This window comes from Ambystoma mexicanum, chromosome 7q (assembly GCF_040938575.1).
Source record: "Ambystoma mexicanum isolate Mex_15411 chromosome 7q, UKY_AmexF1_1, whole genome shotgun sequence".
NCBI lineage: Eukaryota > Metazoa > Chordata > Amphibia > Caudata > Ambystomatidae > Ambystoma > Ambystoma mexicanum.
In genome coordinates this window covers 267199328-267487685 of record NC_090941.1, presented here as the reverse complement: position 1 = coordinate 267487685, position 288358 = coordinate 267199328, and positions in this window count along the sequence as shown.

The window sequence follows — 288358 nt, the reverse complement described above, 5'->3', positions numbered from 1 at the left end:
CACGCCAATGACCCCTATGTCTTCCAGATGCTACTGAACATGTGTGAGCAAAGCATGCCTGTTCTAATGTGGGGCCCACTCACAGCATCATGGAAACATATTAGATGTAACATTCTACCTGCACATCCTCAATTGTATATGTGGGCCGATGGTTTCTCCAAGCCTCACGTCATGGCGCAACAAATTGCTGGAAAGAGAAGCATAGCCGAGTGTGCTGCTCCAAAAGAGTGTGGGGAACTGGTGGAATTTGTCCGGTGTCCTAAGGTTGTCTTTTCTTATGTTACCATGGGCAACCACAAGTCACGTGATCGGTACAACCACCTGACCCACCACCACAAGTCACGTGATCGGTAGGAACCACCTGGCACACCACATCCTGACAATTCAGTGTAATGGTAGTGGTGGCATGTGGTACTGCAGGTCCCCGCCAGAACTATAATAATCTCTGCCTAAATGCAACACCAATTGCTGCAGTAATCCTATGTAAATGAAGAGAAACGGCCAGGAAGATGACAAAGAACGAGAGACCATATGTTGGAAAAATCCGGCCATGTGTCAGAGGAAACAATTGTATCTAAAAGAAGGTAATCAGTTGCCACCATAGTATGTCACAATCATATATAAATACAGCATATCAGCTCTGTGCACAAGAAAGTTAAGCATCCTAGTGAGGAAAAGAAATCCCACTGAGGTCATGGAAGACAGAGGGCCATACATCTATGCAGGACCACACCTCTGGATGCAGCAATCACACTCAATCTAGAGTGTTAGAATGTTAGAAGGGCTCCTCCAGGGGGTTGCCCCAATGGGCAGGTGGGCACTTATGTTAACCCATAAGGCTCCACTCATTTTGCTGATTGAGTCCAGATTTGTATGTGTCCAATGTGTATAGCCAATGTTGTTCCCAAAGTGGTAATCTGTGATCTATACTGTACTGGTCCATGCAAACAACTTTATCGATCACCCACCACTTTATATCGTTTTCATCGTGCCACTGATCACAAAGGGATCAACCAGAGGCGTTGTCATGATTTTGTTTCTAATTATGGAGCGGTGTTCCGTAATTTTAGTTCTAATTTTTCTGGATGTTTTACCCACATATTTCTTCAAATAGGGGCATTTAGTTATACAGATGACATTTGTACTTTTGCATGTACTATGAACGTTCACAGACCAATCCTTCTCTTTGATCTTGAAACCCTTCAGGATCTCTCAGAATTTACAAGCAACACACTCCTCATAGGGGTAGTGTCCCTTAATTGCTGGAAGGCCCACAAATGAGCTTATGTTGGACAGTGGTTTGATGGTGGTTCTATCCACCATTAGTAAATGCTGCTTAAGGTTTTTACCTTTCTTGAAGGCGAATAACAAGGGTTCCAAATCTGAGTATATCATTTGAAGTACATGCCAATTTTATAAGATGACCTTTTTAGTGTCATTACTGTGCTGACGGAAAGATGTCACACAGACCGTTCTGGTTGATTTGGTTTTGGCATCAGTGGTTTGCAACAGGGAAGATACTCCACATTTCCAGCTATTTTCTTGCTTTATCTCAAAGTATGATTGGGGTAATACCTATTGGAAAATCTGTCAGAGGCCAAATCCGCTTCACATTTGAAATCCTTGATAAAGGTACAGTTCCTCCTAATCCGGAGAAACTGTCCAAAAGGCACATTTTCCCTCTGTGATTTAGGATGGTCACTGTCATAATGCAAAATAGTAGTATAATCTGTCAATTTCTGATACAGGCCTTGTGAGATGTATTGACCCACTTTTGCTCTGCGATGCTGATTCACTCTGTTATGGTGCTGCCAGAAACAGCAAAATCGCAGCAAAACTAAATGAAACTCCAATATTGCTTTAAATAACCTTTTCTTTGCTGCTGACATTTCAGAATGCCGGTAGAGAACACCTTCCAAATATTCAAAATTCTCGCTGGGTGCTACAATTCAATTAGTTTAAGGAATCACTGTGAATTTACAAGGTCCTGAAAGGCTAAGAGCATAAAGAGACCTCCACAGCAAAAGTGGCCTGCCTGTGGATCTGTAAAGAAAATCTCTGTGCAGCAGAGGGCTACATGTGATGACAGCTGTCAGGGGCCTTCCTGATTAAACTTTAACATGTTATAAACTAAAAGTCAAATGTTTGTAATATAAGAGGCCTGTTACTGATAGCAACCCATATTGCATTTTTTTTTATCCCATAGGTTAAAATCTTAAATGAGAATTCTATCTGTTATTTGATACAAGTTTGTTTTGTGCTATGGAAAAGCCAAAAGAATTTAACAATTAAATTAAACCTGGCTGAGCTGCAAGAACTGGAAAGTCAGGCTTCTCCAGAAAGAGGGCCTCCCTCTCAGCTTAAACTCACAGTGAGGTGCTAATTGCTGGTTAGCTCAGGACGAAACAATGGACATCCTCCAACTGAGGAAACTGGATGTGTGAAGGCGATCGTAAATGGCTTTTGGCAGGAACATGCCCCAAGGAGGGGGTGTTTCTGGACTCCAGCGAGAGACCAATGGGTGGAGCCAATCGACCATCTGTTGCTGAACCTGAACAAAGAACACATTTTAAACGACTTATAAAGGACTTATAACTTGCTATCCAAAAAGGTGAAATATATAAAAATAACGGAGCTGTTCATTTAAATCCTGGCTGCCCATGTGAAGAGGAAGAACTTTGTGACATGTTCTGGACAGGAATGGCAAGATATGTGATTTTACACAAAATGTATGACTGTTAGAATTGTGAACATGTACACGCATGTCCCCATTTTAAACACGCATATTTGTGGAAATTTGCAGAAAAATCGGAAAGTGTATTCATAGCGAAAAGGGCAAAATCTGTAGAAAGGGGAGACATGATCCCACAGCTACAGAGTTTTGAGGAATAGCTGCTATGTAAAATATGTCATCTTTATGTGGGATTTGTATAAAGGTGACCAAATAGAAATGTACATTTATTATAAAATCAGACTTGGAGACCAATGGCTAAAGGGAGGTCTCTGAGGATTGTGAAGCAAATCATAAAACCTGACATCACACAGCCTTGAGCCAATCACTCAAATTGCAAGGCGGAGATTAAGTATTTACCCTATCCCAGCTCAAAGGGGCAAGCTTAGCTAAACCGGCCCACACACCCCCTTTATGATGTCATTTTATAGCATAAATAGAGACAGCTGACCAGACATAGGGAGAGACAGATCCACTCACTCTCCTGATGCTGGCGGAGCGCCCTGCTGCTGAAATCTACACCTTCCTCATTCCAGACTCCAGAAACTTGGAAAAGCAAAGGCCTATTGCCTAGCTGAACCATCCTCAGCTGGGCCTCAAATTCTAGAACAGAACCCCAAAAGCCTAGGGGAAGCATCATAATACAGCCGGGCTGTGCTGTTACTGCTTGCTGCGGAATTGAAATATCCTCAGAACCATGAAGGGCAGATCCCATCCAGTCCTGTGCCGTGCTGTGACCAGAGTGCCTTGCTGACCCTGTCCAGTCCTGTGCTGTGCTGTGACCAGAGCGCCTTGCTGACCCGGTCCAGTCCGATGTGCCCAGCTGTCAGTCCCTGATAGGTCCAGAATCCTGACGGTCCAAAATCTTAAATCCATTTTGTTTTGTGAGTATTAACAGAAAGCTAGAAATTGTTGATTCCTGTATCTGGTCTCCTCCTAACCTCTGAACTATCCTTACTGCCATAATAAGTAACATTGTCTAAATCTGTAGTGAAATCTTATTCTGTCTATCTATAAAAGCATCTTTTTCCTAGTCATTTGTCAACTTGATCTATTAATTTCATTCGAGTGACCAGCCTAGCGTTCCAAGGTGGACAGCGAGGAACCAGGACTGAGTCACAAATCACTCCTGACTCTTACCTGTGCCGTCCTGATGGCTTAGCTTGGATGCTCTAGTCCATAGCCAACATTTTCTGAAGCCTCTTTCCATTCTCGTGCCTATCTCGCAAAGACAACCTTTACTAAAATCGAAATTTCATCTCCTACTTGTAGCTGCCATACTTATCTATCCATAGAGCCCAAAACCGCATTTCAAAACAGTGCGGTTCTCCCGTTATCATGAATATTGCGCACAGAAAAGTTTGCCGCAAATTTTCATTTGGAGAAGTGTTTTCACGTGTAAAATATATTCAAACTGCTTCCGACTTGGATTTTAAGATAGCAAATGTTTTCTGCTGACTAAATGATTGCTTATGTTTGTGTGCAACTGTTCCCATAGGAATTTACAACAATTTAAGCATTTTCCACACATTTAGAGTTCTTGCTCAGCCACTTTAAAAGTCAATCTGACAGTTGAAAAGCCCACTTTGTTTTTCACTTTCTGTGTAAGGCGGGAGGAGGGAAGTGAGAGACTGTTTGATTTGTATTATTCCTGAATACCTGCTCTCCCCTTCCATCTCTTTGCATTGCCTATTGGGGGGTTGAGAAGTGTTGCAGGGGGAATTTCTAACCATTGTGCTATCTGATCTGAAACCAACACAAAGGTATTAGTTTCTGTGTTGCATTTGTTTTGCTCAGAACTTAGTCCCAGCGTATTAAAGATATCATTCTGTGTTTGGTCAACCCATTGGTGATTGTTGTTTACCTATTAATATATTGTGTTTTGATCTTAACTAAGTAAATAAATAATACCTTTTACAAACCAGCCTGATTTCTGTTCCAGCGTGACCCAGGGTATTCTTAAATAAGGGGTGTGATACGAGTGGTACATCTTTCAAATAATTGAATCCATATATCAAATAAGTTTTTCCATTGTGCTGTACACTAGGCCGAGAGCAGAGTGTATAGCCTGATTGAAATCCTTAACAGCCTAACTCTAATGTTTTCATCACATGCCTTGATGTCCAAATCCAAAAAAGGGATATTGTCCACGTTCTTTTGAATGTTAAATTCGAAGTTGGGATTTAAGCCATTAATCTATTTGAAAAAATCCTTAATTTACCCCTGTGTGGTATCCCATAACATAAGGATGTCATTGATATACCTTTTGAATAGGCGTATCGCAGGTAGAAAAGGGTTAGTACCATTGAGGATGAGCAGCTCAAATTTGGACATGTACAAGATTGCCAGATTCATAGAAAAGAACGCTACTAAGACTGTACCTTTGTTTTGGATGTAAAAATGACTTTAAAACCGGAAATAGTTCTTGTTTAGTGATATTTCCAGCAGTTCCAGTATAAAGTCAGTGGGTACAGCATGTGGTTCAGTTCTGCTGTTGCTGCAAACTCGGACCGCCTCCCCTTGAGGTCTATTCGAATACAAAGATTCAACATCCTAAGCCACCAACACACAAATGATGAGTGGAAGCACACACAACAAATAACCTGTAACACAACCAATGAATGCTTATAGCATTTTCAGTTGTCAAGTCAACCACATATTCTTCTTCCCAAAACTCTTAAACATCCATTCTTTTTTCTCTTATTTCTTTATCAATGATTTTCCAAAAGGTGGTTCAAAAGTATTAGCATAAGTTGGAAAACCATAAACAAGCAATACAGGATGGAAGAAGTACAAGGCGCTAATTATTTTGGGTTCTGATTCATTTCCACCTTTTTTCTGTTCTGCACAAGTGTTTAAAACTACAGGATTGTTTTACTTTTTTTATGCATTCATTCTTGATCAGATCTCATAACCAATTGCAACAAAATGAAGAATTATTTAATGTTGACCTCAAAAGGAAGGAGGCTCCATTTTAGAATTGATATTACATGTATTGCAACTGATACAAAAATATCTGCCTAATATTCATGTTGAATGGATATTACATAACATATCGACCTTTCTCTTGTTCCTATTGGTTCCTCAAAAGAGCTGTTGGTTTTGCATTAGTAGAGGGAAGGCAGAACCCACTGTAACCAGTGCTTTCCTTCAGGTGCCCCAAGCTAACCAACTTCCACAACATTACAAGAGTCATCAAGATAATTCGTGATTTGTGGACTTTGCTTTTGCTGTATTTAGGACTATTGATATAATAATAATAATGATAATAATAATAATAATAATAATAATAATAATAATAATGATAATAAAAATAATAATAATGGTAATAATAATTTAGTATTTATATAGCGCTACAAACCCTCCAGTATCTGAGCGCTGCTTATTATTACCCACGGTGTGTAGTGCTCATTTATTGACCTCGGAAGGATGAAAGGCAGAGTTTGGCCCTGCCGGGATTCGACGGATGTCAAAGCGAGCGCTCTACTTGCTGTGCTATCGGATTGGCTACTGTTTATGTGACTCTCTTTATGTCAGATCAATATTTTGATCTGCGACCTACTGGAATGGGCCTTTGTAATACCTTTATTTTTTTTAAGATTCTAACTTGAATGGTTGGTGCGAGGACACGGCGTGCTCATAAAGATTCAAAGAACAGCCCAACACCCGATGTGAGCTTGATATAAAAAGCATATTCTGTTTTGTGAAACATGAAAGGAACAGTATTTACAGCATATGCAACCTCGAAACATGCTATGTTCTGTTGTTGTATATAAGGCTAGACTCTGCTCTTCGCTGAACCAATGGCAGAGTGAACGTGCTCTGCTATTTGCTTGACCTTTAAACGATCTGTCTTGTTACGTCCTTTGCTCCTTTGCAGCAGTGCCTTCTGGCGTCGTGTCCAAAGGCATGTTTGATAGTAATGGGCCAGCGTAGGCTATGTCTGCAATATCAAAGTGTGAATGATTTGCTCGGGATCCGTGTTGACAATTTGCCACCCTCCCAGACCATTATCTGGCTTGCCAGGAAGCTTTGGAGGAACGTTTCAGGAATTATGCAAAAGATTCATATGAATTATTCAACGTTTCTGACATGTTTTTAGAATCACTGTGTTACTTGGGATTAGAGTGTATTACGGATACCGTTGCATTGAAATCCACATATTGTAAGGGAGCCGTTCCTAAACAAACAGTTTCATTGTTGTTGCCTTGAAATGTGAGTCCAGTTGCACGTGTACATTTTAAAACTGACAGATGTTGAGGTGCACTATTTCTGCAGAAAATAATGCAATCTAAAAAATGGCAAAAGGGGAAAATGCTGAGAGCCAAACATATTTTGTAATGTAATTCAATTAAAAGTGTCCTTACATAGTGGCACTCCTTTCATTCTTTAGAAAAGAAGTGGGGTTTATCGGAGAGAAGTAGGGGAAAAGAGAGATTGAAGGGCTGAGTAGGAGATGCAGGTACAATTCTGACGGGTTCAAGGCTGAAAGCCTCCGACTGCTGTGTATCAGTATTTTTCTACGTGGTTTCTGTTGTAGTATCTGTTTATCCAGGGTGGAGAAACCACGTCTCAGTGATCTGCTCAATTTGCTACCAGCACAGGTGTAGAGGGGCAGCAGATGGTGCCAGACATGATTGTATGCGTACACAGGGTGCACGTGTTCATGCAGAATACACTAAATGGCTCCAATGGATTTAAGAGGTAGTGAATGGTTAGTTAGCAGGCTGCAGTATGCATGGTGATCCCGCTATTTAGTGAAAGGCGAGAAGAACAAAATATGAATAGATTATTGGCGGTCAAGTGGGAGTTCCTATCTGAATATATTGCTCAGAACATAGAGCCCAGGCTGTCCTTCTTGTATTCATATGATGTTTGTATTTATTTATTTATGTATTTATTTATTTATACATATGTGTTCAGCACTGGCCTAACTCAGGTGATCTCGGAGTGCCTCACAAGGTTCGAAAGTTCAAAGTGTCTGAGTTTAAACAGAAGTTTCAAAATGTGTTCAGTATAGGATAGGAATATTAGGATAGACACGTGGTAGCAGGGAAGATTGAGGGGCTGGATTATGTGTGGTAAAACAGGCATGTTTTGAGACTATTTCAAAGGTGGTGATGGAGAGTGGAGAGCAGATCTGAAGCTGTACGGTGTTCCATGCTCTGGGTGCCTACGGGGTAAATGTTTGTTTGTGCGTGCATGTTATTTTTTAGATTGAAATGGAGATACTGGCTTGCTTGTCTGGTGCTTGTATTAGTGGTGGGTTTCAGTTTGTTGTGAAGATAAGGTGGGGTTTTGAGGTGCATGGCTTTGAATTTAATGCAGAGTCCTTTGAAGGCAATCATCTGGGGTATAGGGAGCCAGTGGGGCTGGGTGAGACCTTGGGTGATGTGTTAATGTTTGGGTAATTGGAGGATGAGTCTGACATCTGTGTTTTGTATGGCTACAAGGGAGGGTGCAGAGGTGCTGTTGGGAATTCCAGCGAAGAAAGTATTGCAATTGTCCAGCTTGGAGAGAACCAGTGATTGGACTGCGGTGCAGAAGCAGCCAGGGAGAAGCATGGGTCTCATCTTGCGTAGAAAATGTAATTGTAGATTGCATGTTTTGGTGACAGCAGCTATGTTGTGTGTCAAGGAAAAGTGTAGATCAATGGCAAAGGCCATAGGTGTGGGGAGTGATGTCTGTGTGTGGACATGGTGAGTTGTTTGATCCAGGGGTTGAGCTTTGGTTTGTGCCTGGGGATCAGATGAGGAGGTGTTCTGTTTTGGAAGGGATAAGCTTGAGGAAATGAGCAGACATCCAGGTGATGATTGTTGGTGAGACAGCTTTTGATGGTGTGGAGTTGTGAAGGGGATGAAGTATGTTTGTGTGTCATCTGCGTATTGGTGGAAATGGACATTGCATTTTCTAAGGGTCTGTCCAAGGGATTCTACATAGAACCTTGCAGCATCCCCTTTCTTTGGCCGGGGTTTGGATTCAGAACGAGAAGGGGGCAGGATAGCAATGGGGCAGTAGTTTTCATGGGGTGTGGGTTCCAGAGATGATTTTTGAGGAGGGAAGAGATGTGTCCAGTTTTGAGTTCAGAGAGATTAGTACCATATGAGAGCCAGCTGTGGGTGGTGGTAGTTGGGACATGTACCAATTTCCCTTGGTTTAATATGCTGAGCCCTCGTGGAGCACTCAGGGCGAGGCTGAGCAGGTAGGTTAATTGAATTGATGTTGAAACAGAAGCAAGAGTGCTGAATCCTGTGTCTGATGAGGCATGCACAAGAATGGGAACAAATCAAAATGCAATGGTCTCTGTGTTATAGGTGACACAGCGTAATCCTGTGCCTGAGGTGTGGTATTGAAGTACAGTGTATGCTATGTAGGTTGCCTTGCAAGACCAATCAATTGTGTCCAGTATCAGGAGCATCTGTATCATAGCTCTTGTGCTTAAGGTGTAGCTTCAGAATATCAGGTCTGTAGTGGGGCTTTTGAATCAGACTGGCCTGTCTAGCACTAGCCGTATATCAGATTTTCTTCCTTTATTGTTGCTTAATGAACAGCATGATTTTAAGGGACTTCCTGATGGTCATATGGTTTTCCAAATCGTAAAGCCATCTGGGGATCAAATTCAATTAGTTGTTCGCTAGGCCTGAGATTATGGAATCTTCTTGGCATTTCCTGTTACAGCTAACATGTGTTAGCACCATTCCGCCCTCCGGGAGGCAACATATGAAGATACCATGTCATGCTAAAATTTGCCTCATGCAAACAGCAGTTTCGGGAGGATAGCTCAGGAGCAACATGCTTGCCTTGGAAGCAAGACGATGCAGGGCAACACAGGTTTGATCCCCCGGTCTGCACTTAGAAACCTCTGTGTGTTAGCACATTATAAATAACCCATTATAATGCCAGCCTAGGTTTGACAAGGTATGGTTAGTAGAATATTGTCCCTTGACGCTGGTGTATGTAGAAGAGCATTATAGTGCCTTGACTAGCAAGAAATACTGAAAGTGCAAGATCCCTGAGGTAACCTGTATTTGCTTTTAATTTGCAAAGTAACTTCTCAGTGAGGTGTGTGATTCTATTGTACATGCACATTTATGAATGGCTGAGTTATGCATGTGTATTTAGTTCTGCATATAATTCTATAGCTTTTAGTTTGATCCAGCAAAGAGCACCAGCAATCTCGTGTAATTCCTCATAGAAAGATTGGAATAGCAGTCCCCTAGGATGCACTGTGTAAAAGACCTTGCACTTTGTACATACAAGTATTTTGCTGTACTTTGACAATGTGATGACGGCACTAATCGGTTTGGGCAGAGAGCTGGGGACTGATATATTAAATAATTAATTGATTTGGAGCAGCCTGCCCCAGAAACATTTTTATGCAACAGATAAATATGGCCTTAGACATGTTTGACTCTGCTGACAGATAACCAGACGCAGACAGACAATGCAAGCTTGCTGCACGTAACAGATAAGTCACTGAGCATTGAAAATTGTTTACCGAAGCTTAAAGCTGAAGGGGTGCACCAATTAAATTGTTGATTAACATCACACTTAAGGACAGGACTTTAACATCTCTGCCCCATTGATCTTCCTTAGATGCTTTAGACCAAGAGAGACTGTCCATCAAATGGCATGTGAGTATAATAATTTTGGGGATTTCCATATAGAATGCATTAATGCCATGCAATCCTGAATAGGGGGCTGGATGGCTGATTGGATTACTGAGGAGATGCTCTTAGAGGGCCCTGTCACAGATGATCACAACCTCAGCCACATGACCTGTTTGATTTAGCAAGCAGGCATCTTATAAGTGATATTCTGGGGAGTATCTTGTTTTAAAAACGTTTGGTCATTGCATTTTGAAATGAGTGATTAATTCAGTAGCATTGTGGTTTCATTACAGCATTTTTTGCTATTGGGTTATGCAAAATGTAAAGACAGAATTGATTCATTGACACTGTGGTTTCATTACTTTTCTGTTGATCATTGCAAGCTTGAGATATAGAATTGATCCATTTAGCATTGTGCTTTAATTTTTGAATTTGAATACCCAACATTGGTTTGTTTCTCTTAACAGAGTGGGTAATAAAGCCTTTGGTTGCCTAAGGAGAAATGTTTGATATGCCCATGTGGGTATGAGCAGAGCAGTTTTGGGGTTTGGTCTTTTAAAAAGTGGTTTCTTGAAAGCCCCTGCTCATGAATGTGGTTTAGAAATATGACCAAAACCCTGCAAGAGGTTTGATTTGTTTTGATTTGTTGGTGATTCATTAAAAAGAGAATTGTGAAATTTGTGAGATTTATTGTAAATGAAATATACTCTCATATACATAGTCATTTTGACTCTATATGCAAATGATGTGCTGATGTAATATACGATTTTGTTTGCTCTGTTTTGTTATTCTCTATCCCTTCCAAAATGCATGTGATGTAACACTTTATTTAATAAGGTGCAAGGGCTGTATGAATGTGTTTATCTGGAGGAATTTAGGAGGGCACCTGCTTAGAGTTCCAACAAGGCTAACTAATAAACCCAACTAATCAACAAACACCTTTGTAGCAATGCATAAATCGGTGTTGTACTGAGACGTAAAAAGTGGTCTTTTTGAATCTGAGCCAATGACCATGTGCAACCCTGTTGCATAGATGGATGCTAGACGTTCCCTGTCAGCTGAGCAGCAGCGTTGGGATGGGGGTCCTTCCCTTTAATGGTCAGCATTCTTGAGTCTATCCAGGTAGTTCCAAGGAACTTTGCACGAAGCAGTGGTTAGGAGAGGCATCTTGCTTGATCTAAGTGTTCTGAAAATATGTCATACATTTCTTTGTAATAGATCACCTGCCCTTGTGATGGAAAACAGAGTGGGCAATGTACAGTGTTAAGAAGTGGGTTCTGACTTATCCTAGTAGCCAATAGAGTGTCCAGGTTGCCTGGGTTTTGTGATCTAATGTTTTCAGTCTTAGGAGCAGTCCTTACTTGGGATTTGTGTACACTTTGTAGAGTGTTAATAGTGCATTTAGTGGGTATCCTAGCTAAAGTATGTGCCTAGCTAAATACTTTTTGAAGCATTTAAATGGCCTCTTTGGTGCCTGCTTAAAAAGGGCTTGTTATACCAACTCATGTATGGTTTGTAGTCCTCTCTCTGGGGTTCTTGGTAACTTTTTTGAGGTGGAGAGAGTTTTGAACGCCTGTACGTTACTCCCCCAGCTTACCATCCTTCCATGTTGTGATACCTGCCAGTTTAGCCTTGGTGCTTTTGGGTAGAAGTAGATCCAGGATATGTTTGGTGAATAATATGCAAAGATGGTAGACCCAGAGAAAAGATTCCGGAGAGTTGCGCTTTTGTCAGATTCTCTTCTCAGAGAATGTCATACTATAGTACATCTGACTGTGTGGTTAGACCCTTTCACTAACCTCCCGAGATATATGGAGTCCAGGTTTTCTGAGAATATTTTTATTGCAGTCCTTTTCAAAAAGCCATATTGTAGGATGAAATCTCCAAGGATGGTGAGGTATTCCTTGTTTACCATGAGGTTCTTTTCCATGAGATTGCCATGTGAAAAGTATAACATGTTTAACTACCATAGAATATAGAACATTAACACTGTCATGTGCTAGACACACTGCTGTCATTTCTATTGCAAATCTCTGTTAGTTACAACCTCAACCTCCTCCTCTAACTAATAAATTAACTCACTGACTTATCCCTTTATGGATCATCTCAGCTAGCAATGCCTGGATCACTTTGGAAAATAATTTGGAAAATATGGGGGGCATCTTGAATCCCTTTGAATTTGTTTGCGATTGCAGTTGATCAGATTCATAACACGTGTCAATCAGTGCAGTTAACAATTGAATTTCAAACTTCAGATATGCCTACAGATAGATCTGTAGACTATGGGCCTCATTACGAGTATGGAGGTAGCCATGTTGTTATTAGCGCAATGGCTACCCCCATACCGCATACCGGGTTCCTTCAGTGAGGAATTACCGGGCCATTCCAACCTTGGAGGACTCGGTAATTCCTCATTGAAGGAACCCATCCCCATTCCCATTCGAGGCCCCAATGGGAATGGGGAGGGAGCTAAAAACGGGCCCGTCAATAACGGGCCCGTTATTAGCTCCCTGGTCCTTTAGTGGCTCCCGCTAAGGGTGCCTGGTAAAACCATCCGCCCTTAGTGGGACCCGCTAAATGACCTTGTAATGCGGCGGTAAGGGGTTAAGGGCACCAGCACTCTTACCTGCGCCGTTAACCCCTTACCGCCGCACTCAGAATGAGGCCCATATCTTCTGTGGTGTTATTTTTTATTTATAATACATCCTAATAAACATTTATAGTCTCTTCAAGAAACCTATAACCTTTAATACCCAAGGCCCTATCAATATTACCGAACTCCTGCAAGTTATTGAACCACAGTCTGCCTGAAAAAAAAGGATTGTGAGACCTCCCATCACATTTTGTTTTCACATTCTGTGCTGCATTTCAAAGCACCACCATTAAGGTAGCTCACCCACAGGAACTGGATATAGCATCATACCATGTGATGATACACAAGGGATGTGGGGAGTCCTCTATGGATCCAATACACGAGGTGTCCCACTGTAAATTCACCAACTGTCATTTTGCTCTAGATGCCTAATTTTCCATGGTAATTTTGCATTGCTGTGATTTCTTTCCAAGGTGTCCAATGTAATTTGTGTGAATGTGTCTCATAAATGTGGCTCAAATATGTCCAATTGTAATTTTCCTACTGTAGTCACACACTGTTTTGTCTCCACAATAATCTTGATCCTAGGTGTCTCAGCATGGCTCTGCCCTTTGGGCTTACAAACAGGGATTTTTCCTGGTTGTCCCATCATGATATTTGCATGGAGTGAATTCACTCACTGTCGACATATTATACACTAGTGCCTGCTTTGCTGGGTCTTACTCTTTTTTTCTCACCTCTGATTCAGGACTGGGCACTGCACACTGTGCACAGCCAGGTATACCAGACTACTCTATTCAGCCTAAGAACTTCACCTCACAATTGACCTTCCTGGACTGTGCTGTAGGAAATTCGGATGGTTGTTCCAAAATCCATTTTCTTTGAATATTATCTCTTGCCCCAACACCTAAAAACTGATGTGCTAGATGATCGAGCATATTATTAAATGTAAATAACATAACATAACTGTTAGGAGGGTGCTCTTCATCTATTCATGCAATACATTGCATAACATTGTACAGTCAGGGTATTGTGCATAGTGGACAGCATGGTGCCCAGCAAACATAGAACCTGAAACCTCCAGGGGAAGTCTGAAGTGTGCAGAGTTTCCAGGTTCCAGATGAAGACAGTTTGCTAGATGGTGTGCTGGGAGGTCGCTGCCAAGGACCCAATTCCATGAAATAAAGGGTTCAAATTTACCGTTGTGTTATGAGCCTTTTCATTAATCTTGACAATTGCAACAAGCGGGTTGTTGAAAGGCAGCAGCCTACAGCTGATTGTTCGTCTCCAGAGGATTTTGAGTCCTGCTAGTGCTCTGCAGTGACTCCGGTGTGGCATCCAGTTGTGGGAAGGAGACAGCAGGCTTTGCAACGGCAGCGAGTGGGCCAGAAGTGTCTGAGAGTCAGAGTTTCCCAATATTCTGGAAGTGTTGATGGTGAGCTACAAGTTCCACTGGGGCGCGAGAACAACAGCAGCAAGCCCTGTTGGGCGCGAGGACAGATGCAGCATCTATTGAAGCATTTAGTGCGCGACCGCTGATACTGTTCTCCGACATCAGCGCTGTGCAGGCTGGAGGCCGAAGACTCTGATGGGTTCCCGGGTGTTTAGAGGAAAGCACCCAAGAGCGTGTAAATGCATGCAACCATCTTCGTGGATATACATTAGAGCGATTAGTGTGTATTGCTCACTGCATCATTTTCGTCCCAGTACTTGATATTTAGTATTGCAACTTAGTCCAGTGCTCCTCCTCCTCCCAGTACAGAATTGGAATGAAATTGTGTTGAGCTACCACTGAACATTTGGCTTGGATTTTAATAATAAATAAGGAAAGGACATGCCCATTGTAACGCTTTTATGAAAATGTCTTTTCTTCTCTTTTGTTACTTGCAAACTCTACCTGGGTTAACTGACACTACTCCCACTCAATGTTATTGTATCTCTGAGGCAGTTGGGTGAATAATGGCCAATGTACCAGGTCCTATGTTATTTTTGACATCACCTGGTGAGCCCAAGGTACGGTGGGCATATTGGAGAGATGGATGAACGAAATATGTTCTGACAGTATTTGCACCAACTACTCGAACAACATGCTTGTTACGCTTCACTTTTCCAGAGACTTCTTGTACAGAGTTGACAAATTCTCTTCCCATGAACTCATAATCATCACTCTCATCTTTCTCATACACTTCCCTCACTTGTCCAAATGACTTGACAATTTTGCAACATCAGGCAAGATGTCCTTTGCGACCACACTGGCTGCCACTTCCAATCAGTAGAATCTATTCCAGGCCAACAGAAATCAGCTCTTATTAGTACCTTGATTCTTGCAAGTCCCAAATGTTCTCTTTGCCAAACTCCATGACTGCATTCCTCATATCCTCAGGAACTACCAGTTGGTGGCCTCTGCACAAGTAAGAATCCCTCACACACAATTCATCTCTCATTCTCCTGTACTCCTTGACCTTCTCATCACCACTGGCATGTGAACGTGTTTGTACTTCCGTCAACACTGTAGATTGTAGCAGATTATACTATGTCTGCAACTCTATGTATCTTAATCCTAAAGCCTCCTTGTACTGCTTGCACCCAGTTACCTTTGGATTTGGTGTGCCATACAAAAACAATAAACACACAAATGATGAGGGTATTTGCTACACCTAATCTAAGGGCATGAAGTATTCATGTATTGACTTTGTGTTTACTGACTCTGCGGGCTCTGCATGCTGTTAAATGTTCAGATTGCTCAAAAATTATTTCAGTGATAATAGAGTGTTAGAATTCTACCTAGCAAATGTTATCTTGGACTCGATGGAACGTCTTATTGGTGATGTATGTGTAAATAATGGGGGGATTCATTTGAGATGGTCAGAGAACAGCTTGCAGAAATGTCGTGAAAGTGTTTTGATGTTATCAATGAATAATGAATCTCCCAATTTTTCTGACCTGCTACAGTACATTGAAATAGTGACCTTGCATTATGAGCAATTTGTTGAGACAATTGAATAGAATGGTGACAAAGGGTTGCAATCAGGCCAAAATGTAGGACCCGGTTGTGGCGTGTATGAGGAAGGAATTAAGAGCAAATATAGGGTTGATAAAGAAAGGCCATAGCGACATATTGCAGCAGCGAAATCATACTAAGAAATTAAAATTGAAATTTAAAAAATGGTGTAGATTGCACAGGGGATCCAGAGCTTCCATTCAGTGGGAAACTATGTATGGAGCTCTTAAGGAAAATTATTCCTGCAAATTTTGGCACATATTTCAAAATTATAATACCTCAAGGCTGGCTAAGCGAGAAATGAATCCAATCCAAATTGACAAATGAGGAGACTATATTTTGAAATTGTACTACCAAGTGTACTTACATGAAGTCAAATTGGACTATCGAACAATTAAAGATGAATCCTTTTTTGTAATTACAGAGTATGAGATCGAGAAGACAATCACACGACTAAAACCATATAGAGCCCCTGGCCGAGACAGGCTACCAAATGCCTTGTTCAAGAAAGATCTGAAACAATGTGCCTGTGTATTAATGGTAATTATGAAATTATTGGATCAGGTTTAACACCCAAGAGCTGGAATAGCTCGATATTGATAACAATTTATAAAAAAAGGGCTCGTGACCGCCCATCTAATTATCGTTTGCTAGCTGTGCTAGATGCAAGTGGTAAGATTTTCTCACAGATGTTATTATATTACATCACTGAGTGGGTGAACGAGACAACATATTAAAAAATCGACAACAAGGTTTTAGAAAAGGATGCAGAACGGTTACAAGTCTCTGGACATTGATGTATTTCATCAGGATGACCCTTTGCAGCAAGAGCAAATCTCTACACATTGCTTTATTGACTATACAAAAGCGTTCGGCACGGTAGAACACCTCAGGTTATGGGCAAAAATGGAAAGCTGAGGATTGCATCTGCAGATTCTTTACTTTGTGAAAAGCCTATACACTAACACTCAACTACAGATAAGAACTAATCAGGATGGTGTATTAAGTGAACCTATCATGGTTACTCATGGGTTAAAACAAGGGTGTAATTTAGCTCAATTTGTATTTAACATATATATGGCAGATTTGGGCCACAGCTTGGAGAAATGTAGAAATAACCCACCTTGGATTGTCCAACAAACAATAATGTGGATAACCTATGCTGACAATGTGGTCATATTGGATCAGACTGCCCTTGGACTTAAACACAGCCCTGAAGCATTCAATCAATTTTCCATTTTAAACAGATTAATAATTAACTTTAATAAAAAAAAAACATTTTTTTATCATTGAAACCTTCAGAAAATCCCCATACAAGAAGTTAAAAGTTATATACTTGGGATCAATGTTCCCTCGAGTTTTTTTCTCTATCTGTGAAACCGGTTGGCTGTTGTGCGCACATTATTTTCCATTTGCACAACTGACTAATGAGGTAATCCTCGTTGGGAGCTACCGTCGCAGAAGAGAGTTTGGAAAGGAATTTCCTCTTCCCAGCCACTGCAATTCTTTAAAAATCTTACAAAACTTTTTCCAAACACATGGGCTAAAATAAAATATGTCATATGTGATAATACAGAAAACTAATCAACCAGTCCAATACTTCAATATCTGCCACAGTACCTTGCAACCGTACTTCTGCGCAGAGAACAATTTCGGCCTCATTATGAGTTTGGTGGTAAGTGGTAAAGTTGGCGGTAACTCCTTTACTGCCAACTTTACCACTATGCCAAATTACGATTTCAGGCTGGAGTGGAAGATTTGCCTCAAGCAAAATCCTGGAGGTAAATCCTCCAACTCAAAGCCAAAATCGTTGAAATTTCTGCTGCAGTAATTCCGCCAAATAGCCACATTGAGTCCAATGTACTCAATATGAATGGGGAATTACACCGCCGCCACCAGTTGTAATCTGGTGGAAATTCCTCTGGACCAAGTGGTTGTAACAGTAATTTGTTTGGGCGGTATTCTGGCGGATTTATGCCAGCATACCGCCCCAAGTATTAATGAGGCCCTGTATGTTTTATGACGCTGGAAAAATCCCTTGTTTGTATTACAAAACACAAATATCTCTTAGTCGTGTTCCCAGATATCTCACACAAACAATATTTATTCTTAAAGAAATGTTTCTTTGTATTCTGATTTTTTTTTTGATGCTAAAATCTCGTGGTTAGCCGACACGTGTTTCGACCCAAGGGGTCTTTATCAAGGCCGGTGCGTTATTGTTCATGGACCATTAGGTAGGTTTACTCTTGGTGGTGGGTTGAGGTCGGTGGGTTCCACTCCTTGAATAGGCTGTCTTAGCCTGTTACTGCTGCGAACAACGTCCCTGTCGTTTGTGGCCCTCAAATATCTCTTGTCATAACTGATGTGGCTGTCAAGAAACTCAGACAGAATACATTTGACGATGGTTTAATGGCAATTAAAAGCAATGTGTCAAAACTATGCTTGAAGGAGTTCAAGTGCCACTTTAATGAAGTAATTCAAGGGCCAGGAGAACATGCTTCTAATAATTTGTGTAAGGATGATAATTGCATCAGAATAACTGCACATTAGAATATGATGATGCAAATTTCCTGTGCCTCTGCTTACGATCCACATTACGTTCTCCTGTGGGTAGTGATAACATCAGCCTTAGAGCTAAGAGACATATGCACCATGCATTTTACACCCTAAAAAAGGAAATGTGCCTAACAAAAATGAGAAACAATGAACATCATATTCTTTCAACCCACAAAGCTCCACTGATATTTTTCTGAATTAGTGACCAGTAAAGCAGTGGCACAGGATGGAAGGAACTCTAATAATATTAATGCCCAAATTCCAAAGGAATTTTATGGGGAAAGAACATCTTTTAATAAGCAGAAAGTATCCCTGTTGTCAAAGCTAATTACTTAACTCCCTGAGAAATCATTTGACTCCAAGTAGGGAGCAACATCTGATTAGAGCCCTTCTTGGACCCCTGACATAGGGAGCAAAATTACAGGGCACATATTAAAGTGTATAGTTTTGCCCACCCAATATGTTATATTGAATTTGCTAATCAAAGAGACATATTGTGATAGATTTTAGTCAGGATTTTAGAATTCTGTATGACTATGAATTGTGCGATTTATTTTGGTTTAAATAATTGTTTTTTTTATTGTATTGACTGAAATATGATGGAAATATGATGTAATGCGTGTGCACATGTTTATTTGTTAACCATATGCACATAATACAATACAAATGAATCCCCCTATTTTGTCTACATGCTGTTATATATCTTTTGACTCCTCCCAAGGCTTGAGACTAGGTGTGATTTTTACCAGTTCCATGACAGCAACAAAGGGGCCAAGTTCACTCCTAATTTAATAAATGGCAATTTTGTTTTTGAGGCCTCACATTTTATTTGCATGTGTGAGTTTAATGCAATCAGTAACATTGAATTCTATAGATCAGTGTGCACAACCACATGTGCACAAGATTGCTGTATAATAAAAATGTCAAGAGATGGGATTTTTCCCTAATTATCTCCTAATGTTTCCATGATGCCGCACAAAGCTTTTTATGTGGGGCGAACAGACATATTTTCTGCTTACAATTTGCAATTAACCTCATGTTTCTAACAGCTTCTCTTAAGATGAGGAGGACAAAGATGTTCCACAATGGCACTACATTTTTCAGAATGCCAGATGAGGAGATGCATGCCACATATTTATTTCCCCAACATGTAATTATGGACATGCTGAGGGATTGTGATCCTGATTTACTCAACCTCTCGGCTGCTTTCTACACAGTAGACCACCAGCCACTCACGGACACCATAAATTGTTGCATGGGGATCAGCAACCTTGTCCTACGCTGGCTCAAGTCCTATCTTAGTAACCGGCAGCAGTTTGTTCAGATGGACTCCTCTATTTTGCAAATGCTACTGTCACCTGTGGGGTCCAGCAGGGTTCCATCATCTCACCAGTGATCTTCAATCTATACATGGAGCTGCTGGGAGCCCTCCTAGCCACACACAACATCAGCATCCACCAATACGCCAATGACACGCAGCTATACCTGAAGATGGACTCCATCAAGGACATCCACAGACTCAAACCCTGCCTCTCGCTGGTCCAATCTTGGATGCCCAGTGCATTCTTAAAGTTCAACCTCTACAAAACCTAATTCCTACTCCTCACCAACAACACCAAACACCCAGAGATAGAGTCCTGGCTATCAGCCATGAACCCTGAGGGCTTCACACCCAAGCGTATCTCCTGCACCAAGTCCCTCAGGTTAGACTTCGACAAACACTTCTCCTTCAGGACACACATAGCTATGGAACTCAGACAGCTTTGTATCAGCTCTCCCTCCTGTGGAACGTCAAGCCCTTCCACACATTCTTTAGATCCACAATTCAAGCACTGGTCCTATCTCACCTGGATGGGGGCAATGCCCTCCCCAAAGGCCTCCCGTTGTCCTCCCTTGTGCCCCTGAGAAGTGTCCTATGCGCAGCCGCACACCTCATCAACGGTCTACATAGATACAACCACATCACCACATCCCTCATAGACCTTCACTGGCACCCACTGCACACACACATCATCTTCAAGTTTTGCTATTTCATCTATAAGGCAGTCACCCTCAAGTCACCCAGCTACCACAGCATCTTAGCATCACCAGAATTTTGGACACATGCAGAATTGAAATCCATTGCTGGAAAAAGAAAATGACCAGAAAACATGCCTTCTCTGCCTGCACCCTAAGACTATGGAACGTCCTCCCCATCAGCGTCAGATTTGCCCCCATGCTCCTACAATTCAGAAAAAAACTCAAGACCCACCTCTTCAAGGAATCTCTCCTCCTCAACACCTATGCTGTCACATCGCCCTGCTCACCACATGACTCTTTAGACACCATCTGCCCTCTGCGTCCCACCACCCTGTACAGCTTTACCCCTCATCTATGCCCCTCTGTGCCCCTCTTTATCCTTCCATATCGGTTCTGATGTTAACTCTGAAAAGCACTACGTTATGCATCTGTACTGTTGTATACCTCTGTAAAGCACTCTGTTCTATATCTGCATTGTCAGAGAGTGATAAGCAGTATAAGGGTGAAGAATCATCAATAGCAGGCTTAGGTCACTCCGTGACCTTTGTTGTCTTGTGCTACTACTTTTACATTGGGTTGCGCCGGTGGGTCTATTCGTTATTCAGAACTTGTGTGCAATAGCATACATCCTGAACTCTATGGGTGTTCCAGGGAATGTATACTGAAAATTGTACATGTGTCTCGAGGAGTTCATATTAAATTGAGGGTGTGCCCGTGAGTGTGTATTGTGATATGTGGGTGTGTCAGGGGATGTGCCATGGCTTAATTATGCCAAAGGCCTCAGGTGTAAGTCGGTTGTGATTCATTTAAGTGTTTGGGAGCTGTCAAAAGGTTTATCATAGTTTCTGACAACAAAATCATGGTTTAAGTGTGGTACAAGTGCTGTTTCAGTGCATCATGTATTCCATTACTGATTTGGATGTGTGATGTGAACATATGGATATTTAGTAAACGTGTTGTGCCATGTTTCATTCTTTTTTTATAGGTAGGAAGTGATTTCTTTGTTTTGCACCTGAATACGTGGGAAGGAAGTATTGAGGAGTATATTGGAAAAGTGTAGATTTGTCTTCGAATGTCATTTTAAATTATTTTGGAAAAAGGTTTTCTCCTCTTTAAATGCGCTGTGTCAGAACGTATTGGTCTAGCTGTTGAAAACATGGTTCTAGTAATTAGCTTAATTAATTTTCTTTTTGAGTGTAATTTACATCTTACTTAGTCTAGAAATCAAATGGTGTAACATACTCAGAATTTTGGAATAATGAATCTGGTGCATATATGTATATATAATAAATAGAAAAAATACACGTAACAACTACATAAAACATGAATATATGTATATGTTTACACAATAACTTTTGTAAATATTTATTTGTATTTATTATTGTTGTTAATCTAAACACATTTGTATTTGTTAGTGTGTGTGAGACCTGTATGCATAAAGAAACCCTTTCACTCGAAATGTGTACGTACAAAAGGATAATCCATTTAGGCCAAGCCACATTTGCCACACAGCCACATAGTAACCATCGCTGGACGTTCACCTCCAGGTCAGAGCCAAATCAGCAAGGCATTGTGGGTATGAAAATTATCCCAAATACAAGACTTTTGATTAAGGCAGGAAATGGTCTTTGTTTTACAGAACAGTTATACTTAGAACATATCTTTACCAGTCCAAGTCAGACTTTTTATAAGGCAGTCTGACAACTGCATACCTGGTTTCATTCGTATTAGGGATCATCAGTGCAATGTATTCTCAACAGCCTTGTGGTTTGAGCATTGGGGCATGTTTACAAAACACCGATACAGTTTTGCTGGGTTTACATAGCTTGAAAATGAATGTTCACCTGAAATGTTGATGTATAATAATCTGTTTGAGCCAAATCACACATGCCATAACGCCAACTAGTAGCCTTAACTGGAAGTTCACCTCCAGTTCAGGGCCACATCAGCAAGGCAAAGGGGGTTTGCAAATTATCTGCAATGCAAGACTTTTGCTCCAGGAAGGATATTGTCTTTGTTTTACAGGGTAGTGCTACATTATACATAGCTTTACCAGCCCAAGACAGACATTTCTGAAGGCTGCCAAGACAACTACATACACAAGGGATCATCTGTGCAGTATTTCTTTTTATTAGTTTTGTACCTGTTAATTAAGCCTTTAACACTTAAAACAAAGTAAAATCAGTACCAAACATTCATTAATAACCAATACAAAAAGACATATTAAATATAAGAACAAATTCTACATCATAATACAATTTCACATATAATTTTAATCCAAACAGGTACTCCATATTAATTAATAAGATAACGCTATAATGTCTTTAAAATGTCTTGCCACATGTAAGATATTGAAAAGTTCATCACACGATTATTGCCGTCAAATATTCGGTTCCATAAATGATCAGTTTGTATGAAGTATAAAATATGGGTCAATGTATCAAATCTTCTTGAATATATCTCCACTAATGTTTTACAACTTGTCAGCAAATGACGCAGGGTCTCCACCAATAAGTCACACAATCTACATAAACGTTCCTCCACTGGAATATTGTGCCAATATCCCTGGTTTGACATAGTAAAGAGTGACATTGTATGCCCCACGGCTCCTGTTCAGCGCTTTACAAATAAATTAAATAAATAAGTAAATGTATAATGTGGCAGCAAGGTGACCCATTAATAAAAGATTGTGACGAAAACTCCTTATAACTATACATGCTGTTCAACTTGGATTGGCACCTGCTTCCATCCCAATCCGCTGCCTTTTTCTAGATCTCCCTTTCCTTCAGTGTAATATTGCCCAAATCAGTAGTTGCACATACAATCTCATTTAAAAATACAGAAATGTCCTTAATCCAAGGTTTTAGCATTGGGTGTGGGTTTAACATGTCCACTTGTTTTTAGAAATAAGAATAGATAGAGTCACGGTTATCTTGTTCATTTATATTTTTAAGTACAGTAAACAGTTATAATTTTTTGTGTCTGTAAGGACACACGACCCAATTCTAAACAAATCGCTTCTCTGGGCTCACAATCAAGCAGACCCAAGGCCCTTTTCCAAAGTTTCCCTTCAAGGTTATTCAACCAATTTAATGAAGTAACACCGGCTGTAATACATGTTTAAATATAAAATCCCTGGAACAATACAGGCCTTTTACCACTGCAAAAGGCCCCCAGTGAATAAAGGACCAAACAGCCTGGAACTTCACCACAGTCTTGTTTATTATGGAATCCACAAATAATGCCTTGCTCATGTTATTTTGCATCAGTGACCCCAAGCAATGTTCCCTCTAATCTATGTGCATGTGCGCTTGCCCAGCTTCCTGTGGGTGCCGCTCAGAAGATTTTTAGCAGCGTACACAGACAATTCGCACCTGTTCAAAAAGATTTAAAACGTCAGAAGCCACAGCAATTACCTGACATTTTCTTTCTCTTAATTTAAGCAACTAGTCTTGATATTCTGCTAATGTGCATTACACTACTATACACCTAAAATCCCTAACAGCAAAATACAACACAAGAGGTTAAAAACTAATATGAAAAACTGGCTCCATGAAAAGAAGAATTTCACCAAGATAGGCCTGCACGCATTAACCAAAAATGTTTCCTCCCCACCCATGACTCCTAAACCTGACTCTACCACACTTTTACCTTATGACTCTAACTTCTGCCCTAGAGTACATCAAGATACTACCGGACAACCTTGACTCTTCCTCTCTTGGTTCTGTGAAAGGTTAACAGACGTGTACCCACATCCACTTGTTTTATGATTGTTGTAACATGAATAACGTTCAAGCGCCAGAATTTCTGTTACTCATTGTGCCTTACCAAAAGCGTCACCCACACTATATAATCTAACTGCCAGCTCAAATACCGGATACTGACTGTAAGTAAGCAGGCTACTTGGATGTGTAACCAAATCCCATACTTCCTCTTCTTTGTACATATGTCAGGCAAGTGCTTTGAAGCGGCTCCCTTGTAAGTTAACGCATTATGAAACTCAAATATTAATTTGCCCTCTAAAGATTTTGAAAAAACAAATGTGATGCTTAGCATCTCCTACTTTAGCATTACTAACGTACTAGCAATATCATTTACTTAGCCTAAAAGGGATAATGGGTATGGACTATGCCTGGGATTACTCGTCCATAGTATCAGGGCACCGGATATTCAGACAGGAGAATGCTTTTCACACAATCCACATCATTTCCAAGTGTTCAGAGTTCCTTTGGGGATAGACCTTCACACATTATATGGTAACTTGCTTCGATACAAAAACAGTTTCACTGAGCTCTTGTGTATCCTACAAAATGATATACGGGTGGGGTATGTTGCAAAAATCTTGTATACACTGCAAAAGAATTGTGTACATGCAGGGTCATGACATTCTTAAAATTCACATCATATGTTGAGGCTTTTAAATATTCCTTGCTCGCAATGTATTGTGGGTCTGCAAATATCACAGTGAGTGTTTACTGCTACAATCCCTCGCTTTTTACAGTGCTCTATCAACTAGTATTGGAGGCAAGCACAGGGGCCGTTGAAGGGTATGGGTGGAAGCATCACTCTTTTCAGGTGATGAACAAAGCAGCAAATTTCAAAGACCAAGTCAGATGTTTCGGCAGTACACCGAAGGAAATGTGTTGTGTGTTTGCTAAAGAATAGGAAATTCTAGTACCCATCTAGACAACAGAACCTTCTTTTTCTTTCTATGCTCAACTGCTGAGGGCTTTTCAATATAACCATGTGTTCTAGCATCTCCCTGCATCTTATTTAACTGACCACAAAGAATTATAGAATAGGGATCCATAGTTATAGAAGAAGGCACTAAATCATTTGTATCTCTGATGAATTGATGCAATTAACTTAAAAGGCATTTATGTGTGATTTTCTTCAACAGGGCTCCATAACAAAAAACGCCAGTAAGGCTCTTGTTTCATTTTATCTAGGCATCTATAAAATGTTAATTCCAACATTAGTGCTGTTTGTATCACAATTTAAATAATACATTTAAAAGAACTCCAGACTCAACAGCATATGTCTGTGACCAAAATTGATCTACACCAATACGATTAATATCACTCACATCTGGAAGATAGTTAAGACAATAAATGGTATTCATGACTGTAGACTGTGTTATTAGATGGCTAGAGGTTTCAAACTCTTTTCCACACTATATGCAGTCACATTGGTGCAATGGGAAATTATATCTCGGCCCCGTAACCATTAAAACAGGCAATACATGAAACCTTAACCTCATAATAAATACCCATAGACAATAATTCCCAGTATACATAAGATAATCAAAAGGTGCAAGGTGTACAAAGTTCTATTTCACATAGTCTCCATACATTCTTTTAAGAAACAGTCAATATTATGAACACAATCTCAAATTTGAGGTTTCCTCACAAGTTTTTTTTTTATGTCTGTCATATCAGAAGTAAGATCGTATGTCCATCCGGTAAGTCTATGAAAATCATGAAATGAGGAAATAAAATCATGTAATACCTTATTTCAATCAGGATATACGTGGCACTTGGGAGAACAAAAGGAATACAATGTGCTTTCAGAGTCTTCCAGAATCTTTAAATTTAACAGACTGTGGGTCATTTAACCATTGTATGAAGCGACACCAACCCTTACCCCATCCTGATAATCTCGATGGAAAGACACAGTGTCAAAAACAATGCATTTCTCCATGATTGTCCTTCAAGCTGTTGCAACCACATTCATTGTTTAGCATTATAAGTTTTCAGGCCATACAAAATTCCAGAGGTAACAGAGGCCTTATTTATCTTAATAAGGCTCTCAAAAGAATATCCCCCTTTTGTTCATATTACATTTCTAATAATTGTAAATTGGCACATGACCGTGGGTATAATGTGGTTGCTAAAAATTGCAGGAGACACTTTTGTAGACAGCACAACACCGAAATATATAGGACAAAACACACGTTTTATGCTTTCCTGATTGAGTAATCATCATGATTTATGTCTCTGCCATATTTTTTAAGTTATTGTCCTTAGTAAATTCAACAAAAGCCTTCAGAGATCTATGAAGACCAAACAGAGTTTGGTCTAGCAGTATTGAATCATCTGCATCGAACAAACAATGTATTGAATGATTATCTATCATTGGAGGATAATTATGGCAAGCTATCAGGCACTGAACTAAATCTGCCATGTAAAAATGATATAATGTAGTGGCCAAAACACACCCTTGCTTGAGGCCCTTATATGTGGGAATTCTAGGGGATAAAAGGCCTGTCTTGTTCAATCCTATTGCAACAGATGTATTTGTATAAAATTGAGACATGAAATTTAATAACCATGAATCAACAACAACTTGTTGTGATTGATACAATCGGAGGTGTTAGTAAAATCTATAAATGCCAAAAACAATGAAGAATCCTTGTTATATACGGCCTTGCGCATAATGTATTACACAGCCCATATATTATGGACTGTGCTCATACCCCTTTGAAAGCCACTTTGGAGTAAAGGGAGTAATTTAGCTTCAGATGCACAATCTCGTATTACATCAAGCAACAAATTGCAGAATATTTCAACAGACACATCCGTCATAGCTAATAGTCTGTAATTAGTAACATCCTCCCTAGATCCCTTCTTCTTTATAGGTATCAGGATCGACTCTCTCCACGAGCTACTAATAACACCTTCTTTAATAACCTTTTTCAAAAGCTTACATAAAATACTGTACCACAATGAAGTATCAGTCTTAAATAGCACATTGGATCATCCGTTTAGGCCTGGAGCTCTTAAAGGTTTTCGTTTTGTGATTATTCTGAAAATATCCTCTTCATTACACAAAGAAATACGAAAGGGAGGGGTCACAGATAAAGCGCATATTTAGAAGTGATTGATTGCTTTTTAGTTCTTTAGAAATGTGCGTACTTAGCGCCAAAACAGCCTTAATTAATGGAATTGTATTAATGGCACTACCCATGACACTTCTTACTTCCTTCTCTTCGTAAGTGGAACTCCAAGTCTTGCTCAGTAGATGATTCAACTAATGTTTTCAAATCTGCTAAGGCTAAAAGCTGAAATCCAATAATGTTGGAAATACGGATATTCTCCGATGTTATTCCATTCCCAGACACCACCTCAAGAACTTCTGTTTAGAGACAGTTGCATAAGATAACCAATTAATTATTATCAATCAGTGTTTGCAAACTAGAAGTATTCCTTTGTAATATACCACCATCTTTCATGCCATCTGCCTCCCAACATGCTGTATCGAGTACCGCTTTATCATTTCCTGCCATAGGAAAGTAAGCCGTGATTTTACTGCCAGGCACGTCCCGGGAGGATAGCTCAGCGGCAGCGTGCGCGTCTTGGAAGCAAGACGACACGAAGCAACAACAGGTTCGATCCCCGGGTCCGCGCTTAGAAAGCTCTGGGTGTTTAAGCGCGTTATAAATACGTAACTAAGACAAAAAAAACACAATTACGTAACTAAGAAAAACAAACAATTCCTGTAACAGCGCCTCGATGCCTGCGGGCTGTGTGAGCGCTTTATAAATGTAAATAAATAAATATTCTTTTGGATTATCGCCCTGCTTTGCAGTTTTGGCTTCCCTGTTTTCCAGTCTCTCAGATGGCCCCACTCCAATCTCATTACCACTTGCCTTAGTTTTAACATTTTTAAAAGGCTGCTCTTTGCTTAAATTATACACCTCCACAAGTGTAAGCATAATAGAAAGTACACGGGCAGTGCATCGATGCACACAATCTGCAGGGAGAAATACAAAGAAGACTTACCTGAAGCAGGGTTCCTCACCTCATCTTCTTTCCGCTCGTCAGCTGCACTCAGCGTGCATTTGTGCGCATGCTTCGCGCACCGAGGGTGCTTTTGAACAGCAGAGGGTATGGCCAATTCTGGGCAATAGTATTCGACGATGCAGGACTTCCAGGAAAGAAGTGTAGCCTACCTCCAACTCAATGCAACTGTTGACTGAACTCAGAAAGCACTCGCCCTTGTGCTTTGCGCTCCAAGTGTGCCTTTGAACAGCAAGGGGCATGGGCAATTATGGAAAATAGTATTCAACGATGCAGGACTTCCAGGAAAGAAGCGTAGTCCAACTCCAACTCAATGCAACTGCTGACTGTACTCCGTGATTAGTTAATTTGGGGAGATGACCATTCAAGATTTTCTGGATACAACTGAAGAGTGATGACTGTGGAGAACTGAGTCCTGGAGAATGATCGGATGGGAGACTGGAGAAATGGACAGGCTTGGGTTCTAAGCAGCCAGCAGAGTGAGACAGAGGGTCGAAGTTAATTACCCCGAAATGAGAAGCCACATTTTGAAAAGATGAATGAAAACCCAATGTTATTCCAAATTGTCCCTAAAGACTGCCCTTCGTGAAATCCGGGAAATAATTGGGATGGGACTTAAAGGAGAAATGTTAATGTGACAAAAACATAGGTGCAGTGTTACGAAATCGGTAGTGCGGAAAAAATAGGCTGGTATAGAATTATAGGTCTGGTATGGCCACATTAACGCACCGCCGTACTACAAGTTGGGTGGTGAAGTGGAGGGTTCTCCACCAGCCCGAAGTTGGAGGTAAATCCGCTGCTTTACTGATGAAAATCGGCACATCCGCAGAGTTATTGCTGGCAGTCATTCTGCCGAATTCCCCATGGAGTTATGTGGACTCCATCAATGGGCACTAACACTGCCTTCCACCACTTGTAATCCATCAGTAATTCCGTAGAACCAAGTGGTGGTTACAGTAATTCCGTTTGGTGGTAGCTTGGCGGATTTACCACTGAGATACCACCAAACTCGTATTGAGGCCCCATGTCCTGTGTGTTCCATTTACAATGAATATAAGTGACATTCCATTTCCTTAACGGCCAATGCATTTTCTTGATGTTAAGAGATGCAATTTTGATGCAACTTGAATGCAGAGTGCTTTTATAAGATGAAGCACCATTAAATAGAATCCATGGATCAGACCGGTACAGAACCCAGCATTGCATAATGTAGTCACGACACACTATTGTCTCATGTGATATCATGCGATAAACAGATGATGTGAGTCTAGTCAGGAATCAAATATTTGCACAACTGAAATGAACACAGATAATTAATTATATGCATAGAACTATGTGTAAAGTGTTTAACCTTTGCAGTCCCTTATTTTGAAATGTGCAGACAGGCCTATGTGTAAAGTGAAAGGGCAGGGTGATTTTAGCATGCTATCTGTTACTGAAGAATATTATATGACCAGCCCAAAGCACATGTGAACACTAAACTACACCCAGGCACATAAAAAACTGTACACACATACATAGACTGACGGTTGCACATATATTTAGACTACAAGCAAAACACACATGTATAAGGTGAAAAGCTTCACACACAGGTGTATTTAAAGCTGCACACACACACACACACACACACACACACCAATTCAAAGTTACTCAGACATGCACATTGAAGTCTCACATGCATATTCTGAGAAGATCTGAGAAGATCACAAGTGTGTGAAAAATCCCTCAGAGCACTATTTCACAAACCCAAACCTGTAGGAGCCAAACACAAGCTAGCCTTTGTCTAGATTTAAATAACCTGCACATAGGCAATTCATTGACAACCACATGGGTATAAGGCGGGCAGAAAATAAATGAATGTATGTTTTCCATGTTATTTGTTGAAGTTACTTTTTTCTGATACTATGTTGTGGTACGGGAGAAAATCAAGTGCTTTTGAATTTTTTTTGTTATATCAATAGATAAATGTGCGGCAGAGAAGTGTCAGTGTTATCATTAGTGTCAATTGTGTTGTCTAGATAGACTCAAAGCATGAGTAATGTTTTTAGGGTGAATAGTATATTCTAGACCATAGTATACATATGTTTGAGACAGGAAATGAATGCTGGCAGTGAGATGTATGCAGGCAGGGAAAATTCTCGTATATCTGATTGTTCATACAACGGTGTAGTAATCTCCTTGTTAAAGATGGTGACCACCTTGGTTTCAATTCTATGTCAAGACGGAGGCGAGCATTATGCTTCATCTTCTTATTTATTAGCTCTCCAGCAGTTTCAACACATCAAATAAAATGTCCATCTTTCCGATGACACAAAACATTTTTTTTTTTTTAAACTTCCTTTCAAAACTTCATTATTAATTAATTAATTATTTAAATACATTTCGTGTTTTGAGACACACGCTGCCTGTCCCTTACCCAGAATTGTGGGGTGGGACTGTTTATCGGGAGACATGAAATTAGTCGTATCACAATCATGGGAGTCCAGAATTTAAACGTGAAAAAAAAAATATGTCTACAGTTTCCAATGGGGAATTGCATTTCAATGATGACTGGTTGTGTTTCAGGAACTCCACATTTTCTTTCAATTTTGCAAAATCAGAATCGTTTTGCTTAACATATTTCTATAAGGATTCATCTAATTGGTAGGTTGGTTTATGAGCCAAGGAGATATAAAATCAATTGCCTAAATTGCAGTTTCACAACCAAACTAAAGTGTGCGACCTAGGGCAAATCGCTTTCTCCTATTGTCCCTCACCTGCCAACACTGTGAGGCTGGGAGGAGTGGGACCGTTCGCAGTGTACACGTTTTGAAAAAAGAAAGTCATCGCTTAAAAAAAAAAAAAACTATGGTGTTGCTCCATGTTTTATAATAGTGAGAATCAACATGCAAACCACAAAGGGATGTGTCTCTTCGCTTGGGAAATTATTGCAATGTAACTTACCATGTTCCACGAGACTGATTTCACTCCCTGTGACATCATCTTCTGCATTGTGACTTCCAATGATATCAACACATACGCAAATTAGAGGGCCCTGCGCATAATTTGCCTCACAGGGCCCTGCAAATCCTCTCACTGCCCCTCTGGGAACGTGATGTCCCCCTGGAGTTCTGGCTGTGGGCAAACTCGGTTATGCAAAATGTAACGCAGGTAACTCCTGCAAGACTGGAACAAACCGATGACCTAAATGAACCGAGAGAGGTAATTCGATTGTAATCACAATTCCACGGTGCCCTCCCTGCTATTTTGCTAACTCTGAACACATGTGGTCTTCAGGCATGGGATTCCCCCCAAGCTGCCTGTGCTCGGATGATCAGTGCATAGAGGAGTGCTCGTTTAATGGCATCCTTCTCCAGATATGTCAGCATGTTCAATTAAGCAATTATATTCCAAAGTGTGCATGTTCTCACAGTGTTTATGTGTCAGCCATTTCCAAAGGACTCGTTGACCTTCGAAGCAAAAGGGTAACGCGATAATTAAAGAAAGCTAAAACATCACAGGGCCCATTAGGGGAGCATTAATTATGAAAATCATCAAGCCCGATTGGACGCGACAGCCACCAGTACATTTAAAGTAGCGTTTCTGCCAAACTGTATCTCTCATATGCATCGTTACAAGTGCGACCGAATGAGACCTCATATGTCCATCTTATCTTATATTGTCGATGAATTGATGGAAATACGGACTATTAGCTTAAGCACCTCTTTTATAATCTTATCAGAGCTCCTGGGTCCCTTTGCATGGGAAAACGGCATTTCCACCTGCCTGCTGCATCTACTTTGTGTGGGTACAAATGATGAATAGAGTTTAAATAATGCATGTCAAATGTGCACGCTCCCCATTCCAAAAGTGAGAGAAGGCAGGACTTAGAAAATTAATTGTGTAACTAAGTAGTGGGTCAGGGGTGAGGAAAATAAAATGAAACCAATAAATCGTGACTACGATGGTTACAACGTTGAACTGTTGCTCTTTTGACATGAGGGGTGTAAACGTTTGAAGAACCTTTGGTATTCTCAAGAAAAGGAAGCACAACATTATTATGAATTCTGAATAAAGTTAAAGGCAGCACATATTGGGTCTGCAGTAATAAAATCGTGGCAAAAATGTCACCTGTGCAAAAAATCGCAGCAAAAATCCTGTGGTGTGACCTGGTAAAGTGTACCCCCTTATACCATTTAAGGGGAGTGGGGGTTGCGGGGGTGTCCCCCGCTGCCCTTAAATGGTATAATGGGTCTGGAGGTTGCGGGGATGTCCCCTGCATCCTTTACATGGATTGCGGCGGCAAAACTACAGCCTTTTTGCCGCGATTTCTTGTGTAAACAGCCATTTTCGTCACGATCTTAACACATGGAACCCACATATGTTGTTGAAAATCTCAGTTGATAATGTGTTGCCCAATGGTTAGCAGTGCACTGAAGTAAAATAAATAAATAAAGGGATTGGCCACGCCCATATTTGCCGCCAAAGGCTTAATAAGTTACCTTTTCTTAACTTACTGTAGGGACACAGCACCACAGTAAGATGTCTCAAAGCTTTGCATGTCCCTTCTCATGCATAGTGAATTTGATCCGCTCAGTGTGATGCAGTGTGCCTACATCAACAGGCATATAGAAGAACCACCTTTTATCTTGTAAAAGCATACCATACAGATGAGAGTGCCCAATTGTCTCCTTGCACAGAGCCCCAATCAAAACACAGACCCATAAAAAGAGCATTTCACTCAAATATATGTATAATCATCATCTCGCCGGTGTCCTCAGGAGCAAACCACTGACACTAAGCAAACCCCATAACACTTCAGAGAATATTGGTTCAGTGGGGGCTGGTTGCAGCATATACATAGATCAATGTCTCTTGATATGCCTTTCTGCCCCACTGTCAGGCAGCCCATCTGCAGGAATAATAGCACTGCTTCCCAAGCTCCCTCAGCAAAAGTCAACACATCTTACAGTGTCCTGGTGGCCAAGTGGAAAAAACCACAGGGAGCAGCTAATCCTAGCTGCCATATGTTCCAGACGAGGGTGGTGGGTCATGAGGAGCAGAGAAGTCGGCGGCACTGGCTCCTTGTCATGGCAACGCTCTCTTGGTGCCATGAGACAAGGTGCCCAATACCTTTACCCACCTGATTTCGTACATGTCTCTGTCACATTGGTCATGTTCCACAGACTCAGGGCACCATTTTTTGACAATAAATGGATGCACCATTTATTACTGGCACAACTAAGAATGCAAGGAATTCTGTGTCTCAACAATATCACGTCTGCCAATGCCTCGAGCATGAGCTTTGGTTATTTGTGCACCACTCATGTCAGAGCAAATTAACAGAGACATCTCATTACAATCAGTTAATAGAGACAATCAACAAAGTCTGTGTATATGTGCACTTATGGAAAATATACATTAAAATATACACAGTACTAAATCCCGGAAAATACCTAACAGCACTCCCTACATAAGGTCACTGAGGCAGTGGAGACAGGAGAGGGAATGCGCGAGGGGAATTTACCACAAACACAACGTTGTGCATTTGATGGAAATGTGCCATAATGATTTAGATACAATTCTTAGCCCAGGCAAGGAAGTGAGCAAAATGATCAAAGTACAACTGTAACAGTCATCTAACATGGCAAACATTTTGGGAGACGAAGAAGCCACCTCTAGCAAGCTAAAGAGATGCAAGAAAAGGCAAGTCAGCTTTGGTTTGCTATCTAGACTTCCGGTGGTCTGTCTTGGCCACTTTCATAGACACTGGCCGCTAAGCCTGCATTACACTTTGATTAAACCTCTCAGTTACCATTGGAATCAGTGATGGCTAACGTGCCACCACCCCTAAGTGACATCACAGGAAACGATGGAACACGACCTTTCACCCCTGGCCAAAACAGGAAGTGGCATTACATAGCATTGTTTCTGAGTACACCACGAAAAATATGGTTACTATATCAGTGTAATGTGATATACATTTCATACAAGAACGGATCACCATATGTCATATGTATTGTTAATATCAGCGCGTATAGGCCCATATTACCAAATTACTACGAATGCAAGAAGGCGTCCAAGGCCAAATGATAATGATGTGTTATTATATAGCACTTACACTTAAGCGCTTTATATAGAACAAATATACATACAATATCACCAAACCTGTGTGGGTTCTCATTCATCAATCTCAGCAGAATGAAAGGCTGAGTTGAACTTGCTGGGAGTTGAACCTGCAAATCACACACAAAATGCAGCAGCCAGCGCTCAACCCATTGAGCTAGCTTACTGCTATAGCTATCGGAAAACCACCCACTCCACAACAAAGAGCCACATGCTGCTAGCCACAGTCCATGAGCCTCAATAAAAAAAAAGCAAGGGAGACCATAGGGGTTCGCAGTTGCGACCCCTGGCAACCCCAGCCCTAAATGACGCCCATGCTATGCTCAGCTGTATGCACTATGCTGCCTGAGCGCACACACACACCTTCTCTCAAACGCCTCCTGCATTATCTGCATAACCTCAAGTGAGCGGTATTAGAGAGGGGGGCCAGGGCCTGCACCCCTCCTCTCTCTGTGCAGGACAATGCAGTTCTACTGTCCCACCTGCAGGGGTGAGCAGGGAATTCCATCTGAAAAATTGAGGGGGGCATCGGTCTTAGTTCTATTTAGATTGTTCGCAGGTGCTGCCACTGCATCCTGTGTGTTGATGCTGGTGGTGGTGGTGGGGGGGGGGGGTGGGCGTTGGAGAAAATTCCCATAAATGTGCTAATTCCCTTCTTTTTTCCCACTCTTTCATGTATTTTGATGTGTGTTTAATATTTGTGTTCATTGACTTTGGAGTTTTAAGATAACTCCATAGGCATCTTGTTATGTGTGTTACACAGCACCCTCAGTGCAGTGACACAGATATGTCTTTCTAGACTTCCCAAAGGTTTAAATAGTTTAAAGTGAAATTGACTTTACTAGTCTTTCCAAATTCTTAGACCCAGCACACGCCATTTTACACTGGAGTGTTGGAGTGCTGGAGGGGTTACCTAGTATCCCCTGTGTCTAAAATACTCATGTAGTAGTGAAATGCTACCCTTTCCTATTGAAACGGCTGGTGGCAGTGGTTTTACAATGAACTACCATGATTTCTCCCAATCGCGAACATCGGTAGCTAAAAATATCGGGAGCCATGTTTTTCAAGGTGGAGCCTTAAGCCCCTTTGTTTAAACGGGTCCCGGTCTTCTTTTTCCACCGTTTATTTTTTGAAAGTTCCTTCTAGTGTTTGTTTCTGCATGCTAAACCATGTTTGGTCCCTTTGTTTATGTGCCTTTGGCGGGCTTCAGGATTGAAGACCGCCTCTAGTGTCTGAGTTCCTGGGGTGGACAGGAAGTGAGGGAGGTGCCTGAAACTACCTGTGCCCAGTCTACTAGGAGACCCAAATGTACTCTGGCGTGATTGGCTCGCTGACTGTCCGGCAAGGACAGCCACCCTGCTGGGTGAGTTGCAGCTAGGCTGGAATGAATGGGAGAAAACGGTTTAAAAGGCGAGTCTCTAGGACTGGAAAGCAGATTCGACCACTGGAACGAAAGAACCGTAGACGAGCTGGAAGAGGACGGATGCTGCAACTCCTGGACCGTTGGTTTGCCCGGTGAAGCCCTGCTGCAGGTCTGAATTGCCAAACTCCTTTCGACAGAGAAGCTCCTTCAAGGACGACTTCTTCCTTTGAGTTGGTGGGACCAATCAACTCATAAGACACCTGGATACCATTCTCAAGTCTGGTTAGGATTAACCAGGGAGGGGGACACCAGCTTGTGTTCTTCAAACTACAGCTACTGGAACTGAAGTGACTCCATTTTGTTTGCTTTCTTCAATGATCCTGTGCAGTGCAGGAGTCCCCCAAGATCCTCCCTCTTGTCCCCATGACTGAGGCTCAGGAACAGCAAAGGCTTTACCATTTGATACCAGCACTGCTCTTTCCTATCCCTAACACTAGCCCATTGACTTTGGCCTGGACTATTGACTTGAATTGAACTCTTCTGGTGAACTGAAACTATTTGCACTGCCTAGAAAGTATAAGTGATCTATTCTACTTAGTTTGGCCCTTTTTGCTCACTGCTAAATAATTGAACTGCCATTTTGCTCCTATTTCAGGGGAGCTCAAACTGTGTCAAAAGCTTACAGTTTTCTATTGGGGTGTATTTGTTTATATCATTAATTTGCCTCTTCTAGTGAAATGTTTTCTAAATGATTGTGTAATAAATGAATACATGCTTTTACCGAGAAGCATTGAGTATAAGTGTTTACTTCAACCACTGTGATTGAAAGTCCTCTGTGTAACTACTTGTACTGCTCACATTCACTCTTGAGATACGTCTGGCTGCTCAGCTCGCTACCAAAACGGTGTGGTACAGACTTATACCAAAGGTTGGTTTGGCTAACACCTGTAGTCCTAATTGTGTGTAGTGGTCCCAGAGGGTACTGCCTGCAATTCTGCCTAACATGGGGTTATCAATGTATGCCTTCAGGGTGCTTGTGTGTGTATGTTTCTTGCTTGATTGGGCCAGTGTGAATGTGTTACACGGGTTGCGCCTGTGCGCAGATATCTGCAGAATATAACACGCATATATTCGGGGTCGCTGTGCCGAAACAATACAGAGAGCTCACTGAAAGGTATTCGCGGATTGCAGTGTGAGTGGTGTGGTGGCCCTTTCTGCAACCAGAGCAGGCCCTATTTACTAAAGTCCTGCAAGGACACAGGTGACCCACCCGATGGCAGCTGAGCGCACCCCTAGATGCAGAGATGCAGCTTTTCCAGCAAATGAGCATTCAGCTATGTGTCCGCTGCAGTCCCAAATGCATGGCACACACCCAGTATGCGCTTTTATGTACACGTGGGGTTGGCAGAGGTAGCAACACATCTACATTTTCATCCGCCAGCCTTTCCAACGCGTGCAACTCGCAGTGGAAGATTAGAGAACCACCAGGCAAAATGGGTCCAAATTGAACACCACTTGCAGTGTGTGCGGCGGGTCTAAAGGCAGGCCGGGGGTTGGGGCTGTACTACACAGAGCCTTCTATGAAGTGCCTTTCCAAACAAAATGAAATTCCAAAATGTCTTCTGGTCCATTGTGAACAAACTGTCCATTTTTTATAAATTCACTATGAAACATGCATTTTTTTGTCCAACTTATTAATATTACATAAATGCACATGTTGTGTAATGGGCGCAGTAAGTATTGAATGCCACTTACATGCACGTGCTTCAATTCCAACGCCACTGCTGACTTGGTGGAACTGCACGGGGTGCAGCGCACCCACCAATGGGTGGTGCAGCTTGCAATTGCTCTGTGTGTATCCTTTGTCGGCTGTGTGAGCACTGCTCTAGAAAGGCATGCCCGGGGCAGCGAATATTGCTCTGCCGAGCACAGGTGTAATGTGAACATGGAGACAGGCAGCTGCACCCCATGCAAGAATACACAGCGCCAAGACAGGTGCCCATTCAGGGCACCCTATACAAGCATTGGCAAGGCCAGCCACCGACAGGGGGGGGCACTTTGACTTACGTTGTTAGCTGATAAGTGAGCTCTCTCTCTCGTCGAGTCTAGGACTCCAGGTTGAGTCGGCATCGCCTCGCAGGAGCAGTCTCTCGGCTCAGAGAGTCAGACTCTCAGGAGGAGCCGAGCATGTGTTGCTGCCTGCTGCTAGTGGCTTCTTTTGGAAGGGAGGAGGAGTGCACTGCGCACTCGGCACATGCAGTATGTTCCCGGGCCCGGCCTGGCTGGGCACGTGACCGCGGGGGAAAGAACGCTCTGAACGCACGAAAGTTCATCTTGTTGTTTTAACGTGTAATAAGAATCTTTACAACCAGCGCAAGCGCAGCGCTCCTACTGGGCTGAACTGAGTGCAAACTTCAGAGTCTGAAGTTTGCACTCATCACTGCACATGCAACGAGACACACAAACTGGGGTAAACTGGGGGGTATACATGCCATTGTATCCCCCCTCACCTAAAATTGTGTGGGTAGATTTGTTCTCCCTGCACCCCCATGTCCTACGCCTATGCAAGTGTGCCCTAAATCGACACTCAGGTGCAGACATTTAGGGAGTCACAACAACACGCAAAAACATATCCTGAACTGCTGGGAACTGCACAGGTGTCTCTCGGTTGAGCACAGAAACACTTAGCGTAGTTGGTGCTATTGTGTGTTGAGACAAGTCACGTGCCGCTTGAGGTGGCAGAACATTACAGATGTCTTGGGAGGTAGAAGATGATAACCAGTGAATGTCCGTTCCTTGAATTCAGTGACAAGTCAATTCCAACGCCACTGCTGACTTGGTGGAACTGCACGGGGTGCAGCGCACCCACCAATGGGTGGTGCAGCTTGCAATTGCTCTGTGTGTATCCTTTTTCGGCTGTGTGAGCACTGCCGGCAGGGAGCAGTTTGAATCCCTTAGGGCAGCTTGTGCTATTTGTTGAGACAGTGACATGACACTTGGGTGGTTGAAAGATACAGACAACCTGGGAGGCAGGAGATAACAACCAGTGACTGCCCATCTCCTCAATTGTGTCAACTGTGCAGCTGCAGACAACATGTCTGGAGTACAGAAACGATCTAGAGCCAGGGGGAGATGTGCTGCTCATGGTCTCTTTACAAAAGCTTCAGAACTCGATGTTTGCACTGGCAATGTCAGAAAATCATGAGGCCAATTAAAGGTTATTACACATTCCAGCCCCTCACCCTCAAATCATTCTGAGGTGCATACTGTACAAATAGATGCACAGGAATTGGAACATGCAGATTATACATCCAGACTTTCAGAGACTGTTCACATTTTCAGTTCCATCTGATATTTCAGGTGGCTAGCAGGTGTAAATTGGAAGTGTCTCCTCAACTGCCATCCACATAGTAGGAGACTGAAAAAAAAATAGTTAAAGATGACATGAATGATGATGATGAAGGTAAATATTACAATACATCAGAGTCCAGACAGAGATGTGCATTGCTGATGAAAAGCAGTGACACTAGTGATGAAGATCAGGAGGACATTGTGGACACAGACACAGAGGCAGAAGTAGTAGAAGTACACCCTCAACTTGTGTACACTCTCTTTAAAAACGGGCTTCCTGTCACAGTGTATCATCAGGGGCCATTTAAAAGAACACACCCCCCTTCGCCACCACCAGCACTGCATTTAGCAGAGCCCAGTCTGTGGGCCTCATTATAACTATTGCGGAATGCGTTTAAAGGCGCCGGTAATGGTGCCGGCGCCGTTACACGCATTCCGCACTATTACTAGGTTCCCTCGCGGGACCCGATGTGGACGTCTGGTTTACCCAGACGTCCATAGCGGGTCCTGCAAGGGAACCAGGGAGCTAACAATGGGTCCTCTTGTAATGGGCCCATTGTTAGCTCCCTCCCCATTCCCATTGAGCCCTATGAGGGATTAAATGGGAAAGGGAAAGGTCCGGGTCCGGGTTCCCTGAATGGAGAAATACCGGGCCCTCCATACTCGGAATGTTCATCTCTCCGGGGGGAGTCCCAGTGCCAGAGGCAGGTTGCCAGGCAGCTGGAGCTTTTGCAGCAAGGGAGTCAGGCACACCAGCGACTCTTGGCATTGACTGCGGAGCAGGCATTCTTAGTCCGGCAGGGGAGTCAGGTGACAAGACACTGAATACATGTGGCCACCATATGCAAACTACGACTCATGAGGCAGCAGGAAGAACAGAGGCTGCATGCTGTGGAGGAGGCAGCTGCCAGGGCCTGGGCTGCAGCACATTCAAGGATGGAGGTGTCGCATGATGCCATTATGGGGGAGAGCATGAGGGCTGCACAAAAAAGCTGTGAAGGGAAGGCCAAGAGGAAAGGCCTACTTCCTTATCTGCAGCTCCTCTGTGAGGGATCACTGATCTGGCCCATGCTGCTGGCCCCGATCCCCAGAACCCCCTCCCCGGTGAACAGCTGATTGCAGGACTCCAGCCTGCATGTTTGCAAGGCCTCCTACGTTGAGGAGCACCTAAGATGGCCACTGCTGCGGTATCCATGACAACCAGAATATCAACAAGCAAGTCCATGCGCCCGGATTGGGCCCAACACCTCGCTCTGCCCTCCCCTCCTGCCTTAAATGGAGGGGAGGCGAGCCGCGGGCCAAAACCGCAAAGGGAAAGCCAAGAGGAAAGGCCTACTTTCCTCTCTGCAGCTCTCCGCTGCTCGAACGTGCAGAAGGCACAGAATGCCAGTAAACCCTCATCATACATAGGTAAGACCATCACCACTACCTATTATCCTAGTCCTAACGTCACATTCAACCTAGATACAAACCAAAGGAACAAGTGACTCTGAGCCCGCACACGGAAGGGTTTACCCTGTCTGTCTCCCCTAGCACGGCTTTGAGACTGCAGCGGCTTAGAGCTAGATTCCTCAAGTCCTCATTCCTAAACAACACCCGATCTCCTGCAGGAAGAATGGATCGGCCCTATCTCTAATGTGCTGACGATGCACGGGAAGGCTCCTCCCCACAACCCCTTCCCCGTATCACCAAACCTGTCACAAGAAGTCCCACGAGGCATAGCTATACAGTCCACATCGCAAGTGCTAGTGCAAGCTTACCCCGGGCTGATACTCCGTCCACAATGCAGCATGCGCAATGTCTGCTGCCTGCCTTCACCCTACCTGCTACTTAGTGGCTCCGCCCACTCCATTGTCTCATGACTCCCTGAGTTGTCGGAAAGCTAGAAACAAATCAAGCTGCAAAGCCAGCGAGACGCGATCCAGCACTCCCTCAGGAGACATCATCAACAAACCTTCATGCAACCATGACTCTCCCACACCTATTGTGCCTCTATATGCATCATACTCCTCTTTGCACTATGTAAAAAGGCAAAATACTATACCTTTTCCAATTCCAGATACAAAGCCAGCGAGACGCGATCCAGCACTCCCTCAGGAGACATCATCAACAAACTTTCATGCAACCATGACTCTCCCACACATAATGTGCCTCTATATGCATCATACTCCTCTTTGCACTATGTAAAAAGTCGAAATACTATACCTTGTGTAATGATGCCATGTCTTGATGCTGCCACCACTGCTATTGTGCCTCCACTTGCCCCAATGCAATGTGTTGTTTCTGCCTCCACTGCTGTTGTGCCTCCACCTGCCCCAATGCAATGTGTTGTTTCTGCCTCCACTGCTATTGTGCCTCCACCTGCCCCAATGCAATGTATTGTTTCTGCCTTCACTGCTATTGTGCCTCCACCTGCCCCAATGCAATGTGTTGTCTCTGCCTCCACTGCTATTGTGCCTCCACCTGAACCAATGCAATGTGTTTTTACTGCCACCACTGCCAGTATACCTCTACCTGCCCCAATGCAATGTGTTGTTACTGCCACCACTGCCAGTATGCCTCCACCTGCCTGAATGCAATGTGTTGTTACTGCCACCACTGCTATTGTGCCTCCACCTGCCTCAATGCAATGTGCTGTCTCTGCCTCCACTGCTATTGTGCCTCCACCTGCCACAATGCAATGTGTTATTACTGCCACCACTGCTAGTATGCCTTCACCTGCCCCAATGCAATGTGTGGTTTCTGCCTCCACTGCTGTTGTGCCTCCACCTGCCCCAATGCAATGTGTTTTCTCTGCCTCCACTGCTATTGTACTGTAAGAGGATTCAATTCAGCACTACAGCCAAGTCAACGCCTAGTCTAGAATACTGAATGAAAACCCTTATTGATATATCTTTATGTCCAGTTCATGCGTTCTGGATGACTACCCCTATATAACACCCCTCTCTTGGAATCCCCCTGACCCCACTGAGCCAAGAAGTAGTTCTGTTTTGCAAGTTAAAAAGGTTTAATTGATAGTTTCAACAATAGGTATATATATCACACTTTATAATAAATTAATAATTGAATATCACACTTAATCTGATATGATAAAGATTAACAAGGAGAATCTGGCACTAGCACACTTCTTTATAATCACTAAGGAGTTGACATGAAATGGATAAGGTAGCAACAATACTTTTATGGTTTCAAATGGATGCAATGTGGAATGAAATGCAGTACAGAAAATAACTTGATAGGATTTCAGCAAAAACAATGTAATCACTTTCTTGTACAATTCACCCCCCCCCCCCTTTTATGCAATGCAAGGAAATGGAAGGAAGGCACACAATTCTCAGAAATGCAATTCAAATGTAATTCAGTTCACCCAGCAACTTAGACTACAGAAGTTGAAAACACAGGCAAAATGCTTTGATATATGCTGGCAATGGAGTGAAAATATGTTAAAATGCTTTTAATTCCCTCTAGAGGTTCAGGGTGAGTGGTATCTAGTTAATATTAGTCCAGGCTCACACTAGCAATGATCTAGGATTAACCAGCAGGTTAAACGAATTTTTGGCAAATGAAAGCAAGAAGCTTCTGTTTTCACACGTGGAGAAATTTGCAAATCGCGGCAAAATTCGCGAATGCGCCGGGCGCTATTACAGAAGAACTACAAGGACTATCACTATCGTTTTGGGGTCCTAGGAAAGCCTAGGATCTCAGCTTCCAGATGAAAGTTACTGCAAGTCTCTAGCACAAACGGTTACGGAGATATGAGCGATTAAATAAAGGTTGTTTTTCAGATTTGAAATTTTAAAGTTCAAAAAGACAAGTGCAGCTTGCAACTAGAAAATGACAAGTGACAGCTTTACAAATGACAGGTGACAGTTAGGAGGCAGTTCTACTTAGATTAAAATAGCTTGGATTATATTATTTTAACTAAGAGATTGGTTCTGCACAGTTTTCTAGGTACTCACACTATATTCTTGAGTGAAATGGGCCTCGCCATGGATCTGGTCAGGTTTTAGACGGGACTCTGGTCTCTGCACTTCACAGTGATCTGGGTCTGCTCTCTCTCTGGATTCTGAAGATTGAGGGATTTAAAGTCTGGATCTTTCTGCACAGCTTTCTCTGGAGATTGATGGAGGTAAAGTATGGATTTTCCCGGCAGAGCTTCCAGCTGCAAATGGATTTGAAAGTCCCTATTTGTCCTGTCTGTCTGCTTTTATGTGTTTAGAATGTGGGTGTGTTCTAGCATCACTGACCCTACCTCTCTCTCAGCTTCTAATTGGTCAAACTTTCATTTCTCCCCTGATTGGGGGAGCTAAGTTGTGTCAGAGTGATGTCATTTTACAGCCTGCAGAAAGTCCACTCCTCCTGTCAACTTGCACACAAATCTAGATTTGAACCAAATACATATTTCATAACTACACAGTGGTTTGAAATTACATGCACCCATCACATATCACAGGAGGTATACCCTGTTCAAACTCTGCTCTTCCTGGGAGCTTGCATTCAGAAATGGCAATATTTTGCACTTTTTAACTGATTTTGCAATTCCGGACATTACCCCAAATTTACACACATGTGCGCAAGGAGTATGGACATTAGTTGATGAAGTGTCAGATTTTTCACATGCACACATTTTGAGTAGTATCCTCTTTTCCGCTAAAACTCCCCTGAACATGCCACCGGTTCTAAAAACCTCTTAAAATGTGGGCAGAAAAATCACAAGAATTATGGTGTCATTTAAATAATTTTCACAAGTCCGCTCTATGAGTTATTCATCTTTTTCTAAAACCATATTCTGGCTATAGAGGTGTGTCTTTTCATGTCACATGGTACAGAAACCAGTCTTTCCAGTTTCTGCCAAGCTCAGAGACCCTGCCCCTCCCAGCTTCTGCCAAGAGGAAGCTACATTTACGACGTCTGCAATAAACCATCTGCCTGGGTCAGGACAGGGCTTTGTTCAGAGCTCCTGTATTCTGTGGGGCTCCCCTTAATTCAATTATCAGAGAGATGGCATATCCTTAGTGTGGCCAGCAAAAGGCAGATAGGCCTGGGAACACAGCTGTGACTCAAGTTTCACTCCTGATGGGGGTAGCTGCCAGGCAAAATTTGGAATCTCTTTAAGCCAGTTTTCAGATAAAATGTCACTTCTGTTCCCCAGTTTTCTGCATTCAAATAAACTAAACATTTTTACATATGCAGCTAGAATGCTGATTCTAAGTTTAAAACTATGACATTTAAACAATTGCAACCTATGTGACATTCAAAGTAGGTCACTCATTCAATTTAAACATTTAGATTTTTTTAGTGTCTTTCAGTCCAAATTTACTTAAACTGCTGAAATCCACAGCTCAGCCAGTCTTGTTATAAACCTTCAAGTCACTTCAGAATATAACTTTACATTGGATCCACCTCTTAAAATGTCTTTCATTGGCATGTTTTGGGTTCATTTATTCAGTTTTCTACAAAATCTGGTGGTTTTAAAACGCCGGCTTTTGGATAGTGGTGAGTACTGGTACTGCACCCCTTTTTGGGATTTAAGAAAATTAATTCCCAACAGTTCTGGGTTTGCTTTTGGCAATCAGCATTGCCATTCCCAATGGTTTCAGACTACTGTGTGGGTAGTCCAATGGTGGTTTTTAGGCAGTGCCCTTCTGTGCCCATAACATCGGCAAAAATGAGTGGCAGCCTATTCTTCATGCATTTCCCTGTGCATTTTCTGGGAAGCTCTGGCCATCATGATGTTTTCATGCCAGTAATGCACAGTTTTGAGGTAGGGCTCGGATGCATGGGTAAATACATCCCACAAGCCCCCCTTCTTGCGGTGGCCATCTGATCCTTCACTGGTGGGACCCGCAAGATCTGGGATGTAGTTCTCATCTTCTTCCGGTAGATGGCACAGTTCAGCATCTTTTCCTCCATCCGGTCGGATCGATCGGTTCTCCTCGCCGGTCCTGATGGGAATATTGGGCGGTACCCCGGGCCCATTGGATCTTCGTTCCCGGTCTCCGGATCATCCTCCTTGTCCCGTCTCCAGGTTTTCTTTCTCCTAGGACGACAAAGGAAGAGCGGCAATACCTATTCATAGACATTTTTCCACCACTGTTGAGATAGTGGGGCAGCATATGCATTTCATCATAATGAAACATTACATTCTTATTTTGAAAAAAAAACAGTATAACTAAGAGACAGTTTCATGCAAATCACAATATTTTAGAGACTTGATGTGGTATGTTTTATGATTGGAACTGAATTAGTCTGAGACAGTACCCGCTAGGATTCCAGTGGATTCCTCCAGTTGTTGCAGAGTGTGCCTGGGATGGCAACATTTCAACTGGTTTATGTGGACCCACTTGTCTTCCCCCGCTGCCAAAGGACCTTTGGGGATGTGGATTTTGTAGGCCACAGGGGAGATCTTGTCGATGATCTCAAAGGGTCCCTTCCATGTAGGCAAAAATTTGCGCTGCATGGCCTGGTTCCTTTGGAAGTTGTATAGATAGACCCGGTCTCCCACCTGATATTCCTTCCTGGAAGTTTTCAGGTCATAATGGGTCTTCATGCTATCAGCTGATCTTTCTAGATTCCGCTGAGCGTAAGCAAAAGCATGTTGGAGGTGTTTCCTTAAATTCTCCACATACTCATGAGTAGTGGAGACATTTATCAGTGTCTGCTCTTGGGTCCTGTAGAGCAAATGCTGAGGAAGCACCATCTTGCGCCCAGTCATCAACTCAAATGGTGACATTTTGGTTGCAGATGAAGGGGTAGATCTGATGGCCATTAGGACCAGAGGTAATCGGATATCCCAACTTGGCCCAGAATCTGCCACAAACTTTTTTAAGATGCTCACAATTGTCCGGTTATATCTCTCTACTGCCCCAGAAGAAGCTGGCCTGTAAGCAATATGTAACTTCCTTTTGACCCCCAGTATCTCCCACATCTTTGTCATTACTTCACTGGTGAAGTGGCTACCTCTGTCTGACTCAATCCTTTGAGGTAGACCAAAACGGGAAAAGATGTGGTTAATCATCAGGGCAGCTGCCGTTTCTGCCTTGCAGTTTGGGGCTGGGAGACATTCCACCCACTTGGTGAACAAGCATGCGACGGTCAACATGTACTTATTCCCCCTAGCAGAGCGAATCACAGGGTCGACAAAGTCGATTTGTAAATCTGACCATGGCAGTGTCATCCCCCTCTTTTGGAGAGGCGCACGTTGCATGAGGGATGATGGCTGAAATTGTGCACACACAAGACACCCCTTCAAGTATTGGTCGAGGTCCTGCCCCATGTGTGGCCAGTATGCAACCTCTCTTAAGATTCCCAGTGTTGTGTGAAACCCCCTATGACCGGCGGTGGCCGCATCATGGGCGTGACTTAACATCAGGCTTCGGAATGAGGTAGGAACCACCCACTGATCGTGGCCAGCTTTGGATTTCCTTACCAACAAACCATCTTGGATTCGGAACATTTCTGGACATTTCATCAACACTCTTAGGTCCTCTTTCCCAGTGTAATCGGTATCCGTCAGGGGAAAGTTCTCAGGGTCCTCAAGGTGTTGGTAAAATTTACCAATAACTGGATCCCCCTTCTGAGCTGTAATCAAATCAGCATCAGGGGTCTCCTTACTCCATTGTGCAATTGAAAGGTCGTTGTGAGCATTTGTCTGGGACCTAGTGATAGCAGTGACCTGGATTTCCTCCAACAGGGACTCAATCTCAATTAGATCCCCTTGGATGGCCCCGGTTTTGGCCAGCTGATCAGCTAAGTCATTTCCAGTTTTGTCTGGTCCCTCTACTTTGGAATGACCCTTGATCTTTTTCCAATAGATGGTCATCTCATTCGAGGTGACCAGATCATCAATGTTTTGGATCAACTTCCCATGTTTCAAGGGTTTGTTGTTAGCACATAACATGCCTCTGGTTTTCCAATTAACCAGGTGCTCCACGAACCCGTTCCGTACATAATCCGAATCTGTGATTATGACCAGTTCGTGGAGTTGATGCTGGACAGCAGTGAGGATGGCCTGATGCACAGCCATCATTTCTGCCACCTGACTACTTCGGGGACCAATTTTGTATCCAGCGGAGGGTTCTGGGAACTCATTCACCCATGCATTCCCTACGCCGGCCACCAGTTCTTTCTCCCCGTCGTTGTCAACATGGTAAGAGCATCCATCCACATAGACAGTGGGCATTCCCTCACACTTGTCCTCTTCAAAGACTTTGTGTGGGGAATTAAGGTATGCCTCCGTGTTGTCCTTGATTTTTAGACTTTCGTCCTCGAGACAGTTTTCTCTGGCACAATCATGCAAGTCAGCCAGACCTTGCGCGAGGGGACTCTTCTTGTTTTGGCCATATCTGACCTCCACAGGAAAGCCTTGCATTGACAGAATCCAGGAAGTAATTCGGGAATTACTCACATTTCCGGCCCGGATTCTGTCACTTTGGAGATATTGCAGAGGCTGGTGTGGAGTCTCCACTATGATGTGTTCCCCCTGGATAAACGGGCGGTAATTCTTCAATGCCCACACCGTTGCCAGGAGTGCCTTCTCACAATCATTGAATTTTTCCTCCACAGAGGATAAAGTTTTGCTCGCATAGGAGATTACTTTATTGACCTTGTCATGCTTTTGGTATAATACTGCCGTCAAGCACGTATTAGAGAACCCCGTCTCCAGGAAGAACTCCTTGTTTCTGACAGGGTAAGCTAGGCAAGGCGCTTGTGAGAGGCTTCTTTTGAGTTGTCTTACTGCCTCGGATTGTTCTGGACCCCATTCCCACTTGACCCCCCCCTTCAGGAGATGAATCAGGGGTCTGGTAATTTCTGCGTAGCCCTCAATGAACTTTCTGCTGTAATTAGTCAGTCCAAGGAGGCTCCTTAGTTCTCGCAGAGTTGTGGGGTCTTTCAGTTTCTGAAGTGCTTCCACTTTCTTTTCCTGGGGACAGAGACCCTGAGGAGTAATCTCATGCCCCAAGAAATTAACATGGGTTCTACACCACTGTGCTTTCTGAAAGGAAAGTTTTGCTCCGGCGGCCCTCAATTGCGTCAGAACATAACGGATCTCCGCTATGTGTTCCTCCACAGATGAACTTTTGATGAGGACATCATCTACATAAGCCAGGTTACGCCTCGCACCCAGGTCGGGCATGGCCTTATGTAGGAAAATGTTGAATTCATTGCCGGAGTTGAGGTATCCGAAGGGAGTCCGGGTCCATGTGTATTGCTGGCCCCCAAAGGTAAAAGCCAGCTTGTATTGGTCCTCCCTACTGACCGGCACAGTCCAGTATCCATTGGTCAGGTCTATTGCAGTGAATACCTGTGACCCCTGGATCTGGGCCAGCCCTTGGTCAATGTAGGGCAGAGGCCATCGGAAAGTATGGACCCGTTTGTTGAGCTCCCTGAGGTCAGCACAGAGTCTCCACTGGCCGTTTGGCTTCAATATTCCCAGCACCGGATTATTGAAGGTGCTGTGGACTGGACGGATTATTCCCCTGGACTCAAGGTTCTTAATTATTTCAGTAAGTGACTCCATGGATGCGAGAGGCAAACGATATTGCTTCACAAACACTGGAGTCATGCCAGGGTCCGTAGGGATTGTTGTTGTGTGTATGTCGGTGCGACCACAGTCATATGAGTCTACCGCAAAGAAATCCAAGAAAACTTGTTTCAACTTTTTCTTTTGTTCCAGAGTCACACAGGCATCAGCTAGGTTGACTCTCTCTTCCACCATCTGCCTGAAGCCTGGAAAGACTTCTGGTTTGGCTATTTCAGCGGCCTCCTCCAGCTGGGTGGAGAAGTCCCTGGTCAGAGTGCTGATTTGGACTGGAGGCTTCAGGGGGGAAAGGCAGCCCTCATGGACTTGGAAAATCACCTCCTCCCTCCTGAAGTCACAAGTCACATCTTCCTTACCATAGGGGCAGGAAGTGTACACCAGGAAGTTCCCCCCATGCCGGGTAAAAATCCTGTCTGGTGTTGTATTGTCATCACTGTCACTGTCAAAGCAGTCCTTGGGGATTGGCCCTAACAGTTCATTTACTAAGTCGATGGAGAAATGTCGGTCATCAACCGCCATTCCAATAATGGTGCCTGCGGCTAGAGTAATACTCTTTAAGTCGCTGTTATCCACCTCTATTAGAATCGTGTCATGTTCTATGTTGACTAATGGAGTTGGGTTTACCCCCAACCCTTGCTGTTGGAGAGTAGCATTTAGATGTATGTAAGCATCAGGGTTTTTCAACTCTTGTCCCCTTTTAACTTTCACTTCCAGGGAGAATTGTCGGGTCCTTTCTGGGATGGTGACTTCCTCTTTGATCTGAATTTCAACTGCATAAGGTAGCAATTGAGCTGACCTAAATGCTTTTTCTGGATCATCAAAGCCCATGGGATTATCCGCTAATTGGGACCAAGCTTTGAAGTTTATTAGGTCCAAACTAATGGCAAAGCGATTGAGAATGTCACTGCCTAAGTAAAAGGCGGCAGGGACGTCTCGCACGACCCAACAATTGTGGACTATGCTCTTGTTGCCAATGGAGATTTTGAGCATACACCTGCTTGGCAGGAGATGTTTGGAATTAGGCGCTTCCAGGTCCATTTCCCATTTGTCTATCAGTTTGAATGTGGGAATGGCTGGATCTTTTGGGAGTTGGCGGAACATGGCTTCGCTGATGAAGCTCTTACCGTTGTTCACACACACTCGAGCGAGAACAGAGTCCTTCCCATCATTTAACTGGACAGGGATGAACAACTGCTCTCCAATTTGCTGAATATCAGCCAGGCTTTGAGCTGATTTCACATCTTTCTGGACTATAGGAGTGGGAGTTTCTGATTGTGGATTAGTATAGAATCTCAGGGTGTTTCCTTCCAGTGTGGAATACCACTTTAAACTGGGAGGAAGGTTGATTTTCAGAAATAGAGAGGACCCCCCATCATCAGTCTGTTGTCCTACTGCTATTACTGTCACGTCTGGAATTTGGCTATTCTGGAAGTGAAATTCTACTTGGTCAGATTTTTGTTCAACCATGTGGCAGGTGCCGTTCAAACTAACATGGTTGACACTCTGTTTTAATTTTATTGGTCGGCTAGTCTGGGTCCAGAGGACCTTGTTTACACAATCTATTAGGGGTGACAACCTTCTCAGGAGGTCATTCCCTAGTAAACAAGGGGTGCCCTCTGGGGTCACAACTATGACCGGGTGTTTCAACTTGTGTCGCCCAATTTTAATGTCCAAATCTGCAGTCCCCTCAACGGGAATTTCCTTCCCGTCAAAGTTCTGGAGTTGTCCAGGAAGTGAGGTGAGAGGAATTTGGTAATTCCCTCCCCTTCCTGCATTCAGTTCGTCAAAGGCCCTTCTGGACAGAAGGGTAGCTTGAGATCCAGTGTCCACCAGTGCCAAAATTGTACCCTGCCCCTGTACTTGTACCGGGGCATAGTATCTTCCCTCCTTCTCCTCAAGGGGGCACAGATAATGCACATTTTTGGACAACCGGTGGGCTAACTTTCTGGTTTTGGACATCGCTGGCGAAGAGATTTGGGCGGAATTCTGTGGAGAGCCTTGGGAATCTGAAAGAACAATTTGGCAACTGGAGATCAGAGCCATTGTGGGTTCCCCTGGCTCCGGTTCCGGGCCGCCCCCCCCCTTTTTGGAGGCAGTCACCAGGATGGGTTTGAACCAGGGGATTTTCTTGCTGTTGGTTCTGGGATGAGATGGTGGGCGGCGGTAGCTCAGTCTCCACATCTCCCCAGTCTGGATTTGCATCCCTAGGGACCCATTTTTCTTTGGGAGGAGTTCCCCCCTCTCTGAAGGAGAAGATCCTTTTCCCAGGATCCTCTGAGGATCCCTCTCCCTCAAATTGGAAGATCTGTACCTCCTGCTCAAACTGAGTCTGTTTGGGTCTTTTGTTTCTCCTACCCCCCCTCTGCTCCTTAGGAGGCAGACTTTCAGGGGCAAGAGATTTTGTTTCCGGTTCCTGGGTTTCCAGGGGCTGTTTACAAGTGAGGAAGGAAGCTTCCTCCAAGGCTTTACAACCCCCTTCCCCTTGTGCCTCCTCCCTGGGAACCGGTGAGTTATCGGGGTGCTGCCCCCGTCATTGTTCCGGAGCACCAGGTCCAGAGTTGGGTGCGTTCTGCGCCGGCACGCCCATCTGAGGGTTCTGCTGAGCCCTCAGTATGTGACCCAGATCCCGCGCCATGTTTTGAACCTGGCGCTCTAACTGGGAAACCCGCTCAGGCTGATACGGGGCCCTGTTTTCTCCCCTGGGCTGATCCCGGGAAGGGTAGCTGTCCCTCCTCTGGTAATACCCCGGGTTGGGAAGATTTCGGTACCCCTCCACCCTTGGCCTCCCCTCTCCCGGATTAGGTTGTCTGGGCTCAGGGAATTGGGGAAAGAAGGATGGATGATTTTGGGGTTGGAAATTGGGTGGATACCTGGGGAAGAAGTTCTGCCCAGGGTTTGGTGAGTTTCTGCCCTCCGGTGGGAAGTTAGGAGGGAAGTTCCCTGGGTTAGGTGCTTGGCTGGATCCCCCCCCTTGGGCTGGAGGAGTCCACACATAACCCAGGATGGGTCTGTTTCCCTTGTAACGGGGACTTACATAGTCAGGAGAGCGAGGGACCCCATTTGTGGGGCTGCCTCCCTGGCTCCCTGTCTGTGACTGGCCCGAGGACCTTCTGGGCCTAGCATTATTAGGTGCAAGTAGGTTTTTAGGCCCCCCCATCTCCAACTCTAAAACGGGGGTGACCTTGGCAGCAGCAGGGGTGTTGTTGGCTTTGGGGTTTTTGGGCGCATTATTTTTATTTTCTATTGGCTTCTGCACCTCATAGATCCGGGTCGCCTGTTCGATGACCCAGTCTAAAGATCTTTTCTCGTGAAAATCCCTCACGAGCTGGGTCATTATGTATTTGGGCAAGGCATGGAAAAACGTATCAATAAATTCTCTGCTATCCGTGCGCACCCTTCTTGTGGTCTGTGCAAAAGCACGCTTTAACTCCTGCACAAATTCTTGTGGGGCCTGATCCTCCCCACATTGTAAATTGTAGGCTGCCTTGCGAGCCTCTTGGGGATTTCTGTGAACAGAAAAATGTTTTAATATGGCCGCCCTATAGGTGGACCACCTGGAATGATTTTGGTCCTCCAGCCCTGCAAAGAAAATGGAGTACTCTGGGGAGAATGTCCACTTTACATATTGGATACAGCTTTGGCTGTCCTTCAAATGGAAAGTCTCCATCATTTGCTCAAACAACTCTAAGTGCTCCCAAACAGAATACTTAGCGTTCTTATGGTAAGGCGTGATGACGCTCCTGATCGCCTTAATCTGCTTTGAGGGGTCCTTAAGCAAGGCCCTTTTTGCCTTATTGGCCTTTTTGGTTCGGGTAACCCTTGTCCATTCATCCTCTGACTCAGAGGCACTGCTCCCAGAGGTTCCTGTCTGCTCTTCCAGGTTTTCCTGGATTCTGCGAGCCTGGGACTGGGAATGGCTGGCAGAATGTGGGGACCTGGTCTCCTGTGTCCTGCGCAGTTCACAGGAGTCTTCAGATTCCTCCTTGCTGCCAGGATTTGATGGGTACCCCCTCCACTGACCTAACTGGGCAGAGGTTTTCAGGATGCCCTTAATGGGCCTACTCTCCTGGGGTTCCCCACTAAATTGCACTGCGCTTGGGTGCCCATACCCGGATGCCCGCCCCTCCATACCTGGGTGGTACTGGCCTATGAGCCCCATACTTTTGTCTGGATAGTAGTCTGCCATCCCGGTGGCCCGGTGCTCATGTGCGCCGGGGAACATGGGGGTGGCAGAGTCCAGGGACTGAGAGGTATGAGGGCCTCTGAGGTTATGCTCCGGAGTTTCCCTTTCCCAGCGAACCTCATCTCTATCCGCCCCTGCTCCCTGTTGCAATGCAAGAGCCTGCATTTGTGCCTTCAGTTCCTCAGTTAAGGCCTTACTGGACTCTATCAGTCTCTCCTGCATCGCTACCTGTTGTTGGAGCCTATCATTGTGTTGACAGAGGGCCTCATTTTCCCTCTGTGCTTCCTGGTTGGTCCTGGAGAACTGGGCCAGTCTTTGCTGCAGGAGGGTTACCTCCTGAGCTGTGTCCCTATTGGCCTGCTCCTTTCTTGCTAGAGCATCCTCCACCCTTCTGGTGTGCTCTACCAAGTTCTGGTTTTCTTTTTGGAGATCACCCAGCCCCTGGAGGGCCAGGTGATTTTCTTCAATTTCCTTTTTTAAGTGGCAGACTTCCTGGCCTAAAGTGTCTCTTTCCTGACTAAGAGCCTGCATCTGTGCCGCCAGGTCGTCCCTTTGCCTTTGGAAGGCACCGGCTTTCTGGCGCTCCTGATCAAACTCTGCCTGGGTATCCAGGTCTTTCAGGATCAGTTTATTGCTCTCCTCTTTCTCTCTGTCTAGTTGGATTTGCAGGGTGGCTACCTGCTCTGTGCATGCCCTGTTGAAATTGATCTGTTGCTCCAGCTTTTTCTGGCTCTGCAGTAAGGAATCCAAACTGTCTTGGTGCTCCTTCTGCAGGGCCAGAAATCTGGTATCCTGGTCTGTCTTTTCCTGTTGTAGGATGCCCATATCCTCTTTTATTTTAATGATATATTGCCTACTATCATTTTCTGACTCCTGGCTCCTCTGCAGCCTCTGCTCAGAAGAGTCCAGATCAGATTGGGCCTTCTGTAATGCCAGCAGTTGCCTACTCACCAAATCTTGGCCTTCAGCACATTTGTCCTGCATGGCTCCCATATGTAAATATAAATATGCCGCTACCCTGGCAATCTTGTTGTGCTCATCCTTGGCCTTAGAGGACATATATAGTTCACTCAGGGCCACATGTAAGGGACCCTGGTCTCTCCATGTATCTGACCCTGTTTCCGTGATTTGGGGTGTGATGGCCTGCAACCAGACTGTTTGGTCCTGGTGAGTCCACTCACCTCTCACAAATAACTTATGTAAGAAGTGCTCTCTGGCTATTTTCATGTCTACTAAGGTCGTCATTCTAGAGATTGGTCTCTGTCCTGACTTACAGAAGTTTGTATTTTATTTTTGCAAAACAGACCTTTTTCTTAGAGCGTTCCTTTGAGAAGTGCTTTACAGCGTAACACAGCGTGTGCTCCGACCGGATATGTGTATCTGGTCAGCTGGCACGCTGTATTAATCTGCACAAATGGTAGATCTAACCCAAACGTCCGGCACGAGCCCCCAATTTGTAAGAGGACTCAATTCAGCACTACAGCCAAGTCAACGCCTAGTCTAGAATACTGAATGAAAACCCTTATTGATATATCTTTATGTCCAGTTCATGCGTTCTGGATGACTACCCCTATATAACACCCCTCTCTTGGAATCCCCCTGACCCCACTGAGCCAAGAAGTAGTTCTGTTTTGCAAGTTAAAAAGGTTTAATTGATAGTTTCAACAATAGGTATATATATCACACTTTATAATAAATTAATAATTGAATATCACACTTAATCTGATATGATAAAGATTAACAAGGAGAATCTGGCACTAGCACACTTCTTTATAATCACTAAGGAGTTGACATGAAATGGATAAGGTAGCAACAATACTTTTATGGTTTCAAATGGATGCAATGTGGAATGAAATGCAGTACAGAAAATAACTTGATAGGATTTCAGCAAAAACAATGTAATCACTTTCTTGTACAATTCACCCCCCCCCCCTTTTATGCAATGCAAGGAAATGGAAGGAAGGCACACAATTCTCAGAAATGCAATTCAAATGTAATTCAGTTCACCCAGCAACTTAGACTACAGAAGTTGAAAACACAGGCAAAATGCTTTGATATATGCTGGCAATGGAGTGAAAATATGTTAAAATGCTTTTAATTCCCTCTAGAGGTTCAGGGTGAGTGGTATCTAGTTAATATTAGTCCAGGCTCACACTAGCAATGATCTAGGATTAACCAGCAGGTTAAACGAATTTTTGGCAAATGAAAGCAAGAAGCTTCTGTTTTCACACGTGGAGAAATTTGCAAATCGCGGCAAAATTCACGAATGCGCCGGGCGCTATTACAGAAGAACTACAAGGACTATCACTATCGTTTTGGGGTCCTAGGAAAGCCTAGGATCTCAGCTTCCAGATGAAAGTTACTGCAAGTCTCTAGCACAAACGGTTACGGAGATATGAGCAATTAAATAAAGGTCGTTTTTCAGATTTGAAATTTTAAAGTTCAAAAAGACAAGTGCAGCTTGCAACTAGAAAATGACAAGTGACAGCTTTACAAATGACAGGTGACAGTTAGGAGGCAGTTCTACTAGATTAAAATAGCTTGGATTATATTATTTTAACTAAGAGATTGGTTCTGCACAGTTTTCTAGGTACTCACACTATATTCTTGAGTGAAATGGGCCTCGCCATGGATCTGGTCAGGTTTTAGACGGGACTCTGGTCTCTGCACTTCACAGTGATCTGGGTCTGCTCTCTCTCTGGATTCTGAAGATTGAGGGATTTAAAGTCTGGATCTTTCTGCACAGCTTTCTCTGGAGATTGATGGAGGTAAAGTATGGATTTTCCCGGCAGAGCTTCCAGCTGCAAATGGATTTGAAAGTCCCTATCTGTCCTGTCTGTCTGCTTTTATGTGTTTAGAATGTGGGTGTGTTCTAGCATCACTGACCCTACCTCTCTCTCAGCTTCTAATTGGTCAAACTTTCATTTCTCCCCTGATTGGGGGAGCTAAGTTGTGTCAGAGTGATGTCATTTTACAGCCTGCAGAAAGTCCACTCCTCCTGTCAACTTGCACACAAATCTAGATTTGAACCAAATACATATTTCATAACTACACAGTGGTTTGAAATTACATGCACCCATCACATATCACAGGAGGTATACCCTGTTCAAACTCTGCTCTTCCTGGGAGCTTGCATTCAGAAATGGCAATATTTTGCACTTTTTAACTGATTTTGCAATTCCGGACATTACCCCAAATTTACACACATGTGCGCAAGGAGTATGGACATTAGTTGATGAAGTGTCAGATTTTTCACATGCACACATTTTGAGTAATATCCTCTTTTCCGCTAAAACTCCCCTGAACATGCCACCGGTTCTAAAAACCTCTTAAAATGTGGGCAGAAAAATCACAAGAATTATGGTGTCATTTAAATAATTTTCACAAGTCCGCTCTATGAGTTATTCATCTTTTTCTAAAACCATATTCTGGCTATAGAGGTGTGTCTTTTCATGTCACATGGTACAGAAACCAGTCTTTCCAGTTTCTGCCAAGCTCAGAGACCCTGCCCCTCCCAGCTTCTGCCAAGAGGAAGCTACATTTACGACGTCTGCAATAAACCATCTGCCTGGGTCAGGACAGGGCTTTGTTCAGAGCTCCTGTATTCTGTGGGGCTCCCCTTAATTCAATTATCAGAGAGATGGCATATCCTTAGTGTGGCCAGCAAAAGGCAGATAGGCCTGGGAACACAGCTGTGACTCAAGTTTCACTCCTGATGGGGGTAGCTGCCAGGCAAAATTTGGAATCTCTTTAAGCCAGTTTTCAGATAAAATGTCACTTCTGTTCCCCAGTTTTCTGCATTCAAATAAACTAAACATTTTTACATATGCAGCTAGAATGCTGATTCTAAGTTTAAAACTATGACATTTAAACAATTGCAACCTATGTGACATTCAAAGTAGGTCACTCATTCAATTTAAACATTTAGATTTTTTTAGTGTCTTTCAGTCCAAATTTACTTAAACTGCTGAAATCCACAGCTCAGCCAGTCTTGTTATAAACCTTCAAGTCACTTCAGAATATAACTTTACATTGGATCCACCTCTTAAAATGTCTTTCATTGGCATGTTTTGGGTTCATTTATTCAGTTTTCTACAAAATCTGGTGGTTTTAAAACGCCGGCTTTTGGATAGTGGTGAGTACTGGTACTGCACCCCTTTTTGGGATTTAAGAAAATTAATTCCCAACAGTTCTGGGTTTGCTTTTGGCAATCAGCATTGCCATTCCCAATGGTTTCAGACTACTGTGTGGGTAGTCCAATGGTGGTTTTTAGGCAGTGCCCTTCTGTGCCCATAACATCGGCAAAAATGAGTGGCAGCCTATTCTTCATGCATTTCCCTGTGCATTTTCTGGGAAGCTCTGGCCATCATGATGTTTTCATGCCAGTAATGCACAGTTTTGAGGTAGGGCTCGGATGCATGGGTAAATACATCCCACAGTACCTCCACCTGCCCCAATGCAATGTGTTGTTACTGCCACCACTGCCAGTATGCCTCCACCTGCCCCAATGCATTGTGTTGTTTATACCTCCACTGCTATTGTGCCTCCACCTGCCCCAATGCAATGTGTTGTTTCTGCATTCACTGCTATTGTGCCTCCACTTTGCACCAATGCATTGTGTTGTTTCTGCCTCCACTGCTATTGTGCCTGCACCTGCCCCAATGCAATGTGTTGTCTCTGCCTCCACTGCTATTGTGCCTCCACCTCACCCCAATGCAATGTGTTGTTACTGCCACCACTGCCAGTATGCCTCCACCTGCCCCAATGCAATGTGGTGTTACTGCCACCACTGCCAGTATGCCTCCACCTGCCCCAATGCAATGTGGTGTTACTGCCACCACTGCCAATATGCCTCCACCTGCCCCAATGCATTGTGTTGTTTCTACCTCCACTGCTATTGTGCCTCCACCTGCCTCACTACAATGTGTTGTTTTTGCCACCGCCACTACAGTGCCTTCACCAGCCTCATGTCCTCCACTGCAATGTGTTGACACCCCCTCCCCCATCACCCTCACCACCCTTCCCGATGTTCACCTAAAATGTGTCCTCATCAACACCCGTTCCTTGCCTGCTCATGCTCAAGATGTACATGACCTGATCAGCGGCAACAAGCTAGACCTCCTCAGTGAAACCTGGCTAACTGACTCCTCTGGTCCCGCCCTCTCCCTAGCCATCCCTAGTGGGTACACTATATACAGAGAGAACCGTTCCTCCCACAGAGGAGGTGGGGTAACCATCATCGCCAGAGATTCTCTTTCCATTAGGACAATTCTGAGGAACCTCGATCAGAGCTCAGACTACCTTCTACTCAAACTCAAGCTATCCCACAACTGCACCATGTCTCTCCACCTTGTATACCGACCTATTGGCCCATTGAACATCTTCCAAGATGCTCTAACCCACTCCCTCTCAGACAACCTAAAAAAAAATCCAAAATCCTGCCCTTGGAGGACCTCAATTTAGGCATGCTAAAGCCCTCAATAAAGCCCTATCCAAACTAGGATTCTCCCAAAGCATCTCCAGCCCTACACACATTAAAGGCTGCACCCTCGATTGGGTTTCCCACCATAACTGCTCTCTCAGCCTCCCCATGATCACCCCTCTACCATGGTCTGATCATCACTGTATTACTTTCAACATTATCATCTCTAAAGGCCCTCAACAACCTGCCATCCCTCTTCCAGCAGCTCTCGCCCACAGCTCAAAACTGCTAACCCACAACAACCTATGACAGCACCTTTTGGTACCTGCTCTGCTCCCCCCATTCTATAATGACCTTGAACTCCTCGTCAATGACTTCAAGAGGGTCATCACCCAGGCCATTGACTCAGTGGCACCTCTCACCCTTAGAAAAGCCAAAAAAATTAAACATTCGAATGCCTGGTTCACCCAGGACCTCCTACTAATGTGTGGGAAAAAAAAGGTCTGCACTTACCATCTGGGTTAAAAACCCCACGGAGGATACGAGAATCGACTTCAAATGTATTTCTAAACAATACAAAACCACCATCACCAAGGCCAAAGCCAACTCCTTCAATACAAGGACAGACAATGCTAAATCTGGAAGTCCAGAAATCTTTGCCATTTTCAAAGAGCTTGAGACCCCCTCCGCCCCTCCATCACCTATTGTAAAGGATGAATCCTGGTGCAACTCAATCCAGTCCGACATGCTAAACAAACTGGAAACCCTACAGGCCAAAATCTTTGCCCACCAACGGGAGCTCACCAAATAGGCCGCCAACAGTGAAGGTAACCTCGCACCAGCAGCCAACTCCGGCCACTCTCCCGTGTTCGACTTTAAAGACATGAGTGAAACAGAGGTCATCACACTCCACTGTTCCATCAAACCTTCCAATTGCAAAGGCGATACCTGCCCAGCACAAGTCATCAAGGAGTGTGCCCCCTCCCTAGCATCTATCATCGCTGCATGTATCAATGCCTCTTTCTGATCTGGCTATGTCCCAGTGGGACTGAAGGAAGTGTGGGTTTGTCCGCTCCTTAAAAAGCCTTCCCTTGACCCTTCCATCCCAGGAACTATAGGCCTATCGCTACCGTTCCTTTCCTTTTAAAAATTCTGGATAAAGCAGCCTACCTGCAAATACAGAATTTCCTAGAAGACAACCACTTCCTAGGACTCAGACAATCAGGTTCAGACCACGTCACAGGACCGGAACAGCTCTCCTTGACTTCAAAAACCAGATTGAGGACCTTAGCGATGCAGGCAAGCCTGCACTGCTTCTGCTTTTGGACCTGTCGGTGGCCTTCGATCTGGTTGACCACAAAACCCTTTGCCATCACCTCTCTTCAGTAGCCAACTTCTCTGACAAGGCATCAAATGGATTGACTCTTTCCTAAAAGACAGAGCAATGAAAGTCTTCTCTGACACTTCATGCGCAGACCCCAGCACCCTCAAGTGTGGGGTCTCACAAGGCTCATGCATGGCCCCCACTCTCTATAACCTCTTCATGAGACCACTGTTTAAAATCCTGGACTCCCTGGCATCTCATATACGAACTATGCAGATGATACCCAGGTACTCATCCCCCTCTCAGGTGACTACCTGTCCGACCAGAACTCCTTGAATTCCATCTACTCAACAATCCAATCCTGGATGGCAGAAAACTGGTTATGCCTCAACAGTGAGAAAACCAAGCTCCTGCTGGTTGGCTCCCCCTTCACATTTAGCAAATTGGACAACCAATACTCATCCTTCACCATTGACAATATTCCCATCACTGTGTCACCATCCATCAAAATCTTAGGTGTCTACTTTGAACCTGACTTGACCATGAACAATCAGGTTAGCACCACTGCCTCCACCTCCACCTACCACTCTAAACCCATCAACTCAGTAAGACCCTTCCTGTCCCAACTAAGCTGCCTCACCATTGCCAGGGCCATAATCGGCTCTAGGCTTGATTACTGTAACGCTCTGTTCATAGGCACATCTGCCAAGAATGTGGCCAAGATGTGAACTGTACAAAATAACACTCTTAGAGCCGCATCTGGACTCTCCCGGAGAGAACACATCTCAGAACCTAGAAAACAGGTCCACTGGCTCCCAGTCAAGGAAAGGATCATCTTTAAAGCCCTCTCCTTGACCCACAAGTGTCTACACAACCTTTCCCCACCTTATTTGGCACGAAGGATCACTAAACCCACCACCCGTAGACCATCCAGATCCCTCTACTCCAACCTTTTAAGGCATGTGCAGGAGGCTCCAGCTTCCCGACTGTGGCCCCCACACTCTGGAACTCCTTACCACCCCACATCAGGCTTATTGCGTCCCACTTGGCATTTTGCAAGGCCATTAAAACTATCCTCTTTGTCTGACTGTATAAACCTACTGCTGTCTTACCATGCAACCTTTGACTCTGCAATGTGAACAAGTTTTTTTCTGGGCGGCTTCATTGTAACCCTTAAGCAAGCCATCTTAAACTCTGATATAGTGCCTCGATGACCATAGGCTGTAGTGCGCTCTACAAATCCAAATAAATACATAAATACATAAATTGAACAGTCAACATCGGAAACCCCTGCAGGCCCTCAGGGACATCTCAGAGGCCTGCTTGCAGCAAGTGGAGGCAGAGGCACAAGCAGCCTTGGACCTTAAATTGCCAAGGATAGGACTGCTGAAGTGACTGTGGATGTATTATTTCATATGGATTGGCCTCATTATTATTTATTTTTGAAGGAGGATTCCTATGATTTTATTTTGGCCTAATGTTTCCATGGCGTTAGTTTGGTTTGCATTACAATACAGTTGTGTCTTTGGTTCATTCGGATTCATGTTTTCATGTTATCTTTTCATGTGATATTCACTTTCTCCGATGGTCGTGTGTGTGTGTGTGCAGTCATCTCTTGTTGGTACACGACACAGTGGTCTGTTTTGAAGAGTGCATGATACATACTCGTGTGGTATTCTTCTCGGGACTCATGAGTCCTCACTCAGCCTATCATTGTTTTGAGTTGGCAAGACCATGCATCTGCTCACCTTGCAGGTATGATTCTTGGTTACGTGTGCACATTGCCAACAAGCAACATGTGTGCTGTATTCAGGTGTCAGGATCACACACATTCACCTATGGATTAGCTTATGTAGATGAATTGATTGTAACCTTCTCTGTCCATGCATGTATTCCATGCATGTGCATGGGATTGGTACATGTATTTGTGTGGTGTGCAGACTGTCATGTTCATCTCTCGGTGTATGCATGTGAGGGTGGTGGTGATGGTGGTAGAGGTGGGGTATTTTTATGGTTTGTCATTGTCAACCACTAAACTCTCTAGCTTTACAGCTGTATCACACAGCCATATTGTTAACTAACACGTGAGCACAGCTACCATAAGGACATGACCCACAGCTCAATTGGCAATATAATTAATAATTATGTCCCACAACTGAAAGCTGTGGAGTGGACGCATAGTCCCACACAAAGATGGCGCCCTAAGCAGGGACGCGCATGCGCGTAGCACCTATGGCAACCTTTAATGCCAGGGAGAGACTAGAAAGGTGTCCTGGTGACGGCCTGTTCCTCTTGATCTCCGGACGCGGATTATTCTAAGTAAGTTGCTGTATGCAGATGCACTGAGCCTAGGCTCCTCTACCCCCATAAACTATACAGATTATTAATTGCTTCATATTTGATATACAAGCATAATTGCAGACTTGTATTTACAGAGTTGGTTACACATTATATGCCACGGCTGACTAGCAGTACTGGGGGATCAGATTTCTGATTCCAATTAATCCTAGCCTAATAGACTCCTTTAAGTATAAGTTTCACTACATCTACTCCTAGGTACAGACCTGAGCAGTCATGTTGGTCTTGAAGCAATGAGAGATGACCCATATATTCCTTATCTCTCCATGCCTTTAGCCGCCTACATTTGGAATCACAGCCCGACACTGCTACAGTAGCCGGTGAGACGAGTGGGTCTTTTGACTGGGTGAGTAACCTAGAACAACACATGTAGCATCCCAGAGCATGATCCTTGCTAAAGATTGGACACTTACAATTGTGTTTTATGTTACATTTACCATGCAGGTGATTATGAACTTTCTCTGCTTACTGAGAAAATAAGGTTAGTGTATTTCCATCTATATGAGAGCCAATAGCCAAGTCTCCCAAACTCTATACAGTTCTAATTAGTGTATCCTTTTACCCTGTAGGAACCCGAATTGAATATTGTTGAAACTAAAACACGTACTGCCCTGAAGATGGATTTTGAATAATCCGAAACGCGTTGGCACCTATTACTCTATAGGAGTGCTTTTAGGAAATTCTGAGCAGAATGAATGTAACTGCCCAGAAGTAGGGACATACAAATGTGGTTATTTATCTACGCATGAATTCTTTTACCATGTTTGTTTAGATGAGTTGTACTCTACATATGCCTTTGTTTAAATTACTGTTTAAATTACGGTTTGTTTGAGCACCTCTTCAGCTCAATTGAATTACTATCCTTTGTGTTTGAGTTGTATTTTGACTTTTTTGACTTCTATGAATCAAAACTGAGAGCTGAATTAGGATTACACATTGCAATGCAACAGTGTGGTGCAAATTAAATTTGGTTACGTTTTATATGAAAGTTTGGTCTGACTTACATCTGTTTTATGCTCAGTTTTGTGGTTCTTGATTGTAGACACACAGATTGTCAGATCTTCAAGTATTCTGTTCATTAATTGAACATTAGACAAGTAAAGTGTATTCAACTACTTTGTAATTTCAATTTGATTAATTCAACCCTCGCAGACCAAACACTCCCAGGTGGGAGTCTATTGAGTCCACAAGGTGGAATGACTATTTGGGACTAGTTCCCGTTAGGAGTGCAGCGTAGGGCTACCGGCTGGCAACGGTCGGTGTGTGTCTTGTGCTTTTGTTTTCTGAATCTCGAGTGGCCTCAAGATTCTCCCTGCTGCACCTGAAGTATTACGTATCTAATTTACATACATTTCCAAAGACTTTTTTGTCCAAATTTGCCTTCAGTGAACTTGATAACCTTTCGTAGTGCCTCCCACCCCATTCCTTATTCTATCATTGTCATTGTGGTTGCACAGACAGTCATGTATCCATGCATGTTGTCTGTACAAGTCTATGATTGCCTATGTGTAAGGATGATGGCTCTGCCTTGCAGTGTGCATGGATGTTGCACTGTAAATGTCTGTGATCATGGGATGTGGTCGGTGTATACGGCCCCACTACTCGTACAGGGTTGTGATTATGTTGTGGATGTGGGTGTGCTCTCATCTGGGACCGTACTATCACCAAGACTTTGTCAATGATGCGTGTGTGTCACAGGTTTGTTGGGTGTGGGGATGTTGCCAGTAAGGGGGTTTGTTGCTCTGTGATTTTGATAATCCCAGTGATGGTCACTGTCAAGCTCAGTATATGTATTGTGAATGTCTGTGCTGCCAGATTTGACCTTTTGTGCAGGGTTGCATTCATTTCACGCACCGTCGCTGCTAATGCATGTGTTACACACCAGAGGTCACTCCGATATCTGTAGTGCAGATGTGTGTGTGTAAGGGTGTTTATAGCTGTACATGTGCTTCAGGTGGATGTGTTTCAACAGCACCATGGGTGCCTCCAATGTATGTAGTCATTGATTTCTCCAGGTGTACATCTTGGGAGAAACATCTGTGTAGTGTCTGGATCTGAACACCAGTGTACAAGGGTGAGTGGGGATGTGATGGACCACTGAACCCTCACACTTCTAGGGATGGTGAGAAGGCACATTCATGTGGATGTACAGATACACTCAGGTGGTATTCCTCCTCGATATGTGGTGTGGTGGGCCACGTGGAGTCAATTTCCTCAGGAGGGCTGTTATGGTGAACCAGTAGTTAGGTTGGCCATACAGTGTCACTGTCAGTAATTGAGGCGGTGCCTGATTCGAGTTGCATCAGTACTTGCGGGCACTAATTTTGTACAAACCACCCAAAGGTTGGAGTTTGAATGATGTGTGCTCAATGTCCCTCCACAAGTTAGAGTACGGTGTTGTGGTTACACACTGGAGGTGGTGACACTTCTGGTGGATTTTGATGGGGTATTGGGCTGAGTACTGGCATGCAGAGGTTTGGAATTTTGGAAACAGAGCTGAGTTCTTTTGGTGTGAAAACCCAGGAGGACCCTGTCTGGTTTAGCCCCGTAAAGGCCCCCGGTCCAGCCCTCACTGACTTCTACATGCCTGTGCGTCCAGCTAATGGGCTTTGTTTGGACTCACATTCCGCTGCGGCGATTTTTGTGTGCTTAGTGGGTGCCCAGTGGTCAGGATTGATGGCAGATTGTGTCATGGTCCACCTCATGTTGCCCAGCCGGCTCTTCCACTTTTACTGTTTCCAGGGGCAGTGACCCACATGGCCCACAGCTTCGAGTCTCAATTGGGTTGCACCTTGTGTGCTAGTCCTTTGAGGGCGATGCGTTGCTGTGGGGTTATGCTTGTGGTGTGGTGATTGTACAGGGTGTAGGTATATTGGGTGTAGTTGCGCTTTGCATGTGGGTGGCTCAGTTTCATGGGTGTACAAGGAGTAGGAATGCTGGGTTTGGGTGCACTTTGCATGTGGGTGACTCAGTCTGGTGGGTGTACAGGATGTTTGATTACTGGGTCTAGATGAACTTTGCATGGGGGCTCAGAATGGTGGTTTTATAGGGAGTAGGAATAGTGGTTGGAGGTTCACTTTGCATGTTGGTTGCTCAGTTTTGTGGTTGTACAAGGAGTAGAAATAGTGGGTGTAGGTGCACTTTACATGTGGGAGGCTCAGTATGGTGGGTGTACAGGGAGAAGGAATGATGGGTGTAGGTGCACTTACATTTGGGGTCGGGCATATTTGTTGCACTCCTGGGCTTGTTAATGTTTGTTAAGGGTGCAAGTAATGGTGATTACTTGTGAGTTTCCCATTGCAATTTGTAGCGTTTTCGTTGCATCTAGTGTCATGGGTCACATTCTGCGCAAAACGGTTCATTTCAGTGGGTCCTTGGTTTGCACTAGGGGCGTTTTGTGGGTGTGTTAGGTCTAATGCGTTTTTGCACTGTTGGTCGTTGCTAGCACTTATTTTGGTAAATCGTCTCCTCGCGCAATGCATTTGCTACGTACAATCCTAGCGCACACGCTAACATTTTTGCGCACTCTAAGCACATTTTTCTGTAAAACAGGCCCAATGTCTCTCGCAGCAGCGCAAAGTTTCCCCCATGTGCGTTTTAGAACAATGCAACTACTGAATAACATTATATTGTGACAACGGTGTAAACATATCAGGTTGTTGCCTATGAGGCAAATTAACAAAATCAACTTTACTTAATTTGTAGACCTTAGGCAGAGGATGGGCTGAGTCTCCCCTGCTGGGATTTGAACCCATATCTGCAAGTTTAACACAGACCTATCCAATTTATGTTGCGACTTATTTAACGTAATGGTGAGATTTGTCTAAATTTAGATTTTTTTGGGTGGGGGGTGATGTAAAAGTTGCAAGTGTTGCAAAATGTCAATCTTTGCCCTGGTTGACCTGGGCAAATTCTGTGGGTTGCTCTGGACAGTTCATGCATGTTTATTTTGCACTGGGCAGTCAGTGAAAATGTTGGTGTGAAATTGTGCAGCATCTGGATCGTCAATGCAGTAAAGGCTAGCGTATGTTCACTATCCATACAACCCAGTAGAAATAACTACGTATATAAAGAGAAAGAGAAATACATAATAGCAGGGTAATACACAGTTGAGAGCTATCGACCTTTCCTCCATGCTCGTTTCACTGAGCCAATAATAACAACCAAAACCGAATATAGTTTTAGATAACACATAATTATCGGAAATATGAATACTCCTTGTGAGACAGAAATTAGATACACTTTTTTAATATATATAAATGTCTTTATTACTTCAGCCAGTAGAATGATGACATGTTCATCAAATATGTAACAATAATTCAAATCACAGAGATGGATCAAACATCACTACCCTTGACAATGGTTACATCTTGATAACATTTTGAAAACAGAAAAACACAGAAACTTCTGTTTGCTTTCATTTCCTCGCTCTCTCTATTTCACTCCCTCCTTTTCTCCCAGCCCACTCCTCCCTTGCTATCTCTTACTTTCCCTTTCTATGTCTTTCTCCTTCTCTCCCTCCAGCTTTCTGTCTCTTGCATTCTCCATCACCTTCCCTTACCTTCTTTTACACTTGCACTTTCCCTCTTTCTCTCTCTCCCCTGCTCTTACTCTCTCTTCTGATCTTGCTCTTTCTTACTCTATCTCTCTCCTACCTTTGTCTTTCTTGCTCTTTCTATCTCTCGCTTTCTCTCTCACGCTATCTCCCCCTCTCTCTGGCTTTGCTGCCTCTCTTTTGGTCACCCCTATTCTCTCTCTCTCTCTCTCTCTCTCTCTCTCTCTCTTTCTCTCTCTCTCTCTCTCCCCCGTTTCTATTGTTTCTTTCTGTATAGAGCACCCCCCCTCTCTCTCTCTCTCTTTGTTCACAGAGATTATAAACATTTGATGTCCACTGGCTCTCCCCTGAGAAACATCACAGGCGGTGATAGAAGTCAAGCTCAAAGCAAAAATCGACATCTCTATGCGAGCACCAAGAAAGGCTGGAATTTCACCGGACGCTTGACAGTTTAGTTAATCAAAGATCGATTTCAATCTGGGAACTTCCTCAATTGATCGCTGCATGAAATCCCCATCAGTCTTTGCCTCCCATTTAACTGCATTAGTGCTCGCTTTGCATGATTTCTCCTGAAAACCGAAAACCCTTTAGGGATGAATGCACGACAGCCTCTTGCCACAGGTAGGGGGGTCGGGGGACGCAGGTCAGTACAACAGTGCATTAGGTGCACGTTTTACCCGGTGTAACTATATTAGTTGTCCATTAAAGTGTTGGCACAAGTATGCATTGATGCAATATAATCGCCTGCAAGTTAGTGGGCCCGAAATGATAGACAGGTCTGACACCAGAAGAATGTTGCAATGATCAGAGTCAGTCCAAATTATCTAAAGGCTGGCACTGTGCAAAAAATGAAATACAAAAGTAAATAGTGCAACTGAATGCTGTGCAGGTTTGCTGCTTGCGTAATAGGGGTAAGAGTGAGCAGGTTTCACCAAGATTCGTATTCACTAATCGTAGATGTCTGCTGTGTCACATAGCACACATACAATAAAGATTTCTTTCTATGCTACACAGAAAACATAGTTAAAGATTTTTTTTGTTTGTTCATAGTGCAAAATGTTGGGGTAATTTACATTGGGGCAAATACTCTGTTCCATTCCATATTAAATGAATAACAACACTATTGCTATGGGCCTCATTACAAGCATGGCAGTCCGGGAACTACAGAACCGGTAAGCATGGCGGTACCGTTGTTCCCGGACCCCCATACATACTACGTGCTCTGCTCGCTGGTGCCATTTAATGGCACCCGTGAGCAGAGCACGTCGGATGCACCGGCACAACTCTAAATGTGCCGTTGGATCCGACGTCCCCATCCCTGTTCAGCTCTATGGGGCAGAATGGGGATCGGGACACCCTTGAGTCTGGCACCCGCAAATGGGCAATTACCGGGTCCGCCAAGCTCGGCATGACCCGGTTCTTGCCCATTCGCGGGTGCCCGAAAAAATGCAACTCCGGCGGCAGCCGTGCCCTTAATAAGTAATATGTAATGAGGCCATATGTGTATTTGCTCAACGTTCAATGTTTAGCACAGGTGAACACGTTAAACCGACTCTTGGATTAGAAAGCACATTCTTCCTGAGGTGCTGTTACGAATTCCTTGACCAATAGCCTCACTTGGAAAGAAAGGTACTGTGCACCGTGGGGAAATTAATGTAAGCAATTTCCTTTACAGCTTAAAAACACACACCCGTGGAGAGAGGTCCCGATGGGGACGTATTCTCTCCAACAAACAGACTCAGCATCTTTGCAACGAGCCTCACGCACAACAGCCTTTCTCCCAAATGAAGACACCCACAGGTTAAAATATTAAGGCGCTGCGTAGAACGCTGGGTTCAGATTTTTGTTCGCATTAAGTTCCAAATGTTCATTTTGCTAGTCAAACCACCTTCACAAATAATGTGTTCCAAGCATTTAACAAAGGGCGGAAATGATATATGTATATATAAATATATATATTTTTCAATTTCCAGAAAAGTTCTCATTTAAAATGTAAAACAACGTGCTTGGATACAAATGGAAAAACGGTGTTCTTATATTGTGCAAGGACTTGAAAGAACAACAACAATCACGCTCAGTAGGCAGTCCTTGAAAATCTGACCCAAAATGAAAACTTTCCAGAATCTTGTGTTACCGATTTTAATAATAGGGAGACATTGGCAAACAAAGGAAATACGCCTTTAACTGCCATTATTCAGCATAATGTCAAAAGTTAGAAAATATCATAGCTCAATTGAAATTTGCATTATGATCTTGTATTGGCTGCCACCTATTAAGTTATACAACTTTATAAAGTACTCCTGTTTCTGCCAAGGCAGCCTATTAAAACGCAATTCTGGGAAATTCTTATTTAGTTGCAAACTGAACAGAATACATCTTTTGATTAATTTTACCAAACAACAGATTTCATTTGGATAAGTACCCGGTGCGTCGAATGAAAATTGAAACAAGCGCACCGATTGGTACATTTGCAAGCCTTACCTTACCAGTAGCCAGCAGACATTGCCACGTTTCGCTCGCGCCTGTCTTCATTTTTTTTTCTTTTTCTTTTTCGCCCTATTCCATAGAGGCCATTTGTTTTGTTTATTTTTCTTATTTACTTTAATAGCCGTCATCCTTCTCCCCTTCCATGGCATCCATTTTCTTTGTTTACAATGGCCGCCATGGAAAGGGAAACCAGACTACGTTTGCCAGTATGCAGCGTCCATTTTCTTTCCCTTTTTTTCCAGCTGCAAAACGCAATTTGTTTCGCAACCGAAAACAAATACCATAAGTACACTGATCTAATGGGCCGGGGTACTAATGGCAATAAGCCCCTCATCGGCGGGCCATTACTGCATCCAGTTATGCCCCCTGGGCCTTCGTTAATGCCCTTGCTAAGCTCTGGCATGTAACTATGGGCCCTGAGACCATTACCGGACAGAGTAATGGCCTGCTAGCTCAGGGCTTATTGCCTAATTACTACTCACTCAGTTGCCACTGGACACCTACATTCCATGAGAACATGGACTTCTAAATGTTCCTGATGAATGCATACATTGTGCACGTTGTTGAGGCAATGCGAAGCATGGTTCAAATGCATTCAACATTTTTAAAATGTACATTTGGCAGTTAGTTTAAATTAATTATTGTTTAAATTAATTATTGTTTGTTTTTTTCTTTTACTGTATATTTAGTTCACTGGATATTTATTCTCAATTGAAATGGGGATGTAGTTTTACTGATGATGGCAGCAAACAATGACAGTTGAGCGGAAATGGAACACATTACACTATTACAAAGTAGGGGCCAGATTTGACATCCTGTAATGCATGTGTATTTTTCTATCTAAAATATCCCTCAGTTTGCTTATCCGAGTCTCTCTTGTACACTTTCATAAAAATAAAATGATAGATTTATAAAAATGGGGCAAATTTGAGTTCAGGAGCCTTTAATCCAAGCTCAGAACATACTCGGATGAGTCTAAAACCATCCTAATGCAGCACCTCAAGACCAACAAATAATCAATCCGATTGTCCTAGCAAGATCACTATTCTTAATGTAAAGCCAGTGCCGCAGTTACACAGATGGAATTGTTTAAAATAATAAGCAAAACGAAAAACGCAGTTACTCAAGCCAGTACCTTCCTGGACACTCTAAAATGGTTAAATAAGCAAGATTAAATGCTTACTCCTGGAAGGGTTTGTTCAAAGCCTAGATCTTAATACTTAGCCACAGGGTTATCCTCACACAGAACAGTCCCAATTCACTTTCACAGGTGTGTGCGCCTGGCCGATTCCCTAAGCAGAGGATTCCAGTTCTGGGCGAAGTTTAGCTCTGAGGCAATTTAAAATCCACGACTCATGCACACAAAACGTTGCCCCACATTATTCCTGGTAACAATATTCAATTGCAGCTCGGAAAGAGGAGAGGATTAATCTCGCAGCCTCTGACAAGAATAATGTTTTTAGTCAACCAAACACTTGCTTCAACTTATTACTGCCTGCCCTATTCCTGCCAACTACATTGCATTAAAGGCATGGTCTAGTAACATTTTTTATTGTCCCTATGGGTCGGCCATGTTTTTTTAAGCCTAAGTGGCTCGATTTTAGAAAACTTTCCTATGGACCTTACCCGAGTTTTCGTCCATTAAACGCACGCGAAAACAGGCACCAGGGAGCCGCCATTTTGTGATAATCCTATCACTTGCCGCATCGCCCTGGCTGACCTGCTTTTGCAGCACTAAATCAATTCCCCCGCCCCTGAGCCTGACATTATCCAAACATTCATATTCCCCGCCTCTCTCCATGATGTTACTGTGCTGCGTAGGCAAACGCGCCCAGTCGTCTTCTACGCGACTTCACACAGAACCCGGAAACCAACACAGACATCTCACAACACAGCGCGCCACAATTCGGAATATGAAACTGTACTTTAAAATCAAACAGCAACACGGTACATTTGGTAAAGTACATTTATTTGACATTAAATGTTTAGAGAATATTCAACAATTGCCATATGAACTCCGAAAGCCATTTATTTTATCTGTATCCGCAATGGTACACAGGGTGTTGCTTTTCATTAAAAGAAGCACTTTGGAATCACGGTGAACCGCAAGGCTGTTCCATCAACTAGGCACTAGTCCATCGTGAAGGTTGATATGTTGCTTCTAGCCACTAGTACAGCGTAAGGGCATGTGGGCCCTTGGCGATTGTCCCATAAAATTGTCAGTGTGCTCCAGTTGTTCACACGAAGCTGCAGGTGTCTCACGAAGAAACCGTCTGCCGGTGTCTCAAACTGATGACAGTAGCAGAAGGGGAGCAAATACCTGTTATGAAAACAAAAAAATTATAATTAGTCTCGCTGCCGATCTTCATTAATATTACTCATTTTATTTATTACAGCCGATCAGAAACTATTTGCTTGCAAGGATAGTTCAATGGAGTATGTTCGGCTCTAAAATCAATGCGAAAAGTAACGAAATAAATCGAGGCCAACACACAATGATAAACGACAGTTAGTCTACATGCATGTGGAATGATATGATATATGATATGGCATTTGTAACGCGCCTATACACAAGTGTTTCAAGGCGCGACGAGGCAGGTGGGGAACAAGGGCAGACAGACAACGATCCTACTAGGCCAGGTGTCTTTCTGATCGCGCATGGGGAAGGAGGGAGGGGGGTAAAAGTGCTGTACATGGTTAGTCGAATACAAGATAAATATTAGGGCCAGCTGGTGGCAAGTGCAAGTTAAATGCTGGGAGAAGGGGCTGAAGGATACAGAGACAGTCCCGTAGTGCAGGTAGGCAGTGCAGGGAAAAGTGGCTGGGCCAAGGACCGGGATCGGTGAGACCAGTGGACCTGCATGCCCATGTGCCCACTACGAACAAGTTTTCCTTGCTTTTCCTAGCTCTTCATTCATTAATTTATTCATGCATCCATTCATTAAATCTTCATTCCGGTATAAAAGCGTCTAAAGATTTACTCACATTATATTTGAAATTTTCATTGTGTCTCTTCGTAATGCAGTCTGTGAAACGGACCGTGCACTTGACAACGATTTTTCGTATACTGAACTAAAATGAAACTCAGTCTAGTTTCTGAATTTTCTGCCTTATCGTCTCTTACGTTATAGCGCACCCCCTTCAAATGTAGTTCTTTCGGCATGGTCCCTGTCTCAAGGTCAAAAAACAATAGACCCTTATACTTCCAGTGCGAGTTGTGGGCCTCTTCTGGGCGCGAGCTGAAAATCAAAGCCGCTGTCCTTCGCATTCTTTATTTGCAACATCACGTAGTAAAGGCATCTGTGGGAACTTGAAGTTTAGAATCCCTCTATGTAGTGCGCCTCAATGTGCAAATGCGAACTGGCTTCTCTCCCAAATGCCACGGCCCGCTTGGCGCATTCTAAGGCCCCCAATTTTGTCCCCGTTGTTTGCGAGCTTTGCAGCCCAAATGGAGACATTTAATTTTTGGCAGAAGGTCAGGGAAAGTATAAAGTACCACAGGAGTTGAGTTAAAAGTGAGATTTATTGTTTGTTTGTTTGTTTTATTATTTGCAATACTCAAGCCTCCCCTCTGTTAACAGTGCGCAACAGTGCGCAGCATTTACATTTACATGAGATGAGACATGAGAAAAATATATACATACACATATATGAGGTGAATAGAGAGAATTCAAAGATGACACCCAGCTTGTTCGCCACCCATGATGGTGAAGGTAGGGGTTAGGGTTACAGGTACACTGTACAATAACATTTATTTATAAAAAGACAATCGTATTGCAATTATTTAAACCGGGATTTGTACTTCACAACCAGCAGTGCTTCGGGTGGGCATGGCACAGTTGCAATGTTCGGTGGCAATGGATCACTGCTCTGCACAGAAACGTCCAAAATTCCATATCTGTGCTTCTCTAACACAGCAACAATAAGGCCTTTCACAAAGTCGAACTGCATTTCATCATAGACTGGTTTGATCACCCATTGCTTACTTCGTTTTGAAAACACCTTAGTGTAGCGAGGCATCCTTACTTTACCCCTAGTCCTAGATTGTTCACGTCCGACATTGCTGTTATGGGCCAAGACCGCTAGTAGAGTGCGATGTTTCATGCCCCGAAAGCTAAAATGCAAGCGCTTTGGCCTGTACTTTAGGCACATATTGTGGAACACCTCCAAATTTCCTGTGTGACAGAATTCTGTCAGTCCTCTCAAATCTCTTGATAGAGTTTTGTCGAAAACAATCTTCTCAATGGCTTTGTGTGTCGGTGAAGATGGAATCAACCACTTCTTCTTCCGTGCCTCCTCTGGGGACAAAGGGCCATGTTCACATTGGTGGAAATATTGATTTTCTGTCCAGCGGGGAACGTTGGTACAGTGGTGCATCAGTGACCGCCATTTTTCAAGTAGTATTTCCACTGACCCTTCACAAGTTTTTGAGCTCCACCAAAGATGGTTGGTGATAGAATGGGACCACTGCAAAATACTTTCAAAACCTTTTTTTTTCCTGCAGCCGAGATTTTCTTACTGATTGATTTAGCAAGATGCCATACGTCAAATTGATGATTAATATGTCGGAACTGCTCTCTCATTGTCTTGGCAATTGAAACGTGTCTGTCCGTGGCTATGAGGTCGATGTGCATTCCCCTTGATTGTAGATATTCCACTGATTTTATAAATCCTAGTTTCTCCATGGCCACTGAGGATGTACATTGTGTTACCTGCACGACCACCGAACTCACACTTTTCTTACTATCCATGTCCTGAAAGTGGTAGGTGCAGTACTTGGCAGAAAATCCAGGCCTGTCGCACTGTCCATCGCCGGTTAGCCTGAAACATTTCCCTTCGAATGTACTTACTAGAGACAATTGTTCAATTTTCCAAGCATCACTAATGGCCGGAAACAGATAATCACGTTGGTATATGTAGTACAGCGATTTAGAAATGAAATGGAGTCCCACAAACTGAAAGAAAGCCTCTAACTTTCTAAAACTGGAGCCACTAAAAAGTGATGCAGCTGCACACAGTAGATTGCCTGCTGGCATTTTCCCCAGCATCGTTTGTGCAGACAATGAGAACCTATGATTTAATCTACAGGCGGCATTTATTTTGACGTTACTGCCTTTTATTTGACGAGTCACATTAATCAATGGCTTCCCACATACTTTCCCTCTAACGGAATGCACACATTTCATCATGCTTATAATTTCCATCAAACAACTGTCGAATACAATGTATTTGCTCTCTTTCATTAGACTGTCGTCCTGCGTCAACGTTGTTTCGGCCTGTGACGTTGCGGAAATTTCAACACATTGGAAAGTAATATCGCTGACATCAAGTTCTGATGCGTCTATGGATGCTGCGGCTGGTTCATTCTCTGTCATTTCGACATCTATTACTTCAAGATTGATGGGAGAACACAACAATGTCGACAGGTTTTTGGGTGGCAAATTTTTGGCAGGTGTAGATTGTGTGAATTGATCTGCAACTACTTCAGAGCTATCTTCAATACATTCAATAACATCTTCTTGTGGTGGTGCGGTCGCACTGTAGCAATGGTCCAAATCAACTTTGCTGTATTCTCCAAACACAGTTAATTCATGTTCTGGCCATTGGACATGAGCATCTCGAGCCTGAACACGCCTCGCCTCAATTAATAGTTCCTCCATAGTGTACATGGTCTGGCAAGCAACATCTCTCATTCGCTTCACTGTCTGTGTATGTATAGTTCTGACACCCACGGGTAACTGGAGGAGAGATTGGAAAAGGGATGTCCAGTTTAAACACAAGATAAAGTGTAGTCCAATTGACTGGAAAAAAACATAAAATAGTCCCCAGCACAAACATTTTTTTAAAGTTATGAACTGTTTGTAACTAACCTTTTTTTGTTTTTTTTTCTTTGCAACTTTTTTGACTCGACCTTCAACATCTGCATGCTGTAGCTCCGATTCGTTTCCGCATGTCCTCCCTTCCCCTTGCGCTGCAACGACTATATTTTCTGTATCCGCATAGACAGCACGGAATGAGGCTCCATCGTCTCCCTGAAACATAGTACTTTCATTACTATGTATCAAAATATTGTTAGCATAAAACACACGTGAGGACGAACACACAGGTACATCTCAATAGCCAAACACGATTTAAACATTGTGTGCAACAATCAAACGACAAGTATTCAACCAGTGATGATCTATTTCTATGGAGCTGTCAGTATCCATACCTCTCTGCATGGACTGCCATGAATGGTTGTATTGGAGAGGAGGCATCCGCATCTCCCTGAAACACAGTACTTGCATTAGTATGGTTTTCAATATTGGAAACATAACACACACTTGGGGTCGACGGCACAGGTACATATAAAGAGATAACCACAAATGATGCATTGTCTAAAACAATCAAGGAAAATATAAGTATGCAGATTTCATCGACTTATTTCTCCGATTCCTTTACATCTGCATCATCAAAATGGGATGTTGTGATTGTAGTGGAAGCTCCGTCGTCTCCCTGAAACACAGCACTTGCGTTAATAGGGAAGAAAGTATAGCAAATGGAATCACGTTATATGATCACGCATGATGGAGCTGTCAGTATCCATACCTCATGCTGCTGAAGAATATCTATGGATGTTGCAAATGTAGTGCGCACTTCCGAAAGCTGTTGCGCAGATTCGTATACGCATGGTCCCGCTTCCACTTCCCCTGGAATTACTTGAATGTCAGGCTCTGCATCAAGTGCAGGGGTTGACGCTCCATCAACTGCCTGAAACATAGTACTTGCATTAGTGAGGATTACAATAGTGAAAACATAACACACACCTGGGGTCGACAGCACAGGTACATATCAACGGCTAACCACGAATGAAACATTGTGTAGAACAATCAAACGATGGAGCTGTCAGTATCCATAATTCCTGCTGGTGAAGAACATCTAGAAATGTTGTAGATGTGGCGGACGCTTCAGCATCTCCCTGAAAGACAGTACTTGCATTAGTATGGATAACACTAATTATAACTGAAAACAAACACCAGTGGACGATAACTAAGGTGTATATCAATTGGAAAGCACTAACCAAACATTCAGTAAAATAATTACACAATAGAATAAAACTATTACTTGACATGCATAAAACAAGTCTGTAGCGGATTAGCCTAGTAAGATTACCTGATACGCGCTAGAAGTGGTTGATAACTCCGACCACGTCAAGGATGTAGAATGTTCTTGCTTCAGATCCAAGGGATAGTCAAGAAATTGTAAAGGTAAATTAATGATTGATAATGAAATGCCAATATTAAAAATAGCCATGTAAGGCGACAGAATACTTGAAAAATGCTCAATACCGCACAGTTCCCTGTTCCCATATATATACATTGCGTTTGTGGGTTATGAAATCGAAAAAGAATATATTGATAAATGTAATTATTAAAAAAACTATACACTCATATCAATATCGAAATTATTACAAGGGATAGAATACCTACAATATCAATTAATCCATTCGGCTACCTACACACTACCGCAAGGCCTACAGCTAAATCCGGACACTTGACTCACCGGTGGCGGAATGTGGACAAATAGAGTGGGAATAGCGTTTTCGAGCAAATTTCCGTGTCGTTCGCCGTTTATTCTTCTTTGTTACCCACGATGTTGTGTACATGTCCAAGGAAAAGTGCCGGCTGCAGATGCGGTATCGATCACCCCGCTTGTCCTGTAAGACTTGTTGGACTCTACTTTCCAGCTCATCCAGTGGATATCCGCAATGTCTGACCCATTCTCTTATTCGATCAACAGTTTTCGGGAATACATGCATTGTAGTGCCTTCAGATTTCGCATGGGTCTTCGAAGGGCAACCGCTAATCGAAAAGGCAGGCATTGTTGATAAATCTGAAAAGTAAATATCGACATTATTATAGAATCTTCAAGAATAAAGATTTGATACAAAAGTAAATGAATCATACAATGATCAATGCAAGGTTTGTTTTGGTCGCAGGAACTATACCAGTTCATTATGTGCGGCTTAGTATTTGCATAAGTTGCAGAAATGTATAAATGATGTGACTAAAATCTGAACATGTGACTCGTCCCTTGGATGTTCTGTCTTGCACGAGAAGGAAACATGCTTACATTAAACACTGGACCCCCGAAGGATGCAATTCGATGACAATAGACACAGATGAAAATAAATAGATCTATTGATAGCATAGCAATGGAAACTCAAGTCAACAGCAATGAGACCAATGAACATAGCACTATTGTGTACTCTACTCGCAAATAGATAGAAATTTAAAAATCTGCGAAATATGACTAGGATACATGGCCTTACCTTGACCAACAAACAGTTGGATTCAGCAAGCAAAGCAGTATGTTGCAGGAGAATAGGTGGGTGGCCACAGGTAGCACACTGATGGGTTTGCTCTAAGCGGTCACAGAAGTTCACGGATAGCATGACGACGAGCAGATTAGCGTAGATCTCAGTGGTTGCCAGGTAGCACATTCAGGAGTTGACTTGCAAAGCACAAAGATGTTCTCATGAGACATATCAAGTGGTTTATAAAGTATTAGAAACAGGGGTGTGTTTGTGAATGAATGATGTATGTATGTCATGGTATTAGGGGGGCGGCCTGCTTCAAGGGGAGGCCTGGCTGGAGACACGGGGTCTGAGGAGGCCATGTGACCGATGGCCCCTTGGCGTGGGATACCTTTTGAAGTGTACAAGTAGTTTGGCACCTTGGCCTTTCGCGCCCCTGACAGCGCGCATCCCCGGGTGCGAACCGCCTTTGATAGTGGGGGTGGGATGGATGGGCCTGGGGCGTGCAGATAAGGCACAGGAAGACTGCTGAATGGAGACACAATTATGTGGATTGCAGGGGGGCGGCCTGTTTCAAGGGGAGGCCTGGCTGGAGACACGGGGTCTGAGGAGGCCATGTGACCGATGGCCCCTTGGTGTGGGATACCTTTTGAAGTGTACATGTAGTTTGGCACCTTGGCCTTTCGCGCCCTTGACACGGCGCATCCCCGGTTGCGAACCGCCTTTGATAGAGGGGGTGGGATGGATGGGCCTGGGGCGTGCAGATAAGGCACAGGAAGACTGCTGAATGGAGACACACTTATGTGGATTGCAGGGGGGCGGCCTGCTTCAAGGGGAGGCCTGGCTGGAGACACGGGGTCTGAGGAGGACATGTGACCGATGGCCCCTTGGCGTGGGATACCTTTTGAAGTGTACATGTAGTTTGGCACCTTGGCCTTTCGCCCCCCTGACAGCGCGCATCCACTGGCCCAAACCGCCGTTGATAGATGGGGTGGGATGGATGGGCCTGGGGCGTGCAGATAAGGCACAGGAAGACTGCTGAATGGAGACACACTTATGTGGATTGCAGGGGGGCGGCCTGCTTCAAGGGGAGGCCTGGCTGGAGACACGGGGTCTGAGGAGGACATGTGACCGATGGCCCCTTGGCGTGGGATACCTTTTGAAGTGTACATGTAGTTTGGCACCTTGGCCTTTCGCGCCCCTGACAGCGCGCATTCACTGGCGCAAACCGCCGTTGATAGAGAGGGTGGGAGGATGGGCCTGGGGCGTGCAGATAAGGCACAGGAAGACTGCTGAATGGAGACACACTTATGTGGATTGCAGGGGGGCGGCCTGCTTCAAGGGGAGGCCTGGCTGGAGACACGGGGTCTGAGGAGGACATGTGACCGATGGCCCCTTGGCGTGGGATACCTTTTGAAGTGTACATGTAGTTTGGCACCTTGGCCTTTCGCGCCCCTGACAGCGCGCATTCACTGGCGCAAACCGCCGTTGATAGAGAGGGTGGGATGGATGGGCCTGGGGCGTGCAGATAAGGCACAGGAAGACTGCTGAATGGAGACACACTTATGTGGATTGCAGGGGAGCGGCCTGCTTCAAGGGGAGGCCTGGCTGGAGACAGGGGGTCTGAGGAGGCCATGTGACCGATGGCCCCTTGGCGTGGGATACCTTTTGAAGTGTACATGCTGTTTGGCACCTTGGCCGTTCGCGCCCGTGACAGCCCCGAATGCCAGCGCTCATCCCCGGGTGCGAACCGCCTTTGATAGTATATTGTTGCTTATCAATAACAAATGCCACATACCGGAGATTCTTGTGAGCACAGACCCACACTTCAACCAGTGTATTATAGTGGTCAAGACCCTAAGGCCTGTATAATCCAATGGTAATTGTTAGTATAGATATATGTGTGACTTTTATAGAGACATAACCTACTGAAAGACTTTGAACAAGTGTTATTTATTGCATGCATTATCGAGAATATGTTATGTTAGCTTAGATAGATAGTGACCACCCTGCTTCACAGCGACCAGACCTTCACCAATTTGTAGCACAGATGTCTGACGTCCATCCTTTAATGGAAACACACTTCATTCATTTAAAAAATCGAAACAACCGTTGTTAAAATATATGTGGTGTTTTATTTTGTATCTTATTCTCATGACACAAAAATACAAGACTTTAAAGATTATACAGGTCAGGTAGCAGCACAGCGAGAGAAAATTCCCTGTACTGACCGCTGTCACTCGGGAACGTTTCTCTTATGGCACGAACGGCACAGGCGGGTATCACTCTTCGAACGCGGTGTCCAAGCCTCCCGTGGAGCCACCATGTAAAGGAACGATAGGCCACCAGCATGTACCACCTGTGAAAAGGAATGAAACAAACTGTTTTTAAATGACCAATATAAGTTTAATAAATGTTTGTTGTCAATGGCAATTCTTGTAACTAATGGCATTCTGCACGGACAAATGCTATCTAGACAATGCACACTATTGAACAACTTTCATGCGTTACTATGATATGAATATATATTTTTGGATATAGTAGAAGACCATGAAATAGGAGTGGCATGACAAGCAGAGTATACTTACTCGTTACTCGGATTACGAGGACGAACAGTTGCGTGAAGTTCGTGCATAAGCACCATCATTATTCTGAACACGGCCCGTGTGAGGCAGGCTGCCCTCAAGTCTGGCAGCTCAGTGATGCATTGCGGTCGTGGCTCGCCTTCCGAAATGTAGGCCAGGCATCCCGGGTTTTCTCGGCAGCAGCAGTTCTCCTCCTCGGTTGGCATTAGCTCGCACCGATTGCATGTGCACCAGGTGGAGACACCGTCCATGCGACTAGGCCCAGGCTCTTCATCTGTTGATTCGTCCTGCCAACTGCCGTCCGAATCCCCATTGTTTTTGCATGCTTCCCTTTCCAGTAGTTCCTCCTCGGTATACTCGGGCTCGTACATGTAGGGCATTATTGTAGCCATTGTGTGGTAAACAAAGTAAAATAATTTACCGAGATGGTACAGGTGTTCACACGGGCTACAAGCGGCGAAGGTAGCTGACCAGAGCACAGAAACGAGTCACAAAATACTCTAAGTAACACACAGAGAGGAATGGAATCGAAAATCTGATGCTGTGTGTTGTGAAACGGTCTGTTTATACTTATTGAGGAAAGAGGCGTCCTGCCATTTCCATGGCGACACGTCATTAGCTGAAGCGCAGCGAATGTTGACACAAGACGTGCTTTGGCGTTGGTAAATGGGCGGTACGAGTCTGCTGATGACATGCTCAGGGACGGGGGAATTGATTTAGTGCCACAGAAGCAGGTCAGCCAGGGCGATGCGGCAAGTGATAGGATTATCACAAAATGGCGGCTCCCTGGTGCCTGTTCTCGCGTGCGTTTAATGGACGAAAACTCGGGTAAGGTCCATAGGAAAGTTTTCTAAAATCGAGCTACTTAGGCTTAAAAAAACATGGCCGACCCGTAGGGACAATGAACATTTTTACTAGACCATGCCTTTAAGTATATATTGGATGCAGCCCACTGCCCACGCAGAGAAGCAGCTGGGTATTTATTCAGCCTTTATACAGCCTTTTCAGAATACAAACCACAAGGTCTGGCTCTTCCAAGGTATTCCCAGAAAGGCTCACCCATCACTACACTTTCAGGCCAGGGGGGACCTACACTCAGCAGCTGACGCTGCAAAGCTTCCACAACCGGATCTATTTCAGCCCGACCATGCTACGCTGGTCTCAGTTTCCGCTTCACATCTCCTCAGCGCTCCGAACTCGAGAGTTCAAAATACAGAGGATAGGCCCTCTGCACATCACCCAACGTGTCAAGCCGCACATCAGTAGTCACTCCTCAGCCCAAATCACCAGTGCAAATTACAAGTGAACCAACTATGACATATGCATGTTGACCTGGACTCACCATGGTAGCTGCCACCAGACTTGCCCATCAATGATTCCCTGTTAAAGGATGTGAACTGAACACATTCCATTCACAGGGAATCAAAAGAATCCTGTGACATGTATTCAAGTCACTACCCCCACAAATTGGGATTTGACAATTAGCATGCCTGTTGCCTTCCTTGGATGTGGTAGCTGTTTGTCGGGCTCACTTACTTGAGCTGAAACATGATTCACCCTTACCTGAGAGCACCGTGCTAGGCACAGGAAGTTGACTGCCCAGATACCACTATGCATGACTGCCGTCACAGGGAGGTGCAAACTGACCAAGTGTAGCTACAGTCACTGAAGCGGCCATGATATGCCATATTGCTCTAGGTCTGATTAATGCACGCATCCCAGGAGGTCAGTGTCTGCTGGCATGTATTAGCTGTAAATACACCACGGAAATCAACATAACTGAGCCAGCCATCATAGAGGACATCACTAACTCAATGAGCCCTTTGCACTGTCACTGGACTAGCCATGCCTACACACATGTGCATGGCTCAATCTCTGAGACAAGCAAATGCCATTGGCTGCATACTCACAGTAGCTGCACCTGCTTCAGCGTAGCAATGGTGGTTCCTTGCACCCGCCTTGGACTGATCTGCACGCTCTGAGGGACTTCTGTGGGACAGAAGCAAGAGAGCATGCAGAGTCCCAACACTATAGGGGTGGACATTTCAACCACATGTGCACCTGCAGGCCAGTCTGCACCCGGTGGTGGTGGAAGGGAAGATACTGGCCTCAGGCACAGCTGAAATTAGGAGGGGTCATGCCACGTGCCACCACCAGTGTGGTCACAAGGGGGTTCTCACCCCACAGAACGGTTGAACTGAACTGCTGCACATACATGCTTTTACTATTTGCACTTATAGTGCGCCGGCAGCCCGCAGGCATCAGGGCGCAAAAAGGGAGAGAAGAAAACAGATAACAGAGTTAGGCGAGTGAGGGCGCCCAATGCGGATCAACCAAAAACCATGTTTTTGACTCCCTTCTGAAATTTCATGATATTCATTTCAGCACGGAGAGTCAACAGAATCTTATTCCATAAGGGGGCGACATGGGAAATGAAGGACCTACCTAGTCCTCTAACTCTCTTGCTCCCTGGTGCTGAGATGCAAATTCCCTGTAGCCCTGGTTGGTGTGCAGTTTTTAACAATTTCTTTAAGGTAGCTAGGGGCATCCCCATTAATGCATTTATGCACCAGGGTCATCGCCTTAAACTGTATACGAGCCTCCACAGGAAGCCAATGAAGGGCTCCCTTGTGGTCGGAGATGGGTTGATGTCTCAGTATTTTCTTGATTATTACTAACCACATCATTTTGGAGGACTTGGAGTCATCTAAGACTATTTTACTAGACCCCAACATCAAACATGTTGCAGTAGTCAAACCGAGGCATCACAACAGCCTGTACCAAAATGGCACAATTGGACTCAGAAACATAAGGCTTAACTAGCTTTTGCAACCGCATTGTATACTGTGCCTTGTTCACAATGCTCTCAGTATCGGCATTCATTAGTGTTCAAGGAAGATTCAAAGACAACTCCAAGTGTCTTGACTCTATCCACAGTCAATATTGTGTGGCCTTCCACACAGAAAACTGAATATTGCGTATCCAATTTGTTTCTTGCCTGAGGGGAGCCACATATCATCATTTTAGTCATTTTAGCATTAAGGCACATGCTGTATAGAGTCGTCCATTGTTGAATGGCAGTAGAAACTGTATTTATAGTGTGAGAGTCCTCTGTATACTTGCCTCTCAGTTCGAACACGAGCTGGGTGTCATCTGCGCAGTTGGTAAAATGGACACCCAGCTCGGCCAACAGATCACACAGTGAGCGGCAATTAACATTAAAGAGGCACAGAGACATGCCCACGCCCTGGGGGCACCACATTTCAGAAGTTCCTCTAAAGATTGTTCATTAGCTCAGACAATCTGAGGCTGCTGATAAGTCCAACAATATCAGCAGCCCGCCTTACCTTGATCCATCACCTGAAGCATCTCCGACTTCATATCCAGCAGGACAGTCTCAGTACCATATTTGGTACGTAGTCCAATTGTCTGAAAAGAAGAGCGATCCTTCCAGGAACTCCTGAAGTTGTAACGTAGACACTTTATCCAGAATCCTTAGAAAGAACGGAGCATTACTGATAGGCCTAAGGTTCGAATAGTTAATAGGATCGAGGCTCGATCTCTTCAGAAGGGCAGTAACAGAAACCTTCTTCAGTGCCTCAGGGACACAGCCATCTCGAAAGCTGGCATCAATGAGCCGGATGAGAAAGGGGCGGAACAGAGATTTATTATTTAAGATAACTCTAGACGGCAGCAGCTCCCCTGAGCAAGTGGTAGGCTTCATTTAGTAATGGTGCTACCCAACGAGCCCTCAGTTACACTCCTTAATACAAATCCTTGAAGTAGGGGTTGATCAGGGGTGTTGACAGGTGTAGTGGAGTTCACACATTCCATTCCCACCGTGTTGGCCCGGATCTTAGCTTGAGCTGCCTGTGTTTTAGCTGCAAAGGCAGCTTGGATGTTTTTACAGTCGATGTTAGTGGGGGTAATTTTCTGTGACAGAGTTGGAGGCTTCTCCAGGTTCCTCAGAATCTGAAATAATTTCTTGGAATTATTCTCATTTTGGGTAATTTGGTTGTCCAAATAGTTTTTTTTTAGCAATGAGGACCTCAGATCTATACATTCTCTCAGTGATCTTCCATTTCTCTCTATTAGCTGGCGATTTGTCTTTTATCCAGACCCTGTCTGCTTTCCTTTTATTCTTATTTAAGACATGTAGAGCCTCGCTGTACCACTTACGGTCATTTCTTTTCTCTCTTACACTTGTATAATAGATGGGCGCACCAAGATCCAGCATGTCTAGAAAGCACCTGTCGAACTCTGCCACCAAGTATCTGGGGGAGTCCGAGACAGATGTGGATGACATCAGTGAGGATAAGCAGGATTTTAAATCTTTCTGACTGATGGTATTCAAATTACGGCTGGATACTTTACAGGTAGGGTCACTTTCCTGTTGATGGATAGACGGTAACACAAACTCAAAAGAGACAATTAAGTGATTGGACCAAATACAAGGTTGAACAACTACCAGACTGAGGGTGAGATTTCTACTGGACACCCAATCCAGTATATTACCTAAATTATGTGTAGGTTCTTTCCCATTAGCAATGATACATTTATTTGTAGCCAATAACTGTTCAAGCTGGGAAGCTTGAGAATCGAGTGGATTAAACAACCAATCACAGAGCACTATAGAGGTTGCATTGGGTTTGTGCAACAGCGATAAAAGCTCAGCAAAGTCATCCTGAAAATATATTGTTTCATAAGGAGGGCGGTATAAAAGTACTATATTTAGACAATTGTTCGGCAAGGGAGTATTTTTAAGAAACAAGATTTCAGTACCCCGACATACAACTGGATCTTGAAAAACACTCAAATGAGAGCGGCCTGTAATTGCCACTCCACCACCTTTACTGTCTTCCCTATTTTGACAGAAGAATGAGTAGCCGCACGGGGTGGCCAGGTCGATATTGGGACCACTGAGTCCTGTCACCATGTCTCTGTGATCGGCATGATATCAATCTCCTGATCAAGAATATAGTCACGCTCTTCGAGTGTGTTTTTATAAAAACATCTTGTCTTCAAGAGTAGCATTTTAATAAGTGGTGCATTATTTTCAAGGGAGGGTAATCCTTTCATGCTAAACCATGTTTCACTGAAAGCCTATATGTGAGACTTATGTGTGTTAAAGTCTTCCACAACGTTCTCTCTTACCGATTCAATGTGGCAAACTCTCACTCCATCTAGTGTAGCAACCGGCCTGGGTCTGCGTCGGCGCGTCTCGCCCAGACTGGCACCGCGCTGATGCGCCTGGCAAACGTTAAATAAGGAAAAAGAACTACAAAACTGAAGGGAGTCGTAGTTCCCCACCGGCAAAGCAAGCAGATGTAATAAGGATGTTGGAACACACTTCTAATCTAATCTTTAGAGTTGTGGCAAGTATATTAAGAATGCTAAAAAAAGTGCTCAATTCAATCAGTGCAACACAATTTTCAATACGGGTGTAACATATTTAAAAAGGCAGTAAGCTTCCTAATGACACGTAGCAGCCTCCTAATCCCTGCAATCTAGTTTTAGTACTGTTCTGAAAAGTTGGTGGCGAAGGCTGAACAGCATGGCCGAGACAGCCCACACTGGGGCAAACAACACCCAAACTCATCCACTATGAACTGCCCATCAGTGAGTTTCCAGGATGCTCAGTTTCTGCTCTGCCTGTAGGCGGAAGAAACCCATGTAAGGGGACACCAGCGGGGGCATACTCTTGACACAGGCCCAAGATGGGGGGGAATCCATTTCCTACAAATGCTGGCCATGAATGTGGGAGGCACCCCAGAATGGGGAAGGATGTGTGGGGGCTCCGAGGGAGAGCCACAGTTCAGGACCAGGGATCAACCAACACAATGAGGTTTAGGATTAGGGTTAGGGAGACAGAGTGAAAAATGCACAGCTGAGGATTGGTGAGAGAGTGGGAGTAGGGAACAAGGAGGAGTTCTGCTAGTGGGTAGATGAGGGGAAAGAAGGGGGCTGTTTCAGTGGTTGAGGGCTGCGATAAGGGGAAGAAATGAAGACAGAGACAGAAGTAGAGGAAGAGAAGGAAGCAGGGGCTGAGAGACTGGGAGGCACACTGATGGAAAGATAGTACAGGTGGGGAGTGAAGGAGGAAAATAGGGGAAGAGGATGAAGAGCAGACTAGGAAAGAAAGGCCACCTGCTAAAGGGGACTCCTCAGCTTTTCATCCCCCTACTCACATGGTCAGCAGACCATGGCATGCAACCCTGAAAGAGATCCAGGTCTTCAATCCCCCTGCATATACGGCCTCAGTGCACCCACTCCAAACTCTACCCCACCCACCTACCCCTCCTGTTGAACACAAAAGTTCATGGACATGTCATCACTCCAAAGCTGTCCCTTCCCTCTCTATCAGAGCCAACCCCTAGGATGAGCTGTTTCCATGAAGGGGTGAGAATCACAGGTTGTAGTGCAGGCACATGCAGGGACAATAGATGAACAGAAGCTGTGGGTAAGGATGGTGTTTCACATGCATGTGCCCACAATATACAGTCACATTCAGTGCAAGATTTGAACAACAATTTTGAAAAGAAAAGTCATGCAATACATTGAAGATGAGAGAACATACAGAAAATCAACAGTAAACAACAACTGACTTGTATGTGGAGCACAGGTAAAGTCTGTTATGGGTCCACATGTGCCAAGCAGTACAATTCTTGATGGTCTAAGTGTGCTAAATCCGTCCTCTGGAGTGCAGGGATTCTAACGGGCAGACTGCTTTGACATATGCGTGTAAGTGAGCTGATGTACACCTTTTGGCCAGTCACCCTGCTGGCCAAAACAAGTGGAACTCCTGAATACAAACACAACCATGACATGCAGAAAATAACTGCCATTGTCCAGGAGGGTGCCCGACGCAGGGCAGTGTGGACTGGAACATTGCATGGGTGTGGCCTTTGTCCGGCTTGGGTTTGATGCTGGAAATACCTTATGGAGGGACAGGGCTTCCTGTCCTTGTCCTACCACTTCTCTGTGTGTGTTTTCTCTACGATTGTCGCCACTGAGGTCCAGCCTTGATTCCTGGCAGTGCAGCGCTTCATTTAATCTTTTGGTGAACAACACACATGCATACATCACCCCTGTTTTTTACCACACCACCAAACTCGTAATGAAGCTCATGAATTTACAGGCTTGGGTTTCAGTATCAATTGAAAGAACACCGCATAGCCCTCTCAATAGATATGTAAAAAATACAAAAGAAGCAAGTTATCCAGGGGGAAATTCCATAACCACTATTAGTACCCGGCGAGAGCGAAGCAGAATCCAACACGCATTCTGATTTACTCTCGTCCGGTCCTTACCCGGCCGAGAATCCTTCGATTCTCGGCTGGGATTCCAGCTGCCTTGTCCTTGACGGGGGGCTTGGCAGCCCCTCAGCCAATGAGGAGGCTCGAAGCGGGGCCATCCCCGCTCCGAGCCTCCACACGGCTGGAAGCTTCCAAGTACGTATTTTTTTTTTCTTCCCCTCCCTCCCAATCCCACTTACCTTCTGCTTCTTTTTCTTTTTCGGGAGCGGACGCGCTGGGAACACTTGTGTTCCCAGCGCGTGCGCTCCCGATGGCTGCCATGGAAAGGGAAAACGGACTCCGTTTTCCCTTTGCATGGTGGCCATTTTCTTGGTCGTTTTGTTTTTTTTTCTATCCTGAAACGCTGCAGCGTTTCGGGACAGAAAAAAATGCTTTTAGTGCCCTGGTCACGCACATAATGCGGGCCGGGGTACTAATGGCAATATGACCCTCGCAGCGGGAGCATTACCGACTCAGGTAATGCCCCGGGGCCGACGTTAAGGCCCTTGCTTCGCTCGGGCCTATAATTATGAGTCGGTAATGCCCCCGCCACTCGGATCATATTGCTTAATTAAAGTAACAACATTATTTAATTTACAATTCATCAGCCATGTATGATGCATTCGTTTGATTAGTATTAATGAATGAAATGTGGTAAAACAAGAAAATAATGTTAAGGGTTCAGTGGTGTGTCCAGATTCTTATGACGGGGTGGCCCAAGGGTGGCATGTAATATGGGCACGCATATAGATAATGATCATAGTTTAGGATAATGCAGTTCACCTAGGGAGGCCAGTAAAATTCCAGGTGTAGCGCATGCCACCCCAGGCCACTCCCTGGGTATCCAGACATTTTTTCAAAAACATAGTTGCGAATGACAAAAGTTTTTTAAAAAATGCATTGAAAAAATGCATTTTTTTGTAGGTTAAGTTTTTTTAAAAACTAAAATGGGTGTTAAGGGGTAAAAAAACGGGGGTTGGGGAGACCCCCCCATTAAAAGAATTATAAAAAAAATGCATTTTTTCGACACATTTTAATTCAAAACCTTGCCATTCGAAACTATGGAATGCGAAAATATCACTATAAAACCACTCCCTGGACATTCCACTGGAAAGGTTTTGATTTGGTATCGTTTTCAAACTTTAGAGGTAATGATAAAAGACATGCTGTGCGAAAAGGTGTGTTATTTCAAAGTCCAAAAAAGATCATGAGTGGCCATTTAAAAAACAGTACATTTTGTAAAAACTGGTGGCGAGATGAAACCTACTTGGGAAACATACCATTTGCTATTGGTGTTTAACCTGAACATTGTTTTACTAATAATGCAAATAAGGGAGGGTGTTGCAACGTTTTGGCATGTTAATCTCGTTCTCTGTATTACATCAGAATGTTTTACAATGTTCATGCATGCAATACGTGACATTTCATTAGTGTGAATTTGAGTGTCTTTCTCTGAAAAATAGATGTATCTTTGTGCAGCTCTCTCACATCACCATTGTCTGTGATTAGATGATTTCCAGTGGAACAAAGATTTCTAAAATTCTGAAGAACCTATTCCATGTGGTTTAAAAATGTGCTTGTTCTGCCATATAGGGGCATGATAGTATTCAGTTAAATAGACAGTGTGCAGCACGAGAGAGAAGGCCCACTCTCATTAGCACCGCAATATATGCTAATTGATACATTCATAGTTTTACTCAATGAGAACCTTTATATAGTACCCACAAGCATACAATCCCACCCCACAATTCTGGAAGACTAGAAACAGGGTAATTTTGAAATCATTTATTTTTTTACTCAAAGTAAATTTAACACAGTATGGCCACAATTACAGATAGTGGGCCTCATTATGAGGACAGCGGTAACCCGTTGCTGCCATCCTTCTAACATTGAATCCATCGCCTGACTTCCCGGTGCCACCGGGAAATTACAAGTCCAAGCGGAATGAGAAATCAGGCGGCAGTTTTGTAAAGTCCCCATTCCCATGGAGTCCCATAGGAGTACACAGGAATCGGTGCACGGAAGCACTGGCACCGTTGTTAATGGTGCCGGTGCTTCCATGAGAACTCTGCTTTCTGGGGCTTTTGCACCCACTAGGTCAGACCTGCCGGGCTTAACGGCCCCAGAAGGCAGAGTTGCAGTGTGGCAGTCCGAAAGGGTGCTGGTACAGTGAGGCCGGCAGCCTTATTTCCGGACCGCCAAACTTAGACTGAGGCCCAGTGTGACTACAAAAATGTATTTAACCTTTCTGCATTAATCTGCTGTTTCATGGGCACATGCTCCATTTACATAATCAAATCTCTAAATATTTAGTTTTGAATAACTATAGTCATTCGAGACACAATTCTGCCACTTATCGGTCACTGTATAAAATCTCTTGTGATTTAAAAAAAGTACAAATGACACATACATTTATATTTACAAAGGAATCAAAAAACATGGCTTTCCCAATAACCCCAATAAATGCTAGTATCTAAGAACTGTTGCATGTCTCACATTTGCAATACATTTATAGTTCTATGGGTTGTTGCTAAGTGTGTATAGTTTAAAGTAAGCTTATCATAAATGCATCTGACTTCTGCAGGTTTTGATTAAGGGAGCAGTGTTATCAATTCAGAATGCACAACATTTCGGCTCACCCATTCAACCAGGGAGAATTGCTTTAGGATTGTATTTAACAGGTTTAAGTGCTCATCCCCTTTCATTTCACAGATTGAGTTCCACTGGTGCACGATTATTTTTCTGTATTATGTAATGAAGAGTGAGCAGATTGCATGGAATTTATATTTGCATCATTTTTTATGGGAGTAGAAATTACCAAATTAAACTTTCCCAATCCTTATTAAATACTTTCACAGAACATACATCCTGAAGACCATCATTATTAGGCTGTGGTATGGACTTCTTCATTGCACAACTCAGTGTTAAATATTTCAGTGAAAACAATGTGGGTTCAATTTGATGGGATGATAATTTAAAAAGAAAGGTGCACAGGTGGCACTGCACACACAGCTCGGAATTTTCTTTTGGTCTGGACTAAAATGATGTCTCAATTGATTTGTACACGCAGTGAGATTGCACTGTTCATGTCCCATTTAAAATCAATCTATTTTTAGTAATGCCTTCCCATAATACACCCTTCATGGACTCGAGCAGGAGAATAGCTCTAGAGGAAATCTATCATTTCTACTGGTAAATTCTCTTACTTACTTTGAGTTGGTTTTTAATGGCACAGAGCCAGCAACGTCCCTTCCCTTCTCAGGAAAGCAAATCTCTCTCGGGTGAGGTAGGTTCCAATTCCCTCATGGATAAGGCCTTGTCATCTGCATATAATGTCCATATTGCAAACATATCCAATAGGAACAGGCAGTGTTCTATCCCACAGTTTTTTACAGAGTCAGAATCCTATCCCCTGTCTGCTCCCAAAAATCACCAATATTCCCAAGCTTATGTCATGATTTTATCAAACTATTGGATGGGTGCAATTTTTCCATTGGCTGGTCGAACAGTCAGACATTCGCTAACACATATACACACACAATGTTCATTGGTTGATCATAATGTTTAGAACAGAAAAGAAACAAGGTGGTGCTCAATCTGCTCTTAATATTTTTAAATTCAAAATCATTTTTATTCCATAATTAATGGTAACAACCTGCTGACTCAAAGTAACAGTGATGCCATTAATCCTCCAGTCTAAACACATGTTTTGATATGTGTCTTGACTATGTTGCTTATTTATTCATAAAGGAAAGAAAGTTTACCGTATAAATATTTGGTCAACATCAGAAATTTAAATGTAGTGCCATGTTAAAGAGTAGGTTGTGCACTTCAAAACATGCCATTTGGCTTGTTTATAACCATTATGGCTGTAATAAGGAAATACATATTTTCTATGCTTTAACATGCATTTGCAAAGTATTATGTGCTTTGAAAACAACAAAAGACTTACATGGTCACATTTTTCTCAGCAAATAATGTAGCCAGCATTCACTGACACCGGTCTGAATATCCATTACGCTCATTTTGGTCAGTATCATTGATTTGACAATGAAGCCTGTTTGGGTCTAGGTCCGAGAAGAGCAGGTCTTCTGTCTATCAGTGAGTATACCACAATTTTCATTTTTAGGAAATGTTAGAGAATGCTAATGGATGTATTTTTAAATATTTATTCTTGAACATGGCTCCTGTGAGATGGGCTTCTTCCAGTTGCTCCGTTAGTCTCTGTCTGCATAATAGGTTCTCTTTACAGACAACCATTCCGAAAAGCCCAGGCCAGTCGCACAGGAGTCTTCAACTCCTACCAATGGGAACATTTGTATTTGTATTTATTTGAAGAACGGCATGTCAATTTCAATCAGAAATGACTTATAATAACATATTTAAAGGCGGTGGAAGCATTCCCATGAAGCTTGCCCATTCTATAGCATAACTATACAGAATTAGGACATAATTAACACAATGTATAGAAGGGAACATGTGAGTTACAAAGGTAACGGAACCCTAAGTGGTCAAGTGATGCATACTAAAGATTACTAATTAAATATACACAATTACATTATTAAGGATCACTGGAGGCCATGGTCAGGTGGGCAAGGGAGGATGGGTGGAACTGGAAGAGTGAGCTCCCCCTTTAGCAAGAAAGTGAATTTTAAGCAGAGTTTTGAAGAGAACCCCACTCGAAGAGATCCCCCTCACAGCAACATCCCTATCCCAAACACACCTGTAACTCTCACACGACATTCGTCATGTCTTACAAAAGGAACTGTTATCCATAAATGCTTAGCTACATCCAGCACACACTTAGAACCCCATATGGCTGGTGGGGTCATTCACAACTGCTACATCTCCAGATCATAATGCCTTGTCTGTGCAACATATATGTCTATGATAAGGCACAGTTAGTAGTGGACAACATAGAAAATCACACTTCACTACAGCCAAAATGTGTGTCCACATGACCATTTGGATAAGGAATGCAATGTAAGATAAACTTGGCTAGCAGAATGATTATCCTCAATGACAGACAGCCACCCTAAACACATACAGCAAAACAGAAAAGCTCACCAGAGTCCGCATAAAACAAAAACACACCCGCCTATTCAATGCACATGCATCAACACTTTGAATAGACACAGAGTTTTAGAATGTTACAAAAAACAATATGTGTAGCCTAAAGTGTATGACTTTGTGCCTGACACCTGCATTCAGCACACACAGTCCATATTGGTAATATGCACATGTAACACAGAATCATGCATGAACAGTGACCCGGTGCATGGACACATGGTGTGCAGGAACTTGTCAACTATGAAATATGAGCTGCTGAGTGAGCCATCCAGACTCCTTTCATGCATGCCACATGCGTCAGCAGAATTCAATAACCCAACCACCCTTGTTTGATCTGCACATCAAAAACGAATGCACACAGACATCAGCATCTGAGAAAGTGGCGAAATGATAAAAACAACATCAAATAGACTAAAGTTTGAAAATAACTGTATTATAAACCATACAAACCATACATACCAATACTTTGTCAAATAGCAGAAAAATAAATATCTGTACACCTCCTTTAGAAAAATAATAAATCTATAGGAAAATAAAAATAAATCAACAATCTTTCCCTAGTCAGCATGTTACTGTATCTAAGTCTTAACCAATGCCTGGGCCAAAGCTGCTCATCCCTCACACTCCACCTGCCACAGGTGGGCTTTGGTGGTCGCTTGGAGGGATTGCAGGGTCTCCATTGTTGTTTATGCAATGTCCTCAGAAGCCTTGCTAGTCTCCTCCAACTGAAGCACATACCTGCTCTATCCTCTCCTGTGCTGCAGTCCTAGCACTTGCAGCTTGCCTCTTTTGTCTGCTGCCTCATACTTTGGAGCTGGACTGAATCTGTTGCCCAAATTCTCAACCTTGGCTTCTGCCTTTCATGGTTGATGGTATATGCCCTCTTGTCATCAATCATCTGTATGCCTGCCTTCTCTGGCGCAACAAATCCCTCGGCCTGGCAGCCCGAATCTGGCACTGGTACACCTTCCAAAATGACGAATGACTTCTGGAGAGGAGTACCGCACCACAAGTTGCCTATTATGCCATGTTGGCCTCCACATCCTGATCCTATGAATGTTCAATTGCAGACTCTGGAACCACCTCACCTGCCATTGTCTGGACTTCTACCTCCACCAAGGCCAAATGCACATCCATACATTTTGGTGGCGGGGCTGGGGCAGAACTGAGGCAGAGAATCATGTGTTGTTAGGGAATGGAGGCCACACTTGTGGTGGCCTGGGGCACAGATGAGGAGGTCATGTCCTAAGATGCCTCCATGAGCAGTGCTATTGCCAGTTGGGAAAATAGGTGGCAGATCTGCCCATGATGGTTTTGAAGCTGTCCATAAATGGTCTCAATAGCATCACAGGCAGCTTCTTGCCGCCAAAATCCAACCAACAGCATTGGCAGTACTCTATCACGGATGGCCTCAATAGCTGTCACTGCAGGTCTTGTCTGGGTGGAGGCATCACATAAGGTGGGTAGTCCTGCAGCAGATGGGTCTGGAACAGGAGGTTGAACAGCCTCCTCTATGGTGTTTTGCTCATCCTCAATCTAACCGTTACATTCCCATGTTTGCAGCCTACACATCCACCTCTGATCCCCCACCTGACACTGTGGACAGGCCCACAAAGGCCTCCTCCTCAACCACCACACACAGCCCTGATACATCAAATGGGTCTCCATGCTAAGTGGCACATTTGTGGGGATGTTGGAACTTCCCTGTCCCTCTGATGCCTCCACCTCCACACCCTTACCAACATCATGAACCTCAACTGCAGTGCCATTAGATGAACATTAGAAGAACATGCCCTTCAGAGGAGGTGTATGATAGTGGGCATGGCCTGGGTCTTTGTAGTTGCCTGGAGGCCTTGCCCTGGAATGCAGCTCTTTCTCTTTGGTTGTTCCCTCTTCAGTAGCAGCAGACACTGGGTGATAAGGGATAGAGGAGAGGAATTAAGAAATAGGAATTAAGAAATATGCGCGTTCACATATGTAGTTCACACAATTGACAAAGTAGCATGCGATCATGGAAATTCACATTGCCACAGCCACGCACGCACATACACACACACACACATATGCACATACACACACACACAATGATGGTAAGTTTGTTGAAGGTCTGGCCAAGACGTCCTTGGAAACTGTCAGCTTGCAATGATAAGGCCTATACACATGCGCATGCAACCCTCACCTGTGAGCACATGATCATAACAAGCATTTCTGGCACGTACATTTTGCAATGATGCCATGGCTCCCGTTCATTGTGTATATAGTGTAAAGTAAAGGGCACATGCCACCAAGTGTCCTTAACATCAAAGGCATAGCTCCATCCCGCCAAAACTTGCTAAAAGCATCCCTGACACATCTACATGAAAGTATGAAATACATGAATGTATCACTATCAGTTGTCTACATAGGTTGTGCCAACACCACCTCATGTTCACAGTAGTTTGTAAAGTCTACAGTGCTTATTGAATGGGTACATATGAGTACTCTTGTATCCTGCACATCCTGTAGACATGTGAACAAAATTTCAATAATAGTGTTGAAGTAGTGTTGTATTGGCATAAATAGTAAATGGGGATGCAGCACCTTTCTTGATGAGATAGCATGGATAAACGCTCTTTAAGAACACTCTCTAGTCCACTTGTCGAACAAGTGATTAAGAGCCTGCCACAATATCCTCTAGTAACCTCTCACCACATGTCTATGTGAATGCTGATATTTCTCAATTGTTCTTCACAGTTATGTCTCTGCTTGCCTCCACCACCTCATACAATGGATACATACCCACTTCCACCAATGAAACATTGTACAAATGAAACATCTCAAATTAACTGTAAGACACTATTCCTCTCCGGGCCACACTTCCATTATTCCTTTCCCAATGTCATTTCTCTTTGACTCACCCACTGCCCATAAGAATTGCTTAATTCCTCAACTCCTCACTTTCATTACCCACTAATATTGCAAGCTTTGACAGCTCCTGCCACACCCCCTCAATGATGTTAAGTAATTAGACAAGGTAAGTGGCAAATCTTGTGAGTGGGTGAGATATTCAAGTGACTGTGTGTAAGTGATCAATTGTGGGTTAGTTGTGTGAGGACAGGAGTTTGTGGAGGATGTCTGAGAGACCATACAATGCAAGAACAAAAGGAGCAAAGAGCCTATTGGAAGGAGGGGGGTCAATGGAGTGTTTGTGTGTGAGAGGTGTGAACATAAGGAGTAGAGGTAGAGTGGAGTAGCAGTGGGGGTATTGGGGATGGTAGTTGTAGAGGGAAGTAGAGATAGTGGTAGTTGGTAGAAGTATATGGTAGTAAGTGTTACTGTGTTGTACTTGCGGTAGAGTGAGAGAGAAGCAGTAGTGAGAAATAGTGTCCGTGGTAGTGGAGGAGTAGTAGAAGCAAGGAGGTACCAGTGGAGGAAGGAGGGTGTAGAAGACATCAAGAGAGATGTATGTAGAAGGGAATTTGGAGATGAGACCAAACGTGGGAACAGGAGAAAGAAGAGTAGAAGTAAGATCAAAGTGAGGAAGTGGAGAAGGCAGAGTGGGAGACTGGAGTGACACTGGTAAGGCAGAAGGAGTACATCTCAAGGCCAGTGTACTGAAGGGTAAGTTAAGGCCGTGTGTGAGAGACAAGATAGTGAGACCATGTGAAATACGGCACCATCCCTAACTCCCAATTATACTAATGGGTGTTGATCAGGGAAATACTAGAAGGCCCTAGGAAGTGAGATAGCCATCACTTCAGGCAAACCACTAACAGAACCACATGGAACATCACAATGAAAAGGGTGCTCCGTGAGTGCTGTTACGCTGGGAGAAGGCTTGCCTTGAACCAGGATTCCAGTTGCTAACTGTGTCCCTCAGAACTGGTATGCAATCCTTGAGCTGAGAGCTCCAACTATTATACACTGGACATGGTGGACATATTTTGGTATACTAACAACAGCTTATTCCTTTTTTTACTGATAGTGTGATCAAGCCACACCCACCTGCATCTGCATGTATATAATTAGGCTTGTGCGTGCACACGTGGAGTGCTCGGTGAGTGCTGTTGCATGGGGCACGGTGTGCAGCATTCGCCTAGCTATAGTGCACAAACGCTGTGTTCCATTTGTGTTTTTGTGTTTGATATAAGTTCCAAACAAGCATTTTTGTAGTCTGCAGCCTATCTGTCCGTGTAAAATCGCTACAAGCAACAGAATGGCAGCATACACGCTAAACTCTGCGATGCCAACTAGAGCAGCAACAACTTTTGTTCAATCAGATAACCGCAGTGGAAATGCTCTGCTATGGCCCTTGAGAGCTGCAGACAAACGGTCCACTCCCAAAGGTGATGATATTAGGAAATTCTTTAAACGAGCAGCTCAATGTGCGGCTTGGCAAACAAATAATTTGCCTGATACAGGTGTTTACAGATTAGCCACTACAGGAGGTGCAGGACCCATTTACCAACCAGCGGACTTAGAAGTCCTAGCATGTCTTACACCAGCAACTGTAGATGTCGAACAGGAGATTTTCTCAATACCGCATTGGTTCCCTTTTAAGGACCCAAAAGAGCGAATGTAATAACAACTCAGGTGGAAGACCATGTACAACGTCCTTTATTATACTCTCAAGTGGTACAAACAACAACAAATTTAAATGAAAATGGAGAAATATTATTACCTAATTGAACCTCAGAACCAGACATTTCACTGGAGATTTCTCATGTTAATACAAACATAGAACAGGCTGTCGCAAGCTCACCTAGTCATATGATGGCCGACACACAATGGGAAGCTACTATGTTGGAGCCTAGCTCCAATTTATCTAACTCACCGATTTTGATACCCGATACGGGGAATAGGGAGAACTCCTCTTTCTCTTCAAACTCATCGGGCGCATCTTTTGCCAGACCTACCCAAAGAACCTCCTACGGAATCACTCACTCATCAAATCTAATGTTGGAAACAACTCTTAATACCATTAATACAACAATGCATTCGCTGGCAAAAATTTATGAAATTTTAGATAGGAAAATTGATTCACATAGTGAATGCCTTAAACTAATAATAGCAAAAGTAGATTGGCTGGTGGCAGAAATCATCCATCGAGGGGTGGGGGCTAATGAATGTTGTCAATCTCACAGTCTGCCAAAAATGCTACCACTAGCTAGCAATCCCTCTCAGTCAGTGAGGTTTGAGAGAAAGGAGGTCTCAATGGGGACTCAGGAGAGTGTGATAGAGATCTTAAATGAGGATGCAGAAACCGTTATTTTGCCTGAGTTGGTGGTACCTGAGATACCGGAATTAACACTGCCTGAGGGTAACTGTAACCCACTGATACCTGACCTGACGGTAGGACTGACATATGATTTATTTCAGCCATTACCTCGCAAGAATAAAGCAAGAAAATGTACAAACCTGGTCCAAATTATAGCTATGAAAAAACCTAAAAATCAACCACCAATAAAAAAACAATTAAAAAATGTAAAGCAAAGCAATGTATTGACAATCTGACAGTGCCTCTGTGGACTGTTTCAGAAAATCAGTCATTAGAAGTCGGTGGTAGAGACCAATGAGACAGCGACAGCAAAAGTCTCTTTGGACCCCAATAAAGCAGTCAAGCTACAAGCGGCAGTTGGTACGGCGTTAGGTCAAGGTAGTTTATTATCAGAAGGGCGTGGTATCCCTGAGGCTGTAAACAGAGCTCTGAATATTGATCCTGCTGTGCCAAATGCAAATGTGACGGAAGTGAGGACAAATGATGAGCTCATGAATTTATCCATGTTATCGTTGTTGCCGCAAATAGATGCAATTATTGAGATATTACATTACCCGCAAACATTAAATAATGACCAAATGATATCTTGTAATGATGCATCTAATGAGGTCCCCCATTTTCAAACAAAGGAACAAAAGAGAGCAGATCAGATCCATGAATCTGAGTCATTGCAGCCCCATAGAAAGATTAATCCCCCTCATTAATCTCCCCGCAAGTCCACTTCTCTAGTGGAAAACAAGAAGTGGAAAATTGGCAAAAGCCCTTAACCTCGAATTCCCAGATTTCAAAAAATGATTAATTCCCAAATCGCACCACACTTCTGACTGCCTTTCATACAGTTCCAAAACTGATACATGTACGTTCAGCGGATCTAAAATCGATCAGTTTCATCCCAAGTGATAACTTCAACACTGTAGAGCTACAAATACCATTGCAGATAATTAAAGACCTAGTGTGGCAAATGAAAGAAAAGCTTGCTCAATGTGGTCTTGAGTTGCAAAAAAATAGCATGGTATCTTGAGATCACAATTTTTCCAATAGAAGATTAATCAATTCATCGGAATTATGATTTTATGGCCCTGCAAGAAACATTGATCACGGCACAATCACTATGGTCTAACTTCAAAATTGCGTGGATCCTGGCTGTGAAACAACAAAAAGGCCGACCAGCGGTAGGTTTATTAACAGCGGTCAAACTTGATTCAGAGGTAAATGTAGAACCATGGGCTACACCGTATCCAGGGATTCAATTAGTTAGGTCAGTTTCTGCTAAAGCTGATTCACCATTTAGCCCTCAAGCTGCAATGACTCCTTGACTCCTCCCTCACACTGGCAAGACAGATTAACGCCATCTCATCCGCCATGGCTTCCACATGTAAGCTCATCAATGCCAGCAGACCTTACCTCTCATCTTCCAACTGCACCACCTTACCAGAGCACTAGTTCTCTCTAAAGTCAACTATTGCAACACTCTCTACCTGGGTACCAGCCAAAAGAATATCAACAAGCTGCAAGTTATCCAAATCAATACACTAAGAGCAGCTCTGAATATATCCAAACACGAACACATCTCTGACGCTAGACAATCCTGCCAATGGCTATCTATACCTCAAAGAATCGAGTACAAAACACTCTCGCTCACTCACAATTGTTTATCTAACCAAGCACCCAGATACCTCTCAGACAACTTCACACACCAGACCCCATCTCGCCCATCCGGATCAGCCCAAACACACTGCCTAAATATCCCCAGATACAAACTCATAAACAGCAGGAGGCTCAAGCTTCCCTGTGCTTGCCACGAAACTCTGGAATTCACTACCAGTCGATCTTAGATCTGAACCATCCTTTCACCGATTCAGACATAGTGCAAAAACTTGGCTACTGGCCAAAGAAGTTTAAATCGCCAATCACTACCTCAAAAATGTACTTACTGCCTGCACAATCTGCACAACCTCAATCCTTGTAAATTATGTCATATTATGTACATCAACTGTAACTGGTTTATAATGTCTATATTACCTTTATTGTTTACCTATTGACTATGCTTGCAACTTATTGCTATGTTGTAACCATGTCAAGCGCCTGGATGCCCTAGGGCCAGGCGGCGCTATACAAATAATAAACTAAACTAATGATAAACATCTATTGGAATCCAATTGCCATTTTGCATGTAACCTTACTGAAGTATGTGGAACAAATGCTAGACTTGATCGCTATGGATGGTCAATCAGCTGTAACCATAAAAGCAGGGAATTCGAATATTCCTGTTTTCCTACTAATACCAGGCCTCTCACAACACGTGCAACAAGCTGGCTCACAGGTTTGAAACACCGAGACTTAGGTATGTTGAATGGGGCAGCTGAGCGCGATGTTCCTACAGCGTCCACTTTGGAAAGAGGGATCTCCAATGCGATATTGGACTCTGTTGTTATCTCGATGCATGCCATCAATCGTGTGACCTCCTTTCGAGTCATTTCGAATGATTGCAGCAATAACAACATTCTAGAGGTTAAATGGAGTCTTCCAATGTCCAAAATAGGTGATTATTATAATATCCCAGTGGAACTCAATATTGGTAGAAAAAGAATTAAATGGTCAACTCCTAGACTACAAACATTAAAAGCTCAGCTCAAAGTGGTCTTGAATATACTGATACCCTTAACTTAATCTTTGAAATTAATAGCAAAACAATTCGGCCGGCTTTCTTATGTAAGTATCAGTATGATCCTTGCATTAATGCCCTTAAGGTACAGTTGCGTAAAGACCTCCAAAAATATTCATGGTTGAACCTAATGGAAGAAAAAAGGAAGGTACTATCACGCTGTAGAAATGCAATAAAACAGTTCCAAGCCCACAGAAAGCAACAAGAGGGAGACGCTATGTTAGCAGCTATTTCACATTAAATCTAGAGCCCAAATATGGGAACTATTCAAAAAAATCCCAACGTGTGAAGACTCATCAGTCTTCCTAAATGCATCAAGTGAGCAAACATGGGTCAAGCACTTCTCCAAACTGTTTAATAAATCAAATAATCACACACAAGTGATAAACATACCCATAGTGAATGTGGCTGTTCTTAGCTTTGACCAGGAAGACATTATAGGTCTTATTAATAAACTGAGCACATCACGGGCGCCAGGACCAGACGGCCTAACGAACTGGGCGTTTAAAAGTCACCCTAAAGAATGGGCACCCATCCTTAAAATCATATTTATCAATATTATGGAAACAGGAGTGATTCCAAAGTCTTGGAAAAACATCAATTGTTATACCTATTTTTAAAAAAGGAATTCAAACTGACCCATTAAACTATTGGCCTATTGCACTTTTGGATAATCCAGGAAAACATTTTGCCAGGATAATCATACAAATGTTCACTGACTGGATTCAAACCAAGAAGTTATTTGATTTGAATCATTCAGGTATAGTCAAAGGAGTAGGGACCTCGTTAAACTGGATGTTGCTAGATACAATTAAAAAACAGGCAATTCCAGCGAGGCAGCCGATCGTTATGGGTTTTATAGATTTTAAGAAGGCTATCGATTCTGTGTCACCTGAAAGATTATGGTGTAAACTATGGTGTAAACTGCTGTAAGCACAATGTCCCCCTCATTTTATAAATTTGATACATCAATTTTATACTGACACAAGAATCTGAGTGAAATTTGATAAAGATGGGTTATTAACTAAATTCATGAAAACGTTTTGTGGCCTCAAACAAGGTTATATGTTAGCCTCAACCCTTTTTAACTTTTATATTAATGATATCAATGTTTTTTTTCAATGTTTTTAGAAAAGATTGTCTTTTTTGCCTAAAATTGGACAATCTAGAATCGAGTGGTTATTTTATGCAGACAACCTTGTTTTAATTGACCAGACACAGATAGGCCTACAAAGAAAGCTAAATGCTCTCGGGAATTACACTAAAGTGAATGGCCTATCTATCTATTTGGCAACATCTAATGCAATGATAGTATTACCCACCGCCCGCAAAGGAACATTTAGGTGGACTCTAGCTAAAGCCCAATTGAAGATCTTGAATGAATACAAATTCCTAGGACAACTTGTTAGTAACCACCCTTCAGATCTCCCCATAGAATCTTAAAGCAAAAATATGCACCCTAGCATTGCAGGGCAATATAATTCAGAAGCGACTTGACAAATGTTCAATTACTCCAGCTCTATACATTTATAAGCAGAAAGTAGTGCCAGTTCTACCGTACGGAGGTCAAGCACAATATCCAGAACATAATCCCAACTGGACTACTCTAAAGGGCATGTATTGGAAGAAAATGATGTCCCTGCCCCAGAGTACCAGTTGCGATTCTTCGCTGTGAATTGGGTCTGATCTCGCTAGCAAGAGTAATTACCTGCCAAGACCTCTCTCTTTTTCAAAAATATCGGGAGCTAATGCTGTGAAACTAATGCCTGTAATAACTGATGCCCTGAAGAATCAAGATTCCAGTCTTTTGCCATCATGGAAAGCCCATTATGTGAATATTATGGATAAGGCAGATATTTCGATTGAGCTGCTACTTGAAGATCCAGACAAGGCTAAGAATAAATTATGGGCATGGGATTGGTTCAAAAAATATTCAACATTTCGTGAAGAGAATTTTCAATTAAAATCGAAACATCAAAATGCCCATTACTCAAGCAAATTCCCAGATACAAGATATGCAACAACACTACTGAGAATTTGATTAAACCTTTGGTCGACAAAGATGCAAAAAGCAAGGTGAGCAAAGTCCTCAGAGATGGGCATAATCTGTAGATTCTGTAAGACCAAACACAAGGGGAATCATTAAGACATCTAATAATAGAGTGCCCTAGCCTCGCGCATAAGAGAAAAGAGTTTTTCTATAAATATCTCAGCCAATTTAAGTGTCACAGCGTTTATTGGCATAATTAGCAATGTATACTTACATACGCACCGGTATACAAGTCGGTGCGCAGTGGCTAAGCGGTAAATCTGTAGGACACGGTTGTATGCACAGGAGATTGTGTGGTCCTCAACCACGTGATGCTGCTGAGCTAGACAATGGTTATTCACCTGCAGTGGGAAGACGAGTAGTTCTCAGCACCGCAGACATAAAGTGAAACATGAACAAGTTAACAACATTGTAACATAGAGAGCACACTCACAGGCATAATTGGTACGGCTAACAGATACACTGGGTACACATAGTCATTCTCGTCACCTTGAAGAGTTGCTCGGAGCACAGACTACCACATTCGGTCCTAGGCATGAGGAGAACTGTTCCAGCCAATCAGCAGGCAGAAATGCAGAAGTGAATGGCAGGAGGCAAGGGCTAATGGTAATCCTGGGACCCTGCAACAATGTAATAGATAGTTTCATTGGGAAGGGGTAGGCCAGCCACCTAACATGGACTGAACAGTTGAGTAGGATGTATAAGGGCAATCTATAATGTCTACCACTCCGAGCACCCAATGAGTACATGTGATAGGTTTTTTGGGGAGGGCCTAGATTGTGACGCAATTCTGTATAAAAAAAGGCTGACATGAGTTTGGTAATTGTCACTGTGGAGATTTATGAATGTCTTGTATTATCCCTGTCAGTGTTTGTAATAAACAACAGTTCTAACTTGCCCTTGGCTGATCCTCCATTTGTTCCTGGGGCAGGTTTGTTGGGCCCTTGAGAGCTGAACGGATGAGCTTGCAATAAACCCCAGAACTCTGGCAAGTCAGAATGCCCCAACAAGTTGGTATCCGAGGTATGTTTCAATATGACTTTTCGGCATAGAGCTGCCTCTTCCGCCGCAGCGCCTGGAAAAATTCTGCCTGTTAACCGTGCGTAGTCCAGTAGACCAGAAGGGAGAATGACAGCTTTGGGAGAGCTGGTAGCCGAACAGAATCAGTGGATCACAGAGTGTAATTATTAACTCAGCCACACAGCAACTAAGGTGGGTGGGAAAGTAACAAGGGGTACAGGGGTGGTATTGAGCATTGTTGACTATCTTTGAAGTATTGTGAGTATTGTCCAGTTGTGTCGAGTATTGTGAAGCATAGTAGAGAAAGGAGCGGAGGTAGGTGTCATTTTTGTGGTTGTGGCACCTTCTGTCTTAAGGGAAAAGGTTCTGGTGAACAACCTAGACTATTGACTTAAGGTAATGCATAACAGAATTTGCGTGAATATTGGATTTCCAGTGGGTTGACTGTTTTAGCTTGGGTCATAGATAATGGTATCCCCGTATGGTTGAGCAAAGGGAGCTGGCTTAGATTTCGGAAGGTGATTCGTCTGGTTATGTCTCGCAGAGACGTTTTATAAACAAGGTGACGCTGTAGGTACAGACTGAACACAAAGAATATTTGGTATCCCTTGTTAGGAGGCAGGAAGACAGCTGTGACTATGGGCCTCATTACGAGTATGGGCATGGCTGCCTCCATACCGGGTTCCAGGTTTGAGTCCCACGAAAGGGGACTTACCAGGCCATTCCGCCCTTGGAGGGCCTGGTAAATCCCTTTCACAGGACCCGGACCCGGTACTTCCCCATTCCCATTTAAGCCCCCATAGGGCTCAATGGGAATGGGGTTGGTGCTAACAACGGGCCCGTTGTAAACGGGCCCGTTGTTAGCACGCTCTACTTCTAGCGGGTCCCGCTATGGACGTCTGGTCAGACCAGACGTCCTTAGTGGGTCCCGATGCAGACCTCGGAATAGGGCAGTCCGTAATGAACGGTGCCAGTGCCATACCAGCACCTTTCATTACGGGACCGCCAGGGTCCTAATGAGGCCCTAGGTGTTGGGTTTTCTTTATAAATGTTTGTGTGCGTGAGACCTTAGCATCATGCAATCTGAAAGTGATTTTTAGCACTATTTTGTTCAGAGAGTTGGTGAAGTCACCCATTCAATTTTTACATAGGACTTGGAAAGCGAAAGGTGTTGTGGACACGCTGTTCAGAAACCTTAGATTGACAGACGAGCTTGTCCAGTGGCGGTGCATTGAAGGTGTATGCACAAGATTGGTGGGTGTGCCTGAGGAGGCAGAAAATTGTGGAAGGGCGGGGCGCGAAGCACACCTGACAGACTGTTGTGGGGCCAGATAGATTTGAAGAAAAGTAAAAGAATTGACCATTGTATTTTGTTTTCTCCTAACAGCGAGTGTTGAAAATCTCGACTTGAGGTCAAGTAAGAATAAACGCAATGTATCAAGGGAATTGACATGCCCCTACAACACTTTTGTGAGATCCTTCTGCCCTATAAGGACAATATTTGTAAATATAGCGCGGAATGGACGAAAAGCACCGAGGGTAAATTGACTAAGCCATGGCCACAATGTAAAAACTTTCTCCAAAGATGTTCCAAGAGTGCAAGGGGGAAGCAGTGAGGCGTCAATGGGTGCTAAACCGACTGGAGTCACCCGGACCAACGTGCCCACCCTCCGCTCCCCCACCCTCTTCTTCAAGCGAGAACACAGGGACACAGACCATGAGCAAGGGCTTTACCCACAACAGCAGCTAAAGGCAGCGGAAGGGTATTCAAATCCAGGATTTCAACCTCCACCATATACCATAGCATCGAACGAATGGGTAGGGGGACAGATCTGCCTTAAATTGGAAGGAAAGACAATGGGGGAAGCAGCAGGGGCAACAGAAGAGATGGAGCGCCTTAATGGTGCAGCAAAGCAAGATACTGGGCAGAGATAATGCAAGACGTGGATAGATGGGAGAAGGAAGCAGAGGAAAGATGTGAAAGAGCACCTAGAGACAAGCAAAGAGAAGAGGAACTAGAGCGTGAACAGCAAGAAAAGAGGAGGAGGGAGCTTGTGGAGAGAGAGAGATGAAGGTAAGAAGATGATAAGGAAAAGCAAGTTTTAGTAGAGAGCCAATAGCAAGAGAGTGCACATGCAAGGTAGAGGAGGAGCGCATGATCAGAGACATAAAAGGCACAGTGGACAAGTTTTTAAGAAGAGGGGGGCCACCTAGATGACACTGGTATGGGCTACAGATACATCCCAACCAAGGGGGGTTCTGAGGATATGGGCAGCAGATGCAGCAAGGTCCAGGGGGATTTTCTGTGGGTTTCCAAGGGCAGGGAAGGGAGCCACCACAGTGCTGGGTGTGTGGACAGATAGGGCACATTTTGAGAGTGTGCAGAATCAGGGGGTGCCTCAGAATGGGGGGATGCAATACCAGCCAGCATACCAAGAGGAACAGGATGAGTATTACACAAAGGACCAAACACAACAGAAAGGACTAGCACCAAGCGCATACACACAGCAACACCAGCCCATGATACAGGTACCGCAGATGCAAGCACCTATACCGCAGTATTTGCAGTCACCCCAGATGCCCCAAGTGCAAGGTAACACACAACACGCATACACAGAATAATGTACAAACAAACGACGGGACAATGGCATGCACAGACTCCATAGCAACGTCTCCCATTAGGAACCTGGGAGGGGTCACCATGGAAGAGAACAATCAATTTTTGGGGAATGGGATGTCCTTCTACCCTTAATAGGGCAGCCCACAGATGGACTTGATGTATTCCATTCTGTTGGTTACACCTAACCCTCCATAGGTGATGATAGGGATGATAGGTGATGAAGCCTTTTCCTTTCTTGTGGATACAGGGGCGACTAAATCCTGCATCTGGGAGGGAAGACATAGTTTGTCAGGCAATGCTATGAATGCTCAAGTATTCTCTGGGGCTATGGATGTGGTTCCATTCACAGACAATATTATACTTTAGATAGGGGAACATGATTTATCCTTGCCCCTACTTTACTCCCGACAGACACATGTAAACATACTAGGGAGAGACATTATGAGCAGACTCAACATGACCATTTCATTCACGGGCAAGGGGATAGTGTGCTCCACACCAGGGATACACTTTCTCAATGTGAGGGAAATTATTCAAGCTTATTGTGGACAGAAGGTACAGAGGGGGGTGCCAGTGGATGAGGAGTTGTCCCAATATAGGATTGAAATTGCAACATCCTGGCTCCCGGGGATTCAAAGGAAGATCTGGTGCAATCCAAATCAGTCATTGTTCAGACCAGAGATACTATTGGATGAAGTGGAAGGGACAATAGTGCCACTGGAATTAGAGGCAGTAATTGTGGGAGACGAGTGGATAGCAGTGCATCAGACATGGCACGGGGCAACCATGGCGAGCAGTGATCTCCATAGATGAAGCATACAGGTTGACCACAGTGACAGACAAAGATTTGTTCAGGGACAATAGATCAGGCAGTGAGATAGTGTTCAAAATGAGCATCATATATTGGGTGACGATACATTACAGAGAGGTACCACAGAGAATGGTGTTGAAGGTACCAAAAATGTTCCTTGAGGAGGATATGGTCAAGGTAAGCAGCATTTTTTGGACCACTAGTCCATACGATGTGGGGCTTCTAAAGGGGGTGGGAACATTGAAGATCAAGCTGAAACCAGGAGCGATTTTACCACATGTAAAACAGTACCCACTCTAAAGAGAGGCAGACAAAGGTATCTATAAGACCATTACAGCACTAGTGAAGCAAGGCATCCTAGTGCCATCAGAATCACCATGCAACATGGCCGTGTACGCAGTCAAAAAGGCATCAGGGGCGTTGAGGCATTTTATACAGGGCTTGCACCCTCTCAATCATATTGTAGAAGCAGAATATCATTTAGTTTCAAATCCAGAGACAATTTTGAGCAGCATCCCAACGGAAGTTGCCTTTTTATGGTCATGGATTTGAAGAATGTTTTCTTCTCTATACCACTACACCCAGACTCACAAGACTTGTCTTCATTTCTATATAAGAAGTGGAAACATTCAAGACGTCCTCAAGGGAACTGTGAATCACAGTCCATATTCAACAGGGTCCATCAGATGGACCTAGGCAACTTGGGGAGCTCTGTCATACAGAATGTAGATACCATCTTGATCCGTAGCAAGACAGAAGAACAGTGCAGAAATGACTCAGTACACATGTTGACAGTATTATCAGACAAGGGATACAAGGGATACAGGGGTGACAAGGCCAAAATGCAATATTGCCAGAAAGAGGTACTGTACATTGGACACATGGGGCCTCATTCCGACTCAGGCGTTAAGGGGTTTACGGCGCCGTAAACGGCGCCGACCCTTAACGCCTGATTACAAGGTTCCCTTTGCGGGATGGCTGTTTAACGCCTGCTTTTTGCAGGCGTTAAAAGCCATGCCGCAAAGGGACCTTGGCGATAATTACGGCACCGTAATTTACGGTGCCGTAATTATCGCCTTTCCCCATTCCCATTATGCCCTATGGGGCAAAAATGGGAATGGGGAAGGGGCCATTGGTGAATGGGGAATTACCGCCCCACTCACCTTGGAATGGGGCGGCAATTCCGCCATCAACCATGGCGGAATTGCAACCTTAGCGGCATGGACCATGGTGCTAATAGCACCATGGTCCTCCGCCAAGGTTGTAATGAGGGCCATGGTCTCCTAAAATGGCAAACAAGTGATCCCAGAGACAGCGAAGACAATACATAGGACAGAAAAACCCACAATAGACAGAGAGATGCAGCAGTTCTTGGACTATGCAACTATTACAGGCCATGGGTATTTGACTACTGCACATATACCGAGACCCTTGCTAACGGCACTGAAATAAGCACAGAAGGGGGCAAAAATAACATGATGGAAAACAGAAATGGCTGACTCCTTTAACGAGCTGAAGGAACCAATCTGCACAGCTCCAGTCTTAGGGATCCCAGACTTTCAAAAGGAATTCTTCCTGTTTTCCAGCTTCAATGGAGTGGTGATGACAGCAGTACTGACATTGAAGACTAGCCTAGGGCACAAGCCACTAGCATAGTACAGCGGGAAGCTGGACCCTGTAATGAGAGGACACTATTCATGCGAGCGAGCATTGGCTGCAGCCAAATTCGCAGTGGACAAATCAGCGAGCATTATCATGGGATGCAGCACCACTCTTTACGTAGAGCATACTCTCTTTGCTATACTGGGGAGACCAAAAAGCACACTGACAACACAAAGAGCATCGGGTATGAGATGTTACTATCTAACCAAGCCCTCAAGGCAGTGAGTTGCAGACTTGTCAACCCAGTGACATTTATCGCAGATGTCCTAGAGGAGGATGACTATGCACATGACTGCACAGCAAACCTGCAAGAGTTCAGTGACAATCGCAAGGCAAACGAGGACTCACTTGAGAGGGGAGACATGCTCTAAATTTATGGGTCATTAACGATCAACCAAACATACAGGAACTACAGTAGTGAGATTGAGAGAAGACGGGACTAGTGAGGTATTGACAAGCGCACAACGGTCATCACATTACTCAGCACAAGCAGCAGAGCTAGAAGCCTTAATATTGGCATTAGAGCGAGCAGGGGAAAGGAAGTAATGATGTATTCATATTCAGCCTACGTGACATCCACAGTGCATTCTGGACTGTCATGTTGGATGAGGAGGGGCTTCAGACGTGATGATGGATCGCCGGTGCAGCACGCATGCTTATTGGGCAGGTTGGTTGACGTCATACATTTCCCAGAGCAAATAGCAATAGTAAAATGCCAGGCACACACAAGAGGGAAGGACCCTGTCTCAAGGGGAAATGAAGCAGCAGATGCGGACGCAAAATGTGCCACATATTTTGGGGATCTTCTAGAAATGGAGGCTTCATCACATGCATGTCATTATGCAAAAACAATGATACTAAAAGAGGCATACAATAAATTACAAGCATCATATATTATGGAGCTGCAAGGAGCTGCACCAAGGGAGGAAAAGGAACTGTGGTTCAGGAGGGGATGTGCAGTATCCTTGTGAGATGCGTTATGGTGGCAAAGCAACACAGGGAAATCGGTTATGCCACTTGCATTATTGCACACAGCACTGACACAACTACATTATCCAAACCATACAGGGAAGGAGGTGCTTGCCGCCCACATTGGAGAAACATGGTTCTGTCCTAACTTGGCAGAACACGTGGCCGAATTCATGGGTAATTGCTTGATATTCAAACAGTTTACTGCCAGTCATACATTAAGGGTAGTGAGAGAAGCCATACCTCGCCCAGTTGGTCCATTCCAAGACCTCCACGTCGACTATGACGACATGATCCAAGTTTGCAAAGGGTACCGCTACATGATAGTAGTTGGGTGTCCATTTTCTTGTTGGATCAAAGCTGGTCCTTTTACTCATCCTGGTGTCATTAGAGCGGCAAAATTCCTGGTCCGGAAAGTATTCCCACAATAGGGCATGTGTGAGGTCCTGCGGTCTAACAATGGCCCTAACTTCGCCAATGAGATGTTTCAGCACATTGCAGCTTTGCTGGGAATCCAACACAAATTCTTCTGTGCCTATCACCCACAAGTGAACGCTGTGTGTGAATGCCTCAATTCTCAATGGAACCCATAGCCAAGACTGAAAAGAGTCTGAACAAGTATTGGCTGCATTGCCTACCTCTAGCACTGTTCGCAGTGATCAACAAGCTTGGATCTGACCACCGGTTAACCTCACACAAGGTGGTGACAGGACAGTGCATACGAGTTCCCATGGCTCCTCCCACTAGAGCAGTGAAGGATGCTGAAAGTGTAGCATATGTATTGTGCCAGAAAATGTATGCCTACAAGACTAACTTGATTGCTAGTTCCCCTTTTATTTCTCGTCAACTGCAAAGACACCAGCAGGGGGCCTGAAGTCAGAGAAAAAAACAGCAACGTCGAGAACAATGAGGATTTACTTAAGTAGCCACCTGTATACCCAGGAGATCAGGTACTCCTTAGGAATTTCATAAAACAGTGGGACACACCCAGGTTCATGAGGCCCAATACAGTAGAAGCAGTGACTGGAAAAGCTGTCAAATTATTTGGGAAGAGCGTTTGGAATCACTTAGGTGACATCAAGCCCTACAAAACTGTGGCCTGACCTGGCAACGACATCGACAGGGCCAACAATCCTCAACAAGGAGAGCAAAGAGACAATTTGGAAGCAGCACTGCCGAGCAGAGGACACCCAAAGGGTACTCACCCACAGGCAGCAGAGTTAGGGCAAGGACTTCCTACACATCCAACGTAAGGGTACACTGTCTGTTTGTTATTTTCGTTTCACAGACATTCACACTGAAAGGTTGACTGTTTTTATTGCCTTTCTTACATGCTACCCACTGATCCTCAACCTGATACTTTCCAAAGCCAACTTGTCCAATTCTTCAGAATATACAACAGATTCTGAGTGCGTCCTCCGAATGTGCACTATCATGTTTTCATAGCATGTTTGACCCAAATTTACCCACAACTAGAAAGTGGAAACCCATCTCTCCTTGCAGTCTTCAGAGACCCTAGAATTAAGATTGTGTGGGAACAACTATTAATCTTTGCCATAACATATTACATGATTACATTTTTGCACATTTCAGGAGGGCAACTGATATCTTCAAGCGGCATCAGGATCCAAGCAGCAAAGGAAATGAAGGGATTAATAATTATATGTGCTCATCTTGTCTTGTCTTTTATTTCCAAGTGGTGTTTTTGCATTACTGCTGTGGTGAATATCCTTTGCATCCAGTGAAACCTTTGTATCCTCTGCTAACGTTACCCCAACCTCAGCAGGTGGTACGACCATGTCCGGTGGACAAGGGAGCACTGTAAGCACAGTAAAGAGAAGTAAGTGCAGTGCTTATACAGAAATGGGATGGGTGGACCTATATCTCACAGTCACTGCTTGAGTGTCTAACAATATGTGGTTCAAGCACACGACCAAACTAGGTAAACAACCCACTCTTTAGAGCTTCTGTCGCTGCTCACTAATCCCCCATGGCATGAGTGTCTCCAGAACATTTACAGCAACTGAAATACCAGCAGCAAGAACACAATGCCTGATGTACCTATCCATGTTCACAACCAATATAAAATTCCAAGGGAAAACAGCAACATTGAGATGGAGACAGTTACACAAAGACCCTTGACATGATGAACGATTACAGGCAATTAGACCAAGCTATCCAATACGTAACTGATGGTCCACTGAAAGGGGAAACAAAAACCATAACACTGACGGAATTTCCATGCCCAAAGAGGGGGTGAAGGACATAGGATGAGAACCAGGATGTTGGAAAAGACCACAGATGCTTGTGCATGTCCAAGTGTATACAGCAGAAGGATGGAAAGAGGGAGTAGTAGGAAGCAAAGCACACACTCTAGTACAAGCACCAGTAAACACAGTCCAAGTACAAAGTGCCTTAAAGAATGGGATGTGAGCACCACATTTCTCACCTGGGTAGACAATGAAGCCGGACCAATGCCTATAATAACACTGAAGAATACAGCATTATGTTACCAGAATGAAGGTGCAGTTAAGGTTCTCTATAACACAGAGTGTAGGTACACAGAGAAGCATCCAGCAATGAAGGTTGGCACAGCAGTATTCATGGACCACTATTGGGCATGTGGATCCAAGGCATACCAATTGGTGAGGAGTTTGCTCATTGGTGCACATCAATATGCCACCACTGGTAGTAACACAAAAGGATCCAAGATAGACGACTTCCCCAAGATGGATACTAACAAGATAAATAAGAGGTCAATAGAAGGAGAAGAAAAGGGAAGAAAGAAATGGCCAGCAGAAATGAGTAGAGTGAAAAGAGACAACTATTTCTCATCAGAGTCAGAAGCATCACTAGATGATGTACCACCAGAGCATCGGTTGTTCAGCAGGATAGAAATGTTTTCCGTGTCAGTAGTTCCAGCTGTCCAGACATACAGAAACATGAAATGGTTGCAGATAACAAGATGGGAGCTGATCTAGACGATAAACTCTATAGTAAATGGCTCCAACGCGATAAAAGAAGAGCTCAGAGCACTAAGGTAAGTAGCACTCCAAAACCGATATGTTCTAGACCTTCTTGCAGCAATTGAAGGAAGAGTTTGCTCCAAGATCGGGAGTTCCTGTTGCACATTCATACTTGCAAATGGCGGATGGCGAGAATGGCATACTGACAGAAGCAGTGACAAGATTATCAAAAATGCATGCCAAGATGAAGGAGGAAGCCAAAGGTACAGGAAATACCCAGTGCTGGTTGTCATACTTATGGTCAGGGATGCCATCATGGTTAGCAGACAGACTGAAAGTGTTTGTAGGAACACTAATATTAGTACTAGTGGGACTGTGTGGGGTGAAGATCTGCATTACACAGTGCTGCAAAACTACTGAGAAGACAATAGGGATGAAAGTGTTAGTGGATGTGAACGTGGAAGGAGAAAAAGACAAGATAGTGGAAGAAAGGAATAGCCTTAGAGCAAGGATAAAGGAATGTCCGATGTTCAAAACTGAGATGATAACATTCAACAATCCATTTGACAATAACAGATATTGGGGGAAACGGGTATGCTGCAAACCAGAAGGAGAGTGCAGGTATATTACCCGGAGTTTCAATGACCATATAAATTACCATGGACATCTTTGAAGAGTAATGAAGATATGGGTACCAAGAGCAAGAGTGACAAAGTATGGAGGATTGCTCGACATATCAACCATAGGGGGGACTGAAGATAGGGTCCCATGAATGCCCCCTTCGTCCCATGAACATGATGGCCAGAAGAGTCAAGAATGCACATAGCCACTCCCTATTTGGACAGCCCCAAGGAGCACCAGTGACTGACACGTATGAAGAGAAGTACTCTCTCAGACAGCCATTCAAACCATATCCAGTGAATGTCTTTATGGATACAGGTGCTTCAACAGTGGTTATAGACCCTAATGCCATGATGGATTACATTAAATAAATGCAGAGAAACCGCTGTGCTGACATCATTAGTGACACAATGACATAGCCACGTTAGTCATGAAGTACACTCACAACCATGCACAACTTTACACAAACACACACTTGTCTACCAGAAGAACATGCTTACACAGTTCTGTAGCTAGAGGATGGATACATATAAATATTGTCAAAAGCTTTTATTATTTTGTTCATCAGCCAAATGCAGAAATGCTGAACACAAGGCAATGAAGAGATGCAGAGCAAGCTTGCAGATGCTCATGGAAACTAACCCAATGGAACTACAGGATCATATAAGGAGCCTGGCAGGACCAAATATAACTAACCTATAGGAAATACAACACAATATAAGTGTGCAGAAATCATAGTATAAGTTTAAGGAAAAGCGCATAAGGTCTCGAACTGCAGGAGGAGAGAGGAAAGAAAAGCAGAACCAGTATGCACAAAGCAGGAAGGCCAGGGAGGGCCCAGATTGTGATGCAATTCTGTATCAAAATGTGCTGACATGAGTTTGGGAATTGTGACTGCAACGATTTTTGAATGTCCTGTATGATCCATGTCGGTTCTTGTAATAAAAGACAGTTCTAACTCCCCCTTGGTGGAGTCCTCTGTTTGTTCTGGGGCAGGGTTGTTGGGCATTTGGGAGCTGAATTGGTGAGCTCATAGGAACCACTGGACCTCTGGCATGCCAGACACCCCCCCGACAAGGCAATCTGGAGAAGGTGGTGTTGGGGTGGTGTCACCACAAGTCGATGGATGCCTGCCATGTCAGTAGGAGAATGTGTGTAACTTTCAGTTTTAGTAATGATGGGCAAAGCAATATTGTACATAACTCCAGTAGTCCCGTATTACATGTTCCAATCACACACTCCTCAAATCCCTGCTTTGATGCAACTTCTAATGTCCACTAGCCTGATGCCACTCAGTATTGAATGTTATGGACCAGCACCGTCCACATCTGCAGATCATATTTGTGTGTGTCTTGTGAGATGGGCAGGACTCGCGCACACACACACAACAGCAATGTGTAATGGTACATTGTGCAACTGAAATCATGTACACTCCTTTCAGGGTGTCCTGTTTTAGCAGTCAATGTAAAGCCCTGTGTGGTCTGTGATGTGCCCTCAGTCAGCGCCAGACTTTCACAGTATCATGGGGCTGTGCAGCACATGTCATGTGTGTTGTTAGTGCACAATCATGAGCCTCCTGTAGTGTGTGTAAGTGGCTAATGCTTATTCTACGACACAACTTTCAGAAGAGCCAAAGGGAGTGATAAGGAACGTTACTTAGTAGACACCAGAGCTGTCAGTGGCCTCCTAAAACATTGTGCAGCATTTCCAAACATGTTGAAGTGCAACGTATACCTTATTACATGGTCAGCAGGATTACACAACCATCATGATTGTTTTACTTTTTTTGTTTTTTATTTACTGTATTATACAGCTTTAGCAAGGACAACTTTTTAACACAGTGCAACAACATTAAAACACATCTACATTCCCCCACCCTTCTCACAGATCCCAACGACTAGGACTCAATCCCTTGTGCCGGTCACTCCTCCCAAATAAAAGTAAATTAGACAGATAGCAATTATCCCCTTTGGAGCATGACTTGGCAGACCCAACAAAGCAGCGACCGACCCTCCCTTGAGCCCTCGCAACCGTAACCACAGAGACACAGCAGCGATCGCTCCTCCAAGGTCAACAAATCAGATGATTGGTAATCTCCTGACACAACCGCTATGGACACCTGCTCTGCCCACTAAATGCATGCAAAGAGTTTTCAGGGTCAATACGATCTTTTTCCACAAGAAGGGAAAGAATATAATGCAAGACTCGCGGAGTTCGAGCTGAGTTCCAGTCTGCCCCAGTCCCAGTCAGGACGTGCTGTCTGCTCTCTGCTGCCGAGACCTACAATCTTCTGTGTACACCTTTAAGAAAAGTGAAAGCCCAACCACCTTTAAAAACTCTTTTCCGCGCAGAGCGCGCGCGGAGTTCGAGCTGAGTTCCAGTCTGCCCCAGTCCCAGTCAGGACGTGCTGTCTGCTCTCTGCTGCCGAGACCTACAATCTTCTGTGTACACCTTTAAGAAAAGTGAAAGCCCAACCACCTTTAAAAACTCTTTTCCGCGCGGAGCGCGCGCGGAGTTCGAGCTGAGTTCCAGTCTGCCCCAGTCCACCCCGGGAGCTGGGGGCTGACTGGCTGACCGCCGCACCGAGGGAATTCCAAGGATACAGAGGTAGGCGCTCATTGTCCTTTGGCACCCTCCTTCGAACTGCCTTTCTGAACTGATACAAATTGGGAAAAAAAACTTTGCGCCTTCCTCTGCCGTCCTAAGTCTTCTGATCCCTGTTACCCGGCGGCGACGCTCCAAAACGTTGCCTCGGTCGCTGCCGATTCTTTCCTTCTCCATCCCTTCCTTCCCCTCTGTTCCTTTACCTTTACCTTTTTGTCCCGCTCCGCCCCTCCCCCTCCCTTCCCTCCCGGACCTCTGTCCTCCCCCCCTCCCTCCCTCTCCCTCTCCCGTCCCCTCTCCATCCTTCACCCGAGATGGAGGAAGATTCGGATCAGCGTCTACTAAGGAGCCACATGAAAAAGACCCCACTTACCTTGACTCTGCCCGCGACTCTCAACGCTAATGTCTTCACAGATAAAAGTCACGGACCTCTCCCAGGCCAACGCCAATGTCCGGCATCATCACCCGGTGATGGCCACCCCTCAAGGCTTCGGCGAGTGACCCATCCTGTGCAGGAGCCGGAGGGCCCCTGCCAGTGGGTCTGAGGGTGGCCACATCGGCGATGGTAGCCGCGCACGAAGCTTATTTCCTCACGTCCCCGGCTACCACCTTTGAGCCGACGGCCACCTCTGCTTCGTCCAACACACAAGTAGGAATGGGCGGACCTGTAGTGGCCCCGCTTCCTCTGGAGGCTTTGAGCCCTACCCAGCCTAACATCAATCTACCCGACCTGGAACAACACTGCAACTTGCAGAAGAGCCCGGCCTACCAGATCACCATGGCCCCGATTCACCCGGCTCTGGAGGACCGACTGGGTAGCCCCGGCCCGGTCGGTGCAGTCCACCCACGGAACCTCCCTGCATCCGGTGCAACTAATGAGGCTACCCTCTACCCTACAATCAGCTCACCCGCATCGCCTTTGACGCCAGAGGCCACAGTGCCCCCTTCACACTTAGATTGAACTCTGGAAAGCAGGGCGTCTGTTGTCACATCCTCAGACATTCACAACCAACCTTCTCTTACGAACCATCTGCTAGAGGAGTTTCGTGATTCAGACTCCGATAACTCCTCTGCTACATCGGATCATTTCAGTTGCAAACCTTCCTCCAACCAAAACAAAAAAAGACCAATATACAGGAAAAAAGGCAAACCTGCACCCAAGCCCACAGCTGTATCAGCCACAAACAACAAAGTGCCTGTCTCTATAAAAAAACAGCAAAACCCATCGACCATCCCTCCAAAAACCAACAGTCAGATCAAAAAGGCCGCCTCACAACAAGGCCAAAGAAAGAAGAGCTATGCAACACTTGTTCTCTCCACCCCGCTTTTGTCAACTGCATTGATGAACTTTTTTAAGACACAAGGCAAAAGGAAACTATCTAATGATTCCGAACTTTCAGACGCGGAAATCCTGGAAGCTCTTGATGAGACCACTCCAGCGACTAAATCCAGGAAAACTACCACTGTTAACAGCACTCAACTCCCCTCAGTCGGGCAAGTCCCGCCACAATTCACTCCCGTCATCGGATCCTTACCGGACGCGCCAGCCCCGCCTCAACCGGGCTTTGTATGCCCGCTTAATAACATTCCAACTTTACCTACAGATTCTCAGGCAAAGTCCCCACCACCACCCACTCCTAGGCGGGTGGTCTCCTCAATTGCTGATCCAATCAATACCACTCGACTGCCACATCAGCGTCTCTCGGACATTCTCAACCTATAGCAGCCAAAAGCTGGGCCACAAAGAGAAATGTCCCCCCAACCGCGGGTAAAGAACCATTTGACTTCTTCCATTCCCGCTGCTAACCAGCAAGTCCCCCCATCTCAGACCTCATATTGTGATGACCTCAATTCCCAAACGAGAGTAGCAGCACCAAGGCCTTCCACCTCGCTTGACATTGGAGGCTCCAACCCCAGGCGCAGGCATTCATTGGCAAACCCTCCATCTCTAGGATCAAGAGATACGCCAGTGAAGAGTGGAAGAAGATTGGACTTCCCTTCACCTCCTCATAAAGAGTCGCCTAACAATAGAAAGGATCTGACTACAATCATGTCAGCCATAACCATCGCTATGGCTCCATTCTGCAAACTCTATGAAACGCTAAGTGACGTCTCAAAAGACAACACGGCCATCCTAGCGAGCATACAGTCAAAGCTAACCTTTTTAGAAGGATACATAACTGCCATCGACCTGAAGTATGACCTTCCGCACACAGCAAGACATGAGGCAGTCCTCGCGTCGGCCACGTCCTCGGCTCCCTCTTCTTCCAAAAAAGGTTCTCCATCAGACTCAACAATGCACAAGTCAACACAGACCACCCAGCTCAAACACCTTAACGTATTTGCTACAATATTTGCAAACAAACCACAACCATCTCCAAGTGTAAACATGACTACCCGTAAGAAAGTCTTAAAACTAGCTACGAACGACCAACCACCCGACTCAGCTCGCCAATTAACCCAACGCAAGCTTGAATCTGTGGTACTGACGCCTAATCATCACACAGATCCCGGAACTGCAGCTCATGGTCTCACTTGAGCGGGTTCCGTGACGGACCTGACCAAGTACCCCATCTTAACAGAAGAATGCCTAAACGCAAGTCTCCTATTGTCTGCGTCGCCTCACAACGCTCAAGTATCGCCTGAGAAAGGACCTACTAAATGCAACATCCCACCAACATCTCCTCCTGCCCCCAACTCCAAACCTATAGCGGACCCTCTACTCCGGTCATCGGTGGCTTCCAGTCCTCACAAACCCACCCAGGGCCTTCGTAATAACGATCCTCCAAGACTTGCGCCTGACCTACAAAGTAGATCTAGACCAAGAACCAAATCAACGAGATCTCCTACGCCAGGGGCACGCACAGCCCAAAACCAAACAGAAAAACACGCTGACCATACGAGGGACAATTCCACCCATCTCTTCAAAATAGAGCAAATCTCCAGCAAAGACAAGTATGTCATCTTGAAGAGAAGAACTGTGTTAAAGATAACATCGTCTGTACCTTCCCTAAAGAAACTAAGACTTTAAGAGAGTCGAGCCTTACCATACAGATAACAAGGCAAAAGCCTACCTTCACATCTATTCCTCCGCAATCCAAGACATATGCCGCCAAGCCGGTGAAGATTTAAAAGCGCAAGGCTTGTTGCTCTCTGAACTAACAACTCTGGATCTTAAGAACCTCACCAAGGGAACATATCCTAAAAAAGGAAGACTCAGCGACCACAGTCCATCCCAACGACATGTTGATCGAAGAAACGAACTGAAGTCTCACTTTACAGTTCCATCCAGGACTCCGAAGACGCGCCAAGACTCACCTGGCCTTCCACCACGCCCATCACGTGACTACCCTGATCTGAATCGAACATCACTGAAAACTCACCATTCTATTAATGGCAGACAAGGAACATATGCGTATTGCCCGCCCCATTCTCAAAACCACAGATCCCGTTCGGATCAAAGAAAGCAAAGCTGGAGAGATCAGTCCCCGCGAAGAGACCCGTCCAACTACAGATCCTGTGCGCAATTCAAATCATCTTCGCCGATCGCCATCAAAAACTCGACAACTCCATCCGGCCCATGGGATTGGATAAAGGTTGCCTTATCCTCAAATCGCCTTAGATAGCAACTACCAAAAGAAGCCGACGTTCAATCTCGTCAAAAAGTCCTTATCGTTGGCCTCTTGGAACACTAGAGGACATACTCATCTAACTGATCACAACACTGTCGACCTGGGTCAATTTGACATATTTTGCTTACAGGAAACATGGCTCCAGGAAAAACCGTCAATGGACGGATACGACATTGTGATCTCGCCAGCTGTCAAAGGTCTGCTAGGCCGCCCCTCAGCAGGTCTTCTTATTGGAATTCGGTCAGACCAAAACTTAAAAATCATCAAAACAACGGCAAGATCCTATGAGGTGTTGGCGGTCTTAATCGAATGGAACCCTGTGCCTGAATTCCCGAAACAATGTGCAAAGCAATGTTCATCACTGCCAGTCGCCTTGATTACTACTTATTGGAATCCTCAAAGGACATCGACACTACTCTTTTGTCAAACTATGGCTGAGACAATCGACGAGATCCTTACTGAATGGAATACTCCTTTTCTACTTATCTGTGGAGATCTCAACGCGAAGTGCACACAACCGCAAGACATCCCTTCAAATTCCACCAACACCACAGCAGCGGAGCTTAGGGGTCAAGCTTGGATGACCCTTATGGCATCCAGGAACCTGCACAATGCCGCCTGGATTCTGGAAGGGCAGTCCCACTTACCGACCTGGGAGAGAGGCCGGTCATCAGCTACTCTAGACTACATATTTGCCTCCCCAGCACTGTGCGCCGTAATCCAAGATTTTCAAGTAGTCAAAACTCTACCAAGCAACCACAACATGTTAACTGTATCATGGCCCTCTACCGGCCGCACCCCATCTCGCTACCTATCATCGGTCGAAACGAATCCCCAACAAACGCGCCTTCGTCTGACATCGGCCAACATCAAATTGATCACCCAACAGTACGTCTCGGAAATTGAGATGGAACTGTTTCTCGACCCATCCCCAAGGCCGAACTACCTGCCTATGCTTCTCAAGTACAAGCATCACGCGTCATCTGGTCTGTCGATCCCAAAAGCCTACAATCACCAGTATGACAAACAAACAGCACTGAAAAAAAACACATTGAGAAAGCTCAGAAGACGCGCTAAGGCAGACAACACCATTGCTGCATGGGACTGCTGGAAAGACGAAAACAAAATCTACAAATCATGGATCAGAGCACGCCGAGCCATTTTATACCAACATGACGCTGAATTAATGCTGAGAGTCTTAACGGCAAAGAAAACAGCAGATTTCTGGTCCCTGATAAACGCCTCTCAAGGAACCACAGCCTCAAGCATGATTAACTCAGTCCCGGAACAAGCCTGGGTCACTTTCTTTACCGATCTCTTCGCCAGTCCGATTCCTGCAATGAATATGTCTTTCGACACCACCACAGCCCCTTGGATTGACTTGTCAGCCCCAGCGGACATAAGTGCAGCTATTCAAAAATTAAAAGCGTCAAGAGCCCCAGGCCCGGACGGCCTGACGAACATAGACCTAAAGAAACATCTCACTGAATGGGCCACCTTCATTGGCATTCGGTTTGAGCATTGTAGATCCACCAGAAAGATCCCAACATCGTGGTGCAAAGCAACCATCATTCCAATTTTCAAACAAGGAAGCAGGGAAGCTCCCGCAAACTATCGTCCAATTGCCCTATTGGACATCATGGGCAAACTCTTTGCGACTCTTCTTTTGGACCACTTCAACCGATGGGCGAAAACGGCTCCCTGCAGCGATTCTTTCCAACTAGGCTTCAAGAAAAATGGCGGTACTGCACTGAACATCCTTATACTTACCATCTTGAAAGCCAAAATAAAACAAGGTTCCCCCACAGTCTACGTGGCGTTTATCGACCTCTCACAGGCCTTCGACAAAGTCGAGAGGCCAAAACTGTGGAGAAAGCTGGAAAATTGGAATTGCCCGAACGATGTCCTACAACCAATAATAGCCCTTCACACCAACACTACACTCAACGTCCGGCTGAATAGACAAGGAGCACTGCCTAAAGAAATCCAAGCACACAGAGGAGTAAAGCAAGGCTGCCCCTGGCCCCGGCGCTCTTCGTGGCTTTTTTGGGGGACTACAAAGACTCGGAAGCCCGGGTCCACAGCTTTCCGCCGAAGTTTGGTAATTGCACCCTCTCCCGTCTTCTCTACGCTGACGACATGATCTTGTTTGATCAAACTCCGATCGGCCTCCAGCGGCAGCTGGATAACCTGGCAGTCTATATGAGCACCAACAATCTCCAGATCAATCAGACAAAAACCAAAATCATGATCCTCTCTAGATCTGGCCGCTCCCAGCAAAAAACCCGGTCCTGGTCAGTGTGTAAAACCAACATCGAAGTGGTCCCTCACTTCAAATATCTAGGAGTGATCATCGACGGGACTTTGCAGGAACTTAAAATGCAACAACATCTGTGGGCCAAAACCAAACAACTGACTTCCCAACTAAGAGCGATTGATAGAAAGTACGGCAAATTCTCGCTAGCGCCGGCCATTAATTTCTATAAGGGAAAAATGGTTCCGGCTCTGACCTACGGCATGGACGCCATGTTTACTGTACCGTCCCAACTATGGAGGACACTGGAGGGCTACATCTGGAAATCCCTTTTAGGCCTACCCACCGCCATTCCAATCGAAGCCATCAGAAGAGAGCTGGGCCTTCTATCGTTAAGCGCCACCGTCAGCGGGGCCTCACTTGCCCTCTTCAGGAAGACCCTAATCAAAGACGGCTTGCCAATTCTCAACATCATTGGACAGGAACTCGAATCAACGAACTGCAAGGCTGCTCAAAAATGGGTACACCTCCAAAAAACCAAACTGGAGGATCTGCAATGCACACTAAACGATCTGATCACGAACCCGCAAAGAGTCAGCGAAAAACTGAAACTTCAAGACTGGATTAGCACTATCGACAAAGCGGTAGCAACCAAGTTCCTAAACCATCTTCCACCGACTTACAATAAATTGAAACTCTCCATGGCGTACTGTCTGAGATTCCCGGATAAAAAACTACGTTCAACATTTCTAAGAGCGCGCCTAAACTTGCTCCATACTCGAGAAATCTTAGTGATGAGAAGGCTGTCCACCGTCACCACGTGCAGACTGTGCAAAACTCCGGACTCTATTGAGACCATTCGCCACCTTCTCCTAAACTGCCCCGCCTTAACTCAAGTTCGCACAGCTTTTCTCGCTCCCCTATGGCTCGACTCGGTTCGATGAGCAAACATGGTGGTATCGCTTGATATCTGGCGAAAAATCCTGCTGGGCTGCCGTCACGGCCAAAATAATGGAAGCAGCCTTTATCAAAATCAACGTCGCAACCTAGACGCCTCTCTGGCCATCGAACTTCAATGTTCATGCATCTAACAATAGATGATTTCGCCACAGACAAACTTTGAGATAACTATTGCATTCGACACGCCTTGACTCAGGCTCTATATACTTTAATCTGTACTCTCTTCAAATGACGCCTTCTTGTAAAAATCATACGCTGTGATTATACACAAGTAAATAAAATAAAAAATAATAATAATGCAAGACTCGTCATTGCCATTCATCAGAAGGGACCATAGCTCTTCCTCCCCTAAAGTGTTATTAATTCCAGCAGCCTTCAAGGCAGTCGATCTCAATTCGATCAGGTGTCACACTTCATCAATAAGTGTCTAACTGTTTCCAGACAAGAATCTCCACACAAATGGCAAAATCGTTGTTTTTGCAGGATGTTAGTCCAAGCTTCAATAATTTGAAAGGTTTAAACCGCATTCATTTTTAGCCTCAAGTAATCCCAGACGAGAGAGTTTCCCACAAACTGACAATTTTGAACCAGTCGTGCATGAGGCTTTCCCTCCTGACTACTCACTCGTCTCACACAACAGACCCTCCAGAGGTGGCGAAGTAGCGATCCTCCACAAACACCATCTCTCCATCTCACTAACCGAAACCCAGCCATGCCCAGCTAACTGTCAATCCCTTTGAGTAAGACACTCTCTGCTGCCCACTCTCTTGCACAGTGTCCTATTCATCTACAGGCCTCCTGGATATGACAGACTTTTTGCCAACAGTCTCTGCGACTCACTAGCCACCACTCTGGTCAAGCACCCAGCACTCACACTACTGGGGGACTTTAACATCTGGTTTGATGTTTTTTTTTTTCCAACAACTCCATGGCCCATCCCCTAGTTGACAGTCTAGGGGCTCTCAACCTTTCCCGGCATACCACAGGTCCCTCCCACACTTTCGGCCAAACCCTCAATGCAATCTTCAGCTCCTCCGACCTCGTCCCTGTATCCAGTCCCAAACCCCTCATCTGGACAGACAACTCAGCCATTCCTTTCTCTGCTTGCATGCCGCCCCCACTACCCAAGGCCTACCCTGCCCCCACACATGACCACAAATGCTGGAACAAGGTCAAGATCCTCCCTGACCTGGCTACACACCCTACCAGCACACCCAGCCTCAGATAGACCCTTACCAATCTAATCCTTTCACTCCTGGCTTGCTTAAAGAATCTCTTCTTCCTCTCACCCCCTCTCACCCTGCCGCCACCCACATAGGACCATCCCCCAAATGATTCACGAACCACCGAAAGGTTTTCGAAAGCCAAAATCACTCCCTCAAATGCATATGGTGCGCATTCCAAACCCCTTACAGCAAGTCTGTGTTTGCCCTCAATCACCGTAACTACAAATCTGATATCCGAAAGGCCAAAACAGCCTACTCCAATAAAAGAATCCAGATCTGCCACAGATAGCAGCAAAGGGCTTCACAGGATAATCTCTGAATTTGTGAAGCCTGCTTGCACCATTGCCCAAACCACGTCCACGCAAATGCTCTGCGACTCCCTCTTCCAACATTTCCACAGCACAGCACTAGAAAGGATAGGCAGCCTTAGTGCCAAAAAGTACATCGTCATGCGGTGAACAACTCCCACTCCTCGAGATTCTACTGTTCCGACCCCTGTAATGCCATCCTTCAAAACCTTCAAGCCCATCTCGAGCGAGGAGTTCCACAAACTACTGTCTAGCAGCAATCCTTCCGGGTCCCCCCTTGACGCTAGTCCTGCCTCTCTCCTCAAACAAAACATTCTCTTCCACCTGTGCAGAACAAGCAAGGTCCATACTCAACGACTCCCTCACCTCTGGCAACTTCCCAGAACCTTTCAAAGTAGCGCATGTCAAACCATTTCTGAAAAAAGCGTCTCTCAACCCCCCTCCAGCCAATGAATTACATGCCCATCTCCAACACCCAATTCCTGGCAAAACTCATTGACCGATCTGCATACTCTCAGCTCAACCATTTTGCAGAATTCAACAACCTACTCAACCCCGCTCTCTCAGGGTTCCAACCGCACCACTGAACAGAAACCACTCTGATCTTGATCTGGGTTGACCAAAAAGTCTTAGCAGATTCTGAGGGATGCGCAGCGCTGGTCCTACTGGATATCTAAGCAGCTTTTGACACCATTAACCACTCAATCCTCATCAACAGGAATCTGAGACTTGACACTCAACTGGATCGCCTCTTACCTCATCGACAGAAAACAAATCACCTTTCTCCCCCCTTTTCTCTCGACAGCTCACCCTGTTAACACTGGTGTACCCAAGGAGCTTGCCTCTGAGCTCTCCTTTTCAACCTCTACTTGCACCCCCTGCCAGGGATCATCCATGCACACAACCTTAATATATAAATGGGAGACAGAACTACATGTACAGGTACTGGTCACAAAAGAATAAGACCTATAAATAGGACCTAACGCATATCAAAAATTACCAAACACATTTTAATAATAATCAAACAACAAGTTAAAACATGATTAAATTCAGCGGTCAACAAAAATAACAATACTTTACAAAAAGAACATAGGAATACGTAATAAGCAGACAGTTGCTAGCTAAAACAAATGCAAAAGAAACACTATACACTTCAGACGGTGTCCAGTTAAAGTTTGGAATCCTTTTGGTCGAATGCCAAAAGGATCGAATCAATAGGCCCGAAAACAAAAGGGGCGAAAACATTTTTTTTACATGTATATTTTTTCTTTGCCTTTTGTATTCATAAAAAAATGTGTTTTTAACAAGAAAAAAAAATTGACCCTTTTTTTGGTCCTATTGACTCGATCCTTTTGGCATTCGACCAAAAGGATTCGAAACTATGACCTATAACCCTTCAGACTACTTCTTGTGTATCAGAATCCATTTGGATTATTATGCCATTTTATCACAACTCTGTTTTTAATCCAGAGGGATGTCTCGACATGTTTCTGTTCACAAACACAAGTCACGAACATTCATCAGGAGACAACAATTTCGACGAAAAACCTAGTTCTTATAGAGTCACAGACTTGATCTGAGTCAATTTCATAGCACCTGTAGGTTTAAAAATACATAAAAACAAAGTTTAAGCTGATGAATAGCTAGTTGAAATGTAGAGTTCGAAAATGAACTAGAGAACCAAAAAACAGGTATATTACCTTTTGGTATGCTTGTGGGGGCTCACAAATTCAAAAAAGATCAGTTGGACGTAGGAAGGAAAATCAGTCCTACAAAATATTAAATATAGGAAAACCCACTCAGTCAGCTAACACTAGAAAAGCAATCTCATCACTCACAACACAGGAACTGAACGCAAAAAACCCGGTTAGAGGTTAACACTCAAGTATGTCAAAAAGGGAACACAGACCTGCCAGAGAAATTAGGAGACAGGTCATATTAGGCTATGATCCGAACCAGGTGTCCAGGGTCCTCCAGGGGTGCGGCACTACACAAGTGAGGAGTCAGCCTTACAGCAAATCGTTTGGATTTCTAAAAACAAATGGTGAGTAACAGTCAGTGGCAAAATACCACAGGCGGAACCACACCTAATGAGTGAACAGGTGAATTTTTGAAGTGCGTGAGGTCCTATTTATAGGTCTTATTCTTTTTTGACCAGTATCTGTACATGTAGTTCTGTCTTCCATTTATATATTGATACTGATCCTCCCGGATCTAGACAGAATAGACTCTGCCAACTGGAAGTTGGACAGTAGTCTACCGGGTTTCCTCCTATATACCACGATGCACACAACCTCACCTGCTATAACTATGCTGACGATATCCAAATTATCCTGATAATCCCCAAAACAAGCTCCTAGCCACGACTTGACCTAGCAGCTTGCCTCAGAGATATGGACCTATGGATGACAAGAAACCACCTCCTTCCGAACCGTGGAAAAACAGAGTTCATGGTATGCGGACAGACAGTCCCATGTCCCCCTTCCCTCGGCCCTTCCCTGCCTACCTCCAACATAGTCAAAAACCTTGTCTGCACAATGAACTCAGGCCTAACCCTGTCCCACCAGATCAATATGGTATCCAAATCCTGTCACTACCACCTCAGACTTCTGAGATGCATCTTCCCTTACCCACCTAGCCCAACAGACTGGCTGTTCTTATGTCCATTGTCATGTTCAGACTAGACTGTGCAAACTCCATTTATCTGGGTGCACCGACCTACCAACATAACAAACTCCAAAGAGTGCAAAACACTGCACCCAGATTCCTACTAGCACTGGGACGAAAGGATCACATCTTGACTGCTCTCCACGCCCTTCACTGGCTCTATAATGGATGAAGGGCCACTTTCAAAATCTCATGCATCACCCACTGAGCAGTACACAAGATCGGGCCGACATACCTACTAGAAAAGATTATCCCCTACCTCCCAACATGACCCTAAGATCTAGTGATTCCTGCCTTCAATTCAGCCAGGATTTGAGGCTTAGCCTTCTCTACCTTGGCACCAACACTGTGGAACTCACTGCCTCGCCACATTCGACACATTTGGAATTACATGGCCTTCCGTAAAGCATTGAAAACCTGGCTTTATCCCTAAACATTGAAAGGGACCACTTAGGACCACCAAGACCTCCACCAATGGCCAGAATTCAGCTTATACAGCATTACCTCAAAACATAACAGCTGCTGGCCACAGAAGACAGCCAATAAGGCACCATCACAGAAATAGGTCAGGGCTCAAAAGCAAGCTTTAGAGACTAACGGGCTCTAGGATATGTAGCTGCTGACTCTCTGCACCTTTGCCTGACTACAAAGGCCACTATTCATTTAATGCTTTGACCTGGCCAACTGCCCCACTAATAGCAAAATTGACTGGGCTGGCGCACTATGCTTCAAACATCTTCAACAGGCCTTATCATGTCACCCACACCTGGTATACAAGTTGGTATATGCTCAAGTCAGGTAAGCAATAAGGCTATGAATTACCTACTATGCTGTACAGCCTCAGGGCCACTACTGCAGAGCCTGAAAGCACTATGCTTCAAACATCTCGAACAGGACTTATCATATCACCCAAACCTGGTATACAAGGTGGTGCTGTCATGGTGCGTGCTCCAAAACCCCTAGAGCTGTTGGGCCCATCCCAGTCCCCGCCAACCAGAAGGACTTGGCAGGCTCCAAGGAAGTGCCCCAGAGTCTCATGGACTCAGTCCTGCCACCGTTGGCGCCAGGCTCATGAAATGGGCTGAATTTATGGAACTACTTAATCTGCCTGTAAGGCTGAGTCTTCTGTTTAATCCAGGGTGTGGCAGAGGGACTATTTTTCCTGAGAGACAGGGTGTGGTAAAGGGACTACTTTACCTGGAACTACTTACAAGGCTATATAAGCCACAGCCTGCAAGCAGAACACGCTTTGCATTATTCTGCACTCCTGCAGCGTAACGCTCACTGTGTCTGCTCTGCCCTCTAGCTTCTTCAGCCATGCCCGTTGGTGCTTTCCATCCATCGGTGCCTGGAACAAGATAAGAAGAAGAACAGGAGTTACTACACCGACAAGCCCTTACCTGCAATTCCAGCCATCGGTCTCATCTCTGGCTGGTTCTCTGATCGCCGCCCCTGTTGGAAAAGGACTCCCACGCAGATTCCCGATACTCACCTGGGATTCTGCATCCTCCAGGTTTCTTCGGAGCGGTTCTTCCATTCTTCATCTTGGGGCAACACCGCGCCTGCCAAAGGGGAACAGAAAACAGCAGGTTAGTCGCACACCATACAAACGAACATTTACTCTGTCATCCGGCGCCACTCATTCGCACCTATACTCACCTGGAGGCAACCAGCTCAGCATCCGAGGAGGGCCGAATCTTCTCCCGGACGATGCACGAAACTGCATCTGCAAGAAAGACAAACACGTTTAAAGCCTTTGGACAATATGAGCATCTATACCAAGCTGTTATTGAGATAGAGACTCACCTGATTATCCAAGCATTCTAAAAAAGCAGCAACAGCACTCTGGAACAGTGAAGTAACTGCGCCCAGAGAAAGACTGAGCCTACTGCACCCCTGCTGAAGGTCAAGCAAGACTGAGTGCCAACCTCACCATACTCATAGGTGAGCAGGAGAGGAGTCGGGCACCAGGTGGTGGCAGGTAGTGGGGCCAATCCAACCCACTCATAGCTAACTTCTTGTTTCAACATTACAGGCTAATGCCTTCTGGGGAGATAACAAGGGAGAGGACACCGCTATACCATCAAAACTACACCAGTGCAGTTCCCGGTCATACGACTACGTGCTACGCCCCTGTGGAGACCAGGTGAGCATGACAGAATGCGAAGCCTTCTACAAATTGTCTACCTGGGTGTCATGGAAACCTCAGAGACTGACCAACTGGCCCAACTTTTGGGGGAACTCAGGGCTGAGGTACATTCGGCCCGGCAGGAGACCAATGCTTTAAGGAGGGAATTGATTGTGGCTAAAGACCGTACCGATTATCTTGCTAACCAATTGCTTCAATCCCAGGCGGGGCAAACACCATTGCCTGGATTGGGGTCAACGGTTCTGACTACACCCAGCAATCTAGTTCCTTTGGCACCTCCAGAACGCTTTGCAGGAGACCCAAAAATGTATGCAGTTTTTATGAACCAGTGCTAACTTCATTTTCTATGTAGGCCAGGGGCCTTTCCAAATGACCAATCAAGGGTAGCCTTTGTATTGTCTTACCTCAGTGGCAGTGCTGCGGACTGGTCGGCTGCTCTAGATAATCGGGACGATCCCATCTTGTGAGACTTCCAGGGGTTCCAAAGGAACATGGAGAAGTTGTTTGCCCACCACTCTCAGGGTCAGGCATTGGATAATGAACTTGTGTCCCTGCGCCAAGGCAACCAGGATCTGTTGTCGTACATTGCAACCTTTAATAGACTGATAGTAGAAACTGATTGGCCAGACAATAAGAGAACAACTCTGTTTCACCAGGGCTTAAGAGGGGAGCTGAAGGACGTTTTAGCCCAAGTGGTCAACCCCCCTAGTGCTTGTGCGGAATACATAGATCTGGTGGTTCAGCTTGATCATAGACTACAGAACCGTAAGACGGATCGAGATAGGATGGACACTCGGGTGTTTGTGCGCCCAAAGGAGAATGCATCCAAGACTTCCGACGTGGCTGAACCCATGCAAATTTGGGGGGGTGCGAGGGCCATTAACCAAAGTAGAAATGGACAGAAGAAGACAACAACAGCTATGTTTGTACTTTGGCTCTGCTGGCCACTTTCTTCGAGACTGTCCTGTAAAGCCACCCAAGAAAGCAGTCGGAGTTGCTGGCAAAGTGGAAACGGAGCCGGAGTCGGAAAACTTCCTCGCCCGACAAGCGTAGAGGTCCGCTTGTCGAGCGAAAAGAAGGACTCTTAGACCTCGCACCTCGTCTTGCCAATGATCCTCATAAATCACCAACAGCTTTCTCAAATGCATACGGTCAGAGCATATATTGATAACAGAGCCATTGGAAATTACATGGATCACGATTTGGCTACAAGGATGAATCTTCCTCTGTGCGAAAATGCAACTACAGATTTAGTCACCACTGTCGATGTAACTGAGATCGCGTTAGGGCCAGTAACGCACTCTGTTCAACAGAAATGACACTTTTGTGCCAAGACGGACATCAGGAAGACATCATATTCGATCTAATCAAAGCTCCACAATTTCAAATAATTCTGGGAATGCCATGGTTAGAATCTCACAATCCTTGCATCGACTGGGGTGCTAAGAGGCTGACCTTCTCAGTTGAATGTGCTCGTACCTGTTACCAAACAAAGGAACCTTTGGTTAAGAAAGTCGCAACAGTCTCGAATCAGCCTAATCCGCTACCTCCAGAATACCTAGACTATCAGGTTGTTTTCCAGAAAGATCAAGCGAATACCCTTCCTCCCCATAGATCGTGCGATTGTCAAATCGACCTTATACCTGGCGCTCAGATTCCATGTGGCCGAATCTACGCACTTACGGAGCCTGAAAATCTGCATTTAAATATGTATTTGGACCAATAACTGGCTAACGGCTTTATCCGCCCATCCAAGTCTCCTGCAGCCTTGCCTTTGTTCTTCGTGCCTAAAAAGGAAGGAGACCTTAGGACTTGCATCGATTACCGCGCATTAAACCAAGTCACAGTTAAAAACCGTTACCCCTTGCTGCTAATTCCTGAACTTTTGGACCAAGTTAAAGATGCCTGAATCTATACCAAGCTCGATCTCAGAGGGGCATATCATCTTGTACGAATAAAAAAGGGGACGAATGGAAGACCACCTTCTGCACCAAATATGGATTGTTCAAATACCAGGTGACGCTATTTGGTCTTTGCAACGCCCCAGCGGCGTTCCAGTACTTCATGAATGACGTCCTGTGTAAATTGATTGATGTGTGTGTCGTAGTATATATAGACGACATGCTGGTATAGTCATCGTCTGAATTGGAACATGTGAAACACGTCCGTGCAGTTTTGGATAAACTTCGGCAACATAGACTGTTCGCAAAACTGGAAAAATGCTTCTTCCATGTTACGGAGGTCGAATTCCTTGGGTTTGTCCTAACCCCACATGGTGTACACATGGATTCCCGGAAGGTCGACGCCATACTCAACTGGCCTTCCCCAACCTCGATTAAAGGAGTTCAAAGTATGCTCGGATTTGCGAACTTCTATCGCTGCTTCATTCCAGGCTTCTCACAGCTAGTGCATCCCATTACCTCTCTACTACGAAAGAACAAACGTTTCCTATGGTCAGAGGAAGCCGAGAAGGCCTTTCAGGACTTGAAGCAAAAATTCATCTGAACCCCGATCTTGAAACAAACACGTCCAGACCTACCATACGTGGTTGAGACCGACGCTTCCAGTTCAGCAATGGGAGTGGTCCTCTCACAAAAAGATCCTGAAACGGGTCAACTCCATCCAGTGGCCTTCTGGTCACGAAAATTCATGGCACCTGAATTGAATTACGCCATTACGGACAAGGAAGTTCTGGCCATTAAGGCGGCCTTCAAAGATTGGTGGCATTACCTTCTGGGAGCAAGACATACAATTACAGTAATCACTGACCATCGCAATCTACAGTATTTGAAGATGGCAAAGGCCCAATCATCCCGCCAACTCCGATGGGCATTATTTTTTGCCGAATTTGACTGTGTGATCACTTACCGACCTGGTTGTCGAAATGGCAAGGCTGACGCCCTATCTCGCATTGGGGTAGACGAGGAATCCACCAACCTAGACCCAGTGCCCATCATTCCCGGAGAAAAAATATTAGGAGTGACAACGTCTCTAACCTTAGATGACATCCACAAAGAAATCGCACATCTCATGGATACGGACACTCTGAGAGACTGGTCCACTAAAAGTGTTCATCATTCGGACTCAAACCAGTTACCATATTTTCAGGGACGTCTCTACCTACCCAGTAAAGAACTTCAGGAGAGGGTCATCTCGACTTACCACGAATCACTGGTTGACAGCCATCCTTGGATAGCTAAGACCGAAGCCAAGATCAAGCGATACTATTGGTGGCCAACATGGCGTAAAGACATCAAGCAATTTGTATTATCCTGTGGAATTTGCGCACAAAACAAGGCCTCGCAGAAAAGATCACCAGGTCAACTGCAACCACTGGATATTCCGCCTATGCCTTGGCATACGTTGTCTCTTGATTTTATAACTGACCTTCCCCCTTGTAACGGGTTCAACACAATTCTGGAGGTGGTGGACTTATTTTTTAAAATGTTTCATTTCATTCCACTGAAGGGCCTACCCTCAGCCGCAACCTTGGCTAAAGAATGTTTAGTGCAGATAGTCCGAATACATGGATTTCCTTCCATCCTAATTTCGGATCGTGGCAGCCAATTTATCTCGCGCTTTTGGAAAAAGTGTTGCGAATTAGCGCAAATCGATGTAAGACTTTCCACCAGCCACCATCCCCAAACTGATGGTCAGACTGAGAGAACCAACCAGACTCTAGAACAATACCTCAGATGTATGTTACACCAGTCTGAAAATGGTTGGAAAGACATTTTATGGATAACCGAGTATGCCTACAACAACTCTCTGCACACCAGCATCGGACAGACCCCCTTTGACACCATCTACGGTTTGCATCCACGAACTTCCAATCTTGACTCACCTCAACCTTTGGAAATGCCAGCAGTAAAAGTTTGCACTCTACCATCACCCAAGCCTTCAAACAAGCACTGGATCAGCTGAAACAAGCTAAGGAAAGGTACAAGAAGTCAGCAGACATCCATAGGAGTGAAGCTCCAAAGTATCAAGTTGGAGATGAAGTCTGGCTGGCATCTAAGCACATACCCATGAAAGGAACACGAACCTTCAATCCCAGGTACATAGGTCCATACACAATTAAGGCTATCATCAATCTGGTAGCAGGGAAGTTGAATTTACCCTCACGCATGAAAATTCATCCCATGTTTCATGTCTCACTTCTAAAACCAGTACAACCAGGAACCCGAGTTCTGAAACCACCAAAACCGATCATGGTCGACGGAGAACCCGAATTTGAAATCAAGGATATTCTGGACTCGAAAATTGTCAAATCAAAACTGTTTATCTAATAGACTGGAAAGGTTATGGGCCACACGAAAGATCATGGGAACCCAGTGAACACATTCATGCACCACGATTGTTGAAAAGGTTTCATCATAGTCACCCAAATAAACGAGGACCAAGGGGAGACCCCGCCTTTAGGGGTGGCTTGGGGCGGAGTGTTGTCATGGTGCGTGCTCCAAAACCCCTGGAGCTGTTGGGCCCATCCCAGTCCCCGCCAACCAGAAGGACTTGGCATGCCCCAAGGAAGTGCCCCAGAGTCTCATGGACTCAGTCCTGGTGCCATTGGTGCGCGCACCATACAAACAAACATTTACTCTGTCATCCGGCGCCACTCATTTGCACCTATACTCACCTGGAAGCAACCAGCTCAGCATCCGAGGAGGGCTGAATCTTCTCCCGGACGACGCACGAAAATGCATCTGCAAGAAAGACAAACACGTTTAAAGCCTTGGGACAATATGAGCATCTATACCAAGCTGTTATTGAGATAGAGACTCACCTGATTATCCAAGCATTCCGAAAAAGCAGCAACAGCACTCTGGAACAGTGAAGTAACTGTGCCCAGAGAAAGACTGAGCCTACCACGCCCCTGCTGAAGGTCAAGTAGGATGGAGCGCCAACCTCACCAAACTCATAGGTGAGCAGGAGAGGAGTCGGGCACCAGGAAGTGGCAGGTAGTGGGGCCAATCCAACCCACTCATAGCTAACTTCTTGTTTCAACATTACAGGCTAACGCCTTCTGGGGAGATAAGAAGGGAGAGGACACTGCTATTCCATCAAAACTACACCAGTGCAGTTCCCGGTCATACGACTACGTGCTACACCCCCGTGGAGACCAGGTGAGCGTGACAGGTATATGCTCAAGTCAGGCAAGCAATAAGGCCATGAATTATCTCACCTGATGCTGAATACCAACTATGCTGTACAACCTCCATCCATTCTGTTCTCTAGCATCCGTGCCTCAGTGAGACTACGTTGTTGCAATATGATTTCATATCTATAACCACCATCATGCCGACGAGTTACCCAGCCACCGGACCATGACCAGCAACTCGGAAAACGGGCCATCTGACTCCAAAACAGAGCCTCAGATTCAAGGACCCTCCAACCGAACGAACATAACATACCCGCACCAACAGCAGAATCTGACTCAGAGATCCTCTACCATGAATGACCAGGACAGACACAGCATGCACATTGGGCTATACATAATGAATAAAATTGGCCTAGCTGCACACATACATCTCTTACACAGGCCCACGGCCACCAGAATGCAGACTCAGAGACCAATTACCTTGTTGCTCACATTCCACTGATCTCTTATGACCACCACACCTTTTGTTAGAATGCGGTTCACAACGCGCCAACTGCACTGGCTGCACACATACCGAGTGCACGCAAGCACTATAGACTACCCTACTCTCCAGTGATCTGGACAAAAGTCCCCAAGGGCGTTCAACCCACAAGCACTTTGAGATCATACCAATTGCATATAAGGCGCTATACAAATGCACAATAATTATAACAAACCGCTTTAGTTAGCCAAGTGGGCACTCTCTGTACATAATGTGTTAGAAGAACTGCAAACAGTTATTCTTAGTCTGGCATTCCTTGGTTTACAGCTCACAGTAAAATGCAACAACCTTCTTTCTCATCTCAGATTTATAACCTTGAAATTCAAGCTTCAAAGGATACACCAACGCCACAGAATGCCAGCTAGCAGAGGCAGAGATGGCATTAGCCAAATTGCTGTGGGGCATATTGGGGCCCTTGTTCTTTGCAGCTTCACAACCGAGATGGTTTAAACTACCAATTTGAGTGTTGACCAATTTCCAGTGGGTGTTAAGGCTGGAGAGCTGAGCTCTCACCACAGAAGGAATCATACCCATGTCTAAGTAAATAATTTCAGAAAAACTTCTTCAGCAGTAAACACTTCAGTTTAGACATTTCGGTGATGTTAGCCCAACTTTCCACTCTGTACATGAAATTAGGCACAAGTTTGGCCAAATACAATTGCGCCAGAATGCTTACCTAGTAAACCCCACCCTTGCAAGCTAATTTCTTCAAGCGCCCGATAACCTGGCCACCTTTCAATTTAAGGTGTTCCATATGGTGGGAGCCGGATACATTCCAGTCAAATAGAATGCCAAGAATTTGAATTCATGAACCACCTCCAACTGGCTCCAGTCCAAACTCCATTCTGTTTGTTTGATTTTGCAATGACCGGGACTGAATACCATAACCTTGCTCTTATTGATGCTAATAATCAAGGAGTTGGTATCCGAAAAGGTCTTCAGACAATTATTTAAGGTGGCTTGCAGGCCAGCTGGAGTGAGGTCCATCAATACTATATCATCTGCGTACCCCATCCACAACAGTGGCGAGGTGCCCAGCTTTGGCGCAATCGAGGTAGGATTGCTCAATGTCGTTCCCATGTCAGCTTAAAATGGAGGGGTGCCAAATTGCATCCCTGCTTTAATCCCTGGTAAGTGGGGATTCAAATTGATGTGCTCCCAGTCTGGCCCAGCCGAATCTGGACACGGATGCCCTCATAGAGAGCGATATTTGTGTGTGTCTTGTGAGATGGGCAGGACTCATGCAAACACAAAACCACAATGTGTAATTGTGCATTGTGCAACTGAAATCATGTACGCTTCTTTCAGGGTGCCCAGTGTGCTCTGTGATGTGCCCCCAGTCAGTGCCAGGGTTTCCCAGGGTGCAGGGCCCCAACACTCCCATATGGAAATACCATGCCTACCACAGTATCATGGGGGTATGCAGCATATGTCATGTGTGTTGTTAGTAAACCATCATGAGACTCCTGTAGTGTGTGAGTGGCTAATGCTTACTCTACTACACAACTTTCAGAAGAGCCAAAGCGAATGATAGGGAATGTTACATAGTAGGCACCAGAGCAGTCAGTGGCCTCCAAAACATTGTGCAGCATTTCCAGACATGTTGAAGTGCAATATATTCCTCATTACATGGTCAGCAGGATTACACAACCATCATGATTGTTACACGTGGCATGTTAGATGTGGCATTGTGCTTCTGCTGAGGGTGACATGGACACTGAACATGACTGAATGGCCAGTTAACATATCTGATGTGTGTGCAGCTGGGCCATTGTGTCTGCATGCATTTGATTTGATAGCTACATATTTAGCTGGATAGGGCTCTGAATATTGTTGTCTGACTTTTTCTAGGTGATGATGCAGCAGAGATAGGGCAAGAGGTGGAGTTGGAGAAGGAGGTAGAGTAAGAGGAAAAGGAGGAACATGAGCCACAGTGATCCACCAGAGCAGCCCGGGCTGCTGTGTCTGGTGAAAACCCCCTCCTGTTGAGAGCATGATCAGCAGGCCTGCAAACTCTTCTTCAGAGGATGCTGCTGAATTTGATGTTGAGTGCATACTGAGGGACATGGTGGAAGGACAAGCACCCAGCAGTGCCGATCCTATGGAGCTCCTTGGATACCTTGAGGCTTCTGAGTCTGAGGGGGGGGGGGGGAGAGAAGAGACCATGGGCCTCATTACAAGGAAGGAGGTAACCATGCCGCTTTTTGCAGCATGGCTACCTCCATTCTAGGTACCTGGTCTGGGTTTCTTGAATGGCGAAATACCGGGCCATTCCGACCTTGGAGAGCCTGATATTTCCCCATTGAAGGAACCCGGACCCGGTCCATCCCCATTCCTATTTGAGCCCCCATAGGGCTCAATGGGAATGGGGACCATGCTAACAATGGGCCCGTTAATGACGAGCCCGTTGTTAGCATGCTGGACCGCTGGCGGGACCCGCTAAGGACGTCTGGTAAAACCAGGCGTCCTTACCGGGTCCCGCGAGTGGACCTCGTAATGAGGCTGTAGGGGGTTAACGGAGCCGGCAGCTCTACCGGCCCCGTTAACCCCCTAAAGCCTTCCTCGTAATGAGGCCATGTCCCTTCCAGTGGAGAGTTCTGCTTCATTGGTGGCCTCTGTGTCTGCAACATTGCTCTTTCCGATCTTTGAGGCAACAGTGGAAATTGATTGGATTTGGAGGGTTGTAGACTGGCAACCTATGTCAGTGCACTCACTGAGACATGGATGGCCTATCTCATCCCGGCTTTGTAGGCAACACACATGTGTGGGACTTGTGCCTGCTGGCCATTTGAAATGAGAGGAGGAGTTGCTGCATGTAGGTGCCCAACAGGGCAAGGCCCTGCAGGAGATGGGCAGGGACATTCCTCATCTGGCTGAGAATGTCATCCAGCTATTGCGGGAAGTGATTCATGAGGATGTCTCTGCATTGAGGCAACCCCCGCAAACATGAGATGTCTGACTTAAGGGAACTTCTGAACCTGCAGATGGAGTCCTCAAGGGAGTGTCACCGGCAGGAAAAGTCCTCCTTGAGTGACACACTCAACATGCAGATGGTGTCCTCAAGGGTGAGTATGCATGCTGACATGTTGTTCACATGCAATGAGAGTCATCAGGACGTAGTTGCCTTTGGATCACTCAGGCATCCATCCCTCTCACGAGTGGCCATGCCAATGAGAACCAGGCTTTGGCCATGTGTGGCGTGAGTGCCCCATAACTAGATCCTAAACACACTGAACCACACAAGAGATGCCATTGCCCTTGTCCCCACACACCCATCTTCTATTGCCGTGCCCCTTCTTCATACACCCTGCTGACTATAAGCACGGAGATGGAGTGTGTTATTTTTTATTTTTTTACACTTCAAGGTGTACTCTATTTTTTATGTTCTACTGAAAGCAACATACTGCACTATGGGCAGTTAGTTGACTGCCTATGCTATTCTGCATGTGTTTCATCTGGTGGACCTTACAGAATGACATGTTCAGTGAAGTCAACTGACCTGGTCAGTTTGAAAGGAACCAGCTCTCACATTCTTGTAAACGTAATATGGAACTATGATGTGAATGATGTGTAGTCAGTCTGACAGACTCTCCGCTACTGGTAACTAACCTCCACTATCATTTCAGTTAACACCCACCCATACTTTGAATACACCCAGATCCGTAATCACACAAACACCTGTTGTTTCCAAGAGGTAATCCTGGTGCACTCTATCCAGGGAATTACCCCTTACTGTGTATATATAAATAATTCAAAAAGTCATAACACTATATCGAATCAGACAAAGGTTCTGAGGTTCTGATTCTGTTATTTGCTTCACAAAATCACACTTTAAATACACAATCAAAATTCATCATTCAATATACATAAAATTCCAACACAACCTTTAGGTTTCCCTCTTCGTTTAACTTAAGTACAAATGATCACTTAATTCCTGAATCTGTACATTTCACTAACCTCTAAATGCTTTTTACATTAACGTTTCCTCTTCACCTAAAAACAAGTAAAAACTGGAATCATTGCACATCATTCATTATGTAAACCCTACAGAATGCAGTTATACAGCCTACAATGCTTCTTACCCGACTGGTGTGTCAGTTAGGGGACTGCTCCATACATTATGTTGCCCAGTTTGTCAGGCGCTACATCCACAGCAACCTGTGTATACAAGTAGAACCGTCAACGCTGTCCAGCCGAGCTTGGCAAAGTAACATTCAGTTATGAAGATAACAAGCAAAGGAGACTGTAACTGCTCTGGTGTCGTAATACTCACTACTTTAAATTGTTTGATTCTTGAGGACAGCGGGGCATCAGACCGGCAAACTGGTTGGGTGCCCCACGTCTGCTAAAAAGACACTACTGCTACCATGGCAACAACCCATTATGGAAGGGGCTGTGGCACGTCACGCAAAAAAGCCATCTTTTTTTTTAAATGTATTTATTGGTTTTAACAGATTAACAGAATCAAGTATACATCACTTGAATATCAGACGAATAATCAGAAAGTAACGTAACCCACCCACCCCCACCCCCCCAACTCAAGACCAAGTAAACATTATTGTCCCATTACGATAGGCCAGATTGATGGCTAGGGAAGTCCGATCAATCCGAGGCATCGTCAGAGTTATTAGGATGCAGAAGTGGCTCAGTCAAGGCCACCCAGCGTTGTAGTTCTCCGCTGGAGTCTAGCCTTTGTTCAAGGATAGCCGTTTCCCACGCGCCAGTCTCCGCCATTATCCATTTAGTCAGGTCCCCCCACCACAATGCCTCATGCGGGGCCCTAGGGCTCTTCCATCCCATGGCTATGCGCCTCTTCGCAGTTATGTAGATCAGGTCTTTGAGCTTGTTCAGAGGTTTGTTTTTTTGGTTGCGTTTGTATCTGCCCAGGATGCATACTGCGGGGCAGTTCACCTCAAGCTCGATGTCTGCGTCCGCCACCCTCACCCGAACCTGTGTCCAGAAGTGGCGTATCTCCGGGCAGCCCCAGAACATATGCGTCATACCCGCCTTCGGCTCCCTACATTTGGGGCACAGCTGGACCTCGGCTCCCCTGAAATTAGATATAGCCTCTGGTGTTAGGTAGGCTCTGTTAGTGATGTACAGTTGAATGAGCTGCAATCGGGCATTCCTGGAGACTTTTTTATGGTAGTGGGTTATTTTCTCCCATTCGGCATCCGTGAAGTCTAAGCCAAATTCAATCTCCCATTTTGCTCTACATTTAAGCTCGGTGTTAGTCGTGCCCTGGAGCAGGGTTTCATACAATCGCGAGGTTTCATGGCCGCCCTCGGCTGTGTTCAATAGTGTTTCTATGACCGTATTTTCCGTCATGGGGGTGGTAGCCTCCGGCCATCTGACCCTAATGGCGTGCATCACTGCCCCATGGAGCAAAAATTGGCCAGCGGGTAATCCCGTAGTTTCAGCAAGATCAGGAAAGGGCATGATCTCTTCATCCCGCATTAAATCTCCCAGGGTGGCCACTCCGTAAGGTTCCCATTGGGTGCGTGATTCGTGAAAGCCCCATGGCTGATGAGCCATAATTGCTGCTATAGGGATTTGTGGTGAGAAAGGATCAGCTGGCCCCACAGTTTTGCACGCTCTGTTCCAGAGCTTTATTCCAAGTCTAATTAAGTATGGAAGGGGCTGTATGAATCTGCCCTGTGCCCACAGTAGGTCCCTCAGGAGGAGGTTGGGTAATGCAGGTTGGAGGAGCCTAGTGTCCGAGGAGGTCTCATCGGCCATCCATCGCATCACATGCCTTAGCTGGCTCGCCAGGTAGTACAATTCAAAATTAGGGACCTTAACTCCTCCCCTTTCGTAAGGTCTTTGGAGTGTGTCCAGCGCCACCCTGCAAAAAAGCCATCTTAACATTGAATTCATCGATACTCACTTTCTGAATAGTGAACCTGTCTGGGTCCGATCTCTGTTCCCAGTGCACTTTTGATATACCGTGCAGGTAAGGGAGCCACAAGATTGGAGTGTCCATCCATCAGCCTGGGAAATCAATGTCACAAATAATCCACTCAGATATTATACAAGCTTCAATTTGAACATTACAGATATGTTATGTTAAAATCATTTGTAGCATGCACGTTCACCCAAGGGCATCTTGGCACGAGAATATCCATGGGACCAGACAACACAGCCTTAACTAAACAAAGAGCTTGGTTTTTAAAAGACTACGAAAGAGCAGATGGTTCTCAGTCATCCTAAATTGAACAGGAATACTAGTTTGGCAGTAGCCACAGAGAAAGCCTGACCCCTCAGTCGCTGACAGTGGAAAGATGGAACCTGGAGCAGACACGCATTGCTCGAGCACAGACATCAACTGTGAAGATAAGGTTGAAATTTGTCCTGAAGAAAATCAGCACCAACACAGCGGTAAGCCCGATGAACCTAGCAAAGAGATTTAAAAACAATTCTTTGCTTCACCGGGAGCCAGTGCAGACGACGTAGCACTGGACTGATGTGAGAGCTATAGAGTGTACCTGTAGCAGTCCGGGCTGCCAGATTCTGAAGCAGCTGCAGCCGAAGGATAAGGCCAGCTGGCTGGGCCAGATAGAGAACATTGCAATAGTCCACCAAGGAAGCAACAACCACTAGCCAGAGGCAAGGAGGCAAAAAGGGCTGAGTCTTCAGGAGCTCACTCAACAATAAAGTGCCCAGTTTTGCACACCTCACTAACTTGCAAGGCCATGGATAGCGATGCAGAGAGGTAAACCCCCAAATTCTTCACAACTGTCATTAGAATTGGAAAAACACCCAGTGAGGCAGGCCAAAAGTCAGAGGACCAGAAACAAGGTTGAGAAGGGGCACCCACCACCAGGACCTTCGTCTTGACCCTGTTCAACTTCAGCCAGTTGGCACTCATCCAGACCCCTATTGCCAACAGGCATTCTCGCAGATAACCGCCACACCTCCTCTGTTGAGATCTAATTGGACCAAGATTTGGGTTTTCTCAACATATGAGTAAGATCTGAAACAAAGGGAGTGGATGAGGCCAGTCAATGGCTGAATGTATATGTTAAATAACATCGGGGACAACGCGAACCCCTGGGGGACCCCACAAGACAGAGAGTAAGAAGCAGACAGAATTGAGTGAATAGAGACTGATTAACCTCTGCCAATCAGAAAGGAGGTGAACCAGGCAAGAACAGGTTCTGAGAGGCCGATGGAGGCTAGGCAGTCAAGAAGTTAGGGGTTGTCGACGGTGTCAAAGCTGATGGCAGATCGAGTAAAATCAGAGCCCCAACCCCACTGCTATCTACCAGCCTAGCCAAATCATCCATCACCGAGACAATAACACCCTCTGTGCCCCTCCCTGGGTGAAAGCCAGACTGGAAGGGATCAAGCATAGCAGAGTGCTCAAGAAAAGCAGATAGAAGCAGCTCCATGAGAGATTTGAGTAGCTTCACGAAAAAAGGTGACAGAGAATGTTAGAGAGAACAATTGCAACCAGTGACAGCTTTTTCAGTCGGAGGATAACAATGTATAAATAAACATAAAGGGTACCTGGTATAAATATATGGTCCTCCAGGTGAATTCATAGGTAAATAACAAAAAATAACCAATAGATAAATGATGACAGTATAGCATATATAATTATTGAAACACTTTTTACCAATACAAATATTCATCTCATTTCATTAAACAAATCAAAAATAGATCATCAAACATGATCACAGACCCAAATGATATACTTGTTTGCCATTCAACCTGCATTCAAAAAACTCATACGTACCATACTCATACCGACATTTATGCAATGACATAGGTGTCTATTTTCCCCATAATCAAATTGCACAGCACATTTCTGAAATTAAACTTGTGTATTTTGAAGATGTATCCCTCTATCTCTATATAGAGGATGGTTGTTTGTTGACATGTGTTTCGGTTGTATTTTAGTGGGTGCAGAACATCTTGCCCCGATTTCTCAGCCAACCTTCCTCAGGACAGAGGATAACAAATAAATGTTGTTTCCTCTATAGAGAATGGAATGGGCCTTGTGATCTACAGATACAATAAAAGTAATAACAATCTTTTAAAGGTATCCATGTCATCTTGAATTTGTGTACAATCAATGTAAGGTGAGGTAATGAAAATAAATAATTACCCAATCTGGTTCACCAAAGGTAAAATGTCCAGTGGTGATTCAGTACTTAATGAATATAGTTGATAGGATGTATCCCATGAATGCGGTACACTGTACTTGATGATACAATTTCTTGATAACAAAAATATTCAAGACGCGAAAAAACACCTTGAAAATTGGCAGACAGAAATAAAAAAGTTCAGACAATTAAATTTGACAGAAAAATATTAAAATTACAAAAGGATATTACAAATTACAAAGAAGATCAAACATATCCGTATTTGAAAGAAGGCTTTTTTACTAACCCAGTGGCAAACCAGAATCAAAGTTACAGAAGGGGGAAACGAACAGTGACTTTTTCAAACTCCTCAGGGTCATCAAACGGATCATCAACATTGAAGGGTAGAACCCAATTCCCACAACAAGGGAGTTTTTACCGGGGATGGCCATGGGGACGCCCACGACAGAGAGTGACAAAACAACAAGGGGTCAGGATGAGACAATGGTATTCGAACCAATAGGGCTGGATTGAATATCAATATTTAACTTATCAACATATAGATTGAGAACAATGGAATTAGACCTTTGATCAAAAGGTCTATCATATGTAGCAGTGACAAAAGCGGATCCATTTAATGTGGAAATCGAACTACACCGTTTCTTCAGAAACATTCATCTTAAACACTTCTTTGAGGTCTACCTTCCAAATCAGAGCAAGGACAGCACAGACAACGTTATGGGAAGGTGTGATGAGATAAACATCACTGGTTTGAAGAACATGTCGACCTTCACTCCCTTCCCCACATGCCTGCCCACCATAAATAACAACTTTTGAAAACGTGGTGAAAAACCAGGTTGTGGAAACATTAAAAAAGAAAAACCATCAAACTGACAACCTAAAAAAAGAAGAGAGGATGTGTCTCAAGAATTTGAGTGAATTGGACGAACTGACGATTAAACCCGCAGACAAAGGCAATGGTATCGTCGTCATCACAACAAGTCTATATGAAACCGAGTGCCAGAGATTTCTCAACGATACAACCTCATACAAAAAACTCGACTGCAATCCAACTAAAAGACTCCAAGAGGAGATAAAAAGTCTAACTGACCATGCTTTGAGAGAGGAATGGATTTGTGCAGATGAAGGGAGTTTTTTTAATAAACAATATCCAAAGAAAGCAGCATTCTACTTACTGCCAAAGATGCACAAAAATCAAGAGCATCTGCCGGGGAGACCCATGGTGTCCGCGATTGATTCTCTTTTGGAACCACTGTCCATATATAGCAAGCACTTTCTTAAACCATTTGTACTCAAGATGCCATCATATATAAAGTACACCACCAATATGATCAAAATAATCCAGGGCATAGCTATCAAAAAAAAATGATCTGCTAGTAACAATGGATGTAGAGGCTCTCTACACTTCGATACCCCAGATGGACTGTCTTAATATATTGGGAGACTATCTAGACACACAAGATTTACCCCATAAACCACCAACGGGATTCATCCTCAAGTTCTCAGGACTTGCAATGACTGAAAACTTCTTTCTGTTTAAGAAGCAACTCTTCAAGCACCAGAAAGGTGTAAGCATGGGGGCAACATTTGTGCCCCATGTTGCAAATCTCTATATGGCCAATTTCGAGACACGATACGTGCCTGGTATATGATAAAACATATTACCCTGCTATCGAGAATTTGAGGCACAACTACAGACCTGGAAATGGTATATAGACGATATAGTTATCGTCTGGAAGGGGTCGAGTATATCCCTCTTGGTTTCCATAAATGGTTTAATAGCTGTGATGAAAACATACATTTTACCATCGAATGGAGCAGGGATCAAATCATTTAATAAAAAAAGCAGGTCACACTTTGGAAACATCCCTCTACAGAAAGAAAACGGACAAAAACACTCTCCTGCATTACTCCAGCTACCATCCTAAGGGATTAAAATATAATTTACCTTATGGTCAGTTTTTGCATATACGCTGTAATTGTACAGCCAGAGAAGACTATAAAATCCATGCACAACAACTAAAAGAACGTCTACAGACACGTGGATACCCGTGGAAAAACAAAATCTGAAAAGAGCTGCAAACACCTACAGAGAGATAAGCCTAACAACTAAAGAAAGACGACCAAATGACAGGTGGGTTTGTGTAACCACCTATAACACGATCAGTAAATATATTCTGAAAATCATTAACAGGAACTGGAGCCTTGTACAAAACCCAGGGAGTCTAGAAAAAAGACCTATGTTTGCATTTAAATGTAACAGCAACTTGTGCCAAAAGCTTGTTCACACATACCAAGATAGAATAAAAGAACAATCAGTCCTCAATCAGTGGGGACTAACGCCTATAATTGGACACCACAGATGTGGCAATTGAGTAGCATGCCCGCTAAGAGAAAAAAAAAATTGTTTTCCAACATGGAAACATAAAATGGGGATTAAAAAACCATACAAACTGCCTGACAAACAATGTCATATATATTATTTCATGTCCATGTGACCTGTTATACGTTGGCAAAACGACTTGTGAGATCCAAGTCAGGATTGGCGAACGCCAATCATGTATACGCAATAATGTGCGTGACAAGCCTCTGGTTGAACATTTTAAGAAAAAGGACCAAAAAGATACAGACTTGAAATGGTTTGTTCTACAAACCATCAAACAAAAAAGAAGAGGTGGCGACATGTCCACAGCACTGCATAAGCTGTAACAGCGCTGGATCGATTCTTTAAATACAGTCCGGCAGGGCCTGAACATCTCGGTAGAGTGGAACGCACTACTGACCAAATAAGTGGACGGTTCTACACATTGATAACATTGACTCCCTCTAGGGGTTGTATATAAGATAGCCTTTATAGAACTAGGCTCTTCAGTATTCTAGCATTTTTTCTGAGCCTGCGTGGTTACCAAGATGTCCAGCACATCTAAAAGCAGCTGAGGTTCCATGCGTGTGATTATACATATTGTACCACATCTCCCACAATGCGCCGCATATGACAACTTTTGACTGTTTGTGATACCTTTCCAGAAACTGAGTCTATTTCACATGAGGTGAGTGAAATACTCACCTCATCTCACTAACAGTATCAATTCCTTTGATGTTGCCCTCTGGAATACCAGGTCAATTTGTAACAAAACCACTGCTGTCCTCAACCTCTTCCTACGCCTCAACCTCCAATTTCTCTGTATTACTGAAACCTGGATCCCCCCCACAACACCTCTGTTCCTGCTTCCCTCACCTCCTCCTCTTCTTCTTTTGACCATGTCCCTCGATCCTCTGGCCGCAGAGGTGGTCTAGGCCTTCTCTTTCGACCACACTTCACATCCTCTCCCTCTCCCTCTCCTATTTATCTACCTACCTTCCCTTCCTTTGAATTCATGTTCAAAATCTTTAACTCTCCTAATGCTATCTCATCCCTAATCATCTACCGCCCCCTGGCCCTGTCAGCTCCTTCTTTCTTTTCTTTCCTATGTTAGAATATACTTTTGTTACTCCTGATGAAGACGTCACTACACTAAAGTATATACGTCAAAACCGGTTGAGTTTGGACTAAGATGAGGTCGTGGTCAGAAAACTCTGGGACCCATCTTAATTGCCTAGGCCACTGATGTTACCTGTTGTGGCCTGTCAAACTGATTTCATATTCTTTCTATAAACTTTTCAGATGAATCAATTGTGATGAATTTTCTTATAGATTTTATATTGTACATTTATTGGTGTTTGGTATGAGTGGTTTGTCTAATGGATGGATGAGGTTGTATGCTTGGATGATTGAATAAGATGATTTTTACTATATAGATGTGTTCTTTTTAATAAAAGTTGTTTCCTGCTATGTAAACTGTTTTTACAAGTGCAGATTTAATCATGATTTGTTTCATACATTAAATTAGTATCAGGTTTAATAAAACCCTTGATACCACATTTCTTGAATTGTTTCCTTTGGATGTTTTTCCGTTATCCAATTTCAAAGTAATACTCCCATCCAAAGTGTGGGGTTTCCTGTGTCTTTCAGAGAACACAGCTCCTTCTATGAGGACATTGACAATCTCCTTAGCCTCATCTCCCCCCCTACTCCACTAAGTGTACTTGGTGACTTTAATCTCTATCTTTCCCCTAACCCTCCCTCCTCTCCTCTCCTCTCCTTTCCATCCTTGACTTCTACCTTCTCTCTCCCCTACCATCCCCTCCTACCCACCAGTCTGACTCTACTATAGATCTCATCTTCTCCTCCTCTTTCACCACCTCTCCTATTTCCTCCTTACCCAACTACCTTTCCGATCACTCCTTACTCTCTTTCTCCCTCACCCCCCTCCACTTCCTCCCACCCCATCATCCACCCTCTTCTCCCAGAGTGACCTACGCAGCTTTAACCCTTGTCTATTCCATGCTTCCTGCTCCTCCTCTCTTCCCCCCATCTCCCACTTCTCTCTCTCTGCATCTGAAGCGTCTTCTGTCTTAACTTCCTCTCTCTCCTCCACTCTCGATGTCCTTTACCCGGTCTCCTCATTTCACCCTTCCCACCGTCCTGCTCAACCTTGGCTCTCATTTCATCTCTCCTCCATGCGCCGCCTCCTTAGGCACCTTGAACGTCTCTGGCTTAAACACCCCACCCCCTCTAACCAATCTGCTTATTTCTCCTATCACACCCTCTATGATTCCTGCCTCAACTCAGCCAAACGCACCTACTTCTTTGACCTCCTCAAGTCTCAATCCTCCCACCCCCTCCGCATCTTCCAAACCTTATCCCGACTTCTCTCCCCTGCTACCCCTGACACTTCCATTGCCTCTCGTCTCTCTGCCATTGATCTTGCCTCCTTTTTTCTTTATAAAGTCCTCAATCTCCGTCAAACTATCCTGTCCTCCCCTTCTTACTCTCCCCCTCCTCCCCCTTCATCCTCTTCCATGGCCTCCTTTGCTCCTGTCACTCAGTCTGAAGTTTCCCTCCTTCTAGCCAAAACTCATCCTACAGCTTCTCCTGCAGACCCCATTCCTACTCCCCTCAACCCTAAAACCTACCCTCTCCTTATACCTTATCTCAACTCCTTTTTTAACATCTGCCTCTCAACTTCCTCTTTTCCTACTCCTTTTAAACATGCGACTATTATCCCCATCCTCAAAAAACCCTCTGCTAATCCTCATCTTGCATCCAACTATCGCCCCATCTCTCTTCTTCCCTTTCTCTCCAAACTTCTTGAACGCATTGTCTATTCTCAACTCTCTTCCTTTATCTCTAACCACTCCCTCCTCCCCCCTACCCAATCCGGCTTCCGTCCTCTACATTCCATAGAAACAGCCCTCATTTGTGTTCTCAACTCTCTTCTTTCTGACTTAAGCACTCCTCCATTCTTATTCTCCTTGATCACTCTGCTGCATTTGACACTGTCGACCATCCTCTTCTCCTTAACTCCCTCTCCTCATTTGGCCTAAAAGACTCTGTCCTCACTTGGCTCTCCTCTTATCTCTCTAACCGTACCCTTTCTGTCTCACGGGGTGGCTCCACCTCTCCCACCTACCCTCTCAACCATGGAGTCCCTCAAGGTTCTGTCCTTAGTCCCTTTCTTTTCTCACTCTACACTTCTTTTCTATCTCCCATCATCTCCTCATTTGGTATCTCACATCATTTCTATGCTGACGATACCCAACTCTTCCTCTCCTTCTCTTCCTTCTCACCTGACATTCATGATAAACTCTCCTCTTGCCTCTCTGCTATTAAATCCTGGATGTCTTCTCACTTCCTTACTCTTAACGCTGAAAAAACTGAACTCCTTTTCTACCCTGCTAACACTCTTCCTCCTCCCTCCCCTCGTCCTTTCATTCTCTTTCCCCCTCCCAACTCTCCTTCTCTCCCCACACTTGTAACCTTGGCCTTCACATTGACCCTCACCTCTCCCTATCTCACCACATTTCTGTTATTGCCAAATCTTGTCGCTTTCACCTCTACAACATTCGCAAAATATGACCCCTCCTTACCTTTCATGCTACTAAACTCTTGATCACCGCCCTCATCTTACCCAGACTTTTCTACTGTTCCTCCCTTTTCTTCGGTCTTCCCTCCTCTCACCTCTCTCCACTCAAATCTAGATACCACTCTGCCATCTGCTCTGCCTTCTCTCACCTCTCGATTCCATCTCCTCTTCTCACATCTCTCTAGGTTGGCTTTCTTTTCACTCCCAACTTAAATTCAAGTTCCTCTGTCTTGTCTTCAAATCCCTCCATGGTCTTGCCCCCCCTACCTTACCTCCCTTCTTACTCTCTACTCCCCCTCTCGCTCTCTTCTCTCTGCTGATCACTTCCTACTCTCCACTCCTCCGCCTCCCTGCACCTCCTCCCGTTTCCGCTCTTTCCAACTACTCGCTCTGTTCCAATGGAACCGCCTCCCCTACCCATCTGCTCTTCTCCCTCCTACCCTACCTTTCGCTCTTCTCTAAAATCTTATCTCTTCCATTCCCCTCTAACACCTCTCACCCCCTCTTCTACTTCTCTATGCCCTTGCCTCTCTTCCTACTTCTCCACCTCTACACCCTTTCCTCTCCTCTACTTCCCTTTTATACCACCTCCTGCTCTTACCTAATCTTATTCTTCCCTTTCCTCTTCCTCTCACCCTCCTGCCTCCCATCTAACTTCCTGACATTTCCTCTTATGCCTCCTATTCCCTCCCATTCCTTTGTCCCTCTGCACTCCCTCCTCACCCCAGCAATAATGTAAACTGTTCCTCATCCATTGAGTTGTGATTCAATCACCATCTTATATTGCTGTACCCCCACTCCCTCTTATTCCCTTGACCCTCTCCCCTCCCTCCTCAACAATAATAATTGTTCCTTTCACCGTTTCATTTTGTGTTTCAATTATTATCTGTTTATTGTCTCTCCCCTATCCCTTTGTCCCTCGCCACTCCCTCCACACATCAGCAATAATGTAAATTGTTCCTTATACTGTTTTCGAGTTGTGATTCAATTACCATCTTATGCTTGTTGTATTTCTTCTTGTTCTTATGTACAGCACTTTGGATTAAAGCGTTAAAGCGCTATATAAATTCAATAAAATACAAATACAAAATACTGATAGACTGCACCTTATGAGGCAATTAAATACCAAACAGCCATGTTTTAGTACCCCATACATTAACGGGAACAGCATTTGTATTTTCCGTACTTTTTCTATGCCCGCAGTACAAATACATCTCAATGTAGCTGCGCACGTTCGCAAATCCACCTGGATAGCTTACAGTAGTGAGCAGGAATCCTACGAGAAAACAATGGTCGGATTAAGACGGTAAGCATATTCACGCGGGGGACACTAGTTAACTTCAACCAGTGAACAAGAGGTGAAAATGTACCAGTATGGGTATTACGCACGCAGGAGACTCGAGGGATTTACTAATTACATATTATAAACATTGAGTCGAGGAGAGCCCTTGCAACAGACGACGGGGGCTGAACATATTACTTTCCTGTGCCTATTATTGATCATGACATGTGCGCATCCACTATAAGAACCGTGGGTCACGATATATCATTACAGGGAGGCCACACAAAGTCCGGCGTCGACATAGAAAATAAACAGACTAGCGTGCCGCAGAAAAGATAAAAATTCCATCTACCTTTTTGGAAGTGAGATTACCCGGGAATTCTAACCAAGTAAGTCAAGCTTGGGCCATACAATATATATATGACCTGATTTAAATAAGTTCATACAACGGTTCATAGTGATAATACCGAATAAAAAAATCTCGAAAACAAAAATCTCGAAAACAAAAGGCCGAAAAAAAAAATATCGAATTTTTTTTTCAATGCGTTTTTTTTCAAAATGGGGGGGTTCCCCCCCAACCCGCCTTTTTTTCATTTTTTTTTATTTTACCCCTTTTTTTTACTTACCTGACCCCAAAAACATATATAAATAAATACATAAATAAATAATTCGATATTTTTTTTTTCGAGATTTTGTTTTCGAGATTTTTGTCATTCGAGATTTTGTTTTCGGCCTTTTGACTGACCACCTCATACAACAGGTGAACCCAAACTTTGTTCATCACGAGGGGTTTGTGTTGCAATTGGGTTAGCGTAACTATGGGAAAACAGGGGGGAACACAAACTGCCTCCTACTTCTGCCGTGTGTGCAACAAAACACCCATTATTCAGTCTTTGGAATACCCGGTATAGACTCCATACCCGGGGACTGACTACTGTCTCCCCGGGCATGTAAAGTCACCATTGGCTTTACTAGACCTAAATTTAACAGAACTAGTACAAACCATCTTATTGTGGACGTACTAATAGGGGTAATTCGATTACTCCTGGATCTGTTACTCGAGGGGGCACTGTCCCGTCCCCCCTCGTCGAGTTTTGGCTGGTGGCAGTGGAAACTACTTGTTATGTTCGACCCCGAACATAACCCTATGGGATTCGTCCCACTGTTGGAGATTGATACTTTTCTTCGTTAATCTCTAACGTACCACCGATCTGCTTATCTTAAATAAGTTTATCGGATGGTATTTTCTGCCAGAACTCGGTTTGTAAAATGGCGTCTGTGTTCGTCTCTGTGACTCCTAAACCAAAGGTCGAGCCCTTTGTTCCACTTTTGCCGGGCTCTGTACAGAGACCCTCCAAAGTGGTGCCATTCTGTCTGGGTTACCACAGGGTGTGGGAGGGGGTTTAGGCACCCTGGACCGAGTTGCCTTGCCAACTCCGGTCGCACTCTGGAGTGATTGGCCCAAGTGGTGAGCCTTCCCGCTCACCACTTAGCATGTGTTGATTGACAGCTAGGCTGAATGAATGGGGGTTTTCTGCATAAAAGCAGGGCTTTTGGGACTGGATCTTCAGAAGTCGCCACAGGACCTAAGAATCCGACGAGGGTAACGCTGAGCTGACCTGCACGACGACACCTCCGGTGGAGCCCTGCGGAACCAACTCACCACTTCCCGACGACAGAGGAGATCTCCCTGCCGGAGAGTCTCTTCCCCTGACTGGTGGGAACAACCAGTCCCCTTTGCTTTTTATTCGCCTCAGGACGCAGTGGTCGAATTGCCCGTGCAGAGCACCTTGGCAACCGGATAGCCACTACCCCTGTACCGCGACCAAAAGGTGGTGCCTTGTGACGGAGCACTCCGCGGCTGGTCTCTTCCCTGGTGGTGCACCGGACTTCACTTTTCTTCGACGACGAGAACATCTCTACTCTTGGCAAAGACCCGACGTGCATCCACCACCAGGAACAACTGCTCCCGCCGGAGCTGCCCTCCACAACAAGGTACCGTGTCCGCCTGGCTTCCCTTTCGATCGGTTCAAGAGAGGTGTCTTAATCCTCCCTGTTCCGTTGGGTCGCCTCCAAGCTTTCTCACGTATTTTTCTGAACTAGTTCAATCTGCCGATAAACATTTGCTACAAAGACTCGAATGCATTTCCACTAAGAGACTTTTGGGACATCTCGCCTTGCCTCTCTCCGAGTGGGCCTGGCCTCTGAACTTTATGATCTATTGTGATTCTTGCCTTCCTGCCTTGCATTTTATCCGCGAAGGATTGAACTGTGTTGATTTCATAACCTGCCTATCTTTTTCTCTCCCGTCCTAACTAATATTAGAGTGCCATCTAGGTTGAGGCATACACCTCTGTCTGTAAATAAGTGGTGCCGGTAGAACCTAGACTTGTCGAAATATTGCTAGGGGGGATTGATCATTTCTTCCTCGTAGAGTAATTGTGTTTGATTTGTTTGCCGTGATAGTGCCATAGTGTTTTTCATAGATGTTTCGTTATAAATAAATACCTTAATATCTTTACACTAAGCCTCGTTGCGTGTTTGCTTGTCCTGCTGTGAAGAATTGCCCTATGGTGTATACTCCACATACTGGTCAACTCTTCTTGAGGGAAGTCTGACTGCTCAGCCACAGCTACCAAGTGAATCTGTGTGGTACAGACTGCTACCAAGTGGGTTCACCGCCAAACACCTGTGGTCCTAAACCTTTTGCAGTGGTCCCAGAGGGAACTGCACAGGTTTCCGCCTAACAGATCCAATAGCAATGGCGGTGTCCTGGCCACCTGGATGACAGATCCCCGGGGACTAGCGGGTGAGACACCTTCAGGTTTCTCACAGTATTGAGTTTAGAGTACCAGATGCTTGCTCCATCCCTCTGATGGCAGGACATGTTTTGTCTCTATTTATAACAAGTATCTGTTAGCATAAATGGGCACCATTGCCGCCCCCATGCTGGTTCTTGAAATGTGGACATGTCTATCTCCAATGTGAAGAAGTTGTTTGTTAAAACCAACTTCAACAGTGTAAGGAGGAAGATCCTGTCTGCTTTGCAAGAGTCCATGGTTTCTATCCCAGCTTCATGTACAATGCTAGTATAGAGTGAAGTTACATCCATCGTAAAGAGTATGCCTCTTCCTCGTACAAAATCTACTTCCTCTAATTTTTTATAAGAAATTGCTGGTATCACGTAAATAAGATGCACTCTATTATATTAGGGGTTGAATTGCCTTATCTAGGTATTGAGCTAAGGTTTCCAATAGACTTCCCATGGCAGCGATGATTGGCCTTCCTGGTGGGTCTTTAAATCTCTTGTGTATCTTAGGCAACATATATATTACTGGCATTAAAGTGTGTTCTACAAGTAAGAACAATAGGGTGCAATCTGTTATCAAACCTCTTCATTTCACCTCTTCAATAACCTCCTTCATCATTGACCTCACTTGTTCAGTGGGGTCAAAGAAATCTTTCTATTACGTCTCCAAGGTAATCCAGTTTATCCATTAGTACCGAAGCTCCATCTTTGTCTGCTGGTTTAAAGATAATACCGCCACTCAATAGATTTGAACAAGGCAGTAACTAATGACATGGTGGGACGCGAAGTGGTACAGGGTGCTACAGGACTCATGAGGGATCGGGAGTAACAGCATAGTGATTACATTGGGTAGTATCTGAGCATTGAAGAGGAATACATAGTGGATCAAGGTTGGTAGGTATTAGTGGCAGGGTTTGGGATAGTATTGAAGGGGGCGAGGATAGAGGTGAAGGAAAGGAAACAGGTGCAGTTGCTGGACAGAAGTTGTGGTTTCCCATTGCAGGAGCACACAGGTGGCAGAAGAGATTACAGCTGATTAGTAGGCGCAGAAATGGTGCAGAGGTACAGGCCATCAATTTTGCCCTCAGGTGTGCAGGAACCTGAGTGGTTCATGCCATGCCATATGGGGTGGGGGGAGGTTGGTGCATCAAGGATGTGTGTGGTAGGGTGGGGCCATCAGGGGGCTGAGAGCCTGAGAGGGGGTGTGGTAAGTCAGCAGTGACGTCTGGTGGAAAGGAGGTAGATGTGCAATTGCAGTTGGGGGCTAAGAGCAAGGGGGTGGTGAACTTAACTTTGTGTGTGAGGGGTTAAGGACAGGGGGACAGATGGATGGAGAAGCCAAAGTTGGTGCATCAAGTCTGAAAGGGTGGGAAAGGGAAAAGGAACAGTGTGCAAGCAGTGACCAGGATGCTGTTACATTTTAGAAGAGGACCTTCATGAGCCTGATTAAGGCTTTGTGGATGCACATGATACATGTTACTGAGAGGTATATGTGGAATGGAGCCGTTTGGAATGGGACATTGAGATCTAAGCAGGGTTCTCAAGTGGAGAATAGGGAATTGACAATGGCATACATGGCAACATTGTAAAGCACCAATGAGGGAGATGTTCTCACAGAAAGGTACATGCATGGGTTTTCACATAGTCTTTCATAGGACTGCTGGGCAAAGCTGTTGGAGGTTCCAACCATGCTTTTGGTGTGTAATTGACATGGATCTGTCCTTATGATGGATGGTGCCTAGAGACATGATTCCTTTCATGCACACCACAAGCAGGTGTATGCCTTTTTTGACCAGCCAACACCACTGATGTGTGACGAATGGTGAGGGGTCTGAAGTGACCTGCGAGCCGGCCATTTAACAGTGTATATTTTTGGAAATGCTGTTTATGTTCAAACAGGAGTGCCTCTGGTGCAAGGGAATGTAGCCAAGGATTGTACCCAAGAGAACATGCACCAGTAAAGTTGGTTCCACATCTGGGAAGATGGGCATTTAGCAAGAGTGTGAAAAGAAACAGATTTCAGGGCTATTTATTCAAGTGGCTTTTCATGTGAATTCTCATGGATCATGCATAAGAATGTGGTCCGATTTTTTACATTAAGCACAGGAGATGGTGGTACTTGCTTAATGGGATTGGTGAAGAAGGTGGTAGGGGAGTATTTAGATTGCACCTTCTGGGAGTGTCAGGTGGACATGGTGGTCTGGTGGTTGTATTTTGTTGCACAGTGAACTGCAGGGTACTTTTGAAAGATAAAAAAGAGGTATGTGCGCCCCTCTGAGCTAGAGTCTCTCTCCCGGAGGCCATCCACCCAAAAACAGGTCAATGGGCTGTGTTTGTGCCAGTAGAGGGACTCCCAGAACCCTCCTTGTTTTGAATATTAAGTAACTTTGAGTCTCACCCTAAGTTACCAGGGGAACCCAGACATGGACCCCTTGCTCACTGTTCACAAAGAGGCGCAGCTCCACTTCACTGATGAGGTCCGACTAGACCGAAACATGTGTCAGTGGTTGCTGTTGGTACTCTTGTTCAGAGGAGAATTGCCTAGCATTTCAGTGCTGGAATGTTATGCAGGGAAATGTCTCCTCTGTGAAAGTGACAGTGAGCTAAAGACTTCGTAGAGTCTCTCCCGGGGGCCATCCACCGAATAACGGGTAAATGGGCTGTGTTTGTGCTGGTAAAGGGACTCCCAGAATCCCCCCCCGACCCCTTGTTGTACATTTGAATAATACTGCACCTGTCATGGCCAGAGGGGACATAGATTCATTGTTCATTTGTGTCAGAAGATTGTTTGGGGTTTTACACCAGCATACAACAGGTGGTGGCATTGATGATGGGATGTGGGTCCAGTGAACCGTATTCAGTATGTGACATTAAGTTTGCATTGAAACATCTGCCAGTTCACACAGGTGATTACTGAATTGTGTGGAGGACGTTGGGCACCCACTATTTGACAAGAAGGTCCTGTCTATGGTGCTTTCTGAATCCTGTGCACTTTCTGAGCACTTTACGTGATTCCTGCTGTGGTCTTCCTCTTTCAGGCCAGGGTGTCTGCACATTTGGAAGAATTATAATATTTTGGTTTGACTCCAGAGCATCTGATGGGGGAGCATGGCAGCAGAATGCTGAGGGATTTTGATGGAGGATTTGGGGATTAGTTTGGCACCATGTAAATCATTTTGGAAAGCATAAGTCCTCAGGTTCTGGCATGTTTCTCTGTAATCAGTGGGTATGTTGTGAAGGCTGCCAGCATGGAGGTTGCAGAGGTTATTCAGCATGCTGAGTGTGGTTGCACCTGCAGGGAAGATGGAATTGCGTAAGGATCAGCAATGGATTGCATATTTGAAGTTTTCATGGAAGGTGTTTAGCATGATGCACACAATTGGAGGTTTATTTTTAATATTAATGTGAGGGTAACGTTTCTAACATCATCAGGTGGAGGTATCATAAGGTGTACAGGAGGGTGTAAAGGTGTGTTTGATTTTTCTACTGCGGTTCAACTGGGTGTCCATGAGGCTGCAAGAGGTCCACCCTATTTTGGGGATACAGATTTTAGTAGAGCATCTGGTGCATCTTGTTTCAGTGTATCCATTTTTGGGGAAGCTCCTGGAAAAGCTGGCCATCTCCCAGCTTAACCTTCTTTCTGACTCTACTGGCTCTCTCCATGACCACCAATCTCGAATCAGAGCTGTCAGAAGTGTGGAAACTGCTCTCTTGAACATCCGTGAAGACCTGCGCTCTAACCTTGACTCTAACATTCCCTCTGTCCTCATCCTTCTTGATCTCTTCTCTGCTTTCGACACGGTCAACCATAACATCCTACTCAATCGTCTCTGTGACAACCTGGGTATCAATGATCAAGCTCTGGCCAGGCTGACCTCTTTTCTTTCTGATCAACCCCCCCAGATAACACTTGGTTCCTTCCTATCAGCTATCTCCCTCTCTACCTGTGGTGTTCCCCAGGGGTCTAACCTCTCTCCCTGGCTTTTCAACCAATGCCTGGCAACTCCCCTGCCTACTGCCATTTTCTGCTCAAAAATCCAGTGCTATGCTGATGACACCCACCTCATTTTCAAGCTTCCTTCAGCCACCTCCTCGCCTTCCCTTATCTCCGATTGCCTATCCGCCATTCAAAATTGGTGTGCTGCCAGCGATCTTTTTCTAATTGCCAACAAAACTGAGATCCTCCTCATTGGGACACCTTCCCCATCCTTTCCCCTCACTCTGTGGCCGGCCTCACTTGGCCCTCCTCCTACCCCTACTTGCGAGGCTAAGAACCTCGGGGTCATCTTTGACTCCACATGTTCCTTCGCCGCACACATCTCTGACATCTTTAAAAAGTCAAACTACTTACTGCACCTCCTTAAAAGTACTCTGCATTTCCTCTCCTTCCCCCAGAAGCTCACAGTCACCCAAGCTCTGGTCCTCTCCAGGTTGGACTATTGTAACAGCCTCTTTCTAAATCTACCTGCCTCCACTCTCCGCCCTTTACAACTAATCCAGAACGGGACTGCAAGACTTGTCCTCAGCCTCAAGCCCTCGGATTGTATCTCTCCAGCTATGAAATCCCTTCACTGGCTCCCAGTGGATGCAAGGATTAAATTTAAAACCCTCTGCATTGTCCACAAGGCTTTCTGGGGCCTGGGACCGAAATACCTTCAACTATCCCTCTGTAAATACCTCCCTTCTCGAGCCCTTCCCTCCTCTACATCTAATTCCCTCAGGGCCGGTCGTTTTTCAAAGAAACGAGCTGGGGGCAGATCTCTGTCTTGGGCCGGGACCTCCCTTTGGAACAGCCTCCCGGCTACCCTGAAACTTGAGAACCATCTCCGTTTCCGGAAGCACCTCAAGACCTTCCTCTTTGCTTCTGCCTTTGCCCCTCTTCTCCCCTACTGATCTGTTTCTCTCTCTCGGCACCGTGCACCTGACCACCATCTGTCCTTTGGGGTCTTAAACCTGCTCACCCTGCGTCCCTCCTACACTGCCTCTGGGCCACCCCTGGCACTGGGATCTGTATCCATACAGCCCCCCACTCTTCCTCTGCACTTATCAGATATACCCTATCTGACTAATCATGCACTAGCCACTTGTCTGGCTGCACTACCTTTTTCTCTGCATTTTTTTATTCATCCCACTTATTATTTATTCTGTTCTGTCCTCTGTCTACACTTTCCACTTCTCCCCCTCCATGCACTTTCCCCCTTTTTCCCTTTTCCATTCACTTGCACGTTCTTAATGTCATTGGGCCTAGTAAGATCATATTTTTGTTCTCCCCCGTTCCCCTCCCTTTGCTTGGTCGCGCTCTGAAATACTTGTGTATGAGCATGATATAAATAAAATATCATATCATATCTATCTAACACACCACGACCCTGGACAGACCATCATGTCATTGTCTTCTCCATCCTGCAAAATACCCCAACAGTTACATTGCCTGCCCTTGCTCCAGCCTCTCTCATTAGGAATAGACAAAATATCACTGCTGAGAAACTATTGCTCTTCTTGCACCCAATCATAGACTACCCACATAACTCTAACCCAGATCCAGCACCGATGGTTGAAACATTCAACAAAACACTACTAGTGGCTATCGACAAAGTAGCTCCATTGAGCATGCGTAAAGCCAAACCTCTCAGCCACCTTAACTCATGGTACACATGGAACATCAAAACCATGCGCACTACCAAAACAACAGCCGAGACAATGTGGAAAAAAAAAAACTCATTTTCCAAGAAAGGACATTTGGCCACAGCGTACAAAAACTACAAACAATCCATCTTCCTAACCAAAAGTGAGATCTACAATGACAGAATCACCAAAGCTAGCTCTGGAACCAAAGAGCTCTTCACCATCCTAAGCAAATTAGAATCACCAGTGCCACCAAAAGACTCTTGCAGTAAAGACACTGCCTGGCGCACAAATTTCGGAAAAGCACTTTTGGACAAAATTACCCTATCACAATCTAAAATTGAAGCAAAAAAATGTAACTTAAGGTCTAACAAACATACTCAAGATGCTCCCAGTTACACCTGTGAAACCGAACAAAAAGTTCAAATTCATCCCTATATCCATAACTGAAATAACTAAAATCATCAAGAGTCTCAAGCCTTCCAGATGCCAAGGGGATATCTGCCCAGCCACATTGATCAAAGAGGCAGTAGATGAACTCACCCCCTTCATCACGTCACTGATAAATGCCTCATTTGAATCTAGCACTGTCCCATCTAATCTCAAAGATGCATGGGTCTTATCATTGCTCAAAAATCTGACACTAGATCCAAATATCCAGACTAACTCTCGTCCCATAACTACAGTACTGTTCCTGCTCAAAAATACTGGACCGGGCAGCTTACCTGCAAATTCAAAACCATCTCGAATCTAATAACCTTCTGGGTCTGCACCAGTCAGGTTTCAGGCCTGGCCATGGAACGGAATCAGCCATAGTCGATCTAAAAATTTCAATGGAAGAGATCAAAGATAATGGCAATCTAGCGCTCCTTCTCTTATTAGACCTCTCAGCGGCCGTCAACCTTGTCAGCCATTATATACTCTGTGAACATCTTGCATCAGCAGCGCATTTCTCCACCAAAGCTGTACAATGGACTCAATCCTTCCTCTCCGAAAGAACTTTGAGAGTATTTGCCCCCTCAGCAGCAGCAGAGCCTGCCCCAGTCTCTTGCTGAGTCCCACAAGGATCCTGTGTTTCCCCCACACGCTACAAAATGTTTAGTAAACCACTGTTCGACCACCTGGATGGTTTGGGTGTCACATATAACAACTATGCTGACGACACCCAAATCGTAATACCTATCACAGGTAATCATGACACATATGAAAAACATTTAAATGAAATCTACCAAACCATTCAGGCTTGGATGGCAACTCATGGCCTCTGCCTAAACGACAATAAAACAAATGTTTTCCTCATTGGCACGCAAAACCGACTTAGCAAAATAAATGACCAGTTCAAATCTTTCACCATCGACAATATCACGATCAATGTATCTAAAGAAGTGAAAACGTTCGGCGTCTACCTTGACACTGCCCTCACTCACACTAAACACGTCAATGCTACGGCCTCTGCCCCAGTTTATACCTCTAAACTCATTAACACTTCCAGACCCTTCCTTTCACCAGATAGCTGCGTTACCTTGGCTAGAGCCCTGATTTTATCAAGGCTAGACCATTGTAATGCCATGTATGCAGGCACGAATAGCAGCAACCATAAAAAACTACAGGAAATCCAAAATAATGCACTTAGAGCGGCTTTCAATATCCCTAGAAAAAAACACATCACTAATTCAAGACGGAATGTCCACTGGCTGCCAGTGAAAGATTGTATCTCCTTCCAAACCCTCTCCCTGACTTATAAATGCCTGACCAACTCAGCTCCCAGATATCTGGCGAACATATTCACCAAACCCCATTCTACCAGACCAACACGCTCCAATCAAGCACACTTATTATCCATCCCGAGGTTCAAACTACAGAAAGCAGGAGGCAACCGCTTCCCAGTGGTAGCTGCCAAACTCTGGAACACTTTACCACTACCCTTAAGGACCGAACCCTCCTTCTGGACCTTTAGAAAAAGTCTGAACTGTGGCTCTTTGCACAATAATGTATTCACAACCTCACCCTGAGAAACCTCTGCCTTATGGATACCCACCTGCTTAAGTTGTCCCCTTCTCAACTGTCTTTGTTAAACCCTTGATGTTAAATCCTTCTTTTAACTGCTAAGTAATTCGCACAAATTCCTGAGGGTTAGGTGCGCTTTACAAATGTACAAATAAACAAATAAATAAATAAATAAATAAATGTAGGTCCCTCAGTTTATGGTGAACACTAAGTTTGGCCACCTACATACAGTGTAGGCCCATCTTGTAGTGCCATTTGCCATTCTGGCTACACCACTGTTAATAGATAAATTACAAGGCATAGGTCACCGTAACTGACTTCATCAGCTTCTCTGATATGAGCTCTGATCATTTTTATGTATCTTTTTGTAAATGTATTTTTAATAAAGCAAAAGCAACCCAGGGTCCTGCAGAGAAACTACCTTTATTGGGCTAAATCGTGTCTGAATGCAAGCTTTGGGCCTGGTAATAAAGATATCATCACTGCAAGATCCTGTGTTGTTTACCCTCACTTCTTTATCTATGTTGAAAGGGTCAATGCATGCTAGAGAGTAAGACTGCATGCTTAAGTATACTTAAGTAACACAACCTCTGCATAAAAGCCATGAATGTTCAGACCCAAGAGCACCACTCCATGAGCTATTCCAGATAGTAACATTAAACACAATCCTAATTGATCTGAGAATATGAATCCGACCGAAGCATCCGTTTAAGCTTTCTCTGCAAGGATATGGAACGCCAGGCACAGCATGGTTGTGCACTGCCTTGAGCTTTAATGTTCAAATACTCAGGGGCATTGTTAACAGGCCAGGCAGAGAGTGCTGTTTGTAATGGCGTATGGTTAAAAACCCACAGAATATATCACTGAAGGCAAAACCTGGATTTACACAGACATTCAAAAAGAAAAAGATGAATGTAGTTTGGTTCCACTTAAGGGCTACAAGTGAGAAGCAGAGCGACGGCGCCCGTGCGAATCGTGATGACTCTGCTGGCGAAAATAAAGAGAAAATGAAGCATTTGCTGTTCATTTAAATGCAAGGGATAGCTATTCCCTCCAGTTTCCGGAATGTTAAGATGCCAGTGTAACGTGCTGAACATAAAACACGCTGGTAACTGTGGAAAAAATACGTAAAGCCTGAATTTGTTTTCAATCCATAAACAGGGCTGCAATCAATATTTATGCATGATTTTCTTCATTGTTTTTATCATGTCACACGAAAGTCATATGGAGCACATACTATGGTCCTCATTCCGAGTCCGGCGCTAACCAATGGCGGTAGTAGCGCCTTGGTCGGCACCGGACCCGTACCGGCACCGCCCTGGTGGAATGGGAAATTACCCCCCTATTCCGGTAATTTCCCATTCCCCAGGGCTCTTCCCCATTCCCAAATGAGCCCCCATAGGACTCAATGGGAATGGGGAAATTGCAAATAACGGTGACTGTACTTTACGGTCACCGTTATTGGCTAAAAAGCCCCTTTGCGCCCTCGTCCCTAACGCCTGCTAAAGGGATTAAGGGATTACCAGCACCGGTCTCGTTAACGGTGACCGGTATCCCTTACCGCCATACTCGGAATGAGGCCCTTTATGTATTAGATAATGAAGGTTACTGCCCACAAGAACATATATCCACTAGACCAAAATAAAGGACACACCCCACTAGGGAATGAGACCAGTAGAGTAATTGTAAGTAAAACAAATGTATATAAAATATGAAATCCAAGCAGAGAACTCTGCTGTTCGAGAGCGCTCTGCCACCAATTTACAGGCAGCACAAAATGAAAAAAATAAGTCCGAATGATGTAAAAACATAGGGTATCAAATAACAATTTCAATTGGTTGGCCCTCATGGCGCAGCATACGGTATAGGTGATGTCAGGCTGCGATTGACTGCTTGCTGTGTCTGGGATGATCCGCTGACACGTGGGCAGCTGGGATCATCTCAGCGGTGTGAAGGTCGAACTGAGTGAAGAGTTACACTTCTGACTAATCTAAACTACACTACATTAATTGGCATACAGACAGTAATGATGAACATAAACTATTATGTGGCTGGGGGGGCTTTGTAAAGTATGGACATGTAAATGGGCTTTCTGACCTTTGCATTTAATGGGGGTTGGGTGGCACTGGGTCCATCTCCCATGTGCCTTATCTGTGGGGCTTGATGTATAATGTATGCTCCCTGGTGCCACACAACTCAAACAACTATACAGACAGATGCTAGTCTAGGGGAGAATATACTGCTGCAAGAGATTTAGTATATGGAGGATACTCTGGTGTGATTGTTGGGAGGGGTCATGCAAGCAGTTACCTTCAAAGAGAGTGGAGGGCAGGCGGCCAGTAGACCATGGCCTGGCAGGGAGGAGTAGAGAGGGCATGAGCAGGTCAGCTGAGATGAATGGGCACAAGGGTTGGAGATTGCCCCTGTCTCACACTCTGTAGTGAGCACATTCTGTCAGCATTTGATACTAGCCAATTGCAACAATAAATGGCTGGACTTCCGTGAGAACAAGGCTCGCACAGCGCTGGCAGGGGGTGGCGCTGTCGTGGGTTGTCTGTACGCGGTGCTGGGGAAGGGAGAGCTGACATCGCAGTGGAGTGAATTTGGGCCTAGTAAAAGATGGTGGACGGCAGGAAACAAAATGGAGTTTCTAAAACACATACATTCAGTAGGTTATTGGCGTACTGGGTGGTGTTATGATGCATGGATATGTATAAAGGGGGTAAGGGTGTGTCACCCCCTTATCTTACACGTGGTCTGCCGACTACGGGAATGCTAATGGGGGAGTGGGACGATGCCACCTCTCCCCCAACATTCCCCCCTTTCATTACTACTAATGTAACAAATACTTTGTCCCATTCCGTCTACGTTCCTCTGCAACCCTTACTGCCTCGACCCAGGTTGGGGTACCTTTTATTGGCATCCACGCTTTGCACACATTTCTTAGGTCCTTCTCAGGGGGGCGCATACTCTCCAGGAGTGCAAGACATATATATACAATGCCCATCCCCGTCTAAGTGCACCCACATCTTCCTGTGATTCTCAAGATCTTGGGGCTGCTTGGTTGTAGTGCAATAAAGGGTGTCTACTATATTGCCTGTTTGATATTTTGCCATGATACGATATTTGGGCTCGTCACTCTCTCCTGTTTTTTCTTGGGCTTCTCTAGTTTTGTGAGACACCTTACCATTATTATTTTTGCTACGAGTAGTTGCCATCATCATAGCAGTACTAGGAATTGCTTCAGCACATCATCGAACCTCTACCTTGTTTCGGGAGGATAGCTCAAGGGCAACATGCTCTCCTGGAAATCAAGATGTCAAAGAGCACCACCGGTTTGATCCCCGGTTCCGCGCTTAGAAACCTCTGGGTATTAAGCGCGTTATAAATAACCTATCATATCATATCATACCTGGCAGACACAAAAAATCAGCAGGAGGAAGACCATGATGCGGACCAGCATTTTCATCAATGTCCCGAGCCATGATGGCACCAACTCGAATGCTGCAATGAACCAGTAATTCTGCTGCACGCCAACTTCTTTCTTGATTCACACTCCAAGTTCATGCACTGCTGATATTACATATGAAAGTGTCCCGTTCTCAGCATCTGAAGAAGGCACGAATGTGCCACATGCACTCCTGATTTTTCAGCAAACACTGCCCTCCACAGCTGTCAGGAGGTCGAGGGCGTAGAGGTTTTGCATCATCATTAGTCTCAGTGCTCTTAGTTCCTCCTTAATGATGATGAACCCCTCCTCGGCATTGTTTGCCAGCTGGTTCAGCTCCCAGCACACAATCTGGAGCCACTTGGCATTTGCTCGGGTCTGGATACTGGGGATCAGTGATGCAAAAAATGTCTCTGCTGAGTTGAAAAGTTTGTATTTGTTGGGGATCTGTGCCAAAAGTTCAGAGGAGTCCTTAGAGAGATAGTTGGAGGTTCCCTGTTTCCGTGAAACATGATCCTGCGGCTTATATTCTGATAGTATGTCGTAGATAGGGTGTTCTTCATTCACTGGTAGGGGTGCTAGTGGCTGTCTGTTCTGCACCTCGTTGCCCCCTTAATGTGCTTCTCTGGTATCACCAGCAGTGCAGAGTGCAGTTATGCCAGAGCAGAGTAGCCCGTCCATGATGACGGGAGGTGCAAGTATGCCTATTTGCCACACACCCAGTAATGATCCATTAGGGCAGCAGTTCCTTTTCACATGTTAGGGATGACGAGGGTTCAGTTGCAGCAAGTGTTTGAATCTATGGGTACTTTTCTTTCCCCGTCGAAGCAAAGTTCACCGTTTTTTTCATGCTGGATCTTTATCGGTTTTTCGAGCGCGGTGACCCATGTCAGCTTTGTGATGTACTGCGTCCAGGTCGGGACACATGTGTCATCCATCCATATCAGCCTCTCATCCGATAAGCCACACAGTGCTTCAGCCTTGCACATGATGGTTGCACCTTACCATTTACTTTCTGTGAACATTGTCCCTTTTATTGCAAAAGCTGGCTCCTTGAAACACGTCGCACCTTTAGGTTTATTCTTGCAGATTTCCTCATCGGGAGGGATTTGTTGTAGTTCTACTGTGTGTGCGTGGAAGGTGCACCTGATTCTACATCTACATAGTGCGAGATGATGGAGACATTGGGTTTCTACTATAGGGGTCTCTTGAGGTACTAAAACCTTAGGTGTTCCTGACGCATGACGCATTAGTGAACATACATAACAGCTACTATTCGTGGCCTGTCTCCCAGTGGTGCTCATGTCAGAGTACCATTTTTTAGACTGGTCCGGATGGCGGAGGTCCTCTACTGTGTCCATTCCTAACCCATGATAGGCATCATACTTATTCTGTTTCATCGCCTTCTTTTTCTACTTTTAGATAGAAGGGATTGGAGTTGTGCTAAAAACCTTTTATATTACCTATCTTTAGTACAGAGTTACTTTTGTGCATACAAGGGATATGGATGGTAATAATTCAATATCTATATTTGTATTGGGATCAGTAGTTTGTTGCCTATATGGGGTATCTGATAAGACATTGGGAGCAGTAGTAGGGAACATATCATACAGTTTTATTAGCCATGAGGTAGTTACATGTTCAGGTTGTGAGGTAGCTGGTAATGTAAACAAAGTGGGTGTTGGCCCCATAACTATTTCGACATTAGAAACACTCTCATTTTCATTAAATACAAATATTTCAGTCTGTGGAGTTACTTTGGTTATGTTCTTGTGGAAAGTAGTGAGGTTAGGCAGCATTGTATTATCCCAAATCATCTTTACGCCACCCCATATGAAGCTTCCTTCTTCTTTTATTTGTTTTCCCCCACCCCACCTTCTTTTATATCTCCCATAATAAAAGATGTTCCCCAAAAATGTCCTAATCCTAACATAACAATGCTAAATACAATGGCTACAAAATACAAGCCACAGTCATAGCTATATGTCCTTGTAGCACTTTTTCTATTCATACTGCTATCTATCTGTGGTAGTTGAGTTGTAAGTAGTGCTGTCTCCACCATTGTAGCACCTATAGAAAATAATATACATTGACAGGGGTTAATGAAAGGCAGATATTGACTAAGATGTAAGATAAGATAAGGAGAGAGAGAAAACATGGAAAAAGCAGACATTTTCACATAACAATATAATCATTTACTTCAAGTATGCTATTTTTCATCTGTATATTTGTACTTTGACTTCATTCTGGTGCACATATTTTTTTCATTAATAAAGAAACATTTATCTATGGCACTGCTGTGTCTCTTTCAGTTTCTTGTGGTGCTTCTGGTGCTACACTGTCATGGGCTTTACGCACATCTGATACATGCACCCAGTATTTTAGTCCTTTTACCTTCACTGCTGGAGGGGTGCAATATATTACCTCATATGGACTGTGGAACCTTGGTGAGTTCCACCTTCTTACAAAGCTTTTTTTAAGGGTTTTGTAGGACTGTCAGGTGCTGCAGTTGTTGTGTCTGTTTCATTCTCTGTGTGAAGGATGGGGCAATATGTTTAGCAATACATCTTACTACTCTCATTAGTTGTGTACGGTACTCCTTAAATTGCTCGCCCAATACTGTTGCTGTTCTATGTGCATCTGACATTCTCCTTACTGATGACAGCGGCATGTGCATGCATCTACCAATTACAATTTCATTTGGGGGTAAGTGGTGGTCCTTGCTGTGCTGCGTGCGCAACTGGAATAGGGTGAAAGGCAAACAACAGACCCAATTCTTTTTCAGAGTATGGCATAGTTTAGACAATCTGCTCTTGAGGAGGCCATTGATTTTCTCGACCAACCTGTTCGCTCGTGGGTGGTAAATTGAGCACATTTTGTGTTTTATTCCCAGTAAGGTTGTTACCTCTTTGAAAAGATTGTTTACAAAATTTGTTTCATTGTCAGAGCATATGACATTGCATATTCCCCAATGTGGGAACACTTCTCTCACTAAAAGTGTTGCTGCACACTTCGCGTCTGGCTGGGTGAAGGGCCCTGCTTCCACCCAGCGTGAAAAGGGACAGACCACCATAATCAGATACCTTGCTCAATTGCACCTTTCTCCCATTTCTGCATAGTTGATGTGCAGCTCACGGAAGGGACCAACTGGGCGCAGCAATGTCCCTCGTATTGTTCTGTGTGTCTTTCCAGAATTGAATGTTTGGCATGTAGTACATTCTATTGACATTTGGTTAAGATATTCCTGGAGGTTTGGCACAAACCAATCCTCCTGGATATCTGCTGCAAATGCTCTTTTGATGTATGTGCCAGAAAATGTAGTTGTTGGAAGGCTACTAATAATAACTCTACAGGTTATACTACTTTTCCTGTTGTATCCTGTCTCCATAAGAGATCAGTAGAGGGCTGGGTGCATCCTCTTTTTGCCCATAATTCCTGTTCTTCAGGGGGTGCCTTTCTTTGCATCTCTATTGTCTGGGCTATGGGTAGGTCATTATATCCCTCCTCCATGGGCTCTTGTTGTTTCCCCTTTAACACAAATTCTGATGTTGCTTGTGTTTGGAAATAAGCTGCTTGTTTGGCTGTGGTGTCTGCCGTTACGTTCCCAAGTGATATTTCATCATTGTTGTTTGTATGGGCTTGGCATTTTACCAGGGCTAGTACAGACGGCTCTGCAAGTGCTTCAATCAATTTGTTTAATCATTTTACATGTTGGACTGGGGACCCGCCTGTCCTCCTGAACCCCCTTCTTCTCCCTCGTGATAACTCAGCATTTACCGTAGTGGTGACATAAGCCTAGTCGGAGTATATCATTACTGCACATCCTTTTGCTGCATGTAGTGCTTCTATTAAGGCTACTAATTCTGCTGCTTGTGCAGATTAGTGCATTGGCAGGTGTTTTTGCACCAGGATTTCATACTCCCCTTCCTCCAACCTCACCACTGCAGCCCCAACATGTTTTTTCTCCTGTTTCTGGGCAAATTGATCTTGACCCGTCTACAAAAAACACTTCTCCCTCCTGCAGTGCATTTTCATTAGCTTTAGGGATGTCATCCCCTTCTCCTTCATAGGTAGCACGATCGTGATTCTGCATGTCTCCCACTGTACATGGCTCTGTGTGGAACATGGCCGGGTTTATTGTTTTACAGCATACTAGAGGGAGATTTGGGCTTGAAATGATAATTTCATAAGATGATGCTCTCTGTGTGGTAAGGGTAGATTTGGATTGTTCAAGGATGGCAAACAATGAATGTTCAACGTACAATGTGACAGAACATCCCATCACAATTGTGGAGCTTTTTTTCTAATGCAAAGCTGGTTGCTCTGAAAGCTTGTTCACATGCAAAGTGTCCCTGCATTACTGAATCAAGTGTGCTGCTGTAATAGGCCAGTGGCTTATGGCCCAGGATGTCTTTTGTGTCAACACAGTAGTCATTAGTGTTCAGTTTGAGTGAGAAAATAAGAATAATTCCCGTTCATAGTCAGGTGTTGCTAGAACAGGTGCTGTACTTATTAGATCTTTTAGTGTTGCGAATGCAGTGTGCCTTTCAGGTGTCCGTTTAAGTGGCACCTTGTCCTTCTCTGCTTCTTTCAGACCTTGCAATATAGTATGGGTGTAGGCGGCATAAACTAATATCCATGCACTGCAGTAATTCCAGATGCCAAGAAACTTCTGCTTATCCTTGACAGTATGTGGTATGACTGAGGTACGTACTGCCGCAGCTCTTTCGGGTATTATTCTTTTGCCTTCTTTTGAAATCAATTGGCCTAAGTACAGGACCTCAGCCAGACAATACTCTAATTTGCTTTTGTCTACCTTGTACCCCTTCTGAGCCAGCAATGTTAGCAAGGTGACATAATGTTTTCTGCATGCTTCCTCCCCTTCACTACACACCAGAAGGTCATCTCTGTACTGAATGACCCTGCTCTGGCCATCAATATTGCTGAGAACGTTGTGCAATATTCTTTTGAAGATACTTGGGCTCTCGCAGTACCCTTGTGGCAGCCTGCAGTATTGGTAGCTCCTCCCCCCTATTGTGAAGGTGGTGAGGTATTGAGATTCTGGGTCAAGTGGCACTGAGAAAAAGCTGTTTTTCAGGTCCACCACCATGAAGTGGGTGGCCTGTTTTGGGATACTGCACAAAATGGAGGCCGGGTTTGGGACGAGAGGAAACTCTTTCTGAAAAATATCATTTAGGGGGTGGAGGTCCTGGATCATACGCCACGCCCCCCTGTTGCTTTCTTAATCGGATAAATGGCCATGTTGCATGGGGAGTTGGAGGGCACAATAATGCCTTGCTGCATTAATGTGTTTATTGTTGCTTTTATGCCTTCCTCCGCTTCCCTGGACAAGGGCTATTTGCTGGCATCACTTCCCTTAGTAACCTTACATCATGGGGGTTTGTGGTCCACAAATATGGCGGTACTTGTAAGTATGTGTCACAGAAAGATGGCGCTGCACTGACAGCGGACATGAGGGGGTTTGCTACCTGTCTTTTCTGAATCATTATGTCACAGGGCATGCACATCTCTAGTATAATCTCCCCATCAGTTTCGTTGTCACTTAAAATTTCTTTGTTAATTTCCGTAGTCGGATATTTGGATCAATACATAACACTGTTCACCACTTACACCCATGCCACTCCATGCCAATCGCTACTATACTCCTTGCTGACACCTGCACTCCCTGTAGGTCGAGAGAAATCACTGTACCAGGCACTATTTCGGGTGTGGCCACAGGGTGCAAAACAAAATCAGAGGGTACCCTCCATGCTTTACGTGTTAGTTGTGGTACTGCTCTTGCTAATACCTGTATCCTGTAAACTAATATGTCTGCATTTGTGGGGATTCCTTGCACGGTTGTCTCATTTGCTAAAATGTGTATTAGTAACATTCCTCTGAGTGCACACATCCCGGGGGTTGAACACACTATTCCCCTGTCTGTGAATGCTATTGTCATGTTAAGCTTACTGAGTGAGTCCCGGCCCAATACTTTTATGTGGGATACCTCATTATAGAGTAGGAGAGCTCAGACTGTTTTACCCCCTAATTTGCCATCCAATTCTTCTGTGTAAGGGACCATGACCACAGCCCCAGAGAATCCCTGCGACTCGAGATTTTTTAACAGATAACGGAGAATGACCTTCACACAAACAGGGTTTTTCAGCCCCTGAGCCCACCATAAAGACGGAACTGTTTATTTCCAACTCTGCCTCCACCAGTGGTTCCTCGTCTGGGCGTAGTAGGTAATAGATAGGACTGGACACTCAAGGGCTCTCTGTGGGCTGTCCTAGTTGGGGTGAGTTTCTGTTTCGGACAAGAGAAAATATTGTCACTGAGCACACGGGCTCCCCGATAGGGTGCAGGTGCGCCATTGGCAGTAGTGACAAATGGGTTGCATGTGTATGTGTCATTTGATTTTGGCGAGTTGGGCGAGACTGCATACAGTGCAGGGGGTGTCTGAGGGTATTGTACCCTGGTATAGGTGTGCTATCGGGCTGTCCATCTGGTTCATAGTTTCATATGGGCAGACCATACGAGCTACCCGGTGCCGGTGTCAATACTGCTGCGCATTGCCATACCTTTGGTTATTCTGGTAATTGGCCACTGGTCTAATTTGGCATTCTCTTGCAAAGTGACCCCACCTCCCGCATGACCAGCATAGTCTGTGCCCGCCCCCCCTTGATCCTTGTCCTCCATAGCCCCCTCCTCCTTCCCGTTGTCCTCAATGCTCACCTCTCCCTCTTGCAGGTGTTCCTTGCCATTGGGGTCCCATATACCGTTCTTCTCCACCCCACTACTCATGGCCATTGTCTGCCCATGCTGCAGCCATCCTAGCCTGTATAGCCACTGACACCTCCCTTTCCTCCCCTTGCTGCTCTGAGGGCGGCACTGTGGTTACTGCTGCGACCTTCACTAACTTGATCGGTACCAACTTTGCGTTTTCTTCTAAACTCATCTGAGCTGTTTCTTTTTCCTTTTATTTGATCCTTCTGCAATGGTATACTAGAATGCTTTGTATTTCTGGCCACCCCTTGGCTTCTATTTTATCAAGGGCCTTCTGCACCTCCTTTGGGAGGCCTATTTTAATGATAAGGTAAAATAGGGAAGTGGATTGGTCGCAGGCCGTGCCCGTCTCCACCCTCCACATCTAATGCACTCAAAGAATAAACTGCACAGCATCCTCCTCATCACCCATAGTGCATTACATTATAGAATGTAGATTGGGGTGTGAGGGAAGGTCCTCCACAGTGCATCCCACCCTTGTGCACTGACTTTATTGAATGACGCCCCATCATGTGTATCATTCCCTGTGGCGACACCTGGGAAGGGAACCCTGCTTTCACCAATACTGATTCTGCTTGGTCTCCCACTGAAGATACTAGAAGGCTTTTAATATCCCCCATAGCTAGAGGTACCCCTGCAGTGTTCTTTTCAAATGTATAAATCAATTTTCCTGTGCCTGCCATGAGCGAGGGGACAAGGTTTGAGGAGGTTGTTTCTGTCCATCAATGCCCAAGGCACATACTGGGGTTGTCCTGCTCCCTTGTGAATGAGGGGCATTGTAATTTTGTCTTAGTCCTCCCTTTGGCCATTTTTGGTCCATTCTTTTTCGCCAATGCCATTCTCCCCAACCTGGTCCAGAGCCTTCCCTCCCATCCTTCAACTATCTGTTATTTGAGGAGTGTCATGTTCTTTCTGGAGAGGAGCACCTGCTACCTTTTTTTAAATATTTGCAAGGAACTTGGGGTTGGTCACCCTGAGTTAACTGGGGCCAACCTGACGTGGACTCCCTTCTCACTGTACTCCGAGAGGCAAAGCTTCACCTCACTGATGAGGCACAACAAGGCTGAAACACGTATATGGGGTTGCTTTTGGTACTCTTGTTCAGAGAGGAATTGCCATAGCATTTCGGTGCTGGACTGCCCATATGGGCGGGACAAAGACTGATATGCAAATGGTTATTTCCCATCTGTGAAAGGTACAGTGAGCAAAAAGCATGTGCTGCAAACTCTCATCTCAGAACAGGTTATCATGCCATGTTCTTTCTGGAGAGGAGCGCCTACTACCTTTTTTGAAATATTTGCAAGGAACTTGGGGTTGGTCACCCTGAGTTACCTGGGGGCAACCAGACGTGGAATCCCTGCTCACTGTGCTCAGAGAGGCAAAGCTTCACCTCACTGATGAGGCCCAACAAGGCTGAAACACTTATATGGGGTTGCTTTTGGTACTCTAGTTCAGAGAGGAATTGCGATAGCATTTCGGTACTGGACTGCCCATTTGGGCGGGACAAAGACTGATATGCAAATGGATATTTCCCATCTGTGAAAGGTACAGTGAGCAGAAAGCGTGTGCTGCAAACTTTCATCTCAGAACAGGTTATCATGCCATGTTCTTTCTGGAGAGGAGCGCCTGCTACCTTTTTTGAAATATTTGAGGAGTTGTCCACTGGACCTGCTGTACCGCTCCTAACGTCCCTTCATCGGATTCGTCAAAGCCACTTCAGCATTCCTCTTCCCTTTCTGACACCACTGTATCGTATCCCACACTTTCTATCTCCCCCTCTCAGTCATTCCGTACTGTTTTTATTGGGGCACTGTCTATCCGAAAAAGGAGGTACCCCGGATTTCCATTCATCTTTTGAAAATATCGAGGAACTTTTTAATGGGGTTGTGATGGCAGTTGTCCTCCCTCGGGTAGTGGCAATGTGGTTTCACACAGAGTTCCTAATCGTGCCAATTCTGCCTGAGTAGATGATAGTACACTTTCTAGGTCTCAGGTAGTTGACCCTATGGGGGATAGTGTAGTAGTTATTGAAACATACAGAGAGGGTGGTGCGGTGACAGATGTGGTTAGCTAGATGTTCCATTATCCCTTTATCAAAACACCCTTCTTCTGGCCATGCATTGGGCAACCCCTCCCCCTTCGTTTCAACTACCCATTGGCTGTTATATTACATCATTCAGTCACTATACAACGGGTGGTGTTTACATATGTGTGAGAGTGGGGGATCCATTCCCATGTTTATCAACAGGGCTTCTCTTTCTCCACCCCTGTTTTACTGATACCTCTCACTCTTAACTGCTGATCCAACAACAACAATCTGATATTTTTCTCACTTTTAAAACATGACTTACTTATTTTCAAGACAATTACATAAAACATGAACCATTGAACATTTTACACAACAAACCAACAAGTGGACTAACAACATAAAACAAGAAACATAAATCTTGATACTTTCCCTTTTTCCCAAACACTTTCCCCCAATTTTAGAACATCATCTATACTGCAATTACACTACCATGCACTTCACCTTGCCCCCACTGGGCCTAGCTCCACAATTTTCTAAAACACTAAAAACAACAAGCTAAGATAACAAACTAAAATAACAACCTCTACTTATTCCCGAGCCCACTAATTATATGGAGCTCCTACTTTTATCTCTTCTCCACTTAATGTCTGCACTGATCGGGACAGTGCAATGTGGTTCTGCCTTCTACCACTTTGCAGAGCTAGGTTCCCGTTTCTCCTCTATTCTTCAACTTGTTCTTCCATATAAAAACAATGGCCATAAAAAATACTTATTTTCATGCACTCATTATACTCATTCATACCCTACCCATGCATGTTCCCTTCCCTTATAAAAATCCCATATACTTTTCCCATTTCCCCCTATTTGTTTCTCCCTTGCAACTAAAACTCACGTGCCTGTGTTCTTCCAAGAGCCTCTGTTCATGGTCTATCCACAATGTGTGGGCCTCCCCGCTGTGGCCCCACCTGGCTCTGGCGAGCAGTTGGGTATTCGCAAAGCCGGGACCCACAAAACCTTTTCCGCTGCGCATGTTTTTTTTGGGGACTGGTCAGCCATAGGTGGGGCGCGGCCCTTCTGTGGAAGCCCTGGATCTCGCCGCAAAACAGGGGTGTCTCGAGAAATATCACACAAGAGGGGTCACCAAATGAAGGTAACTGCCCACAAGCACGTATATCCACTAGACCAAAATAAAGGACACACCCCACCAGGGAATGAGACCAGGAGAGTAATTGCAAGTAAAATAAATGTATATAAGATATGAAATGCAAGCAGAGAACTCTGCTGCCCGAGAGTGCTCTGCCACAACACAGGCAGCACATTATGAACCAAAAATATGTCACAAATGATGTAACTACATAGGGTATGAAATAACAGTTTCAATTGGCTGGCCCTCATGGTGCAGCATACAGTATAGGTGATGTCAGGCTGCGATTGGCTGCTGTGTCTTGGTTGATCGGCTGGCACGTGAGTCAGCTGTGCTCATCTCTGTGGTGTGAAGGTCAAACTTAGTGAAGATTTACAATTCTGACTAGTCTAAACTAAATAACAATTATTGGCATACAAAGAGTAATGGTGAACATAAACTATTATGTGGATGGGGGCCTTTGTAAAGTATAAACAAGTATATGGGCATTCTAACCTTTGCATTTTATAGGGGTTGGGTGGCACTGGCTCCTTATCTGTGGGGTTTGATTTATAATTTATGCTCCCTGGTGCCTCACAACTCAAACGACTATACAGACAGATGTTAGTCTAGGGGAGAATATATTAGTGCAAGGGAATAAGTATATATTGGGTATTATGGTGCGATTGTTGGGAGGGATCATGCAAGCAGTTACCTTCAAAGAGAGTGGAGGGCAGGCGGCCAGAAGACAATGGCCTGGCAGGGAGGTGGTAGAGAGGGCATGAACAGGACAGCTGAGATGAATGAGCACAGAGTTTGGAGCTTGCCCAAGCCTCACACTCTGCAGTGAGCACATTCTGTCGGCATTTAATACTAGCCAATTGCAACAATAAGTGGCTGGACTTCCGTGAGAACAAGGCTCGCGCGGAGCTGGCAGCAGATGGAGGTGTCGTGGGCTGTCTGTACGCTGTGCTGGGAAGGGAGAGCTGACATCTCAGTGGAGTGAATTTGGGCCTAATAAAAGATGGCGGACGGCAGGACACAAGATGGAGTTTCTAAAATACATGAATTCAGTAGGTTATTGGCGTACTTGGTAGAGTTATGATGCATGGATATGTACGAAGGGGGTGAGGGTGTCCCCCCTTAGCTTACACATGGTCTAAGGACTCCGGAATGCTAAAGGGAGGTGGAAAGATACCACCTCTCCCCCAACAATCCTCTGATGCCTACAGCATCAGAATAGTGGCCAACTAACCACGACTTTGTTAAAATAAAGCAGTAAACAGTAATATATCCGGATTGTTATTTATTAATATTATTATATATCACATTTTCGGTGCTTGTCTCTGATATTAACCAAGTTCGAATACTATTATTATTATTATTATTATTATTATTATTATTATTACTAGTAGTAATACAAGTAATACAATTAGCATTATTATCAATATTTTCATATAATTATATGTTAATCCCTACACTTTTGTAATGACTTGGAGCAGGAGGGAGATATTTTTCCAAACATAGACTACGATCTTGCCCCAGACAAAAGAGCAATCCGTGCAAAATTTGGTCGACGTGGGTTCAACTGCGTGGATTTGTAAAGCCTGACAAACATACACACATACATACATTCAACTTTATATATAAAGATACTGACATAGCTATGATGCAAGTATGTAACAGTGTACGTAAACTGGTAGTATGTTATAATCTTGTTTCCTGTGTGGCTGAGTATCACCATAATCAATGTTCATATTCCTAATTAAATAAGCTGACTCGTCAGAGCATTCAATTGGTTTTACTTTCACAATGTCTATTACACGACTTAAGCCAAATCACATGAAAGAAAATGCAGTTACATTACACAAGACACAACTGAGTTACAATGGCCCCCTACAAGGTAGCTGTTTTCTCACAAATTATTATGGGCGATTTTAATTTCAGATTATCCACGAAAAGCCTACAGGTTAGCAGGAGTTTTCATAGCATTTGCAATGCTCTATTGCATGCATATTATGGAATCAAGCGTGAACCGGGATGCTGTGATTTGTATGACCTGAAGCAGGGGAAATTGACATTTGGAAAATTTGGGGATGAGGCTGTGGACTTTTTCCATTGAGAGTGAGGTTACTAGCGGCAAGCTCTTAATCCTCATTTGTTGAGGAGGGAAAATGTTTATCAATGATCTAGGCACAATGCAGAAAAACCAAAGGTTTTGGTACATGCCTTTTTTCAGATTTGTAGTCTCCCATCCTTTGGTAGCTTTCAGACAAGCAGATGATGTTAGGTTTGATAATAGTAACAGTACAGTAGATGTAGTCTACTATAATTTCAGCAGTGAGATCATGCCTTGTCCAAAGGATTTTCCTGTTCCTGTCAAATGGATATGCCATATGTTACCTATTTTATGGCCAGAAAGAGAGAATATTTGTATATTATTTTTCTATGTCTGACATTGTTAGTGTGGTTAAGAATTCACTGTGTTCCATTATAGAAGAACATAACTATTCTGTGAAGTTTAGCAATGAGCTTAGCCACCTAATGGAATCATGTACTATTGTAGATTAATCCCTACATTATATTATAGGAGAGCTTTCCACTCATAGGCCCTCATTAGGACTCTGGCAGAAAACCATGGTGCTATAAGCACCATGGTCGATGCCGGAGCCCGCCATGGCGGAATGGGGAATTACCACCCCATTCCAAGGTTGGCGGGGCAGTAATTCCCCATGCCACTATGGCCCTTCCCCATTCCCATTTTTGCCCCATAGGGCATAATGGGAATGGGGAAGGCGGTAAGTACGGTACTGCAAATTGCGATACCGTACTTACCTCGAGAGTCCCTTTGCAGGCCCCTACTTTAACAGCTGGTCTAGACCAGCCGTTAAGGTTGGGTCCTGCAAAGGGACCTCGTAGTAAGGCGTTAAGGGTTTAACGGCGCCGACACCTTTTATGGCGCCGTTAACCCCTTAAAGCCTGGGTCCTAATGAGGCCCATAGAGTGGTGTTTCAAGAAGGAAGATATAATTCAACTGCATTTCGGGTAATGATGTTTGATCCACAAGTCAATGTAGTTGCACATTGCGTTCTAGATGCCAAGAGAGCAGCAAAAAATGTAAGAATTAAATCAGGTGGCTGCCATTGAAGGCTATTTGGGCTGTTTGGGCAGAGTGAATTTTGTGAATTATGCTAATGAAGACAGGCATCACAGAGTATGTGGAAGAGCAAGAAAGAATCAGTGCGGCAGAGTGTTAGGCTGTGGGTGAACGGGTTTGGGCAGAGTGAGATTGAGAAACATAAGATTGAGGAACGCACTGATGAAGACGTTCACCACATAGTGTACCGAAGGCCATGAAGGAAATCTGCTGTGGGTAACGGCTGTTTGGGCTGTTCAGGATGTGGGTGGAAGAGGAGAGAGATAGCAGACCCACAAAACTAGTGTAAAACTGTAGTACGACTAAGTGAATCAGTGTGGTTCTGACCCTGTATAACAGTGTGTGGTTTAAGACCTCAAAGTGTGAGTGCATGAAAAAGGCTAACTCACTGGGCTTCATTAACTAAATGTCGGTGCGGGAAAAGAGCGGTGTTGGTAGCACCGTACAAGCACCGTTTTCCGAATCGGCACATTCAGAGTGGCAAGTGTTACCGCAAACACTGTTACCGCAAAGTGACATCCATGGCACTTCTGCATCCCGAAGCACCGTGTCTGTAAACTGCGGAATGAGTCGCTGGATGTGCCTGAATTACAGGCACAGCGTTAGTATGGGCACATTCAGAGCACCGCCTACATGGAAACACCACTATGAAAATGCCAGTGGCACCATGAATACCGTGCCTGTAATACCAGCACCGTAGTCCAGGCATTAAACAGTGCCAGGTAAGCAGCAACAGGCCCCAGGTGTTACAATTTAGCCCAGCTGCACACAATTGACCACTGAGAATGTACTGTAGGACCACACCCACATCAAACTCCCAACACAACCATGCTGCCAAACAGGCCATCTGCACAACATTGACCACTGGGAATGTACAAAAGGACCACACCTAACCCACCTACCAACACAACCATGCTGGCAGTAACAGAAATTGGGCTGGGGAACCTGCATGGAGGGATTGAGGAGAAGCAGCAGAGAGGCAGAGGAGGTGGTGTAGGTGCAGGAGGTGAATGAGGAACCAGTTGGCCATGTATAACATCAATGGCCAGCAGGAAGCACCCTTCAAGCAGCCACCAATACCCCGCATCAGGGCCTCACCCTGGAACCTATCCCCAAGCCAAATCCACACCTTGTACCGGCTTGACAGGGAGGCCATAACATCAATTGTCACCCTCATTCATGATGACATTAGCAGCTTGACAAATATACGGACTGCAATCCCCCCTTACTGAAGGTAGTGTCAGTACTGCACTTCCTTGCAATCAGCACACACCCACACACCGTGGGTGAGCTGCGCGGGCTGTCACAACCCTGTTTTTCAAGGGTTTTGTTCCACGTACTGGATGCACTGCTGCACCATGTGGCAGACCACATCGCCCCACCCCAAATCCCTGCCCAGGTTAATGCCACCAAAGTCGCGTTCAATGCCCTGGCAGGCATGCCCAATTGCATTGGTGTGTAACATTATACCCATGCGGAGTCGGTGGCCCGACATGCCATTGAGGCAGTGTATAGAAACCGCAAACAATTCCACTCCCTCAATGTGAAGATGGTCTGTGATGCTGAACACCTCATCACACATTGTTGCACATGGTTTCTGGGATCCACCCACGACTTAATGGTCTTGCGGACCTCCACGTTGCCAGGGTACATGGCATGGCACAGCGGAGAGTGCACCTGGCTGTTGGGTGAGTAGAATGACCAAGGCATGATCTCTGTGTAGTGGGGAGGGGTAAATAGGCACTCAACAGAGTGCACCTGGCTGTTGGGTGAGTTGAATGACCACTGCATGACCTTTGTGTAGTGGGGGGTAGATGCACAGTCAGCAGAGCATGTGGCGAATGCAGCCTAAAACACATTCATTGCATCCCTGATTTTAAAGGCATGTAATGCATGTACCAAACGGGCATACAGATCATACCCAATCCCAATTGGGCAACACAAAAGTACCACATGTACCAGAATGCATCAGACAACCTCCAAACGTGCCTGCTAAAAGACTGTTTACATGCCCACCCCCGATAACACAGACAAGTCAAATAAATGCAATCCTACACACCATCATCAGTGAATCCCCCCCAGCATTTAGCCATTACACATGCCTGTCACAGGAGAACGTACCCATATGCATGTGAAATGTATGTGGACCTGAATGTGGCACACATGAATGAATGTCAGTGATGAGCAAATTACAACATATCAAGGGACACAGTATGTGCTGACACAATGGGTATAGAAGAATGCCATGGAGGCATAGGCCAACATATCAAGGTGTTTGAGAATAAGTGAGAGAAAACCTACTAAAACACACCCAGTCAACAACCCTGCATAGGGAGCAAGGCAATTGTCACCATGCCTATCGGCAACCCGCCATCCTCTACACAACTGTTCAGCAAGCACCAAGTGCACATTACAGGGCATAGACCGACTGCAAACAGTACCCCAATTCAGACAATGAATGACAACCACACCCATGCTGCATCATGTGTGATGAACGATAAACGTATCACTGCACGCATGTACACATATCCCACATCGATGCACATCTGTGTGCCATCATGATCCAAATTGTACCTGTGATTGTAGACATGCAACTTGACATATGAACACTCAGAAGATGTAGAATAGCATTGTGAAGCAAGCAAAACACACAACATGGAGGAACAATCCAGTGGGATTGGGCCTCAATATGTGAGAGACATCAAAGCGAATACGCACATGGGGAACATCCGGAGGCCTGCAGGAAGCCTGACCGCGACCCTGCCGGGGTTGTGCCGGACACCAGACACTTTACATGCACCTGGCTTACCAGTGCCACAGGGCCATTTCAGGTTGCTGTGGCACAGGAAGACACGTGCCAGTAAATTGAAAGTTCCCCTTACCATGGAATGCCAAAGTACGCAATGGGGATATGGGCATGGGAGCATTGGCCAGTTAAAAACGTTGCTGGTGCTAAGTTCTACAAGAATGAAAGGGTAGCCCATTAGATACCCTCTCTGAGGCAGACAATGAATGGTGCCGGCATATTCATGACTACTTTACTCAGAAAATGAAACTGCACAAAAAATGCATACAAGGTCAACTCAATCTACTTAAATACCTCTGTCCTGCTTGCCGTATGTCCTGATGTCTCCCTGCTTCTCCTTTCATTAGGTATCTGAATGAGACGTTCAGGACATTGGGCCTCATTACGACCCAGGCGTTAACCATGGCGCTATTAGCGCCATGGTTGACGCCGGATTCCGCCATGGTGAGTGGCGGAATTACCACCCCATTCCAAGGTTGGCGGGGCGGTAATTCCCCATTCACCATTGGCCCTTCCCCATTCCCATTCTTGCCCCCATAGGGCTCAATGGGAATGGGGAAGACAGTAATTACGGCACTGCAAATTGCAGTACCGTAATTACCTCCAAAGTCCCTTTGCGGGACCCTTCCTTAACGGCTGGTAAAACCAGCCGTTATGGTAGGGGCCCGCAAAGGGACCTCGTAATTGGGTGGTAAGGGATTACCGGCACCGGTGCCCTTACCGGTACCGGTAATACCTTACCGCCCGGGTCATAATGAGGCCCATTGTATTGAAGTTGAAACCAACATTGTGTAAATGGGATAGCTTCCCTGCTCTGCTTTTCCAAGAATTTCAGAGCTCTCTAGTGCCGTGGGTAAATACTTTTGTTAATTGGTCTTTCTCCGAAGCCTCCGTTCCTGATAGCACCAAGGAAGCCTGTATCGCAGCACTATTAAAAAAGGGAAATTTAGATGCAAGTGATCACACACATTTCTGGGCCATTACTAGCGTTCCTTTTTTGTTGAAAATCCTGGACAAGATGACTTTTAATCAATATCAAAGCTTGGTTGAAAAAACGATATTCTTGCTACTGGTCAGTATGCGTTTCGTGTGACTCACAGAACCCGAACCGCTCTATTGCTTCTTAAATCCAACATATACAACATTGCAGAGGTATTTGACAAAGGCGGGCATGCATTGTTACTTCTTCTTGACTATCCGCTGCCTTTGATCTGGTCAATCATGCCCTTCTGGCTGATAGACTGGTGATTCTGAAGCAAGCTGGTTTAGATTATTTCTTGAACCACAAACCACTTAAGTGACTAAGGACAATGCACAATCACAAAAAGCATCCTTGGCATGTGTCGTCCGGCAAGGCTCTTGCTTGTCACTGCTTCTGTTTAATATCTTTATTAAACCACTGTGTGACCTGCTATCCTCTCTGGGTGTACAATTTGCGAATTATGCCAATGACACCCAGATTGTGATTGAACTATCAGGCCTATATAGCAAAGACTTAGAAAATGTAAAGGAAGTTTTCAATGCAATGCAATCATGGATGGGCATCAATTCCTTGGCCTTGACCAACAAGAAAACAGAACTGTTTTCTTTTTAGGCACTCCAACAAAGCTAAACCATCTTTACTCATTTTAGAATAGCTTCTCCATCGCAGGAAACATTATCACGGTCTCAGACTTTGTAAAAACACTGGAGCTCTATTTTGACTCCCACCTATCTTTCAAAAAACATGTTTGACACCTTAACTATTCCTGTTCTTTTTATATGAATGTACTGTGGCAAACTAGCCCGTACCTCTGAGTCTAATAGGGCTATGATTGAGACTGCCATTATCAATACCAAATTGCACTACTGCAGTAGCCACTTATTGGATCCTCTCAGGCCAATGTTAAAAGTCTACATGTTATCCAGAATGGAGCTTTCTGGGCCATCTGTGGTATAGGTCGACGGATCCATTTCACCAAATCCTGAAGGAAACTGCACTGGGTGCCTGTTAGTCATAGAATAAGGTTTAAAGGCACCATCTTAGTCTTCAAGTGCCTGGCCGGTGAAGCCCCTAATTATCTCTTAGCCAGAGTCTCCAGGGTTCCTTTTAGGCGAACCCTTGGTTTCAATAAAGACATTATCTTGCAACAACCACAAGTCCTCCTGAAAAAGACTGGAGGTTCATGCTTTCATGCCTGGGCCATGAGCCTTTGGAATCAGCTTTCTTCTGTTCTGAAAGGTTGTGCGTCAAGCGCCCAATTAAAAAAAAAACAATTAAAAACATATCTCTTTCACCTGGGTACAGGCTAAGCTCTTCTTTGCTTCCAACCTGACTTTTTCCCATGGTGTCTGGCCACCTTTGTTCTGTGTTGTTATTGTCTTGTGAGCGCCTTGAGGCCCATGGGCATATGGCGCAATATAAACATTTAATTGATAGATAGATAGAAGATTCACTATATGCTGTTCACGATAGCATGTGAGGACAATTCTTCACATAGCAGCTTTAAAAAGTTAGAAGGGGCCAACACAGTGAGGCACCCAGGGCAAAAGCCAACCATCAAACAGCAACAGTGTTGATAAGAGATAGATAAGAGATAGAGCATTGTCCTGCATGAAAGCAGCCCTATCCTGTACAGCAACAAAAATAAAAGAATTTAGAGTATCATCCTTTAGTTGAGTGTTGGCGAATGTCCAGTAAGTATTCAAACAAGTCAATTTCGCCAAGCAGGAGTCAATACCTAGTTCGAGAAAAATTGCTGCAATCGAAGTATGTGTCGGGAGGCGGAACAGTCTCTTCAGCAAAGAAGAATCCAATTTGGCCAGCCCAGTGATATTACCATGGAAACCAGCCTTCAACCCGATACATAATCATAGGAAGGTTCTTGGCCAGATAAAGTTGTGCCAAAATCCCAAGAGAATATCCCCCATCCACTGTAGACTAATTTATCATGGCTCTCAACTACCTGTGAGCACTTTAACTTGATGTAATCCAGATGGCGAGAACCCCTTGGTCTGGATTCAAAGTACATACGCAGGTATTTGAATTCACTAACTACCTCGAGGGAATTCCCATTAAGGTGCCATGGCACAATAATCTTTTCACAGCCAGGTGGGTGAACCACCATTACCTTGGTTTTATTGATATCGATAACAATATGATGGCAATACACAAACATTTTGAACAGATCAATGGATGCCTGCAAGCCACACGGGTTAAGGTCCAGCAAGACAATGGGCCTCATTCCGAGATTGGAGGTAGCCATGGCACTATTTGCCCCATGGCTGCCTCCAATATCGGGTCCGGCACCGGTCTTATTCAATGGGGACTTACCGCTGCAGGGACCGGTAAGTCCCCATTGAACAAACCATTCCTCATTCCCATATGAGCCTCCATAGGGCTCAATGGGAATGGGGAGGGCGCTAATAACGGGCTTGCAACTAGCAAGCCTGTTATTAGTGCCCTGGTCCCTTAGCGGGACTCGTAAGGGACATGTGGTCAGACCACACGTTACTTACGGTTCCCGCTAAGGGACCTCGGAATTGGGTGGTAAGGGATTACCAGCACCAATCTCCTTACCGGTGCCGGTAATCCCTTACCGCCCAACTCATAATGACCACCAATATAATCTGCATAGTCCATTCACTGCAGGGGTAAGTTTCTCCATATTGGGGCAATCAATGTAGGGTTAACCAGTGCCTCTTCCAAGTCTGCTAGATATAAATTGAACAGGAGAGGCGAAAACGTACACCCCTGTTTCAATCCAAGATTCTTAGGAATCCAGGAGGATGTCCTGCCTGATTGGTCAACCCTAACTTTCACTCTTGTATGTGTATGCAGGGAAATGATCATAGAGGGCAATCTGGACGGGATGTTCCTGTCAGATACTTCTGCCAAAGCTTACTCATATTAATGGAATCAAAGGCAGCACTGTGGTCAATGAACGCTGCATAAACAGGGCATTTTCTGATATGCTGTGCCTGTTGGGTGACAGTCATTAAGGTTAAGCAAATAATAGTGGTACTCAGTCCCTTCTGGAAGCCAGTCTGATTTAGCAAAATAAGCTCGGAAGCTTCTGCTTTAGTCCGAAGTTCATTCAACAGAAGTCGTGCAAAGATCTTCGAAGAAGCATCCAGCACAGCTAAAAGGTGACAATGCCAGGGTCTAGGCGATCACCCTTCTTCCAAATAGGGATGATAATGCTGTCTCTCCATGAACGAGGGATAAGTTGAAATTCACCAATCCATTGGAAGAGCCAGTCCAAAGTAATTGCCCAACAGTCAGCATCAATCTTGATATACAGTGCCTCAAATGCCAGCTGGGCCAGGTGCCCTCGAGGATTTACTGCTGGCAATTAATCTAAAGTGTTAGAAACAAACTCAACCCAGTCTGCTTCTGGTACACCCATGATATTGCATGTCACAGTGTAATGACCATCAAATACCTTCCAGAATTCTCGGGCATCATTAGCAGAAGCTACCTCAACTAGACTCCACCAGTAGGAGCACTCAGTAATATACCAGTGCTGTTTTAACCACTTGTGATATAGAAATGTTAATTTGTTTGATAATAAGGCACATTCAACAGGAACCAAATCTATTCATGCAAGAACACACATTTCACCGTGCATTCCGCTAATTTTAAGTACTATTAGTCCATCATATCACGATGATGGGAAAGCAAGCAGCGCGATGTCTGCTTGGCATGTGTACCTCCCTTGATAAATATCGAAGAAACGGCAGCCGCAATGACTTCCCCAAAATCCCTGATGATATCATTAGGGCAAGTGACAAGCCCTTCCAAATGCTTAGACGCACAGCGCTCATTGAAGAAAACCAAAGCCAATTTAAGGCAGGCAGAGGCCTCCTTTAACATTCGGTCATTCCAAGTTATGCGATTTTAGATTGAGTTGACTCTAAGGTCCCGCCACTTCCTACAGGAAGGATGCTCGCAAAATGTCTTAAAGTCATCACGAGGGGCATACGATCACTCTCGAGCCGTTTTAAGATGCCCATGTCACTAACCAAATGGGTATATTTTGTTGGGGAATCAGAGGGAAATGCCCCGTTGATCATGGGGAACCTGAATGAATAGAGTAAACTAGCACATTCAAGGCCCATCTTACAAAATCAAGAATGTGGGCTAGCATCCCCAGGTTTCGATGAATACATATTCTCGCAATCGAGAGAATTAAGAGCATGGGGATCCATGAAATAAAGTCCCTGCACACTATACATGGGGTTCCAGGAGTTAACTTACTAATCAAGGCCTCCACCTCGATAATCATCAAATCATGGGGCTGCCTTAACGGAGGGTCGTAAATGTTAATATCAACAACCTCACTCTGTTCCCTTTAGGCCTATTTCAGTTGGAATCAATATCCTTCCCATAAGAATATTAGTGGAGCTTGTACAGAGATCTGCCATATTCAGAAAGTTCAGTACACCCAATAGGAGACCACCCTTAAGGAGACCACCAGTCAGGTGCCCTAGAGGGTCCTGCGAGGCCAATTTATGAATAAAATACCAGCCATCCACCACTACAGGGTCCACCAAACAAGTCTCCTGGAGTGCCACCACAATAAACTGGTCAATCTCTTCCATGAAACCACCTTCCTCAAATATATGGGAAGACCCATGAGTGTTCCAACTAATGAACTGTGCACAACTTGGGTCATCTAGAACTAAAGACTCACAGACCTCCTTGGAGATGCTAGCCTGGCCAGCCATACCCAGTGCATCTCTTCTCCCGACGCAGCCCCCTCTGCTCCAGAAGACAGGCTAGGTGCAAGTGGGAGAATACATCTGAGGTCAAGTGCAATTGCAAGTTGTTCACACAATGCCAAAGGTTGGGATATCCTACCGTACTCAACATCAACAGCAATGCAGTTGTAGCTGTTGTTTAAATGAGTCACTTGTTCTAAAATATATGTCATTGTATCACTGGAAGAAAAAAAAAAACATGACAGATGTAATATCGAAGTGGGATGAAACAGTGGAATAAGTCAAGCAACTGTAACCTGATTTAGGAACTGCCCATTATCATCACAAAGGAGGATCTGCATTAGAAGAGCCTTTGTGACTGGTTTACAAGGCAAAAGAGTATGTTCCTTCATCTGAGCCCTTCCCACCAGATCTTGGGTACAGGGCATAGACACCTGTCCATGTAATATAGTCATAGTGGCCTGGCGTGAGGCACAAGGGCCAATTCCACACTCCGTCTGAACTGAAAGAGGGAGCTTAGTTGGCATGGTTTCCCCAAACTAATCGTCCCATCCACATGCCTTCTAATGACAATGGTGGAGAATAAATATAAAACTTCATTTAAAAAAAAAAAAAAAAAAAAAAAAAAAGAAAGAGGGAGCTTAGAATGCAGGTCCAAGGGAATATTAGTTGACAAGAGGCAGTACATTTTGGACGGGTAAATCATCTACCATCATTCTCTTCCCCAGATGTTACACAATTAGAAATAATTACAGTTTTACTTGGTAAAGCAAGAGTGGGATCACAAACAGGTCTAGGTTGGAGAATAGAAAATAATGTTGCAAGCACTTCCAACTCCTCTACCACCAAATTCCCAGTAGGCTTAGCTGCCTCTAAGCCCTTTCTTTTTTTTTGTTAACAAGTGGTTCGTACATCAGAGTCTGGGTAACAACCTCATGCGGCCATCTCCTTAAACCATTCCCACAAGGTAAATGAACCAATGATTGTTCAATTGAAGTCTGCACAATATCTTCCAATAAAGTATTAGAAATAAAGTATTAGAGTGTATGTTCAAATACAAGGGGTGTTCCGATGGTATAGGACGAGGAATCACGAGGGCCCGAACCTCACTCATAAGTGATTCCTGTTGGCAAAAAGCTCTAGATAACACCCTTGTAAAAAGTCAGTGGTTTTAGAAAGTTGTAAGTCTTGTGAGTGTAATTTGTTTGTATTAATATTACATTTGATTGTTGCAGAGGAACTACTCTTGTTGGCCAGGTCAATAGAGGCGGTAGAGCGAATGGAAGCCAGTGGATAGAACCTAATGTTCCGGCACATTGAAACAGGATGGATGTCACCCAGTGGTTCGGGGTCGTACAACTCCCTAGATAGAAAGGGAAAATCGGTCGTGTTATCCGACATATTAGATAGCCGATCCGTACATCGCAGCCCACAAGGTTGCTCATCCCAAAACGGAACAGAATTAGGTGGCACGGGGCTGGAGTGCACCAGGAAAACGATAGGCCCCTCATTCCCAGCGATGTCATTTTTTTTTCCTTGCAGAAGGATCAGGTAAATTAGAGCAAACAACGTGAGGAGGAACATTTTAAATAGTGGCAGAGACTTGAGTCGAAGTGCTAAACATGTCCACTGTATCCTTAAAGCAGGCAGGCAAAGAAATATTTGTGAAGGCCAAAGCAACTTACGCAATCATCTTAGATCCTAAGCATTTGAGGGGGCAGATAATTCCCATAGAATTTCCTGAGTTAAAACACAAGGTGCGCTCAGGGTAGGGGGCACACAGTCACTTTCAAGCTTCCATATCGGATACAAATCTGTAATTTTAGGAGCCACGATGTCCCCTCGAATAATTTCACAGTTCTTTGGTAAACAAGCAGGCTTCGTCTGCCGGATGTTTTTTGTCGGGATGCCATCTAGCCCCCTAGCCAAACAGACCACCCCACTTAGTTCAAATACCTCTTCCAAAGAGTTGACAGACGAAGCTCGGTCCATCATGTCACCAGACATAGAAAGAGCAAATCGCTTAAGCAAACGTGCTAAAAAAATATCAGTAGCACGTCACTTAAGCGTAGGGCAGTTCAATGTTATTAGTTAAGCTTTAAAATCAGTTGACTGAAATGAAAAGCGGTCAATAATGTTCAATACTCCGCAAACCAGCTAAAACTGACAGTAACAACATCCAGAGGTTCAACAGTGGTGGCACCAAAGTATTGTCTCCAACACTCAGCCACTCACGAACGTGCAAAGATAATTATACTTGGACCTCCAACTCACCGACTCGCCAAACTGTGCAACACTTCCAGCTCACTTACACACTTCAACACGCATTCGCGCTGGGAGCGAGGCGAGATTTTGAAGAGAAAATTAGGCTGAGCCAGCCGAGCTCGGAGCTCCCAGGCCAGACCAGAAGGTAGAAAGTAGAGCAAAGGGAGCGACTGCAAAATGCAGAAATCCAGCAATCAGGGAAGCAAGATCAAAAAGAGTCCTGTGCCGAACTGTGCAACACTTCAAGCTCACCTACACATACTGAAGTAAAGCCAGTTGGGGTTCAGCGGGGAGTGATGTGCACCACATTTGCATTTGCTGTAATAACAGCACTATTTTTAAACAATGTCTAAGTTAGGGTGGCCATGGACGGTCTCACAACCCTGTCCATACACTCAACTCTCTCCACTCAACCCATTGCAATCTATTCTATGTACAAACTATGGCATGGGTATGCATGTGCATAAGACCTGTCTGATTTCTGACGCATGCAGCCTGGATGATGGTCAGAGATATTAGAACACATATTGGGCTGGAGAGTAATGTGAGTACTGATGTAGTAGATGTTGTGAAGGGGAAGAATTGAGTATTCTCTTGAAGGGCACATCTACAACAATTAGAAGCATATGCAAAATCAACAGATTTGAATTTATTGTTGATCTTTTCTTTGTGCTGTGAGGACGTTACAATATATATATGTATATCTTCCACATTTATGAATTCGTACCTATTGGCTTTAGCAATGCGTCTTTTAAAGATGCAGGCGCTGCATCTTTGTACGGTATTACTCTTAGGAGAAAGTACCTGCAATTTAATTGCACGGTTCACCTATTCCATTAATATCAGGATATAATTAGTTTGCTGGCTTTAATTCAAAATGGACGTCCGCCTTAAGCTTTAATTAAGCTGATTTTCCTGCATGCTCTTGAATCTTAAAATCCACTAAAGCACCATAAAAGGGTGGAGGTGAGACAAAACCGTCATTCAAGCCCGATCATTCTTTATATGTGTCTGCATACATGACTTAAAGGCACTTTGTCTTCTTGCATTACATCCAACACTCTACCGTGCTTTGATTTCGACTGAGCTGTGTGTGCGGTGGTGCAGTTAAGCATTTATAAGCACACTGCTAAAGTCACCCTTGGCTACAGCATATCACCATCTTCGTAGGTGAAATATGTCCCCCTCCTAGCACATTTAAGGATTATTTGTCCCAAGACGGCAACAACTCAGGAAACATCTAAGATAAAAAAGGGAAGTTCACAGGAAATATTTGAAGCTATTTCTTCAATAATTGCGATTGAAGCCAAATTCAAAAGAGATACGTAATAAAAGGGGCATGACTGTCCAGTATCCACTTGCTGGAGAGGACACCGCCTCCTACATCACTTCTCATTTTCTCTGCAATAGCCATTTAGTATTCTAGAAACCTGTCAACTGTGAGATCTTGAAAGCACAGGCAATAGAGGCTGTTATTAAAGTTTATTGAGTGTGGGTCAATTTATTCCAACCCGAGTTAACAGCACATAAAGAGATTATCTGTATTTGAAAATAATGTTATATGTTCTGAATGATTACTCCTTTTGAATACACAGACCAATGAGGATACAGTTGACAGACAGATCTCCCGCTGTCTAGAGCGTACGTCTCTAAGGAAGCAATTTAAAGGTAGTTGTTTTATGTCTGTGGCACTTTTCAATGCAGCAATCACCGTTTAGGGAAGTGAAGTTACTGACGCACAGTACTGGCTGGTAATGTTTGAAAAACGTTCAAAGATGGCTATGAAAAGTTATGTGCAATACAAACTAAAGTGTGCTGCCGTCTATGTCATCAAATAAAGAGATTTTTGAAGAGGCTGTAGAATGAGAAGATCCACTTACTGCTGCAATTCATGAAGATTTACACTGCTGCAAATCCTGAAAGTGCCCTGAGCGTCTCAGATGTCTTCCCGTTGGCGCGCACCTGAGTCACACAGCCTGACCCAGGAGCCTGGGTGGAACTGCCAGGGTTACCTTGGAGACGCTCATGTGCAAATGTGATTCACAAAGATTCGCTCCAGGGCATCTCAGAGATGCTCCGGGCAGATCCAGATTACCTCCAGTGTTGAGCTTTTTCAATCAGTATCGCTCCCGTTCAACTCTGTGCAATCAGACCTTAACATGTGTTTGGAATGGAAGGAGTAGTGCGGGCAATATATATGAACTACACTGCCATGCAATATCACAAAAACAGAACATGGTGTGCGCCTTGAGACCTACGGGCAATGTGGCGCGTTACTAAGAATTAAAATAAATAAATAAATACATAAATAAACAAATAAATAAATACATATGTGCAACCTCAATGGCCCATGAGCAATGTACGAATGGCAAAACCCAGAGTGGGAATGGAAGATAAGGACTCAGTATTATTTCAGCCCAATTAGTGCTTGCTCAGAACGAAATCCTATTCCAAATGGCATATTTTTGGGTATGAGTCTTCGGTGGGATGCCAGCAAGTTTGCACTGTACGCATCATATTTACTCGAGGCTGAACAGGAGAAGAAAGTAGTGTGTTGGACAACGTAGAAAGAGGAGCGGAGTAGGCCGGTTGTCATAATTACTTTATTTGAGCAAATGCATGGCAGAACATTTCAGGGGTTAGAAAATCCACATCCGATATCTGAAATATACCCAGAAAATGCACAACATTTTCTTGTACAAGTGCAGGTGCTGCTGTCACTAGTCTAAACACAAAGAATCACGGGGACACCAGGTATTTTCAACTCCAGTCACACCTGGTTAATTTTAGTAAACATAAAGACAAAAAGAAGGGCCGGGGTCGCTAGACCTATGGACAAGGTTTGGAGGGATTTTACAAAGTAGCTCATGCAATGCTCACCAAATCAGTGGCAACTATGTGCCCCGTTACACAAGGTATTTCCGAGCTTAAATATATAAAACACATCTTGATTTAGTTCTTAAAAAGTGTGATCGATCGTGAAATAGTTACAAAATGTGTAATCACTGACTAAGCATTCCTACCATGTTTATAGGGATGTTGTCTGAGTCATTAACATAAGAACAATGAAAATGGTAGCTTACAATCACAAACACTGCTAACATTACAGATGCTGGGTTTGTTTGTAAACAAGTGGAAGAGTGGATAGCTCTACGTTTAGCATGCATTTCACCCATGAAGAGGAGCTGCCACGTGAGCAAGGGGTTGATTCTCCTCCAGGCCAACCTATACCTCACCCTTCCGAGGTTGAACATTGAATATCACAGCTATGGTTAATAAATATCACTTGTTGCCAAGTGCTCTGTAACAGGATGTCTGGTGATAGTAGCACTATGCAAAGCACTAGAAGTATTGTAGTTTCTAACAATTTAACAACAGCTCCCAAACTGTTTGAACTTTACTTAGACATGTGTACCAGTTAGGATTGGCTGTTGGTTTTCATTACTTATAACTTTAACCATCACATAATGTGTTTTTACATTTAGACATACTTTGACAACATTTTAAAAACAGATATAGAGTTATATTGGAGTTTATTAAACGTATTTTTAATTTTTTAAAATTAATTTGATTAGTTGAAAATACAACTTTTCAAACTACTTTTTCTTATACAACTTACAAAATGAACTCAGGACAAACATCTACAATCATCCAAATATAATGCATTATTCATTAGACATTATACATTTAAAATTAAGAGAAGAGATGACTCTGATTTTCTATAGCTGGAAGTACTATGTCAAGGAATTGTATTATCGCTATTTGCATTATGACTCTTGGATTTGAAAATAGAAGATACCATAATTGTTCTCTATTCAAATAGTCTTGCACAACCAACTTCTTCTCAAAACATCTCCTTCTTAAATCATTCAGAGCAGTACAGTCAACTAAGAGATGTTGGAGTGTCTCTCTTTGATTGATATTCTGACAATAACGACAGAAGTTCAACACAATTCTCTTCCGTCTACAAGGTATGTCCCTGGTGTTCCACTGATTCAATTTGAATCTCAAAAACGTCCTCCGAAAATGCTGAGATGGGCATTTTGTAAGATAGTCAGCCAAGACTCCATACTTTTTAGTGCCAAAACAAATGTGTACTGAAATCCTTACATTTGGAACACTTCACCAAATTAACCGAACAATTATACTGAAAATTATTTACCTTTGCTCTGCACGATATAACTTTTTTCTAGTGTGTACTAATATATCAAAAATGTGTAGATGACTCTTGCAATTGCCAGTAGACATTTTGCATTGGCTAAAATATTGTATTGTGTCACTGTAAATCAATCCCATGTTAACATTTGTGTTGTCATCTATCACATTTGATTGAGATATTAACTTATTGAAGTGTATTAAGGCGTCCTCTGTCCATCATAACCGGTTACCAACCGAATTTACCACCAAGCAGCCACCCGCCAGCGAAGGATGTGTGGATTTGCTTTCTCCTTGAACACACTATTTGGCACATAACATATTGTGATCGCTCATCTCATTAGTGTTCATTTGAAAAGTTTGCATTATAGACCACAGAGCTGTATTTACATAGATGTAATCAATGATCAAGGAACAGTTGCCTTTATGCCAAGTTTAGCAGGTGGTATGTCAGAAGAAAATGCACCATTTAAAACAAATACATTTCTGTACTTCACTAAACCGTTCCAATGCATAAGTCTCTCGCTGGGTTGCTTGCCCTTTTTCTCAAAATAGTTTAAGTTTAAGTCACCAGCCAAAATGAAATACACAATGCTCTGATCTTCAAATATCATGTCAAGTAGGGAATTCAAGACCCTGAAAAAACACTCATCAGTGATACTAGCTGTATTCCAGTATATGTTAAAGACAGCATAAGTAACCCCAAAAAGCATGACTTAAATCAACAACATAAACTTATTTGGAGCAGCCCAAAAAGTGGAGGACAGCCCTGACTTAGTTTTTACTGCTATTAATAGGCCTGAGGCAGGTCGACTCAACAGAACCTTTGATGCAGGATTTAAGTGGACCTCATGGCCATCCCAAAAAGGTGGAAGAGTCAACCAAGTCTCTTGTAAAAGGACTATGTCAAATTGGTTCAGATTATTTTGGTCATTATTTAAAAGATGTTTATAGCCTCTTGAATTCCAACTTAAAAGTGAGATTATTTGTCGAGAGGCAACAGAGCCTAGTTACTTCTTTTTTGAGAAACATTCACAAGTACATGACCTAGTCGATGATTGCACACTCTTTAGATCTCTGATTTCTAGGGGTTTAGTTTTTGAGATTGTAGCTTGTAAACGTTGTATTGGTTAATAAATGTAATCATTTTATTTTAAATTTGTTATTGCTACAGCTGATATAAATCAACTTTGCAATATATTATCTTAGTAACAAGCAATACGCATACAAATTAGAATAAAATTATACAGAATCTAAAAAACAATATAATTTATTTGTAAATTGCTAAATCGAACAGCACCATCCTTTTCTAGGATATACAGATTATTTGAGAATGTTTTAACCCACTGTCAGCATTTTTAAAATGGGTCTAGAATGTTTGATGTAAGCATTTTCCGTGGATATATGTATTGCCGGGAGTCAGAATTTCACCAATTTTGAAATTAATTTCCTCATCATAATCTTTGTTTGAAATGCCATCTTAAAACCTTTCTTTTTTTATATGAACCCCCCTTGGTGGTATTCCCCCACGCTTCTCTGCCATGCCAACCACTAATAGAAAACAGTTCATTTGTCGAATGGTAAGCAGACAGGGGCCATTACACTCCTCACTTGCTGGATAAACCAATTAATGAAGCTCCCCGTCCCCAAACATTTTTAAGTAAACATCAGAATTACAAGCTGCTTTCAAATGGAACAGATACATATGATGAGTCCGATGAGGGCAACATTCTTTCGATCGATGGGACGGATAGCAAATCTTGCTCTTTAGTGGAATGTATTATTTTGGTAGTCTTGGATTTAAAGTAGCTGCCTTGGTCCTCTTGCAAATGTGAAAAAACAATTCTAATAACAACAACAACACATCATATTTGTGTGTCTGAGACTTGGAGACAAATTGAATATCTATTTACCTTTAATGATTATACTGGGTGCAATCCGCCTCATCACAGTGCTCTCTATTGAAGGCACTCCTTTCCTAGCCTTATATTTTTCAATTTACGAGTTGAGCTTAACTATTTAGTTAATCCCTAGAACCATACATTCCTCCCCAGCAAACCACCTATTAAGTCCCAAAACAACATCACCTTCATATCTTCATCCTGTATTTGTCCTCATGATAGTCCTCATCATTGAGGATGTACCAAGCAAGAGGAGATTTTCAAATAATATAACCCTAGAGAGACATGTCATTCCTAAACCTTGTGGGATATTCAACCATGCAATTCACACAAACACTGAGCTCTGGACAGCTTCCCCAAAGGAGGATTCATGGGTACCTATATTCAGCATGCAATATTGGATGAAAATACCTGGGAGGTCCAGGTGGCCAGTTTACAAATGTCCATTAGTACCTGGCGAGGGGTGGGTGGCGGCCTGACAGCCAATGAGGAAGCTCAGAACGGGGTCTTTCCCACACTGGGAAAGACCCCGCTCCAAGCCTCCTCAATGCGAGAGGCCACCATCTTCCCTCACCGGGTAACAGGTAGGTGCGCTCCTTAGCAGCACCTGCCCCTTCCTCCTTCGCCCCACCCCACCCCACCCCTTTTCCACATCTTCAACCCCGACCCCTGCCCCACTTAACTCTTCCTGCCTTGTCCCTCTTTCTCACTGGGAACGCTAATGTTCCTGGTGGGTCCCAGGCACACAAATGGCTGCCACCGAAAGGGAGAAGGGTTCTATGCTCTTTCATTGACTGTTGTTTTTTCAATTAGTTTTTTGCTGAATTTTCTTTCTTTGAAAATACCCATCAAAACTGTTCTTTTTTATTCAAGGGGGCTCCCTGCCACCAAACCCCCACCCCCCTATTAGTTTTATTCTATTCCCTAAATACCACCCCTTATATACCCATTCCCACCCCCCATATATTTTTCGGTCAGTGTTTTCGGAAACAAATAGGCAAAATAAACATTAAAAAAAACAACTGTTGGTGAATGAACATTGTACCAGGAGAAGGGACTATCCGTAGTTCCCTTCTCCATGGCAGCAATCATGTTTTTATAGTTGTCTCTCGAGTTGAGAAACAGTTAACATGCTTTTTCTCAACTTGTGATAAATAATCACAACTGGGGCATTACCAGACCAGTAATGCCCCACTCCTTGGGTTCTATTGCTTAAATAACCCCTCTACATTCATCCCAGGAGGACCCCATAATCCTTGTGGATTTTTCCTGCAACATGGAGAACGTCAACCAGTGAGATGGCCAGCAAATCAAGTTGCCGTTGGCAGCGGATGGTTTCATTCCTCTTCCTCTGAGGCCAAAGTTTATTAATAGTACACAGCACATGTGAAAAGGCAGTGAGATCAGGTCACAGTCTACCCCTCCTCATTTACATACAATTTGAACATGAAAATTGTCTCAGCCCAGTCATTCCAGTAGGAAGGAAAAAAGGGATTAATACAAAGAGTGTCCCCTAATTCACCGAACCTCTTAGCTGACTTAATGCACCCTGAAGTCTATAGTCATGTGATGCATTACTAAAATTAAATAAATATAAATAAAAGAAAATTATCAATGGCATACCCTAGGCAGAGAACATAGTAAAAGATAGCATTTCCGGGATTTCAATAGGTGCTGCCTGGGGGCATATTCACTGGAGTCCCAAGAATAAAAACAGAAACCAGATGTTGGGCTGGGATATCTCAAAACGCTTCTGAGTATGGGGGGGCGTTGTTGCGCATGCGAGAAAATGGCAGCTCTTGTGTGAGCTCCGGCTGGACCCAGGGCCGCAAAGCCAGAAACGATAATTTGCCGGCTCCGGTTTTACGCGATTTTGGCAGAGAACGGGTAACAATATCATCAGATTATCCACACAAAATATTGGACTGATCGGTGCAGTGATTCCAGAGATAAGAACCCGGATGGTCGGCGTGACAGCCCGAGACTCGGCGGCCGGCGAGAGGGGAGAGGAGCCCCGCCCGAAGGCGGCGGGTGCGGCGGCAGCAGACCGCTCGATTCATCCATCCAGCGGGTGGGAGTTGCGGGTGCCCCGAGTATCGTGAAGCGCCTGTTGGCTGCCTCCGCCTTCATCACTTCTGAGACTCGGGAGAAAGGCGGCCCGTTCCCGGATCAGACCGCGGCTGCAGAGGTAGGCCTTTCCCGCTCCCTGTGTGCAAATCCTCACCCTCCGTGTGCCCAGCGAACTACACCGCTGCCCCCTGCGAGACCAGAGGCTGAGGGACAGGCGGTTGCCCTGATAAAAAACAGACTTTTTTTTAACATCTGCTTCTGCCTCGTAGTCGGGCGCCATTGACTCCCCAGCTCAGTGAGAGCCGTGTGCTCCGCTTCTCGGCGGGAGCGCGGGAAGACCTCTCAGCACCACCTAAGCAACTCACATCTAAACCTCGACCCCTGGAACTTTTGGCACCCGGGCGCCGAGACTGACGTTCCATTCTGCCATATATGACGGATCATACCAGGGTAAAATCTACACGGCAGGAATTAATACAGACCAAACATTGGGCTGCCGATCCGTCATGCTCCTCTACCCGGCTCTGGGGTTAATCACGAGCACAAGATGATTGGGGGAGTGGAGGTCTGAACCATTCACATCTGATACATCCTCCAGACCAGGGACGATGCCCAAGAACTTTGGCTCGAAGAAAGGCAGAGGAACTATCGATAAATACACGACCGCGATGCAGAGAGAAACGGAACCCAAGAGGGACGAGGAAATGCCTGTACATGAGAAGCAGATCCCCCCGGCTACCATGATGGACCCCCAGGCTGTTTTTCAGGTGATGCAACAGGGCTTCGCGACACTCACGGACAAGCTGGATGGTATCACGGCGAGTGTCGCCAATATAAAAACACAACTCGACAAGACAACCACTCGCATGACTGAGGCAGAATCCAGGATATCTGGCAATGAGGACGCTCTGGAAGCCCTGAAGAACAAGGTATCCACAATGGCTATCGAACTTGGCACAGAGAAATCCAAATGTGAAGATTTGGAGGCAATATCCCGGAGAAATAACATCCGCATTATTGGTGTTCCGGAAGGGGCCATAAAAGGATCAATGGAGAAGGCGGTAGAGGACCTCCTACGTACACTATTGGGTGATCCTGGATGGTCGCCAATGTTCATAGTTGAGAGGGCACACAGATCTCTGGCCCCGAAGCCAAAACCCGGGGCATATCCCAGGCCCATCATAGCACGCATGATAAACTACAGGGATAGAGACCTGATCCTAAAAACCGCCAGGGAGAGACAGGAGCTAAAATGGGAGGCAAATGTTATTCGCATCTTTCCAGATTTCTCCCTGGCGGTCCAACAGGAAAGGAAACTATTCACAGGAGTAAAAAAAAAAATGCTGCGCGAATGACAAGTGCAATATGCAATGCTCTACCACGCCAGGCTCAAAATCCAACATCAAAACAAGCCATATTTTTTCACATTTCCCGAAGAAGCGCAAACTTTATAGAAACGCATATTCCCCCTAACAATGGACAAACCTAAAGTGTGGGCGATCTAAACAATTCTGAGGCCTAAACATTGCCACCACGTTCTCAAAGTAAGAAGGATCAGCAACATCAGGGGCTTCCCTCCTGGAGGCCCACATCTGGGATGTTACAAAAGAATGTACATGTTTCAGGCTGCAATAGAAACATCGTCCCAAAAACGTCTAGGATGTGCGAGAGCAACATGCGTGAACCGGACACGATACTTATAATTAAAGCTGGCTTGGGCACTGGAGACGCCGCAGCCCCCCTGTAGCAGGTGCTCGAGATGTTGTTGGGAGGGGAGCGATGGATATCTAATGACACAGTTAAAGTTAGGGGAACTGTCAGGGAGGAGAGAGGGTTTAACTTGGGAGTTCTGGGGTCTTGTTACCATAGGATGGTTGGTAAAGCATAAAGCAAACAGGTATCAGGCACGAAGATACTTCAGCACGCAGCGGCAGATTATCAGGGTTTACATGGCAGCGATCGCCCCATTGACAATGGCTAAATTAGGCAAAGACAATATTAATGTGCTTAGCTGGAATCTAAGGGGTCTATGATCCAGGATCAAGAAAAGGAAGATTCTGGCCTACTTCAATAGGCAAGCTGCCAAGATAATCTTCTTGCAGGAAACACATTCCGGACCTCGACAAGGTGAACAATTGATGCCCAGCTGGGGCTCACAACAGTATTTCACGACATACTCCAGCCGGGCAAGAGGGGTTGCAATTCTGATACACAAAACGTTGTCTTTTGAATGTATTAATGCTGAGTGTGACCCAGAGGGGAGATATGTTTTGCTTCATGGCAATCTCTATGATAAAGAATTTGTCTTTCTTAACTTATATGGACTGAATATTGACCAACCAGACTTCTATGCCTCGAGAAATTAGCAAGATACCCAACAGCCCAGGTGTTATGTGGTGGGGATTTCAATACAATTCTAGATGTACATCTTGATCGCACATCAACACAAACTAGAACACTGACCAAAACAGCACAGGCAATACACCTACATATGGCAGATCTACATCTGAAAGACGCCTGGAGAACATTGAATCCCACCAGGAGAGAAGACACCTACTACTCCAGGGTCCATGACATGCACTCCAGAATAGATTTATGGCTAATAGACGGAGACCGCATGGCATGAGTCACAGACTCCCATATACATCCAAGAACATACTCAGACCACTCGCCGATACAACTGACACTACGAATTCCCAATAGGGTCAACAGCAGGCCACCTTGGAGATTTAAACCTGCGGCCTTGAAGGACCTGATTTATACTAACTCAATGAAACAATATATACAAGAGTACTTCCATGTCAATGAACACTCGGTCTCTACCCAGTCTATACTATGGCAGGCGTTTAAAGTCTGCGTCAGAGGTCAGTCAATATCCGTAGAGGGTGGAATCCTCAAAGACATTAGAAATAGGTTAACTAGACTAGAAACTCAAATAACGTCTTTGCAATCCCAGTACGCATCCTCCCCGTCACCCCTTCTCAGCTCAGAAATAAAGGCCAAATTAGACGAATACACTGAGACAGCTGATCAAGAGGTCAGATACTTTGATTGACCTGCTGCAGCTCGTAGATATGGGGAAGAGGAACGCCCGGGGAAGTTATTGGTGAGAGCGGTACGAGGAGAGAACAGCCCCACAACTGTACCCTGCATACAGATGCCTGACGGCACGATGTCCACAGATCAGGACAAGCTGAAGGGAACCTTCTATGCTTACTATAAAGACCTATACTCCCCACAATGTGCCATCACAGATGCTGAGATAGAAAGCTACCTCGCCCAGATACCTACAACCCTTTTAGCAGATGCCGCTAGGGAATCGTTGGAGGAACCCATCACCGAGCCCGAAATACTTGAAGCAATAAAAGCACTCCCTAACGGGAAAAAGCGCTGGGCGCGGACGGGCTGGGAGCTGAGTTCTATAAGGAGTTCAGTAGTGAACTGGCTCCCAGGCTATACGCTGTCTGGATGGAAGCACTAGACACAGGTGAACTCCCCGAAACCACCAGGGAAGCAATCATTACACTCCTGCTGAAATCAGGGAAGCCTCCTGGGGAATGTGGGTCGTACCGGCCTCTATCCTTAATAAACACTGATGCCAAGATCCTAGCGAAGATAATAGCAATCAGGCTCACACCACTGATGCCATATATGGTACATGAAGACCAGGCTGGGTTTATATTGGGCAGGTCTATGGCAACAAATATAAGGCGATGTCACCAAATCCTTGCCACAATACCCCCAGAGACCCAAGGAATAGCAGTCTCCTAGACATGCGGAAAGCATTCGACACTGTCTCTTGGTCTTTCCTATTCGGGGTGCTACGGAACTATGGGTTTGGCCCAAACTTCATAAAGTGGATCCAAATACTATACACACGACCTCATGCGAAGATTAGAATTAATGGGTCCTTCACAGACATACTAGAGCTACTGGGTGGTACCAGGCAGGGCTGCCCACTCTCCCCGCTACTCTTTGCTCTAGTTATAGAACCCCTTGCAGACATTCTCAGATCTCGTTATAGTACATTCGGGATATGGCTCGAGGGTAAACCGTATATTATAACGCTATATGCGGATGATATTCTATTATATCTGAAGAACCCAGACCGCACATTGGGCAAGGTGCTGACTGAAGTGAAAAAGTTTGGCGAATATTCAGGTCTGCTTCTGAACCCCAATAAGTCTGAGATATTCCCGCTCACAGACGGCACCACGCAGCCCCAAAACCTACACGGTCTTATATGGAGCCCAGTACACATTGTTTACCTAGGCGCTGCTGTTGCCAGAACTGCTCAGTTGTCCCGAACATTGAACTATAGTTCATTGGCAGATGCACTTTGCACCAAGATGAAGCGCTGGAACGCCCTGCCCAAATCAATGATGGGGAGGATAGCATTCATTAAAATGATCATTTTGCCTAAGCTTTTCTATCTTTTTAGTACAGTGCCGGTGTGGCTGGGTCGCACTCTGTTCTCCAAAATCAACAGTGCATGCATAGCATTCGTATGGGGCGGCCACTCTAGACTGAGCTGGAGGGTACTAACTGACACGTATTCTAGAGGTGGCCTAATGGCCCCTGACATATAATTGTATTCCCTGGCAGCGCAGGTGCATTATGTTGCCGGCTGGGCTACATGCTTCCTCAATCCTGGCCCCCCATCATCCCATTCGAGAGAGCGGGAGGCAACACTGGCTCTACAGAGAATCACTAGGCCCACCCCTAAACAATACAACACTATAAACCCATCCAATGTCACAATCACTGCATGGGCCAAAATAGCTGATATATTTGGAGCCAGTAAGTTATACCACCCGAGCATGCCAATATGGGGCGACCCTCACACACCCTTCCCCATAGACAGTGCAGTGGCGTTGCATTGGAGTTCCAGAGGCATTACAAAATGGGGACAGTTGTTCCGGGATAAATGCTTTCTTAAGTGGGAGGAGATTAAAGACACGGTGGGAAACACAAATACGCACAAACAGCAGTTTGATAGGTTCGTAGCAATCACACAACGGATTTACCCATCATTCCCGAATGAACCCGAAATAAACATGGGACTAGGTTACATATTCACAGGGGGGACTAAGAAAGTCACGGCCTCCGCTCTCTACAAAACCATAATGCAAACACGCCCAATGGTACCTCACACGGCTAACACCGGGTGGGAACGGGATCTGGACCAACCGATAGAAGACCAAGATTGGTCCCAGATTTGTGCACTGCCCAAGTTAATATCATGCAACTCTAGATTCAAGCTGATCCACTATAAAATTATCCATAGAACCCACTACACGCCGGTGAAACTCAAGCGACTATACCCTGCTCTCTCTGGCACCTGCCCAAGATGTAACTCTGAAAATGCTAATATATGCCATATGTTGTGGGACTGTGTGAAACTGAGACAATATTGGTCTGAGGTCTGTGGAGCTCTATATAAGATGGCAGACCAAACGGTGGAATGGACACTGCAGATATGTATTCTAGGTGCGATGGGGAAAATGAACCCAACATGGCGAAAACTGCTCAATTTAAGTCTATTGTTAGCAAAAAGGGTCATATTAACGAGGTGGAAAAACACACAACCGCCAACAATAGAGGACTCGAACAGAGACATGTTGTGGGCTAACGACAACGAAGAACTGTAGATAGATTCAGTGATGGCCCCCTTGAAACCCAGAAATTTATGGGCATGGTACAGGCAATAATTGGCGGATTTATCTGCCCTTGATGACTCAAATGCAATGCAAAACTAACCTGTATATGTTGTATGTTCACTGGAATTGAATGTCGTAAATGTATGTGCTTAACCTGTGTGCAATGTTAAATAAAGTTGTAAAAAAAAAAATGCTTCTGAGTATAGGAGATACATAGATCTACCTCGGATATACTGTATCATGTTACTTGGAAGAATTGCAAGTTAGGTCCTCTAAAACGCCAAGTATTTGTATTTGTATTTTGTATTTATTGAATTTTATATAGCGCTTTATGCCAAAGCGCTTTGCATGAAACAACAAGAATACATAAGAAGCAATATAAAACAAGTCATGAGTCAAACAACCAAGAACATTATTCTGAACAATTTGCCAGGTTCATGGAAAAACATGAGTAGGACTGAGCATTTGAGGGAAGTTGAAGAGGACAGTTAGGAGGGAGGATGAAGCAGGTGGGATTTTAAGGCGGTGCGGAAAGATGAATATGAGGTTATGACACAAGTGAGACACAATGTGAATCTCTCCAGTTTAGGCATGTCACAAGCTGAGGGGACTCATATATGAAACAGTAGAATAGGACCCCATGTTGGAAATGGAATTTAATGGTATAAACTCTTTGGAGGCCTGAAGGACCAGCACTAAGGCCCTTGAAATACACCTCATTTGTAGTCCTCTCAGTTCAGATTAAATGAAGTCAGGTGAAGCTTGAGCAGAGTGTGATGATGAACATCCAGCCCAAATAGTGGGAATGAGCACACAGTGAGGTGATGTCAAGATGGCATAGCACAAGGAGAAACCAGGCATTCCTCCACCAGCAAGGCACACATATTATTAGAATAAACGTCTCCTTCTAAATCTTCCTCAGGACCTTTGGTAGAAAGGGTACATGAGGAGAAACAAAAAATCAATGGGGACAGCTAGTCAAAAGAGAGGGCACATTTTCTCTTGGCCTTGGGGTTCTGGGTACTTGGAAGCAGGGCATTGTGACAAGACATTAGTAGGTATATTTCAGGCTCTCAAAAGCTGGCACAATTCTTCATGAAGTCTCATAGGCCCGGGAGAATTCTAGGGAGGAGAAAAATGCCCTCCTATGTTTGTCTGCTAAGACATTTTCCACCCCTGGGATGTAGGACTACCATATCTTGTGCAAGTGCCATTCTGCCAGTAACCTCCCTGACAAATACAGGCCTAATAAGCTCTAAATAAACTTGAACATCATGTTTTCTACCCTCACTTGGAATTCAGCACCTTCTATTTGGGGAGTGAATGTACATATTACATTCACTGGGGCTGTCAGTTCCCTCCAGTTTAATGAGCCACCCAAATCAAGGACAGACTAGGATTTTCATGTAGGAAACCAGGCTGCTGTGGTCACACCTTATTACTGCGCCAGAAAAAAAAATTATGTTGGAGACTAAGAACGCGGGACGCGGCAATGATATTTGCAGTTGGGATTGATCCCTGTTATTACACTTCCAGTAATGATCAAGAGAAATAAAGTTGGATAAGCCCTGATTTGAGATAGGCACCTTGCCGAAACACGTGTAATCCATAGGGCAGATCAATTAAACTTTCTTATCACACAACAGCAATTGGACTTAGTCTCCAGCATAATTTTTTTTTTCTGGCGCAGTAATAAGGTGTGACCACAGCAGCCTGGTTTCCTAATTAAACAAACGGAGTTGAGGAACTCGAAGTCTCCGTTCTATGGCACACCAATGCGACAGTGCAAATTTTTGCATTTAATCAGGTCGCAGGGGTTCTAAGTGATATCAACCCAAAAGTTCCTTCAAAATCTGTAGGATTTTCATGTAGTCAGACCTCCAATGTTGACCTCATCCAACTATGCTGGTGTCAATTGTTACCATGAGGGATTCGTGGAGGTCAGATCTATTTCCTTCAGCAAGATATGAGACCTCATCCAACAATTTACAGAAAGACATATTTAGACTGAAAAATGTACCTTCAACATGCATCCTTGGATTTCTGGAGTCCAATGCCTGTTGAAATATCTTAAAGGGAGACTTAGCTGTGCCCTTAGCCAAGGTAAAACGAATGCAAAGGAAAAACCTTTCTTTGTGCCCATAGCCATCATAACATAGAGAATGGTGGCTCTGTTAGAATCCTCCAGAGGTAGGATTCTAGCTTTCTCACCATAGAAAATAAACCCTTCCAAGAGTTGTAACACACAGTGCTCTAATGTATTCCAATATTTGCCTGGGACCAGGGAGGACTTTCTGTATTTCAGGAGCTACTCAAACTCCACACGCGGAGCACACATTCTATGAGTTTCTTACGCTGCCTGCGTATATGTCATTGTGTTGGTATGTCCATTATCCTGGGAAGTATCAGTGAACAATGATGGCCTCTGCATGGACGGAACCTACTATCGCAGCTAGATCCCAGGTAAAAATGCTGTGTTCAGTTTTAGCCTAAAGCTGATGGTGGCAAAATGGAAGAAACCTTGCTGGGTAGCCGCCAATGGGATGCATGAATATGCATTCCACAAGTAGAGAGATTAGGGGAAGTCCCCTCAGCATATCATAGAGAACACATGTTGCAGGGTCTTCATTTTGAATAGAAATTATATGTCAAATATGTGGATTTGCTAGAGGTCTGCAATGGGTGTAAACTTCCCTGATGTCTTCGGACCAACAAGATTATAAAGATTAACCCCTTGTTCATATCCCCCAGAGGGACATGCAGCTTCACCCCCTTGTGGATTGGGTCCTCTGTCCCCCGGTTGCATGTTCTCATATGTGCATACAACTTGGGCCAAGGAATAAGATTGAAAGCTGAATGGCATACATCATGCACAGCTCCTAGTGGGAAAGAGCCGTGTTCACTTGTTCCTCTTCAATCTGAATTCTGGATGGTAAGAAGATCTTGCTTTCGTACATCAGGATGGGTAATGTGATGAATCTGGGGATGCCATCACTCCTTTCCCAGAGCTTGCCTCTCCTCATGTGGCCAGGGGACGGCAGCCACGACCTGATCCTGATGCTGGGGGTGGCTTTGCGAGGGAGGATCACATGTCAGGAGGAGATCCTCAGGGAGAGTGACACGCATCATCAGATGAGACATAGTATCCCCATTTCCCTTTTAGGGATATCCCCTCCATTCCTCATGCCCTGATGGCATACTCTGATAATCCTCTTCAACAACCCGCAAAGCCTGATGACGGTATTTTTCAATAGTCTGTAGCAAACAGAATGACAAAGCCTGAGACGAGAGAGAGGACTATCCAAATGAAGACTACCAGGCTGAACCAGAAGGAGCAGTCTAGTGCTTGGAGGAAGCTGATTGTCTCAGAACAATTCCTTCCTTGAAGCATGAGTTCAAAGATGGAACAGCTAAGAGCAACAAAGAGATCTGACTGGCTAGCCACTGTCGGGGAAGCCAAGTTGTCAGGTGGACAGGTGATCAAGGAGGTGTGGGGGTACCATGGAGAAGGCATCCCAGTTTGGGCTGGGAATACAGGAGGTGGCAAGCGAGGCAGACAAGCAGCACAAAGAAAGGGGAAGGTGGCGTCTGGACCGGTATGTATTCCTGCAGGCAGGAGAGATTCTGAAGCAGGACAAGAGGTAAAGGAGGAGCTTTGCGTAGGCAAGGGAAGCCGGGGCGACGTGTAGACTGTCACCAGTCACAGAGACATGCCTCCCAAAGTTGATATAAAGAAAGTGGAAGCAGAGAAGGACCTGAGCAGCGTCACAGTCGCCAAAGGAGCCTTCTTAAAGCCAGTGAGCCACAGTTGAAGGTCAGGGCCCTGGAAGGGAGCTGGAGAAGGCATTCCCTTATTCAACCTGGAGGCATATTTCCTAAGGCATACACCACAAACTGATTTTCATAGTCACAGTATTTGGGGTGATACAAATTTACCAGGGATAAGAGAAACTTGGGGGAGTTTGCCCACAGATCTTAGCAGTAAATTAACTGAATGAGAGAACCTGCCAGGAGAATATAACAGGTGTTTTGAGAGTCTGGGACCCACACCCAAATTGTGTAAAGGGACTCTGTGAGAGAACCTGGGAGAGGAGAATAGCAGGTGTTTTGTGACTCTGGGACCCACACCCACGTTGTGGTATCTTGAAAAGAGAATCTTAAGGAAGTCTTATGATCTTAGGATTTTGAATTGCTTTTGTGGTCTTTTGAAAAGACAATCCCAAGGAAGATTCATGCCCTTCGGATTTTGAATTGCATTCAATCTGCAAATGACCTGGGGAAGGGAGTTATCCTCTTGGGCTACAAAGAACATGGCTATACTTTTGAATGTATGTTTTGGTGGAGAGAAACCTGGGGAAGAGGGTCATTTCCTGGATCTGTGAACATTATCTATTTGGAGCATTTGTTGGATTTATACCTTTTTGTGTGCACTTCCCAAGCCAAAGACAACACCTTAGGTTACTTGTAGAATGAGAGGGCTAAGATAGATTTCAGACACAGGGCATTTTTGCTTTGGACATCTTGACACAGGACAGACCCTTAGTTTTTGGTTGAGGTAGGCAAATACCTCCTAAATTAGGGACAGTGAGGCATTTTCCAACTGCCTTTATTATTTAATAAAAATGTATAGCAATAACTATGAGTCCTCTGTGTCTGTGTCTCATTCCTGGTTCCTTCCATTAAGAGCAGAAGAGATAGGGGCATTTCTTGAACTCACTGAGCTATTCTGGGCAGCTTGCATGGCTTTGCTACATGTTTCACTAGTTCTCCCAGCCTAGGCATGAACAGTTTCTGCCCAGGGAAGGGACATTTAGGAGAAGGGCACACTGAGAAATGTCTCCCTTCCAAATCTGTCTCGCTTCCACACATATGGTGAATGCACCCATCTGTTTGCCTCTCAGTGCATTGAAGATGAGCTCATATGCAAGTCCAGTAAGCTGCTTCTCCATAGTCTCCAGCAGGAGACAGAGGATTGAACATTCCAACAGTGCCGCAAGCATGGCATAGCAGTACCTAACTAGGCACTGTATGATACTCGTCACATAGATGTCGACCCGAATGGAGATGCATGAAAAAGAGGAAGGAGTTTTGAGACTTATTTAGAGCGAATTCCACCAGTGTGCCCTCTAAGGTGCACACGTGGGCCTATGCTGGCTCTGGACTTCATGCAGCTCATACATAAAAGTGTGCTTGCTCAGTAAAATGATTCTCCCCACATTCACAAAACCCATGCATGGTTATTTCCCTTGCAAAGGCAACAGCCACCAAGGAACTGTCCCTTCACCTCTTGAACAGTGAGTGAGGATTCGTTTTATGACTCTGGATATGCAGATGTCCCATTGAAGGTTATTTGCTAATCCGCAGCAGTGTGCCCACACACACTTACAATCTGGTGAAGAGGGGTGCAGAGGTATTTGCACAACAGCAATCATATACGTGTCCAGCCCTTTATTAGGATCTTTGTACTCCTTTTGCTGAAAATAACACAGTCTCAACTGCCTTTTCAAAGTTTCTTCCTGAGTAAAATCACCCTGTTTCAGATGGGCAAACTCCCTCGTGTTCATTATGCTTATTATGTGTCATACCTGTCAACCATTTCAGGGAATAAAGATGCCAAAGATTTGCTTGATGTTTTATGCTTTGGATGGCTCAGTTTAAATTGCCTTTGAAGTCACGACCTAATAGTAAATATTTTCTAGGACATTAAATGGTTGCTCCATTTTGTTGCAGCTGTTGTTTGTTTAACATTTTATTAGGGAACTGTGCTTATGAATATAATTTATATTATGAAAAACCATTAGAATAACATTTAGAAATATACATTTTAGGCTACCGTTTTATCACGGCTTTATTTTTTGTGGAACTGTAATTAAAAGGTAATTCTGTATATATTTTTAAAACTCAAAGTGTCCCATTACTTCCTTTTTTCGATGCCTTCTATGTCTCTTCATGTCACTGGCATCCGCCTTTTCGAGCTGCCACTTCTGACGAGAATTCGGCTCACAGCAGACCAAAGCTAGTAACAGTGCAGCGTTCATCTATAATTTTAAATTGGAAGCGGGGATTCACACACATTGCAGAGGAGCTCATTAAAAAGCACTGGCAACAGAAAGCTTCTGTGCCAATATGTATATTCCTGCTTGCAGTCTTCGCTTGCACGTTGCAAACGTGGGATTGATATCATTGGTAAATGACTATATTCGTTAAGATTAATCTGCTTTAATATTTCCCTCTACTTGGGTGCTTCCCCCAGTTCATCTTCAAAGTGTTTGGTTTCTCATTTAACTCATTAATTCAGTGACTCACAGCAGTTCCTGATTGCACACAAGGCCAAGAAGTGTGTGCACATCAACATCCATGCCCCCAAATGAGATGATGGATTAATCCCCTGTGGTGACAAACTCCCTCCTCCACACGAGTAATTGCGAAGTCACCAAAGATTAATCCAATGTAATAGATGTGCTAATCTCAGGGGGACTGTTGATATTATGAGTGACTGGAGCCCCTTGTGTCAAAGGTAGCGTGTCCCTTGTGTTGAACGAATGCAGTAGCTTTCCCTGCAGACTTCTTATGCACTGCTTCTGGGGCAGGCTCGAACTCACTATTTGGAAGGGACTTTACGATTTCTGAATCTGATGGGGTACCCTCTTTAGTACAGCGGACTGCACTTTAGCTCTGCACTTCCGCCTCATTTATTTTAACGCTGGTTGTCCTTTCATTAGTGCCATTTGCGGAACATTGGTCCTCATTACACGGATGGCGGTAAGGATTTACCGGTACCGGTAAAATACCGGTACCGGTAAATCCTTACCGCCTTACTACGAGGTCCCTTTGCGGGTTGGGGGATTTAACGCCTGCTTTTTGCAGGCGTTAAAAACCAACCCGCAAAGGGACCCTGGGAGCTAATTACGGTACCGCAATTTGCGGTACCATAATTAGCGCCTTCCCCATTCCCATTGAGCCCTATGGGGCAAAAATGGGAATGGGGAAGGGCAATGGTGGAAGGGGGAATTACCGCCCCACCAACCTTGGAATGGGGCGGTAATTCCCCTTTCCGCCAAGGCGGTGGCGGTATTTTACCGGCATGAACCATGGCGCTAATAGCACCATGGTTCTCCGCCATCCGTGTAATGAGGCCCATTGTTTCAGTCCTGAAATATATACAGTTGCTTAACTATTGGGAGTGCCCACTTCACGTATTATATTTCTGGGTTTGTTGGGTAAAGTGCCACTAAACGGGTATGCACTTTGGTAACCTGAGTGCTCAGACATACAATTCCAGCCATACCGAAAATGCCCCCATTGGAAATGTAGCTACAGGAAGCATTGAGATATAGGAATGTGGGCTGATTGCGTCCCCTAAACAAACAATTGGTAAATAGCATTGGTTAACCACAGAGGACCAAACTGAGGGAAATCGTTGACCTTTTTTCCCAATGATGATTCCCTGTAACAGTATGAGTCACCTACCAGCAAGTTTCACATAAGAGGCCTCACACTGGGTGAGTGAATAACTTCCTTATAATAAAGAGTAATGGTGACTATTTCAGGACCCAACTATTTCATCTAGGACTACCCTGCAATGACAATTAGTCCTATAGGCGCAGTCACTTATGGACCACTGGACCACTGGAGCAAGGGTACACTCAAGACCTTTATTTTATTTATTTATAGCATTTGTGTAATGCTCAAACCCAGAGATATCACAGCGTTTGTACAGAGGAAACAGTAAGACATCAAGTAACAACACAGTACAGAGTGACATTCATCATGTTTGTTGAACAGCCACGTTTTCACAATTCTCTTGAAGGTAGGGTAGGACCCACTAATTTCGGATGTTTTGCAGGTAGAGAGTTCCAGAGAGAGGGAGCTGTGACATAGAAGCTTACACCTCCCACTCTTGTACTTTTGAAGTGTGGAGTGACAAGAGAGATGTTGCTGGTTGATCATAGTGAGCTCACATGTTGTTTCTGGTCAATGCTGTTGTTCAGGTAGAGCAGGGATTCTTTGTAGATGTAGCGGTGTGCAATAGTCAGGGTTTTGAACTCGATGCAGTCTTTGATGGGTAGCCAGAGGACATCTCGTCTTGTTGTTGAGATGTGGGCTGATCGACATAAGCCCAGTGCTGCACGCAAGGCTTTATTTTGGAGAAGTTGGAGCTTGGCAAGATTAGATGCTGACGTGCCCATTAGGAGTGCGTTACAGTAGTCCAGTTTGCTGAGAATAATGGCTCTTGCTAGCGTGAAGCAGTTTCTCTGTGAAAGAAATTGTCTGCTCAAGGAAATGAGCTTAGCAGTATAAGCCGTGGATGAGGCCAGGGCATTAATGTGTTTGGTCACAGATAGCTCTGCATCCAGATAGACCTCCGAAGTTTTGACCTGCTTAAGGATTGGTATTGCAGTGCCATTGATGGGAAAAGAGGAGTAGGCCGTGTCAAGGTTTTTGAGGCGGTGGGAAAGCCTTCAAAAAGTAACTCTGTTTTATCATTAAGGCATGCCTAGTGGGTGGCTGGCTATCCAGTTTTGGATGGTACTATACACCCTGCTGTACGCCCTGTTGATGACAACAGTATCATATGTGTGGTTGCCCGTAATAGGGATGAGGATGTGCGTGTTGTTGGCAAAGTTGGTGTAGATGATGCCAAGTGAGTCAAGGTCATCAACTAAAGGCTTGGAGTAGGTGTTGTAGAGGGTTGGTGGCAGGCAGGAGCCTTGGGGAACACCAAGGGGAACTGGGATAGGGTTGGCTGCTGAATTATGAATGAATGCTCTCGAGATGCATTCACTTAGGATTCATTTGACCCAGGTGATGGCTTCTGTGGAGAAATGGCAGTGTGAGTTGAGGTGGTGGCATAGCGTCTCATGGTCCACAAGGTCAAACACTGCTGAGAGGTCGAGGAGGAAAAGCATAGCTAAGTTGCCTGAGTCATAGATGTTCACTAGCTGCATTTTGACATTGAGCAGGGCCTGCTTCGGTACTGTGTTTGTGGTGGAAGACAGAATGCTTTTCCTCTAAGAAGTGGTGGAAGGCATGGAATTGTTGGACTTGGGAATAGGCAATGCGGTCCAGAATTTTGAGCAAGAAGGGCACAGAGGTAAAGGGGTAGGGATGGGTAAAGTGATGGTTTTTTGAGGAGCGTAGTGAGCCAAGTTGTTTTGATGCTGATTCAGACAACGTTGGCCTTGAAGTAATAATGATAGTCATGTTAGAAGCACAGAGCTTGACAATCTGCGCTGTGCAACTGTCTCCCTTACAGTTGGAGGGTTTCAAAGACTGGATGGTATCCAGGACATTTGTTTGGGATACTTGGGAGAAGGAGAATGGGGGTAGCAAGACAGGGTTAGGATTGGCTGGGGTCCTCAGGGCAGCCTGTGGTGGGGATTTAGTGGCTAATTGTGTTTTTTTCACAATAATTTTGTTGCATAGTAGGTCAATTTTGTTGGCAAGGGCATCTTGGATGGTGGAGCACCAAGCCATTTCAGAACTAGTCTGGGTGTTTATAGAGACAGAGTTTTCTAATTCTCTTAGAATAGTGAAGAGTTCTTTGGCCTTGGAGCTTGCATTGGAAATTCTGGAGTCCTAGAAATTCGAAGCGGTGTGAGATTACCGCTTACCGTGGCAGTTAACAGGGGTGGATGGCTTCCTGCAGAGATATTCTAATGCTCTCTTGCCTCTGTGAAGTATGACAAGCTCATCTCAGAACCACATGCTGATGGGCTTATGTGGTATGGGTATTTTAGATTTTACAGAGGCATGCTCGTCAATAGTGTAGAGGAGGGTCTGGTGGTAATGGTTTGCTATGTTTTCGAGGCTGTTGTTTACTGGTAGTGTGGGGGTGAGCAAGGTCTGAAGAGTAGGCTTGAGAGTTGCATGCATAGGTTTACGGTTGTTTCAGGCCAGAATAGGGTTGGGAAGTGGTGTGGGGGTCGGAAGGTTTTTGGCATGGGAGAGGTCAAATTCTATATGGAAACTGATCCGACCAGCGTACCAGGCTGATGGAACAGATGTTGATAGTGGTATCAGTGGTAAGGATCCAGTATACGGTGACTAATTGAGTAATGTTCATATCATTAAATGAGTGTGCAAGTGAGGCTGCTTCAGCATCAGCGGGATCGTTGAAACCCAGGTTAACGTATCCTAGTACAATTAATTTAGTAGCTAGCTTGATGGGGGGATGTCAGACTCTGGAAGACTAAGGGAGTTAGGTTGCTGGTAGAGGAGAAGGATGCTTTACTTGACTTGGGGATTTATGGTGAGTTTTTAGAGCAATGTGTCATAACCCGGCATGAGTAGGGATACTTCTAATGAGAAGGAAGGATTTCAGCAATAAGGACGATGCCACCTCTTGGGGTATTAGTGCAGTCAGCCCAGAAGATGGAATATTTAGGTGGAATGGCTAGCGAGAACAGTGGGCCCGAGGCGCTGCGAAGCCAGGATTCAGTGATGGTAAGCAAGTCCAGTGCTCTCATTACAACCCAGGCGTTAAGGGGTTAACTGCGCCGTAAAAGGTGGCGGCGCCGTTAAACCCTTAACGCCTGATTACGAGGTCCCTTTGCGGGTGGCACTTTAACGCCTGCTTTTAGCTTATGGAAGTGGGGCAGGGCAAGTTGAGCATATTGGGGGTGTCGGGCATGGTGGGTGGTTGGTACGGGTAGAGAGCCTAGCATCTCTGGACTGTCCCACGATAGGTCATTTGAGACCTGACACAGATGGTATTACTGTGAAAGTTCTGGATCTTAAATGAAGTCGTTGTTGAATACCGATGCAGGGGTGGGAAAGGCTAGCAGTGCCATTGTATAGTAGGTAAAGCACTTTAGTAGTGGCGACATGAAGGAGGGCAGGGGGAGTGTGAAGATCTGTGCGGTGTGGTTGCAACGCTACTAGCTACTAATCCAGATGTGCATGTTGTAAGTGTGCTGCTAAGTTTGGGAAGGAAGGGGGTGGGTTTAGGTAGGGCATGGGATTAGGTTGAGGGGAAAAGCCCATTGAAGAAAGTGAAGTGCATTCTACCACAGTATGTAGTGCATGAATCCACAGCAGTGATTTTGCAAAGAATGTTGCAGAGGGTGGCATGAGTAGGGCTGGTGGCAGGAATGGTGTGGGGGTGGGTAGTGGGAGGTGGCAATAAGAGGAGTACACTGAAATGGTATTACTGGACTGTAAAGGTGGCTTATGCATGCTGGAGCTGTGATGGTCAAAGCTCGGCTTAGGCTGTGGGGATTCACTAACAGCTGTGCTGGTAGAGCTGGAGGCAGGAATGTGGTGGGTGGTCAGAGGTTGTAGTGAGGAATCTCTCTTGGGATCCGTGACCAAGTCTTTGAGGGAAGCTTCTGCTTATAACTAAATTGCTGTGCATGTCCCAACGACTGGGAGCCAAGATACACACATGTGGGATGTGGCGTAGAAGGGAACACAGAGTAGTACCAGGTATTCACATAGTCTGCTAAGTAAGTGAGAATATGTCAGGAGGCAGAGATTGCCTTACCCTGTTAGTCTGTGGAGGGGATGCCACTGGAACTTTGTAACTGGATTGTGTCTCCAATGTAGGTTTGGAGTATTGTTCTAAGAGCTAAGGTAGCCTGTGCTGGCTGGTAAGCTGGCAATGAACGGAGAGGGGACATAGGTCTTGATAGTGGGCCTTTGTAGCGGGTCGGCTTTGCCGGCCATCTCCCGAGGTCTGGGTTCAAATGCATTAGAGGCATGAAATCCCCAGCTTATGGAGGAGGGCCTGAAGGGAGGCATCCCATGTGCTGTGAGGACAGCAGTATGGTGGCCGCCATATTCGAATGGAGCTGGTACTCTCTACAAGGTATGAGAAGCACAGCAGAGCTTGCCTTGTGTGCGGCCTCTTCTGGTGAAGTGCAGAGTACAGATGGGCACTGTGAAAGTGTTGTGGTTAATTCAATGCCCCAGCCAGGCCTTTGTAGGGGGCCGGATTTGCCAGCTGGCTCCCAAGGTCTTGGTTAAAATTCAGGAGAGGCATTCAATCCGCTTCTTGCTGAGGAAGGCATGAGCGGAGGCATCCCTGGTACTGTGCATACTGCGGTATGGTGGCGGCCATATTTGGATGGAGCTGACGCATCGGTAAAAGGTATGAGAAGCCCAGCAGGGCTTGCCTTGTGCACAGCGTTTTCCATTGAACGGCAGAGTACAGATCGGCTCTGTGAAAGTGCTGCTGTTGTGCCTTGATGTGTCAGTCAGATGGGGGCACCAACCTTGATAGTGGGCCTTTGTAGTGAGCCGGCTTGCGGCTTTAAAAAAATCAGTAGGTCTCTCATGTCTGACAATGAGACATCCACAGAAATCCTGGCAAGAACAACATTGCCAGGTAGAATTAGCTACAAAAGCACAATATATGTTTACATTTAAATATAAATATCAATATATATTATAGTTCTGCAGTCACCACCCTACAGTTAAGATAAGACCTTTTTGCATTGACTTTTCCCCTAAATGTTATTGCTAATATCTTTTGAGTTGATGGATGGATTTGTATGACATTTTATTGCAACAGGTGCTAGCAAACTGGAAATTTGGAGGAAAATGTTTTGAACTGTTAAAATTAAGGAATAAAAAAAACAGTTTTTCTGCATACTTCTGCTCATTTTCCAAGAGAGGAAAAAAGAGCGTCTATTGCACACATAGAACACGAAAACTGATGGATGGATTCACACCAAATAAGAAAGAACTTGGACTGAAAGCACTGCAGATATGACTTTTGTTTTTTTGGGGTAAAAATGTGCAGTAGTTTCAAAATAATGCAAAAGAGAAATGAGTGTCCCCAGCCCCCAAAAACCTTTGTATATCTCTGATGGTGCATTGCAGAAGTGAGGCTTTTCAGAGATGAAAAGACACAATTTGATTTCCCTGATGCAAGCGATTCCCACATTATTACCAGGAAACCTGAAAACGAAAAATGCGCAAAATTACACATGGAGGTGGGAATGAGATGCTTTCATACGAGGGTAAAGGTAGGGAGGGGTAACGTGACCATATATGGAATGGGAGAGTTAGGGGGTGGGCTTGAGTGCTAATTTATTCCAGACCATTTTTATTTTACCAGGGAATCCTGTGGGGTCCCACAGTAATGTTACAAGATGCGCTTGAAAGAAAAATGCATCAATTGAACAGCCAAGAGAAAGGGGGCTATCAGAAAGGGTCAGGATGATTTACCTGAACTGGGGGCGGGAGGTAGAAAGGAGGAGTGGAACGCATGGAGAGTTGTAGTGGAGAAGGGGAAGACTTTTCATTTGCTGAGTGTTTTCCCATTCTTGCAGTAATCGGAAATGGATGCATTACTGTAGGAATGGTTACTTGTAATAGTCACAGCAGGAAAAGAAAGCAGCACGGGGGTTGCTGCTAGAATTTCTAACGGGAAACTTGGATGGAAATTAAATTAGGGGGGAAAAAGGGAAACTAGGACATGTGCCACTGCCAAAGGCGCGGGCTGGTGGAATCTAGTTCGTTTTTAGGAGGGGTATGGGACGGAGTCTTTTTTAATAATTGGCACAACGTCCGATGGCAAAATCCAACCGCCAAGGCTGTTGGGAGCTGGTTAGTTTCTAGGCAGGGCATCGATCTCAGCTGTAGGCCAAGTCCACTGACCATGGCCAAGGACTATGGCCAGTGGGCCTCTGTCTTTTTTAATGATTGCGGCAATGTAGAAATCTGCCCTGGCCACGGCAGATTGTGACTAGGCAGGGGGGCCATGGCCAGTTGGACTCCATCTTCTTTAATAATTGGGGCAACATTGACAGTGACCAGAGCCGAAGGCTATCATCAGAGGCCCTGGAGAATATGTAGCATAACAAAACCCTTTACATTTATTATTTTTTTTTTAAACTGTAGTTAATACAGATTAAATATGATCTGATTTATCGTAACAAACCAAGGAAATGCAGTGGGTATGAGAGGTGCCAACCATCTTAACCTGGAGTTACTCCCACGTTCCTCTTCCTATGATCATCAAATGTGACATTGTGGGGGACCCCTACGGTGGATCCCGAATTAAGATGGTTGTCACATCCAACACCTACTACATTTCATGGGTCTTGTTGTGATAAATCTGTTGTTCTTAACTCTGTATAAATTAATGTTTTCAATGAAATTCAAGGGCTTTATATTTTATAATAAAATTTATTAAAGATAAAAAACATGACGCGGGAGAGCACATCTAACCAATAACAATGCGAGTCAGAACTGAGGGCCTCCATGGTACCAAACAGTGCAATCCCTTAATCCTGTGGACTTGTTAGTACAAACTCTTACCAATGTAGATGTCTGAAGGGCTTCTTTCCCATCCATGAATGGGTCCTGTCTCCACCAGTTAAACGTTATCCTCCTAAACCATAGTCTTACTGTACTGGATCACATGACTAAATTATTTTGTGATAACCCGTTCATAACACAGTGTGTATGTGTGCGCTGCTAACAATCACAGGAGTCAGTAAGTTATGCTCCCCATGCAGGACTCCCAGCCCATGTGCACATTTATTGTTACAGTGATGCCTCTTAGGATCACTGCATACTTGGTAGAATGTGTGGGATGTGTGTGCAGGCTGCTCATGTAGCACATTGGACAGGCTACATTGATATCTACACGACACCCAAGCATCCTTTCCCCTATACAACAAAGTTTGTAACATGTCCACTAAAATCATAAACATAATACAAATTCTTTGGAACTGCCTGGTGCTCGAGCTTGACCTCTCATCGGGTATCCCTTCTCATCAGGGGGTCTGGTACTGTGGCAGGTTTTCTTGTGCTTGGGTTTGGTTATCCGTTGACCCGTTGTGTTTGTTGCCTTGAGATGGCGCTTTCCATTTTCGTTCGAAAGATTCTTCGCCTACTCTTTGCTCACTTGCTCATTCATGTTCATCACTTAGTGGGCTCAATATGAGGAGTTTGAAGTTTGAGGAATTCTGTGTGACACTGAATGGCCCTTGTTGAGCAGTTCCCCTGCTCCCCTCTTTTGCCATGACTACCTGTGGTTGAGAGGTAAATAGTAGGCCAACATTCTGTTGCAACATCAAGTTCTTCATCAAGATCATGTCCCTGACCCCATGGCCAGTTCTCTTAATCATCTCCTCTTTATTTCTTCATGGTTGCACTCCTCACGTATTGTAGAGGTCTTTTGCGTGTCTACTTTCAGTGGGTCTCCATCCCAGGATTGTGAGAATTGTTGTTCTTGGGGCTCTTCTTAGCAGGAGGATGGCAGGTGAAACCCCTGTAGCCATGTGAAGCATTGAGTGTGAGCCCCGTAAAAACCAGAACACAGCTCTCTCTAGGTCATCTTGGCATTCATTGGCTATCTTTAGAGTCTTATTGAGTCTGTCTACGAATTGCTTAGCATCCCCATTTGCTTGCGGCCAGCAGTGGAGATTCTGTAGTGTAGAAACACTTGTGTACGAGCGCAATAGAAATACAAAAAAATATCAATATCTTAGGTTTACGTTGTCTAGGAACTTATTAAATTTGCTACTTTGGAGCTGATGAATTCCACCTCCGGATCAGGAGAGAACTCATCCTTCATCACAAGTGCATGCGTCCCTTTGGGGAGCAATACAAATTCGGTACTGAGGTTTTCCCATTGTTTCTCCCCTCTGGTCATGGATCTGATGAGAGCCTGTCGTGAGACAGCCCCAGTCACCTGGCACATGATCTATTTTGCCACTTGAGCCTCTACGGCCTGTTTCAACCCCTGGAACCACACATTTTCACAGAGGCGTGCCTTTGTCTTGTACACCCCTTGGTAACCGGAATGGGTCAAATGCACCATTCAATTGGCTGTGATGCTGATATCACGATGTATGACCCCCCCCCTCATCAGCAGGCCTTCTTCTGATACTGATAGTTCCTCCTTTTGATGGAATAGATGAAGCAGATGACGCTTGGCATATTTCCTCTGGTGCTGGTGTGCTTTTATGAACTCTTTCCACTATGTGATGGCCAATGCCTCTTTTGTGGTGACTAGGCATTCACCCTGGAGTTTTGCTCCCTTCAACTTTCTCCAGAAATAGCACTCATGGGATAGTCCCCTTTGCTACCATTTTCACATGTCGTTCTAGGGACACTGCTGCACAAGCCTCACAGGTGGTTGCATCACAACTGGTGGAGAAAAGAAGTGAACTGGATCACCTACACTGCGGTGGTGTTCTATGTCAAAGTCAAGCTCTCATAGTGGAGTGTCCATTTCTCAATTCCTGGTGGGGGATACAGAAAAAACTTTTGAAAATTGGTATCAGTGGTCTTGGGTGGTGAGGACCCTGAAGGGTCAGCAATTGAGAAATAGATAGAAGCAGCGGTAGCTCCATAAGACACAATTGCTTCTTTTTTGATCTGAGAATATATGGATTCTGGTGTTGTTAGCGCTCTGCTCATGTAGGCAATGGGAATGATGTCTCCATCAGGTGATTTATTTGGTCAGCAGGGCACCAAGATTGTGGGGGCTAGCATGGACCATCACCATTGTGGCTTATTTGGGGTCAAAGTAAGCCATCATGACATCTTCTGTAGAGGAAAGTGACCCAAAACACTGTACTAATAAAAATAATCCAAAGGCCAAATTGCTGCTGTACCACTTTGCAAGGGAAAACAAGGTTTATTATATGCAAAGGTATCAGACAGTCCCGTATAACCGAACGGACACTTCCCAGATACAGGTTATATAGCGGAACAACACACATTTCCATACATAGGTTACACCCTCATTGGCTGCCACCTAATTGACATGCTAACACCCCCTATAGTCCCTGGATGGATTGGCCATACCTTATTTAAGCCCATTCAACTATACATGTGATCCACTATATCGTCACTATTGAATACTAATTCATGATTGGTGCGTGGGTACCCTGCTACACTAATAAGCGATGACCGTCACGTGATGTGCACTCCTCCGACCCAGGCACGATCAAAGTAAGGATGGCAAGGCCAACTCTGCTTTGATATGAAAGTAGGCCTTCTCATTATATCAGACGCCATGGCAGACACATGCTGCACCATGAAACTTGTACTAATTGTACTGGCATCGCCTGTGATCCTCCAATCCCAAATCACTGTTCCAGACATGGCTTCCTCCGTATAATTAGGTCGTCAGGACACAACTCTTGAGTCTGAATTGAGTCTGAATTGCATGGATTTATTTGCTTTGGTTATGTGTCTACTTGTAATTCATGGATGGCCATTAGCATTTTATCTGCGCACGCTGGTGCCTCTGACGTCGGCTTCTCTCTTGTTTAATGGAAAGGGGATCTGTTTTGGGATTGAGCTAAACAGAACTGCAGCTCCACAGCATGGCCTTCATTATGCTCATTGTGTGCTAGCACTAGAAATCCAATATGGCAGCACTCTTGTCATGTCGACCTGATGACCTTGATTTTACTGCATTATCTTTCTGCCTCCATCTTCTCTCTTCACCTACTTCAGCTCCCTTCTTGTATCTTACTCGAAACAGAACATTGAATACTATTTCTACACACACGGCCTATAATAAAATGCCCTATCTATAACCTCTGCAACTGCAACATTAATACATCTGTTGCTCTTTCTGTGTTGCTATATGAATTGCTATATGATATATCTAATCTGTGTCAAAACTACCTACAAGTGATACATTCGTCTTCTGCAGCGCTGAACTCTAACTGCTCACACTGCGGCCCTTACTAATAGGTCTTTCTCAGCCTGAACCTTTAAGCCTGGCTGCAACGCAATACGTGAAACCCAACACTTTAATCAGGGTAATCTTTATATCTTTGAAGGACTTTGCTTGATCTTCACCCGACTCCTGTGGTTTGCCCTTTTGGTGAGTCGTCTAAGGGGTTCTGAGAGAGTAGTGAGATAGCAAATACATTTCCCACAATAATTTATTATGCCATTGTAGCATCAAACTTCGGACTAATTTTGCAGGGCTGATGAAGCTTTGATGTCCTTGACTTTCTGCTAGTCTGCTTGCACTTTTTCCTTTTGCAAGACAAAGGGAAACATTCAAGTGTGTCCTTGTGGAACTTGCATTTACCCCTGTTTATCATCGGGTCATTGCCTTTCAGTATCTGCAACCCTGAACTAATACAAAGATGATGATCTATGGGATTCTTTGCAATGATGAGGATGTCATTGCTGACATTGATGGCACTGGGAATGCCCCGATGACCCCTTGTGTTGTGTTCTGGAAGTCTTCAGCTGCCAATGACACGATGAAACACTGTTGCCTGCAGCAATGCAAGCCAATATGCAAAGAGTAGGTAGTGATGTAGCGGGAGTCTTTGAGCAGGGGAATTTGGTGGTGTCCTGTTGTTAAATCCATTTTGGAGAAGAGTTTCATCCCTTAGATGTCTGCAAGAAGGTTGTCCAGTGCTGGCGTGGGGCAGATTCCTATGTATGCAAATGTGTACCTTGTTAGTTTTCTTGGGTTCCTTCACTGCTACAGTGGGGAGACCAAGGGAGTGGGTCAATTTGCTGTCTCAATTATTCCTTTTTTCTTCATCTTATGCAGCTGTTCCTCAACTTTGGATGCAAGTGGAAAGGCACACGCATGTATTTGAGGGCAACTAGCTGTCAATTTGCAAGCAGGCATCATGTGACCGCAGTCATCATATGACATTGAAAAGGCCTTTGAGTTAGTCCAGGACTTTTTCAATGTCTTCTTTGTGTAGCCCGAATGCGAAGTGAATGGGTTCAAGGACTTCTGCTGTACTTAAGCTAATGGGAGTTGTAGTATCAGTGGTGTACCATACACTTCACCATCTGTTTTTATGTTGTGTTGAAATGTTTTGTAGGGAATTGGTGTATCTCCTTCGTAAGCATGTATGAATACTTGTGTTGATCTCAGAGTTAGTCATGGTTTTAAGAGAGCCAACTGGGTGCAGATAATGACATTGACTAAAGTGCTGGCGCCAAAGTGGGCATGCATGGATGTTCCATATATGAGCTCCCAGCACCGGTAATGGCACTGTCTCCCTGTCTTGCATCCCTAGGTGGAGAGTATGGATATTGTGTCATTAGAGGTTGGTCATTTACACTACTCCACACGTCCCATCCAGAGGTGTGCCAGTCTGCTGGTTTTTGTGCAGGGTATGAATGTTCCTGCATGGCACTATTTTGCGAAGTAGTTGATGCTGCCACACTTTGAGCATTACACTCCTCGTCCTGGTCATTGACCCTTGTGAGCCGGGGTGCGCTGCCATGGCTGTGTTCCAGGCGCTTCTATGGCTGCTTTTTCCTGAGAGCATGCACCTCCTTGAGCACCAAGTTTCGGTAGGCTGCTTCCATCCTCTCTGCCTCAAGTCCATCAGCTCATGAGCAGCACAGTTCAGAAATGCATTGTAAGCGGAATGCCCATTCTTACAGCATTTATCTGCATAATTTGTTGGAAAAACAGCCTTTACTAGGTTGTGTGCGCACTTCCATCTGTCTCATCCATGAGGTTGCACATGGAGGCAAGATGGTGTGGTCTTGCATGAAAGTTGTTGATCGGTTCATGGAAGGCCTGACTTGCCGGGCGGAGCGGAACACACTCTTAGTAATTCTTGACTCGGGGATTGCAGTACTCTTCTAGCTCTCTTTTTGCCTCCCCATAGGAAACATCTACAGGGTCAGGGTCTTGAAGATGTTCTGTACAACTGTGCCTCTGGTGCCAGTGTAGAGGTCATTGCTGATTTCTTGACCTTGATATTGAATTCTTTGCTTGTGGTGAAGTAAAACTCCACTTTTTCAACCCATAGTGCCCATGTTGTGCCCAGGCCAGAGACCTATCCAAGGGTCTAAATCTCCTGGATGGGTATTGTGAAGGGTCCTTTTCTACATGCTGTCTGGGCATGGGCGGGAGGCAACTGGAGCTGCCCTACTCTTAGTCCCCCATTGGATCTGTGTAGTGTATGTTCTATCTTGCTCCGTCTGTAAAGGTAGGCTGTTGTAAGTGCCCGCGGCAGCTTTCTCCTTACCGTTGTCAACAGGGATGCCCCTAGTAAAAGCTCTGGTGTTAAGGATGTCCCTATGGGCACTGGAGCAAAATGGCCTGGTGCCCATGACCTAATGAGTGACTCTGCCGCTAATAATCACAGGAGTCAGTGAGTTATGATCCCCATGCAGGACTCCCCTCGCATGTGTGCAGAGTCACCACCTTTATTGATGCTGTGACACCGCTCTGTGTCACTGCATGCTTGGTTGCGTGCATGAGGTGTCCGCACAGACCATGCACATAACACGTCGTCTGGGCTACATCGGCGTCTCCCTGACACCATTACACTCTACATTAAAGAGTCAAGTGTGTGAAATCGTGTTCTGCAGAGAAGCGTGTACCTTCTTGTATTCACTTTCCTTTCTAAATCTCATAATTGTGCACAGAGTATTAATGCAATGTATACGTTAATCAAACACACAATCACAATCATTGGTAGCCTTAAAATATGATATAGGATAAGGACTAGTAAACTGTTTTCTAAGCAAAGCCCAGGGCGGAGCATGTGCGTTTCTCTCTGCTGAAAAGCCACTAGCGTCAGAACAGTCTTTGTAAACTTCAAAATAAGTGCTCCATTCACCTTTTTGACAGGGGATACTGGTGATACAACTTTATATATTTTAGCAAACAATATTATCAGTGAATGCTCAAAGATATGTAAATGTTCCTTTCCAGTGGTGTATTATCCTATCACTCCAAAAAGCTGAATACTTCTCTGTGTGCCTATTAGCAACAAATTTGACATTGAAATACGTACCACATCTCCTTCCCGGATCGGTTCATCATTCGGTTATTTACAATTAGTACAAGCTTGCTAATGTTTGGTGACCCAAAAACTAAAGTTGTCAGACAAAACTGCTTATACTAGCTACACACTTCTGTAGGGCAAGCACAGAGTTAGTGTTTTTTAACCATTGTGCAACAGAATGTATATGTCTTCATTCTACCATAGTTGGTCACACAACACTATTAATCAATGTATCATGATAGCAGATAACTCTTGGCAGTCCTAAACATTATTCTGTTGTGGCTTTGCAATTGCTCTTGTCGTCAGATTGGAAAGGGAGGGGAAGAATAAACTCTAGTTCCTCAAACTCTGGCTTGGGTTGAGACTGATTTGGGCACTCATATTTCCAATGCCCTCAGGTTTGCCATGGTCACAAGCTGTAATACTAGTAATACATCAGTTTAGAATCCCCTGTTGGACAGGAGTACCACCACCACAGCCGCCGCCTCTACCCGGGGTACATGCAATGACTCTTCCTGGTATAGGTCTCCATCTCCCTTTGGCACAATCATTGTCTCCCTGCACCCTGTCAGTTGTTGCTGTTGTAAATTATGTACATAGAGAGCCATTAATGGACCCTCCTTCGCCTCCCTATTTTGCTATTGATATGACACACAATGATTCACAACAAAATCACCTCCAAAAGGGACCAGGTCTGCCAATCGATGCACAGGAATTTAAGCTGCTGCTGATCTTAGTCAATGACCCTTACACAAATGCACCTGCTATTGCTTCCTGTACCATTGCAGATTTCTTATTTATTGCTGAATGATGCATAAAAACAACCTTCAAATGATCTAGAAAATCAGGCGGCAATTCCTCCTTTAATTGCTTACAATTAGAGATTGTGCCCCGATCTATTGTATGTTGACACAACCAGCAATCTTTTCAATTAAAGCATTTTTATTTTAAATCAGTTAATTCCCATATACTATACCCTCCATGGGTCAAATACTCTCCTGAGTCAAATGTTCGTGTTCATCGACAGGCATATTCACTCTCATGAGCTGGTTCAGATCAGCCCATGAGAGATTATAGCTTTCACACCCTGACGGGCAGGCGGACATGGGCTTTCACGGCCCACCAGCCAAAGCTTTGGAAGTCCCGAGCGAAGTGAGGGTATCAGCTCAGGCTGTGGCCGTTAAAGCCCATGCCTGCCTCCCTGCTGGGGCGTGAAAGCTAATTGAACCACAGTATTTACCAGCGTGCAGATATTTTTCTTTTTTGTGGTCCAATTGGATATCAGCTCAGCGTAAGCCCATCTCCCGTCGGAGAAAACAAAATGTTGTTTGGTTGAAGGCAGCCATAAGAAACATGCTCCAAAATGGCCACCATCATCCGAAAAGGGACCATCCCTTTTCTATTTCAATGACAACAGTGCGGGCGCTGATTAGAGCATTGTGCCCGGGAAAGACAGATTTCTTTTGGTCAGTCTGTCCCTCCCGGGTGTGAATGTAGCCCTGGACTGTCATTTGGAACTCCTCACTGCATTTCTGTGGCTGCACTCTAATATTCAGAAGCACTTCACATACATTGCTTAAATCCCTGAGAGTTCATGGGGCAAGTACCATTACGAGACTACCAGTTCTGTCATTAATCACTCCTGGTAACTATTAGGGAAGATCTTAGGGCACAGGTTGCATGCTTGCCGTGCTTTGGGATGGGATATCCTGGCGTTGAGTTTGCGATGTGTCTGATGGTCATGTCATGTGCGATTGCAGTCCATGACACATCTCTTGTGTCTCAGTTATGCTTTCTGTACCCACCACATATGTTTCTTTCCTCTTTCCTCTTTTTATTTTCTGTCAGTGCAGGCATAACCTAACCAGCCATGGTGTGAGAAAAATGACCTCCCTGCCCTTCAGTTTTGCCCCTCTTAAATGACTCTGCTTTTTCTAGTTTATGGCATAGGTTCATGTTTGATTTTACTAAATTCCTTAATCTTTAACCTTTTTTATTGCCTCTGAAAACTGATGTAAACATACTTCCCACTTTGCTGCTTTTATTGATGATCCCTTAACTTCCAGAATGCTTCTTAAGTGAAATGGTTAATTATGTTGAACGTCCCGTTTACAGGAAATTGATGATATCTATCCCTTCTTCGCCTTTATCCATTTTACTAGGTACCTACATGCTTCTGGTCAGTAATGTATTCCCATACAATATGGTACCAAACCCCTCTTAGGAGGTTCTGGCTCTTTTGATTGATGTTTCCCCATCTTGACATATTTTTGTATATCCTGTAGTTTGTGGCATGCCCTTTTTTCCAGGTTTTAGTTTCCTCTTTATTTACTTTTAAACTGTCCAATCCTGCTGCATTCTCTACCTATCCTGTCCCCTCCCAGGCCCTCTGCATGGCCTTGGCTTCTCATTTCATCTCTAAAACCTGGGATATCATGTCCACCCTCTCGGCCTCTCCTCCTCCTCCTCCCTCTACATTCTCCTCTACCTCCAGCCCCCCCATGGCCACCTCTCCTCCCTCTGTTACGCTCACATGGTATCCACGGGGGCGCCACACTATACTGGATGGAGGTCTAAGCGCTATCCCGGACCCCTCTCTGCTTGGTCATGTGCCAGATGTTGGGTAGTGCCTATAATAGGAGAATGGAGGGTTAAGATACTGGTTCTGTGATGGGTGGACTCCCACCTCCCTCTGGTCCAAATCCCCTCCCTTGGGGTTATTGCTCACCTTAGGTTTTTGTGCGTTGAACTCTCCGTCCTGCGTCTCTGTGCAGGGGCACGTGACTGGAGAGGAGGTTCAGTGGACCTAGTTGTTTCACTGGTCCGTGTGCCCTTATGTCGGGTGCAGACCGGCTGTGACTCCAACTCTGCTTGCTGTCTTCCAGTTGAGTTATAATGTCTTTTCCATCTTTATTCTGTCTCTTTCTTTCCCTCTATTTTCTCAGTCTTCTCAGTGTCTTGCTCCACTACGCTGTTCCCTAGCAATGTCTCTTTTGTTTTCACTGGGATGGTTGCGATCTCGGAGTTGCTGCGCCAATGGCAAAGACCACAGTGAGTTATTGATGCGCAGAGCGCTGCGCTGTTTATTGGTGTTACTTGCTAACCTGTGTTCTCTTCTCTTCTTTGTACAGGTTGCGGTGATGTTCCTGAGTGATGAGCGATCGAAGCGCTGCTTGCCCAGGTAAGTGCTTTGTTAATGCTGACCTTGTTCCTTCTCCCATGCAGGTTGCGGTGAACCCCGGAGATGGGCGAAGTAAGAGAAGCGCAGGGTGCTGCCAGGACTCGCTGCTTGCCCAGGTAAAAATTGTTATTAATGCTGTCCTTGTTTCTTAACCTTTGCAGGTTGTGGCAAACTCTGGAAATGGGCGAGATAAGCAAAGCGCAGGATGGATTCAAGGCCGGTTACTTCACAGGTAAGTGTTCTTGCTTGCTAATGCTTTTCTTCCAGGTTATTAATGTAATCCAGATCTAGGGCTTCAGGATCGGGCCGCCGGAGAAGCAGATGAGGAGGAGCTGGACACGGTGAGAGTTACGTTGCAGGAGTGCAGAATACGCAAAGCGTGTTCTGCTGTTTGGGTGTGGTTTAAATAGCCCTGGTAAAGTAGTTCCAGGCCAAGTTGTTCCAGGCCCAGCTACACCCAAAGCACTAGACTGCATGGCTTGGTTCTAAAGAACTGAGCTGTGTAATAGGCCTCCATGTTGGATTAAGGTCCAAAACTAGTACTGCTTTATTCCTGATAATGAGCCTGGCGCCAAAGGGGCTAGGACTGACTCCATGTATGTTTCTGATGGAGTTTTAAGGCCCTTGGGGCCAGTGTGAAGGGCATTAGCCCCACTGCTGCCAGGGGGCTGTTATGCCTGAGGGGGTCAGGGGCATGGATCGTGACACCATCTTTCTCTTCCTTTCCTCAGTGTAAGTGATTTCAACCCGGCACTTCACCTAAGTCAATGCCGAGCGTGTGATGCACAGCTGAAACCCTTAATTAATTATATGTGTCAATAAGTTCTTTATTTCTGAACGATGTACCACTTATATCACACCCTTCTCTTTGACCCCCCCCACTCACACTGAACCAGGAATCAGGCTGGTTTGCAAAGTTAAAATATTTATTTTTGGATTTCAAAATATATATCACACTATTTTAATGGGTATAATGATCACCAATGGAGTGATGTCACACTACACAATCCGTTTAATCAGAAGGAGGAATAATGAGCAAAAATAATGCAGCACAGAAATAATACTTTGATGGGTTGGTTCAATCAAATGGTAATGTGGTTAATATTTCCCCCGGGACACCTCTCAATCCCCCCAATATGCAATATAAAGAGACAGAAAGAGAGAAAACAGGTTTCAGGAATGCAGAAATCAATATGATATATCAATCCCAATTTCCCCCAGCAAACACAGAGAGAGAAATAGGAATGATTGCAAACTTGTCAAAAAGGGTTTTACAGTTGGCTTGAATGAAATGGTAAAACACGGAAAATGGTTTTAATTCACTGAAATGGTTTAAATACTAATGGGAGTCACTTGGTATGGTATCAGACAAACACTAACAATGATTTAAGAGTGATAAGCAAGTAGAAAACTTAATTTTGAGGTCTGGTGCAATGTACAGCTATTTCACACTTTATAGATTTGAGCCAAATGAAAAATGTGCAGCAAACTTTTCTGCGTGTATTAAGCGTGATTACAGAAAACGTATAAGGAGTTAGGAAGTAATGTTGGGGTCTTTAGAAAGCTTAGGATGTTAGCTTCAAGTAGACACTTAAATTCCGTTTATAGCATAAACGGTGAAGAAGGTATGGAGGTTTTTGTGGAGGTTGTCTTTTTAGAAAGAGGCAAAATTGCAAAACAAGAATGCACTTTTAAAATTACAAACAAGGTGTCTTTACACTAGGGATAGACTATGAAGATGCAAACTACACGACAGCACAGCCACCAGCCCAGGATATCTCTGGATGGTTTTTGCCTGCCGAGATGCTCGCCTTCTTCAGAAAATATATCAGCGCAAAGATGATTTAACACTACTAGTACAGCAGATAATAGGGATGAGATGGCGAGTTCAGGCAAGACAAAAATGATTTCTAACAATACAGTTCTGGATATAATATGGGATGTATTTGGATAGGGATGACTTATGGACAGTACATATGCTAGTGACAGTCCTATACTAAGGATACTCACTATATATTTTTGGACAAAACCGTCAGGGATCTGGTCAGGGCTACTTTCTGGGACAGACTGCTGGGCACACCGGACTGGTCTGGTCAGCGATCAGCAAGGCCCTCTGGACACTGCACGGTGGGACTGGACTGGATCTCACAGGCTCTAGTTCTGGTTCACAGCTATCTGGTCACGGCACAGCTCTACTGGGTTGGATCATTGGATTCTGGCAATATTTTTTAGCAGGAAAGCAGCTACAGCACAGCCAGGCTTTCTTTGGTTCCCCTTAGAGGTCTGGGGTAAAATCTGGTTTCTGGATTTTTAAAGGCCAAGCTTAGAATGGTTCAGCTTTAGAAATGGGCCTTTCTGCTTTCAAAGTTTCTGGATTCTGGAGTCTGGAATATGGATTTCTCTTGCAAAGTGCTCCGCCAGCATTCGGTTGGTGGGTGAATGTGTGTGTCTTTGTGAGCCCTCAGCTGTCTCTATTTATGTATCTACTAAAGGGGTGGGTATGCTGAATTATCCTAAGCGCACCCCCTAGGTATTCTATTGGCTAGGGTCTTTCCTCTCCCTTGATTGGAGAAGAAAATAGGTGTCATCATGACGATGTGGTTTATGAGGCAGGAAAAACCTCCCCTTTGTTTTTGCACATGAAATCTACTTTTCATATAATACATATTTACAATTTTACAAACTTGATAGCAATAGCATATCTATATCACATATTTTGTGGAGCAAGTATTCATCCAAGCCCCGTCTCTGTAGGATCTTGGGTCTGGATTTGACAAATTTCCCACTTTTTGTTCAGGATACAATATCCTTTTTGTCCAATCTTGGTACACATGTGTGCATTGCATAGGGGCATAAGTGTGTAAAGTTTCATATTTCTGACATCAATGCATCTGCTATAAAACCACAACTTCTACAGTTGTGTCCCAGAACATAGCACAGAGTTCTGGCACCTCCTAAAATGTGCCCCCAAAATTTAGATTCAGAAGTCTGGGGTTTCTGTATTTTTAACAATGGTCCACAATAATTTATCAGTCTTATTAGAAATCTAATTTTTGTCCATTTGTGAATCATCAAAACCGTCTATCCCTGCCTCCAAATGTTTCTTGTAGCTCAAGAGCAATCCCTGCATTCTTCCTTCTGGCAGAGAGCACTGTTGACACCTTAATCGGCATATCCTTTCAGCCCAGGAAGGTCCTTTGTCTCTCCCAGGAGCAGCAGCCCAAATCTCCTCCCCTCTTCATCAACACCTGGATATGATTTCCTGGCCTTTTGATGGGAAGCAGAAGGGAGGTGTCTTTCCCAGTGGGGGAAGCTTGTTTGTAGTTTTTGCTGAATCAGGCTTACTTTAAAAGTAAATTTGTTACATTTTTCTTTGTTGAACATAAACTTACAATTTGAAAACAAACATCTAGAACACTGATTCCAGGCTCTAAATCATGGAGTTTAAATAGTGACAACCTAGTTTTCTCTTGATAACAAGTCACTTAGATTTAAGACATCAGATCTTAATGGTACAACTTTTACAGTTTTAAAACAGGTTTTTGAAACAGTCACAGGCGGCCACTGGTACTGAGCCCAGATTTTGACAGCTGTCCCAGGCAGGCAAACTGGCTGTGGATTTATTTATTTATTTATTTATTTGTATTGCGCTGGTAGCTCTCGAGCTTCGGGGTGCCGAGACAAGAACACAAAGACAAAAAGTAAGACAATGAAACACGTAACACGAGACATTAGGGTTGCATAGGTAGGTGGGCAGGTTGTAGTATATGTATTACTTGAAGATGTGAGTTTTCAGTTGTTTGCGAAAGCGTTGGTAATTGGCTTCCATCCTTAACTGGCCAGGGAGGTTGTTCCAAAGGCCTGCTGTAGTTATATGGAAAGATTTACCTGCCCCGTTTTTAAGTCTGAAGGGAGCTACCACTATCAGACCTTGTTCGGCTGATCTTAGCTCTCTCGTAGGTTTGTATGGAATGATTTTAGTTTTCAGGTATGCAGGGGCTTTGCCAAAAATACATCTATGCGTGAGGGATTTAAATTGGACTCTCTCTTCAATTTTTAGCCAGTGAAGTTCCTTCCTGGCTTCGCTGATGTGCTGATTCCTGGTTTTTTGCTTAATGATTCTCACTGCATTGTTTTGCAGAACTTGATAGCTGTGGTAGCAGTTTTTATTAACTCCTAGAATTAGGGCATTGCCATAGTCTAGGCGAGATAAGATGGTAGCTCTTGCGACCATGGCACTATATTCCTCAGATAAGTAGGGTCTTATGGCTTTTAGTCAGCGCAGGTGGTATGAGCACGTTTTTTTTAACGTAAAGGGTTTGGGAATCTGATCACAGGGATGCTTCTAGCATCATCCCCAAGGTTTTAACCTTGTTTAGGACCTTAATTTGGGTGTTTTTGATGGTGAAGGTGTTGTATGGAGGATGGAGCTTAGATCTGACAAGATTGGAGCCAAAGACCATAAACTCTGTTTTGTTGCCGTTTAGGCACATCCAATTTTGGTCCATCCATTGCTCTATCGCGTTGTAAACAAGGCTTAGCTTTTTGTTGTCCTTTTGATGGTCTCCACTTAGTTCAATTACCAGCTGAGTGTCGTCAGCGTAATTGGTAAAGAACGTGTTGCTGTTGTTGAGGACTATGCATAGAACCCTAAGGTAGAGGCTAAACAGGAGTGGGGACATGCTGGCACCTTGTGGGACTCCACAGGTGATTTCTTTTTCTATTGAGAATAGATGTCCCCAATGAACTCTAGATGTTATGTTTTGTAGGAAAGACATGATCCATCTTATTGCTTCATCTCTGCAGTTTGCTGTTTTTATTAGTGATGTCTTGAGTAGGTTGTGATCTAATAGGTCGAAAGCAGCGCTCAGGTCCAAGAGAACGAGCACGCCAGCTTTCCCCTGATCAATGATGTTGAGCATCTTGGTCTGTAGATCCAGCATAGCTGTTTCTGTGCTATGCGCTGGTCGAAAGCCAGACTGTTGGTGTTGGAGGAGTTCTGAGCTTTCTACGTGTTCTTGGAGGTGTGTGGTGGCAATCTTGTCCATTATTTTAAGTATAAAGTTGCAATTGGTTATGGGCCTTAGGTTGTTTGGGTCCCTTTGGTCTAGATTCGTTTTTTTAACAAGGGGGGTGACTGTTACCCTTTTTATACTTTTAGGCACAATTTGATCGTGGAAAGATGAGTTTATCACTTTGGTTAAGGCTGGTGCAATGATGTCAGGGTGGTCTAAGATGATGCTGGCCGGGAGTATGTTTTCGGCGCAAGTGGTGGGTTTCATGGATGCCAGGGCTTTTATCATGTCATTGGCAGTAATGGGCTTGAACATAAATTGGGTCGTCTGGTGAGTAAGTTCCTCTGGTAAGTCCTGAGTGGGTAACTTGGTTGCCGCTTAGGATTTGGCTATAATATTCCTGGCCTTATCAATTTTGTTAAAAAATGCTAGATGAGTTGCGTCACATTCTTCTTGGGTGGGCGAGAATGTGGGGGTGATGCCTTTTGGTTTATCAATAGATTTCAATATATTGAAGAGTTTGCTGGTGGAGTTGGCTGTCCCTGAGATCTGTATGTCATAGTAGTTCTTTTTTGCCTCTACTATCATTTCTTTATAGGTTTTCTCACTGATTTTCCAAAGTGTTTTCTTGTCCAATGTGGGTTCTTTTTTCCACTCATTTTCCCTTTTTCTTTTGCGTTTTTTCTGTTTGAGGAGTTCCTCTGTGAACCACTCACGTTTTTGTCCTTGGGCCAAGAGGTTTTGGTTAGGAGTGGAGCTTCTAGGTCCACTAGGGCCTGTAGGTGGCTAAGTAAGTTGGATAGGGTGGCCTTGCATGTGTCTTCATTATTTCCCTGTATTTCAAATGTGTCTAGACATTGCATCAGGTGCTCCTTGCTGATGTTTTTATAATTCCGCTGTGTTTTTTTAACAGGGAGGTTGGAAAGTTTGGGTTTTTGAGTGGGGGGGAGATGTGGAAGGTCACACTGTAGTGGTCCGACCTTATACATGGGTCAGTTTTATATTCTTGGGATAAGAGGTTGTTGGTAACAACCCAATCTAGTAGATGACCACTGTCCATGGTGGGATCAGTGTTCATCACTTGATAGTCTATGTTATTCAAGAGTTTCTCCAGTTTAATGGCCTCTTTGTCTTTGGGGTCTCCCTGCCACCGATTGAGATCTCCTAGGAGTAGAGTGGCGGTGTTGGGTCCTTTGATCATGTTGAGTTGGTGTGTTATTTCTTCATTAAAGTTGGGCATGGAGGTAGGTGGTCTGTAAACAACAATTAAGTTGAGGCTACTATTATTGGTTTGGAGGTGTTTAAGGTGGAGGATTTCAGTACAATTGCATTGTATTTTAGTCGAGAACAGTTGAATGGTGTCTTTGGCAATAACTGCCACACCACCCCCTTGTCCTGATTCTCTGTTGGTGTAGTAAATGGTGTAGCCCTCGGGGACCGCTAGGTCGCAGGTGGGGCCAACGGGCTATTTTAGCCCGGTCTGGGTGATACACATGATATAAATATTTTCCACATATATCTTATCATGAACACTGATGGCATATTTGTTGAGGGAGCGTGTATTGAGAAGACAGATCTTTAGATCTGGGGGAGGATGGGAGGGCACTTTCTTATTGATGAAGGTCTGTGATGTTCTTTTTTCACGTCTCTTAATTGCCAGCGATTCTATGGCAGTAATATTTGTGTCAGGACTAATTCTTTCGAGGATTGAGTCACAGGCGGCTTTGGCGAGCTTTGTGTTTTGGTAGTTGCGCAAGATGGTAGCATCTATATCAAAGGATAGTTGCCCCATGGTTGTTTTTAATTAGCTGTGGTTCCTGGGCAGCGTGGTGTGCACCGGATGCCGTGGACGGCGAGGACCGGCTCAAGACCAGCTTGGCCCAGAAGCGCCGGCGCTGAAGCGCCTGACGTTCCTTTAAGAGGGATGTTGGTGCTTCTGGGAGTTGAAGTCCCAATATGTCTTTCAGCCAATGGCAGAGGCTGAAAGAGCCTTCTACTCACGTGAGCTGTATTAAAGAGTAGTTTAACAGGAGCGCGAAGCAGCTGGCGATTGCTTGAGCAACTGTACAACTCGGAGCCCCAGAGTCAGCAGAGCAGGGACTCGCAGGTGAGTTGTGTGGGAGCGTCTATTAGCTACCAGTGCTTGAACTGATTTTAGCACTTAGAGGCTTGCACAGAAGCTTTTCTTCAAAACAGGTTAAAGTGTCAGCAAAACCTATCAGCTAGGCATCGCAGTTCCTGTTAGAGTTAGAGTTTCTGTGGCTATAGGTAAAGGAAGTGTTACAGAGCAGTCATTCAATGCTTCATTCACACAAAGGTATCAGGCGGGCAAACAGCGAGTTAGTACTTCTAAAAAGAAAAGCAGTTTTAACCCCTGCAGTGACTAGCACTGTACCTCCCACCTTGAATGCTCAGAGATGGATGTCTTTGTGACCAATTCAACTTTCCTGGATGTTGCAAATGCACAATAATTCCTTGTATTCCATAGCATGGGACACCCAACAAGAAGATTGGATGTTTGTGGGTGTTTCGGACCAGCATTCTGTATTTTTTAGCAACCAAGAAAAGATTTAAAAGCAGATTTTGCATTTCTTTCAGCAATCACTGCTTTTCATCTGTGCTCCATTTTTACATGTTGGACAGCCCAATAACATGTTTCAGAAGTGTGGTCTCCATTTCACCACTGACAACATGCATGGTAGGTTTGGCAGCCATCTTTATGTGCTTGATGGAGCGCAATTTCCTTAGGTTTTGGCGCGCATGGGATTTTCGCGGCCATTTTGCTGATTCTGGTGCCACCAGAACACAGTGATGCCGCAGGGCAGAGCATAGTGGGTCAAAACATCCCACATCGGTTCTGCCCTGACATGGTTTCAAGATCAGTCTGATCTATGAAAGTCCTGTCAAAACAGGTTCTTCCCTGTTTTTCCAAAACCATCAAGGGCCACATTGACACCCTCACGCCTGTCCTGGCTGATTTCTGCAACCACTCGTTTGCCACTGGAACCTTTCCTTCCCACCTGAAGCACTCTCTTGTGCAACCACTTCTCAAGAAAACCTCAGCTGATCCCTCCTGGCCGGCTAACTATCGCCCGAACTCCATCACTCCTTTCCTGGGCAAACTCCTGGAAAAGCAGACCATCTCCCAGCTTAATCTTGACACTGAATCTGTTTGTTATCTCTATGACCATCAGTTTGTTTCAGAGCCGCCAAAAGCATGGAAACTGCTCTCCTCAACATCTGTGAAGTCCTGCTCTCTAACCTTGATTCTAATCTCCCCTCTGTCCGCATCTTACTCAATCTCTCTTCTTCCTTGGCACGGTCAACCATGCCATCCTGCTCAATCTTCTCTTTGATTACCTGGGTACCACCGATCAGGCCCTGGCCTGGCTGACCTCATTCCTCTCTGATCGACCCTCCAAGGTCCAACTTGGCCCCTTCCTTTCCTCTATCTCACTCTCTACCTGGTGTTCCCAAGGGGTCTAACTTCTCTCCCTGGCTGTTCAACCAATACCTGGCACCTCTCGCCCACCACATAGCTGCTCTCTGCTCCAACTTTCAGTGCTATGCGGATGACACTCAGCTAGTTTTTAGGATCACCTCTGCCACCTCTTCTCTCATCTCTGACTGTCTGTTTGCTATCCAGGAGTGGTGTACCGCCAACGATCTATGCCTTAATGCCTGTAAGATGGAGATTCTCCTCATCGGCACACCTGCACCCTCCTTTCCCGACACTCTCTGGCCAGCCACCCTTGGCCTTCTGCCAGCTCCCACCTGTGAGGCTAAGAACCTCTGGGTCATCTTCGACTCCACATTCTCTTTTTCTCCTCACATCTCTGACATCTCTCAGAGGTAAAACTACCAACTGCACCTCATCAGAGGTATTCTTTCTTTCCTTTCCTTCCCCCAAAAGCTCACTGTCTCTAGAGCTCTGGTTATCTCTAGTCTGGACTACTGCAACAACCTCTTTCTAAATCTGCCTGCTTCTACTCTCTGCCCTCTGTAACTCATCCAGAACAGGACGGCAAGACTTGTCCTTGACCTCAAGCCCAGGCATCGTATCTCTCCAGAATTGAAATCCCTGCATTGCCTCCCAGTGACTGCAAGGATTAAGTTCAAAACCCTCTGCATTGTCCACAAGGCCTTCTGGGGCCTGGGTCCTCAATACCTCCAATTCTCTCTCCGTAAATACCTTCCTACTCAAGTTCTTCGCCCCTCCACCTCCAACTCCCTCAGGATTAGTCGCTTCTCCAAGCAACATGTTGGTGATAGATGTCTTTCTTTGGCTGGGGCCTCCATCTGGAACAGCCTCCCTGCCTCTCAGAAACTCGAGGAGGACCATCGCTGGTTCCGGAAGCACCTCAAAACCTTCCTCTTTGCCTCTGCCTTCTCTCTTCCTGTGGTGGCAGTATCGGTTGAGGAAGATGAGGTAGAGGAAGACAGCCTACTACTTCCTGAGAAAGGAACAGCCTTCCTCAGAGCATCTCGGTGATTGGATTTGGTGTGGAGGTGCATTGAGGTGGTCCCGTAGGAGTACTGCCCAGGTTGTCCTTGACTGAGTACAATGTTGCACTCAGTGCATTTCACATTTGTAGCCATAGCTTTCGGAACTCTTCATTGGTGGTAAAGAACCTCCATATCCATGATTATTTCTGGATGCTGGAGCTAGGCATTTCCTCCATCTCATCTTCCTGGTCTTCTTGATTCTTCTCTGCATCATTGTGCTTTTTTCATTGTGTACGCCTTCCAGCTGGTGGTGGTGGTGTTGGTGGTGTTGGTTCCTGGGAAGGAGGGATGAACATGGCTGCTGCCATTTTTGAAATTATGTAGCAGTTGTGGTAATACTTTTACAAGTATGTGCTCTCTCCTGGATTGCAAATGAAAAATGTGTAAGAATAGGTTTAGGAAGTGTGCAGGGGTAAACGTTCAGCTTGAAATGTCCTACATTGGCTGAAAATGAAGTTTCAAAGTGTTCATTATGCACGTACCTGTTCGCAAACACGTCTTCTCAACACATGTGGTCACGTGACACTGTCTGGGGAGTGCGTGATGACATCAGATGTTCGCGAACGTCAGTGAAACAAAAAAGGTGCAAAACATTGCAGAAAATTCATAGAAGTGTTAAAAATGTTGCTAGAATGTGGGGAATGGCACAGTTTTTAGTTGAAACTTCCTAGATCGGCCGAATATCCTGCTATACTGGGGTTCAGTTTTGTATTAGAAAGGTATAGCAAATTAGGGTGCACTGATAAAAACCCATGAATTTCTGTGTAAACGCTTCGTTAAATGGATGTTATGGTTAAGTTGCACTCGTACATACCTATAAAAATCAGTGAAAAAACTTTGCAGAGTGTTCTGTACATTCTGTGCATACTTGCATAATTGCTGCTACCTATCTATAACAGACAGGAGACTGGAGTCTGTCCTCTCTGCCTATGGTGTTGTTGGAGGAGGAGCTATAACACACCCAGCTCCGGCACAGCCTCGGCAGAGTGCGCTGAGTGGTCTGTACATTCTGTGCATACTTGCATACTTGCTGCTGCCTATCTATCATAGACAGGAGACCACAGTATGTCATCTCTGTCTATGGTGTTGTTGGAGGAGGAGCTATAAAACACCCAGCTCTGGCAGAGCCTCGGCAGAGTGCACCTGGTGTTCTGTACATTCTGTGCATACTTGAATACTTCCTTCTGCCTATCTATCACAGACAGGAGACTGGAGTATGTCATCTCTGTCTATGGTGTTGTTGGAGGAGGAGCTATAAAACACCCAGCTCTGGCAGAGCCTCAGCAGAGTGCACCTGGTGTTCTGTACATTCTGTGCATACTTGAATACTTCCTTCTGCCTATCTATCACAGACAGGAGACTGGAGTATGTCATCTCTGTCTATGGTGTTGTTGGAGGATGAGCTATAAAACACCTAGCTCCGGTGGAGCCTCGGCAGAGCGCGCTGAGTGTTATGTGTTCAGTGTGAGTTGAGAGTGAGTCTGTCCCTCATCACCCCGCCAGATTACTTAAACACCAGCATACTATGATTAAAGAGGATCTTAAACACCCAACTGCAGATGGAAAACCTCTTCCAAGGACCCCAATACAAATGAAATTATTGGAAGCTCCCAGAAACTGTTAACCGAGATGGAGATAAAATAATATCTCGGGAGATGGATGAAAGTATGGGGCTGATTGAGGAGGTTATGGAGATTCCAAATGTCATTAGTCCCACCCCGGGTACCCTGCTACTGAATTTGACTATGGGCTAATCCCCACAGGAAATCTCAATTATTGGCATGGGGGGCCAAATAACAAATCAGGGAGGGAGGAAACTCAAGTTCAAATATTAGACCGCTCTGCAAATCCCACTTCCTCAGACTCGCTATTAAATCTGCCACTCCTCGAATGCCGCTACCCATTACCAATGATGACAAGGCAGAGCAATTGAGCCTACAGATGGGGCTGATTGGAATTGGTGCACGGTGCGGCGAGTTTGAGGCCAGCTCTGCTAAGCAGGTAATCATAAGGGGAGAACAATGCCTGGATAAGAGCACCGTGGAATATGGATGGGGAGAAACTAAGCATCCTGATGCCTATGTAGATCTTGAGGAACAAGCCCCTCAATCCCTTGAGGAGGGCCAGCCAGCTGAAAGGATAATGGAAGCCAGTAAATATTTGAAAGATGTCAAACAAAAGAGTTTTGTCTTGGTAGCACGACTGTCAAGAGACATTCTGGATCTAACTTCTAAGTTCTCTGCCCAACGAAGATGGAGTATCCCAGCTGGAGACTGCAAATCAAGCTGGATGAGAGGACCAATAGCCCTAGTGGTGAAATTACCAATAAAAATGTGCAATGGTCTGGCTCAGTGAAACAGAATGCGCCGACCCTGGATAGGTGGAATCTGGATGGAGAGAGCCCAAAAAAGATGTCCCTTTAATCAAGATGTGGTGTAATGCCAAGCGCCTGAAAGCCCCACAAGATGGCCCTTGCAGAATGTCTCAATACAGCGGTCCTCCTCACAGTCAGACTTGGAATCTGGCTCCTCTGTGAGTGGCCAATGTTCAGTCCCCAAAAGAGAACTAAGAGGGAATCTGCAAACTGGCAGGGAGAGTGGCTATGAAGATGGCAGATGATGAAAGAGATGATGGCACAGGTGCAAAACACAGTTATGCTGTCTCTTGCCATCTCAATAGCCCCCTTCGCTAAGCTCTTATTAAGCCACCCTCATAGCCATGGGTCACTCTAAGATGTCCTTCCTGGAAACGTTTGTAGTAAAGGAGCAGGAAAGACTGGATAGCAGGTCTAAGGCCTCGCTTAACTGGCAAAATTGCCTAAGCGACCTGGCGAGGCGAGAATAATTGAGTAAGTAAACCCTGATGGATGTGGTCCTGGAGGACTGTAAATGGATGCAAGCCCATTTTAAAGATCACCAAAACAGGCTTGCAACCCAGCACAAGCCTCAGGTATGTCCGTCAATTATGCAGAGAGAAGGATGGTGAAATATTACGTCTAATACTCCACTATCTAAACTATTAGTTGAACTTGAAGATCAAAACTGCCAGGAAAAATCCAAGTACGGGGTGCCCGACCAAAGTTCGAGACCAGACTAACTATTACACCAATTGATCGCTCCAGAAAAGGTCTATACCTCTTGTAATAGTTCAGAAGGAAACGTAGCACCAGCTTATATAACTTTAGCTGGAAGCAACAATATGTTTCAATCTTTAGAAAAACACAAGACCCTAAATCAGTGAATGATACCAACAAGAGATGAAGCCATTAGGGCCCACTCGAGAAAATCCCATCAAACATTCCACATCGGATGGTGGAGCTAAAAGTTGTTTTGGACTCGGCAAAGCCCCACCTGATAAAGGAAAGTGAACCCAATCAGAGGATGGAGGAAATGGATTCAATATCATACTCATGTCTAAATGACCTAATAGACATTATAACAAGAGATGATGAAGAAGACGGCTGGGCAAATCTCAGCAGCTCGGAATTAGTAGAAATTGATACGCACGTTTCCTGTCTAACTACCAAACCTAGGCTTCTATCCCCTCTCTAAAGGAAACCTGCTGAGAGACACCTATGAAAGCACCCAAGTCCAGATCTCTATGCAGAACATTTGGAGGGATAAAGAATTGGTCTAGGAGCCACTAGAAACTAATCTGAATCCACAGAAATGCAGAATCAAACAGAATTAAAGGACCAAAAGAGCTGAGAGAAAAGGAATTGGAAAAACAATCAAGATGATCTTGTGCATAGAGAAGTGGCAAAAGTCTGCCTAGAAAATCTCCTGCCCAATGAAGTTAGTCCCATCCTGAATCGAGCAAATGTAATACATCTATTCCACCATGTACCAAAGTTTAGATCTATAACAACAGAGGACTTCAGCGTAGTCCAGTTTGTAAAGGAATCTCATTTGGACTGGGTAATTTTACATCTACAGTCCCATTTGATAAAAGCAGAGATACTGGAAATCCGAGAACTTCTATACCCATTGGGCTGTGATCTTTCTAGTTATAAAGATGGAATGGAAATTACAACAAACCAGTCTAATCAGGTGCCAAGAGGGAGAAGGGAAAATTCTATGAAATGTCTCTCCCCTGGCAGACAGTTCCCCAACTAAAATAAGAAGCAATAGTATTAGCTTAAAGCAGGTGAATCAAAGGAAATCGGAGGGCCAGGCGAAGTCGGTAGCAGATAAACCCTCTTTCAAAATCACCATCTTGAATGCGGTGATAAAAAGCAAAGCAACTTCAATGACCCAAAACATGATATACAAAAGCTGCAGACTTGGTCGTGGTTGGCTGCTGCCCGCATACAGTGTTTATATAAAACATTTTATATTGAATGACCATATATCAAATATTTTATATTGAAACATTTTATAGTGAATGCATTTAGGGTGGGGTAAAGGGTTAAATATTTTTGGAAAATGGAATGGGTTTTTAGGGGACCGCCCTAAAAATTCACTATAACATTTTTCTATTAAAAATATTTGATATCTGGGCATTCTTTATAAATTACTTCAATATAAGACATGTAACTCTGCTGCCTTGGTGGAGCCTCACAGACCCTTGAGCCAGAAAGAGGAGAACATCAAACCCCTGAACATCAGTTGTTGGAACAAGAGGGGTTTTGCAGAACTATTTACCAATGGAAACATGGGGCTAGAAAACTCTGACATAATCTGTCTACAGGAAACTTGGTTAAGGAGCCCACCCATGTGTGAGGGTTTCGCAGTGTACCTAAACAAAGCCCACAAGGGAAAGACAGGAAGACCTTTTTCAGGATTGTTATCAGTAATCAAGACAGCAAGAGCTTTTGAAGTGACAAAAGTGTTTGGCCCAAACCCCTTTGTGCAATCCCTGCAGATCCAGTATAAACCCAGAGCGGATGAAAAAAAAAAACAGCCTAATTCTAATGAACATATACATGGGAGTGAAGCAAAGTATGATTTGTCCCTCCTGAATTCCATAATGCAAATAATAGATGAAATCCAAATGACAGTAGGTGTCCCCCAGCCGATACTATGTGGGGACCTGAACATGCATATGATGGATCAGGGGGGAGGCTCAGGCAAAAAGAACAACTGGAAAACAGGGCTAAACTATGACTGAACGAAACACAGTTTTGAGATATGGCACTGCTAAATGGCCAAACCTCTGGAGATATCCATGCATCTTGTCCCTAGTCAAGGGGTGATCAAAGGACATACATTGGCTGCTGTTATGTCTCCCAGAATGTTCTGGCAGATGTATCTCAATTTAAGTTGATAGATATGCCCACGAGTGTTGATAGGTTATTGGTATTAACCTGGGGGGAGAGAGTTGCCAAAACAGAAAATTGGGGATGACTGGCCAGATTGATATCTCATGGGGCAAGAATAGCCTTGGAATAAAGTCACGAGAGATACCTGCAATAACAGATCAGTATGTTCAATTCATACACGACCATCCAGAGTCCACTGATTACGCCTGGATTCTCTGGGCGTATCGAGAAGAAAAAACACTAATGGTAGAACCAACTTCATTCCAGTGCATAAATATAATCATGACCTAGGGATGGCCAGGAGAGTTTTTAGAGAAGATATCAGAAAGATTAAAAAGGCTGGTAACGATCTATCAGGATATTTAAGACAAGAAATAAAATGAAGATGTAGAAATTGGCTCAAGACTTCCAAAGATGCTCAGCTTCAATTTGATGCTGAGCATAAGCTCAAAATTCTCTGTAAAAATAATACTGGGCAACTATGGGAACTGTTTAATAATGGGGGAACTTTTGAACCTTCCAGATTATTTTCCCAAGTCCCACAAGCGAGCTGGGTGAGCCATTATTCCAAGCTTTGTGCAAGGGAGGAAGATGATGCTTTGACTGGTAGCTGGAGTTTCAGTTTAGACAAAGAAGAAATAAAAAACATGATTTCTAAATTGAGCTTGTCTAGAGCGGCTGGCCCAGATGATCTGGCAAATCATGTACTCAAAGGAAATGCAGAGGCCTGGGCGGTACTAACCATAAAAATCTTCAAGCAAGTTCGGGACACCAAGCGTATCCCTTCTACCTGGAGAGATACGATATTGTTACCCATTTTTAAAAAGGGAGACGATATGGATATGAAAAATTATCTCCCAATAGTCATGGACAGGACACCTTGGGCAAGCTGTTTGCTAGTATAATATGAATGATCTAAATGAGTGCGCAACACAATCGGGGCACTTAGACCCACATCATACTGGCTTTGTCAAGGGGGTTGGCACATCAGTAAATCTTTTCCTCCTCAATTTATTAAAACGCAAATCTTTTAAAACCAATAGGAAAATATTCCTAACCTTGACGGAACTCGAACAAGCGTTTGACTGTGTTATCAGGGAATGACTGTGGCAGAAACTTTCAAGATGGAATTGTCCTCCAGATTTTATAGAAGCCATTATACTCTTATACTGAGACACCTCTGTGCAGGTCAGGCTCTCATTGGAAGGGCTGCTCTCAGAAAAGATTTGGAAATTTAGAGGGTTGAAACAGGGGTGTGCTTTAGCACCAATTCTTTTCAACCTCTATCTATCCAAACTGAGAGAGTCACAACTAGAGATCAGAGCCTTCCCTCCCAAATTTGGGGAATTATAACTGCCCTGGGTCCTTTATGCAGATGATCTGTTCTTTATTGACCAGGCTCTGATTGGGCTCCAGTGCAGATTAAATGGCTTTGTTTCTTATGTAAAAGAAAATAACATGAAGATCAGTGCTAATTAGTCGAAAGCCATCATTGTGTCCTCAGCCAGGAGAAAGCTTGGACCTCCCCATCCAATCCGGAGAGTAGACCGAGACCCCTTGGGACCAGTAGATACAATGGCATACCTAGGGACATTAATTAATAAAAACTTGTATGAGAGAGCCCACCTAGTAATGATACGGGAAAAGGCTGGACGACTTGTGATTCAGGCACGAGTTCTGCATAAGAATTCTGGGACCTTCTCAATGCTTCCTGTACTTATGTTTTATAAACAGAAAGTAGTTCAGATTCTGACATATGGAGTGGAAGCCATTCTTAATTTGACAAGGAAAGAATGGGATATCCTGGAAGGAGTATTTTGGAGAAAGGTGCTCTGTTTTCCAGGCTCCCTTCCAAAGGCCTGCATTAGGTTTGAATTGGGACTGCAGTCAATGACCTCAGTAGTGCATGGGAAATGGTATCCCTCTATAGGAAGTGCCTAACGTCGGACACTGTTTCGGCTTTTGAAATCTTAAAACAAAAAGAGTCAAATTGGTCAGAGAAATGGTTCTCTAGATGGATGAAAATATTTAACAATTTCTTAGAGGAGCGTAACATAATGCTAGATACCCTAATAGCCAGTCCATTGAGGGTCAAGAAAAAACTGCAAGCGTCTCACTGGATCCAAAAAATGCAAGCAAGGTCCTAGCACATGCTATCTTTGATCCTCATTGAAGAACAAAGAGGGATAAATCAAGTCCAAAGATATCTAAATAAATTCCCATCTGCCCATGTCAGGGATTTCTTCATGCAGTGTCGTCTAAACATCCTCCCGTCCAGAGAGGTGCTCCTACTAAAGAATCAGATTGCTAAAAAGGAGGCACATTGTAGATACTTTGGTAAGCAAAAAGAGATTGAATCCATTGTTCATTTGGTAACCAGCTGCAATGCACTGACTGAAGTCTGCACTAAAAATTTCAATAAACAGGCAGAATCACCCTCAGCTAAAGAATGGTGGGACTGGATTATCTTGGGCAGAAAGATTAGCCTAGTCCTAGCAGTGATGGCATTCTTAGAATTCACTCTTAAAGAATAGGTTCGAAGTAGCATGCTGAAAGTAGCACCCTCAATACAGGGATAACATAAATGTAAAAGGATGATAGGGAAATCATGTTTTAATGAAATTGTATTGGCAACATTTGAGATGTGGGCAAAGTGATGGGTTCTTTTGCCTTTTTAAAAGATTTAATGAAAGTATTGGGATGATATAGATGTATTTTTTGTAAAAGGTTTTTTTAATTGTGTAATAAACCATGAACAAATAAAGTTAAAAAAATAAAAATAAACAACCTTGCTAAATGGACGTTATGGTTAAGTTGCAATAATAAAAACATATGCAATTCATATCACCATCAGTGATGTCATCAATGCCATTTCTTATGCCATCTTTCATGTCTGGGTCTCAGTCTTAGCAGTGCACAGTGGTTGTGTGAGTTACGGTTGCATAGCTTACCATAACTGGTGAATCTCTGGGATTTTTTGGTTTTACTTGTAACCCTAACGTCCTTTTAACAATGTTTTTTCACTGAATTTCATAGGTTTTTATTAGTGCAATTTAACCATAACGTCCCTGTAACAAACCTTTTTCACTGAATTACAGCGCCTGCGGTAGAGGCCCTGTAGTTATGGTTAAGTTGCTCACCCAATAGGAAGAGCACTTTTTGGGCTACCTCTACCTTTTCCCCCCAGATGAATCCTCATGAAACTTTGCAAAAAAGGTATGTGGCCCCATCAAATTGATTCTGCAAAGTTTGGTTAAGTTTCCTTAAGCTGGGGCAAAGTTATAGCGGGGTACCAAAATGTGTTGTTTTTCCCCATAGATGCAATGTAAAAAATGGTTTGCTCATGCCTACAGCCCAAACCGCTCGATGGATTTTCCACGCATTTCTGGCAGTAGTGGTAACTTAGTCCGAAAAGCATGCTTTTAAAATTTAGTGTGAATTTGTCCAGTAGTGTTTTTTAAAATGCTAAAAAAGTAGGTCAAAAAAGATTATTGGTATCTGTCATGGGTCTGCAGACTCACTGCCCTGTTCGGTCCGAACTAGGACTCCGATTGGTCCAGAGGGCAGCATGAGGTCTGTGGACATCAGGCATGCCCATGGATTGGATGTTGAAAAGTGTGAGGTGCATCATATTTTTTGCCATGTTGTATCCGCACACAACCGCAGCTGACCACAGACGTTGCAGTGGGGGAAAAGTCTGAAAAGCACAATTTGGGTTATTTGGTGGTGGTAAGAGGGGCTGGGAAAAAGGTGATAAGGGGCTATTTTTGTAGGTGTAAAAAGGTCAGTCATGTGTTCTAGCAGTCCGCCGACACTGTGGAGTTTGTGAACAGCACCATGAACTGACAGCTTGGAAAATACATTTGGGCTATTTGATGGCTGGAAGAGGGCATATAAATGGTAGGAAAGTGGAATGAAGGTAATGTGAAACTGTTTTTATAGGTGAAAAGGGGTTTGGAAATGCTCCCAAGTCCGCAGTCAATGTTGGTGTCTGCAGACAACATTCCAATTGTAGGGGGGTCAGGGAGAGTGTTATTAGTTTATGGTGTATGGTACGTACTTCTTATATAGTTATTTGTATTGAGGTGGTTGTGGTCTATGTTACGTACCTGTTATATAGTTAATTGCAGTGTGGTGGTTGTGGTCACTGGCCATAGTCACCAGAGTAGTAATTTGTGTATTGTAATTATAGGTAATGTAGTAGGAGTGTGTCCAGAATCACCACAGTAGTGATAAGTGTGGTGTAATTAGAGGTAATATAGTGGGAGTACAAAGTGTCTTTAATATGAAGGAATTATGTAATTGAACTGTATATGGTACTTATGATTGTAGTACAATTGAGGATAGTGCTAGTAATAATAATAACAATAATTTAGCATTTAAATAGCACTATGAAACCTCAGGTATCTGAGCGCTGCTTATTATTACCCACGGTGTGTGGTGCTCATTTATCGACCTCAGAAGGATGAAAGGCTGAGGTTGGCCCTGCCGGGATTTTAACCTGCATCAGCAGGCTCTGCACAGATGTCAAAGCGAGTGCTCTACTCGCTGTGTGTCATGCATGCTGGACATAGTACCCCTTGACCTGGAACAACATCTTCACGCAGAACGAGTTATGCTCATAGAACTGCTAGACCGTTTTATTCTAAATGGAGATTGTTTGATGCACTGCCGGGAAAATGATGTCTGCATTGTCACGTCGTTAAATTCACATGATTTAGGTTAGTCACGTGTGTTTTGGCAGTACGTTCATAAGCAGCGTGAATACGTCGCTTGCTGCTTCTGATTGAACCATTATGGCGTTTGGTAGCTGAAACCCTTGATCTGCGTCCTCACATTTTCCTCAGTTACTTCCTTGGCTTCTTCGGCGTGTTTCCTTCCGCACGCGAATTCCTGGAGCTGCTGTCTGGAAGTCACAGGTTGGCTGCACTGTCTGCGTGCTCTTCAGTCGCGTGTATTCTGACACGAAGGTTCCTGATTTCTTTGCATGCTGCTTTCCTGACTACGTGAAGTTGGTCGCGTGGAAATCCCATACGGACACTGCTTCCAAGCGCGGCTGTCCTGGGCTGCGTGTACTTTGTTCGCGGGTAATACACACGTGGATTTTGGAACTCTTCAGGTAGGGCTGCTCTGACTGCGTGCACTTTTGTTTGCTTATCGCACGCGAGCTACTCTACTCTTTACACGCTGTGGTCCTAGTTGCGTGTCCTTGTATTGCGTGTGAATCCTCACGCTTGCAAGAGCGGCTGTCCCGGCTGCGTGAACTCTGTCGTGTGTAAACCTGCACGCGGGCTTTTTCCTCATGCTTGCAAGAGTGGCTGTCCCGGCTGCGTGAACTCTGTCACGTGTAAACCTACACGCGGGCTTTGTCCTCACACTTGCAAGAGCGGCTGTGCCGGCCACGTGAACTCTGTCGTTGTGTAATCCTGCACGCTGGCTTTTGAACTCTGTTGAACGTGTAATTCCACACGAATACTATTCTTTGCTTTGGAGTGAATCCCTGGCACCTGTGAGGAGATAACAGGTGGACTCAGTTCATCTTATTTCTGTTTCTACGTGGGAAAGGAAGTATTTCTTTTGAAGGTGATTGTGCACAGTACTTTGTGTGCTATCCTGTGGTGCACCAACCTGGTATCTAGCGTGAGCCTCGTGCCGTTCGTAATAAATCTCCCTTATTAACCTTCCCTTCCTTTTCGTTGTTTCAACTCCTGGATTTCTTCAGAGACTTGATGAAGACTTCAGTTCTAAGCCCACAGGTCAGTGTTGTTAACTAGTGATATTGCTGTTCTATAGTCAGTTGATTTGGGACAATTTCTTATGATACTTTATTTATCCTAGGCTGACTTCCTATAAAGCTCCCACACCCTTTCCAGTGATCCCTCTCTCTGCCTGTTTCATCGGTCAGAGAGTGGTATCATTTGGAAGGTCTAATTTGACTTCACTACTATCAAGTCGTGTGAATAAGGATCCGGAAGAGCCCTACCAATTGTATCCTTTTTGGTTACCGTATCCTTTTCAAAAGATACCTTGGTGATTTATGACACTGTGCTATCGGACCGGCAATAGAATATGTTTTTGAATATGAATATGTATTTGATTATACTTGATATAGTTATGAAGCTGGAATCTCTGGTTTATTTTATGTGGAAGAAAACACTACAATTTGTTAAGCAGGATAGTTTAAAAGCTTTAGTTGTATACAAATCTACATGTACATTTTTTGTTAGACCCTCATAAACAGTTCATTGTAAGTATTATGTTTGGTACAACATTAGTGTATTACACAATGCTTTTGTTTTGACATTAAATAATCATTGGGAAAACAATCCATACTGGATTAAAAAAAAAGATGATTAATTATGTGAGTCGAAGGGTGATAGTTTGTTTGTTTGAAGTATTTTGTGATTATGGGAATGCCTGAAGTAGTTAGATACCTGTTGGCGTATTTTAACTACATGTGAGTGTAAGGGTAATAGTATGTTTGTTTGAAGTATGTTGTGATTAAGGGAATGCTTGAATTAGTTAGATACATGTTGGCATTTCCTAATTACATTAGAGGTTAGAAGATGTTTTGTCGTATAAGAATTGAGATGGCATATTGTCTTAGGATGAACAGTACTTTTGAAGTAGTTAGATACCAGTTTGCATATTCTAGAAAGAATGACCTTCAAAAGTACTATTGTAGTATTATGGATGTAGCTAGATACCTAGATACCTGTAGGTGTATTCTAACTGTTAATTGTGAAATAGTTTAGTGACTACATTTGGGTTGAAGGAATATTAAGTAGGCATTTGTTAACTTTGCCGGTAACCTAAGTTTTAGAATAACAGAGGTATTGTTACATTCAAACCAACCATTTATTTTATTGAGATATGCAGTGTAATGCCCTGAAGTGGTTTTGGCACCAGTTTGATATACTGTACCTACTGTTGTGAAGGTTTTCTTTCCAAGAGATACTTGGCCGTGTGTGAAGACTGTAAGCTTACAATTATTTTTGGGACCATCTGCATTTTACCTAGGAAGCATTTGTTTGATATAATGTCGATGTGTGTTTATTTGTATGATGGAACAATTATCTGAATTGAAAAAAGGGCATAATATGCCATGATTTGCATTTTGAAGAAGCTGGTGAAATGGAATCTATTCAGAATTTGGTATGGAGCCATATACAAATCGTTCATTAGGGATGTGGTCTTGTGAAACATGGTTGCAGAGAGTGCATGTATGTTTGTGTTACATTTTACCATTCCTGCACAGTAGTCAAATTCTTGCCCTAAACCTGAGACACTGTAAGTGTTGTCAGGATTATTTGTGGGATTTCTATGAAGGACGAGCATTTGCATACATAACTGGTCCGAGAAGTTTCAGTAACAGTTATGAACAATTGGTGGCACTTGGAAGAGAAGATCCATTGTTACATTAGCATAATAATTTACTCCAGTTGTGTTGCTGAATTTAAATGGACCAGTGAATTATGTTTGTGGATTGTTTGATGGACATGCAGATCTTTCTGTAAAAGAGACATTTGTGTCTTTCTTTTCTGATGGACGTGCAGTTGAATTTGTGATAAACAGTTTTGTGGTTATATTGTTTGTTTCAAAAGGAGTTGGTCATTGTTTCTTTAGCTGTATTGTTGGAAGATCTGTTATAGATTCTGTTTGTATTACTTGTCTTTTTAAATGTTTCTTTTTTTGAGGTACAGGGTACATATCTAGATGGGGGGTGTATAGTGCCCGTAGCCTGTTTTATTCTAGGATGAAGGAATGTTAGCGTTGACTTTGTTTGCATCGGAGCTAACTGGACAGCCGATGCAAGAGATAGAGAAAATTGCTCTCTGTGTATGTACATGTCTTTGAAAAGAAGGAAAAATGCTATTTTATGGCCAATTTCTTTAACTTCTGCAAGTTTGTCAAAGTGGATGTTGACAAACTGAATGCTGTTGTAATGTAGATGTGTTTGGAAGTCAACAACTGTACACATTGCTCCATTGACTAAACATATGTCAAGGTTCCATTTGACAATTACTCTGCAGTTTAGACATAAAGTCCATATTTTGTCCAATTCAGCTGTGTTGGAGATACATTTTTTTAATGTTATTTAGTCGTGCCGTTGCTTGTTGACACATAGGAAGTGTCATGCAGTGCACTTCTAGTTTGTCTGTGGAGTTGATATGCAGTATGGGCAGCATTTCTTTTTTCAACATTGTCTCATTGAATTGACTAATGCTTGCAAGGGTCGGCATTAAGGACATGCATTTTAATTTTGGTGAGTTAATTGTTCCATGACACCAGGAACAGATGTGTTTCATCCATATAGCTCATGGATTAGTCTAATATTTGAGATGGATTTTGCATCTTTGGTAAGCTGACCAGTTCTAATGCTTTTTAAAATGTTAGCATATGTGAGGTCTGCAAACTGACGCATGTTTTGAGTTACTTCTCTGTAGTGAATATGTTGCCACAGATTTACATTTTCAATGCGACCAAGGGTATTACTGCATTGTTTGTGTCCCAATGTTGTAAAACTAGGTTGGCCTTTTAGTGGTGTTAACTGTAGGAGGTCTCAGAAAACAAGAACATGTTTTTCTCCAAACAGTTCTTCGTAGTTGATTTCTAGGACTTCTTGTATTCTGAGATGAATTAAAACCAACATGATTTTGGAAACCATGCTTACTTCATCTATCAAGAGCAATTCCATGTTTGTTTTATTCTGGGAACCTCAGTAGCAGCTTCTACTGAGAATTTGTAGTATTCTAATTTGTTTTGTTGTTCTATGGGGAGGAGCAGTCATCAGTGTGATGTTACACCTCCTATGTTGTAGGCATCTAAAACTGTGGGGGTTGTTACTACAGCTGAAATGTTGTTATTTGTTAGGTTTAGTAGACATTTGCTGATTATTTTCATGAAGAATGTTTTACTAGAACCAGCATAAACACTTACATACAGGAGCAGAGCTTTATATTTTTTACAGCTTAATGTTTTAGTTCAATGTTTTAAAATATGTTCAATTTCATAAATGACCTCTAGATAAATGGTGAGTTGTTCATCGTTTATCTGTGATTTGAGCACTGATAAGTCTTCTTCAGATTGTTTATATTAATACATGGTATTTTCTACCTCAGTCATGGCTATTTCTGCTTCATTTGGAATGTGTGGTTCTCCAAGTGGTTCTTGGCTTCCTATAAGGGAGGGTTGACTGCCCTCAGGAGTCTCTTTGTCTAGATGAGTTTCAATCTCTTTCTCTTGTTGGTGTTCATTGTCCAACATTTGTTAGTATTGTTTGAAATTGTCAATTGTTATAAAGATTTAATTTGCTTTGAATGCAACTTCAAATGAGTCATAGTCACCTAATAATTATTTTTCAGCTCTCCAAGGTTTTAAGAGTTCGAGTAGGGCCATATAATACATTTCTCTATGTTATGGAGATTTAAATGATAACTTTATAATTAATTAGACTGGGCTTGGTGAATCTTATTAGGCTTCCTTCACAGTTGTGACTGAATATTTGCCAGTTGTCTCATTAGGTGTGGCACAATTTTTGTAGGTATAGTTTTGCGCAATGTCGCTCTTCACACATGTTTTCCAAAGTAGTACTTCTGTTTGGGTAGTATGTGTTAATTAAATTGTTTTTTTTAAATGTCCTGGTTGTTGGGAACATTTGTGGCTATGTTTTGTATGTCTTGGTAGGATTTTAGTATTCAGCGAGATAATGTGTTCGATTTGCTATACAAGACAGTACCTGTTAAACAGTCTGCAGCTACGTAGCACCTGCATTCTTAATGGGAGAGCATTTTATACTGAAGCGGTACAGTTTTTGTGATAGCATTTTGTCAGATGATATATCATCCCAGAGGTCTTTTAGCTCTGTTATCTCAGCTTTGGTGCTATAGTCTGTGACAAATCTTGCAACTGCAGTGGAATTGTCTGCAATGTATTGTATGTCTATGTCTGATTTCCACAAGAGGGCAATTATTGCATTGTAATCACGGATGTACTTGGATGCTTTTAATGATGTTTGCAATTTTAGGGGAGTTGCCTTTTACACCGTGTCTAACAGAAGATATCAAGCTATTTACCTTTTTTGCAAACTGGTCTAGGGAAGCCAAAGCAACATTTTGTATAGTATTTGTGTTTTTATATCTACGTTGGCAGTTTTTGATCACACTTAAATTTTAAGAAGCGTAACTATTTGTGGTTTCTGAAGGGATGCTGCAGGTAATGTATTTGGATGTGTGATGCTCTTCTGGATTGATATTCTTTTTTCCAAAAGAAGGTTTGCCTTTCTCCAAGTGGAGGGATAGTTTTATTGCAGATAAAGTGCAGCACGGCAATGGAGCGATTGTGAAAGTACATTGATACATTGACAAGTTCAAGAAAACAGAGTTTTCCTTGTGTTTTTATATCTATTCTGTCTTTATTTTGGTTTGCCGTGTGCAAGAAGTCATGCAAGTCATCCCATGCGTACTCTGCACAACTTAATGTAACAAACCATGCGGTGGGCCTAGATTTCTTAGCATACACCATACATCAGCATGACGTCAGAACCAGTATTGTTTTGTACCACGCATCTTTGCCAAAAGATTTGTGATATTTGACAGCTAAACTTCATCTTTGGCTTTTATTATTTTTATCAATTGGGTAGCGGATATGTTTAAAAAGTTAGAGCCTGTTTTTAATGTGTGTGCAACTCCATAGCATAGAGTTGCTAGTTCACTTTTGAAGAGGAGGTGGAAAATGTATTCGACATTTTATTTGACTCTGGGGTCTTCAGAATACCTTCTTAAAGACTGATATTCTGATGCACTAATTTACATGGGCCTTTAATCATATATTCCAACTATTCCTGTCGGAAAGAGTAGAGGAAAATAAAATGCTTCTACACTTTTTTTGTATATGCTCATTGGGGATCATTTGTCTTGATGCATATGGTATGTTTCTAATGAATCGATTGTCAATGGTGTCTTTGGAGTGTAGTCGGTGAGTTGAATTCTGGTCTAAAATGTTGGCTGCAGTAACTGGATCTACACATTCAAATTGGCCAGTTGCTGGTGAGTCTTGAATTAATTTGGTGGTTTTTCTTAAGTTTTTCTTTATGTTTATATATTTCTTGTATTCATTGTTTTCTTTTAAATATTGTAGGGCTTGTCTAACTTTGTTTAGGTTGCCTAGTTGTTGATGTTTTTTTTGTCTTTTGTTGGCACACCATTTACTAGTACAATCAAATATTGAGCTATTGGTCATTGTACTCCTAGGATTATAATGCTCTCATACAAGTTAAGTTGTTAGAGAGCTTTCCATAGTGGGAACATTTCTAAGTTATTAGTGATAGCATTTGATGGCATTTGTTTATGGTCAATCGTTGTGTTGCAGTACATGCTAACTGTTGAGGAGTGAATTATTTTGTATTTAGGTTCTGCTGTTAGAAAAGAAGGTAATTGGCACCATTGAGATTCTTCATTGTCTTCCATTTTGTAGGCTATATCGGCTATTTTTGTGCTCTTTTTATAAAATGTTTTGCAACAACTCACATATATTGAATCTAAGTGATTTGGCCACGGCAGAAACTACCGTGTTTGCACCTTTCTCATGTAAACACACATACATACTCACACCCAAACACACAACACACCCATAACACCCCCCACCCACACCCTCAGTACACCCCCACCCACACCCACAACATAAACAAACCCCACTTACCTTCATCTTCACGCTGGGTTCCTGCAGCGCCAGTTCCCTTTCACTTCCGTGATCGGGAACCGGCACCACAGGGTCCTTTTGTTTTCTTTTTTAAATGTGTATAGTGAGTGGCTGCAGGGGTGTCCCCCAAACACCCACTCACTATACCATTAAGTCTAGTGAGCGGGGCAATACGAAGTACACCCCCGCAGCCCTGTTTCTTCTTATTTAAACGGAAGGCTGCAGGGGTGTCCCCCACAACCCCTGCTCACTATACCATGAAGTGCAGTGAGCGGGGTGATGCGGTGGACACCCCCGCACCCCCTGTTTTTTTTTTACAATGCTACCACCAAAGGTTCAAACTTTTGGTGTTAGAACCTTTGGTGGTAGCATTTTTAGAACTTTTGGTCATTGCAACCATTTTTGGTCGGTTAAATCGGCCTATTCCCATATATTTGGTCTGGCAGATGTGTTTTGAAACTTAGCTATTTCTTTTTTGTATATCTGTATTAGGACGTTGGTGCTTATGAGGTTTTCTGTAATGTTTCTGAAGGCACAGAATTTTCTAACTCAACTTCAGTTCCAAAGTATTTACAGTATATGTGCTCTATTTCTTGAAGCAGTTCTTTGGCTGTAATGTTATTGGAATTTTGAAGTTCCAGAGCATGACTTTTTGCATAATATAGTGGATGCACAAGATTTTGTGTATTAGAATGATGTGTTGCTAACATTTTGGTGTGGTAGAAAGTGCTTTTGCAATCAGTTCCTAAAATGCCGGCTAATGAATGTCCTTGCAGAACATTGTGGCTGTGCACTGGACAGGAGTCCAAGGTTTGTAAAGATGTCATTCTTCTTTTGTCTTTTAGCTTCACATAGTAATTTAGGAAATGTCATAAAGAATTAAAGGATTGTTGGCGTACATTACACATTGAGATTGTGACTTTTCAGCTGTTTTTATAAGATTGTGAAGAACTGTACAGTGGAATATTTCCAGTAACTTTTTTTTTGTTGATTGCCTTACCCTGACTATGTTAACTCTCGTAGATCCAGTGTTTGGCTCGTTAGTAGGTCTGCGTTTCTGTCATGCATGCGCCATGGGCACATCCATTTTTGCTCCATTTGGACTTTGCTAATTAATGATTATTGTCATCTAACTACGCATACCATAATGCACCTGGCCGCAAGCATTGTTTCCTGGCCGTTCCTATTGGATTTCTATGGAACTACACTCCCCAGAAGCCTTAGAGTCTGGTCCTGCTTCCACCAGCCCAGGAACAGAAAGGGAGGTGGCCGATTGCCTGCAGGTGTGATTCACCAGGTGAAACCAGTTGGCCTGCCTCTGTGCTGGGCTAGGCAGTATATAAGGCTGCTGTCTGCAGTGGCTCAGCCTCTTGCATTGAGAGTCCTTCCTCCACCTTTCGCGAGTGTCTTCGGATCCTTGTATGCTGTTTATCCTCACTCCTGCTTGGACCCTGCCTTACAGCTTGTTACACCCTGCTGCCTACAGCCCTAGCCTTTTGGGCTCCCTGCCTTGTTGCTTGCTCCACCCTGCTGCCTCCAGCCATAGCCTTCCAGGCTCCCTACCTCTCAGCCCTGCTCCTCTGGGCTCTCCACACTGCAGCTGATCACGCTCAGCTGCCTTCCAGTCTCCGCCCTTGCCCTGCCGGGCTCTTCACATTGCAGCGGATCACGCTCTGCTGCCTTCCAGCCTTCGCCCTTGCCCTGCCGGGCTCTTCACATTGCAGCGGATCACGCTCTGCTGCCTTCCAGCCTTCGCCCTTGCCCTGCCGGGCTCTCCTCATTGCAGCGGATCACACTCTGCTGCCTTCCAGCCTTCGCCCTTGCCCTGCCGGGCTCTTCACATTGCAGCGGATCACGCTCTGCTGCCTTCCAGCCTTCGCCCTTGCCCTGCCGGGCTCTCCTCATTGCAGCGGATCACACTCTGCTGCCTTCCAGCCTTCGCCCTTGTCCTACCGGGCTCTCCACATTGCAGCGGATCACGCTCTGCTGCCTTCCAGTCTCCGCCCTTGCCCTGCCGGGCTCTCCACATTGCAGCGTATCACGCTCTGCTGCTTTTCAGCCTTAGCCCTTGTCCTCAGGGCTCCCTGCTCTGCAGCCTGCCTCTCTCCGGCTGCCTTTGCCCTTGTCCTCTGGGCTCCCTGCTCTGCAGCCTACCTCTCTCCGGCTGCCTTTGCCCTTGTCCTCTGGGCTCCCTACTCTGCAGCCTTCCTCACTCCGGCTGCCGTAGCCCTTGTCCTCTGGGCTCCCTGCTCTGCAGCCTTCCTCACTCCGGCTGCCGTAGCCCTTTTCCTCTGATATTTCTACCTTACCGTCCCACTCTTGTGGGCTTACTCCTTGCCTTCCTGCTCCTCTGAGCGCTCCACCTACCTTTCTGTCCTCTGTTATCATATCCTGTTACTCGACTTTCCCTTCCTATCCTTCTGCTAGTTTGCTATCATCTCCTTTCCTGGATTTGTCTGTTGTATCTTCTCTTGTACTGTTTGTAGACCCTTTGTACAGAGCTTGTCTGCTGGTTCCCATCAGTCAACCTCTGCCCCTTCCCTTGTCTCGTTTCTATATCACAGACACCCATAGCTGCTGTTCCAAGTTATGAGCAAACAGCGTGGGACTCTGTTATAGCAAACTGTGCAGAAGGCTAGAGTATTTCCAAGGTTAGTGGAATACTCTTTTCCTATTCTGCATACACCCCAAGAGGGTATTCACTCTATACCTTTTCCCTTGCTACTCTTCCCTACTCTTCACTCCCTTTCCTTTCCGCGGTGTGTGTTCCTATCTGTCCACTTTATTTCAACACCCAAACTCGTCTGGGTGTCTTGTGCCACTCGTATTAGAGTGCCATCCCTGACAGAATGCAAGAGCCAAAAATTTCTTATTCCATTGGCCGGAAGGGCACACACAGACCAAAGATGCTTCCCTTTCGAGTTAAGAAACCTTTGCATAAACCTATGGTTTCCCTAAGGACAGCAAACAAGAAACTTAGTCTAAAGGACAGTCTCGCCTTAGAAAACAAAGATTTACAAGCACGATACTATACTCTCTGGCTAGCTGACCCTTCTTCCATGTACAATTATTATGACATTTGCGACTATGATCCACAGTCCTTATCTGTTGCAGAGCTACAGCAGGATAATGAATTCTTACAGATCTTGTTAGACCAAACAGTGGAAAACTCTCCTGCGTCTTCTGATAAGCTTTCTAACACCGCAACAGCTAAGGACATATCACTAATTGTGAGAGAATCTAAACCAGAATACGCCGTTGCCAGTGTAAGATGCGCAAGTTCAGCTTGGCAAGCTCCCCAGATTGCTGGAACAGGACAAGGCAGTCATTACCCTGAGGTTTGTGCATCTGGTTCTGGGTACAAAAGACCTATACTAACCATCGGTTGTCTTACTACTTCCACAGTATCTGCTAACCACCATAACCCTAAGGTCAGTCTTCCCATTGTTACAACCGAATTTACTGTCACACCAGCTTCTGAAGTTTTAGATCACACTAATGATACTTACCTGTTACACGAACAACTACTACGCCTTAAAAGAAAGACCGAAGACCTCTATGACGACTTTGTTTCTTTGTATTATAAGAATCTTATGAAGGGACACAAGTCACCTGACCTTCTGACAATATGTCCAACACCTGACATCTTATCTCTAGAGATCGACATGATAAGGCCTGGAGTTGCCATACAGAAAAGTATACTGACATTTACCAAGCAGATGGAAGACCTAAATATATCATATGTATCCCTTCTAGAGATTGACACAGCTCTTTCACCTTCCAGCCGCAGAAGCTCAGGTTGTTGTACTGATAGAAAAGAATTAACTTCTCCGGTGGGTCATATCATGCACACAGTCATTACACCGCAAGACAAGGGTGGTCCACTGATTGAAAATCCCTCTGAGTCAAAGGATGATTCCGCCCTCACCCTTGCCTCTCGTCCAGTACCCACACCTACAACCTCCTCTGCAATGACAATGGCAGCTGAAGAGACTGGCACAGTTCACACCGAGCATGCTGAAGTGGCAAGCGGGCCTTGCCAAAGTGTGGCTGTGCTATCAGACATCACTCTCGAGCAATTAACATCTTCTGTTTCTTCGATACCCCCTGAATCGCCAGTGGTTGTGGTACCCGATCTACCAGTAGTTGCAACACCTGATTTGTCTGTAGCTGCTATAGCACTCGAACTTCCAACTGCCATTCATGATCTGCCTACTGCTGTGGTTCCTAAACCCCCGGACACATTTGAGACTCCTGAAGTCCCTACTACAGATCTTGAGGTCGCTATAGCTATTATGAATCCTGAAACTACTACTCCAGTTGTTCCTGCGGATATATCTATAGCACTAAGACTGCCAGACTTTACTCTACCAGTCTCAGGTGTTTTCCAGCCCGCTGGCTCTCTCTTGGCTCCCTCACACCTAGTTGTTACAGCCTCGATACCCCCTACAGCCATCCAAGATCTCACCGCTGCTGTATCCTCTGAACTCTCTATGGCTAACCCTAATGTTGGCATTACTACTTCGGATGTCTTGGAAAACCTTCCTAAAGATACCAACTCTGCTGTACCTATGGCTCCACTTTCCAGCATCATACTGTTGCCCATCAAGGAAAAATCTATCTTGGAGCCTGCAGCAGTTTTTCGCAGTTCCTCTCTTCATGTACACACAGTTGGGGTCTGTGTTCCAAAGACTTCATCTTTTCTGAATTCTACATCCAAGGTTCAGAACATTGGTACCGGCTCCGTCATTGGAGACTCTCACCTTACAACTCGTTTCTGGTGCCTCATGATGTGTCTTTTTGGAGTAAGACTCTTGTACTGTGGAACAGACACTCTTCCTACAGGTCGGTCTTCAGAGAGCCTGGAGAGGGGCCTGGAGAGGGGCATACTGTCATGCATGCGCCATGGGCACATCCATTTTTGCTCCATTTGGACTTTGCTAATTAATGATTATTGTCATCTAACTACGCATACCATAATGCACCTGGCCGCAAGCATTGTTTCCTGGCCGTTCCTATTGGATTTCTATGGAACTACACTCCCCAGAAGCCTTAGAGTCTGGTCCTGCTTCCACCAGCCCAGGAACAGAAAGGGAGGTGGCCGATTGCCTGCAGGTGTGATTCGCCAGGTGAAACCAGTTGGCCTGCCTCTGTGCTGGGCTAGGCAGTATAAAAGGCTGCTGTCTGCAGTGGCTCAGCCTCTTGCATTGAGAGTCCTTCCTCCACCTTTCGCGAGTGTCTTCGGATCCTTGTATGCTGTTTATCCTCACTCCTGCTTGGACCCTGCCTTACAGCTTGTTACACCCTGCTGCCTACAGCCCTAGCCTTTTGGGCTCCCTGCCTTGTTGCTTGCTCCACCCTGCTGCCTCCAGCCATAGCCTTCCAGGCTCCCTACCTCTCAGCCCTGCTCCTCTGGGCTCTCCACACTGCAGCTGATCACGCTCAGCTGCCTTCCAGTCTCCGCCCTTGCCCTGCCGGGCTCTTCACATTGCAGCGGATCACGCTCTGCTGCCTTCCAGCCTTCGCCCTTGCCCTGCCGGGCTCTTCACATTGCAGCGGATCACGCTCTGCTGCCTTCCAGCCTTCGCCCTTGCCCTGCCGGGCTCTCCTCATTGCAGCGGATCACACTCTGCTGCCTTCCAGCCTTCGCCCTTGCCCTGCCGGGCTCTTCACATTGCAGCGGATCACGCTCTGCTGCCTTCCAGCCTTCGCCCTTGCCCTGCCGGGCTCTCCTCATTGCAGCGGATCACACTCTGCTGCCTTCCAGCCTTCGCCCTTGTCCTACCGGGCTCTCCACATTGCAGCGGATCACGCTCTGCTGCCTTCCAGTCTCCGCCCTTGCCCTGCCGGGCTCTCCACATTGCAGCGTATCACGCTCTGCTGCTTTTCAGCCTTAGCCCTTGTCCTCAGGGCTCCCTGCTCTGCAGCCTGCCTCTCTCCAGCTGCCTTTGCCCTTGTCCTCTGGGCTCCCTGCTCTGCAGCCTACCTCTCTCCGGCTGCCTTTGCCCTTGTCCTCTGGGCTCCCTACTCTGCAGCCTTCCTCACTCCGGCTGCCGTAGCCCTTGTCCTCTGGGCTCCCTGCTCTGCAGCCTTCCTCACTCCGGCTGCCGTAGCCCTTTTCCTCTGATATTTCTACCTTACCGTCCCACTCTTGTGGGCTTACTCCTTACCTTCCTGCTCCTCTGAGCACTCCACCTACCTTTCTGTCCTCTGTTATCATATCCTGTTACTCGACTTTCCCTTCCTATCCTTCTGCTAGTTTGCTATCATCTCCTTTCCTGGATTTGTCTGTTGTATCTTCTCTTGTACTGTTTGTAGACCCTTTGTACAGAGCTTGTCTGCTGGTTCCCATCAGTCAACCTCTGCCCCTTCCCTTGTCTCGTTTCTATATCACAGACACCCATAGCTGCTGTTCCAAGTTATGAGCAAACAGCGTGGGACTCTGTTATAGCAAACTGTGCAGAAGGCTAGAGTATTTCCAAGGTTAGTGGAATACTCTTTTCCTATTCTGCATACACCCCAAGAGGGTATTCACTCTATACCTTTTCCCTTGCTACTCTTCCCTACTCTTCACTCCCTTTCCTTTCCGCGGTGTGTGTTCCTATCTGTCCACTTTATTTCAACACCCAAACTCGTCTGGGTGTCTTGTGCCACTCGTATTAGAGTGCCATCCCTGACAGTTTCTTTGTACATATTTTTTTTTTTTTGCAAGAGGGGCCTTATATTTTTAGTCGTGGCTTGTTTAGTTTTGTTGAGAGAGGTTACCAGCTCTTTTGTTTTCATGTTTTCTATAAATTGTGGATAAAAAGAGGTGGATGACTATATGGTGTCATCGTATTCTGATCTGCTCTATTTTTTCTTTATTTTCTAAAGACTTGATTTTTAGTGGGCATGATTTCTTTAAAAGCCTAATGGAATTGTTTTCTGAAAACATATATTTTTTTTAATTATTCAGAGGCACCCATGGGGATGTCCAACAAACCTTTTCAGTCCACACATTGAAGAATCTAATCAGCCTATCAATAAAGCTGGGTCTGCTTTTTGAGAATGACAATAGAAGTTCTGATTTTGTGATTTATTTTGTCAAGGTGAAGTTCATGTCACAGATGTTGGAAATGCAATTTTGCTTAACAATGTTAGGCATGCATTGAAACACTTCTTGTAAGGAAATTGTAAGGGAAGATGTACAGTACCAATGTACATATTAGAAAACAAAGGTAAAAAAGTTTCTTTTCAGAGCCACCACAAAAGATTTAATAACTTAAATTGTTTTTTTTAAGGGATGACACATGCCACATCCAGGTCTTTTAAGGTTGCCTGGCATGGAACAGGGGTCTGCGGAGACCGCAGACAGTCGTGGGTGTCTGTGGACATCAGAGGATCAGCCATTCAAGTGTCCTGGGTGTGGTGTACAGTAAGAGATGGTAGCAGGAGTTTTGTTAGTAGGAGTTGTGAGAAGATTTAAAATGGCCATGTCAATTTCTTTCAACAGGTAGAGTGTTTGGATTTTGGGGGACTCTTTGGTTCATTGGTTGAAGCTATATGCTGAGCATTGCGGAATAGCCAAAAATATTGGATTCCCTAAATTGGAAGTGTTCTGGTATTGAGTGCGAGCCATGAAGTGGATGGACTTGCTCCCATTTTGTGCAAATATGGTTGAATTGAAACATCCAGACAATATTATTTTTCATTGTGGATGGAACAGTTTGGGGAACGTGACTGGAATTTCATTGCAGTTTGAAATGAAGGAGACATTGGGACAGTTTAAGGAAATGTTACTTAATTCAGAAATTATTTTTTCACACATTTCCCAGAGACAGATGTGGATGCGCTTGAGATCATTTGGTCCACAAATGGAAAAAACGAGGCGCAACATCAATAAAGCTGTGTGTGCTTTCATGTGAGATGTTGGCATGGCATTGTTTTATAATGACACCAAATTTGATAGTGCCAACATTTTTCAGAGAGATGGAGTCGATCTACCTGATGTGGGTAATCAGATTTTTGTGGAAAACATTCAAAATGCTTTGAAGCAGTTTTTGTGAAAGTGTGAAGAAATAATGAAATTCAATAAAATGTTTTCTTGGTTCAGTTTGTAAAACTAAACATTTCACAAACAATATAAAAGCCAAAAACACAAAAAAGGTTGTTTTAAGAGCCACCACTTATTAATGCAAAACAATTACAATTATTTCAATTCTCCCACCCCATGCCTGGAACATTTAAGATGTCTGTGGACTATCACGCTGTCTTTGGACTATGCAGGCTGCGCAGGGGCCTGTGAATTATTTTCTTACTTCTCTTTATTTAACTGTGATAGGTGGCTCCCAAAGGAAACCTTTTTTGTGTTTTTTCGATTCAGTATTTTTTGTAGTTTATTTTTCAGGAGATGCAAGGTAGAGGAGGGAAGGGACACCAACCACAGGGTGGAAGGGGCAGGTGGGGAGAGGAAGATGTTGGGCAGGCCTTAATCAGATAGGTGGCACTGTTTCTCAAGCTCCCTGACCACAGCCTCAAGAGCACTGTGAAACAGCTCCCCCCTACAGATCAGTGCTACCTACACTGGAAAGGTAAGGGTCAACAGCATTCTGCATGGACTGTGAAGGCACTGTTGGGATTCTCTACCCCAAACGAGCATCCCTTGTTGTGACAAGAGCAGATGAAGATGTTGAGGTGGAGGCAGTCAACCTGCTCTTACTTGAGAAAGGTATCACAACCAGATACCACAACCAGAGCAGTCGGGTGGAAGGATTTGGTGCTGCACCCCATGGAAGTTGTCCCTTAGCAATACAAGCCAGGTTTCCTGTGACTGAGTACAACTTTGCACTCTGTGCATCGAAGCTTGCTTGCACAAGCCTTTGGGTCATTTCCAATGGTTACGAAAAATGGCCACAACCAGGATTCACTCCGAGAACCTCCACTTCATCCTCCTGATCCTCTTGATCCTCATCTTCTGTATCATCGCTCCTGTTCCCTTTCCAGGGCCTCCAGATGATGATGGTGGTGGTGGTGGGGGTGGTTGGGAAGTAGAAGTGGAATTCACCAGTTATGTTTTGCTAAGCAAACAAAACTTGCACCACCTCCATGCACTGCTAAAACTACCACCTAGGACATCAAAGATGACATCACAAATGTCATTGATGACATCATTGTCAGTCTTAGCAGTGTACGGAGGTGGAATCGAGTTATGGTTGCTTAGCCTACCATAACTGGTCGATTTCAGGGGGTGTTTTGTTTTACTTATAACCATAACGTCCCTTTAACAAAGTTCTACTGAATTTCATGGGTTTTTGTTAGTGCAACTCAACCATAACGTCCCTTTAACAGTTTTTTCAGTGAATATTATAGTGCAGCGATAGCCGCCATATAGTTAAGGTGAGTCGGATACACATGGAACCCCTCATAATTATATTGTTAATAACGTTTGATTTGAATAATGGATTTTGCCTACATTTTGAAAGTGATTAAAAGTCTGCAAGCCACCCCCCACAGACTGCAAAGTTGAGTAAGGATCCATTTAAAAATAAAAACGTAATTATGCACCCAAAAGTGCAGCCTACTTCCCGTTCATTTTCCCATAGACAAAAAAGATCCATTTATTTCAAAGCTCACAGCCTAAACCACTGGATGGATTTGGACCAGGTCCAAAAAAACTTGGGCACAAAGCATTGACTAGCAATCCATGCATGGTTTGGGGTTATTCTCTTCCGTAGTTATTTTTAAATTTGACAGAGAAATGGGTGCACCTTTCCCCAGAAATTATAGTTATATCTCCCATGGTGCATTGCAAGATCATGGTTTTCATAAATGAAACAACAACCATCTTGTTTTTCTGTTGATGCAAGAGATATTCGTGGTTTTAGCCGAGGTTATGGGAAAATGAAACACAGTAAAAAGCTATTTGCAGGTCATAAATGTACATACGCCATCAGGGTAGAGGTGTGGCGATGGCTAAAAAGCAATGAGTGGAATTTGGGAGTTGGAGGGGGTCCAGGGACCGAGTTTGCAACACAAAGCTTTCTGTAGCCTCAGCTATAGCTTCAAATAGCTGACATCTCAAAGCAAATTGCATCACAGAAGCAGCGTGTGCTCTGGGGGTGAAAGGGAGATGGGGTCTGGCGAGAGAGGGGAGCTGGCACAGATGAGGGGAGCACTTGGCCTTGGGAAGCAGTTATTTTTGGCAGTTTCGCCGATATTCCCGGCTATATCCGAGATTACAAAGAACTACAGATAACCACAGGTATGTGTAGTTCAGTACCCTCAGTTACATTTTTCAGATATTGTTAAAATATATTTTTATAACTATAGTGATGTCCGGCGTGACTCAATTGCCATCCAGATCTCCTATTCATGCAGTAATCAGGACAGACTCTGCTTAGCTTCAAAATGAAGAAGCAAACAGCCTCTTCAGGCCATGTTGTCTGATAAATAAGACATGCTTACAAGAACACTTAGAGGAATGGGCATGGCCCTTTTCTTGCTTAGAAGCTAAGCTGGATCAGCCCTAATTTGAAGCTAAGCAGGGTCAGTCCCGCTCACTGCATGGATGGGCAACCGAATGGGAATCTGTTTTTACTTTTTTAAAACCGTGCTAGTGCCAGTCATTGAAGGTTTTCCACTCAGAGACAATATTTTACCTTTTGCTGAATTGCATTCTGGTATTTGTAGCCTACCAGTCAATAATAACAAATAAAAAAACTTTTATTTTTACAACAGTGCTTTTTCCATCCCTGCAGTAACTGGGACGAACCCTGCATAGCTTCAAAGTGAGGAAGGAGTCAGCCCACTAAGGCCATGTTGCCTAATATATGCCCCCCCTTAGAAGAACACTTAGCGATACATGGTCTAAGGGGGCTGGATCCTTCCTCGCTTTGAAACTAAGCAGGGTTGGTCCTGGTTACTGCATGGATGGCAGACAGTCCACGTTCCGGAATGCCGTTTGTTTTCTTAGTTTTAAATATCTCATAACTCACGGCATCCGCATTTTTAAAAAACAGAAAAAATGAAATAAAAAATCACATTTATTGCTGGATGCTGCTATCAGAGAATCATGGCCTTAAGGAATTTCATACATATCTGGTGCACTCACACAGCCTACAACACTATCTCTCTCTACTGACGAAAACTACCGTTCCCGAGGGCATTCAACCTATCAGCCCTTTGAGGTCATACCAATGATATATAGAGCGCTATATGAATGCCAAGTAACATAACATAACATAACATAGCCTTTTATCATTAAAGATATTAAATTTTAGGCTAAGTATGAAATGTATGCCCCATGAAGTGCCAAGTTATTGTGGCCTAGAGGTTAAATGCCGGGCCTTGAACTCTTGCAGACCAGGGTTAAAGGCTGCATCCTTTTTTTAATGTAATTAATTTAATTTAATTAAAAGAAAAGCAACACAAGTGGGAGGTGGCGAGGTTTGTTACAGTGCAGTTCAGTGATCTTATTTAGCATGAGGGCATTGAGACGTGGCTGCAATGACATCCACGTCCAAACATCCTTTGCACACAAATGACGGCACCGGAATGGCTTTTGCTCTAAAAAGGGTGCTGCAGCGAAAGGGGAGTAACACAATAATGGTGCCAAATAGGGGTGTACCGCTAGGAGAATGCTGCTTAACAAAGGTGTGTGCTCCATGGCGCTGCATGGCAAATCATTTTATCTCACTGCACATTGCCTAAAACATTGTGAGTTCTCAAAGCCTGCAATCAAAAGGCCATGTGGTCTGGTAGCATTTTAAAAAGGCCATGCACACTGACCATGGCCGAAGACCATGCTAGTGGTCTGGAAGCATTCTTAAATCTATGGAATAACAAAACCCGTGAAATTCAAGGAAAAACTTTAGTTGTAGGGACATTAAGGTGAACAATGCTTTGTAACAAAACCTTTAGACTGAAGGAAAATGCTTTAGTTGCAGGGTCGTTAAGGCGAGCAATACATTGTAACAAAACCTTTGAAATTCAATGAAAAAAACGTTAGTTGCAGGGACGTTAAGGTGAGAACTTAATGCAACAAAATCCTGGAAATTCAGCTAAGGCAAGCTTAACTTTGCGCTTCTTGGTGCACAGACTATGACCACAATGATGACATCACAGATGACATCACCGATGACATCACTAATTAAATGTCATATGAGAACAATTGTGACATTACAAATCACATCACTGATGCCCTCACTGGTGACAACACTAATTGCATGGTATATAACTGATTACATTATTAATGGAATAAGATATAACATTCATAAATTAGCTCATGAGCATTTTGAATACCTTAATAACAATTTAGGCCATGGTCTTGGCCATGACAAAGATTGGGGTCACTGGCCAGCACCAAAGGCCATAGCTAGTGGTCGGTTAGTGTTTAAAAATACTAATGTATATGGTTAAAAGCCATGACTAGTAGGCCATCACTGTTTTAAAATATACAGCGGGCAACGTTGAAAGCTGTAGTCAGTGGCCATGGCTAAAGGCCATAGCTAGTGCCCATTAATATGCCACAATATACAATCGGCACAGCCAAAGACTGTGGCCACTGGCTAGTATTGTCTTGAAGACCATGGCTTGCAGCTGGTTAGTGTATATAATATACAGTGGGCACAGTCAAAAGCCATAGCTATTGGCGGTTTAATGTTGTGGAATACACAGTCAGCAAGGCCGAAGGTCATTGCTTATTGCATTTTATAATTTTAAAATATACAGTTTGTTTGTTTGTTTTTTTATTTATTTGTATGCTGCACCCGACCTGGAGGTATCTGGGCACGTTTAGCACAGAGAGTACAAGTATACTTGTAGCTTGGTTACAGTAGATGCCAAATGCAGCAAGAGCATGAACATAGATATATACAATTTATACAGGAAGAACGATTCTAGATATTATTGTTACAGTGGAGTTGGAGGTGCAACAGTGAAAGCAGGAAGAGAAACTGGTAATGTGAGTGGTAAAGAGGAGGTAAAAGAAATAAATATAGTCTGCCGAGGCCAGGCAACAGAGAATTAGTGAGATAAACAAAGAGCAGGTTGGTAGATCAGGTAGCCTAGCAAGCAAGTTAAAGGTTACCCTGTGTCGCTAGTACGTAACCAGTTTATGGTGTTACATCTGAACATGTAGAATGGTATGGTGGATCTCAGTGAAGGGGGTAGGAAGTTCCAAGCTTCTGCTGCCTTCACCGGGAAGCTGTTTCCTCACACTTTCTTAAATCTAAATCTAGGTACGATTAGACAGGATGAGTTGATTGTCCTTGACGGACGTGAGGAACATTTTTTTTTTATTCTCTCAATAAGGTAAGTAGGGGCAGCTGATTGAGGTGTGTGTGAGAGCTACAGTTCTGAGCAGAATTTTGTCTTTGGAGGAGAGCCATTTGGTTTGCCTTCTCAGGTGCGAAATGTGGTCTCTCTTAGGAATGCCATGGGCAGCTCTCAGGGCGTTGTTCTGCGGGATTTGGATTTTGTTAGTGATATGGTTACTTGCTCCCAGATACAGTATATTACAGTAATCCAGTTTAAAGAGGATAAGGGCTCTGGCTAAGGTTGTGCAGTTGTCTTTTGAGAGGAAGGGTCTGCAAGCCCTGATCAGTTTACAGGTGTACGCGGTCAAAGAGGCCACAGCGCTGCCTTGTTTTGTAAAAGTGTAGGTGGAGTGAAGGTAAAAACCTAAGGTGTTTTCTTCACTAACCACTTTAATGCTGTTACAGTCTATGTTAAAGCAGTGTAGTTAGGACTCAGTTTATTGAGGTAGGCTGAGTTTCCAAGTATTGAGAGTTCGGTCTTGTCATCGTTCAGGCATAAACCGTGTGCGCCCATCCAGGGCTGGATGATGAGGTATAATCTATTCACCAAGGCAACGTCCTTGTCATAATCTCACGTGAGAGGGATGAGGATCTGGGTGTCATCCGCATAATTAGTGTAAGTGACACCCAGATCATCTAGATCATCGAACAGAGGCTTAGTGAATATATTATACATAGTCGGGTATACAGAAGGACCTTGTGGCACACCACATTTTATTGGGATTGGATCAGCAGCTGCAAGGGTGGGAAGACTATCATGATCCTTTTGTTTAGGAACAATTTGATCCAAGTGATTGCTTCTTGTGAGAAGTGTGCAGCTGACGCAAGGTGATTACATAGAATCTGGTGGTCGACCAGGTCAAAGGCAGCCGATAGATCAAGGAGTAGCAGTAGTGCTGATTTTCCTTGGTCCTTGAGTAAGTCAATTTTGTCTTCAGGTCTATTAGCTCAGTCTCAGTGCCATGCCGAGGTCTGAAGCCAGATTGACGGTCCCCGTGGATGTGGTTATTTTCGAGGTAGTCCTGGATTTGGATGTAAGCAACTCTATCAAAGATCTTAAGTAAAAATGGTACCATGGTAATCGGGCTGTAATTTGTCAGGATAGTCGGGTCCAAAGATTTTTTTTTCAATAAAGGTAGGACCCAAGATTCCATTAGGTTGCTGAGTACGATGCCATAAGTAAATGAGGAGTTGATTAATTTGGTTATGAACAGTGCTTTGGTTACTTGTGCTGGGCAGCTGTCTCCCTGACATCTCGAAGGTTTAAGGGCAGAGATGATTTTTCCTACTTCAGGGGGAGAGACGTGGGTGAAATTGAAATGATGTAGTGGTTCATTAGAGGATGATGAGGTTGTGTTCTGATGGTTAGTGCTAGGTAGGCTAGCTATTTTCTTTGCTATCTTTCTTTGGAGTAGAGAAAGTTTATGCAAGAGATATTCGTGCACCAAAATTTGTCCTTCAGGCAATCGTCAGTCTGGGGAATAGGTGCTTCCATTTCCCTTAAGATGGTAAACAGTTCCTTAATGTTGGAACTTGCTTTAGTGATCCTGTCATTGTAGGAATCTTCTTTGGAACGGATTACTTCTTTTTTGTAGTGGGTGGCTAGGTTGATAAGATTATTTTTATTTTCATCGGTGGAGAAGAGTTTCCACAGTGTTTCAAGCTTTCTTTTCTCTGTTCTCAAGGATTTTAGGTGAGGGCTGAACCATGAGTTCAGGTGCGTTCTGGGCTTTCTTTTCCTCATCCTAAGAGGGGCGATAATGTCTAAGGCATTGGCAATGGTATTATTAAAGGCATCAACTAGTTTGTCTGGACTAGTTGAGTCTGGCAATGAGTTGAGGTAGGCACGAGAAGTGATATGTGCTTATATGCAGTGATGTTTCTTTTATTCCTCGTAGAGAGAGGAGGCGCAATAGATTTGGTCTTGATGAGAGGTGAGTTTGTTGGCAAGGTGAAGGAAATCTGGAAGTGGTCAGTCCAAGTCTGAGGCATAATGGAGGTAATAGTTCTCACACAATTAAGGTCAGCTGCCCAATCAAGGGTTCTTCCCTTGTTTTGAGTGACCTGGGATATTCTTTGAGTTAGGCCCAGTTCTACTTGTAGGTTAAAGATAGTTGAGCAGTGTTGGTCATTATGGTCATTAAAACCTAGATTCATGTCTCCTAGCACGAGAAGTTGGGAGGTCATTTTTGTTTTATTAGATATAATTAGTGAGAGGTTTTCTTCAAATGAGCCAATGGGGCCAGGAGGTTTGTAAAGAAGAAGTATTGTTGAGGTACCTGCATTAGAGATGGGTAATATCACAGAGAGTAATTCACACAAGCTAATCTTGGGGGAAGGGGTTATTCTCATGGCTAGGTCAATCTTTGCTATGATTGCAATGCCTCCACCTCTGGCATTCATTCTTTCTGCTCTTAAAATTTCATAGGTTTCAGGGACTGCTAGTAGGAGGGAGGGACCTGCTGCTGCATGGAGCCATGTCTGCCTTATCGCAAGGAAGTCAAGATTGCCTGTTACGATCGTATCTGCGATTTCTGTAGCATGCGCTACTAGTGATCTGGCGTTGATTAACGCGGCCTTAATATTAGGTAGGTTAGAGTCTAGAGCGGTGGAGTGATTATCCAGGACTGTTTTTGGTGATATTGGTATACAGTTCTGAATTAAAGTAGTTGCATAATGTTTGCTTCTTTTGTCTGTTTTACGTTTGTGGTTATCCCTGATAGTAATTGTATATAGATTAAGAGGGGTGTTTGGTAATGGTTCGAAGAGCCTAGATAGTCTAGCATGTAGGCTAGAGCTTCTGTCTTAGAGTGAACGTGGAGCGCATGGGAAGTTCAGATTATCGGTAGTGTGGGGAGGTTTGGGGTTGGTTTGCTGTTGGTGGATTAAGACCATAATGCTGGAGTGTCCAGAAGTGGTTATCTGGGTAGGGCTGGGCGAGAAAGGTGAAGAACTCAGGGTTGGTAGGGTGAAAAGTATGGGTTGTGGTCTGGTACCAACAGTGGAACATCAGCCAGTAGCGAAACATAGAATAAGAGGAGGGGATTGTAAGTGTACATAGTGAATCTATTACCAAGGGGGTGGCGGCTATGTGGTAATCATAGGCAACCGTTGGAAATACCAGTGCTAAATTGTACACAGGTTAGGTTCAGAATTGCACACAATAGTGCATGGTACTTGAGACATGAGAGTATGCAGACTCCTAAAATGTTAACAAGGACAAGGGAAGCAAATTATAATTGCACATAGTTAAAAGAGTATATTTGTATGGCAATTAAATGGCAAGCTTATAGTGCAATCTAAGGTGTATGATACTTGGCTACCAACACAAATAGATGACCGCAATAGTACTAGTAGTCAGCATAGACTGATCTAGGCGTGAATAACAGTAAATTAAAATAGCAATAGTAATCAACAGTGTACAAACTAACGGTGCAGAGTAGGTCTGAGGCTAACATTACGGATAGCAATGGTAGGTAGCATTATGCAGTCTAGGATTACAGATGTAGGTCTGGCCTAGTAACATAGAGTAGTAAAGACATTCACAATGTGCTGTCCGAGAGAATAGAAGCAAATCTAGGGGCATAAGTGATTTTCCAGAGGTTTGATCTTTAGGCTAAACCCATGGAATAGAGACTATAGAGGCAAGCTACATGGCAATATAATCAATATAAAGGTGGAGAAATGAGCACGGCAGACAGATGCAGCAGCCACGCTGTTTAGGCTAATTACTTAGCATAGTACATTTGTAGTAATAACAGTGAATAGTACAGATATACAGTGGACATGGCCAAAAGATGTACACACTGCTCAACGTCAAAGGTCAAGGCTAAAGGCTTATTTGTATGTTAGAATATATAGTGGGCACAGACAAATATTGTGGCCAGTGGTCAGTATTGTGATAAGGTCCATGTCTAGTGCTTAATCCGAAATGAAAGCTGTATCCACTGGTAAAGGCCAAAATCTAATGTTGGTTGCCTGTTAGTGCACATGGATGAAGGTTGTGACATCTGTCTATAGCTGAAGGCCATGACTAGTACCCATTCATATTTTAAAATATATTTGGCCATGCACACTGACTATGGCTGAAGGCCATGCTTAGTGCCAGTTACTTTTATAATGTAATTAGTGATGTCATCAGTGATGTTATTTGTGACTTCATCATTGTGGTCATAGTCTGCGCAACAGGGGGCATGAAGTTAAGGTGGCCTTAGCTGAATTTCCAGGGTTTTGTTGCATTAAGTTCTTGCCTTAACGTCTCTGCAAATAAAGTTTTTTTCCTTGAATAAACGGCCCGCGGTAGCGGCTGTGTAGTTATGGTTAAGTTGATAAACCCATAGGAAGGCCACTTTTTGGGCAGCTTATAACTTTGCTCCCTCTGGAGGAATCTTCAACAAACTTTGAAAAAAAAGTATATGGCCCGCTCTGAATTTTTTGGGCAAAAACTGTGTGCATGGCTACAGCCCAAACGGCTGGATGGATTTTAACCAAATTTGCGTCAGGAGCGGAGGCTTGGTTCTGAAAGCGTGCTTTTGTGTGTTTGGTGGAAATCCGACTGGTACTTTTGTAGAACTGAAATGTATGTCTCAAACAATGAGTGTTATCTGGCTCCGCTTGCCGACCCATTTCCCTGTTTGCTCTGCGTACAAACATCTCATTGGCTTGGAGTATGCCATGATGTCAGCGAACTTTGGATGCGGCCAGTGGTTGGCTGGAGGGAAGCGTGCTGTGCTTCAGTGTTTTTGGGAAACGCTGCAATGGTGTATCGGAGGACAATGCGGCACCGAAAGGGGCTGACAAACATATATGTACAGCATGTGGTGGTGAGAAGAAGGGAAGGAAAGGGTGGGGGAGAGAGAAGTGGTTCATCGGAGATGTGTGATTATTAGGTGGACGAAGACGGTGGTGTGCCGGAAGTATCCGTGCATACTACGGCAATTTGCCGGTCCCTGCACAGGCGACTACCATATGTGGTGATGCAGGCATGCTTCATTACAGCACCATAGCTTGTGCGGAGACCTCTTCCCATAGTGACTGTTAGGAGCTCAGTTGCAGAAGGAGGGTGCATTCCACATGAAATGCACATTGTAAGATAGCGTGTAATCCAGTGTGTTGCATGTGGTAAGGCTGTAGCCCATTTGAGGCACAGACAGAGGACTTGCACCGACAACTATGTGCCATGGTTGCAATTAGGTTTGACATTGTGGCCTTCTGTGTGTGGTTCATCAGCATTGCATACATTGTTCATTCCATGGGTGTGGCCCTTGTTAGCACATCCTACAGTCTACAGCTAATGGAGTGAACAGTTTTGCAATGTGTGTACTGAGTGTAGTGTTGGAATACTGTCAGTATAGAAGAGGGTAGGGTTAAAGTGCATCTTCTATGTGCATGGATACTGCAGTGTGAGAAGTGGGTGCAATATTTAAATAGTGTGTGCATAGAAGTGGATAGGGGTGAATTGAATATTTCATAGGATTGCGTAGTGTCCATTGCACGTAGTGCTGACTGCTGTACTGCACTATGAGGTATTGTGTACTGAATAGAGTGCTGGGAGCAGGGCCACTGTTGCGAGAAAAAGAAATTGGTTTGGTTGGCAGTAACACCATACTATGTAGATGAAAGTGGGTATAGGTGTCGGAGGCTGTGTTATGTTTGTAGATTCTGCTAACTGTTCCATGTTTCCGTGCATAGCTGTATTATGTACAGAGATTGGGTAGCAGTGGTGGTGGATGTGGTGCGTGTGTGGAGTGTGGTACTTGGTCACATGTTGCCATGCATGGCTGCATTACATTGCGGTGTGCAGGCCATGCACCCAATAGTCTAGGCCTTGCCCACACCCACTGAAGCAATGCAGTTTAGACTGCATCTGTCAGAGGGTGCTTCCCTTTACAGAATGGTTGTGGAGCAATTTTTAGACTTGATAGATCACCAGAAGTCAGCTGACATGCATATATTGTTGGTTGGTTCGGTTGGCAGTAACACCATCGTATGTGAATGAAAGTCGGTAGGGGTGCCGGAGGCTGTGTTAAGTTTGTAGATTCTGGTAAAAGGTGCATGTTTATATGCATAGCTGTATAACTGTACGGAGGTTGGGTAGGAGTGCCGGTGGCTGTGGTACGTGTTTGGATTGTGGTACTTGGTGACACTATTGGGTGCATGGCCATGCACCCAAAATCGAAGGCCTTCATCACACCCATAGCAGCAATGCAGTTTTGACTGCATCTCTCAGAGGGTGGTCACCTTTGCAGAATGGTTGTGGGACACATTTTACTCTCCATAGAGCACTATAAGTGAGCTGCCATGCATATATTGTTGGTTCCATGGGTGCAGTCATTGTTAGAACATCCTATGGTTTTCGGTGTATGGCTGGAGATTGTGCAGTTAAAAGTCCAGCAGTGTGCCCACTGGGTGCACTGTTGGAACACTGTCAGTATAGAAGAGGGTAGAGTTGAAGTAAATCTTCTATGTGCTTGGATATTCTGGTTTGTGTAGCTTCCTGGGAGTAGGCCCAATGTTGTGAACATTGTGTAGTTTGGTTGGCAGTGACACAATACTTTGTAAATGGAAGTGGGTGGGGGGTGGAGGCAGTGGTATGTTTGTGGAATCTGCAAACTGTTACATGTTTCCATGCATCGCTGCGTTGTAGTGCTGGGTAGAAGTGCTATGTTATGTTTGTGGAGTGTGCTTTCTGGCCACATGTTCGCATGCATGGCTCCATTATGTTGTCCTGGGTGTGGGCAAGCAGTAGACTATTGTGTGCATGGTCAAAGGCGTGATGGGTGTAGCTCTGGATGATTTTGGATGCTGAAATCATGGATTTTGTTACCAGGATTATGTACTAAAGGTGCTTTGGAAGCACACGCAATGTGTACTCAGAGTGTTGAACAGTAAATATGGAGTGCTGTACAGAAATTATAGTGTTGGATGCAAAGTTCTTGGCTTTGATTGCTGCATGCATGCATGAACATTTCGCACTACTCAATGAGGGAGTGCTGGATGAAGAACAGTGGAGAGGGGAGAAGGACTGTCCCTGCTTTAATGGGGTATAGCAGTTGCTGTATCTGGGAAAGTGCACGTGCCACATCGTGCCATTCTCGGCATGGTGGGCATGCAAATGGAATCAGGTGGCAAGGGTGTGGTTCACAGGATGGGGCGGTACTACTTTTTTTCCAATACATTCTGTGAAATGAGGTTGGTAAAGATGGAGACGCACAGTGCTGATCGTGGGTGATACATTTGTACATTATCTGCATGGGTATGCCATGCAAAGAGGCGTTGCTGCTGATTTTGGGTTGGAAGGAGTGGACGCTTTGTGGGCCAGCTCTATGTGTGCAGTTTCGGCGGGATGGTTCGCCTTTGCAGATATGTGGCCTCCATCATTACTGTTCAAGTTGTCGTGGTGCCTTAAGGAGGTCTACATTTGGGTAATATGGTGTGTGGACGTTTGCTCCGTCACCTGAAGAAGTTGATGAATGCAGTGAAGCAGATTTTTCCCACTGCCAGGGTCGTTATTCAACCATTCCACTAAGAGGAGTATGGGACCATGCCAGTGTAGTTTGTCCCCAGCCAGAGCTCGGAAGGTATCTTATAAACAGAAGCATGTCTGAATTTATGTGCACTGATGGGATGTTCTCTACCCATTATGAGAGCATGAAGTTGCAAAATATACACTGCTTCCATGCAAATGGCATTTCTTTGAATGCCATTGGCAATACCATTTTCTTTTACACTGTGCAAGAATCGTTGACCATAATTCGGTAAAAATTGAAAGAGGAGAAGCAAACAGAAACTCGTACAAAGAGAAAAAACAAAAAAAAATATTTTTGCAAGCATGTTAACAACACAGGTACAAAATAAAAGCAATAAAAAAAACTTTTCAGAGGACCACTAAAGGCCCAAACACCTACCCTGTTTCAAACCCACCCCCTCTTCCTAGCATGAAAACTCCACGGATTCTGCAATAGTTTCAGGATTACAAATGCCACATCCGGACATTTTCAGGATGGGAGCTAAGGCATTGCTCAATAAGGTTTGTGCTTATGGTGTGTATGCAGAAACTGTGGCAGAAGGTCTCTTTGTACAGAGAAGTGCAGAAGGCTATAGAGGAAGTGTGCAAGGTAAGGGGCAGGCATCCTGTTTGAATGCATGCACTGTATGTACTTGTTTGAAGTTGGTAACATGCATTCAATGCTGCTTTTGTGCTATCATTTTTTAAAAGTTTGTAGTAAGTGGGGTACTGCGGAAACAAACCAAAAAACCTGTGAACTGTACAAGGTAGGTGGTAGGCATCCTGTTGGTATGAATGCAATGTGTGTATGATATCATATAATGTGACATTGTATGATATGGCATTTATAATGCGCCTATACACAAGTTCTGCAAGGCGCAACAAGTCAAGGGAGGGGGAACAGAGGGGAGACAGAGACAACAAACCTACGAGGCCAGGTGTCATTCAGATCGCCCAAGTTCATGGGTAGGGGGAAGGGAAAGTACAGTACATGGGAAGAAGAACAAATGACAATAAGTAAAAATACGGCCTGATTGTGTCAAATGCAAGGATAAGTGCAGACATCAGGTGGTGGTGGAACTGTTAGGGATACAGAAAACAGTCCCCAAGGGTGGGGTTTGCCAGAAAGTCAGTGCAGGGGTGTGACTGGGGGGGGGAGTAGCCTGGGCCTGGTAACCAGTGGAGAATCAGTTGCAGCCAGGACGTCCGCTGGGGAGAGGAGGAGAAAAAGAAGACACAAAGAGAAAGTCTTTGAGGTGCTTCCAGAACCGGCGATGGTTCTCCTCAAGTTTCAGGGAGTCAGAGAGGCTGTTACAGAGGGAGGCGCCAGCCAAAGAAAGAGATCTACTACCAACTGGTTGCTTGCAGAAGTGACTGACCCTGATTGGAGGAGTATGAGGGAAAAGCTTGAGCAGGGAGATATTTAGGAAGTGAGATTTGAAGGTATTGAGGTCTCAGGGCCCAGAAGGCCTTGCACATAATGCAGAGGGGTTTCACCTTATGCCTCGCAGCCACTGTGAGCTATTGAAGACAGTTCCGTCCAGGAGAGATACGATCCCAGGGCTTGAGGCCAAGGACAAATCGCACAATCCTCTTCTGGATCAGTTGCAGAGGGTGGAGAGTAGAAGCGGGCAGATTTAAAAAGAGGTTGTTGCAATAGTCCAGCCTAGAGAGAACCACAGCTGTGCAGACAGTGACCCTTTGGAGACTTGCTTTAGGTTGGTAAGATACATTTAGTGCTGGGTTTGGTGCCTTATTTTTATGATTTATGTAGGAGATGGGTTAGTGGGGAAAACAATTGTGTAGCATTGAAAAAAGGGAAGAAGGAATGTTCCTGCTTTACTGGGGCAGGGCCCTTGTGGTACTTTGGGATGTGCATGTGCCACATTCTGCGCTTCTCACCATGCTGGCCAATGGAAATGGGACTGTGGGGATTATCCAATCAGGTACTGAAGGTGGGGTTCACAAGAAGGAGCGGTCATACTGTTTTACATTACTCTGCGTAGTGAGGCTGGCTGACATGGAGAAACGCATTGTTCTGACTTTGGGCGATGCCTTTGTGATAGGTCTGCACAAGTATGCCCTGGAAAGACACTTTGATGGCAATTTTGTTTTGGAAGGAGTGGATGCATTGTGGTGTGCTGTCTATGACCGCCGTTTCTCCGATATGCATGCACTTTGCAGAGACCTGGCCACTCCTGCTACTGTTGATGCTGTCGTCGTGCACTACGGCGGCATGCCTTTGGGTTATGTGGCTTGTTTAGGTTTGATCTGTTGACTGAAGAGATTGCTGAATTTAGTGAAGAGGCTGTTTCCCACTGCCCAGGTGCTTTTCTCATCCATAACACCAAGAAGAGTGTGGGACAATGCTAATGTATGTTGTTTCCGAGCCAGAGGTTGTAACTTGTCTTATCAACCGAAACATGTGGTAGTTTCTGCCCGCTCGTGGGATGTTCTTCTTCAACAATGACTTCATTAGTTGTGGAAATGCAGAGTTTTTCACGCAAATGGCATTTTCTTGTCGCCCACTGCTAATGCTGTTTTGTTTGCCCATCTACAGGATGCGTTAAACAGTTTACTGTAACAATGTGAGCAAAATAACACACAAAATCAAATAAAAACTGAAAAAAGGCTCTTTTCAGAGCTGCCACTAAAAATGAACTCCCCTACTCTGGTTACAATTTATTCAACCACGCCCGCATGCAGCACGAAATCCACATCCAGGGATTTTGAGGATGGTCATGGAAATGGGACTGTGGAGGCTGAGGTATTGCGCAATAACATTTCTGGGTGTAGTGTTTACACAGAGGACTGTTGTACAGAACTGATACTGTTACATGGAGAGCTCTTCAATGTGATTGGTTGATGTGTGTGGAACATTTTAACAGTACTCAGTGACGGTGTGCTGGAAAGAAGAAAGTGGAAAGGCAAGAAGGAATGTTGTTGCTTTATTGGGGCACGGCCCTCGCTGTACTTGGGGAAACACACGTGCCACATACTACCATTTTCAGCATGCTACCCATGGGAATGGGCCATGGGGACTATCGCACCTGAGGGTGTGGGTCACAGGAAGGGCCGTTAATACTTTTCTCCATTACTGTACGTACGTAGCCAAGCTGACATGGTTGCCCTTACTTGCAAAGGCAATGTAGCACAGCAGGTTCAGTCCAAAGCCACTTACTGGGAAACCTTTGTGGCTTGCTACTCTGTTCTGAAAAGGCACAAACAGATTGTGGAGCAGCTCTGGGGTGCTGCCTTTAGTAGGGCTGCTTTGGAGAACTTGCACCAGGAAAACAAGCCTACATTGTTCAAAAACATATATAAACATGTGCAATGGCACATTGTGGTGCGTTTGTAAGCATGTATTTTCTGAAAAACACTCTGTACATTGCACAACACTGTACTTTTCCGCTGTCTGAGGGCCCAGATCGTGTCCCAGAAAAAAGGGCCCATGCACACTGTTGCCACTTCTCTACTGATTACTAGTGCCACACATGTATGCCGACCATTTTGGGAGACGCTGGGTGTTTATAGGGTATAGCAGGTGGGATGTTTATCTGTATAGCTACCTTTAGGACGTGGGTAGTCAGCTGGACCTAATTAAAGTTTGTTTGCATATGCTGCACAGTGGTGGTATTACCAGAGGAACAGAACAGATACACATGTGTGCACTTGCACATCGAAAAAACATCTGCTCCCACACGTAATTATAGGTGCTGTATAACATGCGGACATGCGGGTTCTGCTGGTGTCGTACGGATGCCTTCTTTTTCATTGTGGATATGCTGGACAGGTGCGGTGTGCTTTTTTGCTTAATTGCGGTCATTCCTACAAGGACTGTGCACCGCTCTGTCATAACAGCATTAAAAAAAAAACAGTACCGCATATACAATCAGCAACAATTTAACAGGGTAATTCATAGAATTTCGCAGAAAAGTGTTGCAAGCGGCTGGCGCAGAGTGTCCGCGTGCGATTGTCTGCGCCAGGCACGTGCGCTAAAACCGATTTCCGCGCACAGCGTATTCATGGATTTTAGGCTCCCAAACCAGCCGTGGCGCAGAGTATCGCAGCGACCCTGCAGCAGCGCCAGTAACGCACCCAAGAACGCCCTCGCGCAAGGAAAAGCCATCAAAATCGCTAAATCATCGCAAAGGGCAGCGCTAACCCTGGACCAGTCCACAGGGCTGCCAAACAAGGAACGCAAAGCGGGTAACGTGCATATCAGGGGTACGCGTGAAGTTATACACGCGATTAGCCAGGGTACGTGTATGACAGGGGTACGCGTGAAGTTTTACACGCGATTAGCCAGGGCACGTGTATCACAGGGGTACGCAGGAATTATCACACGCGATTTGGCTGGGTACGTGTATTACAGGGGTGCGCGGGAATTATCACACGCGATTTGGCTGGGTACGTGTATTACAGGGGTGCGCGGGAATTATCACACGCGATTTGGCTGGGTACGTGTATTCCAGGGGTGCGCGGGAATCATCACACGCGATTTGGCTGGGTAGGTGTATTCCAGGGGTACACGGGAAGTTCTACACACGATTCGGCTGGGTACGTGTATTACAGGGGTGCGCGGGAATTATCACACGCGATTTGGCTGGGTACGTGTATTCCAGGGGTGCGCGGGAATCATCACACGCGATTTGGCTGGGTAGGTGTATTACAGGGGTACACGGGAAGTCCTACACGCGATTTGGCTGGGTACGTGTATTACAGGGGTGCGCGGGAATTCTCACATGCGATTTGGCCAGGTACGTGTATTACAGGGGTGCGCGGGAATTATCAGACGCGATTTGGCTTGGTACGTGTATTACAGGGGTGCGTGGGAAGTTCTACACGCGATTGGCCAGGGTACGTGTATTACAGGGGTACGTGGGAATTATCACACGCGATTTGGCTGGGTACGTGTATTACAGGGGTACACGGGAAGTTCTACACGCGATTCGGCTGGGTACGTGTATTACAGGGGTGCGTGGGAATTCTCACATGCGATTTGGCCAGGTACGTGTATTACAGGGGTGTGCGGGAATTATCACACGCAATTAGGCTGGGTGGGTCCTCACAGGTGTTCCCTGTACACCCTCCACGGCCCCTGCAGGCAGCCCACAAAACAGGGGACTACCCTGCACACCTGCTCATGTCCCCCTGCACCCCCACCCCCCAGCAGTGCAGGGGCAGCCTCCACCAGGCCCCCACCCATGTCTCCCACCCCCCCCACCCCCAGCAGTGCAGGGGCACCCTCCACCAGGCCCCCACTCATGTCCCCTATCACCCCCACCCCCCCGCCACCAGGGGCACCCTCCACCAGGCCCCCACTCATGTCCCCCTGCACCCCCACCCCCCGGCAGTGCAGGGGCAGCCTCCACCAGGCCCCCACTCATGTCTCCCACCACCCCCACCCCCCTGCCACCATGGGCAGCCCCCACCAGGCCCTCACTCATGTCTCCCACCACCCCCACCCCCCAGCAGTGCAGGGTCAACCTCCACCAGGCCCCCATGTCCCCCTGCACCCCCACACCCCAGCATCCAGGGTCACCCTCCACCAGGCCCCCACTCATGTCTCCCACCACCCCCAACCCCCGGCAGTGCAGGGGCAGCCTCCACCAGGCCCCCACTCATGTCTCCCACCACCCCCACCCCCCTGCCACCATGGGCAGCCCCCACCAGGCCCCCACTCATGTCTCCCACCACCCCCACCCCCCAGCAGTGCAGGGGCACCCTCCACCAGGCACCCACCCATGTCTCCCACCACCCCCACCCCCCAGCAGTGCAGGGGCACCCTCCACCAGGCCCCCACCCATGTCTCCCACCACCCCCAACCCCCAGCAGTGCAGGGGCAGCCTCCACCAGGCCCCCACCCATGACTCCCACCACCCCCACCCCCCAGCAGTGCAGGGGCACCCTCCACCAGGCCCCCACCCATGTCCCCTATCACCCCCACCCCCCAGCCACCAGGGGCACCCTCCACCAGGCCCCCATCCATGTCTCCTACCACCCCCACCCCCCTGCAGTGCAGGGGCACCCTCCACCAGGCCCCCACCCATGACTCCCACCACCCCCACCCCCCAGCAGTGCAGGGGCACCCTCCACCAGGCCCCCACCCATGTCCCCTATCACCCCCACCCCCCAGCCACCAGGGGCACCCTCCACCAGGCCCCCATCCATGTCTCCCACCACCCCCACCCCCCAGCAGTGCAGGGGCACCCTCCACCAGGCACCCACCCATGTCTCCCACCACCCCCACCCCCCAGCAGTGCAGGGGCACCCTCCACCAGGCCCCCACCCATGTCTCCCACCACCCCCAACCCCCAGCAGTGCAGGGGCAGCCTCCACCAGGCCCCCACTCATGTCTCCCACCACCCCCACCCCCCTGCCACCATGGGCAGCCCCCACCAGGCCCCCACTCATGTCTCCCACCACCCCCACCCCCCAGCAGTGCAGGGTCAACCTCCACCAGGCCCCCACTCATGTCCCCCTGCACCCCCACACCCCAGCATCCAGGGTCACCCTCCACCAGGCCCCCACTCATGTCTCCCACCACCCCCACCCCCCGGCAGTGCAGGGGCAGCCTCCACCAGGCCCCCACTCATGTCTCCCACCACCCCCACCCCCCTGCCACCATGGGCAGCCCCCACCAGGCCCCCACTCATGTCTCCCACCACCCCCACCCCCCGGCAGTGCAGGGGCAGCCTCCACCAGGCCCCCACTCATGTCCCCCTGCACCCCCACCCCCGGCAGTGCAGGGGCAGCCTCCACCAGGCCCCCACTCATGTCTCCCACCACCCCCACCCCCCTGCCACCATGTGCAGCCCCCACCAGGTCCTCACAATCCCCAATCATGTGCGTAATGGTCAGACTCCACAGCCAAAAAGCCCTACCAAGTAACCCATTCACCCACATGGAAATGGAAATCACATGTTACACCCCCAATGTTCATGAAGCAAATGAACCCATGTCCGTCACACACATATTTTCCAATTGAATGGGAAAACACACAACATGACATGCATGAAACCAATGAGATGAAACCACACAGTGAACAATGGAAAAAAAAATGTATTGGAAAATAATACAAATGCTAAAGAAAGAAAACTAACTACAATGTAAATGTGAAAAAATAAGCTGCATGTCCGCATAAAAACACAAAACTAGAAAATCAAATCCAAAAATTTTTGTCCAAAGTGAAATGTAAAAACTCTCCATGCAACAAAGAACTATGTACAAAAATAACAAGGGTCCATCATCACAACTGAACTAAGGAAACCTCCTAAAAAACCTACCTAAATATCAACTATATACAAAAAGTGGAGCAGTGTCCGTCGACTCCAAATCATAAGAAAAAACAAAGGAAACCTAAAACAAAAGAACTATATACAAAGGCGACGGGCAAGTCTAGCGGCTCACTCCGTGGTGTTCCGGGACAGGGCATCATCGAACTCCTGTTCGATGTCCCGGAGGCGGTCCAGTTCCATGGCCCCGAGGGTCCGCAGGGACGACGCCGTGTCCTCCTCCAACCCCCTGCGGATTGCCTCGAGGCACTCGGCCCGCCTCAGGGCCCTCCGCATGGAGTTCTCCGCCCTGACCATTGTGAGCCGCGCCTCTTCCGCCCGCCGCCGCTCCGCACCTATGGCGTGGCCCAACCGCTGCCACACGGAAGACACTCTCTGTCCTGGGTCCTCCTGCCCTCCGGCCGATGCCTGCCCCTCCGATGTCGAAGGCCCCGAGCCTTCATGGCTCCCACCATGTTGCTGCTGCTGCTCTGCCTCTGCCCGTGCACTGCCTCCTGCTGCCTGCACATCCTCCGCCGGCTGGGGTGCAGTTGTTGATGTGGCCACCCCTGCTGGACGTCCGACTCCCGACTGTGGCAGGGATGCCTCCTCCACCAGCCTGGCCGCACTGTCAGAGGCAGCTCCACAGGGCACCCAGGTGACTGATGGGTGGGAAGATGGCACAGAGGACGACTGGCGCGTAGGGGGTCCAGTTGAGGAGGGGGTCGGAACAAGCCCCATCAGACGGAGGAATCCGGTCTGGGTGACCTGTCCCAGCAGGCTGACGTGGTCAACGAGCCATTCGAGATGACGTGCAGTCTCTCCATGAAAAGACTGCAGGTCACCTCGCATGGCCCGTTGACGCAACGCCACACCAGCCAGGACAGGCTCAACCCGGACCTGGATAGCCACGTCCGCAGGCAGAGGAAGGCCAGTTGACGTCAGCTCATCCCCTGCCTGGAAACGGGTCTGGACGTAGGCATCCCTGCTGGTGCAAGATGATGCAGGGACAGGATCGGGGACAGGATTGCACACAGGCACCTCCGCGGCGGCCTGTGCTGCCTCCTGTCCCTGGTCCTGGACTGCACCACTAGCACCAGTGGGATCCCCACCTCCAGACCCCGTCTCTGGTGCTTGCACGGCCTCCTCCTCCACCAGACCCCCCACCAACCTGGATGACTCCGTGCCATCTTCCCCTGTTGGGCCCTGTGGGGTCCCAGCTGCCCCTTCTGCTGCCGAGGAGTCCAACTCCAACCTCCGCCTCTTGGACCTCCCCCCGGCAGCTGCGGCCTGGGACGCGGCACCGGACTCCTCACTCCCCGACGAGATGACAACACGGGAGGGGAGCCGGGCCTTGCGTCTCCGGCTGGCGGTTGGATCCCCGCTGCTGTGCTCCACAGCACCTTCTCCGCCCTCTTCATCAGTTGACGCTGCAGACAGGGAGAAACAAAACACAGGCATCAGGGCACTGTACAATGGACACATACACACATGACAGTTGCACATGAGTGGCATTGGCAAACCTCAGACATGTCATCACAATCCCCAACACACATGTCATTGCAACTCGCACACATGAGCCATACCACAGCCATATCGCAACTGCCACCACCATCCATACACATACAACAGCATGAGCAGCCAAAGGTGACCCAGACATCACATGCAACACAGGAAGTGCACCACACATGTACACACACCACCACACTTGCATGCATGTGTACACCTCTGCCAAGTGTCGCACTGTTCAGACGGGCATCCATGTCACATCTGCCAATCAGGCTTACACATACCGCAGTCACATGCATCCATGTTGCATCACTGTTGCACCCTTGTCAAATACACACACATGCACATGTACACAGTGCTCATACATGCAGCCCAAAACAACATACATGCGTGACATCACGGACATGTCTACTTACATACACATACATACAAACATGTGTGCACGCACAACTGCATTTGCCATGCAAGCCTACACACACAAGCACCATCCATGTCTCACACATTACAGCCCTCGCATGTGTCAGCCCCACGGCCATGTACACCCCCACCCATACTCGACCCCATACAAACAGATGTGCAACCTGCACAATACCGAATAATCACCACACACACTGCTCACAATCAGGATGCATGTACACTCACCGCTCGACTCCAGACGGGTCTGCTTCTCCAGGACCTGGACGTGGAGCGCTGGGGATATGCGTTCCAGGACCCCCATCTGTTCTTCCGACAAGTGGCCCCGGCGCCCCTTGGCATCCGCTGCCTTCAAGAGGCGCCGGGCCTTGTTCAGGGTCCTGGACCTGAAGTCCTCCCAGCGCTTCCTGACATGTTGTAAGTCCCGGACTGCCACCCCCTCCGCGTTGATGGCAGTCACGATGTCAGTCCAGATCCGAGTCCGTCCTTCCTTGTCGGCGCGGGAACTTCCGAAGAGGGCATCATACTGCCCCAGGACTTGCTCCACCAGGACACCAACTTCGGTGGCACTGAAGCTGGTGCCCCTCTGCCTCTCTGGCCGGGGGTTGTCAGTGGTCACAGATGGTGTTTGCCCCGACATGACAACCCCAGAGGCAGGAGTTGGTGGGCAACTGGGTCCTGGGGCTGGGCTGTGGAGCGATGGAATTCCAGTCGGGAGTCTTCGGTTCCAGCAGGGGTGGTCACAGCAACAGCACCCCTGGCTGATGTGCAGGCAGCAAATGGCAGTGCACGTGGGCAGCAGGCAGTCAGGCAGCAGCAGATGGTAGGTGGGAGCGTGCCCGGGGCTCTGGGGGGCAGTAGTTCGGCCTTCTGGGCAGGAGCGTGGTCTTCCGTGTGCTTACGCGTGGCCAGCTTGGTAAGGAGTGATTTGGCACGTGAAAATCCTGCACGTCAGCGTGAAAATCGAGGAAAGGCCCTTAGCGCGTAAGCGCGTCAGCACGCATACGCGATTCTATTGGACCAAAGGCCCTCAGCGCGTAAGCGCGTCTGTGACGTGACCCGCACGGGTGTTTCCCACACAGCACGTGATGACAGAGCACACGTGGAAAGACTGCACGTCAGAGTCTCATCGCGTGTGATTGGTGGAAATGGCCCTACACGCAGAAGTGACAAAGCGTGTAATTGGTGGAAATGGCCCTACACGCAGAAGTGACAAAGCGTGTAATTGGTGGAAATGTCCCTACACGCAGAAGTGACAAAGCGTGTAATTGGTGGAAATGGCCCTAGCGCGTACACGCCGCGTAAGTGACGCTGGACGTGTGGCCCTGTATAAAAGGTATGTGTAGAACACGTTTTCCTTGTACGTGCTTTTCGTGGAGAGCGAGTGGGTGAATTCTGTACTTCTTGTCGTTTCACACGCGATTTACTTCACAGCGTTTCAAGTTCGTATTCCCTGTTACCTCTGACAGCTTTTTCTCTTTTTTCGCTTTTACTGGTTTACCTGGGCCTGTTCCCTCAAACAGTGTTCCCTTCTACTGTTGTCCTGTCTCCTCAGACAGCGTACAAATCTTCTTTTGGCGGGGGTGTTGCCAACCAAACGTGCTCCTTTTACACGCTCGTTTACTAGGCAGACGGTGAGTCACGCATGTATCTAACATCTGTGCTTGCCCCGTGTGTAGCCTACCCCTTCAGAGGTCATTCTAGGCTGCGTGTGACACGCATACGTTCATTCTTGTGTTACTGGGTGCCACAGCGTAGTGCAGGTTTTTCTTTCTGCACACGTGGTCTAGGAGGGGTTGCGTGCACGTCATCTCCCTTTTTTGGGGCTCCTGTGCGTAGCGTGACCCGTCATCTTTCCCCAGGGGTTACAATCAGCCTTGCAAGAGCACTAGGGTACAATTACCATCTGGTACCCAACCCCTTTGACCCCCTATTGCCCAGGACAATAGTTTCCAGCCACTCCCATACGCACATTTACATCAGTGCCATGGCTGGGAGGCGAGGATTCCGTAAGGGTGGCAAAGGTGGAAGAGCCACAAGTGGTGGCCGTGGTGGATCCGGTAGGGGACGTGGTCGTTACTTGCAGGGTGAGCCTGTCCCCCCATGTGTGGAGGACCAGTCAAGGGCACCCATAATCCCCCCCCTCCCGTTGAGGCTGATGTGGCTGACACCATCCATGCTCAGCCCTTGTTGGACCAGCCCATTGTGGCACCAGATCTGGCTGACTCCATGGCTGACTTCCAGGTCAGCAGGCCTATGACACGTGCGCTGGTGCACGTTGATGTCACCATGCCACGTGCATCTGGGCCAGCAAGGTCATCTGCTGCACCAAGGAGGCAGGGCGGAGAGGCTGCAGGGGCAGCTGCGGCTCCATCCACCCCAGCCCTCACACACCCAGCCAGGACAGTGTCGGTCCTAGTCCATGCTGCTGACATTCCCCCTGACACCATCACACTAGAGCCAATGCCTGCACCAACTCCCATGCTGAGTGTGCAATCCCACACTCCAGATACAGAGTCCACCAGGGCTCCTGCCCCTAGTGTCCAGAGCGGCGCAGGACACTCAGGATCACCACCACCTTCCAAGCGGAAGAGGAAGAGTGCTCGTCCGGCACTGGCTGATGCCCCAGACACGGCTACACAGTCCGGCCCATCCAGGAAGCCCAGCTTCACGGATGACGAACTGAATGCACTTGTCGAGTATGTGTCCGGACATGACAACGAGATGGTCATTGTTGCAGGATCCAAGACCACACCTGCACAACGCCAGGCACACTGGCAGACCGCTGCGGACATCGTAAGTGCCCTTGGAATCGTGAGGCGCACAGCCAATGATTGCTATAAGCGCTGGAATGACCTAAAACGCAGGACAAAGAGTAAGCTGGCCTCAAGTCATGCCGCAACTCTAGTGACTGGAGGTGGGTCTCCAGTAGTAGACATGGAACTCACTCCACATGAGTCAGTCGCTGGGACCTACGTCACGGAGGAACAGATCCAAGGCGTGGGAGATCTGGATGATTACGAGGCATTGTCCGGTGAGTGCACATGCATGTGTGTGTCATCCATGTGCATGGTGTGTGTGTGAGGGCTTCTGTTTGTGTGCCAGGTGAGAGTGTGTGTGCCTGAGTCGTATGGGTCAGCCATGTGCTTCATGCAATACTTCCTGCGCAGCTGCATTTGGCCATAGCAGTATCCCTTCTGCCAACAGTAGACATCTAGCCCAACTGCACGCCAGTTGCCCTTGAAGTGTCACCTTGCCACAACATAGTTGCTTATTTTTCACTGTTCATTCAGTCAGTTTGTTTGCATTCCACCACTTTCACTAGGCATGTCGTTGTCCACTAGTCACATGTCTGACATGGCTATGGTAAAGTGGAGTGACTTTGTTACCTGGATATCATTTGTACACACATGTCCCTGTGCAATTGGACCATTTCAGACTGGCAGCTCCAGTTGAAAAATCTGACCTGTTAGAATTAGAAAAGCGATTACATGCGGGAACTGGACTGAATGAATAGGTGCTGCCCTCCTCTCCATCTTCACTCAATAGCAATGGTACATGCCATCTGTGTGATGGCATGTGTGTTTCACCTGGCAATCACAGGCCAATGTGTGATGCCACTGCCAGGCAGCATGCAGAAAATGTGTTCATCTTCCATCTTGGTGTCATCAGTGTGTGCCATTTGCCTGCACTTCATACGCAGTGAGGGTGCATGCATGGGAGGGTTTTAGTCATGTGGGACATGTGTCAATCAAGTACTGGTTCTCTTGCTTCTCAGCCCTCATTGTGTGCCATGGTGCTAATGCCTGTTTCCATTTCTTTGTTTTCATGTCTTTGCAGGGGAAGACGCACCTGATACTGCTGGGGTTGTGGAGATGGTGCAGACCCAGGAGGGGTCCGAGGGCCGACCAACCACCAGTGAGGGACGTGGTGTGGTGGTGGGGGAGAACCCACAAGTGCTGCAGGTCGTGCTCTCAAGGGGTGTCTCTGGCTGCACCTCCCCCGAGCTGTACTCAGGTGTTGATTCGGATGAGACCTACGTGCCGTAGCAGGTGAGTGTTCCAGGGAGGGATTCTGTTCTGTCTCACCCACCTGCACCAGGGTCAGAACCCTCCATGGGGATGTCAGTGTTGGCAGCTACGCCTTCGGTGGTTACGGATGCAGGGTCACACTCCGCGACATCTGATCCTGTTCCTGGGCCAGCAGATCAGAGGGGGAATGCAGTCCTGCAGCCTCAGGCAGTGCCGGCACAGCAAGGCGCAGTTCGCCTTGCCCCAGACAGGTGTGGTGCCCGCCGACGTGGTGGCCGTACGCCACCCGGCAATACCGCATGGGAGCAATACATTTACGGTATGGCAACCCAACAGGCTGCATCATCCGAGATGATGGCTCAGGCCATGGATAGGGTGGCCACTTCCATTGTCCCCCCAGAAAGGCTGATGGAGCGACTAGAGCAGGCAACCGACTCCATCTGCCAGTCACACAGGGAGGACATGTTGGGGTCCAACAGGGACAGGCGGGCGGCACTGGCGACTCTGCAGGAGGCCATCTCCATTGAGTCCCAGGGCCACAGGGAAGCCCTGAGGCAGGAGCTCCTTCACCTCAGGACGACTCTTGTTGAGCTTGAGGCTTCAACACACCAAAGGACAGAACAGCAGCTGGAGCATCTCACCCGTACGCTCTCAGCTGAGATGCAGGCAACGAGGGCGGAGGCCCGGGCATCCCGTGAGTTGTTGCATGGGGACCTCCGCACACTCATCCTCCAGAACCAGACCTACCACACCCGCATGCTTACAGCCATGGAGGAGCAGACTAGGGCCTTGCGTGGGCTGCCTCCCATAGTGCAACCACCTCCGGATGCAGCTGCACAGGGTGATAATAGCGACAGCAGTGATACTCCCACAATAGGGTAGCCGTGTGGGCCATGAGCCCATGGAGGTGTTTTATCTTCCCAGGATCCACGCAGGTGGGTTCTGGTGTGCATCCTGTCCTCGGACCTCCTGGGTGGCCTCCCCAACCCCCCCGGGCCCATCAATGGCCATTTTTGATTGTTTCTTATTTTTATTTTTATTTTTATTTCTTTTATTCCCAATTTTTTTGGGACGATTTGTTGGCTTCCGTGGTTCCTGTGGGCATACGCTGCATTGTGGCTGGGCACATGCAGGCTTGTAATGTATTTGGTTCAGATGCTTGGGTTTGAGTCACACACACCCCTCCTGCTTCCCGTTTCCATGGGCTTGCAAAGGGTGTGCCCAAGTGACAGTGAATTACACAGTGACGTTGGACTCCCATGAGCTGTGTGGGCAGTCTGTAGTCAATACTGTGTATACATTCCTAGTGCATATTGCTGTTGTGTTGTACACTGCATGTTGCATTGATGTGTAACTCTTCTTCTGTGTCTACCTCCCAATTTGCAGTCTGGAGATGGGGTCCATGTTGGCAGCAGTGCACCTACAACTCTACATGGCGCCAACACTGCACTGTTGGTAGTGGTGGGAGTGCAGGCATTTCCAGGTGGTGAGACTACTAATATGTAACATTTGTGATGTCATGTTAATGGTAGTACGTGCTCAAGTATGTTGTTGGTCCGGCATTGCTGTGAGCATTTCAGGTGTTGCAGTTTTCTAATAGGGACACTGTACATAGTGAGACTAGTGTCATGTTGTGGGGATTACTTTGTTTACCTGCAATTAGCATGACATGGCACGGTGTGTCGTGTGGCGGTGCTGGGGTTGGGTTGGCTGACATGGCACTGTCCTCTTGTTGCATTTTGCAAGTGGGTATTAATTTTAGCTGCTTCAATGTGTAACTTCACAAAACTGCATTGGTGGTGTCTGTGTGGGTAGGGATGCACACATTGTGACACTTCCAGGTGAACAATCTCAGGCTGATATGGTATTCACGGTTCATTCTCCAGACATTCAGGATCAGTGTCAGGTTGAGTCATCATTGATTGTCAGATGGAATGTGCCAGGGCAGTGTGCACTCCACAGGGGTGTGATTTCTATGTGAAGTAATTAGCCACTAGCTGTGTACGGGCTGCCTCCCCCCGTGCCCTTTCCCCTCCCATGCGCAGCGGCTGTGCATGTGGTTGGGGATGTGGGGCCACCACCATGTCCACGGCCAGGCCCCGGCGTGTTGCAACGTTGTGCAGGACACATGCTGCCACTATGATCCTGCACACTACTGGGGGAGCGTGTAACAGCTGCCCGCCAGAACGGTCAAGGGAGCGAAAGCGTGACTTTAGCACTCCGAATGTGCGCTCCACTATGCCCCTGGTTGTAATGTGGGCTGTGTTATATCTTACCTCGGGTGGCGTGGTGGGGTTCCGAATTGGCGTCATCATGTGGGGGCTGAGAGGGTAGGCACTGTCCCCTGTGGAGGTGGTGATTGGTATCATTGGTGGGGTTGTGACCTTGCTCAGTATCCAACATGCATGCATGTGCAGTGGCATACATACTCACCAAGCAGCCATGTATCGCCATGCCGCCCAGCTTCTAGGTCCCGGCTTAGGGTGGACATTCGGTAAATGAAGCTGTCGTGGGTGGAGCCGGGATAGTTGGCATATACTGAGGTGATGATTCCCTTGGCATTACATGCTACCTGCACGTTGATGGAATGCCAGTGCTTGCGGTTCCTATAGATGTGCTCAGATGCCCTGGGGGGACGTAGAGCCACATGGGTGCAGTCGATGGCACCTAGCACTTTGGGGAATCGTGCCACAGCGTAAAAATCCAGGGCGGCAGCATGCCTTTCTGCAGGTGT